This window comes from Lepisosteus platostomus, chromosome 14 (genome assembly GCF_059453375.1).
Source record: "Lepisosteus platostomus isolate fLepPlt1 chromosome 14, fLepPlt1.hap1, whole genome shotgun sequence".
Classification (NCBI taxonomy): Eukaryota; Metazoa; Chordata; class Actinopteri; order Semionotiformes; family Lepisosteidae; genus Lepisosteus; species Lepisosteus platostomus.
Genome location: NC_142624.1, coordinates 15111929 through 15400286, shown reverse-complemented (window position 1 = coordinate 15400286; position 288358 = coordinate 15111929). Strand labels below are relative to the sequence as shown.

Genomic DNA, 288358 nt, shown 5'->3' with positions numbered 1-288358 from the left:
CCGCACAGCACAGCCTGGCACCGAGCCAGAGAGCGCGGATTGGACAGCAACAGCCTGCAACTGTTTCTTTGTGCCCGCAGGAGATCTGAATCCCCAGAAATTGGATGAGTATTCAACTTCAATGCATTACAGCTCAAGAATTCAATTGTTATCCCAACCAGTTGATATCAATTTAATTCCTAAGAGTTATGTACTTGTTTCGAGTATCTAATGTAGAAGTTATAACCAAGTTCATTTATGAAACGGTCTTAATGAATGATATACTGAACGTATGTCCTCTTGATATATGTAACACTTCGTAACTGATTGAATATATATCTTTTGTATTCTGATAACCCTCTCGATAAGATCTGTTAGTTTAAGGCATATTCTATGTATTAATAAATGTATCCTCGTGTATTAGTACCTGTGTGTGTGCGTTGTTTGAGTTATGTCGCATGGTTGGAATCTAAAGCCATCAAAAGAATCAACTTTGTGATTTACTGCTACAATTAATAATTGTCTCAGTAAATGCCCAAACCCTACAGAACTGGTGCCTTCAGAGAGCCACTAACGTTACATATTTGGCGTCCCTGAGCCGGTTTTCTTACACCTGTAAAGCGCTTTGAGTGGAGTGTCCAGAAAAGTGCTATATAAGTGTAAGAAATTATTAATTATAATTACAGCAAGTGGTGTTCTTACTACCTATTCTTCCAAAAGGATAACATTTTATAACTTTTTATGAAGTACAGAATATAAGCTTAATAATGTTAGAACAAGCACGTTAAAACCAGAACCCACTGTAAGTTACCACGTTAAAGACTTTAAAAAATATTTAAGCATAATAAAATTATTTAGGATGAAGGTGGAAGGTTGTGTACTTTTGTCCAACAGAATAATCTTGCTTTTATAAAATATACCACCTTTTTAATGTTTAATAATGAACATACTATAATATACAGTTAAAAATTACGAAAAGTCTAAAAACTATACTACTTAAATTCTTAATTGAAAAAAGATTGTCCTTTTTTGGACAATTGAAATTACTTTCCTACATTTAACCATACGTTATGGTTTGGTTTCACCGATACCTCTCAACAGGTTTTTGGACTCTAATTTACAGTATATCAGTAATATTACCACCTTACAATAAGTGAAATAATAGAGTAAGAACAATTACTCAACCTGAAGAACATCACATCAATACTTCTTTAATGTGATAGAAATGTCATAAATCTGCCCTAGAGATCTGTGAGCCGCTGGCTTATCCGTCCAAGAACAAACACTGCCTGAAGACTGACGCTCTCTGGCTGGGTGAAAAGCAGAAGAGTTTGCGCCCCCTGTAGGGAGAAAAATAAATCAGCCGCTTTACTGAGAAAAAGGTTCAGCAGATTCCTGGAAACAGAACACTTTTTGTCATATAAATGCATTCTGGATGTGTGTGGCACACTGAAATTAGAGAAGAGCAGAGAGAAAACAGTAGGGAGCCCAGGACAGAGGCCTAAGGGGCTCCAGTGGAGAGAGAGTAAGTAGACGTCTTTCCAGGAGACCTGGTGTGTGTATGAAGTGAGGGAAGAGGAGAACTGCGTGAGAGCAGTACCACAAATACTAAGATCTAAAGTACTGTACATAAATTACAAAAAGTCACCGATGGCATACTTATGTAAATATATTGTGCAATTTACAACAAACTTTTCCGATCAAAGGCTTCCTAAATACAGTCAGAATTACAGCACTGTCAAATTTATTGCCAAATAATATCTCCATCTCCATCTCCACAATACCAAACTACTGGACAGAATATAAAACCACCACAACAAAAACATACACATGTTCTAAATATACAGAAATGTGTTTACATTTACATTTAAAAACCGAAATAAGTCATAAGGGAAAGTTTGAAAAAATCATTACAATCTCTCCATTAAATGTTGGATCAAGATTTCTAAGCGTTTGACATCATAGAAGACCCTGTTAGAAGACTGTGTTACCATGGCGCCAATGATGTCACTCAAAGAGTCTTGAAGATGACAGTTGTATTAATCTGCTTCTCAGTCTGAACATGGAGCTGCAATGGGAAACACACTGAGCTGCTTGCAGTGTTCCCCTTGTCAATGTACAACATGGGACTGTCAGAGAAAAACAAACAAGGAGGCTGATCTGCTAGATGACATCAGAAAGAGGAGCAAGCCTGAGAGGAGGAGGAGAGAAAGAGAAGAAAGGAGAGGAATGGCAAAAGCCACCAAAAGCCTGAGACAGAACAGAAACAGCAGGGCAGGAGGTGCCTGGGTCAAGAGGACTCCTGAAACAACACAGGGGGACAAAAGAGAGTCTGCTGCCAACAGCAACAGTCACTGCCGAGCCTCAGAAATTAAGCCCGCCTGTGGTGGAATGTATAACACAAATAAGATCCAGCAACAGGAGAAAGACAAAAACAATGACCAAGAACTTTCACCAACTAAGGAACAGGAACAAGAGATGCCAAACCTCACTGTGCCTCCAGAATTTCTGACGGAACTAAAGGACAGGCCTGGGCCTCTACAGGAACCTGGGCTAGAGGAAAACTCCACCCCCTCTCAACTCTCACTGCACAGACTGCTCGGAGAAGGACAGCCCAGGAATCAAACTGAGGACACAAAAGACAATCAGGAGGAAAATGAGCATGGCTCATTAACTGTCAAGTCATGGCTGACAATGACAGTAAATTAGAAGAAGAACGAACGATGAAGACTGAGAATGGGGATGAGGAAGAAACTCCTAAAGAAAATCTGGACAAGGGAAACAAAGCACTAAAGAAGGCAAAAGAGAAAGAGCTGGAAACTACGCATAACAATGAAACACAAAAAGAACAAGATAGGCTACAACCTGAAAATGCTTCCAGGGATGAGGATGATATCAAAAAGGACATAGTAACACCCTGTCCAGCCAAGGACAATTCAAAGTCTGAAGCTGAAGACAAGTTCAGCCTAATTCCTGTGTTAGACTACAATCTTGAAAGCAGAAGACAAATGAAAGACTGGACAACTGAGTGCTTATACCTATCGCCCACACAAACACATGGTACAGGGACAACAGTTGACAACTTGAGAGGGGACTGTGAAAAGACAACACAAGGACTGCCAGAGCAAAACACAGAACACCCTAGAGACAGCTCTGAGGATGACATGAAGAGACACAAGACTGGAATGGAGAAGGAGGTGGAGAGAAGTGAGGCAGAACTGTCATCAACCAAGAAAAAAAAGTAATAGACTCTGGAAAAAGAATTGCAATGCCAAACACAGAAGAGGACATAATTCAGGACAGGATTCAACAAGAAACGTGTGAAGAATACACAAATTCACCTTTGTGTGGAACAGACACTGAAAGAACAACATCAAGTCCATTTGATGGAAGACGCAAAAAGTCCATTAGACACGCAACATGAAGACATTAAAGAGGACAAAGACATAGAAAATAACAATGAAGAACACTTAAACTCTAAGATACAAGAGAAACCCTTAGTGACACAAGACAACAATATAAGAAATATGCCACCTTATTCCCCAATGGCTCAATCCAAGTCTCCAGCTGAACACAGGATCAGCCCACTTGCTGTCTCAGACTACAGTCTTGGAAGGAGAAGCCTCATCTGTTGCAGAAGGCAAAGGAATGACTGGAGAGCTGAGGGCTTTTTCCTATTGCCTACAGAGACAGAAGGCAGTGGACTGACAGTGGAGTACACGACACAGGACTCTGAAATAAAAGACAGCTCTGAGGATGACATGAAGAAACACAAGACAGGAATGGAGAAGGAGGTGGGGAGAAGTGGGTCAGGACGAACTGGCATCAGCCAAAAGAAAACAGTAATAGTTCTAATTCTAATGCAAAACATGGTGGAGGACATAGTAAAGGATGGGTTTCAGGAAGAAAATTCTGAAGACAACACAAATTCTGCTTTGTGTGGAACAGACACTGAAAGAACAACATCAAGTCCATCTGAAGCCCCACCTGTGCAGCAGCAATTCCTGACCACCGCAGAACCTCACAGCTCTGCACCTGACACAAAGGACCAAGCTCACCTGAGAGGACAGGAGGGCCACACAAATGGAGCCCCCAGCACACCTCCCACCTCCTGAGAGACGAAGGGCTAAGAAATACAGAAACACAAAACATACACGAGCCGAAAAAGGAGACAGAGGAGGAAGACATGGAAGCCATACACAACACTGAAACACAAAAGGAAGAAAATAAGCAGCATGATGGAAATGGTACCAGCGGAGTGGAGAAGACAGATAAAACAAAGTGCCAGTCAACGGAAAAATATGACAGCTGTGACAAAAATGACAAAGGTGAGGAGAGTGTGTTAGCAGAATGTAAGGAAGTGACACTCAACAGAACTGAGCCCACAATGTTGCCTGGAACACAGATACAGGAAACAGTCTGCATTCCTGGAACTTCACAGAGCCCCGTTCCTGCCACACTGCACCTTCACCCACAGGAAATACAGAGCGGGGAGAAAACTGAGGACAACAGGATGTTCCAAACCCACCAAGTAGACGAAAAACTTTGGATGGAAGATGCACAAAGACCACTAGACACACAACATGAAGACATTAAAGATGACAAAGACACAGAAAAACAAAATGAAGGACACTTAAATTTAAAGATAAAAAAGAAATCATTAGTGATACAAGACAACAATCTGAAGGAGAAATCGCAACACGGAGAGAAGAGAAATTTAATGGCAGAAATACCACCTAATCTTCCCCCTGTCAAAACGCCTCATGATGCAGCACAGGAGTCTGGCTTAAACACGGTTGTGATGAACTTTCCTCCTTCCCCTGAGTCCATTAAGCACCACAGGAGGAGAAGAATCAGGGGCAGAAAGAAAAAGAAAAATATGGAGGCAGAAGAGGATGAACCTCCCCCAGCAGAGACGACACAAAATAACTCCAAGGAGATGCAGTTCGATTACCGTGCCAAGACAGGGGAAGTAAGGAAAAGACAGACAACCCAGACTGTCAAGGAGGAGAAAGTGTCACCTGAGCCCCTCATACAGACAACAGGCGTCCACACTGGGGCCCGACAGGTCCAGCTTCAGATCTCACAGTCAGGTCCACAGCCTGGCATGAAGAACAGGTGTAACACAGAGCACATGTCTTCCTCCTCAGAAAGCCACTCCAATGGATTAGCTCACGGGGGAATATCAATGAACAGGAACACAGTCACACTCAGAAACAAGAGAGAGTTCACATCCAGTACCAGGCAGGGTTGTGGACCTCCACAACAATTCTCAACTCGGGGGCAGATGCAAAGTTCAGACACAAAGTTGGACCCCCCTGGCTTCTATCGGACTTTAGTTTTCTGGAACAGTCAGATGAGGGACAGATGAGTGAAGAGATGGTCCACCTGCCCTAAAAGGATCACACCCTGCCCCCAGGCACACTCCTCCACCCACACAGACAGTGAACAAACAAAAAGACAGTCAGACAGTGAAACTGAAGCAAGCAGTGTGGTTGGTCAGGCAAGTTGCCAGCTGTTCACATCTGGACAGACATGAAACTCAGACGAGCTGAACGGAGCTCTAGTGCCACATTTGCACATACACAAGGAGGAAAATGTAAAGCTCAAAACATACAGGACCAGACAAGCAGACCCAACACCTGTCAAGTCTTTAAATACAAGAAAACCAAAGCCCACCTGACCTACTCTGAGGTAGTGAGAAGACAGTCTGGGCCTGGTGGGAAGAGCACTACCGAGTCAGACCCCCCCACAGATTACAACGGGGGGAATCACTGAGGACCTGGACAACAGCCTGTGACCAAGAACACTGATTAAGCACCTAAAAAACTCTCAACTTCATTTCTTCAAAAAGAAATTTACAATATGCAATAATAGCTGTGTTTCTCTTCTTTTTACACTAAAAACCTGAGTGCATTTTGTTTCAGAAATGTAGAAGATTCCAGCACAGGTATGGAATGATGGAGAGATATGTCCAGTCTGGTGTGACACATGAATTTTGTGTCTGTAAATAAATAAAGACAGACTTTATTTATTTAATTCTTCAACAAGCTTTTGAAATAACTTATTTGTAATATATTTAGAAACTAAAAAGAAAATTATTGAAATTACTTTCCTACGTATAACCATACGTTATGGTTTGGTTTTACCAATACCCCTCAACAGCTTTTTGGACTCTAATTTACAGTCTATCAGTAATATTACAGCCCTACAATAAGTGAAATGATACAATAAGAACAATCACTGAACCTGATGAACGTCACATCAATACTTTTTTAATGTGATAGAAATTTCATAGATGTGCTCTAGAGAATGTTCCTTCCTTAAAACATATTACTAATCAACCTGAAATTAAAACAGAAAACACGCAAGATTTATTAAAGTTGTAAAACTCTCAACATTTTTCCTCATTCAATGTTCATGCAATGGATAGAAAGATATAAAGAGAGTTCATCCTTTACAATCCCTTGGATCCTACATGCTGACAACAGTTGAGTCTGCAAGGAAACAAACTTGCAACAACTCAATGCAATAATTTGAATGGACTTAGACATCATACATCATGATGAAGCCGCTGGCTTACCTGTCCAAGAACAAACTGCCTGAAGACTGACGCTCTCGGGCTGGGTGAAAAGCAGAAGAGTTTGCGCCCTCTGTAGGGAGAAAAATAAATCAGACTCTTTACTGAGAAAAAAGTTCAACAGATTCCTGGAAACTGAATGCTTTTTGAAATATATTACACCTGTTTTCAAGTCCTTGCATTGGTTATCTATCAGGTTTCGAGTCAACTTCAAAATCCTCATCCTCATTCAGTACCTACAGTCTGTCTGACTCTGGTCTTCTAGCTGTCCTCAAGAACATCTACATTCTGTGAGTGACAGGGTCTTCTCTAGCTGCACCCCAGAGCTCTCAATTTGTGTTTCCAGTGATATCAGTCACGTACCCTGAGTGCATTTAAATCTAACCTCAGAACCTTTCTTTTCAGAAGACTTAGTGTCTGTATCTGCTTCATTTTCTAATTTTGGTAGCACCTCTAACTGCTTGTCTTTCTTATATGTATTTACTTTGTAATCTGTGGTCCTTTTATCTGTTTTTATATATTTTTATAAGTATACTAGTTTGTCACTCTTCTCATTCCCTTTGCTAAATGACTTTTCATACTAATCTGATCAATCTAACTGCCAGTTTTCACTGCTTTCTCTATCCTGCTAGATTTGCAATTATTCTGAAAATTTTCATCTTGAAATAACTCATTTCTAAATACCTTTTTTCACTGTTAACATCTTGCAGCAACTCTGCAACAAAATATACACTTAGCACAGTTCATCCTGCTACCAACATTGAATAAAAAAAATCTTATGATTTCTATATTTATGTCTTTATTTAGTGGTTTCATTAGTGACAAAGGCTAAACTTTCTTGGAAAAAACTGACTTGCTTTAACAAAGTATGTTTACAAATCCTTTCACCTGGCAATCTACCTGAATGCCCAACTATCTGAGAAGCCCTGCATGAAACCATGGTTGCTATTAATTCATTTAGGGCTCATTGACAGAATTGCTGTTTTTTATGCATGCTAATTTTCTGATTCCTCACTCTGTTTCATGTTTATAGATAAGACTTTATTGATCGCAAAGGGAAATTGATGTACATGTTCATGTACATGATGAACATGTTTGCATGTTCTTTTGTAACATACACCTTTTTGTGATTTTTTTGTATATCTAAGCAAGTGTTCCTGCATCCCTCTTCTGCACTATAGTCATGGCTTTTTTCTGTTTATTTCAAAGCAACATCTGCTCCATTTCTAAAACTTTTTGCCCATGTGCATTTTTGTGCACTTTAACGTCCTGAATTTTCATTTGCATTAATTTGTAGAATGAATTTGAGTTTTAGCCTTAAGTTTTCACTATCTTTTGTTTCTTGTCCTACAACTGTTATTATTGATCACCAAATTATTGTACTTGACATGACTTCATTCAGCCTTTCCTGAACGTCTATGACAGGCAGAGAGAGTGCTGTTTCTGGTGCGATCTTTTGCAGCTGACATTTCACTGTTTTAAACGAACAAGAAATTAGATTGCTCATAAATCACTTATTCTATATAAATACAGCGTAATTGCCCTCCGAAAATCCTCTTTTTCTTGTTCGTTTTAGAGACCTTGATCGAAACTGATTATATAATTATACGAATTACACGAATATAATTATATCTTATTAATTTCTTGAGATACGCGATTCTTTTAATACAGTCTTTGCTGTGCTCTAGAGGATCCTTGTGATATTTCGAGCTCTGGTTGAATGATAAGTGTCGCAGTTTAAATCATTTTCGTAGTTAGAAATTATGGGACGCTCTGTTAAAAGCAAGGGAGTTTTTATGTCCGTTGCAGTTCTTTTGCAACATGAATATAATTATATCGTTATTAATTTCTTGAGATACGCGATTCCATATTATATTCCCTTTTAATCAAATTCTAAAAGTATGCTTGTTGACTCCGGTATCACGTTAGTTAAAGACTTCGATGCTTAAAATGTTTAGGGAGAAATGGAATACTGGTGTGTATGTTTTCTTTAAAGTACCGAGACCAGCCATATACTGTATGTTTAAGTTCCAAAATTAATATCGTTTATGGACTTCACACGCGTTGCAGTATGCTCCTATTCTTTTTATTCTCAGGCACTAAGATTTCCCTTCTGCTTTGTGTAAGGATGGTATCAAAAGCAATCTTAAGTGGTGAGAAAGCTGTGCTCAATGTATTTAAGGGACTTTCGAAACTCTGCCCCAAAGTCATGTGACTGATTTTTCGCCCTGTTTTGTTGGTTAAACGCAATGATAACAAGCACCACCATGGTAACTGGGATGTGTAGTTTTTAATTCCGTTTGAATTATAACTGTAAGTACTGTCTTCATATTTGGCCAGGGCTTTAAAGAGAAGGCGCGCCAAAAAATTTCGGTGCCGTCGTCTCCGCTTTAAAGGTACCCCCTTGCTGGAAGAATTTGACCTCGGAACGTTTGCCCAGCGTACTGTTAAACCAACGCATTAGCATGTTAAAGCGATTCTATTGAGGGAGTAGCCCAGCTACCACTTAACACTGTACTTCCTACTTTGAATACCTGTGAAGCCGGTTTAATTCGTCACAGCCAGCACTCCGGGAGAGAGGGGGTTGAGTAGTGGAAGCAGGCGAGATTTCCAGCGAAAGACACCTCCCCCTCAAAAACCCAGTAAGCAGTAATGCTTTAAGTTGAAAATCGAGGTAGATTTTGAGGATGATAAAAAGGGTAAACTGGGATGGGAGGAGGGTTTGGTTTTGCATAAGGGTTTTGCATAAGGGGCAGAAGATTTCCCTTCTGCTTTGTGTAAGGGAATTGAGTGTAAGTAAAATTACCTTACACTCAATTTAAACACAAGCTGTCTTTCTGTATGAACCTCTAAGCTGGTTCATACAGAAAATGTAGAAATGCATTAGCCTGATTATGATTAAAAAACACATAATTAAACATGCGTTTGCGATTTAAATCAGAACACGATTTAAATCAATATAAAGGTTTATATTGTAATGCATACTGTCCAGCCTCCATTTCTCTATAAAAATTTACTCTGTTGCACACACACACAATAGAAGCAGGAACCGTTGTCAGAAGGGAAGAAGGTGACTATTCATTGTTATCAAAAATGACTTAGAATCGATCATGTTGCGATATTTTGAAATATAAAAGTCAATTGATTGTCCATAATATCGCTATTCTATTTTTTCGAAGAAATGTTTGTTAAAAGAAAAGTCCAGCACCAGCTGGATTCAAACACACAACCTGTGCGTTGTTAGTCACGCACCTAGACCAGTAGGCTACAAGACAACTCGCATGAATAGGGAGGCGAAACAGCCTTACACAGCCCTATCGCAGTACACGAATATAATCATACCGTTATTAAATTCTTTAGATACGCGATTCCATATTATATTCCCTTTTAATCAAATTCTAAAAGTATGCTTGTTGACTCCGGTATCACGTTAGTTAAAGACTTCGAAGCTTAAAATGTTTAGGGAGAAATGGAATACTGGTGTGTATTTTTTTCTTTAAAGTACCAAGACCAGCTATATACTGTATGTTTATGTTCCAAAATTAATATCGTTTATGGCCTTCACACGCGTTACAGTATGCTCCTATTCTTTTTATGCTCAGCTACTAAGATTTCCCTTCAGTGGTAAAATTCAATATCTACAACGGGCACAGTAAAGACGTTTACAGTAAGTCTTTCTACGACAGACCAACGGACCACGAGTGCCCCTGTCGGTCAACCAATCACGTACCGCGTCATCTTGCGTCATGATACGCGATACCGCAGCCAATTACCTGCGGTACGTGTCTGTACCGCGCACTTTGAATGGCTGCATCTGTAAATTCAGTCCTTCTCTGCTTCATGCAAAGACATTTTTTGGCTCAAAGTGACCATGGAGTATTACTGCATTAACACTGGTGGTGATGGGTATAATTCTTACCATGTGATTCATCGCAGCTTAACATTTCCTGAGGAGAGTGTGTCAGGGTAAAACAGAAACACCCTTTACACATTGTTTTAAACAATATAAGAAGGACAGGGCTGAAAGGAACAGAGAATGGTTGGCCGTACCTTCACTCCTGCTAGGATCCTTGTGGACAAGACGCTAATGTCCAGGTGCAAGAGGGGCTGTTGGCTTTAATTCTGAGGAATCTTCTGTCTGGGGAAGTGAGAGTCAATTAATTTAAAGAAAAAAACATTAACGATTGCAAAACAGGTTTAAATACAAACATGAAAAAATACGATGTTGTTTTTTTATACTTGAGGTTATGACTGTCAAAAGTATGTGAATTTGCCAACCTAGTTTAGTTGTTAGTACCATATTGATGTAAGAATCTCATAAAGCAGCATACCGGAGACCCATAACCTGAATTCTGTATAGTGTTGCTAATGTGGCAGAGAAAAGGTAGCGATGCACTGTGCACAGTATGATATCGCATTAAGCACTGAAATTGGCCCCGTGGATGAACCAGGGTGAAAAAAAACGTACCTCTTCAAAACGAAAATTGAACAGGTCAGCAAACTAGACAAGTCTAGGATTCTAATCAACACAATATTTCTCTCGGATGATCAATATTCTTAATTCCAAGAACCGTTTCAATTGGAAAACCTCTGAGGCAAAAAAATAAGGGGGAAATGCTGGATGTTTTAAGATGTTTAAAAATACCTCCAGGATGGAGATTTAAGGACCAAACAGGAGGAACAATGTGCATATGGTAACCCTATAACATAAACAGAAGTGCTGTATGTGTAGAGTACACACCCTATATAAATACAGCAAATACTCTATCCTCATCTTGTATCCTGGTCATGTTTTCACATCCACTGCTGCTTCTTAGGATTTCAACAGCTTCATTATTGCTTGAGTGGTCAGGATGCACACTGACTCACTGACCTGTCGCTGGAAACACAGCACACAGAACATACTGAAATGCAGGGGGACCCCGCTTTTACGCCATTGACCACACCCTTAAAGGGAGCCCAACAGTAACTTTCTAGTTAAATCATTGCAAAAAGGGTTTTGTATTATATAAAAATAATTTGCTATATATGTAACTGTCTTGTTTTACACCTATGGGTGAATGAGATGCTTATGTGATTTTTACGTCTTTTCTATGCCCCGACATTACGGCCTCTGAACACAAAGCCCCCAACAAGGTTCAGAGAACCGTCGAGAAGCTCAAGCAGACTACGTCGCCTTAAAAGTTCAATGTCATTTTCCTCAATACAGTACAGGGTGTCCTTATTTATCACATATACAGTTTTCAATGTAACTTTATGTAGTACAGTACTGTACATAATAGTTTAATTTAATAGTATTTTACTGTGTGTTGCTTTCATCTTCTGCAGCACTGCACGTTCGCGGTACACGACACCATCTTGTGCGGGAACAGCCTCCCCTCTCCGCCTTCTCTCATCAGAGTCGTGCGCGGAGAGTCCCACGCACAATGTTTCTCTCACTCACACAGTCGGTCTTTTACTGTTTATTTTCCATTTCCAAGTGTTTCCAGAACGTATAAAAGACGTTTTAATTACATTTAAGTGCTCAACTTAAGAAGAACTGTATTACAGTTACCGTTCTGTTAATACACAGAAAACTTGAATGGACATTACTACTGTCGACTTGCAGTACATCATGCCCTATTATATTTTTAATACATTGGTACTTGAGGACATATACAGTATGTCACACATAAAGCCCTCCGTAGACTATTGACTAACCACTGTTTCCATTATTTCTTGTTTGAAATCTTTCCCCGCTTATCGTCGCTGTTTTACGGTGCCCGTCGAAGACGTTAAACGAGGACCTCCCTCTATTACGCAAAAGTCAAATACCGGCACTTCAGATTTTACTACAGTATGTCTGTGCCCGGTGTACCGCTACACTGGACTCACGCAAATCCTGTGGTTCCCATAATAATGTTTTCTCGGTGAGTAAAGTTTCCGTTACTCGGGCAGCGAGCTCCTCCAGCTGGTGAGGACCGCGTCTCCACCCGGGCTGCTTCCCACGCCTGCGGGAGCTTCTGCATATTATCTCACGATTCTTCACGGACATTTTCAACTATCCGTATTTTAACGAAGTCAGGAAAACACCCAAGGGAATTTGATTTTGTTTTTTATTTCATTCATTTACTGATTAGCATAGTAGGATAATGTATAGTGACGTCCTGCCTGCTTTCTATTACAGTTTAAAACTTGGAATTTTAAGTACTTCATAAATTACTTACCAAGATGTTAAAAGCAGCTCATATCCTGTCAGATTTTGCTAACGTTAGCTTTTTACAGGTACATAAATTCTGCTAAGTGTGAAAGTTATACTGTACATTTGTTTTAGGAAGCGAACGTCAAACATAAATGGCATTTTTCAAAAGACTTTCTAAGTCTCTCCTTAATTAAAGGATATATAATCACCTTTCATAAATAATATTTGTCCTTTGTAAAAGTTGTTCTCTCTGCCCCATTGTATCCAGTACAGATGGTGTGGATTGAAATAATCCAATCCGTTTGGTCTAAAATAATTCATATCACTTACATGGACAGTGGCCTCGCAGCTGTCGTCAGTATAATGTACGCAGGCGAACATCTCTCTCTGTCAGAACCGACAGTTAACAGCATCAACCAGGGGTTTGTGCGCGAGTCTGTAGTTTAATATGTGTCAGTGTGCACAAGACGATAAATTCCCGCACTTTTTATAAATTATTAATAAATATAATTATTTTCTCTCCAATATATTATGTATTTGTGTCCACTTTAATAAAGAGTTTGTAATTTAGTTTAGAGTTAACATATTAATAATAAAGGTATATATTAGTGATTATGATAAAACCTCAGACCGGGGTAAAGTTAGCTTGAAGTTCGAAAACGATTTTGGCACGCCTGTAGCGCTTTCACGAAACCTCTTAGAGTTGCGAGAACACTTGCTTTGTGTATAAAGTTCATTGTGAATGCTTTCTAAGCCTTCACTTTGTCGTTTTTATTACATTTTTTTTTACCAAGCACGAATATTCTTTTGTCCATATCTTCGCAATGGAAGCACAGAACGCCTTCAAACCAAATGCATTTTAAAGACCACGACTTGTGGAAACTTCTACAGCCTCTACATCAAACTATCAGTGAGCTAATTATCTTTTTTTACACCTCCGGTTTTTCATCGATGCGTAATGTCTCCAACTGACATCATAATCTGACAAGATACATTGTTTAGGGGAGACTTGACCACCCACTGTCCCCCCTGGTATCGTGAAGCTCATCGTCCCTTGGTTTACCAAAACCAGAATCAATTAGGGTTCCGGGGGATCGGTGTATGGTACAAAGTCTTAAAAACAGAACATTTTTGAATTGTCTATAAAAAACAACCAATATCCCTTGGATTTCCCAAACACAAAGTTGGAGAAAGTATACTAACTCCATACCCTCAAATGACAAAAGGCCTGTGGCGTAGACAGGGTAAACAACAGCATCATGTGACATAGCAGCTCGGAGGTCTGACAAGCCCAGTTTAATTTACTCAACCCCATCCTGAAGTAAGGATGTTTTTCTTTGGCCTGGAATCCAGGACTGATCACATCCGTCTATAAGGGTACAGACATACCTGACCTAACAACTACCAGGGCATGTGTGTGAACAGTAACCTGGGCTAGCTATTCACCAGTATCTTCAATACCCTATTACTGGCACCTTACCAAACTCAGTGTCCTGAATAGGAGTCAGATCAACTTCATATGAAGCTGGCACATATCTGACCACATATGCACTCAACACACACTTTTAAATGAACATAGTGACCTGTGTCTTTAATTTCTAAAAATCAATAGGCTCTATTTTGAACAAACGATAAATATACAAACTTTCAAAGTGGGGTAAGAGGTACAGTCCACAACTGAATTATTTTAGTGTAATCGGAAAGTACAAGCGGTTTGAAAATACCTACATAAATCATTTGAGGAAGACAGTGTTGGTTTTTGTATCATTTGGGTTTGTGTTGTCTCTTATTGAGATCTCCAGTCACCTGCCCTTATACAGTGCCTTGCGAAAGTATTCGGCCCCCTTGAACTTTTCAACCTTTTGCCACATTTCAGGCTTCAAACATAAAGATATAAATTTTTTTTATTTTATGTGAAGAATCACCAACAAGTGGGACACAATTGTGAAGTGGAACGAAATCTATTGGATTTTTGAAACTTTTTTAACTAATAAAAAAATGAAAAGTGGGGCGTGCAAAATTATTCGGCCCCTTTACTTTCAGTGCAGCAAACTCACTCCAGAAGTTCAGCGAGGATCTCTGAATGATCCAATGTTGTCCTAAATGACTGATGGTGATAAATAGAATCCACCTGTGTCCACCTAAGTCTCTGTATAAATGCACCTGCTCTGTGATAGTCTCAAGGTTCTGTTGAAAGCGCAGAGAGCATCATGAAGACCAAGGAACACACCAGGCAGGTCCGTAATACTGTTGTGGAGAAGTTTAAAGCCGGATTTGGATACAAAAAGATTTCCCAAGCTTCAAACATCCCAAGGAGCACTGTGCAAGCAATCATCTTGAAATGGAAGGAGTATCAGACCACTGCAAATCTACCAAGACCTGGCCGTCCCTCTAAACTTTCAGCTCAGACAAGGAGAAGACTGATCAGAGATGCAGCCAAGAGGCCCATGATCACTCTGGATGAACTGCAGAGAACTACAGCTGAGGTGGGAGAGTCTGTCCATAAGACAACAATCAGTCTTACACTGCACAAATCTGGCCTTTATGGAAGAGTGGCAAGAAGAAAGCCATTTCTCAAAGATATCCATAAAAAGTCTCGTCTAAAGTTTGCCACAAGCCACCTGGGAGACACCCCAAACATGTGGAAGAAGGTGCTCTGGTCAGATGAAACCAAAATCGAACTTTTTGGCCACAATGCAAAACGATATGTTTGGCGTAAAAGCAACACAGCTCATCACCCTCAACACACCATCCCCACTGTCAAACATGGTGGTGGCAGCATCATGGTTTGGGCCTGCTTTTCTTCAGCAGGGACAGGGAAGATGGTTAAAATTGAGGGGAAGATGGATGCAGCCAAATACAGGACCATTCTGGATGAAAACCTGTTGGAGTCTGCAAAAGACCTGAAACTGGGACGGAGATTTATCTTCCAACAAGACAATGATCCCAAACATACAGCAAAATCTACAAAGGAATGGTTCACAAATAAACGTATCCAGGTGTTTGAATGGCCAAGTCAAAGTCCAGACCTGAATCCAATCGAGAATCTGTGGAAAGAGCTGAAAACTGCTGTTCACAAACGCTCTCCATCCAACCTCACTGAGCTCGAGCTGTTTTGCAAGGAAGAATGGGCAAGAATTTCAGTCTCTCGATGTGCAAAACTGATAGAGACATACCCCAAGCGACTTGCAGCTGTAATCGCAGCAAAAGGTGGCTCTACAAAGTATTAACGCAAGGGGGCCGAATAATTTTGCACGCCCCACTTTTCATTTTTTTATTAGTTAAAAAAGTTTCAAAAATCCAATAGATTTCGTTCCACTTCACAATTGTGTCCCACTTGTTGGTGATTCTTCACATAAAATAAAAAATTTATATCTTTATGTTTGAAGCCTGAAATGTGGCAAAAGGTTGAAAAGTTCAAGGGGGCCGAATACTTTCGCAAGGCACTGTAGATGCCTCTTTTGCTTATTTGTTGTTAGAAATTGAGCTCGCCTGTGTGCCTCCTACTAGGGTTTTTTTTTTTAAAGGAATAGGTTGGTTTTCTATTTGTTTTGTCCCCTCGCCCAGTAACAGTTTACTATAGGGGGGATTCTGGAGACAGTATGTCTCCTTTTGCATTGTTTCCAGACCTGGGCTGATTTGAGTTCTTCATGGTACTGGATTACAAGGGGAGGTCTAACAGAAGTGAATGGTGGTTGATCTGCTGTCTGCCCAGGCAGGAAGGTAGATACAGTATATGTAAACAGGTTTTAGCATTAATGTTTTGCATACAATCACCCTTTCCAAAAGGTGAGAAAACAGGACACAGCCTTTCAAGGGACTTTTTTTTCCCTACAGTATTAATGCTTACGGTGGGTTTTAACTCTTTGTGGAGATAAGCTATTTTTATCTTCTTTTCTTTGGTGTAGGTTCAGGAATGTGTGGGCTTTCTTTTCTTCCATGTCTTGTTCCTTTGTTCAGTTGTTTTGTTTCTTTCTGTTTTGTCCCCTTGTTTTTGTGCTGGTGGTAGAATTTCTGCTGGCTTTTCCATGTTTTTCCTTTTTTGCTCTTTGATTTAATTTTTTCCTGTCACCCATTTTCCTTATTTATCTCAATGTGATATGTTGCCCTTCTCCTCAGCTGTTGAGTCTCTTACACTTTCTTCACTGTTATCAGCATTGTCTGATATTGGATTTCATTTCAAGGTCCTTATTTTTTAGTAATCCTGTTATTTTTTCCATTGTTATTCTCCTCTTTTATTGTACTATTGCTGTTATTGCTATGTCTGCCCACAGAGTTCATTTTATTCTTAAACAACATACTAAATAAATAATATAAGAATACATGTTGTGCTCCTCTCTTTCCTGCCACTTGCACTCTTGATACTGTCTTCAAATAATTCCAATATTTTAGAGCTCTATATATTCAAGCCTTGAAGGCCTAAGATGTTTTTTAAAGTCTTTGAATGTGGTGTACTAACTACTGTCTACGATAACAATAACATACATAAATTACCAATAACATGTATATAAAAAATAGCCCAGAAATCAAGTATGAAGTAAAGAAATGGCTGCAGCTATGAATCAGAATTTTAATCTATTGGTTTTGTAGTTGGGGGGTTGCATTCGGATGGTACTACTTGGAATTTGTTAGACAAGGGGTGTGAAGATTCGATACAGATGGATTTTGCTGTACACAAAACAAGTGAACAATAGACGGACATAAATTCACAAGACAGCCCAGTTTGTACTTGCCCTTGACAAACCAGCACATCAGAGTGAAAATTAAAACAAATTGAAGGAAGGACCAATAGGAGAAGATCAACAATGAATCATTAACCTTACAATGCTTAAGTTGCCTTTATAATAAAAATAATTTTGTCCTTTTTGTGAGGATCATGTCCACATTGGACTTGTTTTTTTAAGTAGTTTTGAAATTTCACTTAGGGTTCAGAACATTTCACAAGAACTAATTTTTTTTTCTACCACCTCAGCTGAATGTCCCCCATTTAGGTTAGGGTGGTGGTTTGGGCTTTTTCCAGAAACCTGTTGTCATTTCTTTGATGTTGTGCACATTTGTCTTCAGGACGTTTTCTTCACACCTCCTATCATTCTAGTGTTATCTTCAAAAAATCATTAAAAAATAAAGAAAGGTTCCACAACCCAATGCAAGGTTGTATAAGGTTAGGAAGGCTGTCTGGTGTGTAAAGCACTTGGTTTCAGCACTGTGGCTGTTGTGCTTGAAATGCTATTGAGTCATGAAAAAGACCCCTATCCCACTGTATTACCTGTAGTGTTATCTTCAAAAAATCATTAAAAAATAAGGAAATGTTCCACAGCCCAAATCCAGGTTGTATAAGGTTAGGGGGGTTGTCTGGTGTGTAAAACACCTGGTTGCAGCACTGTGGCTGTTGTGCTTAAAAACCCATTGAGTCATGAAGACAACCCCCTATCCCACTGTTTTACCTGTAGTGATATCTTCAAAAGATCATTAAAAATAAGGAAACGTTCCGCAGCCCAAAGCAAGGTTGTATAAGGTTAGGGGGGTTGTCTGGTGTGTAAAACACCTAGTTGCAGCACTGTGGATGTTGTGCTTAAAAAGCTATTGAGTCATGAAGAAGACCCACCTATCCCAGTGTATGGCATGTAGTGTTATCTTCAAAAAATCATAAAAAATAAAGAAAAGTTCCACAACCCAAAGCAAGGTTGTATAAGGTTAGGGGGCTGTCTGGTGTGTAAGGCACTTGGTTGCAGCACTGTGGCTGTTGTGCTTAAAAAGCTATTGCGTCATGAAGAAGACCCACCTAAACACTAAACTAAACACTATGAAATTAAACCTAACAAAACATTATTCTCTGAATACTGGATACTGGGTGAGCATTGGGAACTCCATAATTGACATATTACAGATATCATCTAATTAGTGAGAATAATATTCACTGCAGGAAAAGATATATTGAAGCAGACTTTAATATACCTGTGTAATTTGATACAGTTCAATGTAAGGGTATATTAATGAAAACACCTTTAAGGGGTATTTTCAGAAGTTATTGATGTGATCTAATCAATGGGAATAATGTTCATTGCAGTACAAGTAATAAAAAAGTTAATTCTGATATTTGCATACATTAATGTTACTGGTTGGATAAAAAATGAATAGCACAAAGTTTGGGTTAAAGAGGAAACAGGCACTTCAGTGCACTTTTATTAGTCCCAGTCCCAGTCCCAGTCCCAGGTGTGGATCTCCTCCTCTTCACCTCACACACCTGCTGATGAGACACAGTGCATTTAAATAGGAGGAGCTCAGCTGTCAGGTGTCAGGACAACAACCCCCAGCTGGCTCCTCTTAGGCCATGACCGACACTGACTGCCTGTCACAGTTCAGTACCGATCCTACACTAACATTTCGTTAGAGCAATGAATCTGCTTGTAAAACCAATCAGTCTGTACCTGTGCGTGTAGAAGAGGATATATGCATTCCTCTCTCCAGCCTTCAGCACAGACAGCTCGACTGTCCTCCTCACCCTCTGGTCATTAAATTGGAGCCATGTCTGCTCTGCGATGTTAAAAACGTCACTAATGTAATGACCTGCAGAGACAGAGAGATGAGGCTTCTCTCATCAGTGAGACATTATTACACATCACAATGACAAACCACCAAGGGACTTCATTGACTTGATATGTAGCATGTAGTTGGGAAGCACAGAGTCTTTTGTTCACAAAAAACACCCATGGATTCATCTTGCTCCCCGCTCCTTCCTCCTGTTCCCCCTTGTTCTCCTGGTTCACATTCTGTCTGACCTGAGCCAAAACCTTAACAGGTCAGAACTATGTCTGTCACCAAATCCAGGGTCCCTGAAGACGCTGAGCTCCCTATACATTGTGCAAGGATGGGTCATTGCAGGACCACACTGTCCTCACCAATATTGTGTCCCTAACATCTCTGTCTGATGTTCTTGTACACACAACAGCAGGAAGCTCCTCAGATAACTGCACTGCTCAAAAACGCTGTTTCTCATGTGATAACAGGTCGGGTTTTTGAATTTGTCTTACCAGAGGTGGAAGTTCTCCCAACATGGCTGAGGACACTGACAAGCTGATAATTTGTTGATGGTTCCCCGTTCTAAAACAAACACAGTAAGCAGGGTCAGGGACATTTCACCACTGCCTCACTTGGGCTGCATTCTACAATCTCTTCAATCCTCTTTTCTTCTCTTCATAAACGTTAACTCTCACTCAGCTCTCGGTTCTCTTTCAAAGACCCCATCTCTCACTGACTCCAACACAAACTCTTGTCACTCTCTCTGAGCTTCTGTCTGAGTCTGGCCTCATGTTCTCCCTGCTGCCTCTATCTCTCTCCCTCCCCTTCCTCGCCAGCTGCTGTCTGTGCTGAGCTACTGCCTCTGTCTCACAGTGAGGCTCCACTGGGCTCTGCTTCTCTGTTTTCAAGGACATTCAGGAAACCAGAAATAAAAAGTGTAAACACACATGTCTCTGAAAGTGCAACTTAAGAAATATATAAGGCTATAATGACCATGTCAGAAAACCTAAAGCAGATGAACTATTTTTAGATTTTATCATTTCATGGGTCTGGACATCTTAAGAGGACACATTATTGTCCTTAATAATAAATGAAAGAGATTTTCTTAGGATAATCCTCTTAGAATGCACCAGGTACTGTAGATCTGAAGTAATGACAGGTAATTCAGGAGTTTGTAATTCCAAGTGGAATTAATTGATCACAAGTTTGTGTTAGGAAGCAGATCACTGAATGGCCAGTCATCAGAGAAAGGAACTGATCTGATGGTCAGTTTAAGACTAGGAGAAGGAGTTGAGGATTAGGAAGAATGTGATCTGACAGGAATGAGATTCTGCTCATCTGTTGTTGTGGGTGTTTATCAGATATGTGTGGAGGTGTCAGTACTGTTAAGGAGATGTGGGCCAGAGGTGAATGGGGGGTTACCTGGTGATTCTCCCTGCTTGTCCTGAGGGGCTGTGGAAGGTCCTTACTGCAGGCTCTCCTGCAAGCTCATCTGCAGGGCTGCAGCCAGGAGAACTTCTTCACTGAGCCCCTCTAACAACCTGTAGAGACAGCATTGAGAGTGTGAGCTCTGCTCTCAAGCAGACCGACAGTTCAGGTGCTTTCTCCCCAGAGTGACAGCACACAAAGCTCTCCTTGACTATCTGCTCTCTGTCACTTGCCAGTGATAATAATTGGCTCAATCTGGAGTTTATGTACTGGGTTATAAATTTACTATAATTATATCAAGTTCCATAACCCAATAATGGGTATATTGGCAAGTGTGAAGAAAGTGCAGGATACAAACTTCAATACAGTGCACTACACTACTACCACTACAATAAAAACTAAAAGATTAAAGTATACACTGTTGAAGTGTGAGCATGGAGTGGAAAAAAATTGTGCAAGACTTGTGATATTCTGCAACATAATATCTTGGTGTCTCATAATGTCTTAGAGCTGGATTTTACACTCCACTGATACAGCTGCTCTGTGTTGCAGACAGTATGACACTGTGACTGTTTCTGGGCCAAAGAGGGACTCACACTGTGGGCTCAGCTGTCCAGTCCAGAGCACAGGGAAGCTGGACACCACCGCTGCAGTGGGCTTGAGTGGTCAAGCCGCTGGGGACCACTGGCTCCTCCAGCTTGATGTTGTACTGCAGTGTGGTGTCATACCTGAACCGCTTCAAGTGCAGGATAGGCACTCTGCTCAGCAGAGGAAGAGGAAGAGGGACAGTGGGAATATCAGTGAAGAAGCACAATTCACTCCAGTTATATGAGACACTCTCATGAATGCAACAGTGCAGCAATTTACTCTTTATTCACATTCTTTCAGTCCAGAATGACCACTAGAGAGTCTCAGCTGTCATTTCCAATGAACCTAGTGTGGTGTAGATGGGAAACAGGCTTCCATGCTGCTGTACATAAAGATCAGTCAATGCAGAGTAAATCAGTTACACAGTAACTTCTCTGACACTGGTGTGGGCTTGTGAGCTGCAGGCAGACCTACCTGGGCAGTGTGCTGAAGCTTGAGGTGACAGAGGCCAGTTGTCCTGAGCAGCTCTGACACCTCCGTTCAATCTCTGCATCCTGAGCGAAGGAAGAGACATTGTCTGTGATCAACTGAGACAACCTAGTCGAGGTCACAATTTCGAGAGACCCACTTATGTTCAGACTGAATAACATGTTGAAGCTCGGATTAGGACTGATTCACATGATAGCTTTAAAAGCTGGGAATTTAACATGGAGAAAACAAAGAAGGCTACAATTTCAGTGAATCAGGATGTGACACCAGCCAGACTTGAAAAAATCATATAAATAAATAACTGTAGAACCCGTATAGCCATTTTGTTAGGAATCCCTGGTGGGAAGATACAAGGATCCAGTGCAGACGCAGGCACGGGTAATAGGTGAGGCAGGCGAACAAACCAAAACGAGAGGCAAGGTCGTGGTCAAAAGGCGAAAGGCAAATCGTAATCCAGGAAGATCTCCGGTAGCATACAGTCCGAGGCGAGAGGCGAGGTGCAAAGTTGAAAAGGCAGAAGGGGAATCCAAATACCAGAATAAACGAGGTATGGGAAAAAACGCCAGGTAGAGCTCTCAAGGAGTAGACTCAATACCGAGCAGCGGGAAGCAGGTGAAGATGGTATAAATAGCACTGCGCACCGCACGGTGAGTGTGAGCAGGTGGTTTAACTTGTGCGGCGGCGTTTGTTAATAATCACCCGCTGCTGGGGCTGATTAGCTCGCTTACGAGTTGGTCTTGACTGCCTGGTGGTCGTGACACATTTAGTATCAACAGCATCATTAAGTTTAGATTAAAGAAAAAAAATTAAATCTTTACAGAAATCAGGATGTAAGATAAAAATGCAACATTAGAGCCTGAGGCTTTATCATTGCTTAGAGTTTCCACACACATATTCTATGAAGATACAGTGAACTTCAATTGTGCTGAATTAACCTTATTTTTTCTCTCTCTGACACAAAACCCATGTTCTCCTCTGATCCTGCCCCTAAACCATGATGCCTGTCTCATGAGGCACATGTTAAAAAGCCCCATGTTCGTCCCGTCGAGCGTCGAGACTGACCTTGAAGTAGAGCTCCAGGCAGTCCTGGATGGAGCCCAGCGGGAGGAGGTCCAGAGACAGGTGGTGAAACACCTCTGTCCTGGTGGCTTGAGTTTCACAGCTTTCAGAGAACAGAGAGGCAGACATGTGACCACCCATTACTTCAAACACTTCCAATTTCCTTTCAAGGCCAAAATCAACTCTAATTATCAAGACTGACTTGTAGCTCTTTTCCTGAGAAACTGAACTCATGCAGGTGTGTTTATACTGGAGCTGAAACTCAAATTTGCCACCTCAGGACAGGTGAAAAATGGAGGCATTTCACCCCCTCCGGCTGGGCGCCCTGGGCACTGAGCAGCCATCGGGCCCAGGCCAGATTCAGCCCCTGTCCCTCCTCCTTCAGCTGAGACAGGCAGTGGCTCAGGAACTCATGAGCATCCTGCAGTGAGAGAGCTGTGTGTTAGGGAGACACCAGCTCTGCTGCGAAGGAGACCTACAGCCTACCTGAGCAGACAGAGGTCTTTCCTGTCGTGTGTTCATCAACTCTGGGTGCCAGCCCTCCACTACAGGATCCAATTCTGGTGAAGCCTAACAGTATAAAAGGGTTTTGGGAAATGAATTACCCACACAGGCAAACTACACAGACTGGTTAATCTGGCTGGCATATCTGTTGGAAGTGAACTGAAACCAGATCACACTGGAGCTACCAGCTGCACAACAACACTGCCCAGTAGAGCACTGTGTTTTCTTCAAAGCCTTGCCTGAAACTAGAATCAGGAAGCATTTAGATCAGTTTAAGTTTTTGAGGTTTTAGTAGTGGAATAGATTCTGTGGATTCTTCAGGTGCGTTTCAATGTCTAATATATGTGACAGAGGGATAAATGTCTTAGTTTCGTAGCTCTCACTTGTTGCCTGTCTCCACTGAACTCCTCATGAGGAGCTGAGATGACTGTTTTAATGCATCTCAGCTGCTCCTCCTTCTGACTCAGGCTGTTCTGGTTCCTCCCTGCAAGCAGGTGAGCAAACGACCTGCAAGGAAGAGAACAGGGCAGTCTGGACACTCCTCAACACAGCAGAACAGAGGCAAGTCAGTGGACTAGAGGAGCACATCTCAGTATTGGCGAACAGAAGGAAAACTAAGACACATGATCTAAACAACAGGTTCAATTTACATCTTTGTTTTCCACTGGAAGTTATAATTTTCACGGTTAGAAGGACTTGTGTGACCTCACAAGTTTATATTTTTTTCTAGTCCGTCTCGGTCTCTTTAAGCTGCTTCCTCCTGCCCTGGGCTCCAGTCCCTGAGCAGCCGAGTCTGGGGCATCATTTCCCAGCTGTGCCCCTCCCTCAGGATGTCATTGGAGAAGGACGGTAGCCCAGAGAGACACTGCAGGGTAGCGTTCATATAACAGCTGTTGGGGAACCTGTGGACAGAAGGACAGGGTCAACTGAGGAAGCCCTGGGACAGTCTGGAGTCTGAGCTGCACTAAGGGGACCTGGAGATGCCCTGTTCCTTCACTCCCTGCTGCAGCAGACACTGCAAAGCACTCTGGGCACTTCCTGTCATGTGTTCCTCATATTATTAAAGTATGATTCTCATAGTTTGAAATATTGTCAGTTTTGAATAGTGGATATTAAAAAATGTGATCCTAGCTAGATCAGGAAGAAGATGTCAGTCAATCAAGCTAGATTTCTGAATATATTCTTTACTAAATGTCCCTCGTTGCAGTTTTGCAAGATGTTATTACTTTTATCGGCCATTGCTTGCTGGTTGAAGTAAGCTCACTTATAAAAATCAAGGCACTCAGGAGAGAAGCAACACTGGTCATGGCTTCTTGTGATGAGTGTGTGAATCCGCAGCTGGAACTGTCTGAACGGGTGGGTCCTTACCCCAGGAGCTGGGTGGTCTCTCTGAAGGGTGCCCTGATTGAGAGGAGGAGCTGTCTTATCCAAGGGGGGAGAGCAGCACACTACACTGGAGCTGGAAAGGAAAAGCATGTGTTCACAGTGACCAGGAAACAGCTCACTGTGTAAACTGACATCATGAAATATTATTTCTTACAATGAATGGAAAGGAATCACTGAGACCCTCTGACTTTCTCATGAGTGCGGCACCAAGAGCTCAGTCAGCTCTTTTGGTTGAAACGAACGTTTTGTACCTGTCCAGTGAGGAAGAGCTGGTGGTCTCTTCCCCCTCCTAAAAAAAGAAAGCAAAACAGAAATTTTGGAACCTGAAGTAGAATTTAAAGACATGAAAGACATTCTTCACACCTTCTGCCGGGCTGCACAGTGTGCAGACAGAAGGACAGGGCATACAGACCTAGACCTGAGCTACTCTTCTTCTCAGTGTGCTGCTGCTCACCACCTGGGGGCGCCCTGTCAACACTCCTGCTACTGACACAACACAGGAAACACAGCAGTTAGAGCTCAGGCTGTGACTATCAGTCTCACACACTGGTACTGCATGAGGAGCAGGGCATTAATTACCTTTCTCAACATATCAAATATTTTAAAACCTCAAGTGCGTAAAACATGGTTTAGCTGGAAATGGAGATTATTTTCGAGTTTACTGAATTCCTCAAGGAGCTATGACTTAAGATTTTAAGGTCATTGTATTTATTATGCAGTATTTATTTATACCTATGATTGTTCTTATACAGAGGAGTATAACAGTAGAAGACATGCCTGTTGTGAGCTGTGAGAGTATGTGACCCAGAAAGCTCTGTGTCAGGCAGGCCAGGAGAAGAGGTTCTGGGGCTGGTCTTCTCCTGGACTCCACCTCTGTCAGGAGAAGACTGCTGGGCGCTGCTGGGGCTGTTTGAGAACAGAGTAGAGACACTGGGGTCAGTAAAGGGCAGGGGAAGATGATGGGAAGATGATGGGAAGAGCATCATTCCCAGATCTCACTAACAGGAGAAAGAAAGTCTAGAATAAAGCACTTCAGGTAAGTTGATGAGGGTCATTGATAATAATGACCCACTTTTCTTTGCAAGGACAGCAAGAAATTTAAAGTAGCTTACAGCTAAACGTTGACATTACAGTTGGACTTGGCTGTAATATAACAACTTTTATAAGTGCAGTCCTTGAAACAGTATATTTCAGTTATTACAGCATATTTCAGTTACTACAATAAAAATAAATCTACAGTTTTTCAGTTTCATATAGCAGTGTAACAGAAAATTAGATTTCAAACCCACTGTTATTCAATTTTAGTCTCCATACGAGATTAAAACTTATCATTTGTATGTTCTGAAAAAGAAGTATATAATAATTCGATCAAAATCGAAAAACTGAAAACATACCTTTCGAAAGCTCCAAGAAAAACATCCACAACATGGCATTATGTTCTTGCAGTTAATGAGCTTTGATGCTTTAATGGGCAGAAATAACTAGCGGGCAGGTATTATGACATCATCAGGGTGATGTCAACATTGGTTGCTGTGGGTGACCCTGGAGTCGCCCGACATTTAAAAACAATATTATGCAGTGATCTGAAATTAATGCATATTTAGAAACACTGACAGCAAATGTCGAGTGTTTCGAGGCTATTAGGACATTTTTGGACAGAATAATGAGCAGCGCCTGCACTCGAAATATACAGTACAGTAAGGATCAAAATAGAGGACATGTCCGGGAAAATCCGGACGTACGGTAACCCTAATTAAGCGGCATATTGCATCTCCTGGGAAAGATGAAGAGAAGTGTCCATCCAGGCTCAATATATGAATTGAGATTTCTGTAAATCAGTAAATTGACAAAGACTGATGATTAAAGCTGCTATCACCGCACGTCGACCGTTATATGTTCACTTTCCAGCTTCCGCTCACGCGCTTGTGTGAAAAGCAGCGTCGCTCGCGCCCCCTGCGGGCGGGTCACTGAAACAGCGGTCGGTTCACGCGGACACAAGTGTTGATTGTGACTGAACACGGTACTTAGATTAATTTGACCTTTCCGAATGACATAATATTCAACTACAATAAAATTCCATACACTATACAATAGACCTTCGTCGCATGAAGTCATGGGTCCACAGTATTTCACCGTTGAATGCACAGAGTGCCTGCCATAGTGAGTTTGGAGAGTTATGTTGAGATAAACAGCCCGTGGAGGGGAACAAATTCAGGAAAACGCAGAAAGAAACGGGAGGCTCAGTCCCTTAAAGTCTGTGTGTATACTTTATTGCGAAGGTCTCCACACTGCTGGTACTCAGGGGGAGCAGGGATATTGAGGACAAGGGATACAGTGGGTTAAATGTGTAATTTCATATAGTTCAGTGTAAGGGTATATTAATGAAAACACTCTTAAGGGGTCTTTTCAGAAGTTATTGATGTGATGATGTGATCTAATCAATGGGAATAATTTTTGGATAAAAAATGAACAGCACAAAGTTGGGTTAAAGAGCAAACAGGCACTTCAGTGCACTTTTATTAGTCCCAGAGTTGCAGGAAAGCGTGTATTTGAGCTGAAAATGACGTCTAAGAGCATTCTGAACATTGTTGATAAAAGCTGACTCTGTTTGAAGTTCTTGTGTAACCTGTTACAGGTGGATTTTAAACGGAGCAGAAGAGCGATTATTTGAGCTGAAAATTACGTTTTGGAGAATTCTGAACATTGTTGGTAATAGCTGACTCTGAAAGCAGTTCTGGTAGCACCTGTTACAGATGGATTTAAAATGGTGCAGAAAAGCTATTATTTGAGCTGAAAATAACGTTTTGGAGCATTCTTGATAATAGGTGACTCTGTATGCAGTTCTGGTAACACCTGTCACAAGTGGTTGTAAAACGGTGCAGAAAAGCGTTTATTTGAGCTGAAAATGATGTTTTGGAGTATTCTGAACAATGTTGATAATAGCTGACTCTGTATGCAGTTGGTAACAGCTTTTACAGATGTATGTAAAACGGTGCAGAAAAGTGTTTATTTGTACGCAAATAAATGACTCTGTATGCACAGTTCTGGTAAGACCTGTTACAGGTGGATGTAAAACGGTGCAGAAAAGCATTTATTTGAACTGAAAATGACGTTTTGGAGCATTCTGAACAGTGTTGATAAAAGCTGACTCTGTATGCAGTTCTGGTGTATAATAGCAGGGCACTGTCAGGGCTGTGTGTGTGTATTAACCTGTCTGTCTGTCTCAGGGAGAACATGCTGTTTAACCGCAGGGTGATATCAGGACTGTGTGTGTGTATAAACCTGTCTGTCTCTCACAGGGAGTACTTTTTGCATAACCGCAGGGCCCTGTTAGGGCTGATTGTGTGTATTAACCTGTCTCTCTCTCTCAGGGAGAATGCTCTTTATAAACGCAGGACGCGCTGTCAGGGATGAGTGTGTGTATTAACCTGTCTCTCTCTCAGGGAGAATGATCTGTATAACCACAGGATGCTGTCAAGGCTGTGTGTGTGTTTTAAGCTGTCTCTCTCTCTCAGGGAGAATGCACTGTATAACCATTGGGTGTGCTGACAGGGATGTGTGTGTGTATTTACCTGTCTGTCTCTCTCTTCTGGAGAATGCGCTGTATAATCACAGGGCGCTGTCAGGGCTGTGAGTGTATTTTAACCTGTCTGTCTCTGTCAGGGAGAATGCGCTTTAAAACCGCAGGGCGCACTGTCAGGGATGTGTGTGTGTATTAACCTGTCTCTCTCTCTAAGGGAGAATGCGCTGTATAACCACAGGGCGCTGTCAAGGCTGTGTGTGTATATAAACCTGTCTGACTCTGTCAGGGAGAACGCGCTGTATATCTGTAGGGCGCTGTCAGGGCTGTGTGTGTATATTAACAAGAGAGTCTCTCAGGGAGAACACGCTGTATAACTGCAGGGTTCTGTCAGGGCTGTGTGTGTGTATTATCCTGTCTCTCTCTCTCAGGGAGAATGCTCTGTATAACCACAGGGCACTCTGAAGGCTGTGTGTGTGTATTAACCTGTCTCTCTCTCTCAGGGAGAATGCGCTGTATAACTGCAGTGCACTGTCAGGGCTGAGTGTGTATTAACCTGTCTGTCTCTCTTAAGGAGAATGCACTGTATAACTGCAGGGAGTTGTCAGTGCTGTGTGTGTATTAACCTGTCTGTCTCTCTCAGGGAGAACACGCTGTATAACCGCAGGGTGCACTGTGAGATCTGTGTGTGTATTAACCTGTGTGTCTCTCTCAGGGATAACGTGCTGTATTACGACAGTGCATGCTGTCAGGGCTGTGTGTGTATTAACCTGTGTGTCTCTCTCAGGGAGAATGCGCTGTATAACTGCAGGGTGCCATCAGGGCTGTGTGTGTATTAACCTGCCTGTCTCTCTCACAGAGAACATGCTTTATAACTGCAGGGTGCTGTCAGGGCTGTGTGTGTCTATTAACCTGTCTGTCTCTTTCAGGGATAAAGTGCTGTGGAGAGCGCAGGTCGCGCTGTCAGGGCTGTTTGTGTATTAACGTGACCGCGGAGGTGATGACCTCACAGTCTCTCTCCAGCGTGTTCAAAATGGGCTCAGTACCTGTCTGTCTGTGGGAGTGTTGGCTCAGTACCTGTCTGTCTGCAGGTGCCCCCAGACCGCGGAGGCGATGAGCTCGCAGTCTCTCTCCATTGCGTTCAGAGTGGGCACAGTACCTGTCTGTCTATCTGCAGGAGCGTGGGCTCAGTACCCGTCTGTCAGCAGGAGCATGGGCTCAGTACCTGTCTGTCTCCGGGAGCGTGGGCTTAGTACCTGTCTGTCTGCAGGATCATGGGCTCTGTATCTGTCTGTCTTTCTGCGGGAGCGTGGGCTCAGCTCCTGTCTGTCGATCTGATGGTGTGTGGGCTCATTATCTGTCTGCCTGCAGAAGCATGGGCTCAGTACCTGTCTGTCTGTCTGCAGGAGCGTGGGCTCAGTATCTGTCTGTCTGCAGGTGCTCCCTGACCACGGAGTCGATGAGCTCACAGTCTCTCTCCAGTGCGTTCAGAGTGGGCACAGTACCTGTCTGTCTGCAGGAGCGTGGACTCAGTACCTGTCTGTCTGTAGGCGCCCCCTGACCATGGAGGCGATGAGCTCTCAGTCTTTCTCCAGCGCATTCAGAGTGGGCTCAGTGCCTGTCTGTCTGCAGGCACCCCCTGACTGCAGAGGTGATGAGCTCGCAGTCTCTCTCCAGCGCGTTCAGTGTAGGCTCAGTACCTGTCTCTCTGTCTGCGGGAGCATGGGCTCAGTACCTGTCTGTCTGCAGGCGCCCCCTGACCGCAGAGACAATGAGCTTGCAGTCTCTCAGGGGTACAGTGTTGGGGTGTAGTCTATACAGAGTTCGAGTTCAGGTGTACTGTGTTTGGGTTCAGGGGTACAGTGAGGGGGTTCAGGGGTATTGTGTTGGGGTTCAGGAGTACAGTGTCCAGGTTCAGGGGTACTGTGATGGGGTTCAGGGGTACAGTGTCGGGGTGTAGTTTATACAGTGTCCGAGTTCATGTGTACTGTGTTGGGGTTCAGGGGTACAGTGTGGAGGTTCAGGGGTACTGTGTTGAGGTTTGGTTTATACAGTGTCCGAGTTCAGGTGTACTGTGTTGGGGTTCAGGGGTACAGTGTTGGGGTGTAGTCTATACAGAGTTCGAGTTAAGGTGTACTGTGTTTGGGTTCAGGGGTACAGTGAGGGGGTTCAGGGGTATTGTGTTGGGGTTCAGGAGTACAGTGTCCGGGTTCAGGGGTACTGTGTTGGGGTTCAGGGGTACAGTGTGGAGGTTCAGGGGTACTGTGTTGAGGTTTGGTTTATACAGTGTCCGAGTTCAGGTGTACTGTGTTGGGGTTCAGGGGTACAGTGTTGGGGTGTAGTCTATACAGAGTCCGAGTTCAGGTGTACTGTGTTGGGGTTCAGGTGAACCATGTTGGGGTTCGGTCTACACAGTGTCTGAGTTCAGGTGTACAGTGTGGGGGTACAGGTCTACCATGTTGGGGTTCAGTCTATATAGTGTCCAAGTTCAGGTGTATAGTGTTGGGGTTCAGGTGTAACGTGTTGGGGTTCACTCTATAACGTGTCCAAGTTCAGGTGTACCATGTTGGGGTTCGGTCTATACAGTGTCCGAGTTAAGGTGGATAGTGTTGGGGTTCGGGAGTACAGTGTTGGGGTTTTAGTCTATACACTGTCCAGCAGGAGTACCTGTCTCTCTCTCTGAAACACACAGACACACAGCGAGGTCAGAGCAGGAGTACCCGTCTCTCTCTCTCTGAGACACAAGCGAGCTCAGAGCAGGAGCACCTGTCTCTCTCTGTCTCTGAGACACACAGACACACAGCAAGGTCAGAGCAGGAGAACCCATCTCTCTCTCTCTCTCTCTCTCTCTCTCTCTCTCAATTCAATTCAATTCAAGGTGCTTTATTTGCATGACCGATGGGTACAATCAGTATTGCCAAAGCAAATAAAAATAATAAAAGTAACATGGAACAAAACATAAAATAAAAGTAAAATAAAATCTACAGACATTTACAACAAAGACATATCATAAAATATTTACATATACTGTAGACAGATGGAGCATTATTGGGAGACAGACTCACTGTTCCTCAGGCTGTGACAGGAGATCACATACTGGGCTGCCAGTTCAACTGAGTTCCCTCCTCCCTCTCCCAGAAGGATTGGGACCTGTTGTGATTCTGGCAGGTGTGGGAACTCTGGGACTAGATTTCTGAATATAGGGAAGAATGTTTCTCTAATCCCAGAATATTTGTTGCATTGCAGTAGGAAGTGCAACTCTGTCTCTATTTCTCCCCGCTGCCAGTGGGTGCACAGCCTGTCCTCTCTGGGCAGCCAGGTCTGCCTGTGTCGTCCAGTTTCTATGGCCAGGCTGTGGTTTACACTGTTTTACAGACAACTGTAACTAGTGTGACCAGACCTTCATACAGAGAAAGATACTATCAACAATGTTCAGCATGATACAAAACATCATTTTCGGCTCAAATAAATGCTGCTGTGCACTGTTTTACATCCAAATGTAACTAGTGTGACCAGAACTTCATACAGAGTTAGCAATTATCAGCAATGTTCAGAATGATACAAAACATCATTTTCAGCTGAAACAAACGCTACTGTGCACCGTTTTACATCCAAATGTAACTAGTGTTAGCAGAACTTCATACAGGGTCAGATATTGTCAACAATGTTCAGAACAATACAAAACATCATTTTCAGCTCAAATAAACGTCTCTGTGCACCGTTTTACATCCAACTGTTATCATTGCGAATATTGCAGTGTCCTCGGCTGGCATTGCTACCGAAGAGCGCCCGGCTGGGGTGCACGGCGAGGGGCAGGACAGGAGTAGTAGTGGCCAGGGTGGGGATTAGAAGAGCTACTGGCCAGTGCAGCTGACCAATTGTGAAACAGATGTACACAGTTGCGAGATCGGCCGGACTCTTGTAAATAATTTCCCTGGTTTGGCACCCATTTTATATATGTACCCAATTACAATCTTATACCTGTGTAGCTGTACCCGAATTGACCCCAGTGTGTTGTACCCTGTTTGCCTCTCTTTCTCCCTCCCTCTGTTGTGGTTGCTGTGCCGGACGCACGTCCGATTAATAAAGCGCCACGTTCTCAGTTAAAAAGAGCTTGGCTTCCTTTGTCGATCCTCGCCGAACCCGTCGCCTTACAATATAAATGTTGCAGAAATAACGTCCAGAATAATAATGTCAGAAGATAATACATAACTGGATATTATTTCTGTACAGACAATTCGCACCAGCCCATTTCTGTCAACATTGGAAATTTGGAACGCTACGGAAATTACCGGGGTAAAGTTAGCTTGAAGGCTGTGGAAATATCCACATAACTTGGTCTTTGAAATGCATTTGGTTTGACGGCGTTCTGTGCGTCCATTGCGAAGATATGGACAAAAGAATATTCGTGCTTGGTCAAAAAAATGTCATAAAAACGAAAAAGTAAAGGCTGAGAAAGCATTCACAATGTATTTTATACACAAAGCAAGTATTTTCGCAACTCTAAGAGGTTTCGTGAAAGCGCTACAGGCGTGCCAAAATCGTTTTCGAACTTCAAGCTAACTTTACCCCGGTACGGAAATTTAAGAGAACGAGACGCGAGGAGGGGTCGGTATACGGACTGTAAATTAAAGAATTAAAAATGTAAATTAGAGTTAAAGAATCATACAAGGACAAGTAAACATATCAATCCACATTGTTCTTTGTAGCAGTTTTCTCCTTCTACGTCCAACATACATTTTACACGTTTATCAATGGCGGACTTTAAGTTAAAAACGGTATTCACCAACCTAAACTCAAAACCCAGATTATTACAGCCTCCACAGCACAAAAACAATAGTTGCACAAATATGTAGTTACGTTGCTCCACTCTCACTGCAGTGCTTCAGTAATGTAGCATAAAGCGAAAAAAGCAAAGCGTCCAACTCCACGAAGTGCGAATTCGCCGTATCCCACAGATCATATGTGAAGTACTATATATACATTTCTGCATATATATTTAATGTATCCCCAAAAAGCATTGCCTACATTTTCTTTTCTTCGTCATTTCGGTGCTAAAAATGTGAATAAAAGAATAAGATAATCCGAGCTCCTTATTTCACTTTCTCAGTCACTCACTGTGTCATTCCTTTGAAAGAAAAGATCCGCCAAATATGTGTTAGAAAATATAACCACTCAAGTGAATGTGTATTCTTGCAGGGTAGTCTCTACACAGATATTTTCTATTAGTTTTAACAACTCCAAACCAAGTGACAGTGGACAAGACGTGTTCAAATACAGGTCTGATGGCCAACAAGAAATTGCTTAATTTTATATTTCGTTGTAAGACCTGTTTTAACAGAAATTGGGAATCAGAAACGTAAAAAGTTGATTTTTGAATTTGTAACATTTAAATATATTAAATTAATTTTCATATTTTGCAGAATCTTCTCTACCCCTTTCTGGTGTGAGACGCTTAATAAACTTTAAAAAGATTTATATTTTTTGAGAAGTACAGTAAGTATACTTTAAGATCCAATAGTTATTTGTAAATATTTACTTAAAATGTATTAGTTTTTAGCTGTTGTGCTGGTCTTCCATTTGCTATTATTACAGGATAGGTGCTGCTAATATTGCAAATAAAAGGGTGAGCATTTAGTCCATCTTTAGTCAGTAAACTGACAGTTTAGTAAATCAAAAAAAAAAATCATCCCACCATTCCTTAAAAAAAAATCCCTTAAAAAACGGAGAAACCTGTTTTTAGATAGCCACTGCTCTTTGAGTAAATAAGTGTTTCCTGTTCTCTTTCCTAAATATATTCTGTTTGCTTTTTACTTACTCCACCACACTGTCTTGATGAAAACAGAGGGAAATCTACATACAGACCCAGATACTTTTTGTGTGTAGCTTCCTGCAACCCATGTGGTGAGTATAGTGTACAATAGGTTCCTACTACTGATTCCAAATTAAGTGGATTTAAAGAATTTGGACAAGAGATTAAATTAAGCTAATGCTTTCACTAACATCTAACGCACCACAAGTGCTACTTTATGAATTTTGTCTCAGTGAAGATTCTCAGAGAAGTGTAACAAAACACACTGTGGCACAGCAATGAGTTTTGATGTGCAATCTGAGTGGCTGCAACGGTAGTTTTTAAATTATTTTCTGTCATAATTATTATCTTTATTGGTCTGATGACGCCCATGATATCATAACATGTATGAGAACTTAAGTGACGGCAATATTCCACTTATTACGTTTGCTCTGATAGCTTCCTCAATTTTCTATATTGTACGAAATGTAGATCATTTTACATCAAATAACCAACCGACAGTACTATTACTTAATCCTTCACTCAACTCATCAAGCACTATGTTATTTTTTTTCTAAACTCATCACAGATCTGTTGTGATTGCAAACTCCTCTTAAGGGCGCTCCAGCCCTTCCTTGTTTTGCCTTATTCCCCGCACCTGTTCCTTATTCCTGCCACTTTTCAGTTCCCCCTTAAAAGCCAGACACTGACACTAATCAGGGCTCTGCATTGGTCCCTGTATCATGTGAGCCCGAGTCCTGATGTGCCTGGCTCCATTATGCTTTTAAGTTTCCGTTTCCGTTTCCGTTTCCGTTTCCGTTTCCGTTTCCGTTTCCATTTCCCATGGACTTTTGCTTGTTTTTGGATATCTCTTTGGACTCGTCGCTGGATTTGTTTACCTCGCTACACCTTCCCTGACCACCAGCACTCCTTGGACATGTCGCCCTGTTTTTTATTCACGAATCCTGCATGCTTTTCTCCCCAGTGTTTCCTCACTACCCCGGATTGTGTCGTCTGCATAGGCCCCGGAAAGAACTGTTCCTGACAAGATCTAGATTGCTTAGAACTCTTCATCCTTTCTCATACACTTAGGAGCCATTTTAATTTCTTTTTTTATTATTAACAAATTAACTTATTTAGGAAATCACTAGCACCTATAATTTCTGCTCAGTCAAATATTAATTAGTATCTAAACCTAATGCAATAATGTACATTAATATGAGCAGAACACTTTAAGAATGTGAGAGAAACTGTGGACACTTTACTTGCAAAGGAGGCAGACTGAGAAAGAGCAAGATCAGATTCTTCTTGTGAAAAGCCAGCTCTCATCTAAGCTCAACAGATGCTTCTCAAACTCGTGGATATTAAGAATTGGGGGTCACGCAAGGTAAAATGACATACATCAAATTTCAAATGCAATTAAAAGCTGAGGACTTAATTGTTTGAGGCCATTTGATATATAACATTTTTCCACTAATGGTCTAAACTTTATGTCCTACACTATCATTCATTTTAATATCCAGGTTCTGTTTTCCTCTCACAGTCCAAAGACAAGATGGTGGTTAATTGGTTTCTGTAAAAACAGTCCCTGGTGTGTGTTTTTGTTTCTGCTGTATGGGCGTGTGATGGACAGGTATCCTGCCAAGGGTGTATTTCACCTTCTGCCTAATGCTTCCCTGGATAGGTTCTGGGCCCTGAATTGTATAAGTCATTATCATTTTTTATAAAATGAAAGAGAAAATAACTTACATACTTATAACACATTTTAGTTGAAAAGAATTTTGTCTTTTTCTTATGTACAATTGCATTTTGCAGTGTAAAAAGCAGCAAATCACAAATAATTAAAGCATTGCCAAAGGATATTTATTGTACAAAATCACAAACCAATTACAGTATAGTTGAAGATTGGGTAATAAATCAATGATGTGACATCAGATTGTGATGTGAATTTTTGTATAAACATCAACAAAGGCAAAATTATTAATGGAGAGCATAGTAAATAAAACAGTAACTTGAGAATTTTAAAATTATTATTTATGAAAAAATCAAATCAAGGTTACCAGTGAAATCTTTAACATTTCAATAATAATAGAAAACTAATAAATCAACATTTTTTGTTTACCCCCTCAAGTGCATATTTATAGTCATAGCTGAAGACATAATGTATTGTAGTGTTCCCCCCCAGGTTTTGGACTGCTCCTTGACCTTACCTTTGCATGCACTTAATCCTTCTTTTCTCTCCATCCTCTCCAGTGTAGTGAAAAAGCACACTCCCTTAAGTTTCTATGTTTTAACATATTTAGGCATATTTGATCTTTGCCTAGTCCTCAACCAAGTCCTAAAAGTAGATAAACTAACCTGACAAATAATGCTAAAAAAATACTTTATTATTAAAAAAAAACATTCAATAATCTTGTGTGAAAAAGTGCATACTTAGAAATGTTTTACATACACAATTACAGACATTGTCAGTCTCATCGTCAGAGCTGTGGTAGCTCAGATGGCAAGGGTGTTGAAGGAATGTTATAAATTTTACAAAAGCTAACAAACAACTTGTCTTTTAGCTTTCTAACTGCTTATAACCCTGGCAAGTGGAAACATACCAGGGGCATCTATAGGTCAGTGGAAAAGTACAGCTCATGTCTTAAGTGTAGTAAAAAGGGAAGTCGAATGTCTTGTTTTGCAAATGTAAGCTATAACGAAAGTCTTAATAAGGTGTTGTTTTCTGCTACCCAAGCTTGACTAAAAAACTAATGATTCGTTTTAGGGATTAGGTAATCTATGTCAAAAGTAGGAAGCTTGTCTGTTATACAAATAAATGCATACAAATAAACAGCTCTTCTTTCACCAACACTGGATACTGAAGTGTTTCTTCAGTATCCAGCTCCTGACGAAAAGGTCCTGGGTTCAATCCCAGATAGCTTGCTCTAATTCCTTCCAGACAGCTCCCAGGTCCAGTTAGCCTGCTTTCCAAATGAGTACCGGGGATTAATCCTTCTGGAGGTAATAGGCCGGCCGGAGTGTGATGCTGACCACCTCACCTCCACTTCCAGTGTCGGCTGGCCAAGAAAAATGGTGGCCCTGGCTCCCCATTCCCCATGGGCCTTTATGGCCTGAAAAGGGACCGATCTACCTACCTATCTTAAGCACTCCGGTTTGTGATAACACACTGTTCCCAGATCAAAAGAAATCTGTAAAAGTCTTAGAGAAAGAATTGATGCTGCTTAGTATTTAAAGGATTACAAAACCATTTCCAAATAATATAAAGTCCACAGTTAGAAAGAAACTCTACAGATAGAGAATATTTGAAACTGTTGCCAATCTTCCCTGGAGTGGCCATCCTACCAAATGATGCTCATAGAAGACTTTTGTCAGATTTTTCAGAATGGTAAATGTCTGAGTTCATGAGTCCACCACCAGGAAAAGTTGAATAAGAATAGCTTTCATGGCAGGAAATCCCTACTCTCCAAGACACTGCATGGCTCAAGTTTGCAAAACAGCACTTGCATGGAAAAACAAGACTTCTGGGACAACGTTTTCTGGACAGATGAATCAAAAATGGAGTTTGGCCATTATGCACTCAAACACCATAGAAGCGGAAACTGAAGTAGTTCTGTAGGCTGGAACTCCTCCCAGGTGATGTGAAAGACTGACCAATTTTTACTGGCAACAGTTAACAGTAAACAAGAGGTGCACCACACTGTATGTTTATGAATCATTGTGCAGTTAAGATAAAACAAATTTACATATTTGCCTCAGTTGCCTGTTACCTCAGTTATATATTTTTTTAATATTATTATTATTATTATTATTATTATTATTATTATTTTGAAAAAGATATAGCTGCTGTACTTTAACTTTTCGAAATAATAATAATAAACTTTATTTTATATAGCACCCTTAAAAGTGGCTTCCCAAAGCACTTTTCATAACGATAACAACAACAATGAACAAAAATACAACATAAAGTATGCACAATGAGAATACAATATAGGAGGACACAGTGGATGGGGTAGTGAATAGAGTAGGAGCAGAGGGGTAAAGAACAGAATCAGGTAAGTAAAGGCTCTTCTAAAGAAGAAGGTTTTGAGTGTAGACATGAAGCCGTTCAGAGAAGGTGACTCTCTGATAGTGTTCTGGCTCTTTCACTTCTGAGTTGATTTTGTGCACCTGCCCCTTGTTCCAGCCTCCTGTTCAGCCCACCTTAAAAGCCAGGAGCTCTGTCACGCCCTCTGCAGCCAAAGAGCGCTCCTTCTCTGTCCTGTCTCTCATTTCCAGTTCTCTGCTGTCCTTCCGGTGTTTCTCTCTCTCTGGGGCTATATATTTCCGGGTCTTTCATTCTGCCTTGGCTCAGCATTGATGTTCGGATGTCCTGAAACCCACCTAGCACCAGGTCGCCCCACGTCTGCTACCTGAGGGCATAGGTTTCTATACGGCATTCCCTGAACAGCTGAGCCCGGGCTTACCCCCGTCTCGCCGCTATGCATAGGGTCTTTTTGCTCTCCTGCCATTCCACGGTTCGTTCCTTCTGACATCCATGACACGCTCACTCTGTTTCGGGCTCTGCATTGGTTCCTGTACCAGGCGAGTCCAGGACCTGTAGCACCTGGTCCCGTTCCCCCCTTTTTCCCCCCGACCCTCCACCGGATCCCGGTCTTGTTTTTAATCTCGTTTGTCTTTGTCTCGGATGCACTGCCCAGATATGGACATTTGCCTCGTCTTGGATTTCCCTTTGGACTCCCTTTTGGACTGTTTTCCTTGGATTCACCCCCCCCCCCCAGAACACCTGCGCACCATGGACACGACCCCTGTTTTTATTCCTGTCTCCTGCATCCTTTTCCCCCCGTGTTTTCCTCACTCTTCCCTGTGTCGTCTGCATAGGGTCCTGAAAGAACGCAGGGAGAGAGTTCCAGAATTTTGGAGCATAACAAGAGAAGACCCACCACCCATAGAGTGTAGACAGGCTTGGGAGACAGACAGAAGACCAGAATTAGAAGAGCAAAGGTTGAGAGGTGGGGAATAGGGTGATAATAGCTCAGACAGGTACTGAGGTTCCAAGCCATGCAGATCCTAGTAGGTGAGCATAAGGATTTTGAAGTCAACACAAAACTTGACAGGAAGCCAGTGGAAGGGCTCCAGGATAGGAGTAATGTGATCACTTGCTCTAGACCTGGTCAGGATTCCGGCTCCCGAATTTTGGACATACTGGAGTTTGTTCAATGTGGATTTAGAAACCCCAGCGAGTAGAGCGTTACAGTAGTTGATATGGGAGAACATAAATGATCAGCTTTTCAGATAAAATTAGTGATAATATACTATAGGCCATAGTCCAGTGATATTTCAGAGGTGAAAGAAAGATGTTTGACAATATGCTGCAAATGTGGATCGAATGTCAAACCTGAATCAAAAATCACCCCCAAGTTTTTTAATTTAGACTGATGCTCAAGTACAGTACCATCAACAGATAGGGTTACAGCATTGGATTTACAATGTTAATAGGGGTGCCAATAAGCATGACTTTAGTCTTGTCACAGTTTAGATTAAGGACATTTTGAGTCATCCACGTTTTTATGTGGAAGATGCAATTTGATAGAATAGAGATAGCCACATCAGTGTCAGTTTTGGTATAGATGTATCTTTGAGTATAATCAGCACAGAAATGATAGTTGAGGCCATGTGATCTTAAAAGCTGACCAAGTGGAAACATGTAAATGCTGAAAAGTAACGGGACCGGTATTGAGCCCTGAGGAACACCAGACTTAACGAGTCTAATTTCAGACCTAAATCCACCAAGAGAGACACAGTGACGGCAATCAGTGAGGTAAGACTTGAACCATTTAAGAGCAGTGTCAGAAACTCCATAGTCTCAAGATGAGAAAGTAAGATATCATGGTTAACAGTGCAGAAAGCAGTACTGAGATCAAGAAGAATGAGGATAGAAAAATAACCAGAATCAGATGCTATTAGAAGATTTGACCAGGGCAGTTTCTGTGCCGTGAAGTTGTTGGAAAACAGATTGGAGGGGTTCGAAAAGGGTATTTGGTTATGTACAGTAACTGAATTATAAAAAGCACGTGCTAGGATTTTTGCAAGAAAGGGTAAGTTGGAAATTTAGCAAAAATTGTCCAGAGACTTTTCTGGCATGCAGGTAATGGCAGCAGTTTTGAGAACCATTCGTACAACACTAGTGCTCAAGCATTTCTTTATTATATTGAAGATAACGGGGCAGAGGGAAGTGAAACAGGACTGAAATAAAGTGGTGGGAATGGGATCTAATATACAGGTGGTGGATTTCAAATGTGAAACCAGTTTACTGATGGATGCAGAGTCAAGAAGAGAGAAGTTGGAGAGGAGGGAACCAGTAAAGTTGGACAAGCAGGGAGAAAGTGTGGAAATGCGTTTTTGAGAGAATGTGATGCTGGGTGTTGTGGATCTTGGAGCTAAGGAAATCTAAGAATGTGTTGCAAAGTTGCGATGAGGCAGGTAATGTGGTGGGGAAGATAGGCTTTAGCAGTCTGTTGATAGTGGAGAAAAGACGTCTGTGGTTGTTATGGTTATTTTCAATGATGTGAGAGAAGTGGTGGATCTAGCCAACAATATCGTATCCTTATATTCAGACAATATCCTTATATTCAGGCAATTTATTTAATTTTAAAATGAAGAGAATTTTATTTTAGATTTTTATTCTAAAATAAAATAATATAGCAGCTTTAAAACCATATAGCATCATACTGTATTTAAGGGTGAATAAAAACAAAACAGCATTCAGTTCTCCTGCACCACTATAGTAGAGCTGAAAATAGCCCCTTTATCTCAGAAACCAAAGCAATGCAAATGCTAACTTCTACAGCAAAAACTGAGCACATTGTTTTTACTAAGTAAAATAAATTACTTTAAACATTTTTCCTTCAACAGTTTTGAATATTTTTAACCCATTCTTCTTTACAACACTGCTTTTACATGGTGATGCTTAAATCATGTGAATTGGGCTCCTGCGCTGGACTGTTCTCGTGAATGCTTGTTAAAAAATAAACTTGGTTAAAAAAAATAATGTTTTACTCCCAGAAACAACATTCAACATTATTCATAAATTGAACAAAAAAAAACTTGATAAATATGGGCAATTAACCATTAGTATAGTAACAATGACTAACCTATTCCACATGTGGATTTATGACAGATTACAGGAAAAATGTTTAAATCAATGCTTATTTCAGCTTGGTCAAAACTACTATAGAAGCTAGGTCAAGGGTAGGTCAATAGCAGCTTTAATCTCTTTCATGTTGCACTCAAACCAGAAGGTGTGAAATCTTTCAGGTTCAATTTCTTGTCAAGTGCAGTAAAGGTGTGAACACTGCCATAGGGGATTAAAGAAAACTAGTTAAACAGGCCATTTAACCAGCAGCTTATTGTATACAGTGTCACCCTTTCCATTTTAACTGGCAACCCACTGAAGCTATGCAGATGTAAGCCTTGCCGGTACCTTGATGTGAGATCACTGCCCACAATTGAAAACAAAAAGGTCGCAACACTTCATTCTTTTCCTGATCTTGTGTAAAATGCTTCCTTTATGTTGATGGTTGCTGTGTATAAAGCAGTTTGAAAATGGATAGATTGGCAAAAGCCTAATTGTAAAATCATTCCAATTAAAATACAATAAGAAAGTCATTCTCTTCAAATGTTATTTAGTTAATGTACACCATAAGAAACAGATTACTTCTTCAGGTTTAAAAATGTTAATACACCTTCAAAGTATTCTGACATGCAAGTTAAAGCCTCTTTTAAAAAATGCAGTTGTTTGCTAATGTTCTCTTTTTAAGGATACTTCAGCAACTCTCCATCATTATTAAGATTTTATTTCATTTTAAAATTATCACATATTGTAACCTTGACAGTGTCTGCCTTGCAAAACACCTGGTTTCAATTCCAATTATTTTTTTCCAATTATAGAATTGTATACTGTTTTGACTTTTGTTAGTTTTATACTGTATATCACAGTATGTTAAATATACATTTTCTATTAAAAATGAAAGTAGGGCTGTTTCACGAATAAATTTTTTTCAGCCAGATATGTAAAAAAATAGTTCATTGTTATACGCCGTTGGGGACGCAATGTGCTTTTTTTCAGCTTTACATGTGCATTAAAATAACCTATATTTTGTCTTAGTGCTAATTTCAGCAACAATTAATTAGGAACTAATTTTAGTTTAGATTCTGATCATGAGATATATATTTTACAATACTGTAGTGGTTTTAAAAGCATACTGTATTTACTGTATATACAGTATACAGCATACTGATCATACAGCAGTTCATTGACTTGTACTCTGTTGTTTTGGCATATAGTATTTTGGGTTATAACTTCATGTGATTCACGTGTGATGCATGTCAAGAATTGTAGTCTTTGTTCACATATTTGATTCACATGGCTGACATTTTAAAACTACAGTACACTCTGTATTGTTCCTTTTTAAATAGACCATATCATCTCAAATAATAATGGAGTTTGACCTCCTTTAATTGTACAATGTGCTGTACTCACAAATGGCAATCTACTGACACTAAACAGTTGTGAGCTTTGCTAGTAACCTGATGGAAGACCTGCTGGGAAAAGCTTAGCTTGCTGCTGGGAGAGATGTCAGTGGAGGAGCGTTATTCCTCATCGTACTATATAGTATAATAATATGAACGTAAGACAAATTATGCCATGAATAAATAAAAATGCATAGTTGATTTATTATAAAATCACTAACATCAACAAGGCAACAAGGGGACAAAGTGAGAATACTGAACCCTATAATTGTAGTACATGTAAGCTATAACTTCAGTTAGATTTTTGTGCGTTTGTGTGAACAGTAAAATAAATCTGTGGATAAAACTTTGTGGATGGGTCAATATTTCTTTTAAACTTAAGGGTTAAATGTACAGTATATCATGTTCGGCAAAACACCAGCTGCAACATTAAATGTATCTACTTTTAATAAGAAACGGGCCCGAAGACACAAAGAATACTTGTTTTAAGAATCCCAAAGAATTATTTTTGTGTAGAAGGCCAATCGCAACTACCTGCTTTTAGAAAACACTGATATAGCTCAGTTATGTAGACATCTTTTGATTGAGGTTGAAGTTTGCTTAACCAATAGAAATTATTTGAAGGTTTCCTTTTTGAAACTTAAGTTCTTTGTCTTCTTATCAAGTAAGTGTATAAAAGTGTATAAAAGAAACCCACGCAAACTCGGAGGAAACATGCAAACTCCATACAGTTAGCACTCCAGGAACTGAACTCAAGGAAAGCTCATTAAAGGGTAGCTCCCCCTTTGAAACCCACCACATCTTTGTTCCCGAAACACCCCAAAAAATTGTTTCTATTTTTTGGGTTGTGGTGTCACTTTGTGATGTTGCTATATTATATTTTTAATGCTATATTATAATTATGATGCCAGTATTTGATTAATTTAAATTGGATATATTGTTGGAGCTGCAATTTTATTTTAAAACAAAAGTAATTTCTGAAAAAAAAATGTGACAGTGAATACCACAAAAAATGAAGAAGCTTATTTTTTGTAAACGTCATGATTATTACACAAGAGAGTGAAACAAGACATAATTTGTTACAGTGATTATTTTTAATCAAAACAATTGCTCCTGTGTCCAAATTAGGATAAAAAGTTGTATTTTGTCCTTCCTTTGAGGATAATGAATTTATACCATGGCTTCTAATTCTCTTTAGTATTAATTAACCACCTCACTTAAATTTAATTATGATGTTTTTTCTGCTATTCAAAAGGCTGCTAATTGGTCTTAATCAAACAATTTCTTGACCCATGAATGCTGAGGCAAGCCATTTCTTGAAGAATCCCTTCAATGGTACTGACTAAAACAAAACATGGCATATTGTCCATTTGTAAAATATACAGACCAAACAGTATCATACTGTATTGTCAAGGAAACTGTAGTATGTTTAAAGTTTGCATAAAAGAAATTACACACTTTTTATACAATTAAATTATGTACAATTTTATTACCTGTAAAAATATTTTTTGTTTAAAGCTTTGTTGGAAAGTGATTATGTTAACTTAATCACTTCAAGTTCACAGTGGTTAAGGGCTGGATCACTATGTTTCCACAACATTACCTGAATAAGAATCCAGTGGAGTCCACTTTTGGTCAAAGTCAGTTCAAATGGACATTTTCACATACCAGCAGATCGATTGCATGTTCATTTTAAACATTTGATTCCACCTCTTATTTTTTGGGAGGACTAGTTTTTTTTAAATAAGTGAAAAATAATTTCACCAAATAGAAAAGCTTATGCATATAAATAAGATGTAAAAAATATTCTGAGTCATTGAATGCCTCTTTAATAATATAAAGATTACAAAGAAGAATAAAAAGGAACAAGGCAGGCCATTATTAATATGCTATATGAAGCAAGAAAGCTACAAGACCATGTATCTTTTTTAAAGAAACGTCTTTTCTTAATAAAAACATACAAATTAAACTGCCGTGCACAAAAAAAATATATACAGTAGTATGTTAAGGTCTTTAAAAGCAACAAGACACAAAATGACTATACTGTACATAATACACTGATACTGCATATTAAATGGAGACACTGGGATGTATGAGGAAACAGCATAAAGGCAGGGCTCTGGAAATATTTGCAAAAGCATGTGCTTCCATCACAAGCATACGTAAGATTACTTTGTTTCTTTCTACAAGCTGCAAATGAATCCTAAAATCATGGATGGTTCACAAAAAAACAGACCCTAAAAAAGAATGCAGTTATTACCTCCTGGGAAAGAGCTATATCGCTGCAATTATATATCCTGGTACCTACATTAATGTAATTTATTTAGACCTTGACACATCATCTGGCTCTGCCCTTCTTCTCTTAAGAGGCTGTCCATTACCATTTTCTACAAACCAGAAGCTTTTGATAATGACCCCAATCTTCTTTTAGGTGGAATGCAATGTCAGAACTCTAGGGAAACAGGAGTACCCATTTAACCATGAACAGAAAGGTTCGATTTACAGTGGTCACGAATTTAACAAGTTTGAAGGTATTTGGGGGTACCGCAATATAATATTCTAGGTAGAGACATTCTGCATCTAATCAAGAACAAGGAAGGCAAAGTCTGTGTCACTTCCATAAAAAAAGATAATAAAAAATATAAGATGTAGATGGGGACCTAGCTACAGTCTACAGACTACCCAAAGGATAAAGGCTAGAGCTGTCGTAGGTCATATGAATGACATTAACAATTGACATAGCCACAGTACATGTCCAGCAACATGACAGGGCCAGCAGGTAGAGATAGCCATGATGGATGTGCATAGATGTCCACCAACAAGACTGGTTGATTTGACATGGAATGACAATTGTCATGTTTTAGGCAGACAAAAGCTGAAGACGGATATTCAGCTTTCATGAATACCAAGGAGACACTGGCTAAAAGTATGTGGAACTCCTTTACCCTCCAGACTGATATAGTATCTTTAAGGAACACTGTCATAAAAAAACAGAGGATGCAAATCCACCACTGGATGATGTCTTATGGCTGTATGCAGACTCACATGGTGGAGAGTCTATGAGATCCATCCACCTTATCATGGCAGGCTGAGATTGCCACCAGGTAAGTGCCACCAAGATTTCCATCCTCCAACAAATAATAAGGGAAACAGTGGGAGGGAGATGGTATCCAAATTTCTGGCTGCTCAATAGGCCACAAAAGACTATTTACATGCCACAGTCACTTGACTTATCTGTTATTCCATACAAGGGAAAATCATCAGCTTAACTAAAGTCATTTCTCAATGTTTGATTTTATGAAGGCATTGTTTGCCTTCAACACAGAAACAATCGACTGATGCAATGACTCTTTTGCCTTGTGTATACCTTTGCAGTGGCTCATCAAATGCTAGGCTGAAATTGGGGCATTAGTGTGTTGTTTTAAAAGCCCCTGTGCCAATGCTTGAGTGAGTCAGGGCTCTGCATCGATACTCAAGGTCATGTCAATGCTTGATATCTTACTTTAAATCCTGCATCATAACTTGAGATCCTGCACTGATGATCTAGGTCATGTCAAAGTTTGAGATCTTACATTGAAACCTGAAGTCACATTAATGCTCAAGACCATGCAATGATGGAGACCGTGCATCTAGTGTCAAGACAATTTGAGACTCTGCATCAAATAAGTTTAGACCTTCCCTTGAGTCAGTATATAGGCATTTAAAATTCTGTGAAGGAGCCTACAACCAGCAGTGAGCAATCCACAGAACTCTTAGAGGAAATAGGTTAGAGAATGAAACAATCCCAGGTGCTGCAAGCCTTAACAATAACACAAAAAGCTGAAATCTGTCAAACCTTAACCACACATCCAAAATCTCAAAAGAAGCTGCATCAGCTGCTAGGAATCTGCAACAGTCCTATAGGAAAAGCCATAAAGAAAAAACAAAAATAGTCACAGGTATCCTAAGCAGTAGATCCAAAAGCTTTCATGTATCATTTCAGAAAGAAGTAATTTAAATGTAAGGTGAATATAGCAATCTGGTGGAGGTTAGCTCTCTACAGAAATAACTTTTTTCAATGGGCCTAGCAAAACTACTAAATCAGGCTCAAGTTTGGGAAGGCACACTGTCAGAACAGTTGTGATGTCACTAAAAATGATGATAAGCTACCCTGTTAACCTGGCCTTGTGGGAAATGAAAGGTTGGATCAGATAAATTGACAGGATATTTTGTAATAATTTTTGCCTTTAATATACATACTCAGTAGAAAGGCAGTGATGTGGCACTTCAACAAGAGGTACAGGCTGCATTCTGCCTGAAAGGGATTTATTCCCCAAAATTAATAATGTGTCCTGTTAAAGCAAACAGTATTTTTAATAGAACTCTTAAAGTACCATCAATTGCCAGACATAAAATTAAGGCTCTGTTTGTAATGAAATAATCAAATATAATGGAAACCATTTAACAGGTTGTATACTGGTATATTCATCCACAGCAGTATTAAAATATCAGATATTTGCTCAATAAATTGTATGTTTAGTGGCTGAAATAATTAAATGTCATGTTGAAGGTTGAAATAACTGTTCATGCTATTATTATCATATGTGGGTCCAGTTCTTATTCCTTTAAAAATGTTTGAACAGTCTAATGCTTTATTAAGCCCAATTTAGTGTTCTTAAAACAACACCAAAATGTCAGGTTAATTAAAATTGAAAGGGAAGTATACAAAGGCCTAGAGCTGTGAATTGTTATAGTAACAGTGGGAGTCAAGTCATTGTAAACAATACATTACATTTTTGCAGACTTGCCCCATTAATGTTGCCATTTTCTTCCAAACTGAACCATGACATGCAAAAGTTTAGTCTACAAGATTGTTTTTCCTTGTGGCAACAAGTACTTTTCCAGACACTTCTTTCAATACTAATCTCCATGTATGGAATATGTATACACTAATGAAGTTATTTTATAAGACATCAAATTTAAGAGCGGACAATAATTTACAAAAGTTGCCCCTAGGTCATACAGGAGAATTGAAGTGCACATTTACAGTAATGTCCAATTATCATAAATCAAGTGTGACAGAATAACCCTACACACATCAATTTGAGGAAGTTCACATATTTATTGTTTTATTGCATTAATGCATTAATTTAATTAATATTGCAATTACCTTTACTCATGTGTAACAAAATTATTTTCACATTGATCTGTTCCCTTTTGATTCTTAACTATTTGCTCATCCACTAACCACTGTCATATGTATTATTTAACATTAAATATTCCAAAAAGCAAAGAACATAACTCATCAGCTACTAATGTTTGTGATGTCACAAAAATAGATAGGTATCTATTTCTAAGACATGTAACACCAATCATTAGGGTCAACTGCTAGTCACATCTTGCTTAATGTAACAACATAACTTCAATAGCAAATGCAAAAATAAAAAATGGTTCAAGATATTAGAGGCATGAGATAATGCAGTCTTTTCCATAATTATCATGTGGAAAACTATTTGGTAGTCTATTTGGAAATATATCTAGACATTTTGCTTTTTTTTTTACCAATTGGGTTTTGCCATATTAGCTGAATGCTGTATACCTTTGGGGAGCAGAATGCAACACCTTCACTGTACGTAATGGAAAGGTGGAACTGGACTAAGGTACTGTAGGCAATTTTGTGCTAAATAACATTTCCTAGAAATGTTTAGTTGAAAGTCATAATTTTAATTTGAAAAGGGGCAACTTTAAGAATCATTGGCTCAGTAATATCACATAAAACCTAATAAGATCAAAAGTGCATCAACTGCATGTGAGCTATCTCTAAACTAGTTTTTTTGGAGCAGACTACAGTATGCATGAAATAGTTGAAGCTACACAGACCTTGTGTGACCTCGTGGATATTAATGTATCCACTGCACCCCCTAAAATGAAAAAGAAACCAGCACATGTCCCTCAGTCACAGATTTCCAAATTTAAGGCACATAGAATAAATCATTACATTTTAAAGCATTACACTGGACCTCTATGTGTACATATATTTTAATTTTACAATTTAAAAGTACACCCAATTTCTGGAATTGTGCGGCGCTTCTGGCATACTACTAGCCAACTGCCTGTGGCCACAAAGTTATGTAGTGTGATGGACTTTAAACTGATACTTTCACTGTAAAATACAGTATAGCTGCCATTTTTTATCAACATCTTCCCTGCACATCAAAACAATAATATTCCTTCGCAAAGAAACAAGAAACGTAGAAGAATATTCTGTTTTGGTATATAAGCTAAAGTAAAGGGAAATATTAAAAATGCAATTCCCATTATATCAACAAAGACCAAAATGTTTTAAGCACAATGAGTACAGAAAATACATCAGGTCTTTCTATATTAACAAACCAGCATTTTTTTTAGGAACACTGTTTTGTCTCAATGTGGACCACCTTCACCTACAACAACAATTCTAAAAAAACGGGTGGGAAATGATAATACTAGATAAAAAAAATCTTCTTTAGCCTGCTTAAAAACATGCATCATGAAACTCCTGAAGAAATTCCATATATAGGTTCACACTAAGATACAAGATGCACTGCTTACCATAGTATGAGATAATTAATACAAACTTTTTCACAGGTTTTTCAGCCTAGAAGTGAGTCTAATTTAAGCTGATCTAATCAGCTTTTCACTATGCAACTATTGTAACAGCTATGATTGTGGCAGGTCAAACGTTTCTCATGTTCTCAAAATGTTTCTTTATATACACTCTGTACTTTATATACTCTGTTAGTGCTCTAAGTTATATCCCCTGTATTTGCAAGATTTATAAAATCTTTCTCTATTCACAGATAGAAAGTGTCTGAATCTTTATATACAATATGTGTGTGTCTCTAAATAATTATACAGTACATTACTGCCCATGCTATCCCTATGTTTTTCCTTACTTGCTTAACCTTAATTGTTTTTGTGTACAAATGTTAACAGAACACTTCATCAAAATACTGGGTTATGATCATAACTGGCCACTTGCCAGAGTGTTTTGCAATTCATGATATGACAACCTATTAAAAATGCAATATAAATATATTGACTTTGATGCTAAAAAATGACTCTCAGATATGTTTGAGAAAAGCAGAATAGTCAACAAAACCATGCAGTTCTTACTTCAGCTCATAAAAAATTCCACAGAATACTTAAACATGAGGGGTATCAGGACACCCATGATCTCAGTGCCACAATCATAGCCTGCATCAAACCTCAGCCTGGATCCATTAATGAATTTTCTTCAACTGAATGCCTTTATAACATACTACTGTACATGTTGCTCAATATATATATACACATGATAAATCCATTTATTTTGCATATTTATCTAAGACAAACTCACTCAACAACAATTTAGCTATCCCATGCCCGTTGCTTCCCATGCTTCCTCTCAAGAAAACATGGGACATATTTATCCAAAGTGCTTAAGAATAAAAGGGGACTGAACTTTAAAAAAATCCTGGCTGCCTTCTTTTTAGTACTAATTACAACAGAAATAAAAGCAAACACACAAACATCAATGCTTCTGACAAACACATAATGGCTCAATGACATGTAAAGAATTACAACTCAATGCTTATAAAAATATAAAAAGTTGCACATTTTTTTTTAAAAAAGCAGAAGAATAATATATATTCATAATAATATTTGGACTAACATTTTTTATAATATAATATTAAAAAAGAACATTTAAAAGCCATTTAGATAGCAAGGAGCCTTAGCAGACATTTTCTGTGGATTGTTTTTATGTAGCTCTTTAGGACACATATCTTTTCATGGCAAGTCATTTTACTTACATTTTTTATTTACATCACTGTAAAGCAAATGCACTGTAGAGGCTATAAATTAGGGTCTAATCAAATTACTTATAATACGTCCAATAATTAAGAAAGACTTCATGAATATATGTATTTTTTCCTTTTACTAGTTTCAACTGTTGTTGCCTTCTGTCATCAATCACAATCACATGCTGTGTGGGATGTTATGTCACAGGACACAAACCTCAGATGGGATGGAGGATATGCTCTTCTGCTTAACTACTTATTTTCTGAGGGGATAGGAGACATGGTCTTCAAATTAATAATTGTTGTTTACTTCCATGTCTGACTTTGATAGTGAAATTAGGATCAGCTAGAACATCTTTAGGCCTCTTTATATTAAAATACATACAAAAACTTGTATTTATAATAATAAAATTGTCTCAATTAAGCTAAAATTTAGTAGAGGGTTAGGGTTAGAGTAGAGTTTCACCACCCTTTTATAGACAATTGAGTACTCTTTGGTCTCTTAACTAAAACAATATGCCAATTATGCCATCAATTCAACAATTCTGTATTATATTTTACCCTATCTATAGTACTAAAAATTAAATAAAGCCAATACCTAAAAACATCCAATACTTAAAAGATAAACCCTCTACAAAGCTACAAGAGTATACTTTATTCCTAGATTTTGGATTATATGATACTTACTGTCATGGCCAGTATTTCAGTTAACTCAGCTACATTCCCAAGAATCTCATCAGTGAATTTCAGGACATGGCTGTGGAATGACAGTCATTTTACTTATTTCTTCAGCTATACTGTAAATCTCCCTCTGACCAAAATGTTTAGCTCCATAATAATAATAATCCTTGTCTCGAATTTTGTGGGTGGGGGTTGAAAATAACAAACACCAAGATCCATTCAGGGCTTGGTCCTTTCAATAAACATTTCCAAATTCTTTTCACCCTCATAAATGTGCATCAGGAACATCAGAAGCTAATTGTTTTGCTGCTGATTGACATTTCCAAAGAATGATCCTTTGTATTCCCTTTGTCGGGGTTCAGCAGGATTCATGTCCTGTGCAGTTTTTAATGTCACAGAAATCTTTCATGTTAAAAGTGAAGTATGAAAAATTAATATTTTGAAGGCACCTGCAAGGACATGTGGCTGTGATCTTTGGACTCAGATGAGCATGCGTTCAATTTCTTTTCTACTTGCAATGCCGCTAGAAAAAGAAATCCCTTTAGAAATCATAGAAGTTCATTTAACTGTTCTCAGAAAAATGTTTTTCCATTTGGGACTGGTGGAAAAGAACAAGATCCGTTCTCTTCAACTGGACGGATCTACAAAAAATGAAAAGAAAACATTAATAATGAATACTTAAAAAATCGTTCCAAATTAAGAAATTACCCTTGTCTGAAGTATTTGAAATGTAATCTCAAAGATGTTCAATGTCTAAAACATAAATCTCACATTTTCTAACAAGTCATGATATGGATATCTCTACTATACATACAGTATACAGTATATCTCATGTTCTTATGCTAAAATACATTGATCAAGTACAATAACTACAGTACAGTATATCTGCATGATTACAGCCTTTTGTTGAGTTATGATATAACTTAATATCCCCTTCTAATTTTTAATGTTTTGAAATGTTCTCCTAGTTTCTATTAATTCTTACATTTTATTTTGTTTAAGCTTTGAAATCTTTTTTTATTTTTGTTGTATTACTCTGAATAAAAGTATTTTTATTTTTTAACTGTTCTGTTCTTATGAACAGTCACACTTATAAATCCATTTTCATCTCCTCATCAGAGGAAAACAGATTTGCTTTCCTGTCTTCAGCTTCATCAATGCTGTCAGGTTGTGGTTGTATTGAGACAGAGTTGGACATTTTCCAAAATACTTATGTTCGTGCTCAGCAAAACAAGGACTGGAATAGTGTAGTAGGTTACACATGTCTAGCTTATCTCAAGTCACCTACCTCTATATATATAAAAAAATCACAGTGCTTATTTTGCTAAGGTATAACAACATTTCAACAGTATTTTGTTGATTATTTCATTCATGTACTTTTTCGTTGCACATAGGATGTTTAATTTGAGAATTGTTGCTACACAAGTATAAATTACAGTATATTGTTTGCTGCGACTGGTCTTTCTATTCAACTGGGCCTTAGACTCTGTGTGTAATTCGTAATATCTGAGTTTCACTCAGAAAGTATCAACAAATTGAAGATTCATCAACACTGAGATCAAAACTGAATATTTTGCCCACAAACTTTTCTACAGTACATAACCTGGATGAGAAATCAGATAAACTAAAACTATGAAAAGAGTACACACTTTACATTAAAAAGAAGAAATGCTCACAGGCAGATATAAATACACTAAATTTATTTTGAACATGCTTATTTAAATACCTGAGTCTGTCCATTGCAGTTCACAAATTGATGTGATAACAGGCTCTCAGGAATGAAATCTGATTGAACCTGGCATGACAAAGGACTGATGCTTATGTCTTCTTGAGGAATCACAGATGTTCCAACAATGTGCTGGCTGGCATTTCTTTGGAAATAGCAAGATGCCTGTGGGGGGCTTTGGTTGGGGGATGGCTTTAACTTCTGGCACAAAGCCATAGAGGCAGAAAGTCCTGTGTTGCTCAGTTGCATCCCATGTAATGGGACTGATGAGCTGTTTTCAAACATGCAACTGTTTGATGGGGTTATAGGATTAACCATCAGCCCCTGAGGGGACCTGTAGATATTATTTGCTGTTTGAGGTCCAAAACCAACCCTGCAATTTTGGGAATTCTGAGGTAACACCTTGCTTCCAAGGGTATTGCACTGGTGTTCCTGGGCTGTGCTATAACAGCTAGGCAGGTGTGATGTAGTTTGTCTTTCTGGCAGCGGCTCTGTGGGATAGTGCTGGCCATTTTGCATCACCGGTGGTATTTGCTGTTGCTGCTGTGGCCGTTGTTTCTGCTGCCATGGCTGTGTTCTTAGAGTCGAATTGTTTTGGGTCTGAACTGAGAAATGACCATGGAGTTGGGAAGTTGTAGGTGGTTTTAAGAGCAGCTCTTTCTTAGACAATGGGCATGTCTGTAGCACACTCTGTGCAAAATTAGTGTTAGGAATGGAAGGAACCCACTGTTTATTCTGACTTGAGGCCATATGATTTGGTTGGCCTAAAATTGTCTGCTGTGAGTCTACCATTTGCTGGGCTTGTGATGTAGGTTGAAGTGATCCTTGAGCAGACAAAGCAAGTGAGTTAGGATAAGCCTGACCAGCACTGGCCTGAGAAGCTGCCCTTAATCGGTGTTGGGTATTTATATCCATGTTTTTCAACTGATGCTGATTGGGGCTGGACAAATTCTGTGACTCATGTCCAATCTGGGCATTTTGCATGCATGATCTCGTCAATGCTTGGTTAAAAGTCAGATAGTTTTGGACCAAGGTGCTTTGAGAGCTGTGTTCAGGCAATCCAAGAGAACTGCATTGATTGGGAAGATCACCAGTTTGCGTAAGATTAATTCTTTGCTGAATCTGTGAGGAAGCATGTAATTCCATAGGGATCTGAGGATCAACATTTTTTAAGTCTCCTGCTCCTTCTATTGATCCTACCAAACTTTGTGCTCCCATTCCAACATAATTGGGTTGACTGTGAGAAACTCCTTGGCTATTTGGAAGTAATTGAGTTTGATGATTGAACTTTTGCTGATCTATCAGCAGGGAATTGTGTATTTCTGTAGTGGGAAACCTTTGAGGATAGAAACTTTGCTGGTTCTTACCCCGTGACAAGGAACTGCTTTGAGAGTCATTATCAAAAAGGTTTTGTTGTACACTGACAAAGGCATTCTGGTTACCTAACTGATTGGCTGCAAAACCGTTTGGCAATACAGTTTGTTCAGAATTGTGCTGGTCAGACCCAGGACTTGCAACCATGTCCCTTTCCTTAAACAAGGCATCTTCCACATATGAGAAAATGTCGTTAGTAAGGATGTCATTCAGCTCGATGGACATATCACTGTTGATGTCCATCTTCAGTAGGGCATTCTCCCAATCTTTCAGACCTAGCTCATCCACATCCAACTTTTGCAGAGTGTTACAAAGGTTGCTGTCATTAATGAGCTGTTCTAAGGTATCAATCATGGCCAATGTGCTATTTTCCTGCTTAAAGGCACTATGTTCAGGGTTTCCTTGTTGCCATGTGTTAAGGTCACCTTGAATTTTAACAACTGAGTGACTGTCCGTAAAAGCTTTATCAAGGGAATACTGTGGCTCAGAGGCTGCATGTGACACATATATTGACTGGTCTTGTTTAAGCATGGCTCCAAGAAGGGAATCAGGATCCAGTGGCTTCTGATCAGATGTCTTCCTGATTTTAGGCGCTTTACTGGATCCTATGAAGTCATCCAAAGAGGGACTGGTGTCATATAGGACGGCTTCTCCAGTGGCAAAATGAAAGGGCAACTGCAGCTTCCGCTGGCGGAAGTGCTCTTCACCCTCTTCATTTCTGAAAAACATAATGGAATGCAATGCATTGTGGCATGTTTTAGAATGATGTTGGTCATTATGATTAGAAAAAAAAGAACTGATGGTACTATTGTAGAATTCTTCTATAATAATGTAAAACACCACTCAAATTATACATTTCAGAAAATTCAAGAATCCTTGTAACACAAGTACATACATGTAGGGGTGTTACTCCAGTGTCCTGGCCAAATTTCCTATTGGCCTTTATCAATCATGGCATCCTAATAATAATTCCCATCTATGAATTGGCTTCATTACTCTGTTCTCCTCCCCACTAATAGCTGATGTGTGGTGAGTGTTCTGGCACACTATGGCCGCAGTCGCATCATCCAGGTGGATGGTGCACATTGGTAGTGGTGGAAGGGAGTCCCAATTACCTGTAAAGCGCATTGAGTGGAGTGTCCTGAAAAGCGCTATATACAGTAAGTGGAAGCAATTATTATTATTATTAGTATATTATTATTATAAGTACGTGTATATAGAGTATATATATATATTATTTTTGACTCCCTGCAGCCTTAGATTATATAAAACAACCCATTTTTGTTATTGGCTAAAATATATATTGTCACAGTATTAAAAGCAGATACTCACGCCAAGGCTCTCTGTCTTGCAACAATGAAATCAGGCCTTCCTCCTTTGTATACAAGTCTTGCATTTGCTTGGACCCATATCCAGCCACAATGCTTGGTTAGGAGTCTAAAGACTGTAAGCCCACTTTCTCCTGTTTTGATCACTGCAATTAACACAGAGAAGATATATATATACAATATATCACATCTTCTGTATACAAATTAAAAATGTTTTAATATACAGTAGAAATGTATTTTATCCCAGATATTTTTATGACACTAGAAGAAACCAAATGAAGTAAAGTTTCATCACATCATCACACCACTTTCAAAAACCTCTTATCCAATTGAGGATCAGAGTGGCCCAGAGCCTATCCTGGGAAGCACTGGGTGCAGCAAGGAAGCGTAACAATGTAGGTTTAAAAGAGCTGTGGCCGTGGTAAAAGGTGATGCCCCATCTGGAAGGTTTAAAAAAAAGAAAAAGAGCTGCTTTACAGTTGGGTCTAGACTACAGTAGAAACACAGCTGCTTGTGACAGCGGGGTCCAGACTGGACTAGAAAAAGAAAAGAAAAAACAAAAACACTGCTTTGAACCACTGAATCCAGACAAGACTAAAAACAGCCAGTTTGAACAGTGAAGTCCTGATGGGAATAAAAAAGAGTGAGGCCTAGAGACTCAGCCTGTCCCAGTGACTACTAATGGTGGGGCAAGAGAATAAAGACTCAGCCTGTCCCAGTGAATACTCACGTTGGGGCAAGAGAATAAAGACTCAGCCTGTCCCAGTGAATACTCACGTTGGGGCAAGAGAATAAAGACTCAGCCTGTCCCAGTGAATACTCACGGCAGGCAGGAGAAAACAAAAGATGGCCTTACGCTCTCTCCACAATCCCTTCCGGGACTGTCGCTCTAAAACTCTCCCCTTAGGGTGTTAACTGCAGCCCTGAATATGTCTTCTCTTTCTCTCCAGTTAGACACACTCTTAGCTATAGTCACACCAACAGCGTCTTATACCCGCTTTGGTCCTGCTTCGACCCACCACTCTCATATAGGACAGATAGGCTCCTGCATTCTCTCTCACCTACAACTGACTCAGGACCTGCTTGCTGGTCCAACCAGTGAAGTGTATAGTGCGTTCTTAAATAACCCACAGCTATGGCTCATCCAAAATGCACTGCCTCAGCCGTGGTTGTCAAGGCAACTCATCACCCTTAGACAAGGGTTCCGCCTCCACACTAAACATGACCTGCATAATGCCACGGGCAGGATAAACCTTAGATGCAAAGTCAGTCTATTGTAAGGCACACAAGCATATACAATCTCTCCAGGGTCAATTTCACAGAAGCCAATTAACCTACCAGCATGTCTTTGGATTGTGGGAGGAATCTGGGGCACCCAAACCAAATTCACATACACAAATAGACCATACAAACTCCACACAGATAGCACCCCAGGAATTGAACCCAGGGCCCCAGTGCTGTGAGGCAGCAATGTGCCACAATACCACCATGCCAACATGTATGCGTCTTACCATTAGCCACATTTTCAGCAAACTAGCAGAGTATGGATACTGCTTTATCAAAATTTATAAATCATTTTTGTGTATCTACTGTACAGTATATAGATGACAAGATAGCTTTCAGATAGCTTATAATGGCAGATTTATATATGGTATGTATTCATGATGGTAAATTATAGCTTCACTCACTTCTCACATGGTTGTCTGCGCAGTACATCATATCTGCTGCATGAATAAACTGATAGCCAGTTCCTTTCATGCAGAGTTCTACTTCACTGTATCCCAAAACAACTTTTCCTCTGTAAGTAGGAAACAATGAAAGGATTATTCTTGGGATCAATACAAACCTCTGAAATACAGCATTGGTAATAACATTTTAAAATATATTTTTAAAGCAATCTGTCAAAATATTTTTATATTTTATACATTGTTTAATATGTAATGTGAGTTTCAACATTCAAGGTGCAGATGCTAAGTTGTTTGCTGCTATTACTGTAGCTCATAAGTAAATTTCCAGATACTGACTTAAGTTATAAACTTCATATGACTATGTCATATACTAACATCAGAATGATAAATTCTATATCAAGACTTATACCATCTGTGTTATTACTCTGTTTGCAGAAATCCTGCAATGATGTGGATTATAATATCAGTAGTTAAGAAATGTTTGTCTGACACACAATACAGGAGGTATAAATATGTGCTTCATATGTTACAAACAAGAGGAGAGCATTCAATTCATCTAGCCTGTTTCATAGTTAGGTGCTAATTGATCATCCAGCCCTTTTTTTAAAAGACACTAATGTATCAAGGAATCAGCTTCCACAATATGGCTGGGTAGCCTGTTTCATACTCCCACATCTCTTCAAGTAAAGGAGTACCTCATTTAGTGCTTTTTGTTGTTTTGATTTTGCTTTTGTTTATCACAGGATGCACATTTTAGAAAATGCTCAATGCTTAAAATTAAGGTCCTTACATCTATGATTTATTCATAATGGAGAAAATCAATGATACATTGTCTCTCCCTTGTGTGACGATGAAAACTGTTTCTCCAGATAACAGAACAGGAATTCTAATTTACAGACTAGGATCTATGAGCTAAATATCATTTACCTTGTGTCGCATCCCATTGGGGTAAAGTCTAGCTTGTGCTTTGTTTGAAAGATGAATGTCTTGGTTCTGATCTCCAGTATGGATGGTGGCTGAACAGGCGTGGCAATGGCAAAGAGGGCCAGCTGAGAATGCATCATGGTACCATCTTCTGACATCTTATTTTGACCATGGAGATATTTCAATCGTCCCTGGAAGTTAAGAGCCTAAATGCAAAAGTAGTCGTAGTGATTAGAAAAGTACAGCAAGTTTGCAACTACACATTACATGGCAAACCAGCACATTAAATTCAATCTACTAGAGGGATTATTTTTGAATGTCACTGTAGCTGAAGTTTTCATGAAATGGTTTAGTTTGAATCTTATATCAGCCACAATGTAAATTTATTTTATAGATCACACAAAATGTAGGATCATATAAGATATGTACAGATTACAGAAACAATTACATTTTTTTTAATTTGCAAATCTTCTCGATTAGTAAGAACAGCATGAGCTGGCATGTAATTTGCAAGATTTTGAAATATTTGCAACCCAATCCCATCCCATTCTTCTGGTAGGATCAGCTTCACATAAGATTTTAATAAGGCTAATGATGACTGAAATTGCCTACATGGTCCACCGGTTTTACTAGTTTTTAACAGTACTTTAATTTTAATTGAGGATAAGTTGATGCCTCATACTCCTCAAGCAAACCAGACATTGCCTACCACAAAGAGTCTTTTTAATTTGTCTAGAGGTTCCTAATATTTTGGTCAGTGAATGTAATACTAAACATTACACCAGCATCTCTTTAAAGTTTTTGGTCAGATGAAACAGAATTTAGGGCACAAGATTGAATAAACCAGTGAATTAAGGAGTTAACAACAGTTTTAAAAGGAGACAAAGCATTCAAATATTTCAACATAAAATAAAAAGGGAACAGCAATAGTTTGGTTGAAGAAAGCAGCACCAGAATACATACTGTAATGTCAAATATGAATAATGTGTCTTTTATACTCTATAGTACTGAAATTCTCCTCATTTGGTATTGGGGGTGTATGAGCCTATACTGTAGTACACAGACATTAATTCTGTGTGATAATTCTTAATTAAAATACAAAAAATTGTGTATTTGTGAATTTTATTTGCATTTGTTGTGATTTCTTTTTAAATTATTTACATTGTATGTGCAACATTATGTCCAAGACTGCAAACTAGGTGCTTATCATCACTAGTACTACCTAAAACACAAAGGGCAATATTAATAGTTTAAATAACAACACAATGACACAGGCCTAAGGAAAACCTTGTTTCCCCTGCTGATTATTAAATATGTATAAATAGACTGAGACCTTAAATGTCAATGTTTTCTTCTGATTATATAGTGCTGATTATTAATGTTTATTAAGTATACTCCTAAATGTTCACCATTTGATTATCAGGATGTTCCAGAGATAGCAGTCTCTTCATAACCAGAAACTTACCAGAAATCCTGAGGAGTTGTCGAGGAGACAGCGCAAACGGCAGCAAAAGCTCCTCTCAAGGAAAGATGAGTTCTCAGGAGGAATGTGCTGGGGGTCATAGGTCACAATATTGTTGGAAATACCAGCACTGCTGCTATTTTGCATGACTGCAAAAAGGATATGAAAAGGCATTGAATTTACAATGTCAAAAGTTGCCAGAAGAACAAAAGAACAGGGCTGTAAATTGAATAATTGCACAAGCTATTCATTACTGTGCAATTTGTCCACTTTCATCCAGAGTGAAAACTTAAAGGAGAATTGGTTATATTTCACTTTAGAATTTTGATACATTTTGCATTAATATTCCTGGTATAATAGAAAGTACATCAATTCTAAAAAATTCAATAGGACAAGCAACAAAATTACAAATGATGTAAGGCCTTTCATCGTATATTTCTCAGTCTCTCATTTTTTAAAAGTATGGTGAACTATCACTGGTGAGAAGAGTGAGGGAATGTTTAATTACTAATTTTAAATATAATTACTTAATACCACTTTAATTGGTATTGTCCTTTTTTATACTGATCTACATTATTTCATATTTTTCATATGTTTGTATATAGTTTTTCCTCTATGTCCAAGGGCCTAATTTGGCCATCCCCTGGACTGAGCCTTTGAATTGAAAGATCTGCAGTAAAATTGCCTGAATCCTTAAAAAGGCGCATTTACAGTATAACAAGAGGGGCAGATAGAACTGGAAACTGGGAGGCAAGTTTTGAAACTTGTACTGATACAATAGACGAGGTGAGAGGATGATTTGCTCAGTTCCAGAAGAGATCATACAAAAACCTTTTCTTTAACTGCAGGTGTTAGTTCTTCTTTAAGAATAGTATGACAAAAATTAGCACAAAATGTGTATGTATTCCTATGTTGAGGAATATCGCTATAGCCCTTAAGCTTTTGCTTTTTTAAATGCTTTCAAATCTTTGCCCAATTTTTAGATGCATGCAATGCTTTTAAGGATCTGTAGTTGCTTGCCTGTTTTACTTTGTACTTGGAATTAATGCATGGATATCAAAACTGTAGAGTATATACTTGCGTCACTGTTGCCCACTCAGTTTAATGCTGTTATCACTTTAGACACCAATGCTTAATTAAGAAACGTTTCCAAACTGAGCTTGGTCACTGAAGCTCCTGCCAAATGCTAGCACTAGCACTTTTATATATGACCACAAGCATCCTGGAATGTTATTTGCCTAACTAACACATGAGCCATACTTGATTTCAATATACAGTAAATTTAATTTATCAACATGAAAATACTATTTCTAAGCAAATATCCATTTGTCACTTTATACTTTATTTTCCTTAGGTTGTGCTCATTGCTAGAATTATTCTAAAGGGTTTTCAGAGAGGAACCACAAAACCCACCTTCACTGTTCTGTTCATTGTCATACTGGCTTGGGTTCAGAGCAAAGTGGAGCTGGCGACGGAACATGGCTCGATCATCTGTGTGTATCAACTCAAATACGCTCTGGTGGATCACATCAGACTGAAAAAGTACAGAAGAAAAAAAAGCTAATTTTGACATAATGAAGAACAAGGGACACAGATTAAAAAGGTAAAGGAAAATGAGTTTGTGTAGGTCAATCATTTCCAAATAACATATTATATACTAATAATTACATAATATTGTTTTTTTCTTTTTGCATCTGTTACTCTTGTCTTATTATATTGTCATTAATTTGGTTGATACCTTCATCCAAGTATATTAAAATTTGTTTCATTTTTCAAAGTTATACATAAATCATTTTTGTACTGAAAACATTGAGAATGCTGTACAATATACAGTATAAAGACACAACATGAGTTTTCCTGTGCAAAATAGATTATCAGATGAAACTGCACAGATGTTTCGTCTTTTACAGGATTCAGAAGTTACGTGGAAACTGTACTAATGAAGCAAGTATTACATTATGTTTAATAATATTTTACCTTCACACATCAGTTTTCACTAATTTATTCATAGTAAAGTAACAAACTCACAAAACCTTGAAATAAATCATGCTGCTATGCAATAGAAATCTGCTTGTCTGCAATAACTACTGTATAACCCAACCAAAGTTACACTGCTGTCACTTAACTATGACTGAATTTGGGGATACTATTCAATTTACTTAAAGAATCCTAATCCTGAACCACTGACGACACTCTTGTGTCTATGGCCACATACAAATGGTTTGGGAATGCCCAAATGTGATTATACGGTATTCTTTGTGTTGAGGACTTTAACATTAGTATAATATTTTAAACCAGTATATTCCTTGCCTACCTCATTTTGTTTTGCCAAATGACGATTCTGCTGTGTTCAATTCAGCATAATTTGGGCACCTACTACTGCTAATGAGATTATTTTTTAATTATGGATTGCTTCCTTATTTGATATTCAGATGGAGGTTTCCAATGCATAGGACTGCCTATGCGATACTAGTGGATTATAAAGTGGTTTTCTTTTTATATAGACTCCCATTTGAATGTGAAACTCTGCAGTATTTTGAATATGTAAATTATCAAAGAGTATTATCTCAAATTCACAACATTGATGGCTTTAGAACAACACTGGAGCAAATAAATATTGTCCTCTAGTGGAGCTGACTGGTTACAGCATGGCAACACCATGCCTATAACATTCCTAAGCAAAATCCCTCAACTACTACTGCTGTTCACCCTTTTTAGGGCCAAGGAGCCAAATCAAACACTTCTAAAAGCAAATGTCTTTCTGCTCCACTAAAATGGTACAATTTTTGTCTTCACAGGTGAAGGAAAGAAAGCCTCAGAATAACTCATATACTGAGTTATATGAGTTATTGTCAGCAGCCATATCACCCTGCAACTCACAACTGGCAACCCACTGAAGCTAAGCAGGTGTGAGCCTAGTCAGTACCTGGATGGGAGACCTCCTGGGAAAAACAAAGGTTGCTGCTGGAAGAGGTGTTAGTGGGGCCAGCAGTGGGCACTCACCCTGCGGTCCATGTGGGTCCTAATGCCCCAGTATAGTGATGGGGACACTATACTGTAAACAGGTGCCGTCCTTCAGATGAAACATGAAACATAAAACTGAGGTCCTGACTCTCTGTGGTCATTAAAAATACCAGGGTGTTTCTCGAAAAGAGCAGGGGTGTAACCCTTACCAATCATGGCCTCCTAATAATCCCCTTTTATGAATTGGCTTCATTACTCTGCTCTCCTCCCCACTAATAGCTGATGTGTGGTGAGTGTTCTGGCGCACTATTGGTACCGTCGCATCATCCAGGTGGAGGCTGCACATTGGTGGTGGGGGAGGGGAGTCCCCATTACCTGTAAAGTGCTTTGAGTGGCGTGTCCAGAAAAGCGCTATATAAGTGTTATCACTTCATCAAACTAAATTAAATGTAAATAGTAAATCCCTTTCCACAGCTATAATTAACAGAAAAAAGTTTTCAGTTAACATTTAGGTATATGTCTTATAATATTATACAATATATCAGGAACTAACATTAGTGAGTTATTAATGTTAGAAAAGACATTTTCTAACTATAAAAGAAAACTATAAAAGAAAATAAATAAACATTAAGATAGAATTCAAAACTGGGCAAACCAGTCAGTTGACAGTTTATGGAGTTTATGTGGGTAAGCAATAAAAAGGAGGTTAGAGGATATATATTAAATGCGGCATTAAAGTATTTTGTAATATTATTAGTACTCAGTGCTAGTGTCTGAGCTAGCAATCAGTAATATTTTGATAATATATACTCCCTTAAAAATACAATATTGTGTACTGTAATTTTACATTGTTTTCATTAAATAATTCTCTGTAGCAGTCCATATGGTTGGTGGGTAATGATTTTATGTGAGGAAAGGAACAATGAGCCTGAGCTTTGAAGCTATTTGTAAAAGGCAAAAAGTATTTTTTTCCTCAAAGTCTATTCCTAAAAAGTAGGGACATGTACTGTAAATAATTAAAAATAGTTCGGGAGAATGGTAGATTCTTATCTCACACACATCCGCTTACCTACAAATCTTAATCTTAAATCTTGCACCCTGCACTTTCCTCTGTGTACAGTATACAGATGCAGCCATTCAAAATGGGGGGGATATTTCGCAGTATACCCCGGTGGGCGTGTCGCATCAAAAGGCAGTATCAAGCGGTATATCGCGTCATTTGACGTCATGCCGGAATGTATCCGGCATCACCTTGTAAAACCGCCAGGAGGAGCCAATAAAGCTTAACCTCTCATGTACAGCATTTGAGCTTTTAAATTTAAACTGTGTATTACAGCATGTTAATCATCAGTCATTAAAAAGTTGGTATATTTTATGAAAGCAAGATTGCTCAGTTGGCCAAAAGTACACAACCTACAGATGCAGCCATTCAAAATGGGTGAGGTATTTCGCGGCATACCCCGGTGGGCGTGTCACAGTATCACGCGGTGTCACGCGTGTCACGCGTGTCACGTGACTAACTATCTGGCGTCGCCTTGTAAAACCGCCAGGGGGAGCTTAACCTCTCATGTACAGCATTTGAGCCTTTAATTTTGAACTGTGTATTACAGCATGTTAATCATCAGTCATTAAAATGTTGGTATATATTATGAAAGCAAGATTGCTCAGTTGGACAGAAGTACACAACCTACCTTTATCAGAAATATTTATGCATCAAAGCCTTTACTGAAGATATTACTAATAGTATTAATAATGGATGACTTTGGACAAGCTGTATACTCAAAGTATAATTTCTTTAGCACATTTGTACAAGCACTTGGAATCTGTCCAAGCCATACTTTGTCAGGCATTTTGTTTTACTTCAACGGGGCATAAAAACTTCCTTGCTTTTAACAGGGCGTTTCATAATTTCTAGCTACGAAAATGATTTAAAATGCGACACCTATCATTCAACTAGAGCTTAAAATATCACAAGGAAAAATACACACCGGTATTCCATTTCTCCCTAAACATTGTAAGCTTCGAAGTCTTTAACTAACGTGATACCGGAGTCAACAAGCATACTTTTAGAATTTGATTAAAAGGGAATATAATATGGAATCGCGATCTAAAGAATTTAATAACGGTATGATTATATCCGTGTACTGCGGCAGGACTGTGTAAGGCTGTTTCGCCTACCTGATCATGCGAGCTGTCTTGTAGCCTACTGGTCTAGGTGCGTGACTACCAACTGGCAGGTTGTGTGTTCGAATCCAGCTGGTGCTGGACTTTTCTTTTAACAAACATTTCTTCGAAAAAATAGGTAAGCGATATTATGGACAATCAATTGACTTTTATATTTCAAAATATCGCAACATGATCGATATTTGCGATATTTTGAATATATCTTCCCTTCTGACAGCGGTTCCTGCTTCTATTGTGTGTGTGTGTGCAACAGTAAATTTTTATAGAGAAATGGAGGCTGGACAGTATGCGTTACAATATAAACATTTATATTGATTTAAATCGTGTTCTGATTTAAATCGCAAACGCGTGTTTAATTATGTGTTTTTTAATCATGATCAGGCTAATGCATTTCTACATTTTCTGTATGAACCAGCTTAGAGGTTCATACAGAAAGACAGCTTGTGTTTAAATTGAGTGTAAGGTAATTTATGCTTCTAAAGTCATGGTCAGTATTGTTGTACTGTGCTGTACTGTGTCACATTATTTTATAGCGTTTTTATTGCGTTATTAAATCCGGTGACGCTGTGTTAGTTTCCTGACTCACATTATTTAAACTGCGACACTGATCATTCATCTCTAAATAAACTTTATTTTATATAGCGTTTTAAGCGAATAGGTAATTAGATTGCTCATAAACCTAATCACTTTTTCTACATAAACACAGCGTGATTGCTCTCTGAAAATGCTTTTCCTTTATTTTTAAAGTAGGCTCAGATTTCAACTATAGATCGTATTATAAACTTTCTTGGAAAAATGTATTTTATGTAAACCATGTTTGCTATTAATTCATTTAGGGCTAAAATACGTTCATTGTCTTCTAATCGAGTCGAGTTGACATTGGAAGCCTGCCACACCCGGACCGTTAAACCAACACATTAGCACGTCAAACCCCATTGAGCCAGTATTGGGTTTAGTATTCCCCCCTCTCCCCTCAATTCAATTCAATTCAAGGTGTTTTATTTGCATGACAGATGGGTACAAGCAGTGTTGGGTACTGTATGTATATTGTAACGCTTACGGCAGACAGGCACTGTGTAGGAGCCGACGCACCAGAGCAGCGCCTGCAATTTTTATATTTATAACTTAGTTTTTAAAATTAGTCAAGCAATACGAAGCATCTCCTTTTACTTAGTGCCTGAGCATACTGCAACGCGTGTGAAGCCCATAAACGATATTAATTTTGGAACTTAAACATACAGTATATGGCTGGTCTCGGTACTTTAAAGAAAACATACACACCAGTATTCCATTTCTCCCTAAACATTTTAAGCATCGAAGTCTTTAACTAACGCGATACCGGAGTCAACAAGCATACTTTTAGAATTTGATTAAAAGGGAATATAATATGGAATCGCGTATCTCCAGAATTTAAAGACCAGACAATCGCAAACTCGTTTTCAATACAATTATTTTATTCATTCAGCAGTTTGTGAGAGGGACATCCAGCAGGGAGAGACACACACACCGGTTTTCATTGACAACATTGTTTTTTTTCAATTCCTCTTGTCTAACAGGAATGTTTTGTTTGTGGACAGACTGTTAGACAAGAGGAAAAGACCGCCTCCTCCTACGAAGCATTTCGTTGATCCGATCACGAATTCTTTTCCAGTCGTACGCAGCAAGGGTTGAGAATCTCCGATTCACCATCGTACTAATGGTTTCCCGGAGATTGGGTTAAAAAAAAAAAAAAACATACTAACAACTGTGCCATCCTACTCCTTAGTTAATACATTTTATTATTCATAAACAGTTAACATTGTTAGCAAAATATTTTGAATTATATTTAACCCTATTTTTTCTTTAGTTTTGTATTTAACTTATTATATGATAGTCAGACTTAATGTATATTTGAACAATGAAAATATATTTTTACAAGATTTTACATTAAGCACTTAAAATTAATATGGTTAATAATAGTAAACTGTAACATGCTGTAACAAGATCGGTTACAAGAAGAAAATGCTTTCAGAGAAAATGTTTCAACCAAACCTGTTCCCACACACCCCGCCCCCACTACCATTAGAATATACACAAACATTTTAGCGTTTCATTCTGAGCAGAAGACCCTCACACCTGAAGAGTGCTGGCTGTGACGAATTAAACCGGTTTTACAGGTTTCAATCACAGACCATGTGACATGGGACTCAGTAAACTACAGTAACACCGTATTTGATAACGCTTTAAAAACGCTATAAAATAATGTGACTTGGCATAGAACAAGTTTACAGCACAGTACAAAGATAAATGCTGACCATGACTTTAGAAGCATAAATTGCCTTACACTCAATTTAAACACAAGCTGTCTTTAGCCCTCTAAGCTGGTTCATACAGAAATGTAGAGATCTAGGCTCAGAACACACAGCTTCATTAGCGAATACATATGCAGGACAACTAGAGAAGACGTTTTACAGAGGATGGATTTTTAGAAACATCCCATCAGACATCCCATCATATTCACAACGTGAAATCTAGAAAATAATATTACGTAACCAAAATCCGCAATATGGAAACAGAACCTGTGTAATTGTTGATAGATGATGTACTCGTAACATTTTTTCAAGACGAACTACAACATTTAAAAAATGACTTGTATGTACTTGATATCTCTAATCAATCCACGGGTCCCAGCACAAAACGAAAGTAAAACGCATACCGTTTCTCGCTTCTTATTGCTCAAAAGTAATTTGACCATATGAAATGCATAATATAAACCTAGAAACATATACGTGAGCAGTACTTAAGCACTGTAGTATCGGTGTTAAGACATACCTCTCAAATACTGTAAATCAAGTTAAAAATATCTCAAGACCGATTCTGGTCGTAATGAAACCATGCAAGGGAGTTTTTATGTCCGTTGCAGTTCTTTTGCAACATGAATATAATTATATCGTTATTAATTTCTTGAGATACGCGATTCCATATTATATTCCCTTTTAATCAAATTCTAAAAGTATGCTTGTTGACTCCGGTATCACGTTAGTTAAAGACTTCGAAGCTTACAATGTTTAGGGAGAAATGGAATACCGGTGTGTATTTTTTTCTTTAAAGTACCGAGACCAGCCATATACTGTATGTTTATGTTAAGATTTCCCTTCAGTGGTAAAATTAGATATGAATATTCAATACTTAAACGGGCACAGTTAAGACATTAAATATACATATACATATTGTATACAGTACAGTTTGCATAGGGTAATATGTTTATGTTACGCAATTAAAAAATAAATAAATAAAACTGGAAGGTCCAGCACCACCATTATGTTTATATGGTTGTTTTTGTTGGTTGGTTGTTATTATGGTTATTAATAATACGATCTATAGTTGAAATCTGAGCCTAAATAAAAAGAAAAAGCAAGTGATTAGGTTTATGAGCAATCTAATTACTTATTCGTTTAAAACGCTATATAAAATAAAGTTTATTATTAATTTGCTGGACAGAGCGGTGAACATTATTATGCATAAGACAAAGATAACGATCCTGATCAGTTTAGAAATCTTGTACGCTGTAAGGTTTTTACTTCTTAAACTTTTAAAATACACGTTTTGAATAGAAAGAAATCCTCTTCCTGGTAGTGTGTATAGCACGCCAGCACGTCTTTTTTCTCCAATCAGAGGGGTGTCAGATAGTGTCAGCCAATCACCATTCTGCGTTGGGTAGCAACGGGTGACTGTTCTCAGGCGGAAGATGTAAACAGCTTAATGTTCGTGTTAAATAATTTTTTTTTAATTCAATTAAACGGGCACAGTTAAGACATCAAATATACATATACATACTTTATACAGTACAGTTTGCATACGGTAATATGTTTATGTTACGCGATTAAAAAATAAATAAATAAAAATGAAAATGAAAAGTCCAACACCAGCTGGATTCGAACACACAACCAGCCAGTTGGTAGTCACGCACCTAGACCAGTAGGCTACAAGACAGCTCGCATGATCAGGTAGGCGAAACAGCCTTACACAGTCCTGCCGCAGTACACGGATATAATCATACCGTTATTAAATTCTTGAGATACGGGATTCCATATTATATTCCCTTTTAATCAAATTCTAAAAGTATGCTTGTTGACTCCGGTATCACGTTAGTTAAAGACTTCGAAGCTTACAATGTTTAGGGAGAAATGGAATACTGGTGTGTATTTTTTTCTTTAAAGTACCAAGACCAGCCATATACTGTATGTTTACGTTCCAAAATTAATATCGTTTATGGCCTTCACACGCGTTACAGTATGCTCCTATTCTTTTTATGCTCAGCTACTAAGATTTCCCTTCAGTGGTAAAATTCAATATCTACAACGGGCACAGTAAAGACGTTTACAGTAAGTCTTTCTACGACAGACCAACGGACCACGAGTGCCCCTGTCGGTCAACCAATCACGCACCGCGGTATCGCGTGTCATCTTACCTGCGGTATCTGTACTGCGGTGTCTGTACCGCGCACTTTGAATGGCTGCATCTGTACCTTTATCAGAAATATTTATGCATCAAAGCCTTTACCGAAGATATTACTAATAGTATTAATAATGAATGACTTTGGACAAGCTGTAAACTCAAAGTATTACGCTAGTCCACATTCTTTCTAACCGTCATTTTAAACGAAAATACTTTTAGTTTTTTCTTTGACAAACACCACAGCATTTCGTAGATCTAACTAACGAGGACAGGACATTAGCTAGCCAATACGATAAAGGAATGACTTTTTTTGCTAATTTCTTTAGCACATTTGTACAAGCACTTAGAATCTGTCCAAGCCCTACTTTGTCAGGCATTTTCTTTTACAGCAACGGACATTAAAACTCCCTTGCTTTTAACAGAGCGTTTCATAATTTCTAACTACAAAAATTATTTAAATTCCGACACTTATCATTCAACCAGAGCTCAAAATATCACAAGGATCCTCAAGAGCACATCAAAGACTGTATTAAAAGATACTTGTATCAGATACATGAGAATCCAGGCTTTTTTATCAACGTTTTCTTTTCCGTATACCAGATATTATGGAACCACTTCAGAAGGGTGTCAGCCAGTCAGATTCCAGGAATCGGTACTTTAAAGAAAAAATACACACTGGTATTCCATTTCTCCCTAAACATTTTAAGCATCAAAGTCTTTAACTAACATGTGAAATAGCATGTAAAAAAGTTGTAGTTTTAAGCTTTTCTGCTAATATAATATGGAATCGCGTATCTAAAGAAATTAATAATGATATGATTGGAGCCATGACTTTTTTTTTAACAAACATTCCTTTGAAAAAATAAAACGTTTCCCTGGGTCAGAGATTAAATAAAACTTCACTCGCACCAAACACATTTATATTTCTTAATATCAGAACATGATCGAATTTAAGTCATTTTAATAAAAATGAATAGTCACCTATGCGTTACAATATAAACATTTATATTGATTTAAATCGCGTTTTGATTTAAATCGCAAACGCGTGTTTAAATATATGTGTTTTTTGATTTACAATCAGACAAATGCAACATAAATTGATATCTTTATCTTCTAAGTATCTTAATAATCTTTCAGCATAGCTTTCTCCCCGTTTAGATTTATTTTTCTTGGGATCTTGGGATCAAACGTGGAAAGATTAGATTGTAATCATTTTTATTTTTTAAATACATTTTAGAAAAGTGTAATCTATACGAAAAAGCTATACACCACCTGCTATAAAGATACATATTGTCATACTTTCAGGCTCGGATAGGACAGACACAAGAACTCAGACTTGCAGAGTTAAAGCAAGTTAAAGCCTTGATTTTATATATCACCTTTAAAAGTTGGATCTCAAAGCAATACAGATTACAAAGTAAATACCCAACACTGATTGTACCCATCTGTCATGCTAATAAAGCATCTTGAATTGAATTGAATTGAGAGAGAGAGGGGGAGGAGGGTGAGCGAGAGAGCACAGCCAGGACAGACAGGCAAATAAGATACACTCCACAGACATTCACAACAGCGACATATCATAAAAAAACGTTTGTACATATTGTTAAATTATTACTTGTTTTTCAGGAAGTTAAAAAAACACTTGAATTACTTATCCAGTCTCTCGAAATAAAATTATTTTTCAAGCAATGCAACAAACGTCGGGCAACATGTTTTTTTTTAATCCAACATTGACAGCCACATCTTAAATCTTGTCAGTCAGCTCTTTTTTCTCTATTTGAATTGTGGCGATTCAAACAACTTGAGATAACAAGTGGTCTCAAAGTCACCGAGTTCCCAGAGCTTCAACAACAGATGACAATTTCCTTAGTCCTTCCTTAGTCTTCCTGAAATTGTCAGATTATGAGTGAATAAAAGCATTTTATTAAAAACATGTTTGCGTTTGTTTGGGAGCTATATTATGTATTTTTCATATGTAAGATATACAGATGCAGCCATTCAAAATGGGTGAGGTATTTCACTGCATACCGCGACACGCCCACCGGGGTATCACGCGGTATCACGTGTGTCACGTGACTAGCTATCCGGCGTCGCCTTGTAAAACTGCCAGGGGGAGCTTAACCTCTCATGTACAGCATTCGAGCCTTTAATTTTGAACTGTGTATTATAGCATGTTAATCATCAGTCATTCAAATGTTGGTATATTTTATGAAAGCAAGATTGCTCAGTTGGACAAAAGTACACAACCTACCTTTATCAGAAATATTTATGCATCAAAGCCTTTACTGAAGATATTACTAATAGTATTAATAATGGATGACTTTGGACAAGCTGTATACTCAAAGTATAATTTCTTTAGCACATTTGTACAAGCACTTGGAATCTGTCCAAGCCATACTTTGTCAGGCATTTTGTTTTACTTCAACGGGCATAAAAACTTCCTTGCTTTTAACAGGGCGTTTCAAAATTTCTAACTACGAAAATGATTTAAAATGCGAAAAAAGTATTCCATTTCTCCCTAAACATTGTAAGCTTCGAAGTCTTTAACTAACGTGATACCGGAGTCAACAAGCATACTTTTAGAATTTGATTAAAAGGGAATATAATATGGAATCGCGTATCTCAAGAATTTAATAACGGTATGATTATATCCGTGTACTGCGGCAGGGCTGTTTCGCCTGCCTGCTTATGCAAGCTGTCTTGTAGCCTACTGGTCTAGGTGCGTGACTACCAACTGGCAGGTTGTGTGTTCAAATCCAGCTGGTGCTGGACCTTTCAGTTTTATTTATTTATTTTTTAATCGCGTATTAAAAATAAACATATTACCGTATGCAAACTGTACTGTATACAATATGTATATGTATATTTAATGTCTTAACTGTGCCCGTTTAAGTATTGAATAGTCATATCTAATTTTACCACTGAAGGGAAATCTTAACATAAACATACAGTATATGGCTGGTCTCGGTACTTTAAAGAAAAAAATACACACCAGTATTTCATTTCTCCCTAAACATTGTAAGCTTCGAATGAAACCACTAAATAAAGACATAAATATAGAAATCTTAAGATTTGTTTTATTTAATGTTGGTAGCAGGATGAACTGTCAGAGTGTATATTTTGTCGCAAAGTTGCTACAAGATGTTAACAGTGAAAAGGGTATTTAGAAATGAGTTATTTCAAGATGAAAAAGAAAAACATACACGAAACATGGTTTCATTACGACCAGAATCGGTCTTGAGATATTTTTAACTTGATTTACAGTATTTGAGAGGTATGTCTTAACACCGATACTACAGTGCTTAAGTACTGCTCACGTATATGTTTCTAGGTTTATATTATGCATTTCATACGGTCAAATTACTTTTGAGCAACTAATAAGAAGCGCTAAACGGTATGCGTTTTAGTTTCGTTTTGTGCTGAAACACGTGGATTGATTAGAGATATCAAGTACATACAAGTCATTTTTTAAATGTTGTAGTTCGTCTTGAAAAAATGTTACGAGTACATCATCTATCAACAATTACACAGGTTCTGTTTCCATATTGCGGATTTTGGTTAGGTACAGTATTATCAAATCCAGTGGCGCTGTGTGTTACTTTACAGAGTCCCAATCTGTGATTGAAACCTGTAAAACCGGTTTAATTCGTCACAGCCAGCACTCTTCAGGTGTGAGGGTCTTCTGCTCAGAATGAAACGCTAAAATGTTTGTGTATATTCTAATGGTAGTGGGGGCAGGGTGTGTGGGAACAGGTTTGTTCTTCACACCTGAAACATTTTCTCTGAAAGGATTTTCTTCGCAGTTTAACCGATCTTGTTACAGCATGTTACAGTTTACTATTATTAACCATATTAATTTTAAGTGCTTAATGTAAAATCTTGTAAAAATATATTTTCATTGTTCAAATATACATTAATATACATTAAGTCTGACTATCATATAATAAGTTAAATACAAAACTAAAGAAAAAATAGGGTTAAATATAATTCAAAATATTTTGCTAACAATGTTAACTGTTTATGAATAATAAAATGTATTAACTAAGGAGTAGGATGGCACAGTTGTTAGTATGTTTTTTGTTTTGTTTCTTTTTCATAAATACAACAGTAGTACCTGATGTCTCAGTGGCTTTCAAAATTAAATTATGCATGCAAACCTGTGAACTAGAAAGATAACTAAGATTTTAATACTAATTAAATGACCACGGGCACTTCCCACCCCCTCTACATTCTCAGAGTAGAACAGACTAACCTTCTAATGAAAGACGGTCCACCCCCCACGGACAGGAAAAGTGCCCACAGGCACTTAAACTTAATATGGTCAGTAACGGTAAACAGTAACATGGTAAGAAGGAGCACGTACAAACGTTTTCGAAATAACCACATGTAAGACTGATCCTAAAAATGTTTAGGGAGAAAGTGGAATACTGGTGTGTATTTTTTCTTTAAACTACCAATACCAGCCATATACAGTCTGTAACGTAGGGATTTCTATATGTCTTTATTTAGTGTTTACATTAGTGACAAAGGCTAAACTTTTAGCTTCAGTAACGTGTACATATCTCCCCTTTTTATAAAACGACTTGGTTGAAAACTGTTCCAGAGCCACTGTTGTTTCATCAGTGAAAAGTACATCATGAAATGCCTCTCCCTGTTCAATCCACTGGAAAAAAGAAAAGGAGCATAAAGCTTCTGATGGTCATAAACGATATTCATTTAGGAGCAGCATCAGAGGTATGTTTTTAACTGCACTGCATTGGAGAGAATACCATAGTGTGTTTTTTTTTTTACTCCCTGGCGGAAACTGGCTTCCAGAAGAATCAGTATGGCTCAGAGATTAAATAAAACTTCACAGACATTAACGAAGAGCATAACGCGTGTACTGTATACACTGCAAGTACAACCCAACTCTCTGCAGGAGTGCTGACTGTGACGAATTGAACCGGTTTCACGGGTATTTTCAAAGTAGGAGGCGAGATTTCCAGCGAAAGACACCCCCCCCCCCCTCAAAAACCCAGTAAATACAGTACTTACTAGTTAAAGGCTAGGCTCCCAACTACGGCGAAAGGAACCCTTCTTTCATTAGAAGACAATGAACATATTTTAGCCCTGAATGAATTAATAGCAAACATGGTTTACATAAAAGACATTTTTCCAAGAAAGTTTAGCCTTTGTCACTAATGAAACCACTAAATAAAGACATAAATAGAAAAATCTTAAGATTTTTAAAATACATGACTTTGCTAAAATTTATTTGAAAATAAAAACAATTACAACCGCCAGGGGAGAGAGAGAACAGGGGAGGGATGTTGGTTTTGCATAAGGGGCGGGGCTATGGAAAGTAGGTATATTTGGGAATGTGTAGTTACATGTTCTGGCTGTTTGTGAATTATCGTTGTTGAGTATGGAGTGTTGAGGTATTGATTTTGTGTAATGCTTTATGTTGAAAATTGAGGTGGATTTTGTTTATGATAAACGGGATAAACTGGGATGGGAGGAAGGTTTGGTTTTGCATAAGGGGCGAGATTATGATAATTGGAGGACTTTGCGAGTGTAAAATGGTTTGATTATTTGATTTTGTATTGTGGTTGTTATCTATGTTTTTGGTTGGTATTATGTTTATATGGTTGTTTTTGTTGGTTGGTTGTTATTATGGTTATTAATAATACGATCTATAGTTGAAATCTGAGCCTAAATAAAAAGAAAAAGCAAGTGATTAGGTTTATGAGCAATCTAATTACTTATTCGTTTAAAAAGCTATATAAAATAAAGTTTATTATTAATTTGCTGGACAGAGCGGTGAACATTATTATGCATAAGACAAAGATAACGATCCTGATCAGTTTAGAAATCTGTGTACGCTGTAAGGTTTTTACTTCTTAAACTTTTAAAGTACACGTTTTGAATAGAAAGAAATCCTCTTCCTGGTATAGCAAACCAGCACGTCTTTTTTCTCCAATCAGAGGGGTGTCAGATGGTGTCAGCCAATCACCATTCTGTGTTGGGTAGCAACGGGTGACTGTTCTCAGGCGGAAGATGTAAACAGCTTAATGTTCGTGTTAAATATTTTTTTTTAATTAAAATTCATTCTATATAGCAATCGCATATTTGGGTACCGTTTCATAAAACTTTCATGCTTAAAATGTTTAGGGAGAAATGGAAGACTGGTGTGAATTTTTTCTTTAAACTACCAAGACCAGCCATACACAGTACAGTTTACATACATACAGTAATGTTTTAAATTAATATCGTTTATGACCTTCAGATGCGTTATGCTCCTCTTCTTTTTATGCTCAGCTACTAAAATTTCCCTTTAGTGGTAAAATCCATATAAATATTCAAAACTTAGCGGATTAAAATGTGCACAGTAAAGACATTAAATGATTAAATCTTTGCACTACCAACCAATGCACCACGAGTGCCCCTGTCGGTCATTTTGGCCAGCCAATCACTTGCCCTGCGGTACCCTCCGGTGCCCCGCGGTGGCTTGTGGGTAGGTTACCGTACCGCGGGTTTTTACCGCGCATTTTGAATGGCTGCATCTGTAATGATGTGTTCCTGCTTACACATCGCACGACTTTAAAAGCTAGAAAAACAGGTTTCGATTCACATTATCTGGCGAGCCTTGTTTTGTCAAAGGAAAATTCAATTCTACTCTGAGAATGTAGGGGGAGGAAGAATGCCCGTGGTCTTACTGCAATATTATGGACACTCAATTGACTTAAAAAAAACAACAACTTTTTTTTTACAGCTGGTACAGCACCCCACCGCACCCACACGCCAGATTATATTCTCATGTACGGGTAGAATATGTTCATTGTCTTCCAATGAAAGAAGGGTTCCTTTCGACGTAGTCAGGAGACATTAGAAGCTTGCCACGCCCGGACTGTTACACCAACGCATTAGCATGTTAAAGCAATTTCATTGAGGAGCCTAGCTTTCTTAACTAGTAAGTACTGTACTTACTGGGTTTTGGAGGGGGGGAGGTGTCTTTCGCAGGAAATCTCGCCCCCTTCTACTTTGAAAATACCTGTGAAACCGGTTTAATTCGTCACAGCCAGCACTCCCGCAGAGAGGGGGGTTGAACTTCCAGTGCATCGGTATACAGTGCCTTGCGAAAGTATTCGGCCCCCTTGAACTTTTCAACCTTTTGCCACATTTCAGGCTTCAAACATAAAGATATAAATTTTTTATTTTATGTGAAGAATCACCAACAAGTGGGACACAATTGTGAAGTGGAACGAAATCTATTGGATTTTTGAAACTTTTTTAACTAATAAAAAAATGAAAAGTGGGGCGTGCAAAATTATTGTAAAATTATAAATGGAGAAGAGCAACCAAAGCAGCTGACCCCAGGACAGTCTGGGACTAAGGCTGTGAAAAAGAAGAAGAAGAAGATTACAGTAATAAATGTACTGTATATGCATTGTAGTTGGTACTCAGATTTGAGCAGTGTAACATGAATAATGTTTTGAGATGTGTTGATATAGTTCAATAACTGCATTGTTATATGATTAAGTTAAACTGACAGCAATACCAATACACCCAAACGTTGCTATCATATTAGAACCGTTGCATTTCAGAAATTAGAACATTTTAAACACACCTCAACACATTCTGGAAATGAAATAATCAAAACAACAGTTTCCCTTTTCCTTAGGAAAAATTACTTGTTCTGTATAAATTTACATGTTGCATGTTGGTTTTCATAAAAAACAAGCATGATTTAATTAAATAAGAACTAAGAGCGTCCAGGAAAAGCATCCAGGGGCTGCTCATTACCATGACAAAAATGTTAAGCAAGTGCAGTTCAAAAGGTCTTTTCACTGTGTGGTAATGTCATTAAATCCTTTTCAGAATCTTAATGCTTTTTGTTTATAGTCCAGCAACTTGACAAATTTCTACATTAGTGTTAAACACAGAATAAAACAAAAAATATTGCCAGCAGCCATATCACTCTGCAACTCACAACTGGCAATCCACTGAAGCTAAGCAAGTGTGAGCCTGGTCAGTACCTGGATGGAAGACCCCCTGGGAAAAACTAAGGTTGCTGCTGGGAGAGGTCTATGTGGGTCCTAATGACCCAGTATAGTGAGGGGGACACTATACTGTAAACTGGCGCCGTCCTTTGGATGAGACGTAAAACCGAAGTCCTGACTCTCTGTGGTCATTAAAAATCCCAGGGTGTTTCTCGAAAAGACAAGGGGTGTAACCCTGGCGTCCTGGCCAAATTTCCCTTGGCCCTTACCAATCATGGCCTCCTAATAATCCCCATCTATGAACTGGCTTCATTATTCTGCTCTCCTCCCCACTGATAACTGATGTGGGTTGAGCGTTCTGGCGCACTATGGCTGCTGTTGCATCCAGGTGGATGCTGCACATTGGTACTCATTGAGGGGAGTCCCCGTTACCTGTAAAGCACTTTGAGTGGAGTGTCCAGAAAGTGCTATATAAGTGTAAGCAATAAAAGCTGTAAATAAAAGGGCAAAAGACATAATGGTAAGTAAAATTCGGGTACATTATGAGAAAGATACATATCATGTAATTTTTCTGAAACACATTGTATTTAAGAAGTCCAGGATCTTTCTTACTAAACATCTTTGATCTGTCCTTTTACATAAACTTCAACCAACCAACTTCAAACTAGTTTCACACCAGTCTTCCATTTCTTCCTAAACATTTTAACCATCAAAGTTTTATAAAATGGTCCCCAAATATGGGATTGCTGTATAGAATGAATTTTAATTTAAAAAATTTAACACGAAAATTAAGCTGTTTACGTTCCTCTGCCTGAGAATATAGTCCCTCGTTGCTACGCAACGCAGAAACACAGCCACAAGTAACTTGCAAAGAGGAATAAATGACTTTTTTTGTTTATTTCTTTAGCACATTTATTTGAACATTTCCATCGATTGTACAAGCACTGAAAAACTGTCCAATTCCTAGTTCGTCAGGCATTTTCTTTTACTATAACAGACATAAAAACTCCCTTGTTTTTAACAGAGCGTTTCATAATTTGTAAGAATGAAATTTAAACTGTGACTTTTATTATTCAACGAGAGCTTAAAATATCACAAGGATCCTCAAAAGCGCAACAAAGACAGCAGAAAAAAATATGTGTATCAGATACATGAGAATCCAAGCTTTCTATCTACGTTTTCTTATCTACGCTTTCTTATCTGTCTTTAAAATTTCTTTATCACACAGTAAAAAGTCAAAATACTGGGGTGTGCGTATACCAGATAATATGGCACAGCTTCAGAAGGGTGTCAGCTAATCAGATTTCAGGACCGGAATTATCTGTTGTATAATCGGGAATATAATATGGTATCTAAAGAAATTAATAATTATATTAATTTAAGGATTTCAATATCTAAATCTATGTATCTATATAGCTGGTAGTATTACTGTATTCCACTTTCTTTGTAAACATGTTTTGTTAACACCCGAATCGCAGCAGAAGAGAGAAAAATTCAGTTTTTTGTTATGGTCTGTAGCTCAAATCCTGCTTAACTAAAAATTAGACACAAGAAGAGTATTACTGGACAATGTTGTGAGGCTCTGGCGGAATTTCTCTGTAAACTGAAGAGTTATAGAGGAGACACATTGTGTATCACCTCTTTTTACACTTTTAATGCGACACGGAAGATATTATTAATAATGTTGCACTTTTGGGCTTGTGGTGTATTGGTCTTTAGTGAAAAGATGTAATCATTTAATCTCTTTACTGTGCACATTTTAATCCGCTTAGTATTGAATATTTATATGGAATTTTACCACTAAAGGGAAATTTTAGTAGCTGGGCATAAAAAGAAGAGGAGCATAACGCATCTGCTCATAAACTATATTAATTTAGGAACATAAACATATTATGTAAACTGTATATTGCTGGTCTTGGTAGTTTAAAGAAAAAATACACACCAGTATTCCATTTCTCCCTAAACATTTTAAGCATCAAAGTCTTACATGTGGTTATTTCGGAAACATTTTTAAGTGCTCCTTCTGACCTTATATTACTGTACCTTTATATACTTTGTGAAAATTGTTCATTTTAACTTTTCTGTGAACACGCTCGTTATCGGATTAAACAAAAGCATACTTTTAGAATTGGATTAGTAGGGAATATAATATGGATTCGCGCATCTAAATAAAATAAGAACAGTGTAACTATATTCATGTACTGTTGCACAGTAGTATAAGACTTTCCATTGATATACAGATGCAGCCATTCAAAGTGCGCGGTACAGACACGTACCGGAGGTAATTGGCTACGGCGTCGTGCATCGTGACACGCGATGACGCAAAATACCGCGGTGCGTGATTGGTTGACCGACAGGGGCACTCGTGGTCCGTTGGTCTGTCATAGAAAGACTTACTGTAAACGTCTTTACTGTGCCCGTTGTAGATATTGAATTTTACCACTGAAGGGAAATCTTAGTAGCTGAGCATAAAAAGAATAGGAGCATACTGTAACGCGTGTGAAGGCCATAAACGATATTAATTTTGGAACATAAACATACAGTATATAGCTGGTCTTGGTACTTTAAAGAAAAAAATACACACCAGTATTCCATTTCTCCCTAAACATTGTAAGCTTCGAAGTCTTTAACTAACGTGATACCGGAGTCAACAAGCATACTTTTAGAATTTGATTAAAAGGGAATATAATATGGAATCGCGTATCTCAAGAAATTAATAACGGTATGATTATATCCGTGTACTGCGACAGGGCTGTGTAGGGCTGTTTCGCCTGCCTGTTCATGCGAGCTGTCTTGTAGCCTACTGGTCTAGGTGCGTGACTACCAACTGGTAGGTTGTGTGTTCAAATCCAGCTGGTGCTGGACTTTTCTTTTAACAAACATTTCTTCAAAAAAATAGGTAAGCGATATTATGGACAATCAATTGACTTTTATATTTCAAAATATCGCAACATGATCGATATTTGCGATATTTTGAACATATCTTCCCTTCTGACAGCGGTTCCTGCTTCTAGTGTGTGTGTGTGTGCAACAGAGTAAATTTTTATAGAGAAATGGAGGCTGGACAGTATGCGTTACAATATAAACATTTATATTGATTTAAATCGTGTTCTGATTTAAATCGCAAACGCGTGTTTAATTATGTGTTTTTTAATCATAATCAGGGTAATGCATTTCTACATTTTCTGTATGAACCAGCTTAGAGGTTCATACAGAAAGACAGCTTGTGTATAAATTGAGTGTAAGGTAATTTATGCTTCTAAAGTCATGGTCAGCATTTATTATTGTACTGTGCTGTAAACTTTTTCTGTGCCTAGTCACATTATTTTATAGCGTTTTTATTGCGTTATTAAATCCGGTGGCGCTGTGTGTTAGTTTCCTGACTCCCATTATTTAAACTGCGACACTGATCATTCATCTCTAAATAAACTTTATTTTATATAGCGTTTTAAGCGAATAGGTAATTAGATTGCTCATAAACCTAATCGCTTTTTCTACATAAACACAGCGTGATTGCTCTCTGAAAATGCTTTTCCTTTATTTTTAAAGTAGGCTCAGATTTCAACTATAGATCGTATTATTATAAACTTTCTTGGAAAAATGTATTTTATGTAAACCATGTTTGCTATTAATTCATTTAGGGCTAAAATACGTTCATTGTCTTCCAATCGAGTCGAGTTGACATTGGAAGCCTGCCACACCCGGACTGTTAAACCAACACATTAGCACGTCAAAGCCCATTGAGCCAGTATTGGCTTTAGTATTCCCCCCTCTCCCCTCAATTCAATTCAATTCAAGGTGTTTTATTTGCATGACAGATGGGTACAAGCAGTGTTGGGTATGTATATTGTAACGCTTACAGCAGACAGGCACTGTGTAAGAGCCGGCGCACCAGAGCAGCGCACCGAGGGAGCGTCTGCATTTATAACTTAGTTTTTAAAATTAGTCAAGCAATATGAAGCATCTCCTTTTACTTAGTGCCTGAGCATAAAAAGAATAGGAGCATACTGCAACGCGTGTGAAGTCCATAAATGATATTAATTTTGGAACTTAAACATACAGTATATGGCTGGTCTCGGTACTTTAAAGAAAACATACACACCAGTATTCCATTTCTCCCTAAACATTTTAAGCATCGAAGTCTTTAAGTAACGCGATACCGGAGTCAACAAGCATACTTTTAGAATTTGATTAAAAGGGAATATAATATGGAATCGCGTATCTCAAGAAATTAATAACGATATAATTATATTCATGTTGCAAAAGAACTGCAACGGACATAAAAACTCCCTTGCTTTTAACAGAGCGTTCCATAATTTCTAACTACGAAAATGCCAGGTGAAAGAATTTGTAAACATATTTTGTTAAAGCAAGTCAGTTTTTTCCGCAACACATAAAATACATTTTTCCAAGAAAGTTTAGCCTTTGTCACTAATGAAACCACTAAATAAAGACATAAATATAGAAATCTTAAGATTTGTTTTATTTAATGTTGGTAGCAGGATGAACTGTCAGAGTGTATATTTTGTCGCAGAGTTGCTGCAAGATGTTAACAGTGAAAAAGGTATTTAGAAATGATTTATTTCAAGATGAAAAAGAAAACATACACGAAACATGGTTTCATTATGACCAGAATCGGTCTTGAGATATTTTTAACTTGATTTACAGTATTTGAGAGGTATGTCTTAACACCGATACTACAGTGCTTAAGTACTGCTCACGTATATGTTTCTAGGTTTATATTATGCATTTCATACGGTCAAATTACTTTTGAGCAACTAATAAGAAGCGCGAAACGGTATGCGTTGTAGTTTCGTTTTGTGCTGGGACCCGTGGATTGATTAGAGATATCAAGTACATACAAGTCATTTTTTAAATGTTGTAGTTCGTCTTGAAAAAATGTTACGAGTACATCATCTATCAACAATTACACAGGTTCTGTTTCCATATTGCGGATTTTGGTTACGTAATATTATTTTCTAGATTTCATGTTGTGAATATATGATTTGGGCAAACAGAGCCGCAAAGAAGTACATTATTGGTTGTTGTTGTTTTTTTTCAGTTTTATCTAGAACAAGCGATGCTTAAACCTTTGTCTGATTCTTGTGAAACTATCCACACGACAGTTACAGTACCTAGGAGTTGACTTCAGTGATGTCACTGATGGGATGTTTCTAAAAATCCATCCTCTGTGAAACGTCTTCTCTAGTTGTCCTGCATATATATTCGCTAATGAAGCTGTGTGTTCTGAGCCTGGATCTCTACATTTCTGTATGAACCAGCTTAGAGGGCTAAAGACAGCTTGTGTTTAAATTGAGTGTAAGGCAATTTATGCTTCTAAAGTCATGGTCAGCATTTATTATTGTACTGTGCTGTAAACTTGTTCTGTGCCAAGTCACATTATTTTATAGCGTTTTTATAGCGTTATCAAATCCGGTGGCGCTGTGTGTTAGTTTCCTGACTTCCATGTCACATGGTCTGTGATTGAAACCTGTAAAACCAGTTTAATTCGTCACAGCCAGCACTCTTCAGGTGTGAGGGTCTTCTGCTCAGAATGAAACGCTAAAATGTAATGTAGGCTCTGAATGGGTTCAATTATGATTTGGGCTTGATTAAGGTCGCTGCCTTTCATCTAAAACCCTACTTGAATCCTTCTAAACTAAAAACCAGTGTTAGTGAGTTCTAAATAAAGAGGTATCCAGGTAACAGTGAAACGGGCGGACAGTCTGGGGAGATCGCCCGTTTTCCATGTAAATAGTTCCCTGGTTCCGCACCCCTTGGTGTTTCTCTCGCTCTCTCTCGGGTCACCTGATCATTAGCTCGAAAGATTTGAGTGCTTTGTGTATATTCTAATGGTAGTGGGGGCAGGGTGTGTGGGAACAGGTTTGGTTGAAGATTGGAGATCTATGTTCTTCACACCTGAAACATTTTCTCTGAAAGCATTTTCTTCGCAGTTTAACCAATCTTGTTACAGCATGTTACAGTTTACTATTATTAACCATATTAATTTTAAGTGCTTAATGTAAAATCTTGTAAAAATATATTTTCATTGTTCAAATATACATTAAGTCTGACTATCATATAATAAGTTAAATACAAAACTAAAGAAAAAATAGGGTTAAATATAATTCAAAATATTTTGCTAACAATGTTAACTGTTTATGAATAATAAAATGTATTAACTAAGGAGTAGGATGGCACAGTTGTTAGTATGTTTTTTGTTTTGTTTCTTTTTCATAAATACAACAGTAGTACCTAATGTCTCAGTGGCTTTCAAAATTAAATTATGCATGCAAACCTGTGAACTAGAAAGATAACTAAGATATCCATCCATTTATAATGGTGGCAAAGTGGTTAGCATTGCTATCTTGCAGCACTAGGGTCCTAGGTTCAATTCCTGCCATCCTGTGTGTGTGGGGTTTACATGTTCTCTCTGGGTTACATGGTTTTTCTCCATATGTGTGATATGACTCCCTCTCGCACTCCAAAACGTACTGGTAAGTTAATTGGTTTATGGGAAAACTGGCCCTGGTGTGTGTGTGTTTTTGTCTGTCTGTCCTGTGATGGACTGGCGCTATGTCCAGGGTGTATTCTGCCTTGTGTCCGTTGCTTACTGGGATAGGCTCCAAATCCTCTGTACTGGATAAAGAGATTAGAAATGGAAGTAAAGGCACTATGCGGATGGAACTATACACAGTGTTAGAAACCCACTATGAAATGGCAGCATCTCACTGAGAATAAAATATTTTATAGTGCTGGCTTAAGGAAACAGCCTTTCCACCTCTCTTGCACATCAGTATCCATACCTAGTTATTTAAACAAATTGCCTCTTATTATAAACATCTTAATATGCTGGCTCTGTGGATCCGCATCAGCTATGTTTGCCCATTCCTTCAATTCATGTGCATCCAACACACAGTTTAACGCTAGCAACTACACAAAATCTAAAATATGAGCTCTACTTGCCACTTACAATACCAACAGTACCAGCTAACTTTAGTAGTGACATTTTCACTGATCTTTTTAACAATAAAATTTACAACATCAGACTTCAGACACAATTAAACAGGCCTCAAAAAAGTCTGGTACAAACATTTTCAGCATGGAATAAACCGTTACTTTAATGGTATAAACCTTAAATGGATTCATATTCTCAATAAGATTTGGTGCTCAGTAACATGACTTAGAAAATGACAGAAGACATACGTATCATGCTTATCCTTCTATTTTTCATAATCGTAAACTCCTTAAGGCAGTTACATTTTCTCTGTTCTGACCTGGAGTTACAGAGAAATTTAAATTCTAATAAGAGATTTGTAATGAGGAAAGTCATACCAATCACTCATACACTACCAGGATTTGCAATTACAATACAAATACTTTCTTTCTGTATGTGTTTATTTTGCAGTTTGAGTCTATGGCATTCCTTTGGGGGTCTATACTCCAAGGCATGACTTTTTTATGGGAACATGACATTTTTTTAAACATATATTTTTGTGGTAGGAGGGTGCAAAACATCAGTATTTACTGCTATTAATCACTGTACGATTTATAGTTGAAATCTGAGCCTAGATATAAAGTTAGATATAAAGTTAAAATCTCGACAAAGCAATGTAGGAAATACAGAGAAAATAAATCCTTTCTGACATCTAAAATCAGTTTCGATCAAGGTCTCTAAAACGAACAAGAAAAAGAGGATTTTCGGAGGGCAATTACGCTGTGTTTATATAGAATAAGTGATTTATGAGCAATCTAATTTCTTGTTCGTTTAAAACAGTGAAATGTCAGCTGCAAAAGATCGCACCAGAAACAGCACTCTCTCTGCCTGTCATAGACGTTCAGGAAAGGCTGAATGAAGTCATGTCAAGTACAATAATTCGGTGATCAATAATAACAGTTGTAGGACAGTATATAAGGAGGATAAGGATTTTGGAGTTGACTCGAAATCTGATAGGTAACCAGTGCAAGGACTTGAAAACAGGTGTAATGCATCCCTGATAGGATTCTTGCTGTCATATTCTGAACATATTGAAGATTGCTCAGTGTGGATTTAATTTCCCCAGTGAACAGGATGTGCATTTATTAATTCTAGAAAAAAAGCCTTTCTTGATTTCTCTAGTTCTTAGTTTCTCTAGTTCCCTTTAAAATAAACTATTATTCCACAATGCAGAGTATTACATGGCCAGTATTTACACATGATATTTGTGATTTAAAGAAATTAACACAAGCAGCTTTTGGAGATTTAAGTGTTGGCTGAGTTATTGCAGGATAAAAGACTAAGATAAAAGAAAGCTGAGGAATACACTTATAACAAGAACACTTCCTAATGGGGTTAGGCATACTTTTGATGAAGATGATGAAGTTAACAGATATCACACATATGGAGAAAAACCATGTAACCCAGAGAGAACATGTAAACCCCACACACACAGGATGGCAGGAATTGAACCTAGGACCCCAGTGCTGCAAGATAGCAATGCTAACCACTTTGCCACCATTATAAATGGATGGATATCTTAGTTATCTTTCTAGTTCACAGGTTTGCATGCATAATTTAATTTTGAAAGCCACTGAGACATCAGGTACTACTGTTGTATTTATGAAAAAGAAACAAAACAAAAAACATACTAACAACTGTGCCATCCTACTCCTTAGTTAATACATTTTATTATTCATAAACAGTTAACATTGTTAGCAAAATATTTTGAATTATATTTAACCCTATTTTTTCTTTAGTTTTGTATTTAACTTATTATATGATAGTCAGACTTAATGTATATTTGAACAATGAAAATATATTTTTACAAGATTTTACATTAAGCACTTAAAATTAATATGGTTAATAATAGTAAACTGTAACATGCTGTAACAAGATCGGTTAAACTGCGAAGAAAATGCTTTCAGAGAAAATGTTTCAGGTGTGATGAACATAGATCTCCAATGCAATTTCAACCAAACCTGTTCCCACACACCCTGCCCCCACTACCATTAGAATATACACAAAGCACTCAAATCTTTCGAGCTAATGATCAGGTGACCCGAGAGAGAGCGAGAGAAACACCAAGGGGTGCGGAACCAGGGAACTATTTACATGGAAAACGGGCGATCTCCCCAGACTGTCCGCCCGTTTCACTGTTACCTGGATACCTCTTTATTTAGAACTCACTAACACTGGTTTTTAGTTTAGAAGGATTCAAGTAGGGTTTTAGATGAAAGGCAGCGACCTTAATCAAGCCCAAATCATAATTGAACCCATTCAGAGCCTACATTACATTTTAGCGTTTCATTCTGAGCAGAAGACCCTCACACCTGAAGAGTGCTGGCTGTGACGAATTAAACCGGTTTTACAGGTTTCAATCACAGACCATGTGACATGGGAGTCAGGAAACTAACACACAGCGCCACCGGATTTGATAACGCTATAAAAACACTATAAAATAATGTGACTTGGCACAGAACAAGTTTACAGCACAGTACAATAATAAATGCTGACCATGACTTTAGAAGCATAAATTGCCTTACACTCAATTTAAACACAAGTTGTCTTTAGCCCTCTAAGCTGGTTCATACAGAAATGTAGAGATCCAGGCTCAGAACACACAGCTTCATTAGCGAATACATATGCAGGACAACTAGAGAAGACGTTTCACAGAGGATGGATTTTTAGAAACATCCCATCAGTGACATCACTGAAGTCAACTCCTAGGTACTGTAACTGTCGTGTGGATAGTTTCACAAGAATCAGACAAAGGTTTAAGCATCGCTTGTTCTAGATAAAACTGCAAAAAAAAAAACAACAACCAATAATGTACTTCTTTGCGGCTCTGTTTGCCCAAATCATATATTCACAACGTGAAATCTAGAAAATAATATTACGTAACCAAAATCCGCAATATGGAAACAGAACCTGTGTAATTGTTGATAGATGATGTACTCGTAACATTTTTTCAAGACGAACTACAACATTTAAAAAATGACTTGTATGTACTTGATATCTCTAATCAATCCACGGGTCCCAGCACAAAACGAAACTAAAACGCATACCGTTTCGCGCTTCTTATTAGTTGCTCAAAAGTAATTTGACCGTATGAAATGCATAATATAAACCTAGAAACATATACGTGAGCAGTACTTAAGCACTGTAGTATCGGTGTTAAGACATACCTCTCAAATACTGTAAATCAAGTTAAAAATATCTCAAGACCGATTCTGGTCATAATGAAACCATGTTTCGTGTATGTTTTCTTTTTCATCTTGAAATAACTCATTTCTAAATACCTTTTTCAGTGTTAACATCTTGCAGCAACTCTGCAACAAAATATACACTCTGACAGTTCATCCTGCTACCAACATTAAATAAAACAAATCTTAAGATTTCTATATTTATGTCTTTATTTAGTGGTTTCATTAGTGACAAAGGCTAAACGTTCTTGGAAAAATGTATTTTATGTGTTACGGAAAAAACTGACTTGCTTTAACAAAATATGTTTACAAATCCTTTCACCTGGCATTTTCGTAGTTAGAAATTATGGAACGCTCTGTTAAAAGCAAGGGAGTTTTTATGTCCGTTGCAGTTCTTTTGCAACATGAATATAATTATATCGTTATTAATTTCTTGAGATACGCGATTCCATATTATATTCCCTTTTAATCAAATTCTAAAAGTATGCGTGTTGACTCCGGTATCGCGTTAGTTAAAGACTTCGATGCTTAAAATGTTTAGGGAGAAATGGAATACTGGTGTGTATGTTTTCTTTAAAGTACCGAGACCAGCCATATACTGTATGTTTATGTTCCAAAATATATATCGTTTATGGCCTTCACACGCGTTGCAGTATGCTCCTATTCTTTTTATGCTCAGCTACTAAGATTTCCCTTAAGTGGTAAAATTAGATATGAATATTCAATACTTAAACGGGCACAGTTAAGACATTAAATATACATATACATACTGTATACAGTACAGTTTGCATACGGTAATATGTTTATGTTACGCGATTAAAAATTAAATAAATAAAAATGAAAAGTCCAGCACCAGCTAGATTCGAACACACAACCTACCAGTTGGTAGTCACACACCTAGACCAGTAGGCTACAAGACAGCTCGCATGAACAGGCAGGCGAAACAGCCCTACACAGCTCTGTCGCAGCACACAAATTCTTTAGATACGCGATTCCATATTATATTAGCAGAAAAGCTTAAAACTACCACTTTTTCACACGCTATTTCACATGCTAGTTAAATACTTCGATGCTTAAAATAGTTAGGGAGAAATGGAATACCGGTGTGTATTTTTCCTTTAAAGTGCCGATTCCTGGAATCTGACTGGCTGACACCCTTCTGAAGTGGTTCCATAAAATCTGGTATACGGAAAAGAAAGCGTTGATAAATACAAGTGTCTTTTAATACACTCTTTGCTGTGCTCTTGAGGATCCTTGTGATATTTTAAGCTCTAGTTGAATGATAGGTGTCGCATTTTAAATCATTTTCATAGTTAGAAATTATGAAATGCCCTGTTAAAAGCAAGGAAGTTTTTATGCCCGTTGAAGTAAAACAAAATGCCTGACAAAGTATGGCTTGGACAGATTCCAAGTGCTTGTACAAATGTGCTAAAGAAATTATACTTTGAGTATACAGCTTGTCCAAAGTCATCCATTATTAATACTATTAGTAATATCTTCAGTAAAGGCTTTGATGCATAAATATTTCTGATAAAGGTAGGTTGTGTACTTTTGTCCAACTGAGCAATCTTGCTTTCATAAAATATACCAACATTTTAATGACTGATGATTAACATGCTGTAATACAGAGTTCAAAATTAAAGGCTCAAATGCTGTACATGAGAGGTTAAGCTCCCCCTGGCGGTTTTACAAGGCGACGCCGGATAGTTAGTCACGTGACACATGTGAACTGCGTGATACCGTGACATGCCCACCGGGGTATGCCGCGAAATACCTCACTCATTTTGAATGGCTGCATCTGTACTGTACACTTGTCACATGAGTGCCTTGGTGGCATGATAGGTTAAGTGACTGATTTATAAGGTTGAGTGTTCAAACCCAGCTGTCGCCATCAGTTTTCTTTTAACAAACATTTCTTTGAAAAACTAAAATAGCAATTATTATTGGCATTATACTGACATTTTTTATGTTTCTAAAGACATTGCTTAGACATTGCACGACTTGAAAAGCTATAAAAACAGGTTTTAATAGTTAATAACCACTTTTTATGCGCGAAACACGGGTGATTTTCTTCCTCCTGATCAGCTTAGAAATCCGTGTACGCTGTAAGGTTTTAACTTCTTAATTAAACGTTTAAAATACACAGTTCAAATAGAAAAAAATCATATTCTGTTGTCTTCCTGGTATGTAGAACAGATCAGCAGGTCTTCTTTTCCCCAATCAGATGCTCACCACAATTCACACTCAACCACATCACAGATCTGCTACACACATACGCCTCAGGACGGTGACGTCACTGCCTTTCATATGAATCCTTTCATATGGAAACATTTTGACACTGCCCTTAACAATCTTAGGAAGATCATCACAAAACAAGCCCGTTAGCCTGGTATTTGCCTAAAACAATCACGCCCGAGAATGTGAAGTAGCATTAACTAGCAAAGGTGTTTCACAGACGTAGGCATAGAACGTAATTCAGGCTTTATGAAATCTAATAATTAATAACCCTAATTAATCTAATCCCAGGTGTGAGTTCATAATGCCTGAATTACGTACAATGCCTACATCTGCGAAACACCTGATCATCTACTCTAAAGATTTCAGTGCTTTGTGTATATTCTAATCGCAGTGGGGGCAGGGTGTGTGGGGACAGATTTGGTTAAAATTGCATTGGGGATCTGTGTTCTTCACACCCGAAACATTTTCTCTGAAAGCGTTTTCTTCCCAGTTTAGCCGATCTTTTGCTGCCTATGCATGCTTACACAGCTCCCTAGGAAAATTATCACACTTGACTGGGAAAGCTTTAGAGAACTTAACATTTTTATTATCAACAAATTGTAAAAACGACGTTTACATTGGCGTTATTAATTTTTCACTTGAGTGTATTAAGGAGTGTCAGCCGCGTCAGCCTGCAACGTTTCGGCTGTGAATCCTTCTTCAGGTGTGAGGGTCTTCAGCTCAAAATGAAACGCTTGGAGTTTGTAATGTAGGGCACTCTGAACGAGCTAAACGTTAATGCAGGATAAATGTATTTCCCAGAAGGTATACTGATTCTCATGGAAGCCTGTTTCCGCCAGGGAGTAAAAAAAAAGTGCTATGGTATTCTCTCTGATGCAGTGCAGTTAAAAAAATATCTCTGATGCTGTTCCTAAATTAATATCGTTTATGACCATCAGACGCTTTATGCTCCTTTTCTTTTTTCCAGTGGTTGAACAGGGAGAGGCATTTCATGATGTACTTTTCACTGATGAAACAACAGTGGCTCTGGAACAGTTTACAACCATACCGTTTTATAAAAACAAGCAAAACCCAAAACAAACATGTATGCCATACGGCGCACGCATTACTGAAGCTAAAAGTTTAGCCTTTGTCACTAATGTAACCACTAAATAAAGATAAAAATATAGAAACCCCTACATTACACACTGTATATGGCTGGTATTGGTATTTTAAAGAAAAAATAAACACCAGTATTCCACTTTCTCCCTAAACATTTTAAGCATCAAAGTCTTACATGTGGTTATTTTGGAAACGTTTGTACGTGCTCCTTCTGACCATGTTAGTGTTTACTGTTACTGACCATATTAAGTTTAAGAGCCTGCGGGCACTTTTCCTGTCTGTGGGGAGGGTGGGGGGGTGTATTGTCTTTCATTAGACGGTTAGTCTATTGTACTCTGAGAATGTAGAGTGGGTGTAAAGTGCCCGCGGTCATTTAATTAGTATTAAAATTCGCATTGATTCCCTTGCGAAGATATGGACATAAAAATATTTGTGTGTGGTCAAAACAATGGCATAAAAACAACAAAGTGAAGGCTGTGAAAACATTCACAATATACTTTATACACAAAGCAAGTGTTCTCACAACTCTAGGAGGTTTCGTGAAAATGCTACAGGCATGCCAAAATCATTTTTGAACTTCAAGTTGACTTTATCCCGGTTTTCATTTTCAGATTGTGAATCAAAAAAGGCATTTAATTAAACATGCGTTTGCGATTTTAATCAATTGCTGTATTGATTGAAACACACATTCTGTACAGATACAGTACAATCACATTCTCCTGTCTTCCCATGGTGTAAAACGAATTAGCAGGTGATTGAGATAACAATGCATCGCCCACTGAGTGGAATGTTCTCATTTGTTCTCAAGTGTAAAAAGAGATGATAATTCTTAATAATTCCGTGTCGCATTAACTAACTCTTCAGTTTATTATGCCAGACAGTACAGTATATAATTATATAGTTATTTATTTGTTTAGATACGCGATTCCATATTATATTCCCTGTTAATCAAATTCTGAAAGTATGCGTTTGTTTAAGCCAATAACGAGCGAATTCAGAAAAGGTTAAAAGACTATCACTTTTCACAAAGTATATAATCTTAATATTTTCAGAAGGAGCACGTAAAAACGTTTCTGGAATAACAACATGTAAGACATTGATGCTTAAAATGTTTAGGGAGAAATGGAATACTGGTGTGTATTTTTTCTTTAAACTACCAAGACTAGCAATATACAGTGCAGTTGACATAATATGTTTATGTTCCTAAATTAATATAGTTTATGAGCATGTGAAAGGCATGGTGAATCGGAGATTCTCAAGACTTACTTTGTATGATTGGAAACAAATACGTGATCGGATCAACTAAATGCTGTGGTGTTAATTTTTGTCAATGAAAAAATAAAGTATTTTCGTTTGCAAAGACGATTACAAAGAATGTGGACCAGGGTAATACTTTGAGTTTACAGCTTGTCCAAGGTCATTCATTATTAATACTATTAGTAATGTCTTCAGTAAAGACTTTGATGCATACAATATTTCTGCATAATTAAAATATTTATGATAAAGGTGGTAGGTTGTGTACTTTTGTCCAACTGAGCAATCTTGCTTTCATAAAATATACCAATTTTATAATGTATAATGATTAAAATGCTGTAATACACAGTTTAAATTTAAAAGTCTAAAGAGTATACAACTTAAATTCTTAATTGAATAAAGATTGTCCCTCAGCAGTGATCAGTATTAAAAACCGGATGTTTTCTGGTGACAGCTCAAATGCTTTACAGGAGAGGTTAAATTTTATTGGCTCCACCTGCCGGTTTTACAAGGCGATTCTGGATACTATTAACATAATCTAATTTGCATGCGGTATACTGCGGCACGCCCACCGTGTTATACTGCAACATACCCCGCTTGTTTTGAATGGCTGCACCTTTCTTCACAAACTTTTAAAGAAGAAAAATATTAATATAGTTGAGCTTTAAAGAATAAATTACTTGTTGAATTATACACTATAATGTTGTTGTGCAGTATGTTAAAGTCTTTATCATTTCTATTTTCATATATGACAAAAAATGGTACCTCAAATGTTTACATGGTACTGACCTGATGGAAGCCAAGATAGTCCTGTATGGTAGGTGATGCATAGAACACATATCCTTCAGCTGTGACAACCAAGACAAATCCATTCAGAGCCTAAAAATAAAAACAGGTATAGCATGTCAGTCAGCTGTGTCAGTTGGAATGTGATAACAGCACTAGCCTATTTGGCTTTTGAAAATATATCAACTTAGAAAAAATCACATTAATTTACTTATTAGCAACACTGACAATGATGATTCCTTTTTTGATTAGTATTGTTTAATACCACCCACTATTATGTTTTCTGCTTCAAATGCTTAAATCCTAATTCTTATGCAAAAGTGTTGTTAATGCTTGCCTCCAGGCAAGCAACAAGCCCAAGGTAGGATACACCCTGGACAGGACACCAGTCCATTGCAGGGTAGATAGACACAAACAGAAGCATGCACACACTCACTGTCACGACCGACATCCCTCCCTAGAGGGGGCTCCACTACTACCGTTCTTGTTTCTGTGATTAAGCTTCCCAGGTGTACCTTTTTAGGTTTATTATTTAAAGACTAGATCCTCCAGTCCTCGAGGCTTATCATTAGGGTAAGGATGTCACGAGGCTTGCCTGGCACCAGGAAACCCTACGTCTGTCTCCTGAGGTCATCCCCGACAGCTCCCGCTTCCTGAGCCCGGGGTCTGGAGGATCTCGCCCCGTCACCCTTGGACCTCCATGTTTTGTCTCTCTGTGTGTTCCCCCCTCCCGGGGATTTTAACCTTTCTCGCTGATGGACTCTCGGACTGTGCCCTGACCTGCCTTTGGACCCGTTTGGATTTGGATGCAGTTCTTTGTCTTCCCCGTTCACTGTCTCACGGATTGTCACTATTATTTTGTGCACTATTAAACCCCTGTGTGTTCCCTTTCACCACGCCTCCTGTTTTCTCCAGCTCTTACCGCATCGCATAGGGTTTACTACAAGATCTGACACGGATCTCAGTCCGTGTTCGTGACACTCACACAAGGGCCCAATTTTCCAGGAAGCCAGTTAACCCACGAGCATGTCTATAGACTATGGGAGGAAACCAGAGCACTCAGAGGAAATCCATGTGAACCTGGCAAGAACATACAGGTTCTACATCATACAGGGTGCCTGGTCCAGAACTGAACCCAGGGCACCTGCACTATGAGACAGCAATGCCAACCACTGCACTTCTGTGCCACCTCTGGTACCAGTACTTGTACAGATGCAGCCATTCAAAGTTCGCAGTACAAACCGGTACCGCATGCATCTACCCACAAACCACCGCGGCATACTGCAGTAAGTGATTGGCTGACCAAAATGACAGACAGGGGCACTCGTGGTGCATTGGTCAGTAGTGAATAGATGTAATCATTTAATCACTTTACTATGCACGTTTTAATCTGCTTAGTATTGAATATTTATATGGAATTTTACCATATAAGGGAAATTTTAGTAGCTGGGCATAAAAAGAATAGAAGCATAATGCATCTGAAGGTCAAAAACGATATTAATTTAGGAACATATTATGTAAACTGTATATTGCTGGTATTGGTATTTTAAAGAAAAAACACACACCAGTATTCCATTTCTCCCTAAACATTTTAAGCATCAAAGTCTTACATGTGGTTATTTCGGTAACGTTTTTAGGTGCTCCTTCTGACCATATTACTGTACGTTTATATACTTTGTAAAAACTGATCGTTTTAAACTTATCTGCGAATATGCTTGTTATTGGATTAAACAAAAGTATACTTTTATAATTGGATGAATAGGGAATATGGATTTGCGTATCTAAATAAATTAATAATGGTATAAGTATATTCATATACTGTTTCACAAACAGTAGTATAAGTATAAGTATTGATGTGTGTATGGCTGTTTCAGTGGATGTCATATGACTTGCCTTGGTGGTGTGATAGCTTAAGTGAATGATTTATAACCCTGAGATCAGGTGTTCAAACCCAGCTGTCACCATGAGTTTTCTTTTAACAAATAAACATTTCTTTGAAAAACTAAAATAGCAAATATTATTGGCATTATATTGACATTTTTTATATTTCTAAATATCACAACATGTTCATACTGTATGTACACAGCGGTACAGCAGGGTGTAAGGCGCAAATCCGGAGTCGGAAAGCCCTACATTAATGTTGTGCATTTGCCTGGCACTGTGCGGTTTTCATCTCTCTCTCTCTGCGGGAGTGCTGGCTGTGCCGAATTAAACCGGTTTCACAGGTATTTTCAAAGTAGAATAGGGCGAGTCTTCCAATGAAAGACACTCCTACTTCCCCCACGGACACGTTTTCTTAGAAAAACAGATTCACAATGCGAAGCTGTCACTCTTCTGTGTAAAAAAATCAGTTTGAACACCATGTGTGCTGTTTTTAAGACGCTGCTGAGAAAAGTATAGGAATTTTCCTGCTGTCAGCAGTATTGTGTATATAGTTGACCCTTACCTGAATGAAAACAGGACATAAAGAAAGGGTTTCAGAAATCAAACAAAGCTTTATTCCCGTGCTTACAGTCTGGGTAATTGGAGGCTACGCTGTTATGCTTCTTATGGTGATATACGGGTTTTTCGCACAAAGCCATATTGAGCAGTATTTCTCACGGTGTGAATGTGTGTACACAGCAGTCCCCCCGGGTTCCAGTTTGTGCGTAATTACGCAACGATGAAAAACCGGAGGTTTAAAAAAAGAGAATTAGCTCACTGATAGTTTTATGTGGAAGCTGTGAACATTTTCACAAATCGTGGTCTTTAAAATGCATTTGATTTGAAGGCTTTCTTTGTTTCCCTTGCGAAGATATGAACAAAAAAATATTTGAGCGTGGTCAAACAAATGGCTTAAAAACGACATAGTGAAGGCTGTGAAAACAGTCACAATGTACTTTGTACACACAGCAAGTGTTTTCGTAACTCTAGGACAGTGGTTCTCAAACTGTGGTATGCATACCAGCAGTGGTACGCTGAGCGCCGCCAGCTGGTACGCCATATGATCCATAGAACTTTGTTGTGTGCGCTTAAAAATCGGGACGGTTTTCATATTTTCTATTTTAAAACGTGTCAAATACGCATGCTACGTACTGCGATACAGTGCGCGCTAATACTTCAGTGGACACAAGAGATACTCTTTAATTCTATACCACAATATAGGAATGCATGCTACGGACGAAGTGACCAATAGTTTTTTTTTAATACAATCTCCAGCAAATAGGGAGGTAGGAGAATGTGCGTGATTTTGGAACAATGCCAATGTTGTAAACACAGGAATGCATAGAAATATGTGCTTCTAACGCTTGTAATCTTGTGAGCACAGGAAAGCATGATAGATAACAGAAAAATATTTAAGAACTGTTCTAAGTTAATTTGAGAAAAATACACAGAGCGTCTCTGCGTTTCGCTCCCATACGCATTAAATAAAAACTTAAATACGGAAATAAAAACGGAAACGGGGAAAAATGCAAGCTTGCGGATTGCTAAAGCAGGTAAGCTCCACACTATTTTTGAAGAACCTTATTTACCGTTGGCAAAAGAGCTGACACGTATTATGTGTGGAGAAAAAGCTTCTAAACAGCTCGACCTGCTGCCCCCCTGAAAGACATGGTCATTCATAGAATTAATGAAATTATATCAAAAGTACGCTGATAGAGCGCGTTAAGATGAGCAGAGGTTTTTCACTGCAATTAGCTGAGTCTGTAGTCAATTTGGCCAATTCACTTGTTTACGTTAGATACGAGTTTGAGGGTCTGTCCCATGAGGACTTTCTGTTATGTAAGCCGCTACCAACTGAAGCTACAGGAGAGCACATATTTCAGCTTCTGAATGAATTTTTCAAAGAGAATGGCATCGACTGGATAAAATGTGTCGGAGTTTGTACAGATGGTGCTAGAGCGATGACAAGCCGACATAGCGGTGTAGTTGCACGAATTAAAGAGGTTGCTCCAGAAATTAATGGACGCATTGCAACATTCACCGCGAAAGCTTTGTCATCAAGAAAATGTCTGATGATTTAAAATCTGTTAGACTCTGTTGTGAATTGTATCAAGGCTCGAAAAATGAATTCACATCTGCTTTGCTCGACTAAACAGGCTCACCCCTCTCACTGATATGGTGCTTTTTTATTATTTTTATTTGTTGTTGTTCCTGTTTTTTTCTGTAAAACGCTTTGAGAAGCCACATTTAAAGGCGCTATATCAAAGTTTATTATTATAATATTTATTATATGTATGTGTGAGTGTGTGCACGCACACTCATGTTGGTCATTGAGAATTTCTGGGGTTCCTATGAGATGATGACTTGTAGGTGGTACTTGGATGCTTTGTTTGGATTAGGGGTGGTACTTGGTCCAAAAAGTTTGAGAACCACTGCTCTAGGAGGTTTTGTGAAAAAGCTACAGGTGTGCCGGAATAATTTTTTAACTTCAAGCTAACTTTACCCCAGTGAAGGCACCACATTGTAATCTCAATCACCTGCTAATTCGTTTTACACCATGGGAAGACAGGAGAATGTGATTGTACTGTATCTGTACAGAATGTGTGTTGTGTTTTCAAAATTAAAGTGTTTCAAATGTATAATTAAAAATTAAAAAAAACTTGCAGCTTACTCAATGATTCTAAGTTGATCACGAGGAAGTATATTGTATGTCTAATGATCTTATTGATACTTAAGAGTTGTTAAACTGGTTTTTATTTTTAGGCACAGCCAGCCGGCCCGAACCACACAGACACCAGCTAGCCTGTTAGAGCGCCAAAATTCACACTCAACCACATCACAGATAAGTCCCAGTGTATGAGATATTGCTGTTTGATCTTTGATCTGAGCTTTAATAGAGAGCTTATCTCTATTAATATAACTATCAAGTGGTATTAAATGCAACTTTTTTGTATAAATGACACTTTTCTAAAATTTATTTAAAAAATAAAAATGATTACACTCTAATCTTTCCACGTTTGATCCCATGAGGAAGTAGAATACGCTCCTGCTTTGTTAAACAATGGTATGAAAAATAAATCTCAATAGTGAGAAAGCTATGCTTAAAGTGAATTAAGGGACTCAGAATGAGAAGATAACGATTTACATTGCATTGTCAGATTGTGAATCAATAAAAGCATTTAATCAAACGTGTTTGCGATTTTAATCAAAACGAGGAAAAAGGGGTGAGACCATTAGACATGCAATACAATTCCTCGTGATCACCTTAGAATCGTTGAGTAAGCTGCAAGTTTTATTTTATACATAGCATTCAGAAATACAATCAAGAATAGTTTTGTGGTGTATGCATAGATGAAACTTTTCTAAAATGTATAACAAAATTAAAGATTTAAAATCTGTAATCTGTAATCTTCCCACGTGTATTGTAATTAGAAAGTACAATTTGTTCCTGCTTTGTCTAACGATGGTATGAAAAAAGAAACGATGATAATTAAGGGACTTAGAAGTCAAAGAAAATGATTTATGTTGTTTAATTTTTTTTAAGTTGTGAACGCAGACGTAATTGGCGCTTTACAGCCACTGTGCAATACTGTGCTACCTCCCCCTCTGACACAGCACAGTATTATAGCCTCTGATTGGGAAAAAAAGACCTGCTGATCTGTTCTACATACCAGGAAGACAACAGAATATGATTTTTTCTATTCGAAACGTGTGTTGTTTTTATGAAATTCGTGTATTTTAAACATTTAATTAAGAAGTAAAAACCTTATCACACCACCAAGGCAAGTCATCTGACAAGTACTGAAACAGCAATAAACATATCAATGGAAAGTCTTATACTACTGTTCGTGTAACAGTACATAAATATAGTTATACCGGTATTAATTTAATTAGATACGTGAATCCATATTATATTCCCTATTAATCCAATTCTAAAAGTATGCTTTTGTTTTTGTTCACAGAAAAGGTTAAAACGATCACTTTTCACAAAGTATATAAACGTTCAATAATATGGTCAGAAGGAGCAGGTAAAAATGTTTAGAAATAACCACATGTAAGACTTTGATGCTTAAAATGTTTAGGGAAAAATGGAATACTGGTGTGTGTTTTTTCTTTAAAATACCAATACCAGCAATATACAGTTTACATAATATGTTTATGTCCCTAAATTAATATCGTTTATGATCTTCAGATGCGTTATGCTCCTATTCTTTTTATGCTTAGCTACTAAAATTTCCCTTATATGGTAAAATTCCATATAAATATTCAAATGTGCACAGTAAAAAAGGTTAAATGATTACATCTTTTCACTACCGACCAATGCACCACGAGTGCCCCTGTCAGCCATTTTAGCCAGTCAATCACATATCGCGGTACGCTGTGGTGGTTTGTGGGTAGATGCATGCGGTATGGGTTTGTACCGCAAACTTTGAATGGCTGGATCTATATATTATAATCGAAAATGACAAAGTAGTGTTAAGAAGACCACTGAAACTATAATAATGTATCTGATCATTATTAACAGTATTAATTTGTTAATAATAATAATTTCAAACTTCTTGTATCTTTTTCCAAGTCATTTGTTTTCTCCAGTTTTCATAACTTTAACTTTCTTACAACGCCTATTTAGGAGACACTATGTTTCCGACGTCTATAACTTTGCGAAAAATGACAGAGCCTTCAAACGACTGGCATTTTAAAGATCTTGATTTGTGAACATTTTCACAGCTTTTATTTAAACAATATCTAACACCTGGTTGCATTTTTAGATACCCTAGTTTGAATAAAGCAGATCCCAGGTGTAACCGAGTTCATAACGCGAGAATACATTATGCTACATTTTTTAAGCATCAGTCAAAACGTTCTGAAGTCTCTCAACAATGTAAAAAATGTAACATAATATTGTATGGTAACTGCTTACGTACTCCCTGGGGTATGAGTACCCCCAATTGGGAATCACTGGTTTATAAGATTTTACTCTGTGCCCATCTTTAGAGCATTTTGAGAAATGTTGCAAGGCAGATGTTTTATCAATAGCGGGTTTTAGTCTCTGGGTTTACTGGGGACATATCGATGTTAAACTGAGGAAGGAATACAACCCCCACACCCCAGACAGACAAAGGTGATAAAGATGATAAAAATCTATTCAAAAGGGTGCAGTGTGTTAAGACAAACTCTAACAGAGCCGCTTTTGAAAGCAAGTTGACTTTCTGCTCAATTACATGAGAACTACAGTACAGTCAGATAGATTTTAAAATCTTTAAGCAACATTAGCTGTTTGTCAAATTCACCTACTTTGTGCAGTACATGACTTCTGAAAAGGTACCTTTTTCCCTCGTGCAAACTCAAAGATTTGGACAATATGCCTCAGGGACTCATTCAAAATGAACCCCCCCCCCGTCTGCTGGGTCCCACCTCCCACCATTCCACACACACACACAAATCCCATGAAGTCAGATCCAAAGATATATAGAAACAGTAGCGCACACAGCAATGAATGACAGTGTGTTCATCTACTGTCTAAATATACTGTAAATACAGTATGATACCGTATGGTTTTAAAGCCACTACAGTAGAGTATGTGTGAAATATTTTTCCTAATCAGAATTTAAAGTTAAATTTCTTGTTGTTTAAATTTTTTTAAACAACATATAGATTTTCTTAATGCAGAGGTAAACCTGAAAGAGGCACATTGCATTCGCAACAAACTATTTTTACACAAATACAGATGCAGCCATTCAAAATGGGTGGGGTATTTCGCGGCATACCCCGGTGGGCGTGTCGCAGTATCACGCAGTATCACGCGGTTAATCGCGTCATTTGACGTCATGCTGGAAAGTATCCGGCATCACCTTGTAAAACCGCCAGGGGGAGCTTAACCTCTCATGTACAACATTTGAGCTTTTAAATTTGAACTGTGTATTACAGCATGTTAATCATCAGTCATTAAAATGTTGGTATATTTTATGAAAGCAAGATTGCTCAGCTGTACAAAAGTACACAACTTACCTTTATCAGAAATATTTATGCATCAAAGCCTTTACCGAAGATATTCCTAATAGTATTAATAATGAATGACTTTGGACAAGCTGTATACTCAAAGTATAATTTCTTTAGCACATTTGTACAAGCACTTGAAATCTGTCCAAGCCATACTTTGTCAGGCATTTTGTTTTAACAGGGCGTTTCATTATTTCTAACTACGAAAATGATTTGAAATGCGACACTTATCATTCAACTAGAGCTCAAAATATCACAAGGATCCTCAAGAGCACAGCAAAGACTGTATTAAAAGATACTTGTATGAGATACATGAGAATCCAGGCTTTTTTATCAACACTTTCTTTTCCGTATACCAGATATTATGGAACCACTTCAGAAGGGTGTCAGCCAGTCAGATTCCAGGAATCGGTACTTTAAAGGAAAAATACACACCGGTATTCCATTTCTCCCTAAACATTTTAAGCATCGAAGTATTTAACTAACATGTGAAATAGCGTGTGAAAAAGTGGTAGTTTTAAGCTTTTCTGCTAATATGATATGGAATTGCGTATCTAAAGAAATTAATAACGATATGATTATATTTGTGTACTGCGACAGGGCTGTGTAGCGCTGTTTCGCCTCTCTCTTCATGTGACTTCCCTTGTAGCCCATTGGTCTACGTGCATGATTACCAACTCACAGGTTGTGTGTTCAAACCAGCTGGTGCTGGACTCTTCTTTTAACAAACATTTCTTCGAAAAAATAGAATAGCAATATTATGGACAATCAATTGACTTTTATATTTCAAAATATCACAACATGATCGATTCTAAGTCATTTTTGATAACAATGAATAGTCACCTTCTTCCCTTCTGACAATGGTCCCTGCTTCTGCTTCCTGCTTCTATTGTGTGTGTGTGTGTGGGGGGGGGGGATCCCTTCAGATCTCCCTTCAGATTTGAAAGGTTATTAATCATATCTTCGGTGTCACATCTTACCAGCGCAGCTGATCTTTTGCTGCCTGGGTGGGTCAGCTATCACAAAGCTTTAGAGAACCTAACATTTCTATTATCAACAAATTGTAGATTTGTAATAGAGTAAATTTTTATAGAGAAATGGAGGCTGGACAGTATGCGTTACAATATAAACATTTATATTGATTTAAATCGTGTTTTGATTTAAATCGCAAGCGCGTGTTTAATTATATGTGTTTTTTAATCATAATCAAACTAATGCAACATAAATTGATACAGTATCTTTGTCTTCTAAGTATCTTAATAAACTTTCAGCATAGCTTTCTACCCGTTTAGATTTATTTTTCTTGGGATTTTGGGATCAAACGTGGAAGGATTAGATTGTAATTAGATTGTTTTTATTTTTCAAATATGTTTTAGAAAAGTGTAATCTATACCTGCCCAGACTGTACGCCTTCCTAAACCCCGCCTTGACCACTTTCACTCCTGTCCTGCTCTTCCCTGCGCACCCCAGCCGGGCGCTCTTCGGCCTCGGCCTCTGACGAATGTATATTTTGATATTTACACCCGGCGCGGCACAGAGGGAGCGTCTGCATTTATAACTTTAGATCTTTTTTTCTGAACCAGGGAAAATCTGATCATGTTTCTCTATAACAATAATAAAAAACTTTATTTTACATATCACCCTTAAAAGTGTCATCTCAAAGCAATACAGTAGATGTAAAGACAGTTAAAAGGGACCAAAGTAAATACCAGACAAACGCAGACGCGTTTTAATAAAATGCTTTTATTCATTCAGCAGAGAGAGGGAGACATCCAGCAGAGAGAGACACACACACAAAAATTGTTTTTTTTACATTTCTTTTACATGTTTTGTTTGTGGACAGACTGTCCACAAACGTGAGACTGTCTTTCTCACAATGACTTACATTCCCGAATGTCCCCCGCCCCGGTCAACAATCCTAGGAAGAACACAAAACAGCCTGTTAATAAAATTGTTACAATTTTGTTCGGTCAGTTCTTCCTCCCAGAATTTATAGATCGCATCGATCAGTTCCTGCTTTGTGACGGGCTTAGCAGTTTTCCGAACGTAGTCTTTCAACGAATGCCAAACCATCTCTATCGGATTTAGATCTGGGGATTCGGCTGGAGTTTTCACCCAGTTCACTCCTTCTGCTATAAGCCTCGCCCTTGCTGCTGTGTGTTTCGGATCGTTGCCTTGAAAGAGACGGTGTCTTGATCCAAACTGCTCCCTGATATATGGGGCGGCATGCTGTGTGACCACGACTTCCTCGAAGAATTCACGGTCCATAATTCCTTCAAAAATAAGAAGTGGTCCCGGGCCTCTTCTAGATATACCCCCCCAGACGTGAACCTTCAGTGGATGTTTGGGCTTTGGCTTGTCCACATATCTCCTTTTTTTGCAAAATGCCATTGTTGAAAACTGTTCCAGAGCCACTGTTGTTTCGTCGGTGAAAAGTACATCCTGAAATGCCTCCCCCTGTTCAATCCATTGGAGCGCTTGTTTGAGTCTTTCCTCTTTGTTTTTTAGCCTTATCATGGGGCATGTGTTGGTTTTTCTGTATCTCCATCCAAGCCTCCTGCGTACTCTTCTTATTGATGTCGGGCTAACGGTCGCACCGAGGTCAGCCCATAGCCGTCTTTGGACTTGCATCGCCGGTAGCTCATCATATTCATCAGTCAGTTTGTCGATAGCTCGCACAATAGGACTTGAAAAAAAAGAGATCAACAGTTAGTTTTAAAAATAATGTGCGTAGTTGTATTTACATGCAAGAAAGGTATTTTTAGAAATTTATTTACCTTTGAATCGTCCTCGGTTTTGATTCTCTTTGCCTCCTCTCCCCTTTATAATGCCATCTCACTGTGCTTTCAGAAACGAAGATGTCCATCGAAGCCAACTGCTGTACAATGTCCCGTGTTGACTTGCCGTTTCTTTTTATCTTCATTATTTGGTGTGAGAGAGTCTTCGTGATTTTGGCCATTGTCCGTCTCCTTACCAAAGCGATACAATGGTGCAGCTTGAATTCTGTACCTATATACTGTATGGTATGGTACAGATAAAACTTACACCATACCGATGAGCTAATACCAGGGAAAGACACTCCTATTTTATTTAAAACACAATACGCCAGGAAATGTGTCTGATGCATTAGCAAGTTAAAACAATTGGGTCGAAAACCTGGGCGTAACACCATTTCCTTTTTCTGATCACTCGCTTTCTGGATACACGTCTCACCTGTCCTGTTCTTTGTTTTCCTGGTTTGCTGATTATGCCTGCTGCGGTCCACTCCTACCCTCACACCTAAAGAAGACTATTTTAAATTTCTTGGCGCAGTTCATTGTGCAATTAACCCTTGTATGTGCTGTCCGCGCTCAAACTGCAATTAAAAAAAAATCAAAAACCGCGCTCAAAATGCAATTTAGAGCTTTCTGGCAAGAGGAGACACCCAAATCAGTAATGTAACATGCCACTGTTTGTGCATGAACAGGGTTATACTGCTATTCCCTTTGATACCTGATTAAAAAAAAATAAAAAATGTTTTGAATCCCCGGCGGAACCGGGCATCCATATGAATCAAGTAACAGGTTTATTCCATGCTGAAAAAAAGAAGAAAGAAAACACATTCCATAAGAATTGACTGAGCTCCGCTCTGTACCACGCAATGATCCCCCAGAGTCTCTGCCCCGGGTTATTTGGGTTTTTAGACAGAGGGTTAAAAAACTCTCTCTCTCGCTTGACCTCCCCCTCCCTGTGTATTGTCTGTTTTTTTGTTAACAAGGCTCGCCAGCTAATGTGAATCGAAACCTGTCTTTCTAGCTTTTAAAGTCGTGCGATGTGTAAGCCACAATTCAAATAGAGAAAAAAGAGCTGACTGACAAGATTTAAGATGTGGCTGTCAATGTTGGATTAAAAAAAACACATTGCCCGACGTTTGTTGCATTGCTTGAAAAATAGCTTTATTTCGAGAGACTGGATAAGTAATTCAAGTGTTTTTTTTAACTTCCTGAAAAACAACTAATAATTTAACTATATGTGCAAACGTTTTATGATATGTCGCTGTTGTGAATGTCTGTGGACATGTGCTGGCTGGACAGGAGGCTCAACTGTACACAGAGAGGGGTGGGAGGAGGGGACAAGCCGATACATACTCTTAGAGTTTGATTAATAGGGAATATAATACAAAAATATAGTACTAAAAATAAGATACACTCTACAGACATTCACAACGGCGACTGTCAGAAGATAGGACACCCGCTGAATGGAAAAGGGGCACTTTAATGTTCTGTATGGCTAATACTAAAGCCAATACTTCAATACTTTAATATTCTTTTCTGTATGTTTAACAATAGTGGGTACTGGCCTAATTCGTCCCTGCTCCCGTTGTTAGGTGTTAATGTGTTGTTAAGTGTGAATTTGTACCTGTTTCCCTGAGGTCTGGCTTTTTTTCTGGAAAACCATAACTCTGGTCTTGTCCAGATTGAGTGTCAGCGCCCAGGTCTGACAGTGCTGCTCCAGCAGTGCCAGGTTCTGGCAGGGACCAGGTCGTCTGCAAAGAGCAGGAACTCGATTTCCATAATTAATGCAGATCAGTAAATCAAGGGACAAAACAACTATTGGTCCCAGGTCCTCAATGGGCTTTGACGTGCTAATGCGTTGGTTTAACAGTCCGGGTGTGGCAAGCCTCTAATGTCTCCCGACTTTGGCAAAAGGCACCCGCCTTTCATTGGAAGACAATGAACATTCTAGCCGTACATGTGAATAAAGCATAAATACACCAAGGGATTGGGTGAGCTCCCATCACAAAAAAAAACTGCGAACCTGCACTACAGCGACCACAGTACAGTATGGAGACCAAGACCTTTTACGGGAAGAGACGGGTTGCTTCTGCCGCCCCAGCTTCTAAAGAGCGAAGGGTAAGCAAATACAGCAGACTTCATCTGAAATACGCGATTACAGCACATATTACAAGGTATTATTGCCATTTTGAATTTTAAATTCAACTATAATTATTTCTTCGTAGCCTGTTCTTCAAGAAAACACAGCATGGGCGAAACGACTCAGGACACTCCATCCCGGCCTCTCCGCTCACGACCGCGCAGGAATTTGTTGATGCTGTCCCCACGGTCTATCACCCCCCAGGAAGCACCATTTACAGAGCAGAATTCACAGACGCCAGTGGGACGAATAATTCTCCCAGATATCCAACTGTTACCCATCACTCACGAGATGAAGGGGGGTTGTACTTGCAGTGCATCGGCATAGACGGGAAAGCAAGAGCCAACTGCTACGCCGCCCTCGTGTTTCCAAATCTTGTGACTTTTTAAATTTACTGGGGGTGGACCACGTCTGTAAATTTCGATGGGTCCAGAGGCAAAAGTGCCTTGCCTTGCAATCTCCGGGAAACCATTAGTAGCATGGTGAATCGGAGATTCTCAACCCTTACTTCGTGCGACTGGAAAATAATTCGTGATCGGATCAACGAAATGCTTCGTAGAAGGAGGCGCTCTTTTCCTCTAGTCTAACAGTCTGTCCATAAACAAAACATTCCTGTTAGACAAGAGGAATTGAAAAAAAACAATTTCTTTTGTCAATGGAAACCGTTGTGTGTGTCTCTCTCTGCTGGATGTCCCTTTCACTCTCTGCTGAATGAATAAAAGCATTTTATTAAAAACGTGTTTGCGTTTGTCTGGTATTTACTTTGGTCCCTTTTAACTGTTTTTCCATCTACTGTATTGCTTTGAGATGCCACTTTTAAGGGTGATATGTAAAATAAAGTTTTTTATTATTGTTATAGAGAAACATGATCAGATTTTCCCTGGTTCAGAAAAAAAGATCTAAAGTGCTACACCTAACTTTCTTAATTCGATGTATTTAAAGCAGTGAACTACTGTAGGTGTAACATAACATTCAGAAATACAATCGAGAATAGTTTTGTGGTGTTTGTTTAGATGAAACGTTCCTAAAACGTATAACGTAACAAAATTAAAGACGATTAAAATCTGTAATCTTTCCACTTGTACTGTATGTCATCGGAAAATACAGGAAGCTTCTGCTTTGTGTAAGGATGGTATCAAAAAGTAATCTTAAGTGGTGAGAAAGCTGTGCTCAATGTATTTAAGGGACTTAAAAGTAAAAGGAGATGCTTCATATTGCTTGACTAATTTTAAAAACTAAGTTATAAATGCAGACGCTCCCTCTGTGCCGCGCCGGGTGTAAATATCAAAATATACATTCGTCCCGGGCAGAGGCCGAAGAGCGCCCGGCTGGGGTGCGCGGAGAAGAGCAGGACAGGAGTGAAAGTGGTCAGGGCGGGGTTTAGGAAGGCGTACAGTCTGGGCAGGTATAGATTACACTTTTCTAAAACGTATTTGAAAAATAAAAACGATTACAATCTAATCCTTCCACGTTTGATCCCAAAATCCCAAGAAAAATAAATCTAAACGGGTAGAAAGCTATGCTGAAAGTTTATTAAGATACTTAGAAGACAAAGATACTGTATCAATTTATGTTGCATTAGTCTGATTATGATTAAAAAAACACATATAATTAAACACGCGCTTGCGATTTAAATCAAAACACGATTTAAATCAATATAAATGTTTATATTGTAACGCATACTGTCCAGCCTCCATTTCTGTATAAAAATTTACTCTATTACAAATCTACAATTTGTTGATAATAGAAATGTTAGGTTCTCTAAAGCTTTGTGATAGCTGACCCACCCAGGCAGCAAAAGATCAGCTGCACTGGTAAGATGCGACACCGAAGATATGATTAATAACCTTTTAAATCTGAAGGGAGATCTGAAGGGATCCCCCCCCCCACACACACACACACAATAGAAGCAGGAAGCAGAAGCAGGGACCGTTGTCAGAAGGGAAGAAGGTGACTATTCATTGTTATCAAAAATGACTTAGAATCGATCATGTTGTGATATTTTGAAATATAAAAGTCAATTGATTGTCCATAATATTGCTATTCTATTTTTTCGAAGAAATGTTTGTTAAAAGAAAATTCCAGCACCAGCTGGATTTGAACACACAACCTGTGAGCTTGTAATCGGGCACGTAGACCAGTGGGCTACAAGGGAAGTCACATGAAGAGAGAGGCGAAACAGCCCTACACAGCCCCGTCGCAGTACACGAATATAATCATATCGTTATTAAATTCTTTAGATACGCGATTCCATATTATATTAGCAGAAAAGCTTAAAACTACCACTTTTTCACACGCTATTTCACATGTTAGTTAAATACTTCGACGCTTAAAATGTTTAGGGAGAAATGGAATACCGGTGTGTATTTTTCCTTTAAAGTACCGATTCCTGGAATCTGACTGGCTGACACCCTTCTGAAGTGGTTCCATAATATCTGGTATACGGAAAAGAAAGCGTTGATAAAAAAGCCTGGATTCTCATCGAATGATCAGAAAAAGGAACAGCTGATACACCCAGGTTTTACGCTCTCTCTCTGTTGAATGAATGAAAGCATTTTATTAAATACGCGTTTGCGTTTGTCTGGGTATTTACTTTGTAATTTGCTATCTGCTATTTTCCTTAGATACGCGATTAAAAAAAATAAATTTTTTGAATCCCCAGCGGAACACATTCCGTAAGTATCAGTGCTTTTATATATCGCCTTTAAACACATATATTTAAACACGCGTTTACGATTTAAATCAAAACGCGATTCAAATCAATATTAATGTTTATTTTGTAACGCATAGGTGACTATTCATTGTTATTAAAAAGACTTAAATCCAATCATGTTGTGATATTTAGAAATATAAATTTGTTTGGTGCGAGTGAGGTTTTATTTAATCTCTGACCAAGGGAAACGTTTCATTTTTTCAAAGAAATGTTTGTTAAAAAAAAAGTCATAGTTCCAGTGGGATTCAATCACAGACCATGTGACATGGGAGTCAGGAACCTAACCCACAGCGCCACCGGCAAGGTCACGTGGAGAGTGCTGAAAAAGCACTACAGAAACATTATCGACAGACAATGTACAGCGTGTACTATTCTTGTGTTGCGGTACATGAATATAATTATATTGTTATTAATTTCGTTAGATACGCGATTCCATATTATATTCCCTTTTAATCAAATTCTAAAAGTATGCTTGTTGACTCCGGTATCTCTTTAGTTAAAGACTTCGATGCTTAAAATGTTTAGGGAGAAATGGAATACTGGTGTGTATTTTTTCTTTAAAGTACCAAGACCAGCCATATACTGTATGTTTATGTTCCAAAATTAATATTGTTTATGGCCTTCACACGCGTTACAGTATGCTCCTATTCTTTTTATGCTCAGCTACTAAGATTTCCCTTCAGTGGTAAAATTCAGTATCTACAACGGGCACAGTAAAGACGTTTACTGTAAGTCTTTCTACGACAGACCAACGGACCACGAGTGCCCCTGTCGGTCAACCAATCACGTACCGCGGTACCCTGCGTCATCCTGCGTCACAATGCGCGACGCCGTAGCCAATTACCTCCGGTACATGTCTGTACCGCGCACTTTGAATGGCTGCATCTGTAGTTACACATCTGGTTATGTAAAAAATATAGCCAAAAGGATCACTCTAAAGGTTAATTTCAAGCTGAAAAGACAAGACTCAACATGTCTTCCCTATAACTCTTCAATTTACAGCTCATCCACGGTCATCCATTATTAATATTATTAATAATATATTCCGTATTACATTTAAATTGGAACATTTTTACAAATATAAAACAAGCGATACACAACGTGTCTCCTCCATAACTCTTCAGTTTACAGCAAAATTCCCACAGAGCCACACAACATTGTCACAACATTGTAAAAAAAAGTTGCTTGCTCACTTAAAGGTGTAACATGTCTGTCTTCAATGTCATGGTATGGTTTCAACATATTGATAAGCTGTTCTCCGGTTACTGGCAATTGTAAAAATAACCCTTCCCTCCTTTGTTTAATGTAAAGAATTCCGTGAAGAAATCCTTAATCATGAAACCATCACTTGTAATAATTCATCCGAATACACACACTCACACCAGAGCCAATTTTTCCAGAAACAACCCCCCAGAGTAAGTCTTTGGACTGCGCTGTACTGTACAGTACAATATACTGTTGAAAAGTTTCAAAGTTTAATTGTTGGCTGATTACTGGCTGCTGAAATTTGGATTAATACAAAATATAGATTTTCTCAATTCAGATATAAACTTGAAAGAGGCACATTACATTCACAACAAGCTATAATAGTGGAATATTTTTTACAAACTGTACATATTTATTATCACATGCTTACTCAATAAACTACATGTATATTCTTTACTAAAAGTCTTGTACAGAATCGTGAAATTTTAAAATGTGAAGCCTTGACATAGGGAAAGTATGTCACACAAGTATGCCTATACATTACAATGCATAATGCTATATGTATACATCTGTGTTGTTCAAGAGTAGACTTATCTTATTCTACTGTAAGATTAAAAGCAAGCTTCTGACCACTGTACATCTTAGATGGGAGGCAAATTCTGTGCACCCCATTTTTGGCATTAAAATCAATTAAATAACTTCATATTTCACTTTTACATATCTCTAAACATGAACACAAAGATCAAATGAAATAAAAAATCAAGGTAAAATTTAATTGATCAATATATAAAATATCCAAATCAAAATACAAAATATCCAAAGACAACAGACTGTAGAAAGCTCTGATGTAATCCATGACCTTCTCTTTTTTAAGTGCTTGGTTTACAATCAAGATTCTGAGAGGTCAGTGATTTCAGAGGATTCAGAAAAAATCATGCAATACTGTAGCAAGCAGAAACATGTACCCTGCTTTAGCGAAAGACAGTCACTGTTTCAATTTGGATCTTAACAGCTACAGGCCCGTCTCAAACGTCCCATTTCTATCTAAAATTCTTGAGAGAATAGTTGTGGCCCAACTTCAATCATATCTGGACTTACATAACATACTTGAGAATTTCCAGTCTGGTTTCCACCCAGGCCACAGCACTGAAACTGAATTAACAATGCATTAAATGATATTCTGTTAGCTACTGAGGTGGAAAATGCAACTGTGCTTGTGCTTCTAGATCTTAGTGCTGCCCTTGACACGGTTGACCACTCTGTTTTGTTACTCAGGCTTGAATTTGAGGTTGGCTTATGTGGAACTGTCTTTAAGTGGTTTACTTCATATTTAAGTAATCGTTTTCATTATGTTCAAATATCTAATAATTGTTCTGCTTCGTCAATGTCACCAGTTCAATTTGGGGTCAGGTCTGATAAAAATGAGGTTCTTTTGTTTGTAGGCAACAATACTGTTCAAAAACAGTATCAAAAACATGCTTCCTACAGTTGAGAAATATTGCAAAACTAAGGCAGTTTTGCTGCCACTCAAGACACAGAGAAATTAATACATGCTCTTGTATACAGCAGGTTAGACTACTGCAATGCCCTATTATCAGGGAGCACCCACCACTCTTTCAACACCTTACAGTGAATCCAGAATGCAGCAGCTAGAATTGTTACTAGGAGCAGAAAGTATGACCATATAACCCCCATACTTAGCTCTCTTCATTGGATTCCTGTCAAGGACTTCAAAATCCTTCTACTTACTTACAAGGCTCTCAGAGGTCAGGCACCTGTCTATCTAATGAAACATATTAATTTATGCCATCCAAGTCGTCTGTTTAGATCACAGAATGCAGGTCTTCTTCATATTCCACAAATTAATAAAATAACAGTTGGCAGTAAAGCCTTTAGTTACAGGGCCCCTAGCTTATGGAACAGTCTCCCAACCCATATTTGGGATACCGAGTCAATATCAGTATTTAAATCCAGACTGAAGAGCTATTACTTCAGCCTAGCCTACTCACACCTTACACCATAGCCTGCTGCAACCATGGCCATTGTATGCCTCAATGGTGGCCCACCAGGTAGATACATCTGTTCTGACCAAACTATCCTATGCTCCTCCCCACATGTCTGGATGGTGCATCTGAGTTGGATGCTGCATCACCGCCATGGATCCATTAGGGACATTGTGGATGTAACTATCATTTAGGAGGATTTTGTTGGTCTACAGAGATCTGCATGGAGTACTGACTTACAGAAGACATGATGGATGGATTAATACCCTAATTCATTTATTTCCTTTTTTTAAATTATATAATGTTAGCATGCCCATAAGGGTTGGGCAGCCAGTTGACCTTGGAGCCCTGGAGGTTTATTTTCTCCTTACTAAGGAGTTTTTGGTTCCTCTCCTCCGTTGTCTTCTGGTCTTCTGTTCTGTATTCACAAAATGTATGGTTACTTGCATTGTTAAGCGCCTTGGGGCAACCTTGTTGTGAAAAGCGCTATATAAAAATAAATTGAATTTAATTGAATATTTTTAATTGTTTTTATTTTTCCTTTAAGATGTATCCAGTGTTGTTGTTTTTTTTAAAGATAAAATAATATTGTTTTGTTAATCTTTAGGGTATATTGTATGTCTTCTTACTAATTAGAAAACCATCAGTAAAGATGTGACTGTATACAGTACTTGCACAAAGAAAGTATGAAAAAGAGAAAAGCTGATGACAAAATTCAGACAATCAAAATATGCAATGCAAATATGTTGTCATCCAGATGCTATGTTACACTGTGCAGTATCTATTTTGAGAAAAAAAATAGGAGAAATGGGGTTTGGGAGAAATGTTTGTGCATCAAATTGTAAAACCTGTAAGTATATCCGTATTTGGAATTGAACATCTTCAAAGGTAAATGACCATAACAAGCAGACATTTGCTGGCCACATGGACAATCTTTTATTCTTCAGCAAAAGGAAGAAGAAAGATTTAAGAAAAAATAGGCTTCAATTCCTGTCACCTACTTGGAGTAGGAGATCCTCTTCTGAGAAGCTGGTGCCATCAATCATTGGAGCACTCTGACCGTTCCCTCCAAAAGGTCTCTCTGCCAACCAGCCCATGTGTTTTTTTATGGTAGCTGCAACCGAGAAAAGAAACAAGTTTACACTGGCACGCAAATGTGAAAGCAATATGAAACGAATTTGGAACAGTCTACACATTTGTACAATATTTACAGTATATACTTAATTGAAATTTTCCTAAAACTTTTCTCCAGCCAACCCACCCATCATGCTCATTTTCTTCCTTTAAGCAACACATATTCCTCATTTAACTATTTTAAAAGAAACTGAAAACAAGCTTATGGGATTAAAGAGAATAGTTTTGTCTTTATTTTTTGTTCCTGAAAGAAACCAAACAGATTGAAAAAAAAGAAAGCAATAACAACTGGATGCACAGAAGTACACAATAAACTCACATATGAGGGAACTGCTGCCTAACTGTTTTTTTAAATATCTTTATTTGGGTGGCATGGTGACACATTGCTGCCTTGCAGGGATAACTTTCTGTCACTAACAGTTCTTTCCGGGCCCTATGCAGATGACATGATCCGGTTGGTGAGGACACAGTAGGGAGAAAATCATGCAGGAGAAGGGTATGGAGACAGGGGGGCGTGTCCAAGGGGAGCAGGTTTCCGGGGGAAGTGAGTCTGGGGCAAACAATCAAAAACCAGAAGCCGGGTCGGGACCGGCGGGGGGGAATCAGGAACGAAGGGTTAAAATCATAATGGAGCCAGACGCAGCAGGACCCCGGGTTCTCACGAAACGGGACTCAATGAGGAACCTCGGGTGAAGTCCACGTCTGGCTTTTAAGGGGGAACGGAAATCAGAAACAGGTGCAGGTAATGGGTCAGAACAAGGAAGGACTGGAGCGCCCTTAAGAGGAGGAGTAGCGATCGTGACACTTTCTAGGTACAATTCTTGGGCTGTTATGTGTGTTAAGTTTGCATATTCTTCCCATGACATGTTCTTCTGTAAAATGAGCTATGGTGTGAGCGTGTGTGTTTATATCTGTATATGTCCTGCGATGGACTGGCAACCCATCCAGAGTCTATCTCATCTTGTGCCCCGTGCTTCCTAGGATGAGTTCCAGGACACCATGACCTTGCTATAATAAGGTGCTTTGGCCTTGAGCCAAACCTACAATGCCAGCAGCCATATCACCTTGCAACTCACAACTGGCAACCCACTGAAGCTAAGCGGGTGTGAGCCTGGTCAGTACCTGGATGGGGGACCTCCTGGGAAAAACTAAGGGATGCTGGAAGAGGTGTTAGTGGGGCCAGCAGGTGGCGCAGAAGTGGGTACTTATACTGTAAACAGGCGCCGTCCTTCAGATGAGACGTCAAACTGAGGTCCTGACTCTCTGTGTTCATTAAAAATCCCAGGGTGTTTCTTGAAAAGAGTAGGGGTGTAACCCTGGTGTCCTGGCCAAATTTCCCATTGGTCCTTATAATAATCCTAAAAATCCTCCTCTATGAATTGGCTAAATTACTCTGCTCTCCACTCAGCTGATGTGTGGTGAGCTTTCTGGTGCACTATGGCTGCCGTTGCATCATCCAGGTGGATGCTGCACATTGGTGGGGATGGAAGGGAGTCCCCGTTACCTGTAAAGTGCTTTGAGTGGAGTGTCCAGAAAAGCGCTATGTAAGTGTAAGCAATTATTATAATTATTATTGAGCTTTTGATCTTTGTATGCTGTAAGATGCATTTATACCCTAGTTGTTATTAAAGCAAAGGAGTTTTTTCTCTAATTTGCCTGTATTGAGCTGTATCCTATCTCCCTCAGTCCCTGCTGATGACAAGCAAACACATAACATAAAGCTGCCAACACTATGCTTGACAGTAAGAATGTCAGTAAGGAACTCACTGGCTGTAGTTCCCCCAGGTTTCATATTCCTTTTTGCCAGCAAGTGGATTTCCCTATAATACTCCAGATCTGTTGCTAGTCCCACCAAGCAGGAGGATCATTACTTAATGTCTCTATGTGTATGGCAGGTTTGAGGAAAAGTGCTGTTTTAGTATACACTTGCCTATTGAAGCAATTGTCTACTGTATTACTTTTAACTAAAGAGAAATGTGTTCTGCAAACAAAATGTGTTAGCCTAGCAGTATAATTTTAACCATTTTGAATGCCCCTTCTTTTAAAACTTCTTGAGAAAGCTTGGGAATGATAATACCCATGCCTAAAAGCAGTTACTCTCAACGAACCATGATTGTGTTGATTTGGAGCTGAAATTATCAGACAAATTCCACGTCTCTTTCAGGAAATGTTGCATAATCAACTGATTAGCAGCACTCTTGGTTTTTAAGGTAGCATTTCACACAGGGTGGAGTAGGTTCTTATTTCCTTACTACTAAATGTAGACAGGCTTATCAACTTCTATGCATAAAAACCGTTTTCTACTTGAAACCCAAAATATATTCCCACAGCAGACAGATGTTTTGAGATTATTTTGGTAAATGCAGACCGAAGAAAAAAACACTTAAACAGAAGGCAAACTATCAATATAGTTGGTTAGTGACCATATGCTTTACCAAGCATATAAAAAAGCCCTCAAGGGATTTGGAAGACTCAGATGCGCTTAGTGTGTTTTTGATGTTTACTTGAAGTATTGATGTTTTCTTCAATAACCATTAAGAATAAGATGAAAAGCTTTTTAATGATAATTTTCAGAGTTAAGTACAGTACACGGTGACTGACATTAAATCCAATTAAAACACATGGACAAAAGAAGAAAAACTTAATCTTCCACTAAAACATTTGTAATTTTTGTGTTCTGCTTAGTCTCACAACACAGTGTATCTGTATCTTAGTGTATCTGCTTAGTGGCAGATAATCGTACAAGGCACTGCTTTTCAAATGGTTTCAGACACTCCAGGAACAACTTAATTTAATATAAGAAAACTTTCAATTAACTTCATTGTTATGTTTATGAAAGATTTTCCACTGAAGTCTTCTTAAAGGCTTAAATATGTTTCTTATATTATTTGTGGTACTCTACCTTGGTTTCCAAGGTTAACCTCAAAACACAAGAAAAGCTATGTCACCACAAAAGAGACTTCAGTATAAGTCTCAGTATTAGAGCAGATTTTGAAATGCCTCAGTGATGATGATTATTAATAAAAATGTATTAATTTTGAATATCTGAAAAATCATAACATCTTACAAGTAATTTTTATAAATGTATTAACAAATTATTTTTAGCTATTAGTGACTTTGTTTATTCTTACTTCCACCTTTTAATACATTATTAAAAATGATGTACTTATTTTGGAACTGGTACTTAATATCCCATAAAATCAATATACAATTAAAAATAATTCTGCACATATCTAATCTATACCCCTCAGATGTACATTCCTTCAGGGGGACCCTTAAATACTGTCAAACTGTTATAATGGAACCACCACTCAACAAAGCTCTGACTGTGCCATTCCCCCACTAACACCATGGATTACTAGCAGTCAAAAGGCACATATAAATAATATCAAGATATATCACTATCCAGTGATCTCAGGAGATGGACATGTGGATTCTTCCAATACAATGCCAATTGTCTGGTAGTACAAAACATAAATTAGAAAACTGGAAAAAAATAGAGACCTGTTTTCACCCCAAAATGTGTAACATTTTACCTACAGGGCTGTCAGGACAGAGTTCACAGGGGAGACTAGAACTTACTTTCAATTGTACCTTCTACATGTGATTATAAGTACACTCGGTGAAAGTTATGCATTTTGGAAAACTTGAATTATCCCACACATTGTCCCAGGAATATGGTCTTATCTGCAACACTCACATAGCTATTGCAAACAGTAACTGCTTTGAAGGGCTTATTATATATTTATATATAATTTTTATATTTAAGTCTGCCTTAAAAAGATACTATAAGAATCCAGACCCTTTGTACCATGCCTGATATCAGACATACAGATACAGCCATTCAGAATGCATGGTACAACCCCGTACTGCGTGAAATTACCCACAATTTGCCGCGTTGTACCGCAGTACGTGATTGGCTAGGCAAAATGACTGACTGGGGCACTCATGGTGCATTGCTTGTTACTGAAATGATTTAATCATTAAATGTCTTTATTGTGCATGTTTTAATCCACTTAATATTGAATATTTATATGGAATTTTACAACTAAAGGGAAATTTTAGTAACTGAGCATAAAAAGAAGTGCAACAGTATTGAAACATTTTACATTTTTAATTTTCAAAACATCAATGTTTATGTTGTTATAGAAAGAGGTTTTAAACTGCACCTTCTGTGCAAACATTTAAAAAGGGGACAATAATAATATTAAAATAATTACTCAGATTTAAATAAGAAATAGTGTAATCTGTCCAAATTAATCAGTCCATAGAACTAAACCACAAAAAATAATGAATACACATATTAATATAAAAGATAGCTCAAGGGACATTACATTTGTTAAACTCTAGAAATTTTCTGAATGGCTATTTCCTTTTACACTTAAAAGAACAGCAATTGGATGTCTTTAGAAAAAAGAAGCTTTATCCCTGTAGTGGTTTTAAGGCAAAACAGTTTGACAGCTTCAGGCAAAACTGTATACACATTGCACAAAAACTTCAAAGTGCTCAACCACATAAAAAGAATAGTTTTATATTACCAATATGACACATATTTAATTAATTTAAGTTAAAAGACGCTTCAAAGATTACAGATAATTTCTGGCAAACAAGATATACAGTATTTTCAGAGTGCAGAGCTACTCTTTAATATAATGCTGCAAGTTCATCTTTAAATCCTTAATTTCTATTGTTTTCTTTCACTCTCAAATTTTCTTTGTTTTCCTCACTCTCCTTGGAACCTGTACTAAAATAAATATTTTGTCATCCTGAGTCACTCTATTGAGTTGAAATGCAAAATGTCTTCCATAGCCTTGCCGAGTATAATATGACCATCTGCGCAAGTCCAAGATGAAGGGAACAGATCTATTTGCTTCTGCTTCTTTTGGTTGCCATCCTATTACAATTGTAAGTCTACTGATTCAATGTGATGGTGCTCTATTTCATTATGTGTTTTTTTAATTAAAATATAATGGTCTGTTCTTGTACATGTTCAAGTACATTTCTTGCATTTCTTGCAGGATGGAGCAGTGGCACTGTGGCTTAGGAGCTGTGCCTGTGGGTGGAAGGTTGCTGGTTCAAGTCCCATGGCTAGTAGAGGAATCCTACTCTGTTGGGCCTCTGAGCAAGGCCTTTCACCCCATCTGCTGCAGGGATGCTATATAAATGGCTGACCCTGTACTCTGATCCCCAGTATCTCTCTCCCCATCTTTGTGCCTGTGTGTCTCATTGAGAGCAAGCTGGGGTATGTGAAAAGACAAGTTCCTAGTGCAAGAAATTGTGTATGGCTAATAAAGTGATCTCCATAAATACAATTAAAAATACATTTTTTCATGTTTGTGCAAACACTTTTCATCTGAGGATTTTCTTCTGAGACAGAACATTAAAGAAGAGCAAAGTGTACAGTAATTTAAAAATTTGGTTGTCTTTAGAAGAAGAAAGAAATATTTTGCATTGCCAACTCTGGCATGCAAAATGTTGTACAAGAACATTCAAAATAAAGGAAAAAATAATTTAATCTAATTTCAGTCTTAACAATCCTTGATCTTTGAAGCTAGAATGGCTAGATAATTCTTCAGTTCTGCACTGAACCCAAGATAGCCACATTTTCAAGATATTGTTTTTCTTTGGATAATCCATTCTGATTTTTCAGACCTCTAGAAAAGGCAAAAATAATGCTTTACAAGCATCACAAAAACAATTTGTTTTGTTTGATGTGTTCTCAATACCCAAAAGGGTCTATAAAGAACATGCAGTAAATTGGGATAAACAAGTCTGATCATTCAACATTACAGCGTTTCATTGATCACACAGAAGGTGCTCAATCCTATCAGAAAAATAATACAAAATCCATTATCAATTATTAGACGTGTTAATAGAGTATAAACAAGTAAAGGTTAATGCCAGGCTGAAAATCTAAAAGAAAAAATAAGTCTTAAAAAATGTTTTTTTGCATTATCAGTATGCAGTACAATTGTACTACATTGTACACTGTAAGAATATTAAAAATGCTACTAGACAGCAAATTTAATAAAGCTTTTTTACCTCAATGTGCTATTAAAGAGTCTTTAATCTTATAAATCTTAAAACATGTACAGCTACGGCTTGTTCTACTTGTACATGTCCTACTACTGTTTTAGTAAACAGCACACTACCAAAAAGATATAACCATCACTGGTGCCAGGATGTGAAAATAATTAACATTATCAGTACAATAATTAATAAAAATGAAGTACTAGGCTACTGTAGATTGAAATCCTGTTCTAATCATAAATGTACTACAATCCACTTTCAATATCATCCTTTTATCTGGTTCCACTGACTTACAGCTTTAGGGCTAACTCCCATTTTTCAATTTGTAGCTGGCTGCTACCAGGTCCCAAGTTCTCTTTATGGCTGATACTTCCCAGAAAGAATTAAGAAACTTCAATTCATTCACATTCATGGAGAGAAGGTAAATGTATTTGTTTTTATTTGGCCTTGTACTTAATGACCATTGCGTGCAAAGAAAGCCTGAATCCTTGAAAGCACCTGAACCCCATTAGCCAACAAACTGGAAGACTTCCCAGTACTCTTTTTAATTCATTTCTTAATGGTATGCAGTACTAATAGTCTCCTCCCCCAAGAACATTTAATTAAGTTAATAAATCTCAGAATATAAAAGCGTGTTGAAACTCTGGCAGAGATTATGTGTAAAGCATCCAACATTGTAAGGCTAGTGTTGATATTAAAAGACAGTACAGTATTAATGTGACTGTGTGTCATTTTCCAAAATGTTTCTTGAGACTATTGATATTGTTTTGCAGTTTGTTTTCATACCAGTGAAGTACCCATGTTTTGCAGATTTGACGTACATATTCTTGTTTTTCTGTCACAGTAAAAATAATTTTACTTACATACTGGTTTTTGCAATTATGTGCAAACAAACCATTAGCAATAAAAACTGTAAATACCAAATAAAAGCTTCTGGTGGTGTACATGACATTATACAAGAAGTAGAAGAAACAAATTAAAAAACATGATTTGCAATAATTTTAAAACCTAGGCTGCATACTTCATACAGTATATTAAAAAAATATAATCATAATGAGTATGGTAATTAGAATCCAGTGACAATACTTTTAAGATCCCTTTTTAACATTCTCACAGAATCTCAAGGAGTCCAAAACAACTGTACCACTGTTCTGATGGCAAAGTGTCCCAATAAGGTTTAAAACAATGTGGATTCAACTTGCCTATAACTGTCTGTGTTGGCGCCAATGTTATCTCAAAGGATGCCATCAACAAAAATATGGCTACGAAGCTCTTGTTTTGAGGTTTGCATTTGCTCTGAATGTGGTTTTGGTGTGCAGTTTCCCATTGTGTAATATTTCAAATGAAACAAAAAATGACCAAAAAAACATAAAGAGAAAAAATGTTTCTTGGTACCCTGGGAGCTATACTGGTTCAAATTCTGAAATTGCATAACTGACTTTCATCCCATACTGCCTACCTTATGACTTTAATTAGAACCAGCTGGTACCAAACATTAGACTCTTTATAAAAGAAAATCTACCCTACCCCCTCCTCCCTTTTCTATGTTTGATCTTTTTTAGCCATTAGGTTTTCCCTTAGTTTCTATAACAGAGCCACACTCCTTGCTCTAATGAAACCGGGACATTTAGTTCCCTTGATCTCCCTTCTAGTTCCCTCAACACCCACCCACTTGGATTTTTAAAGACTTTGAAACCATGGAGTTGAATTGAGCCATTGTTTTCCAAAGTCTGGGGAGTGCTAGATCATCCACACTCTTTCATGAAGCAAGTGTAGGCTTGCAGACACTGTCATTCTCTTTTTCTGAAAGTATGGGGTATCTCTGTGGGTTTGATTACACTTTTAGACTAACACAATCCCTGTACTACCAGCAGGATAGATTTATCCTTACAGGTTACAGGTTATCACATAAGAAACAAATATGACCACATATTAGGCATCCAAGAACATTGTGATTTTTTAGATGTCAGATTTTTTATATGAATGCAGTCAGATAATATTTATTATATTATTATACTTTTCATTATTATTATTATTTGCTGACTACATACATATCTGAGACACATATAGAGAGAGTCAGCTGGTCTACTATTCCTCTTATTCTTTAAAGGCTATTTATTGTTAGGTGCAAGACAAAAATGAAACTGAATGTAGATCAAATGGTGGTACGTATTCAGTCATGATGTATATTCATGTATATTAATCCAGATATACTGAGTTATAAATGATATACTGTATTTATGTTTAACTGCATTGCAACATTTCAAATATTGAAGCTGAGTTAGGTTTATTAAGTACATTGATTGTGTTGCTACAGTATATTGTGTTGAATACACATTCTTCTGTAGTTAATTCTATCACTAGATGTTTTGACTTTTATATTAACCTCAAATCTTTAGGGGGATTCAAAGGAAATACTGTAGCACAGTCTAACTGCACTTATTATCTATTCAGTGGGAATTATTTTTTTCTCTTGCACATACTAGTAAAAGCTTTTTTCTGCATTGTACGCAGTGCTCGAGTATTGCATGTCTGGGTTCTGGCTGAGATCTGTGCATGCCCTTAGGCAGTACAGGTGTGTCAGAAACCTAACCTGCAATCTTCACGGCACTAAAAGACAAACAGTACATAGTTTATCCTTGAAACGTTTTTATTCCTCTGTATAACAGTATCAGGTATGCATGCTACCAAAAGGTAAGCTCAAACATACAGCTGAGCTCACATTATTATCTGATACTGTTAATAACAAATACTTAACTCATAGTATTATTGACATAATATTGATGACATTAGTAACAACAGTAAACTTGTACAATATTTGCTTTGTCATTAAATTATTCATATTTTAGTCTGTTTTTAGAATTTTATTTGAGAAATGTATGTAGGCGCCTTGTATGCTATGAGAATTTAGCAAGACTGTTTTGGCTTTCTCATCAAATTCACTGTTTTTATCCCTTGATAGGTGTTTGGTAGGCATGTGTCTTTAATGAACACTTAGATCTCACATTCAGATCTGAGAGCTGAGATCTGAGTATTTGTCATATGAACTTTACATACAAACAAAAATAATATATTACAAACAAATATGTATCATACAATCACAGCTGGGCTTTTGGAAGGATACACATACTGACTGCTTTAGATATCTTGATTTTAAAATAACACCTGGTATGCAGCAACTCACAGGTGTCACGAATGACCCGCTGAGCAATCAGGAGGACAGACCCTGTGCTGTACCTCAGGTGGTCAGGAGACAAGGAGGTAGCTTTCAGAGAAAGCGAGGGCTAGGCGAGAGACATGGTCAGTGGCAAGTTCCATGGTTCATATCATGAAGAGCAAAAAGAAGGTTTAGAAATAGAAGGTGAGGTAGGAGCTCTGAAGGGCAAAGAACAGAGGGTTTTGTAGGTTTTAAATATTGTGAGAGGAGGAAGGTGCGCTGATTGATGGAGTGTCGTGGTTGGCTGATTGGCAGAAGTGGTGTCGTTTGGAAGAAGTGCTCAGAGCTGGAGTGTAATTACTGTAGCATGACTGCGCTTCCGTGTGGGAATCTGGTTGGATGAAAGCATGACAACAGGTGCTTTATGAATCTAATAGCCTACAATAAATGCCTGTGGGAGATTAGCGTCAAGACGACTGTACCAGACAAAACCACATATGGGTTAAAAAGCAGAATATTAAAATGTAATTTATTAACTCAAATTCTAGCTAAGTGAACTACAAGTCTGAGCTTCAAATGTGCTTTATGGCTAAGCCCCTAAAGTGAGGACAGTGTCTTACAAAGTTATTCAAACACCAGCGATGTTTACACAATTTGTGTAATGTGTGCTTACAATTTGTGCTTGCAATCACCAAATAGGACTTTTTCAGATATGATATTTAGAAAGTTATGGCAAATCCTAAAGAAAAACTTGCTGGAATCACTAAGGAGTCTAAAACTAGGCCATCTACTTTTTAGTAAGATAATGATCTGAGGCACAAGGCCAAAGCCACATTTACAGTAAGTACAGTAGGTTGACAAGAAGACAGTTAATGTCCGTGACTGACCCGAAGTCTTGACTTAAATCCAGAAAACTTTGAAGACTTGAAGATTGCTGTCCATCAACGATCACTAGGAAACAGCAGGAATTTTGCCAGACAAAATGGACAAACTTACATTGTCCCATGGTATAAAGCTGGTAAAGAATGATCTACCAAGAAAGAGATCAGTAATTGCTAGCACAGGTGCTTCTAACAATAAATAGGGGGCTATGCAGCAGATACATTTCACTTTCATCTTATACAGCATCATTTGCACATAGTAGTTTTCAATTTTATTGATACAGTTTAGAATAAAATCTATTCATTTTAAAAACTGTATAAGCTATTTGGCATTGAAAAAATGTGATAATATTAACAGTAGGTGAATATTATGTCCATTGGAACAGTTACAAACAAGGGGGCACCATTTGTCATGGCAAGTCCATTTCGTTGACTGATTTAAAAAAAAAGCCAGGGTAATGGATTCAACAACATGACTAGGTGTCTTATTCCATACAGCCACTGCCCTTTAGATGCTTCACATTTTCAGTTTTAAATGCACATAGTTTCAAATTATGTCTGGCTTATGTTTCACTGTTCATTCTAAAGAAGCCCACTGGGTTACCTTGCACCCAGGCCCCTTGTAATCTTCTCTGTTCAAAACTAAAAAGGTTCAGCTCCTTCAGGCTGCCAGTGGAGGATGTTCTATAAAGCTCTATACATTATTTTGATGGTTTACAGAGCAAACATATCTTCTATAGTGTGATGCAGACAATTGCACAATTTTAATGTACTGTAATTTAAATTCTACACTTTTATCCTCATATTTTGTTTTCCTTTTTTTTCCCCACATCAGAAGATGTAAATGGTGTGTCAACATAAACACTTGAGTCTTTTTTCATAAACAGCCTCTTCTATCTCAAAGATTCCCATTTGATGGCCAGAATTCTACCACGGCAGCGGTCCACATAGAGCTGTTTAATCTCGGTGAGACCACAGCCGATGATCTTCTGGGCCATATTGACCATTCTCTGCAGTGCCTTTCTTTCTCGAGAAGAGGTGTTGCCATACCACACAGTGATCCCATTGGTGAGGATGCTCTCAATGGTGCAGTGGTAGAAGTTCACCAACACAGGTACTGGGATCCCCCATCGCTTGAGGCACCTCAAGAAATAATGGCACTGCTGAGCCTTCTTCATGATAGAGTCAGTGTTCACAGTCCAGGTTAGATCTTTAGAGATGTGAATTCCCAGAAACCCAAAGCTGGTGACTGTTTCCACTTCTCTCGATTAGAAAGTCCAGCAGCCAGTTGCAGACAGAGTTGCAAAGACCTAATCCCCTGAGCTTTGTCACCAGTTGACTGGTTATGATGGAACTGAATGCTGAACTGTAGTCCACAAATAGCATTCTCACATACAAGTTCTTAGTGTCCAGGTATTCCTGTATGTAGAGCCAGGAAGACAGCATCATCAACTGATCTGTTGTTCTGGTAGGCGAACTCCAAGGGGTCCAGGGACTCCTTGATGAAGGAGTTGATGTGTGACAACCACTTCTCCAGGCATTTCATCACCACAGATGTTAATTCTACTGGGCGGTAATCATTCAGGCATTCAGGCTTCTCCTTTGTGTTTGCCGGTTGCTTGGTGGTTTCTGTTAATGCGGTAAACAGTGAACCCCTTTGGCTGGATGGTGGTGTCCAGGACGCATGTATTCAGACAGATTTCAGTGAAGGCATATACACAGCATTCCATCAGGTCCCTTTCCGCGTTGATCTGACAATGTAGCTCATCTATCTAATTGTCCAGTGGCTGAACATTAGCTAACAAAATAGACAGCAGCGGTAGTCTGTGCGGACGCCTTCGTAGTTGCACTAGTACGCCGCCTCGTCTCCCTCCGTGTCTGCCCACCTGTTGTTGTTGTTCAACGCATCTTTGTCCGATCCAGCAGGTGGGGTCCGGTATGTGAAAAAAGTTGTTTGATGACCCTAAGGAGTCTGTCCTCAGGTTTAAAAGTGTTTGTCTGTCATAAGTGATGACAAACATTGAGCGTCCAACACAAAACAAGAGTATTAATGTATAAATAAACATTAAAACAGTCACACAACGAGAGAGCTTTCTGTAAACCATCACCATCTTGCCGGCGCCGGAAGAAATAGTCTCTTCTTAGGCTGGCCTACCAGAGTCTACATTAAATGCTAAGTGTAGGCCCAGTCCTGAATTTTATCTGAATCTTTTTTTAATTAATTTGCTGCTTCCACATTGTTTTTAAATCCACCTAAAAAAGTATCATCTGCAAACTACACAAGAATATATACAAAATATACATTGGGAGGACTAGTGGTCCTAGTACAGATCCCTGTGGCATTCCACTAATAACATTACTCCAATGTAAGCATTCACCCCTTCTGTTTCCTATTAGCCACATTCTGTTTTCTATTTATTAACACATTCTTGGTTCAAACATGTTTCTCTGAATGCCTGCTGCCAGGAATTTGAGTTATTTTTATAAGGAACTATGCAAAAAGGCTTCTGAAAATCTAAATCTATCCCATCATATGCTTTGTGTGTATCCATTATTGTTATTGTTTAAAAAACTCAAACAAGTTGATTAGGCAAAACTTTTTCTAAATCCATTCTTTCTCTATTTTTTCTCTATCCATTCAGAGAAAAACATATTTATCTTAAAAAAAGATAATGTTCTGATTGAATTACTACAGGGATATATTTAAAAGACAAAAAACGAAAAGTTGAAGAGATAATGTACAGACCAAGTGTATTATTACTTTTTAGGAAAGTGGTGGCTACTTTGATGTGCAGAACAGATTATGCATCTTAAAATCATGCCATAAAAATTAAGGGGTTAATGACATACTCCATACTTTCGAAAGCTTAAATGTAATGTTTAAGTATGGAATGCCATACATGACATACTATACAATAATATTATATACTTTTCCTAGCATCAATGCAAGTATCTGATGCATTCTTTTGAGCTGAAAATTGATTTTTTTTATTTCATCTACCTGAAAGGTTTCATATGTGTCTTAAATTCATTTTGTCTCTCAGTCATTTTTTAGTTACTATGTGCAACTGTTAACTGCAATTCTTACATCTCTTCACTATTAGAGGGAGACCAGACAGAGGAGTTTCCCCTCTCACTCTTTTTATGTGTTCTACAGTATTTATTGAGGTCTTATAGGTCTTTTTCTGAGAATCTTCCAAAAACTCACGCTTCATGTCTTTGGGCATGTTAATTGGTTGCTCGGTATGCTCCAGTCATCCTTTTGTGCAGCACATAACTGCTCTGCTAACTCCCTAGCCAGTGAAAACCTCAGCTTCCTGGTTTTAAATGTCACGGCCTTTCACCAATTAGCCAGGTGACTCAGGACAGAAAGTCATTCCCACAGCATGGATCAACAAGAACTACACTCTTTTGTCCACTTAATGGCCTCTTTCAGGAACATAACATGGATTTGTTTTCAGAAGATGTATTGCTATCCTTTACAAAAGCAGAAACCTCTTGTATTTGGTATTTTACTATAAATCATTTGTATGTGATAATCCTTACTTTCTTACTGAATTTCAGTTCTTGTACTCCAGAGATGGATTATTTTATCTCAGGAAATTAATCTCCCCATCATTTCATTTTTCTGCATGCGTCCTTTCATTGTTATTTCTGCACTCTTGCTCCAGGAAAACATTAGAAGCCATGTATCTATAAATATCTTTTCACACCTTTCCCTCAGCTTTCAATTAATTCCTTTAGAAGTTTTTCCAATTATTTAAAGCCTTTAGAATTTATCTTGAAATATCTCTCCCAGATTTGTATCTCTCTGAGCATCCTTTCTTACCTCATGTACAGATTTCATTTTCACATTCTCTTTCTTATGTACTCTGTACCAACCCCTTTGCCTCTTTTTTCTACAGTACACTTGAAGAAATCTCCACAATTAAAATGTTGTACTATTCCTTCTTTCTTTCTATTTTCAGCTTCTTCTACTTGTTCTTTTACAGGTTGCATGTTGAGGCAGCTCCCCATTCTAATATAATTAAAACCACATTGTCTACAATATATATCCTGTATCAAAGTGCAATATACTTTATTCTGTCACTGTATGTGTTATGGACAGTAAAAAGGACTGCAAATCATGTTACCATATACACAACACAGAGGTGCTGATGATCAATGTGTAATTTGCAGAGTGTCATCTGTATTTTAAGACTAGAAAATGCTGAGAGTTCCTCTGAGGTAGTGCAAATACAACTAAATTTAAATTGGAGTAAGATTTATCCATCAATCCATTTTCTAACTGGTATATCCAATTTAGATTGGGGGAGAGCTTGAACCTATCCCAGCAAGCAATGGGTGAATGCTGGACGGGAAGCCAGCCCATCTCAGGGAAGAAAGACGGAGACAAACACAAACACACCACACGCTCACTAAGCAGTTAACCTACCATGTCTTTGGACTGTGGGAGGAAACCAGAGAACCCAGAGAAAACCTACGCAAACACGGAGAGAACATATAAACTCCATGCAGATAGCACCCCATGTCTGGAATATGAACCTTGGGCCCAGTGCTGTGAGGCAGCAGTTCTAACCACTGTGCCACTGTGTTGCCCTCTTGCTTACTTTTAAAGTACCAGAATCATCAGAGAAATCATCTCAGGAAGATATTTACTAATTGATAAATTAACTTTATAAATTAATAATACCACTTTGTAGCGCAGTGCTCCTGGGGGGAACAAGCAATGAGTGAACAGAATATTCCAGTATTCTGACTGAATTGCCAGGGAAAAATTGCATTTTTCACATGTAAAGGAGGTATTAGAGTTCAGGTCAAACTCTCTTAAAGGCATTCTGACCTAAAAATTGGCTTAATTGAAAGGAGTTTTCAGCATAAACATTTGTTGTTTTTCCCATTAATTATGGAAATGAATTAATCCAATTGTTTTAAGCATAAATCAAACAAATTACATTTGTGACACAATAAAATTTAACAAGTGGAAGGTTGTTCCATATGCTCCTAAAACCTTATATGAATTTCTAGTACTGAATCTCTCTGAAACTCACTTCCCTTTTGTTTCCTTGTTTTGCCACAAGACAAGTATCCTTCCAGTATGTATTTAGACTTTGGGAGGAAACCAAGGTACCCAATGAAAAGCTACCTGAACAAAGGAAACTGTCAAGAACAGTTCTTTCTGGGCCCTATGCGGATGACACGATCCGGAAGGTGAAGAAACAATAGGGAAAAATACCATGCAGGAGTGGGTCAGCGTGTCCGAGGTGAGCAGGTGTCCAGGGGAAGTGAGTCCGGGGCAAACAATTAAGCATAAATCCAAAAGGGAAATCCAACATGGGAGGCAGAGTCCAAGACCAGGGGATCCATCCAAAGTAATTAAAAACCAGAACCGGGTCGGGACCGGCGGGACAGGGAATCAGGAACAGGAAACTAAAACCATAATGGAGCCAGACGCAGCAGGACCCCGGGCTCTCACGAAACGGGATTCAATGAGAAGCGCCAGGCAAACGCCTACGTCTGGCTTTAAAGGTGGAACTAAAGAGGGGCTGGAATAAAGAACAGGTGTGGGGAATGGGACAAAACGAGGAAGGGCTGGAGCACCCTTAAGAGGAGGAGTAATGATCGTGACAGAAACACAAACGCCACACAGATAGCACCCCAGGTCCAGAATTGAACTCAGGGTTCCCATGCTACAAGGCAGCAATGCTAATCACTGTGCAACCCTGCCACCCTTGTTTAATGTTTTGACATAAAAATCTGTATTATCCTTTGCTTTTGTGTGTATTTTATCCAAACCTAAAATGGCTTTTTTACGTTGTTTTTTTGCCAACCCCCAATCTCCATTCTTACACAGAGTCTTATAAGATGACATCATGATACCTAGGTATTTAAAATCCTTGACTGATCAATTTAATTTTTTTTAAAGGTGGACAGATTTGACATTCTGGACTTGATATCTCACCAACCATAATACTCATAATCAATCTCCATGGAACACAGAAACGTAAAATTCAAGTCACATATGAATAACGTAAAAAAATCATCCCCTTTTACTTAAAAAGAGCAGCAAACAATTACAAAGTATCAGCAGTACAAAAACGCAAAACTTGTGCTGAGCAACTGCTCATTAAACATTATTTTGCTGATATCTCTGTGTTGAAAAATAAGATAAATACTTGACTTTGGTAAGAAACAACAAAAAATTATGTATGTAACATATATAAGAATTTTAGCCAAAAAGGAGTAAAAGTTTCACCTTTAAGGAGCCCTTTCTAACTGACAACTGCTATAATGCTTCATATTCAGTAGATGTGGATCCAATCCAACCCTGTATTTATACAAAATAACATAACCTTCAACTATGATATCAATGCAAGCATCAAAGGATTGTTTCCTTTGGCAAATCTTTCCTAGATTGACCTTTCTCATAATGACTGATAGAACTTTGGAAGATCACCTTTTGTCTTTTTCTCCACTGGTAATCATGTCAGGTTTAAGGGGTCACTTAAAAGGTTATTTTTGAAGAAATGCACATTCTAACATGTAATTAGTGGTTTTGTTTTTTATAAGGGTACAAATGGTGCTAGTTGGTTGGATTTTTAATTTAGATTACTGTTTTTGTTGTAAATCTCAGAAAATTATTAAATACAGCCTCCTGCACCTAATTTGATGGCCAGTGTGAGTTTTCATGGGTGAAGATCCCTGGGATCTCCATAAATGAGGGTAGTCTGTCACATATACCATTTTAAAGTGACATATTTTAAAGAGATTACTTTTTTTCCTTTAGTTTCTCATAGAACATTAAAAGGCGTTAAGTTTAAGTACTCTTGCAAGCAAAGGCCAGATCCTTCTCATGATGACATGTGGATGATCACCTTTTGTACAGTATTTGTATACAACAACACTTGTTAAGACCAGCAACATTTTTCAAATCTAATGTTGTATATCTGCCGGGAGTTGAGTGGGTCATTTGCTACTCTAAAATGCTTAATGGCAATGCACTCCACAGTCTGAGCAAAGGCCAGAGTGTCTCTCTCTATCTCGACCACAAGCTGAAGCGGAAAGTACAGCTTTAAATAAAAAAAGCTATTTTCTTGGCAACTCTGTGTGGAGCTTAGTTCCCTGCTGATCTTAATTACCAAACTCCATATCCTAGTGTATCCAACACCCTTCTATGACCCCAACTCCACCCTCCTCTGCATCTCCCCCCACTGCTCTCTTTCCCAGACTTCACTGCTGATTGCCACGGTTTAAAGTTTGCACGCATTCTCCTCACGCAAGGAGAGGGTCAGGGTAACTCCAGTATCACTCCCTCCACTGCATATCCAACTGGCTCTTTTACAAACAGGATTGCAGCATGTTAGCAAAAGGTAGACAAAATGCCACTGTTATAATTGTTATATAATTAATAAAGACTTGATAAAACCACTGTCACATACAGTACACTTCCAATTCATCATCAAGATTGTATTGCCTTCTTTGCACTATAGCTATTATACTATAGCATGGAGTGTAGCCCTGTGAAATACTTATAGGCTGCCTCCTTAAGGATTGCCCTTTTAGTTGATTAAATTAAATGTCTTATTTAATAAAAAAGTTAATAAAAATAAATAAATACCTCAAACTAAAGCATGGAAGCATATTTAAAAGTTCAAAAATGTCTAATCTAAAACAGCAGAAAAATAGTTCTCACATTATTTTTGGTAATATTCATATTAATTAGAAACATTTTGTAATAGACAAAATGTATGTCGTACTGACAACTCCTTAGATAAAAAAATTACAAATTATTATTTATACATACTTTTTCTTTCCATTTCTGCTATCAATAAAAACATATAACAGGAATATAACTATGACTATACCTATTTATATACCCTCCAGAATGATTGGCACCCTTGGTAAAGATGAGCAAAAAAGGCTATGAAATGTCTTTGTTGTCAACTTGATCACCATTTTTTATAAGGACTTTGTTTTTCTTTGAATACATTTTCCTCACTGAAAGGTTAGATTTCTCTCATTTTCAGTGTAACTTCAAGCTGATAAAACAAAGATTTTTTCATAGCCTTTTTTTCTCATATAATCCCGGAGGGCACTGTAAATACACTACTATTGTTTAACTGGTTTAACTTTAAAAATAAGTTAAAACATCCTAAAGTAACTAATACAATTAAGCAGCATGCAATGAGAAGGAAGAGAAATCGGTTAGTAGTCAACATAGTCTAATAGCTTCTCCAGGGAGATTATTAGAACAAAAATAAATAAAAAGGTGACATATGCAGATGCAGACATTCAAAATGCATAGTACAACCCCATATCGCATGCAATTACCCACAGGTCACTGTTTGGCTGGCCAAAATGACTGAGAGGGGCACTCGTGGTCCATTGGTCGTTAGTAAAAAGATTTAATCATTTAATCTCTTTACTGTGCACGTTTTAATCCGGTTAGTATTGAATATATATATATATGGAATTTTACAACTAAAGGGAAATTTTAGTAGTTGAGCATAAAAAGAAGAGGAGCATAACACATCTGAAGGTCATAAACGATATTAATTTAGGAACATAACATATTATGTAAACTGTATATGGCTGGTATTGGTAGTTTAAAGAAAAAATACACCAGTACACCAGTATTCCATTTTTCCTTAAACATTTTAAGCATCAAAGTCTTACATGTGGTTATTTTGGAAACATTTTTCATGCTTCTTCTGACTATATCTCTTTCTATACTATAAAGTTTCTCTACTTTGTAAAAAGTTATAATGTTTTAACCTTTTCTGCAAATACGCTCATTATCACAGAAAACAAAAGCATGCTTTTAGAATTTGATTAATAGAGAATATAATATGGAATCACATATCTAAAGAAATTAATAACGATAAAATTATGTTCATGTATGGGGGCGCGCATGGACGCAGCGGCTTCATTGGCTCTCAAACAATGGTGCATTTTGTTAGTTATTTTTATGTTATATGTCACATTATTTACTCAAAACACTGAAGCTCACATCTCCTACGACCGGAAAACATTACTGGACATCGGAAACAACTGCAGGGATTTCTCCTTTAGTTCGCTTAACCTGGATTACATCAGCAAGCCTATCCTCTACACTTCAGACCTGGAAGCTGCGGAGCCGCCTGACTGTGACCGCCGGGAGAGGAGACGGCGCAAGTGGTGCGAGCGCAAACAGAAACGCGGTAAGAGAGCGGGGCTACAAATAAGACTAAAAGAACAGCGGAACAGACCACCTACACCCACCCTGTTCCTCGCTAACGTACGGTCCTTAGACAACAAACTGGATGAAATAAAACTCAGGCTCACTACTCGCCAGGAAATAAAAGACTGCTGCACTTTTGTGTTTACAGTGCATGGCTTCACAACACCATACCAGGCTGGATGATTTTTTAACTCTCCGATTGGACAGAACAGCTGCCTCTGGTAAAAATAAAGGAGGAGGTCTGTGTATTTATGTCAACCAAGCATGGTGCAGAGATGCTACAGAAATCCCTCACCCAATTTAGAATATTTTATGGTAAAATGCCGACCCTTCTATTTACCAAGGGAATTCACGTCAGTCATTATTTCTGCTGTATACATACCTCTTAACGCTAATGCTAAGGAAGCAGTCAAAATGCTATCCAAAGCTATTAGTAAACAAGAATCAGCACACCCTGATGGTGCTTTTATTATTGCAAGCGATTTTAATCAGGGAAATCTGAAACCAGTCCTGCCTAGCTACCACCAACACGTTGACTGCCCCACCAGAGGAAACAACACACTAGACCTTGTGTATACTAATGTACCCGGCGCTTACAAAGCAGTACCTCACCCCCCCCCGGACAATCTGACCACATCTCCCTGTTCCTACTCCCAACCTACAGACGACTTCTCAAACGAACCAAGGCTTCAGTTATAACTGTAAAGACATGGACCAAAGAGGCAGAATCAATTCTTCAGGACTGTTTTGAGTGCACAGCCTGGAGTGTGTTCAAAGATGCAGTCTCCCACGGATCCCACTCCGATATCGACATGTATGCATCATCAGTCACCAGCTATATCAGCAAATGTGCTGATGATGTGGCGAGCATCAAAAAGATACGCAAACTCCCAAATCAAAAACTTTGGATGAACACTGAGATCTGCTCCCTGCTCAAAGCCTTCAAATCTGGTAATGAGGAAGAATTGAGAGTGGCAACGAAAAAATTAAGAGCAGGGATAAAATCTGCCAAGAAACAGTACAAATCCCAGATAGAACACCACTACAACACCAACGCTAACCCGCGACGCATGTGGCAAGACATAAATACAATCACAAGCTACAAGAACAAAACAAGTCCTGTTAGTGCTACTGACCCCTCTCTTCCAAAAAAGCTTAACACCTTCTAAGCACGCATCGAAGCTCATAACGCTGAACCAACCACCTGGACCACTGACTCCCATGCCACCCCACCCCCCACACTGTCCATGCTAGATGTGTGGAAACACTAAGTAGAGTGAACACACAAAAAGCTGCTGGACCTGATGGTATCCCTGGCCTGGTACTCAGACCATGTGCCTAGCAGATAGCTGATGTCTGTACTGACATCTTCAACCCGTCCTTGGCCCAGGCCACTGTACCTAGCTGCTTCAAGAGGACCACCATTGTGCCAGTACCAAAAAAATCAGCACCCACATGCCTGAACGACTACAGCCCTATTGCACACACCCCCATCATAATGAAGTGCTTTGAAAAACTACTTATTCCACACATTAAAGCCAGCATTCCAAAAACACTTGATCCTCTCCAGTTTGCCTATCGCACAAACCGCTCCACGGAGAATGCAATCTCTATAGCTTTACACACCACACTAACCCACCTGGACCCAAGGAACACCTACACAAGAATGCTATTCATTGACTTTAGCTCATCATTTAACACCATCATACCCATAAAACTTTCTACCAAACTCAGAGCTCTAGGTTTAGATACCACCCTCTGTAGCTGGATCCTAGACTTCCTCACCAGCAGACCCCAGACTGTCAGGATTGGCAACCTCACCTCCAACATGCTCACCCTCAAGGCTGTGTACTCAGCCCACTGCTTTACTCCCTGTTCACCCACGACTGTACTGCCAAGTTCAGCACAAACACCATCATCAAGTATGCTGACGATACCACAGTCATGGGCCTGATCACTGACAACGATGAGACTGCCTACAGGGAGGAGATAAAACAACTTGCAGACTGGTGCCGAACCAACAACCTATGTCTCAACATCACCAAAACCAAAGAGCTGATCGTTGACTTCAGGAGACAAGGGAAAGTCCACTCCCCCATCTACATCGAAGGGTCTGTGGTGGAGATGGTGAATAAATTTAAATTCCTAGGTGTTCACATCTCTAAGGACCTCACATGGAGACTCAACATCTCCAGTCTCATCAAGAAGGCACAACAGCGGCTGTACTCCCTGAAAAGGTTGAAGAAAATACGCCTGCATCCACAGATCCTCACCAACTCACCAACTGCACCGCATCCAACCGTAAGGCACTGCAGCAGGTGGTCAAAACTGCCCAACACATCATCGGCAGTGCCTTACCATCCATCCAGGAAATGTACAACACCAGAAGTCTGAAAAAAGCCACCAAATTGTCTGGCCCCACTCACCCCAGTCATAACTTGTTTGTCCCCCTACCATCTGGTCGCACACAACTAGACTCCAAAATAGGTTCTTCCCCAGAGTCGTCAAGCTGGTGACGCCCCCACTCCCTCCCATCATACTATGATCTCTCCTAACTTCTTCCTGTACCCACAGTGACTGTATTCCAACACCACTTTCCATGTGGTTATGTCTGTGGCATAATGGCTGAAGCGTGTGCCTTGTATGCCTCAGGTTGGGTGTTTGAACCAGGTGTCACCATATGATTTCTTTAAACAAACAAAAATGTATTTGAAAAAGTAAAATAGCAAATATTAAGGACACTATATTGACATTTTTTATATTTCTAAATATCACAACTTGCTCGAACCTAAGTCATTTATTAATAACAACGAATAATACAGACTGCTACTATTGTCGTTATTACTGATAAATATTATCGACACTATATCAATTTGTTGGTATTTCTAAATATCACAAAACATTCAAAGTTAAGTGAGGTAAGTGATTGCCAATTTTCATGAATACTTGCGCTCATTATCGTGGTTAAAGTCCAAGTAAAAGAAACTCATGCTTTTTAGAATTTAATTATTAGGGAATATAATATGGAATCATGTATCTAAAGAAATTAATAATTATATTAATTTAAGGATCTAAATATATGTATTTATATAGCTGGTAGTATTACCGTATTCCACCTTCTTTTTAAACACGTTTTATTTTTAATTTGACTAATTCACACATCCTGAATTGTGAGAGAGTGATAGATGGAGACAAGATGGAGGTTTCCCCCCAGATCATTAATTGTTAAACAAAGCAGGACACTATTGTACTTCCTCATGGGATCACCAAGGAAAGATTAGTAATCGTTTTTAATGTTTTTAAATATGTTTTTATTTGATAAAAGTGTCATCTATACAAAAATTTTGTATTTATTTAATACCACTTGATAGTTATATTAATAGAGATAAGCATTTAAGTAATATACAGTTTAGACTTTTAATAATTTTAAACTGTATTACACCATGTTAACATTAAATATGAAAATATGAAAAGATTGCTCAGCTGGACAAAAGTACACAACCTATTATTTAACACAAAATATTTTAATGATGCATAAATACTGAGATGGATAGTTTGACAAATATCTGAATTTTTGCAAGATAAAATTGTATCCAGCAGTGAATCAGCTACGTGACCTTGCCCTTCGTGAAATTGGTGAAAAGAGGTTTAGTGGGCAGCATTACTCACAGTGTAGTGACCATAGAGTGTTTTAATACACTGTACACTGTAGTATAACAGTATAAAGCAAGTAATTTTTTTTCATGTTTGTAATCGCTATTCTTGCTAGTACATTTTGTATTCTGTTTGCTTCTGTGTGTTAGCTGGTGGGCAAACATTTGAGGTGAAAATTCTTCCACAAGGTGTGTACCTTTAAAGCAGAGAAGACTGCACCAGAAAAAAGACTGTTTTTCGGCTCTGTATGTTGCTCAAGTCATTTCTCTTTGACACTTTCTTTAGTCGTAGAGGTGGGAAGATGCTTTCCCCCTCCCCCTTCTCTCTTCCCTCTTCCTGCCTGACGTGTTCCCATTTTTTGTGTGTCCGAATCGCAGCGGGTGAGAGACAGAACAAGAGTGAACCCTGTCTTTTTATAGTCAGATTTAAAGTATGTTTGAACACAGTCTTGCAATTTCATGCTTTTACAAGATGTGGAAGTGCGACAATTTATCACAGTGTGAATTTTAATACTAATTATTGATTACTAATAGTTTATGAACATGTAAAAAAAATGGCGTAAAAATGAAGGCTGAGAAAACATTCACATTGTACTTTACACATAAAGCAAGTGTTCTTGTCACTCTACGAGGTCTCGTGAAAACGCAACTTCAAGCTAACTTTATAGTAAAAAACGACTCTGAAAAAGTCACAAGAAGCCTGAAATTATTTTTATTTAATTAATACTGTTAATAATGACCAGACACATTATTATTGTTTCAGCTGTATTTTTAATACTGCTTTGTTATTCTTGATTCTAATTACAATATATACGATTTCATTTTAAGGCTTGAGGCATCTGTTAAATTGTCCCACTGAATAAGGTGTTTTGAATTAAACCTGATGAACAGCTGTTAAGCATACTGTAGTTTTTGTTAACACAACACAACTTTGTCACCTTCAAAAAATGACCATGGGCACTTTTCCTTCCCCCCTAACCCTATTCTACTCGTACATACCCCTACAGAATATTCTCATGCACGAGTAGAATAGGGTTAGGGGGGAAGGAAAAGTGCCCACGGTCATGTTTTTCACTGACAGACAGTTGTATTGTCAGTATGCTTAAAAGCCGCTTGTAAGAGCAGGGTGACTTTCTGATATCTAAACCATTTTTTACAGCTTTTAAAGTCACGCAATGTGAGGCAGTTAGGCAGGAAAACGTCATTGTATCTTATTTTTTATTTCATATTAATAAATAAATGTTAGGTAACCAGCAATCAAATGTCCTGTTTTTTCTTAACACTCGTTTTTCCATTCTGTAGTTTGAGTCTTTGTGTAAGCTGTAAGTTCTTTTTACTTCTTAATTAAACATTTGAAACACTTTAATTTTGTAAACGCAACATGCATTCCGTACAGAAATAAAATAATGTTTTCTACAGGTATTATTCCACTGTCCAGTATAACTTTATATGAACAGGAAAAAGAGCATTTTCAGAGAGCAATTATGTTGTGTTAATGTAGAATAAGTTATTAGATTTATGAGCAATCTAATTTCTTATTCATTTAAAAAGTGACATTTCAGCTGCATACCCACGTGAGCCCGAAAGCGCTACATTATTAATGTAATCCGTGTTGCATTAACATTCGAATGTTATTTTTTACAAGTATAAAAAGAGGCAAAACATGTGTCTCCTCTATAACTCTTCAGTTTACAGAGAAATTCCGCCAGAGCCTCACAACATTGTCCAATAATATTCTTCTTGTGTATAATTTTTAGTTAAGCAGGATTTGAGCTACATACCATAAAAAAAAAAACAGGATTAACTTTTTTCAGAATGGTTAAAAAGAGGTCAGACAGGCAGAGGGAAGGGGTGAAACTGTTACATGTCCTGGATAAGGCGGTTAGAAAATAGGTGGATTTATACCTTTGAAAAGCATTCCAATTTTAATGCAATATGGAAGATATTATTCATAATAAATTACCTTGGACGGTCTTTAAACTGAAAATGTATAGAGGAGACACATTGTGTATCGCCTCTTTTTACACATGGAAGAAAATTCCAATGTTAATGTGACACAGAAGATATTATTAATAACCTTTTAAATCTGAAGCTGTTAACTCTACTTCACACCTGCATGTCAAGATCATGGTTTCAAAATAAAAAAACATGAAACCTTAGATTGGATGAGAACGTCATGATTGTTTTGCAAGGATGTGAAATGTGAAGATTTGTTACAATTACCATCAGGAGTAAAACGCCAATTTCCCACTGCATTCTAAGGAATGTTGTTTTGACAAGAAACCTCCATCTTGTCTCCATCTATCACTCTCTCACAATTCATCAGGCGTGAATGAGTCAAATTAAAAATAAAATGTGTTTACAAAGAAAGTGGAATACAGTAATACTACCAGCTACAGATAAAGCCATTCAAAATGCACGGTACAAACCCGTACCGCAGGCATCTGAATCACCCGTACCGCAGGATTCCCAAGATGGCGCTGTGTTAGTGGCAGCCTGCTACAGCAGCTCTGTGTCTCTTAGTTGTCTTTTTGTTTCTTTCAGTTAGTTAGTGCTAGTGTGTTAGTGTTTTTTCTTCATACCCTTGTCGGCAACTAGATTTGAGATCACAACATGATGGATACTAGGAAGCTGAGATACTTTTTCTTATTTTTTCTGATACTCGGACCTCTGTTTCTATTGGGTTGCAATGCCGATAGCTACAGAGGCATTGTCTACACGCAGGAGCAGCTGATCGTGCTAGCGCGTCCGACTCTACTCAATGGAGAGAAGCCATCGGTTCTGGAAAAGCTGAGGAGGAGAAGCCGAGGCTGTAGGGCTGGTGCGACGCCAAAGGCGAAGAGAAGGAGATTTAAACCCTACCTTCCTTCAATCATCATGGGAAATGTGAGGTCCTTAGCGAACAAGATGGACAAACTGGGAGCATTGGTGAGGAGCCAGAGGGAGTATAGAGAATGCAGTATCATGTGTTTCACCGAGATGTGGCTGCAGGAACCTATTCCAGACTCAAATGTTACCATTGGCGGCTTTCAGACGGTGCGGGTGGACAGAAACACCGAGAGTGGTAAGAGGAAAGGAGGGGGGATCGCAATGGCAATGCTTGTCAACAACAGATGGTGTAATCCTGGACATACTCATGTTAAGGAGCTACGTCGAACCCGGACATCGAACTGGTAGCCATAGGACTGCGTCCATACTATCTGCCGCGGGAGTTTACATGCGCTACCTTTGTTGTTGTTTACATTCCACCAATGGCAAACACAGAGGCAGCGTGTGACGTCATAAACACAGTTACAGCCAGGCTACAAACAAAGCACCCTAGCGTTTTTATAGCTATTTCAGGGGACTTTAACCACATCTCTATTTCCACCAGTTTGTTAAGTGCCCAACCAGAGAAAACAAAACACTGGACTTATTATATGCCAATATAAGGGGGCTATGGAGGATCTACGTGGTGCTTTGGAGGCTGCCAACTGGGATGTGCTGTGAGAACCACATGGGGACGACATAGACAGCATGGTGGACTGTGTCACTGACTACATTAACTTCTGCGTAGACAACACCATCCCCACCAAAGACGTACACTGCTTTTCCAACAACAAACCCTGGATCACCAGCGACCTGAAGGCTCTTCTGAATGACAAGAAGAGAGCCTTTAGGAGGGGGTATAAGGAAGAGGTCAAGCGTGTACAGAGTGTGTAAAGCAGAAGTTAACAGAGAGCAAGGACGCCTACAAGAGGAAGGTAAAGGACAAGCTGCAAAGGAATAGGGTGAGAGATGTATGGAGCAGCATGAGAGAGATCACTGGCTTCAAACAGGCTGGGGGTGCAACGGAGGGGAACCTGGAGATGGCCAACAAGTTGAATCAGTTTTTTAACAGGTTTGATTCAGGGCCCTCTGTGGCTCAACACCCATCCCCCCACAGCCACACTCTCCCTAACCCTTCACAGCTGCAACTCCTCAACATCTCCTCCATCCCCCCACAATCATGGCCACCTACAGCTACGACCCCCAACAGCTACTCACCCCCCCATCCCCCAGAGCTGCCATTCTCCAACACCTCCACCATTAACACCTGCAGCACTGAAAGCGCTATGAGCACCATCCCCCAGGCCAGGCTGACCATCACAGCTAACCAGGTGAAGAAGGAGCTGAAGAGGCTGAACCAGGGTAAGGCCACAGGACCAGACAACGTCTGTCCCAGAGTTCTGAGGGCATGTGCTGATCAGCTGAGCAGAGTGCTCCAGCGACTGTTCAACCTGAGCCTGCGCTTGGAGAGAGTCCCTGTGCTCTGGAAGACATCATGCCTGGTCCCGGTACCAAAGAAAGGGCGCCTCTCTGTCCTCCACGACTACAGACCAGTTGCACTGACTTCTCACGTCATGAAGACACTGGAGAGGCTGGTCTTATCCCACCTGAGACCCCTGGTTAGCTCATCACTGGACACCCTACAGTTCGCCTACCAGCCCAATGTTGGTGTGGAGGATGCGATCATCTACATGCTGCAAAGGGCCTACTCACACCTGGACAGGGCTGGCAACACCGTATGGATAATGTTTTTTTACTTCTCCCGTGTCTTCCATACCATCCAGCCCTTACTTCTAAAGAGGAAGCTGGAGGAGATGCAAGTTGATGCCTCCATGACCTCGTGGATCACTGACTACCTGACAGGCAGACCACAGTCTGTGAGAACTGTGTGTCTGAACAGGTAGTGAGTAACACACTGGCTCCACAGGGGACGGTTCTTTCTCCATTCCTCTTCACCCTCTATACTTCGGACTTTAAGTACAACTCAAAGTCATGCCACCTGCAGAAGTTCTCAGATGACTCTGCAATTGTGGGATGCATCAAGGGAGGGCAGGAGGAGGAGTACAGAGGACTGGTCAGCAGCTTTGTGGAGTGGTGTGGGGAGAACCACTTGGAATTGAATGTAACAAAGACAAAGGAACTGGTGGTAGATTTCAGGAGGAAAAAGGTCAAACCTACTCCTGTCTACATCCATGGGAGTGGCGTGGAGATGGTGGACTCGTACAAGTACCTGGGAGTGCACATCGACAATAGACTGGAATGGTCTAAGAACATCAAGGTCATCTATCTATAAGCTGGGACAGAGCCGACTTTACTTCTTGAGGATGCTCAGGTCCTTCGATGTATGTAGTAACATGCTACATATGTTCTATCAGTCGGTGGTAGTGAGCGCCATTTTCTACGCAGTGGTATCCTGGGGCTCTGGGATTAGAGCAGTGGATTCTAAAAGGCTGAACAAGCTCATCAGGAGAGCAAGCTCTGTCATTGGGTCTGACATGGACCCCTTGGAGGCAGTGGCTGAGAGGAGAATGGTGTCCAAACTAGAGGCTATCATGGAGAACAACTCCCATACCCTCTATGACAGGCTTGTAGAAATGAAGAGCACGTTCAGCAATAGAATGATTCATCCACGGTGCGACAGGGAGCGCTACAGGAGGTCATTCTTGCCTTCTGCCATAAGACTGTACAACGCATCCACCTTGCGTCTGGGCAGAGGCAACATTGACAGTGACCTGTTTCTGGACTGAACACATCTACACATCTACTGCTACATCTGTTCTTTTTCTTTTCCTGTTTACAACTGTTTTTTGTGCAATATATGCCAGGGACCCGTGCAATACATTTATATTTATATTTATATCTATATTTACATCTATATTTATATATGTGCAATACGATTTTTCTGCGTACTGTTCTGTTCTAGTTTGTTCTTTGTCTGTCCTGGACTGTGAGTAACTCTTTTAGTGTACCCCTCACTGTACTGATTGTATTGTATGTATTGTATTACTATTATTATTGTATCATTCGTTTCACTGTGGCTGTTGTCTGTGTTAATTTCCCTCATGGGATCAATAAAGTATCTATCTATCTACGCGTGCGCCACCGCGCCATACCGCGGTACGTGATTGGCTTGCCAAAATGACTGACAGGGGCACTCATGGTGCCTTGGTCGGTAGTGAAAAGATTTAATCATTTAATCTCTTTATTGTGCACATTTTAATCCGCTTAGTATTGAATATTTATATGGAATTATACCACTAAAGGGAACTTTTAGTAGCTGAGCATAAAAAGAATAGGAGCATAACGCATCTGAAGGTCATAAACAATTTTAATTTAGGAATATAAACACTTACTGTATGTAAACTGTACTGTATATGGCTGGTCTTGGTATTTTAAAGAAAAAATACACACCAGTATTCCATTTCTCCCTAAACATTTTAAGCATCAAAGTCTTACAGTACATGTGGTTATTTTGAACTGTTTTTACCTGCTCCTTCTGACCATGTTACTGTACGTTTATATACTTTGTGAAAAACTGATCGTTTTAACCTTTTCTGCGAATACGCTCATTATCAGATTAAACAAAAGCATACTTTTAGAGTTGGATTAATAGGGAATATAATATGGATTCTCTTATCTAAATAAATTAATAAGCGTGAGGTCGGGTGTTCAAATCCAGCAATCGCTATGAGTTTTCTTTTAACAAATAAACATTTCTTTGAAAAACTAAAATAGCAAATATTATGGACACTACAGTATATTGACATTTTTTATATTTCTAAACATCACAACATGTTCGTACTGTATGTACACAGCAGTACCGCAGGTTGTAGGGCGTAAATCCACGTGAGCCCGAAAGCCCTACATCAAAGTTGTGCATTTGCCTGGCGCTGCAAGGTTTTCATCTCTCTCTGCGAGAGTGCTGGCTGTGCCGAATTAAACTGGTTTCACAGGTATTTTCAAAGTAGAATGGGACGAGTCTTCCAGTGAAAGACACTCCAACTTCCCCCACGGACACATGTTGTCTTAGAAAAACAGATTCACACCTCGAAGCTGTGTCAGTCTTCTATGTTAAAAAAATCGGTTTGAACACCATGGGGGCTGTTTTTAATAAGCTTTTTAATAATAGTTTTATGTACAGGCTGTGAAACGTTTCACAAGTAGAGGTCTTTAAAATTAGGCTGGGCAAACGATTATTTTATTTCTTAAAAAATAAATAAAAACGAGATATAATAATGTGTTCCTACTTAGACATTGCACGACTTTAAAAGCTATAAAAACAGGTTAATAACCACTTTTTATGTGCGAAAAACAGGTGGTTTTCTTCCTCGTGATCAGCTTAGAATCTCTGTCTATGCTGTAAGGTTTTTACTTCTTAATTAAATGTTTAAAATACACAAATTTCATAAAAACAACACGTTTCGAATAGAAAAAATCATATTCTGTCTTCCTGGTATGTAGAACAGATCAGCAGGTCTTTTTTCCCCAGTCAGAGGCTCCGAAAACAGCGTGCTGCCCACTGCGCTGTGTCAGAGGGGGAGGCGGCACCGAGAGAGGGACGGAGCTCGGAGCTCAGTAATGCACAATGGCTGTAAAGCCTTTCACATGCTATGATATGAATTTAGGAACAAACATATTACTGTATGTAAACTGTACTGTATATGGCTGGTCTTGGTATTTTAAAGACAAAATACACACCAGTATTCCATTTCTCCCTAAACATTTTAAGCATCAAAGTCTTACATGTGGTTATCTCGGAAACGTTTTTTCGTGCTCCTTGCTCCTTCTGACCATGTTACTGCATGTATATATACAGTATACAGTACTTTGTGAGAAAAGTGATAGTTTTAAGCTTTTCTGTGAATACGCTCGATACCGGAGTAAACAGAAGCATACAGATGCAGCCATTCAAAATGCGCGGGCGATACCGCATTATTTTCCGGTACGCTGTACGCAGTCTACCGCAAGTTACCGGTAAATACCGCGAGTTACCGGTAAATACCGCTAGTTACCGTAAATTTTCCTATAATACGACAACGAAATAATAGTATCCGGAATTTCTGCAAGGTGGAGCTAATAAAGCTCAACCTCTCATGTTTGAGCTGTGGCCATCAAAGTCTTTAACGAAGATATTACTAATAGTATTAATAATGAATGACCTTGGACAAGCTGTAAGTGTAAACTCAAAGTATTGCCCTGGTCAACATTCTTTTTTTCATTGACCGTCTTTGTAAAAGTAACACCACAGCATTTCGCAATCACGCATTTGTTTCCAATCATGCAAAGTACAGTAATTTTTGAGAATCGATTCACCATGCCTTTCACATGCTCATAAAAGAGATTGATTTAGGAACATAAACATATTACCGTATGAAAACTGTACTGTATACAGTATGTATATGTATATTTAATGTCTTAACTGTGCTCGTTTAAGTATTGAATATTCATATCTAATTTTACCACTGAAGGGAAATCTTAGTAGCTGAGCATAAAAAGAATAGGAGCATACTGTAACGCGTGTGAAGGCCATAAACGATATTAATTTTGGAACATAAACATACCGTACTGTATATGGCTGGTCTTGGTACTTTAAAGAAAACATACACGAAACATGGTTTCATTATGACCAGAATCGGTCTTGAGATATTTTTAACTTGATTTACAGTATTTGAGAGGTATGTCTTAACACCGATACTACAGTACGTAAATACTGCTCACGTATATGTTTCTAGGTTTATATTTTGCATTTCATACGGTCAAATCACTTTTGAGCAACTAATAAAAAGCGCGAAACGGTATGCCCAGGGCGTTTTAGTTTCGTTTTGTGCTGGGACTCTGCTTTTAACAATGTCACCATGGATTGATTAGAGATATCAAGTACATACAAGTCATTTTTTAAATGTTGTAGTTCGTCTTGTAAAAATGTTACGAGTACATCATCTATCAACAATTACACAGGTTCTGTTTCCATATTGCGGATTTTGGTTACGTAATATTATTTTCTAAATTTCACGTTGTGAATATATGATTTGGGCAAACAGAGCCGCAAAGAAGTACATTATGGGTTGTTGTTTTTTTTTTTTGCAGTTTTATCTAGAACAAGCGATGCGTAAACCTTTCTCTGATTCTTGTGAAACTATCCACACGACAGTTACAGTACCTAGGAGTTGACTTCAGTGATGTCACTGATGGGATGTTTCTAAAAATCCATCCTCTGTAAAACGTCTTTCTAGTTGTCCTGCATATGTATTCGCTAATGAAGCTGTGTGTTCTGAGCCTGGATCTCTACATTTCTGTATGAACCAGCTTAGAGGGCTAAAGACAGCTTGTGTTTAAATTGAGTGTAAGGTAATTTATGCTTCTAAAGTCATGGTCAGCATTTATTATTGTACTGTGCTGTAAACTTGTTCTGTGCCTAGTCACATTATTTTATAGCGTTTTTATAGCGTTATCAAATCTGGTGGCGCTGTGTGTTAGTTTCCTGACTCCCATGTCACATGGTCTGTGATTGAATCCCATGGAACTATGACTTTATTTTTTAACAAACATTTCTTTGAAAAAATGAAACGTTTCCCTTGGTCAGAGATTAAATAAAACCTCACTCGCACCAAATTTATATTTCTAAATATCACAACATGATCGAATTTAAGTATTTTTAATAACAATGAATAGTCACCTATGCGTTACAAAATAAACATTTATAATGATTTGAATCGCGTTTTGATTTAAATCGTAAACGCGTGTTTAAATATATGTGTTTAAAGGCGATATACTGTATAAAAGCACTGATTCTTATGGAGTGTGTTCCGCCGGGGATTCAAAACATTTTTTTTTTAAATCGCGTATCTAAGGAAAATTGCAGTATAACTTTGTTCATGCACAAACAGTGGCATGTTACATTATAATTTGGGTGTCTCCTCTTGCCAGAAAGCTCTAAATTGCATTTTGAGTGCGGTTTTTGACTTTTTCTAAATTGCAACCCATAAATAAAGCTGATAAAGCTTAGACTAACTGTATTCTAAACTGTATTACAACAGCACATTGGACAATGCAACGTAAATTGCAAAAATGCACTTGGAATCTGTCCAAGCCCTCCTACGAAAATTATTTAAACTGCGACACTGATCATTCATCTCTAAATAAACTTTATTTTATATAGCATTTTAAGCGAATAGGTAATTAGATTGCCCATAAACCTAATCGCTTTTTCTACATAAACACAGCGTGATTGCTCTCTGAAAATGCTTTTCCTTCATATTTAGGCTCAGATTTCAACTATAGATCGTATTATTATAAACTTTCTTGGAAAAATGTATTTTATGTAAACCATGTTTGCTATTAATTCATTTAGGGCTAAAATACGTTCATTGTCTTCCAATCGAGTCGAGTTGACATTGGAAGCTTGCCACTCCCGGACTGTTACACCAATGCATTAGCATGTTAAAGCAATTCCATTGAGGAGCCCAGCAACCAGTTAACACTGTACTTCCTACTTTGAAAATACCTGTGAAACCGGTTTAATTCGTCACAGCCAGCACTCCGGCAGAGAGGGGGTTGTACTCGTAAAGTAGAAGCAGGCGAGATTTCCAGCGAAAGACACCTCCCCCCCCAAAAAAAAAAACCCAGTAAGCAGTAATGCTTTATGTTGAAAACTGAGGTGGATTTTGTTTATGATAAAGAGGATAAACTGGGATGGGAGGAGGGTTTGGTTTTGCATAAGGGGCGGGATTATGATAATTGGAGGAATTTGCGAGAGTATAATGGTTTGATATATTTGATTTTGTATTGTGGTCGTTATCTATGTTTTTGGTTGGTATTATGTTTATATGGTTGTTTTTGTTGGTTGGTTGTTATTATGGTTATTAATAATACGATCTATAGTTGAAATCTGAGCCTAAATAAAAAAAAAAAGCAAGTGATTAGGTTTATGAGCAATCTAATTACTTATTCGTTTAAAACGCTATATAAAATAAAGTTTATTATTAATTTGCTGGACAGAGCGGTGAACATTATTATGCATAAGACAAAGATAACGATCCTGATCAGTTTAGAAATCTGTGTACGCTGTAAGGTTTTTACTTCTTAAACTTTTAAAATACACGTTTCGAATAGAAAGAAATCCTCTTCCTGGTACAGTCGCATGAAGAGAGAGGCGAAACAGCCCTACACAGCCCTGTCGCAGTACACGAATATAATCATATCGTTATTAAATTCTTTAGATACGCGATTCCATATTATATTAGCAGAAAAGCTTAAAACTACCACTTTTTCACACGCTATTTCACGTTAGTTAAATTTAATTTATTTATATATTATATATTTATATCTCTGACCAAGGAAAACGTCTCATTTTTTCAAAGAAATGTTTGTTGATTGTTATCAAAAATGACTTAAAATAGATCATGTTGTGATATTTTGAAATATAAAAGTAAATTGATTGTCCATAATATCTCTATTCTATTTTTTCGAAGAAATGTTTGTTAAAAGAAAAGTCCAGCACCAGCTGGATTTGAACACACAACCCGTGAGTTGGTAGTCGGGCATGTAGACCAGTAGGCTACAGGGGAAGTCGCATGAAGAGGGAGGCGAAACAGCCCTCCACAGCCCTGTCGCAATACACGAATATAATCATATCGTTATTAATTTCTTTAGATACGCGATTCCATATTATATTCCCTATTAATCAAATTCTAAAAGTGTGCTTGTTGACTCCGGTATCTCTTTAGTTAAAGACTTCGATGCTTAAAATGTTTAGGGAGAAATGGAATACTGGTGTTTATTTTTTACAAACAGTAATATATACACATATCTATTGATATGTGTACGGCTGTTTCACCACTTGTCATCTGTCCGTATCAGTGGCATGATGGTTTAAGTGCCTGACTTACAAGCTATACAGTAGTGCAGCTAGTTGTCTGTACTGACATACAGTATGGTACAGATAAACGTATACTATGCTGATGAGCTAATACCTGGGAAAGACACTCTCATCTTCTTTAAAACACAATACGCCAGGAAATGTTAGACCCATTAGCAAGTTAAAGCAATTCTGTTGAAAAGCCGGGCGTAGTAATTGTTTTCTTCCTTGATTTTCTGATCTGCAAGGCCGTTTGGCCGCAGTGAATGTGAATTCTATCTGGCATTGCCACCGCGGGCACGGTGGGGTGCTGTACCAGCTGTGCAGAAAATTAAAGTGACCTTTTTCATTCGACAAGTCTCTGAGTCACTGTGTCCGTCCTACTGTATATAACAATGCCACAATATTATAAACACCCCTTAAGCTGGGCAATCGAATTCGTTCGTTAAAAAAAAATACATGTAATGATGTGTTCCTGCTTAACTTAGAAATTGCATGACTTTCAAAGCGATAAAAACAGGTTTCGATAGTTAATGACCAATTTTTGTGCATGAAAAACAATTCGGACACAGAAGGGTTAAAAAGAAAGTCAGACAGGCAGGGGGCAGGGTGGGTTGTTAAACTATTACCCATCCTAAATGAACCGGTTAGAAGAAGTGGATTTACACCTCTTAAAGGCATTCCAATTTTAATGCGATACGGAAAACATTATTCATAAAAAATGACCTTGTACGGTCTGTAAACTGAAAATGTATGAAGGAGACACATTGCGTATATTTTATAAAAACAAGATTATTCAGTTGCACAGTATAAAGCAAGTATGATTTTAATGTTTGTAATCGCTATTCTCTAACATTCCAATGTTAATGCGACACTGAAGATATTATTAATAACCTTTTAAATCTGAAGGGAGATCTAAAGGGATCCACACGGTACAGGTCCCTGCTAGAAATTCAGAGGGAAAGACAGTGACGTCACCGTGCAGGCAAGTAGACACACCCTCTAATGTCAGGCGTATGCATTAAATATATTTAGATCTTTGAATTAATATCGTTATTGATTTCTTTAGCCTCACAGCATTGCCCAATAATACTCTTTTTGTGTCTAATTTTTAGTTAAGCAGGATTTGAGCTACAGACCATAAAAAAATAGGATTCACTTTTTTTACATATTGATGATAATGACATCAGTAACGGTTTGAATCTATCCGTTGTTATTAATAAATGACTTAGATTCGAACATGTTGTGATATTTAGAAATACAAAAAAGTCAATAGAGTGCCCATAATATTGCTATTTTAGGTTTTCAAAGAACTGTTTGCTAAAAGAAAACTCATGGCGATAGCTGGATTTGAACACCCGACCTCTCGCTTATAAGTCGGGCGCTTAAGTAGTGAAACAGCCATACACATATCAATAGATATGTGTATATACTACGGTTCGTGCTACAGTACATGAATATAATTATATTGTTATTAATTTTTTTAGATTTGGGATAGAGCGGTGGCTCTGTGGTTAATGATCTTTGCTTGTGGCTGGAAGGTTGCTGGTTCAAATCCCACAGCCGGCACATGAATCCAACTCTGTTGGGCCCCTGAGCAAGGCCCTTAACCCCAACTGCTCCAGGGGTGCTGCACAATGGCTAACCCTGTGCTCTGACCCCATGCTCTCTCCCAGTCTGTGTGTCTCATGGAGAGTAAGCTGGGGTATGTGAAAAGAAAAATTCCTAATGCAAGAAATTGTAAAGGGATAATAAAGTGATGTTAGATACGTGATTACATATTATATTCCCTATTAATCAAATTCTCAAAGTATGCTTTTGTTTACTGCGATAATGGGCATATTTGCAGAAAAGGTAAAACATTATAACTTTTTACAAAGTATATAAACTTAATATAGTGAGAAGAAGCAAGTAAAACTTTTCCAAAATAACCACATGTAAGACTTTGATGCTTAAAATGTTTAGAAAGAAAGTGGAATACAGGTGTGTATTTTTTCTTTAAACTACTAATACCAACCATATACAGTTTACATAATATGTTTATGTTCCTATATTGATATCGTTTATGAGCATGTGAAAGCCATGGTGAATCGGAGATTCTCGAAACTTACTTTGTATGATTGGAAACAAATAAGTGATCGGATCAATGAAATGCTGTGGTGTTACTTTTTCTCATTTAAAAAATCTTTTATTTCTTTTAAATCTTTTTATTTATAAAGACAGTTACAAAGAAAGTGGTCCATGGTAATACTTTGAGCTTATAGCCTGTCCAAGGTCATTCACTATTAATACTATTAGTAATAATAATAATAATAATAATAATAATAATAATAATAATAATAAACTTTATTTTATATAGCACCTTTAAAGGTGGCTTCTCAAAGTGCTTTACAGGATGACAACAACAATAAATAAGAAGAATACACAAGATAAAACACAATTACAATATACAGAGGAGACCGTGGATGGTGGTACTAAGAAAAGCAGAGGGGTGAAGAATGGAACCAGTGAAGTAAAGGCTTTTCTGAAGAAGAGGGTTTTGAGTCTGGATTTGAAGGAGTTTAGAGAAGGCGACTCTCTGATATCCTTGGGGAGAGAGTTCCAGAGCAGGAGAAGGCCCTGTCTCCCATACAATGTAGACAGGCTTGGGGGACAGTAAGAAGAGCAGAATTAGAAGAGTGAAGGTTGTGAGGTGGGGAGTAGGGCAATAATAGTTCAGACAGGTACTGAGGTGCCAAGCCATGAAGAGCCTTATAGGTGAGCATGAGGATTTTAAAGTCTACACGGAATTTGGCCGGAAGCCAGTGCAAGGACTTCAGGATAGGAGTAATGTGAACACTTGCACTAGACCTGGTCAGTATTCTGGCAGCTGAATTTTGGACATACTGCAGTTGCTTCAGAGTAGTTTTAGATACCCCTGCGAGTAGAGCATTACAGTAGTCAATTCGAGAGAACACAAATGTGTTGATCAGCTTTTCAGCCATAGTTAATGATAGCATAGGGCGTAGTCTAGCGATATTTCTAAGGTGAAAAAAAGATGTTTTGACAGTATGCTGCACATGTGGGTTGAATGTTAAGCCAGAATCAAATATATAACCCCAAGGTTTTTCAAATTTTGATTGAAGCTCAAGTACAGAACCATCTACAGACAGGGTTACAGGACTGGCTTTACGAAGTTTATGGGGGGTGCCAATAAGCATGACTTCAGTCAAGTCGCAGTTAAGATGAAGGAAGTTTTGAGTCATCCAAATTTTTATGTCAGAGATGCAATTAGATAGAATAGAGACAACCACATCAGTGTCAGGTTAGGTATGGATGTATATTTGAGTATCGTCAGCGTAAAAATGAAAGCTAAGGCCATGTGATCTTAAAAGCTGACCAAGTGGGAACATGTAAATGCTGAAGAGCAAGGGGCCCCGTATTGAGCCCTGAGGAACACCAGACTTAACAAGACCAACTTCAGACCTGTACCCATTAAGAGAGACAAAGTGACAGCGATCAGTGAGGTAAGACTTGAACCATTTGAGAGCAGTGTCAGAAACTCCAAACACAGTCTCCAGATGAGAAAGTAAGATGTTATGGTCAACAGTGTCAAAAGCAGCACTGAGATCAAGAAGGATGAGGACAGAAAGAGAACCAGAATCAGAATCTATTAGAAGATCATAAGTGACTTTGACCAGGGCAGTTTCTGTGCTGTGAAGTTGACGGAAGCCAGATTGGAGGGGTTCGAAAAGGTTGTTTGTCATGAGGTGGTTATGTAACTGAAGTGTGACAGCACGTTCTAGAATTTTAGCAAGAAAGGGTAAGTTGGAGATGGGGACGAAAATTGTTAAGATTGTTGAAAGCCATGTTAGGCTTGTTTGGCACGGGGGTAATGGCAGCAGTTTTGAATACCGTTGGTACAATGCCAGCGCTCATGGATTCATGTATAATATTGAGGACAATGGGACAGAGAGAAGAGAAACAGAACTGAAATAAAGTGGTAGAAATGGGATCTTAAATAGATGTGGTGGGTTTCATGCATGTAACTAGTTTATTGAGGGATGCTGAGTCAAGAAGAGAGAGGCTGGAGAGAAGGGAACCAGAGAAGTTGGATAAGAAGGGAACAGGTATGGAAATGCTATGTGTAGTGGAAAGAATATGGTGCCAGATGTTGTTAATCTTAGAACTAAGATGTGTTGTAAAGCTGTGATGAGGCAGGTAATGTGGTGGGGCAGTTTGGCTTGATCAGTCTGTTGATGGTGGAGAAAAGATGTCTGGGGTTGTTTTGGTGATTTTCAATGATGTGAGAGATGTAGGTGGATCTAGCAGACTCTATAGTAACCTTATATTCTGATAAGTAATCTCTCCAAGCCTGATAATGTACATTTAGGCCAGAAAGACGCCATCTACGCTCAAGTTTGCGAGAGGCTGCCTTCATGGATCGCAGATGGTCATTGTACCAGGGGGCAGGGCGAGAGAAGGAGATGGTTCGAGTTTTTAAAGGAGAAAAGGTGTCGAGGGTAGATAAAAGAGCACTGTCTAGAAACTGTATTTTGTCCTCTAGAGGGTCAGAGGAAGAGAAACAAGATAAGGAGGACAGAGCAGACTTTGAAAACCTTGGGTGATCAATTGATCGCCAGTTGCGGAAATTTACAGGGCGTGTGGGGGAAGTGTTAGAAACAGGTAATTCCAGTTTGAAAAGAATGGCTAAGTGGTCAAGAGAGGTCTAGATCAAGGGGAGAGCAGTGGGAGACAAAAGAGTCATTTGCAATAATTAAATCTAAGGTGTGTCCTTTGTTATGTGTAGGGGTACAAACAAACTGAGTAAGACCAAAGCATCCCAATAGAGAAAGGAAGTCTTTAGCCAGACTGGAAGACCTTGAATCAATGTGTATATTAAAGTCCCCTAGAATAAGGATCCTTTAAAACATAAGGCATAAAAATGAGAGAAAATCAGCAAACTCATCTAAGAAGGCTTCACTGGGTTTGGGTGGTCTATAAACTGTGGCAATAATAGTAGGTTGGGGGATAGAAACATTTAAAACAAGACACTCAAAAGAAGAGGGGGGAGGTACAGTAATAGGACTTAGACTGTAAAAAAGGTTGTAAATAACAATGATGCCCCCGCCTCTGCCTGAACGACGCGGAAGGTCAAACAAACCATACCCAGGAGGGATTAGTTGGTTGAACAGGAGTCCATCGTTTTGTTTGTGCCAGGTTTCGGATAAATAACGAAGGTCCAGTTTTTTTTTTGATGATGTCACATAGAAGACGAGCCTTGTTGTTTATGGAGCGGGTATTGAGGAGCGCTGATCTGGCCAGTCTCGAGGATTCAGGGGCAAGGAAGTGTAGTGCGTTCCAGGTGCGGTAGTAAGAGGAGATTTTTTAGGTTGGCGCTGGTACGGGATGGACTTACAGTCGTGCGCCGAAAGGCAGGGATAGAGACTCCACTGGCAGACAAATGAAATAAATGGTGTCCTGTGCTGCGATGGATGTAGCAACTCGGTTGTAAAATCCCAGTAAAACAGCAATAATCGAATGTGTCTTTCACCAAGAAGTAGCTTTGTTTTAGTGGAAGAAGTTGCAGTGCAGTGACCTCAGAGACATGATCGATGAATCAAGATGGTGTAACAAGACGGGAAGGAAATCCAGGGTAAGGCGGTAGCAAGTGGTAAAGGTCTTCAGTTGAGCAAATTCACAATGCAAGCAGAAGTGGCATTTGTGAGTTTGTAATGTGGAGCGGATAACTGAGGCGGATAAAAATAGATAAATTAGAATAGATAAAATAGATAAATAAGAAAAAGGAAAAAAAAGACATAAATAAGTAGATAAAAAACAAAAACAGGTCTTCCGTAAAAACTTTGATGCATAAAATATTTCTGCATAATTAAAATATTTCTGATAAAGGTGGTAGGTTGTGTACTTTTGTCCTACTGAGCAATCTTGCTTTTATAAAATATACCGATTTTTTAATGTTTAATGACTAACATGCTGTAATACACAGTTTTAAATTATTAATAGTCTAAAGAGTATACAACTTAAATCTTAATTGGAAAAAGACTGTCCTTCATGGGATTTGGAACCATGCGTTTTCTAGTGACATCTCAAATGCTGTACATGAGAGGTTAAGCTTTATTAGCTCCACCTGGCGGTTTTACAAGGTGATTCCGGATACTATTATCATAACCGCAGTATGACACGGTATGATGCGATATGACACATTGTGACGCAACACGCCAACTGCGTTTTACCCCGTTCATTTTGAATGGCTGCATCTGTACCTGTGGTGCCAAAGGGTAGTAGTCTAGCACTACTGTTGTGAAGAACTTACTTAAAGCCATGCAAGATATTTTCCAAGCCATACAAGCTTTTTGACGGTCGAATACAGGTTAGGTGTAGCTACGTTTTCATGCCATGACTCAATCTAAAACTACATTTAACACTTACCTTCCTTAGTCTTCTGGTTCCAGTGTCCCCAGTGCTAAAATAAAAGTTCACTGAGCCACTGCCTGCTATAAAAGTGAACATCATACTTTAGAAGGACTTTGTATTTAGCAAAAAATCACTACTATATTCCTAGGTACTTTATAGGAGGCTTCAATTACACAATGGCTTGTACTGTAACTAAAGCCCTCATGGAATGTGGCCACAATATCTCAATGTTTTCTAGATTCACCTGGGGTCATTAATTCTGCTTTTTGTATTTGAATAAAATGCATGATTTGTGTATGTTTGAGGTTTTTTAGTGTATAATGACATTAGAATATATTTACAATTATTCTTATATAAAAACTGCCATTTATTAAATAAACAATCAACTCTGTACTGTTAGATCTACAGATGAACACTACTTACAGATAAAATGGAAGTCAGGGAAAATTAAGATTATACTTAAATCAAGAAATATCACAGCATTTAAACAAGGATAACTTCAAAAAAGTAAAAGGATCAAGAATTGGTGCATATAATTACACAAGAGTTGAATTAAAACTAAATATGTAATTGTAGACTAATAGGTGTAAACAGTATCACCTGTAAGAAATTTATGGAATAGTTATATTCATTTAGGCAAGGTAGGCCCTTCTTTGAACAAGTAACACAATTGACTGATACACACAGACCACACAGTATGGTGTTTTTAGATTTTCAGAAGTCTTCTGAATCACAAAAGATTAATGATAAAAGAGTTTTAGTCGCGGATGATCTCCAAGTTACTTAATTGAACAAATCACCTGATAATTGATCACAGAGGAATAGTTTTATATATTTAGAAATTGGTGATAAGATGAAGGAATTTACCTCTTAACCTCTGTAGGGACCCGATTAAGGTATTACTAATCATCAAAGACATTGACAAAGTGAACCCACTGGACCTCTTCAGAATAGTGACATACAACCCAGAGGACAAAAGTGGAAAAGTGGAGACTATATGGACATTTAAATCAGAGAATAGGAGGTCCAGTACTTATGTATGCAAAGTGGTGCTGGAGTATGGAACAAGCTTTCAAGCCATCATGGATTGGGATTCTGGCTTCTTTCATGAAATGGGTGGATAAGAATCAATTAGCTACTAACTACCACACAGGCTAGATCAACATAATGGCTTCCTCTCATCTATAACCTTTCTTATATTCTTATTTTTTCACAATCATAGAGTACTACTGGATTGTCAGGTCACAAAGGGCAATTAGGCAGTAATATCAATTTAGTAAAGGTAAAGCACTCAGTTTATAAATTAATTTATAGGATTATAAATTTATAATTCATAGGAAGTCCTGTTCTGTTTCAATTTGTCTGAAGACATGGGGCAAGATGGCAACCTTAGGGCAGCAGAATGATGGTACCTGTCATTTATGTAATAGTGTACCACAGAGGCCTAAACACTTTGTGGGCACAGGCCTGCAGTGGGCCTGTTTCTCTCATTTGTCATATGCTGGATTTTCCCTTTATCTAAAGTTTCATACAAGTCATGTCATGCTTTATGTTTTCTATATCTCTCTGTGCTTCACTGAGCTTGTTTTTAATTTGATCAATGTGCTTGTCTATCATGGCAGAACATATTAAACTTTTATAGGAGTGCGTTTATACGTAATTATACAGTATGTATGCCATAAGATTGGAGTACAAATTTATATAGAAACTACACTAGTTTTGCACCACTCAGCAGGAAAATCTATCAAAATGGCAGGACAATGCAGTTGATATTTTTACAAATCTGATTGTTTCCTTTTGATCTCCTCATGTAAAATGTATATCAATGACAACGTATCTAATATTAATGTTTTTAGACAGAATATAACTCAATTATTTTACACTCTCTACAACAAATTTAGGTTTAGGCAAAATTCACATTCTCAGTTTATATACTAAAACTGATTCTAACTTCTGCGCCAGAAATGTTGTCAAGTGGAATCATTTTCAATGACATTCTTTTCAATTAAGATATATTTTCATTTTTTTGTTTTTGCACTCATTTTTATAACATATATAAAAATATTTTTATGACATTGTAGTATAAAACGAAAGGCACTTTAGTTTAGAAAGAAAGGTTGTATACATGCCAGAAAAACAAGAAAAACGTTGTACACATCTAAAGAATCTGACTTGTAGCAAAGCTTTGAATTTATCAGGCCCATCAATTAAGTCAACCAACAAAGAATAAACCTAAATGGATAATTTGGAAATGTTGACTACAGTGTCTAATAAAACAGGAAAACTTGATTCTTAAAATCAATAAAACAACAGAATGGAAAAAAAATCTACATAATACAGTGTATCACTTTTTTTATTTACAAATTGCAGAGCTTTTCAGAGCTCAGTCAGAGACACTAAGAAACACCTTTACCACTTAAAATGAAGAGAAGAGAACACGTCATAGAAGATCAACTGATTATGGGCTGGTAGATGATACTTAGCAAAATGTATTTTGTAGTAAAAAAGAAATTTCTGTGAAAGGCCTGAAGGTTAGCAAAAGGGTTCTCTGCTTGTGTTAGTTATATGTACAGGTACTTAGATAGGATGACCTAAAAACAAATATTAACAGTAGACATGCATTTTTATATTTTCAAATTGTAACAGAGTGCAATTACATACCACAGGATACTGCACCCTCAAGTGTTTTTCAATGTTTTTGTTGGAAAACCACAGCTTTCCTGGCTCAGGCTGCATGCTTCATGGCTTTAGAAATTACAAACAATTTCTCTCTCCCCCCCCCCCAATATCTCTCTCTCTCACTAAATAAACTCTTTACACGCAATGCCACTGGCAGACCAGCCACTTCCCAACTGTATCTGCCAATTACTGTCAGTCAGCAGTACTGGCTTTCTTGGAAGTGAGCAGACCGCCAGGGAAGCTTAGCCAAAATTCCACTCCTTTCCCTTTAAAATGGTCCTAAAACGTGTGTGTGAATCTGGGAGAGGATTGTCTAAAATTTGATATGGAAAGAGAGAAATGTTAATTTCAAAAAGTATGAAGCATTTGGCCTTGTGGTTTGTGCGCAAGGCTGGACACATTATACTGTCATTACATTACAAGTGTGACATAACGTGACTCTCAATCTCCAACCCTTTTTGTTAAAAAAAGCTGGACCTGACTTTAGAGAGTTGCTACTGACTGTGTTTACCTAGGACACAGATGTGACTTTTAATGGAAATAGCAGACCAAAATCCAAATCTAAGTCTCAATGCCAGTTTTTTCTTCATTACAGAAGGTTTATTCTGCAGGAGATGTGGATCTGGATAAAAATGCTTATTGTATTATAGGGTTCAAATGCATTGTAGTCAGCTGCTATGATGCTTTATTTAAAACAAGCACTGGCTTCCTCCAGGTTACTAAACAACTGTGTCCAGTTCTCTTCACCCAAGGTACATAAAGCTAGTAGTCTGAATATAAAAATGACTCTTTTACATGAATAAACTGTTAAGCTTCACTTCAAGTGTTTATCAGTAAGGAAGTTACAAAATACAAACACGATTACTATGAAAGCAAAGTATGTGAAAATTTCATGTTGTCACAAAATGTTGGTGGATTGGAATGCCACCTGTATTTCACAACTTCACATGTAATATCAAGGATGTTATACTGTACAACTGTCAACACTACAGGCCCTATAACATCTAAAAAAACCTGCTGCACAGTTAGACATATATGCAAATTACATTTGAAAGAATGGCTATGTGTTAAAATATGGTATGTATTCTACAAAATTTAGTTTTGTATTTATTGAATTTATCAAGATTTGGTTTTAACAGTATATTCTAGGGATTCTGTTATTAAAGTGTTGTATTATCATGAATATAATTATTATTTTACTACTGGCTATTGTTTGTGTATATTACAAGGAGATAGGCTGAAGTCTTTCATGCTTTCTGTTTATACAAAATGTATATCTAAAAGGAAAACTAAATTAGAAAATGAAACTAATTAAACTTCATTCAAGCTAATCAGTAATGCTGTCTTCAGATGAGCCACGTTAAACCGAGGTCCTGACTCTCAGTGGTCATTAAAGATCCCTGGGCATTTCTCAAGAAAAGCAGGGAGTTATCCCTACTTCAGGTCAAATTTCCCCCCTCTGCCTTTACCATGGCCTTCAAATTGTCCCCATGTATGACTGGCTTGCACTTGCCCTGCGATGGACTGGCGCCCTGTCCAGGGTGTACCCTGCCTTGCGATTGTTGTTGCCAGGTAGGGTCCAGCTTCCCGCAACACCGTATGGTATAAAGCTGTATGGCAAATGACATGACATAATCAGTAATTAAATAATCTAATTGTCTAATTGTTACCAATTTAATTAAAACACTTTGTAACAGGTTTTCATTTTTATTCATATTTATGAGATTATTCAATTTTTCTTGGATTTTTGAATGAACATTCCAAAAAAATGTTTAGATCACTTTTTTATTTCCTTTGTGTATCAATATAGGAGTGGATGTAAACCAGCAGTTCACTTTGACCCCTGCCACTGTCTCTTTTTAACTTTTACTTTTAGAATTAAAACATTAGATTTCAGTTGAGTCAAAGTGACCTCACATACTGTAAGTGACCTTGCATATTTTAATGTTTAAAAATTTAGTAATGTGTTTCTACAAGTATCCAGTCTGGGGCAAATATGTCTGCTTTTTTTTTATCTCAACACTCTGTTAAGACAGGAGCTACCAAGGAGTGCCAACTCTCCTGGAAGTCTTCTAAAGTTTTGAATACTCTTCTGGATACGGCAGGGTTTTACAAGGTGAAACATTCTCTTTCATCTTCAAAAATCAGGGACCTCCAATTCCTGGATCTGACAGGACTCAACCCAGTCTGCAAAAGCTGTTTTCTATGACCAAAATAATTGCAAAATAAAGGCTTTCTTTAAAAATAAAGCCATTAACTACTATACATCAGCCCAGCAGCAAACTTAACATCTAAACAGTTTGGCCGTTCTCTTTAAACACCATAACACAAATAAAACTAGGCTTTGAGATATCAAATAAAAACACTTAGTAGCTCAAGCCTGCTTCTAACATGTGTGCGTTCCTGTTCCGTTGCATTTTTTATGTAGCTGGTAATTCTGATTCTGTACAGTAGTTTATGCAAAGTATAATTCTAATGTCTTATTAAGCAAGTAACATGAGTTCCTCAACTTGATTCTTTCTTTGTTATCAACATTATAACATTATAACAACATAATATTATAGCAATGACACTGACAAAAATCTATAACCAAACAACATTATACATCAACTACAGTATACAAGAGATAAAACTGTTTAATAATTAAATTTTACTTTAATTCCATTTGATTACTGTCATCTATATTAAATAAAACACTTAGGTCTATGAGCACTTGCTCCTAAAAGTTAACAATAACTTTGAAATTATTTTTAATCAAATTTGTTTCTCACATCAGCCAAAGATTGTCCAAAGACAGAGCAGGGATATTTGTGCTTGTCACCACCTCTGCAAGCATCCTATGATTATTTTATTGTTTTTCTTAGGGGTAGTGGACTGTTGGAACATGATAGTAGGATGGTATAATTTAAAAAAATGTTTTCTTTGAAGAATAACTAAATCAACTGTTGGTGAAATCACCCACAATCTCCACAGTGCAGGGATGAAGGTATCACAATATCACAATGTACTGTTTGCAGAAGACCTCAAGAGCAGAATTACAAAGGGTGCACCACAAGATGCAAATCTCTCATCAGCACCAACCATAGAAAGGCCAGATCTACAATATTCCAAAAAAGTAGAGATGAGCCAGTCTAGCTCTGGAACATAATGTTACGGACAAATAAAACAAAGATAACCTCTACCAAAGTGATGGCAAGGTGAAAGTGTGGAGAATGGATTGCAGATGAAAGCAAAACACTTTATCTGTGAAAAGTGATAGAGGAAGTGTAATAGCATGGGCATGCATGGCCACCTCTGGAACTGGGTCACTCATCTTTATTGATGATGTAACTAATAATTGTAGCAGCAGGATGACTTCAGAAGTGTACAGAAACATCTTGTCTGCCTATGTACAAGAAAATGCCTCCAGACTCATTGGCCAGCTCTTCAGCAAGACGATGATCCAAAACACACTGCTAACTACAGGTTGGAACTTTATCTGCTCCTTTGCAGCCTACACATGCTGATACAGCTATGTACTTTAATTTATGCCCATTCGTCCTGGCTAAATTGCTCCAATTCTAGGGACAGCTGATGGATAGCAAATGTCAAGCCTAGACAGAGATTTTCTATTGGATTTAAACCAGGATTTTGACTAGGCCACACAAATGCAGGCTGTGTTGGCTATTTGCAAGACGTAATGCTTTGCAATTAGACCAGGTTCAGTTTTTGTCTTGGCTAAACATAAAACCTTATGCTACATGTCTGTGGTATCTCATAAGAAATATTTATTGCTCATTATTTATTGCTAAATATCTATTGCTGGCTCAGACTGTACATTATTATGTTTGATTGATTCTTAGATGTTGTCTAATATTCTCCCAATTTACAGTTACAATTTCTGATTCTTACAGTATTTTAATATTATAAAATATAATTTTATATTACATTTGTAATATAAAATAAAAAATTTAATAACAATATATACAGTGGACTCTGAAATTATTGGCCCCCCTTGATAAATATAGGTTCCGTCTACTTGGAACAGGCTGAAGAGTGATACATACATGAAGAAGACCTGATGCCACTGCTGATGAGTACATCACAGCCTCTGTCTGGTCCTGATGATGATGTCTAGGAGATGTGAGCAGTGGGCCTCTGACAGGTCACCTTGCTCTAAGCCCAGCAGCATGAAGCATCACTGTCCTGTCACTGATGCGGCCATTGTGTCTTGTCTACTGGCAGTTTTAGCAGCAGTACTGTAAGTAAGGTTGCTGCTGGAAGAGGTGTTAGTGGGGCCAGCAGGGGGCGCTCACTCTGCGGTCCATGTGGGTTCTAATGCCCCAGTATAGTGATGGGGACACTATACTGTAAAACAGGCGCCATCCTTTGGATGAGACGTAAAACCGAGGTCTTGACTCTCTGTGGTCATTAAAAATCCCAGGGCGTTTCTCGAAAAGAGTAGGGGTGTAACCCTGGCGTCCTGGCCAAATTCCCCATTGGCCCTTACCAATCATGGCCTCCTAATAATCCCCCTCTATGAACTGGCTACATTACTCTGCTGTCCTCCCTGCTGATAGCTGATGTGTGGTGAGCGTTCTGGCGCACTATGGCTGCCGTCGCATCATCCAGGTGGATGCTGCACATTGGTGGTGGTGGAGGGGAGTCCCCATTACCTGTAAAGTGCTTTGAGTGGAGTGTCCAGAAAAGCGCTATATAAGTGTAAGCAATTATTATATTATTATTATTATTATTATTATTATTATTATTATTATTATTATTATTATTATTAGTAAGGGTGGCAGATCTGAAACTACCTCTCAGATGGACCAGTCTGACGTGTCGGTCCTGCTCTGGTGATGTCACTCGAGGTCTTCTTGGACGGTCATCTGTCCTGCTGGCCTGCTGAAATCTTCTCTGCAGTTGGGACACGGTGGAGCGGCTTATTCCATAGTGTCTGGCAACGCTGGCAGATGACATGCCTGCCTGCAGTATGCCAATGGCCCTCTCCCTTGCTTGCTGTCCCTTGGTGACATTCGAGGCATAATGGAATGCACAGAAAACTAAGCATGGCCTTTTTCTTGTAGTGACCTAAGCTTTGAATTAAGGCCTTTTTAAAGATGACCTGATCAGGCAATGTTCCACCTTAACCTCGTTGGGTAAAAATGCAACTAACAAGCTTTTGTGTGATTGGCAAGTTGCAATGCCTCACTGCACAAGCTGTATTGCTGGTCAGAGTGCTTAAAACAAATTGACAACTTTTTGTTAAAGTACATAAGCTATAACTATAGTATTCTCATTCCAGAAAATGTTGCGTTTCTTTTTTCCATGAGTATATTTAACTGAGAATTTTTGCCACTCATCAACACAAAGTACTCTATAACGTCAAAGTGAAAAAAAATCCAGACATTTTGCTAAATTAATTCAAAATAAAAAACAGAAAATAATTGAATGCATAAGTATTCGCCCCCCAGAATTAATACTTGGTATCACCACCTTTGGCAGCAATTACAGCTGTGAGTCTCTTTGGGTAAGTCTCTATCAGCATTGCACATCTTGACACTGGAATTTCTGCCCATTCTTCTTGGCAAAATTGGTCAAGCTCCATCAAGTTGGATGGGAACCGTTTGTGAACAGCAATTTTTAAGTCATTCCACAGATGCTCAATTGGATTGAGGTCTGGGCTTTGACTGGGCCACTCTAGGACATTAACCTTTTCGGTTTTAAGCCACTCCAGTGTGGCTTTTACTGTATGTTTCGGGTCATTGTCCTGTTGGAAAATAAATAGTCTTCCAAGTCCCAGTGCTCTTGCGGATTGCAGCACATTGTCCTCCCGGGTTTTTCTGTACTTAGCTCCATCCATTTTTCCCTCTATCTTTATGAGTTTTCCAGTCCCTGCCGCAGAGAAGCATCCCCAAATCATCATTCTGCCACCACCATGCTTCACTGTAGGGATGATGTTCTCAGTGTGATGTGCTATTTTAGGTTTGCGCAAAAATAAAGTTCAATTTTGGTCTAATCGGACCATAGAATCTTCCTCCAAACTGTTGAGTCTCTCACATGCCTTTGGGCAAACTCCAACCAAGATTTGATATGAGGTTTTTTCAACAAAGGCTTTCTTCTTGCTACCCTTCCATACAAGTCAGATTAATGAAGTGTGAATGCTATTGTTGTCTCATGCACAGTTTCTCCCATCTCTTTCATGGAGGACTGAACCTCCTTTAGAGTTGCCGTAGGCCTCTTGGTGGACAGTTCTGTGCAGATTCACAGTTGTTCCATATTTTCTCACCTTCTTAATGATGGACTTCACTGTGCTTTGATGTATAAGCAATGCCTTGGAAATTTTCTTATGTCCTTGCCCTGACTGGTATTTTTCAAGAAATTTGTCTCGGATCTGCTTGGAATGTTCCTTGGTCTTCATGGTGTACTGTTTACTTGGAAATGCACTAAGTGGGGAAGCTCCCAGACACAAGTGTATTTATTCTGAAATCATGTGAAACACCTCAGCTGCACACAGGTGGACTCCAGCCAAGTAATTATATGACTTGGAAAAGAGAGCTGGTTACTTCAGAGGTAATTCAGGTGTGTCAAAGCAAGGGGGTGAATACTTATGCATTCAATTATTTTCTGTTTTTTATTTTTAATTGAGTAAAATGTCTGGAGTTTTTTCACTTTGACATTATAGAGTACTTTGTGTTGATGAGTGGCAAAAATTCTCAGTTAAATACATCTTACATCATAGTTCCATGCTATAACATAATAAAATGTGAAAAAGTCCAAGGGGGTGAATACTTTTGCAAGGCATTGTATATTTATGGTTGACTGAATAATGCACTATGCTGGGTTTGTATCAGATGCAACACATTACATTTAGACTAAAAAGTTACAATGTTATCTTGTCAGATTACAAAAACTTTAGCTACATATTCAATGTATCACATAGATGCTCTGTTGTAAATCCCATGTGGGATTTGAGACGTGTTTTTTCCAGTCATAAAACTCTCTGGGATATTGCTGCCCTTGACATTTTCTCCAATCTTAGCCACTGTGCTCTGTAATTCTTTCAAAGTCACCCATGGCATTAGCATGGCACTCGTAACCAGTTTTCTTGTTGTCCAACTACTCTGTTTGGAGAGATAGCCTGATCTAGATATCTAATACTTTTTAATTACCACTTTTACCATGCTCAAAGAGATATTAAGGGTCTTTGAAATATTTTGTATACTTCTCCTGATCTGTGCCTGTATATAACTTTATCCCTGTGTTGTTTTGAAAACACCTTGGACTTCAAGTTTGAATATTTGCTTCAAGTTCACTGTTTCACTGAGGGACCTTACACAGATTTATTCTGAGATCTAATGAACCACTATTGTTGGAAAGATACAGTATGCCATACAACTAATTGTGTTGTTTGATAATGTAAGTTTATGCACCTAAATTAACTGACATTTTCAACAACAGACAGTTGGAATACTTTTGCAATCATTTTTGGATTTTTATTTCATATTGTTATTTACTTCTTTATTTTTTTGCTTCAAATATGTGATGCAGGTTGTGTACATAACAAATATTAATAACTACTTCAAAGTGTCATGACTGCAAGCTTTAAAGAAAAATAAAACTAAAAACTGTCCTAGAATCTGAATACTGTACATATGCACAGCATAGTTTATCATTTACATCACTGGATGGATGACCTTTCAAAGGCCCATATATTTGGGACTACCTTTAACAATTAAGTTTAATATTACAAAAACTTTTTTAAATATTAAAAGCAAAACTTTGCACAGAACATCTGGAACTCTAAAACCATTGTGACACAGGCCGGTCTCTGCAATTTGGGAGTTTCTGCCAAATCGTATCAAAGAAACATGTTTATTTTAGTTGAGGGAAAGGTTCACAGAGGGGAAAAAAGAGAGAGGGGAGGGGGGATTAAAACATGCCAGCTATGCAGAGGGATATTATCTTAATCTGAAAACATTTAGTTCCAGTAGATACAACCCACAGATTTTCCCTTGCACGCAGGGGCTTGGGAAGCATATACACTGTACCATAAAAGATAAATAGCAGCCAATAATTAAAGGAAAGGGAGACAAAAAAGAGACCAGTCTCGCTTCTTTGTCTCTCTTTGTCACTCCTGTGGATACATTGCATGATTACTGGCATGGTAAATAAATATATACAGGGCAAAACTGAAAACATTTTGTTCTTGTGCCAGATTAGTCTTGTTTCTTCTCAGCTTCCAAAACTATGCTGAAGTAAAAAAAAATATATATGTTTCTGCTATTTTATTAAATTGGTATTCTTGGACTTTTACATTTTTTTAACTTTTGCATTAAGCAATGTACAGTACATCATGTATTTTTAACACTGGCATTTGAAAAAAAATAGGTATTCTGAGCACAATAAGTAATCATAACACAAATTGGATTTCAATATACAGTATCATATTTATGTACTATAACAGAAATGACAAACATGGAAAATTGTCTAACTGACAAGAGGAACCCAGTCATGAATAGTGGAGATATCCAAGTTTTGCCAAGTTTTGGCAGCTGGAATCTGTTTGTAAATAGTTCATTTCTATAGTTTATTATAGTGCAGCATATCATCCCTGTGTGGACAGTACATACACTGCATACAGTACATTATGATATGAAATTAAAGGAAATCAAATACATATACAGATGCAGCCATTCAAAATGCACAAATTACATTGCGGTAAAATGCGGTAGGTGTGGCGTACCATAACGCATCATTTTAAGTTGTATACTCTTTAGACTTTTAATAACTTTAAACTGTGTATTACAGCATGTTAATCATCAGTCATTAAAAAGTTGGTATATTTTATAAAAGTAAGATTGCTCAGTTGGACAAAAGTACACAACCTTCCACCTTCATCATAAATATTTTAATTATGCAGATATATTTTAGGCATCAAAGTCTTTACGGAAGATATTACTAATAGTATTAATAATGAATGACCTTGGACAGACTGTAAGCTCAGAGTATTACCGTGGTCCACTTTCTTTGTAACTGTCTGCATCAGTTTAACTGTTGCAGCACGAAAAGACTATTTTTCCATTGACAAAAAGTAACACCACAGCATTTTGTTGATCCAATCATATATTCATTTCCAATCATACAAAGTAAGTTTTAAGAATCTCTGATTCACCATGCCTTTCACAGACTCGTAAACGATATTAATTTAGGAACATTAACATATTACGTAAACTGTAAATGGCTGGTATTGGTAGTTTAAATAAAAATAAACACCAGTATTCCAATAAACACCAGAAATATTTCTTCCTAAACATTTTAAGCATCAAGTCTTGCATCCAGTTACATACTGTACTGTGGTTATTTTGGAAAAGTTTTTACGTGCTTCTTCTGACTATATTAAGTTTATATACTTTGTAAAAAGTTAAAATGTTTTAACCTATTCTGTGAATACGCTCGTTATCACAGTAAACAAAAGCATACTTTTTAGAATTTGATTAATAGGGAATATAATATGGAATCATGTATCTAAAGAAATTAATAACGATTAATTTCTTTACAATTAATTTAAGTATCTTTATGTAATAGGGTACTCACCAGCCCTTTGAATGTGAGCAAAAAAGTCTATTAAAATGTTACACCATTATGTCGCCTACACCTTGACACCATTTTACATAATCAAATTTGTTGCAGGATCATGTGAATGCAACAAAAACAGCATGCTGCAATTTATTATAAGAATCAGTAAAAATTCATGCGAAATCAGACAGACTAGTGACATTAAAAATGGATCACATCAGTAGAAATCAGAAATGACTAGGTAACTTAATGGGTACATTGTTTACAATTTCAAGAGATCAAAAGATTTTCTCTAAGAAACCTTGTGCTTTTAAAATAATATCAAATACTATTTCAAATTATTTTACCATTGTTTTTATTCACACTTTGTCCTGAAGATCTGGGATTGTAGGGCTTCCATTTATTATTTTAAATATTTCATATACAGTTTCTTTTAAACTAAACTCAGTATCCTGTTTACATATTTTTGTCTACACTTGAAAGAAATCCCAGAGACTATGAGAGAGTCTAAACTCCATAACAACTAGCTTGCTGAGTTCAGAATCTGAAGAGGCTTGTTGGGAAATTGCTCACACAGGCCCACTTGCCTGAGGCAAAAACATCAAAACAATGGCAGTGTTGTGTAATCTGTCCACAATGGTGCTTCTATTAACCCCTTCTAGGCTGAGAGAAGGCAACACCTACACCTGACAGGAGATTTAAAACGTCTAAACAAGAGATCTTCATATCAACCAGCTGTTAAGGGAAGGCTGTAAGAAGTACAGTAGTTTGCAAGTGAGAAAATGGATATAAACATTTTATGTGAAATATATCTGAGATATTCTTAACTTTTACATTTCTAAAATATTTCTGCAGTGAAACTACATATCTTAGTTGAGTTTATTTTTCTTAACCAATGCCTGCATTTAAATCTGGGGAAAAACGTAGTCTAAAATGTATAACCAGCAACAGAATTAAACTATACTTGGACCTTTAAAATATCACTTCCTGCCACTAAAGCACATCACTAAAACAAGTGAATATTAAAATTGTAACTTAAGGAGGATTAGAAGCCAAAAGCAAATACTTCAGTTTTTGTTAAACTGATCTCCCTATTTCAAGTTTGTCAAGTCCAAAGCTTCTAAAAAACAAAATGACTTGTAAAAATACTGTAAATGCTTGGAGAAAATCCATGAAGTTATTTGCCCTTAAGTGTCATTAGCATCAAATGCTTTACTTGCAGTGAAACATCCATTTTGGTTTCAAATCTTTAAATAAACAACTGAGGAATTTAATTCATGGTTTTACATGTTTATTTCAAGTTGACTATACTGTTACAATTTTTGGAGAACAATGAAATAACAGTGATATTATTTAATGACAACGTGAATTATTTATGTTTTAACGGTTCTAAGAATACTGAACAGAAATGTGACGTTGTTCTTTTATGCATGTCACTAATCAGATTAAAATAATTCTAAATAATTGTGCTTTTTTCAAGAACACTCTGGAATAAAGAATTTCATTGTCCATTTTAGGTCAATCTAAATCTCTCAGATTCTATTTCTGACTAATCTGATTTAAAATTTAATGTTTAATGTTTTGTTATCCAACCATACATCAATTGCATGGCTGTCTTTTCACTAAGATAAAACAAAATCTGTTCTGTTAGTCAGTATACTTTTAAGCAAGTAATGGAAATCACCACATTCTCAATTATTTCCTGAGATGAAGATCCAGGCTATGCATTCAAAGGATGTCCTTTGGAATTATTTGAAAAGGTCTGTGCTACATCGGACTGCATTAGTGAAACTATTTTCCCATGGAAGACAGACAGGAAAGCTCCAAACTTCAACCACTGGGAGAAAAGCACAAAGCCAGCTCTTGGCTTAACAGCTAGAGCTTTCCATATATAACTGATCAGGTTTGGTCTAGTGAGTTTTGCAAGCCCCTTGGCAAAAAATTTTAGTACCCAATGAGACCTTGAGTAAGATTAATACTGTTCCCTTTGCTTGAATTTACATTTATAGAACCATTTTGCATATCCTTGCAATTTAGTTTAGGATTTAGGATCAGGCTGATGTTATTTATAGCCAGATTCAAGGAAGTCTTTCACAGGAAAAGGAAAGATATAAATAGATATAAATTACTCAAATTAAGAAACTGACATCACAAATAATCACAAAAATTAAAGCAGTTTTTACAGTATGTTTGGTGTTTTTGTTTCACAGTCAGTTACCATATTGAACTTAAACACCTTGTCACACTTTAACAGAATATGTGTAAAATCATATAAAAATAAGACAAATTGTATTAATTAGTAAAGAGTGTCAGGAGAATTGTTTACCACTTGTTAGCTAAGCAATGAATGGAAGAACAACAACATGGATACATTCCAGCATATGCATACACGCAAATCTAAAAGCCATAGAACTGTTATTGAGGTCAAACTGCCCCAGACTAGAGTCCATACTAAAAACAGCACTGATTATGACACTTCCACCTGAAATTCTGATGACTGCATTCTGTCTTATACAAAAATAGTCAGAGCATTAATATTGGTAACCTTGACTAGCCACAGGTCTGATTACAGATCTATAGTCTTTCAATCACACATATTTTCTTTGCAGGGGATGAAGAGATGCAAAAACAAATGAGATCATAATTCTTCTTGTGTAACTAACAGGAAAAAATGTTGATGTGTTTTTTTTTTAACTATGGATTTATAAACAAATAACACTTTACAGTATATGTACTATATACTATGACTCTGCAGACCACAAGGAAGAACTTTCAAAAATCAAACCAAACTATGGAAACAGTGAGTTTCTTCCTCTCCCATTTCAACCCATGCTTAAGATTCTCCACAGGTGCCCCCTCCTCTCATCAAAGCTTCCTCCCTGTCCAGCTGGCATCCCCTTAATCCTTAACCACACAGGATCACAAGGACCCCTATCATACAGCAGTATTTGGTTGTGGCCTGAACATTTTAAGGATGCCTGCCACAATCCCCTCCTCAGATACAAGAATCTTAATGCAATGGAGATTTCAAGGTAAATATGTAAAATATTTAGTTATATGTTAATCAACAGTAAAAGATTTCTTCAAATTTTAAACTTTGTTCTTTGTACTAAATGTACTAACCTACACAAAATGTATGATATTATTTTGAGTTTCTTAAAAGTAATACAATGTCATTGTAATTCCTGGGTATTACATGCAGTGGGTATGCAAAATCAGTATTAATTTAGTAAAGGTCTAATGCTTGGTTTAAATATCTATCACTTTCAACTTAGAGCTATTTTTGAGAAATTTAATTTTTAGTTGTTGGTATCAACTTCAGCCACTTGCTGACTTTGTAAGTCTAAGTCTAATATGTCTAGTAACCCTGCAACTCACAACTGGCAGCCCCCTGAAACTAAGCAGTTGTGAGCCTGGTCAGTACCTGGATGGGAGACCTCCTGAGAAAAACTAAGGTTGCGGCTGGAAGAGGTGTTAGTGGGGCCAGCAGGGGGCACTCACCCTGTGGTCCATGTGGGTCCTAATGCCCCAGTATAGTGACAGGGACACTATACTGTAAACAGGTGCCTTCCTTCGGATGAGATGTAAAACTGAGGTCCTAACTCTCTGTGGTCATTAAAAATCCCAGGGTGTTTAGTGAAAAGAGTAGGGGTGTAACCCCAGCGTACTGGCTAAATTTCCCATTGGCCCTTACCAATCATGGCCTCCTAATAATCCCCCTCTATGAATTGGCTACATTACTCTGCTCTCCTCCCCACTGATAGCTGATGTGTGGTGAGCGTTCTGGTGCACTATGGCTGCCGTTGCATCATCCAGGTGGATGCTCCACATTGGTGGTGGAGGGGAGTCCCCATTACCTGTAAAGCGCTTTGAGTGGAGTGTCCAGAAAAGTGCTATATAAGTATAGGCAATTATTATTATTATTATGATTATGATTATTAATTGGCAAAATGTCCTAGATCAAACAACTGTGGATGGATCATACATTTAGTAAGAAGGAGTTCCCATTCTAAATGAGTCAGCTTATGTAATATATTATTCCTAGCTCACAAGGGCAAAATGGTGAATGTAAAACTCTATATGTAAGTACAAGTAAGTGGCATTGTATAACTAGTGATCTTTTACAAAGGCAAGCCCAGGAAGCATATACAAACACAGTCGTAAGGTATAAACCACTGCACTTTATTTACAGTGCTGGAAACACAAAACAAAACACAGACCAAGAACCTAAGGTCCTTTCTAAAATGCTGACTGTCTTTCTTCAGTCCTGTTTTAACCACAATCTTAAACAATACCTTAACATAGGTCTCTCTCTAAGACTTCCACAAAACCCTTCTCAATACTTACAAACTCCACAGTTCCTTTGGTGGTCGCTTAACTCTCCTTCTGGTGAGTCTTCAGATAGTGGATCGCCCATCTGTCCCCAGAGGTAGATCAAATCAACTATGACAACCTATGGTTGCATATTTATGCATATTTATTACCTGAGCAATCATCTTTTCAGAACTGGTAAGGTGTAAGGTCAACACCTCTTTCCCTACAACATTATAGGGAAAGTGGTTAAGACAAGGATCTCCATATGAACCTACTCTCCTGTTACAGTGCATAGAAATATAATTTGCAGCCATAGGCAATGAGTTGATTAATACTTAAGTCCATTACTAATTTCAAATTCTGCTTTTCACTCCCACCCAAACATGGAAAGGTGTTTTTTGTTTTTGCTTTGCAATGTTTATAAACACTGTCTGGGGTTACAGAAGAAGTACTGAATAAGTGCAGATATTCACTAAGCATACCACTGCCAGTGTCATTTAGGCACAAAAAACATCATTCAATCGCTCCTTCTCATTACTTTCCTCTGTCAAACCTCTCCATTCATCTTGAAGAGCAAGGGTTAGCAGGCAGCTTGTTTTTAGTATCAGCTACAGGCATCTACATTTAAGAACACTTCCTAAAATCTTTTTTGTCAGAACAAAGATAACTTCCTGTATACATAAACAAGATCAGTCAACATGTTTTAAAGGGTTTCCCATTATTAGAGTCAGGACACAATTCCAAACATATACTGCACATAAAAGTTAATGTTCTAGAAATAAAAAATAAAAACAAGGTTTTCTGCACTCTCATCTACTGTAATGTCATCTCAAAGTTTGACAAAAATGTTTAAAGGTGTGAGCTCATACAGCTATATGTCCGATTTAACCCAATTTTTTCTGCTTGAATATTTCTAAAGGGTATCTTCACTGTCTTCATAGAAACATGGGGGCAAAACTGTTTCACTTTTTCATTTTTGTCTTTGCACAACATTCACTTTGTATGAACCCATATAGCTATTACACTAATTTAAGGAGATTTTCCAGCACCCTACACCAGACAGTTAATTTACTAAATAAAGCAGCAGGTGATTAATAACATTAATTAATCTACTCATTCCATTCAACTTCCTCCTCACTCCTTCCTAGATTGGAAGATATTAAAACAGAAAAACATTGAATAAATTATTGCCTAAAAGTTTGAGCCATAAAACAAACATAAAATACACAAGCACACATCAGCTAGCTTTAGGCTAAAGTCAGATGGAGCCCTGCCAAGTTTGAAAGGTGACAGCATGTTTTTTTCAAGTGAATCGACGTGAATTTAACCATGAGGAATGGAATGATCAGGATGTCTTCTGTAAGAGCTCTTAATTCATAGGGGATGGCTTTCACGCATTGTCACAGTAATAGCACAGAGGCATTCCAACAACCAATACCTCTTTAATAAGCTTATTTCAAAGCACTACACTCAACAAGCCTGCCTCTCTAGACTTCAGTTTTTTTATTTTTTCTATTTCCTTGACTATTGTTGAATAAAAATAAAGACTATTAATAATTTGAAAATTCTGTGCAACCCACACATATTACACCCTACGCTTCCAGGATAGGCTGTGGGTTTTTGTATCCACATGTGGCTTACTTGCTTTGTTCTTTCTTTCCTGTGGATTTTATTGTGAGATTAATAATTAAATAATATCAAAATACTGTTATGACATGGTGGGTAGATGGAAAAGAAAACATTGGATAGACTGAGGAATCCAAGTGCTGGAACCTAGAGAAGGCATCAGGAGTTATGAGAACTGGCAGAGATAGCCAAACAGAACAAGTGCTATGAAGGTGGGCAAAGATTGCCCAGCAGGATATGCTCTAAGCCAGTGGTTCTCAAACTTTTTGGACCAAGTACCACCCCTAATCCAAACAAAGCATCCAAGTACCACCTACAAGTCATCATCTCATAGGAACCCCAGAAATTCTCAATGACCAACATGAGTGTGCGTGCACACACTCACACATACATATAATAAATATTATAATAATAAACTTTGATATAGCGCCTTTAAATGTGGCTTCTCAAAGCGTTTTACAGAAAAAAACAGTAACAACAACAAATAAAAATAATAAAAAAGCACCAGAGAGGGGTGAGCCTGTTTAGTCGAGCAAAGCAGATGTGAATTCATTTGTCAAGCCTTGATACAATTCACAACAGAGTCTAACAGATTTTAAATCGTCAGGCATTTTCTTGATGGCAAAGCTCTCGCGGTGAATGTTGCAATGCGTCCATTAATTTCTGGAGCAACCTCTTTAATTCGTGCAACTACACCGCTATGTCGGCTTGTCATCGCTCTAGCACCATCTGTACAAACTCCGACACATTTTATCCAGTCGATGCCATTCTCTTCGAAAAATTCATTCAGAAGCTGAAATATGTGCTCTCCTGTAGTTCCTGTTATGTTATGTTCCTGTTCCTGTTTATGTAGTACATAACAGAAAGTCCTCATGGGACATACCCTCAAACTCGTATCTAACGTAAATGAGTGAATTGGCCAAATTGACTACAGACTCAGCTAATTGCAGTGAAAAACATCTGCTCATCTTAACGCGCTCTATCAGCGTACTTTTGATATAATTTCAATAATTCTATGAATGACCGTGTCTTTCAGGGGGGCAGCACGTCGAGCTGTTTAGCAGCTTTTTCTCCACACATAATACGTGTAAGCTTTTTTGCCAACGTTAAATAAGGTTCTTCAAAAATAGTGTGGAGCTTTCCAGCTTTTGCAATCCACAAGCTTGCATTTTTCCCCGTTTCCGTTTTTATTTCCGTATTTATTTTAAGTTTTTATTTCATGCGCATGGGAGCGAAACGCAGAGATGCCCTGTGTATTTTTCTCAAATTAACTTAGAACAGTTCTTAAATATTTTTCTGTTATCTATCACGCTTTCCTGTGCTCACAAGATTACAATCGTTAGTAGCACGTATTTCTATGTATTCCTGTGTTTACAACATTGGCATTGTTCCAAAATCACGCACATTCTCCTACCCACCTATTTGCTGGAGATAGTTTTTTTTTTAAATACAATTGGTCACTTCGTCCGTAGCACGCATTCCTATAGAGTGGTATAGAATTACAGAGTATCTCTTGCGTCCACTGAAGTATTAGCGCGCACTGTATCGCAGTACGTAGGCTGCGTATTCGACACGTATTAAAATAGAAACCGTCCCGATTTTTTAACGCACACGACAAAGTTATATGGATCCTATGGCCTACCAGCTGGCGGCGCTCCGCGTACCACTGCTGGTACGTGTACCACAGTTTGAGAACCACTGCTCTAAGCAGTCTGGCTGATCCAAGACTGAAGTGTAGGCACAGCTACTGTAATAGGGCAGAGCAGAACAGGGAAGCTGCATCATCAAGCAAGACTGGAATACAGGGATTCAGCACAATGTTGCTGGTCCAGTGTTAAGCTATGGTAAAATGGTGATGGAAGAAAGAAGGGAAGCCAACTGGCAGTGTGGTTCACGAATGGACAGATGCTCAGGATGAGATCAGGCATGTTGGCATATTACCATTCCCTGAAGCAGGCTTATTGTTCTACAAATACTTTTATTTTAGAAGAGTTAACTCAATGACAGAGCACCGAATCACAGGCAGATCAAGGCTTAAATATCCTGGACTAAACAGGATGATTACCTGTTAGATGGAGGCAGGTGCCTGTGACAAGCAGCCCAAACAAGTTCTCATGGCACTAGGAGGTGTTCAACTACTCGTGCAAACGTGGACGGTTTCTGTGGAGACCGAGGGCTGCAAGCTCTGGCTCTCCTGGATGTAACAAATACTAAATAATGTTGAATGATTCAGTACTTTTTCATCTGGTCTACTAGACAGATTCATTTGCAGTTTCTTAATTTTGTGCATTGTCTTACTTTTGTCACACTCTTTCTGCCGTCATTGTTTAAATAAATGTAGAACACAGTAACTTAAAGAAAAAGAAAAACACTGATGTTTGTACATCCTGATCTGTCCACCGAATCATAAAGAAAAGCTGTAGAATATAACAGCTTACTTGAATTTCATAACGTAATGAGTCCACATGTTTAATAATATTTACAAGAATTTATTTCAGTATACATGTAAACCAACAGTATATGGGACACTTAACAGAGTAAAAATATTTAATTAATATGTCAGTTTTCTTACTTTCCACTTTATACAAGTAAAATGATGCTAAGCCAAAACTGTACAGAACACACAGTTCTGGTCTCCTCTTGACAAAAGTAATTGGAGAAAGTCCAGAGTAACAGCAATCATTCCAAGGCTTAAAGCATGTGCCTCAGACTCCTGGAGAGCAAAGCCATACATATGATTTTTTCTTTAGGTTTATTGTAGTTTATTAGTTAAAATATTTAGTTTCCTATAAAACACCCCAGAGCCTGGTCAGAAGCATCATAATTTGGCTGATAATTAAACACTTAGACCAACTACATAACTGAAAGTTCAGCTTTAGTAGACACTATGATAGACACAAATTCAGTAGACACTATGCCAATTACATCTTCTCACTTAATGTTTATCCTAATAGTTATAACAGGCTTTGTGTGGTAAAATTTTTAACTGTAACCTTTCACAGTCTTGATGAATGTTAAAACAGTTAATAACCAAATTCTTAGTTATTCTTTTTGAATTGGCAAACTAGATAGTAATCCAGAAGTTTGGTCTTATCAGTTTTATTCCCTTGTTTTAGCCTTTCAAATTTCTTTGTTTTCGTTCACATATTTCTATAACATATTTCTATAATATATTGCAAAATGTTTTGTCAAGGGTAAGCATTTAATACAATATCCACTGAGTACTTTAAAACTGGGTAACATTTTTAAAAAATAACTGAAAATCAAGACAATGAAATGTGAGACAAGGGCAATCCTTAATTCTGGACATAGAGTACACACTTTCACTAGAATATAAATACAAGTTCCTGGGATGAATGGGACCATTCTATCCCAGCATTCATCATGGTAACACCCCTCCACCATCATCTTCAATCCCACCACTACCAGTGGAAAAAATATCTTGGTTTCTCATAGGAGTTACAGCTGCCTTCTCAATCTGGCCAAGCTCTCATCCCTCAATCAAATATATACAGTACAACCAAGATGTATTGATACATTTCCTCTCTTTATCCCAATCACATTTTTCAGATTTGTAACTACTGAAATTCAGTTGAAACAAGATAATATAGAAGACTTTTACTTTCTAAAATCAGCCAAACTATAAGAAGTGTACACAAACTTGGATTTTCAAGTTCATATTACCAGAAATATCAAAACATGATGTAAAAGATTTTAAAATAATAGGGATTTCAATGGCTTCACTGAATTGCATGCATATGAAGAAGTATTTATCACTGGATTAATTGCATTACCTGAATAAATAGACTGTCTTATAATATTCTCATATGGTACATCATGAGTGATCAAAACTTACATTTTTCTTACTAAAGTGACATATTTAACATATAGACTTAATGTTGCCAACAGTGAAATCCTATGCTCTGTGCATTAAAAGCTTTCACTAAGAAATCAGATTTAAATGCTGACCATCAATGTCATTCTGTATGAGTACCGTGTCTCCAAAATTATTTTATTATCTTGTGAAACCAGGGCACATTTCACATCTTCAGTTTGTTTGGACAGGCTACTTCAGCTCCAAAGAGCTGAATTCTTTGCCTTAAGGACAGTTCCGTCACTGCTATCATAAAGAGCACTGAGGTTGACATTCATCACTCTTCTCCTGTATTTAATTAGTCAATTTATATATGGGATACTCTGTAACAGTTACATACACTTAGTAAGTTTTTCTTTTTTTAACAGAGGCTTAAAACTGTGTACATAAAAGCTGTTCCATCTTAAAGAGGGGGAGAGCAGAAAGGAGAGGACTGAGACTAAAGAGATGATAAGAAACAACATTTAAAAAATTGTGTTGTAAAAACAAAGAAACTCAACAGGAAACACTTGAAGCCCAGCTCATTTTAGACTAAAATACAATGGTCTACTTGTCAAAGTAAACACCTGTCAGAAATTATTATATGGACATAATATGCCTTGACCCGGTATTATACAAGGCAAAAAAGAACTGAACCCTAGCTACTACAAGATGCCTTTCAGATCCATGATCAGCTACTGGCAGATAAAATAGCAACCTCAAGATAATTCTTGTTTCTACCAAGCTGCTGGTTAAGACCCATTGTTTGCTGATTCCCAGGTGTTCATAACTACACTTAATGCATTCGCATAACTCTGGATTCTGTAAATACTCTTTTATCGTTTAATGTTGGTGTACAGATTATGTGTTTGTTTAGGATGTTTGGTCAGTGTTTATTTTGTGTTATTTTGATCATTTTGTTCTGGACACACCAACCAGTGACATTCACCCATTATTCTTTTATGTTGCTCTGGAGGCATTGGATTACATGTATCCTGTGACCATTACAACTCCAACTGTTTATTGGTGTATTTTGTGCTTGAAGATATAAAAAAATAAAGTATTAAAAGGATTGTCATTTTACCATATCTTTCTTAGCCAGATACAATGTAACTCCCACCCCACTACTAAACACCTGAAGGAATGTTATAAATTTTATAAAAGCTAACTAACTGGTTCTCTTTTAGCTTTCTAACTGCTTATAATCCTGGCAAGTGGAAACATACCAGGGGACATCTATAGGTCAGTGGAAAAGTACAGTTTCTTCCTAAAAATTTTAAGCATCAAAGTCTTGCATTTGGTTACCTTCTGTGGTTATTTTGGAAAAGGTTTTACGTGCTATATTCTGACTATATTAAGTTTATATACTTTGTAAAAAGTTATAATGTTTTAACCTTTTATGCAAATATGCTCGTTATCGCAGTAAACAAAACCATACTTTTTAGAATTTGATTAATAGGGAATATAATATGGAATTGCGTATCTAAAGAAATTAGTAATGATATAATTAGATTCATAAACTGTAGCTCAAATCATCACAGTAGTACACTTTCTTTGGAAATGTTTCCATCAGTTTCACTCCTTCCCCATGATTACGTCTGTGGCATAATTGGTTAGGCGTGTGCCTCGCATCCCTGAAGTTGGGTCTTCAAACTCAGCTATCGTCATGAGTTTTCTTTTAACAAATAAACATTTCTTTGAAAAACTAAAATAGCAAATATTATATTGACATTTTTAGAATTTGATAATTACAGAATATGGAATTGCGTACCTAAAGAATCTAATAACGATATAATTATATTCATATACTGTAGCTCAAGTCCCGCTAAACTAAAAATTAGACACAAGAAGAGTATTACTGGACAATGTTGTGAGGATCTGGCGGAATTTCTCTGTAAACTGAAAAGTTATAGAGGAGACAAGTTGTGTATCGTTGTGTAGCAATGTAAATTGTTATCTTTGTCTTCCAAGTCCTTTAATTAACTTTAAGCATAGCTTTCTCACCATTTACATTTATTTTTCATACCATCATTAAACAAAGCAGAAGCATATTGTAATTTCTCATGGGATCACACATGGAAAGATTAGATTGTAATTGTTTTTTAATACATTTTAGAAAAGTGTCATTTATACAAAAAAGTTGTATTTATTTAATTCCATTTGATAGTTATATTAATACAGTTCAAGTTGTATACTGTTTAGACTTTTAATCATTTTAAAATGACAGCTAAAAATGACCCAACAGCTGGGTTTGAACACCCGACTTCAGGGTTATATCAGTCACTTAAGCTGTCACACCACCAAGACAAGTCATGTGACAACCACACACATAGCAATGGAAAGTCTCATACTACTGTTTGTGCAACAGTACATGGATATAGTTATACCGTTATTAATTTATTTAGATACGCGAATCCATATTTTATTTCCTATTAATCTAATTCTAAAAGTATGCTTCTTTTAACTCCGGTATCGTGCGTATTTGCAGAAAAGCTTATGTCTTAAAATATAGTAAAAAGGGAAGCCGTATGTCTTGTTTAGCGAATATAAGCAATAACGAAAGTCTTAATAGGGAGTTGTTTTTCTCTACCCAAGCTTAACTGAAAACGAATGATTCGTTTTAGGGATTAGGTAATCTATGTCAAAAGTAGGAAGCTTGTCTGTTACTGTGTATAAAAAGCGCTGTGCAACATCTTTCGGGGAGCCTAGCTTTTGCAAGCTATGCATACGAATAAACAGCTCTTCTTTCACCAACACCCGGACGGACTCTGACATTTTAATGTTTCTTTCACATCTTAAAGAAAACTAGAGGGACTGTATTATCAGGCAGTATTGTCAGGAAGATAGAATGTATTAAAACTGAGTGAAGGTGATTATAATAAAAAACAAGAAGCTTTCAAAGACTGATTTTTAATTAAATGAAAATGAAGACTAGGTCGCATGGATCCACAACTTCTATTACCATATTTTATGTACAGATGCAGCCATTCACAATGCACGAGTACGCTGCGGTAAAACGTGGTAGGCATGGCGCGTCACAACAAGTCATAACATGTCATACCACAGTTATGATAATAGTGTCCGGAATCACCTTGTGAAAGCGCCAGGTGCCGCTTATAAAGCTTAACTGCTCATGTACAGCATTTGAGCTGTTGCCGGAAAATGCCTGGTTTTGAATCCCGGTCACTGCTGAGGGACAATCTTTTTCAAATTAAGAATTTAAGTTTTATATTCTATAGACTTTTAATAACTTTAAACTGTGTATTACAGCATGTTAATCATTAAACATTAAAAAGTCTGTATATTTGATAAAAGTAAGATTGCTCAGTTGGACAAAAGTACACAACCTTCCACCTTCATCATACATATTTTAATTATGCAGAAATATTTTATGCATCGAAGTCTTTACGGAAGATATTACTAATATTATTAATAATTAATGACCTTTGACAGGCTGTAAGCTCAAACTATTACCGTGGTCTACTTTCTTTGTAACCATCTGCATCAGTTTAACTGTGGCAACACGAAAATACTTTATATTTTCATTGACAAAAAGTAATACCACAGCATTTCATTGCTCTGATCACGTAATAGTTTCCAATCATACAAAGTAAGTTTTGAGAATCTCTGATTCACCATGCCTTTCACATGCTCATAAACTGTATTAATTTAGGAACATAAACACATTACATAAACTGTATATGGGTGATATTGGTACTTTAAATAAAAAATACACACCAGTATTCTACTTTCTTCCTAAAAATTTTAAGCATCAAAGTCTTGCATTTGGTTACCTTCTGTGGTTATTTTGGAAAAGGTTTTACGTGCTATATTCTGACTATATTAAGTTTATATACTTTGTAAAAAGTTATAATGTTTTAACCTTTTATGCAAATATGCTCGTTATCGCAGTAAACAAAACCATACTTTTTAGAATTTGATTAATAGGGAATATAATATGGAATTGCGTATCTAAAGAAATTAGTAATGATATAATTAGATTCATAAACTGTAGCTCAAATCATCACAGTAGTACACTTTCTTTGGAAATGTTTCCATCAGTTTCACTCCTTCCCCATGATTACGTCTGTGGCATAATTGGTTAGGCGTGTGCCTCGCATCCCTGAAGTTGGGTCTTCAAACTCAGCTATCGTCATGAGTTTTCTTTTAACAAATAAACATTTCTTTGAAAAACTAAAATAGCAAATATTATATTGACATTTTTAGAATTTGATAATTACAGAATATGGAATTGCGTACCTAAAGAATCTAATAACGATATAATTATATTCATATACTGTAGCTCAAGTCCCGCTAAACTAAAAATTAGACACAAGAAGAGTATTACTGGACAATGTTGTGAGGATCTGGCGGAATTTCTCTGTAAACTGAAAAGTTATAGAGGAGACAAGTTGTGTATCGTTGTGTAGCAATGTAAATTGTTATCTTTGTCTTCCAAGTCCTTTAATTAACTTTAAGCATAGCTTTCTCACCATTTACATTTATTTTTCATACCATCATTAAACAAAGCAGAAGCATATTGTAATTTCTCATGGGATCACACATGGAAAGATTAGATTGTAATTGTTTTTTAATACATTTTAGAAAAGTGTCATTTATACAAAAAAGTTGTATTTATTTAATTCCATTTGATAGTTATATTAATACAGTTCAAGTTGTATACTGTTTAGACTTTTAATCATTTTAAAATGACAGCTAAAAATGACCCAACAGCTGGGTTTGAACACCCGACTTCAGGGTTATATCAGTCACTTAAGCTGTCACACCACCAAGACAAGTCATGTGACAACCACACACATAGCAATGGAAAGTCTCATACTACTGTTTGTGCAACAGTACATGGATATAGTTATACCGTTATTAATTTATTTAGATACGCGAATCCATATTTTATTTCCTATTAATCTAATTCTAAAAGTATGCTTCTTTTAACTCCGGTATCGTGCGTATTTGCAGAAAAGCTTAAAACTATCACTTTTCTCACAAAGTACTGTATATAAACGTACAGTAACATGGTCAGAAGGAGCAAGGAATACGTAAAAACGTTTCCGAAATAACCACATGTAAGACTTTGATGCTTAAAATGTTTAGGGAGAAATGGAATACTGGTGTATTCCAGCCATATACAGTACAGTTTAAATACAGTAATATGTTTATGTTCCTAAATTAATATATTTTATGAGCATGTGAAAGGCATGGTGAATCGGAGATTCTCAAGTATTACTTTGTATGATTGGAAACAAATGCGTGATCGGATCAACGAAATGCTGTGGTGTTACTTTTTGTCAATGAAAAAATAAAGTATTTTCGTTTACAAAGTCGGTTACAAAGAATGTGGACCAGGGTAATACTTTGATTTTACAGCTTGTCCAAGGTCATTCATTATTAATACTATTAGTAATATCTTAGGTAAAGACCTTGATGCATAAGATATTTCTGCATAATTAAAATATTTATGATAAAGGTGGTAGGTTGTGTACTTTTGTCCAACTGAGCAATCTTGCTTTCATAAAATATACCAACTTTTTAATGTATAATGATTAACATGCTGTAATACACAGTTTAAATTTAAAAGTCTAAAGAGTATACAACTTAAATTCTTAATTAAATAAAGATTGTCCCTCAGCAGTGATCGGGATTCAAAACCGGGTGTTTTCTGGTGACTGCTCAAATGCTGTACATGAGCAGTTAAGCTTTATTAGCTCCACCTGGCGGTAATTCCAGATACTATTATCTTACTGTGGTATTATACGGTAAACTGCGATATGACGTAATATGACGCGTTATGGCGCAACACCCCCACCGCGTTTTACCGCGGCGTTCCCCACTCATTTTGAATGGCTGCATCTGTATATATTGTAATTAGAATCGAGAATAACAAATCGGTATTAAAAATACCACTGAAACAATAATAATGTCTCTGGTCACTATTAACAGTATTAATTTAATAATAATAATTTCAAGCTTCTTGTTACTTTTTCAGAGTCATTTTTTTCTTCGGTTTTCAACCACGGTAAAGTTAGCTTGAAGTTAGGAAACGATTTTGGCACACCTGTAGCATTTTTATGAGACCTCCTAGAGTTACAAGAACACTTGCTTTATGTTTAAAGTACAATGTGAATGTTTTCACAGCCTTCACTTAATTTTACGCCATTTTTTTGACAGGTGCATGAACTATTAGCAATCAATAATTAGTATTAAAATTTTCAATTAAGTGATAAATTGTTGCACTTCCACATCTTGTAAAAACATTTGCAAGACTGTGTTTAAACATACGTTAAATCTGACTATACAATGGGGTTCACTCTTTTTCTGACTCTTCCTACTTTCTCTCATCCACTGCGATTAACACAGAATGGTTAAAAAATGGGAACTGGTGAGGCAGGAAGAGGGAAGGGGGAGGGGGGAGGCGTCTTCCCACCTCTATGACTAAAGAAAGTGTCAAAGAGAAATAGCTTGAGCAACATACAGAGCCAAAACAGCTTGGTGCAGTCTTCTCTGCTTTAAAGGTACACTCTTTGTGGAAGAATTTTCACCTCAAACGTTTGCCCACCAGCTAACCCACAGAAGCAAACAGAATACAGAATGTACTTGCAAGAATAGCGATTATAAACATTAAAAAACATACTTGCTTTATACTGTTATACTGTACAGTGTATTAAAACACCCTATGGTTACTACACTGTGAGTAATGCTGCCCACTAAACCTCTTTTCCACAATCTCACGAAGGGCAAGGTCACGTAGCTGATTCATAGCTGGATAAAATTTAATCTTGCAAAAATTCAGATACTTGTCAACATAGTTATGCATAATTAAAATATTTATGATGAGTGCCCCTGTTGGTCATTTTGGCCAGCCAAATCACGTACCGCAGTACAATGCAGTAAACTGTGGGTAATTGCGCACAGTACGGGATTGTACCATGCATTTTGAATGACTGCATCTGTAGGGTACTGCTATGAACGTTTATGGAAATTTTATGTTTTAGGCCATGTTTTGTGGAATTGATGCAGATTTTTCTAGTTGTTCACTGTTTCACTTTATTAGTACACCCAACCCCCTATTTACCAAAACCAATGTTATGGATTTTTGAAATAACAAAGCATTCTTTTCTATTACCATTTTTTTGTAGTTACAAAGAGATTTTCACTACAATAAAGGTATGTCCTTCACTTACAAATGAAAGACTCCATCCTCATGGAACTAGAACTTTCTACAACAGGATTTTTCAGTGCTTCTGTATTCTTAGATTTCTTACTCATTTTATTCTTGTCTATTTATCTTAGGGACTGTGCTAGAGTAAATATAGGGATGGATATACAGTAGACTCATTTTACGTAGCGAGTATACCCAAAATAGTGTATAATCAAAACAACCCTCTTAGACCTCCCTGGTCCCCTCCCTTAAACAAGTAATATCAATTGTAAGTGTATTATTAATAAGAATAATTCCTTACACTTACGTGGCACTTTCAGCGACATGTGGATCGTGGATGCAGTCATTCCAGAGCAACTGCTAGCTAGAGACAAATGTCCATGTCAGAGTACTTCCTCTCACCAGTTCAGTCAGTGCTGGCTACTGTGAAATCTCAGCTTTCAGACAAGAGTGTAGAGTTTTGTTGTTGGGATATTAGGCCCTTCCACATGATTGCAGGAAAAGGTTTTATAGATCTAGCGCAGGAACTAATAAACGTGGGAGCTATCCATTGTCGTGTCCCAGTTGAGTGTGTGCTACAGAATCCCACTACCATCTCTCGGAAATGTAAGGAGATCGCAACCACGTTGAGACAGGATGTGCTCAGAGAAATATCAGGGATTATGTCTGATATTAATGTGGGGATGACCACTGATGTGTGGACTGACGATAACTGTAAGATCAGTTAAGTGATAATTACTTGCCACTTTATCACACCGGAATACAAGCTTAAAAGCAGAGTGCTTACCATGGCTTACCAGTGCTCCCCACAGAAGAAGCAAAAACTGGTGACAACATACAGAAAAAGTTACAGTGACAGCTCGTATCCATGCTTGGATTTGATGCCGTTGTTATGAACTGGGTCACTGATCAGTGTCATGGATGTCGGAAAGGACGAACCGTGGAATGGCAGGAGAGCAAAAATAGACCCTATGCGTAGTGGCGAGACGGGGGTTAGCTTGGGCTCAGCTGTTCAGGAAATGCCGTATAAAAACCTATCCCCTCAGGCCATGGACAGGAGTGACCTGGTGCTAGGCGGGTCTCAGGACATCTGAACCTCAATGCTGAGCGAGTTGCAGAGCAGAAGCAGGAAGTAAATAGGCTACACAACAAGACACACCAAAAAGACATGAATAATCACAGGGAACTAGGAACAGGAGAAAAGTAGAGCGACCTCTAGGTGTACTGGGTGTGACAATCAGGGATCAAACATCATTGCTGTATTCACACGCTATTGTTGTCTTGACTGTCAGGACCATGAACATAACATGCTCTAGCATGCTCTCGATCCCACCAAATTAAGAGACAGAGTCCCAGAAATTGCAGAAACTTGCGAAGGCACTAGTGAAATTTATGAAGCAAATGGGTCTGGTAAGCCAGCTGACAAAAAGTGTTAGGCAAATGTCAGACACAAGGTTTAGGACCGTATTCCTTGGAGTCAATCAAGAATGTGTAAACCGAGCTTCGGGAAAAGCTTGACAGCCGCGGGGGGAGAGCCGAAGAATTGATGACAAATCCCTCCAGTCCTAGATATCCTGTTGGAATTTGTTAAACCTTTCTACTAGGCTCAGAGGGAGCTGGAGGGCGACCAGTACCCTACCCTCAACCTGGTTGTATTGTGGCATGAAAGGCTTAAACGCCACTGCAAACCTGTGGGTACAGACAGCCGTCATCAGGCCATTATCCGTGACAGACATCTCGAATGTTTAAACTGAAAAGTAAAGATCGAGCTGGTGCACATGCTTGCCATATTCCTATGGCCTGAATTCTGCCAGCTTTGCATGCTATCCCGCACTGAGACAGAAGATGTCCACCAAGACGCCAGGCGTCGGATAGCCTGCTTCACAGCAGACGGTGAGCCATCCAGTGAACCCTCTGCCAAGAGAAGAACAACTATAGTGGCAGAGTTTGAGGAGTGGGTGAACATCCCCCTGAATTAAATTGGAGATGCAGTTCAACAGTACATCAGTTGCAATCACACCATGAAAGATGACAGGGATATGTTGGGTTGGTGTAAAAGTCATAGTGGATCTTTCCCCTTGCTTGCTAGACACCTGCGTGTGATCAGCATTCCTCCAACTAGCCGCAGCAGCCAGAGGAACTTTAACCCAACAGGGCTAACGGTTGACAAGAGGAGGACAGCGCTGAAACCATCAACAGTAGATGCAATTCTCTTCCTCCACAACTCTGATGGAGAGCATCATGACTGTTTATAGTTTTGGATTGCAAATCAAGTGGATTGCAAGACAAGTACTTTTTTGAACAGTCAAGTTCAGTTTATTTGAGTGTTCAGCCTTGTTTATTTGGCGAAGATAATTGGCAACTAATGTTCCCATGCCAAGTCCTTCAGTTGGCGAAGTTTCAATGCTTGATCGCTACTAACCGGTAAGACAAATGGTTTATACTCTGCTGTGCTGTGTTTAAGAGGTGTCGTGCCTTGTTAAGTTGTGTAGGTGGGCTACTGTTTACTATCCCATATGGAAATAAAGTACAGCCTATTGCAGTATGATAATTATTGCCAGATATAATAAATATTTGTGTGCTGGTGCTTTGGCTTGCACGACATTATGACAGAGAAGGTAGCTTAAACCAGTAATGCCTGCATGCACATTCACTTTGCCTATAGCTTTTTAAGCAGGTTTATTACGTTCCCCACTTTCAAAAGTATTACAGATTTATAAAATACCAGTTTTTGTCAGCGCACAGCATTTTCTGTCAACTCAAGCGCATAGCAGCCGAGCAAAGCATAGTAAAACTGTGTCTGTGAGAACCCGTCTCTGTGTGTGCTTGTGTGTCTACTCGATCTGAGAGGAAAAAAGCGAGTGACCGATTTCGGATTGGGGTTCAAATTTGGCAGTACCATTCGGGCTCGGTCGGGCCGGGTCTCAAGGTCTCTGGAACAGGCCAGGTTCAGGCTTCAATTTCATGCCAGTGCAGACCTCCACCTCACTATACTGGGGCATTAGGACCCACACAGTCTGTAGGGTGAGCACCCCGTACTGGCCCCATTAACATCACTTACTGCAGCAATCTTAGGTTTTCCAGGAGGGCTCCCATCCAGACTCACACCTACTTAGCTTCAGTGGGTTGCCAATTGTGAGTTGCAGGGTGATATGCCTGCTGGCAATTAGTATTGGTATTAGAATGTTATGTACTGTATGTAGTTTAAAGCATTTTGAAAATTGTAATTTAACTGATCTTCTTTGTATATTGTACAGTGCAAATACAGAACTGTAAAATATACAAAATAGATCATGTAAAATGTCATAATAAAATGCAGGTAACAAAGCAGATGCATAGTTATCACAAATAGCCTTCTCTCTGTATCTAACTGCATAAATTGCAGATTTATTCTTGCCATACTTGCAAACCAAACTGGTCACCATTATCCCACCCCTTAACTTGTTCAAAATCATGATTTGTAACACCAAATCAGGCACTTTTCATGATTTGCCTTTCCCCTTTGTACTTGTTTTCAGTTTACAAAACATATCACAGGATTGCAATAAAAGTCACACCTTTCTTGTCTTTATTATATTCCTAGAATTATACTTACTTGAAAAAATGCATCTCTGTTTTGACTTTAGATACGTTTATATGCTCAGGAGTTATCTTGATTAAACAAACTCTTGATGATATCTGACAGTAGTATAGGATTTTTCATGTATTTACAGATGCAACCACAGCTATAAAAATTTCCTCTTTTATTTTAAGGCAGCTAGGTTCCTAGGAGTATGATAATATGGATTTTTTTAGACTTTAGAAAAAGATGTTAAGATGTTTAAATACTGTTTGAAGACAAAACTGAATTGGATAACTTTCTTTCTTTTGAGGTTATTGCTATTCATGGAATTTCAGTAGCTCTTTTCTTACTCAGGATCTTAGGAATCCACAATTCTGAACAGTACACACATTCACCTGGTTAATAAATACAACTTTAAACCTGCTAAATGCCTTAAACCTAGAAATCACTGTTTACTATATCTCTGAACAGGGAATTTTAAATATTTTAAAAATCTTGTCAAGCTCACACGTGCTGATCAGCTATTGTATTTTTTAGTGTTGTCAGATCCCGATAAGGTCCAACTGTCATTATGAAAAAAACTTAGTGTGCATTACAAAAATATCTGACTATTATAAAATGCATTCTTAAAGTTCCATATTACTTGTAATAAACTTTCAACATCCAGCTTCATACAACTATATCTAGATTCTTAAAATAAAACGCTTCTGGAAAATAAGAAATCTATACCGCAAAGGAAAGGCAGTAATAATTACACCAAACTGTAAATTCCATGATTGCTGATGTACAGTATTGCAGTGATTAAAATATGGATAATAACAAAATACACTACCGTACATCCATTTCTACTTGATGGCAAAAAAAAGATTTTGCAGTTTGAAATGTGAAATAAACCAATTTAGTAATTGTTAGATTAGTTCTGGTCTTTTTCTTCACTATAATAAAACCTAAGGATCTGTAAGAAAAACATGAATATTTGAAACAAAGTTCATGTGAAGCACTCTTCTCAGATCAGATTGAGTTTTGTACAAATGTCATTGGCTGTCAACTGAAAATTTACTATTTTCAAATAGTATAGGTATAATTTTACTGTTATAATCAAATTTCTTAGCTATGCACTATTTAACCAAGACAGTCCAAGTCTTAAGCCATGTGTGTTTATTTAAATAACACTTTATAGTCTAAGTCACATCCTGTGCTCTGTGTCTCTCATCTGTTTTGGCACACAGCCACCCTCAAGCAGAACTTCCCTATTTTCTTATCAAACAGTGTCATTTGGGATATTTTCAGCCAAAACTCCAGACATTCTCATAAAGCAATAATAAACATCTTTGCTGCAGTCAGGAACAGACTTTTGTAGTATGCAGAAATGTGTATCTTCAAAATTGAATTATTTGGAAATATAAGATCAGTAAGACAGAGTAGTTTCAGTGGGTGCCTCACATCAAATGAGCAAATGAATATCCTCTTTCCTGTATTGACTACTACATAAGAATTATCTCTATGAAATCTTAAGTACCTACAGGCACTGGCTGCTTGTACCATACCTGACAGTTTTTCAAACCTTACACACTAACTCAACACACTATAACTCAAATATATTACCTTAAACATACATACTTCTTTGTTAGTTGTGCAGAACCCTGTAAAGCCATAATGGCTGTCAGCATGCTCACGGTACTCTTAGTGCTTGAGTGGTACCCTAAAATTTAGTTTACATTGATTAAATGGAAGATAAGTGTTTACTGAATAGTAAAACAGATAATTGTTAACAATCACTGGGATTCCTTCTGAAAACTATTGCAGTATACTAGACAGAGTCTTTGTCTCTTTGTCCAGCAACAAAGAGAAGCCAAATCATTCTCTTTCAACCAAGAAAATCTACTCGTCAGTTTTTTTCCTCTTCTTTAATAGGATCACCCATGTAGGAGGATCAAATACTGTACGTGTTGATTTAATTACATACAGTAAGAGCGCAGATTTGTGTTTACTGTGGACACATACAATAGGTTTTGACTCTTCCCTTCCTTTCTACCAGAAACCATAGCTAGCAGCCATATCACCCTCCAACTCACAATTGGCAACCCAATGAAGCCAAGCAGGTGTGAGTCTGGTCAGTACCCGGATGGGTGACCTCCTGGGAAGATCTAAGGTTGTTAGTGGGGCCAGTATGGGGAACTCACCCTGTAGTCTGTGTGGTCCTAATGCCCCAGTATAATGACAGGGACACTATTCTTTGGATGAGATCCTGACTCTGTGGTCATTAAAAATCGTGTATCATCTCTCGAAAAGATTAGGGGTGTTACCCTGGCATCCTGGCCAAATTTCCCATTGGCCATTACCAATCATGGCCTCCTAATAATCCCCATCTATGAATTGACTTAATCACTCTGTTCTCCTCCCCACTGATAAAGGGTGATTGGTGAGCTGGCTGTTGGATCATCCAGGTGGGTGTGGCACATTGGTGGTGGTGGAGGGTAGTCCCCATTGCCTGTAAAGTGCTTTGAGTGGAGTGTCCAGGAAAAGTCCTATATAACTATAAGGAATTTTTAATTATTATTATTCTAAACATATATACATATAAATATAATACAACACAGACATTTCAGAATGAATAGTGAAATATGAATCAGAGGGCACAAGTGAAAACTAAAAGGAACTGCATTTAAAACTGAGAACAGGAAGCTCTTCTTCCCAAGGAAAAGCTACTGTACTTAGCCATGTTGCTGAAAGTAAAACTCTTTTAACTTTAACTTTTTTCAAGAATTGGCTGCACGAGATCCTTGAATCAATTAATTATTAATTAACGAATGGGTTAGATGGATCTCCTCTCTTTCCTCATTTATTTTTAAACTTATGTGTAAACTGTGGTCACATGAAGTATTGAGACCTTTAGTTGCAAGGAAGGAGATACAGAAATGAAAGTTGTTTGTTGCTGTTTAAAAAAGCTAAATGTTCACTGTCCACATGTCTTTCTAACTAATGTAGCTGCCAGATATTCATCAGCCTTGAAGACATTTGGTGTCTTTTTTTTGTAGTGGAACTACAATTAAGAACGTTCAAATTAAGAATTACTTGACTCCATTCTTGATTTCATAAACATCACGTTGTTAAATGAAGCCATAGAATTACAGATGGCAGTTTCTATCTTCTTAGTTTCTGCTGTTTAGCTTCTTTCTTTTTTAATACCCCGTTGTAAGCTGTACACACATACATATTGTTGTTTAGGCTGATTTATACTTCCCAAAATATACACTGTCAAAACTTAGAGGATAGTTATTATAACATGTCCACTGATTTCATTATACATTCAGAGATGGTTGTGTGGATATGGGTTCACTTACTCAATAGTAGCTGAAATACTGTACACAAACATAAGTCAGATATTTCTTTTTGTTGGTATTTTATCTTTATCTGTTAGCTTGTTAATACATTCCTTACTTTATTTTTTCCTCTCTTATTTACATTTTAATTTAATGGCAATAATAATCAAAGTGGTAAATTTATATTTCTACAATATATTTCAATCAACAGTAGTTATTTAATAGAATTCCTAACGTGCCTAACAAAACTGCACTCACGTTAGATGTTCAGAGTAAAAAGATAGTCTGAAAGATGCATTTTAGGACAAGGAAGGTTTATTTTCATGTTATTCCAATTGACTATTTTAAAGTTATCGCTCACACAAAACATTAAAAATCAACATTTCAAAGGAGTGCCATTAGATATGATATAAGAATGAGAGGGTGATAGAAGACTCTTTCACCTCATACAATTCAGGCTGATTCAAGTGAAAAAAAAATAGATGACTCACAGAAAGCCCCAGCATATCCCAGGTAGTAATGTAATTTTTAGCAGGGAAACCAGGCAGGGAAAATTTGCACTTCAAACCAAAATCCACCATAATGATATCAAAAGTTTGTCATCTCAGTGCATTGGACCTTGGCAATACTCAAATGTCAGTGCACCACTTTACTATGGACAAAACTACAGCAAGTATCTAATTGTGGAACAGGCAAAAAATAAAACTTGAAACTATAAGACTGTACAATGCATGTGAAACAAAATAATGAATAGCAAATATGCTATTATACTTTATGTTGCAGAACATACTGTTACAGTATACAACTTTTTTATTCTTTATTTTTGTTAAATGGCACTGAGCCTGAAAAATGAATTTAATATCTGTGCTATAACCTGGATTTATTTATCTGGAAAGGAACGAGGAAGTCTGTTGCTTAATTTTGTGTTGCTTCATGTGGAATGAATAAAATAAGAAAGAAGAAAGCAAGACATTCAATCCATGATTTTATGTTCCACTTTAAAAGACTGAAAGGGTAAAGCAGAATACAAGACAAAGACATCAGTACCACTAACCCTGAAAAAACACAACCACCTGCAGGGCCCACATTTCGTGCCACTATCCTTTACAGGCAATACGCCCTCCCAGTGAGGCAGTTGCAGTCAGGAAGAGCATAAGATCAGGCTGACGATAAGGGGGCTTCCAGGATAAACAGAAAAAAAGACAGATATCTATACTGACCTAGCGAAAACAGGGAAGCTTTAGCAATATCTTCTGAAAAATACACACATAGTAGGAATATTAGCTACTACTCTACAGAGACTACTGCTGTAATTTACATTTAAAGGAGGAGAGTTAAGAAATTACAATGATTATTAAACAGAAAAAACAGTTACTACAAAAGTTTTAACCTAAATAATACCTTACCACTGAATGATACCTTACCAAGCAATAACAGTCAGTTATAGCCTCTAAAACACAGTATTTAAAAATTGAGGAAGTCAGACTCAGGTCATGATAAATTAATATATTTTATGAACAGCTATTATTGTAGCATTTTGCATTCCTTTGGCACTTAAGGCTATCATAACTACTTTAAGCAAGCAAAGCATGTGGCAAAACATCAGACAAACATGACTATAAGTAACACTGGATAAAACGGATGGAATTAAATACAGTATGTACTGACATGGATCTCTCAAGGTCCAATATTATTGACTCTGCAAGCACTACCAATTTAGAATGAATTAATTCCCTCTACTTTTATATACATTTAGGTTAGAATTAAATGCATTTTTGTATAATAAGTACAACTTTAAACCTCACTCTTTCTATAATGCCATAAAAATAACAAATTTAAACATGTAGACTTCAGGCTGATACACTGGTTGTTTGACTGACTGTTACCAGTTCAGCTGTTCATCTCACTCTGTGATGTTATTAGACAGCTGGACATTAGTATATGCATTCTGTGAACACCCTTTTGCAGCTGAGTTCAGCTGTAATTTCTTTCGTCTCTTTAAACACAAATAATTTTTAATTTTTTTATGAGGACATAAGAAGTTTCCACAAATACACAAAGTTGTTTATGAACATTTTCCCTATTTACAGTCAATTTCCAATTCCTTTAAGAAAAACAAAACTGTGATCTTAAAAAACAAAACAGTGGACCCTTACAGAGAATCACTGAAATTAATTTGGTTAGATAACTTTTTTTTATTTTATAAGGCAGCAGAACTATTTAGGTCACTTACTTTTTTCCTTTAAACTGCATGGGGAGTGAGATGAGATATGTGGTGGAATTATATCTATGTCAGAATGGTCTAAATGGCATGGCATTATGACTGGATATTTACCTTTTCGATACTTGACCTTACCCGATTAAACCTGTCAGTTATACACATATGCAAATAGGAATATACATGACTTTCACAGACATGGTGTGTAGCATACAACTGATCGTTTTGAAGGAACATTTTTGTATTTCATCTACAGCTCTACAAATACAGAACATTCTTTTAATAACATTGCAAAGCCCTTTTGCTGTCAGTTTTCTGAGTCTGTAGGTTATTTTGTTTCTCAAACAATCTTAATTTTCTACTTCCTTTTACTCTCAAGAGTCAAGACTCCCTGAAACTCAGGAACAATTGCAGATGCTTCCTTATCTCTCTCTTCCACTTTACTTTACCCCCCCCCCCTAGTTTCTGATTTAAAAGAGAGAGGGCAACCGAACTCAATGAACATAGAGTCCCAAGCTATCTTCATCACTTCATCTTTCCCCTTTTCCCAGTCCTCCTTTTCATTGTCCTCATAGAAGCATCCCAGTCACTGAAGTCAATTCTGCTCTGAGGGCAAAAGTGCACAATGTAAGCTTGCACAGGATCAGGGGCTCCTCATTCAAAGCTCTCACAGTCCATGGTGCTACAGCAATGGATTTTTCCCTCCTTACCACCCTTCTTCCCCCTCTCCTTCCTTCTATGCACATATGTACAGTAACTGATATTTGTTTGGGGGTTCCTAGTGGAATCCTTCCTCATCCATTTTTCCATTCATAGCATACAGTACTTAAAATTTTAGTGTTTGGCATTAACCTGCTAAAAAATGACACCCTGACCGAAGGTCAGAGCTGTTACAAGTTCTCACTGAAAATCAAGTGAGGAGTGTTGTGACAGCTGTGATCTACAGTATGGCTAGGGTTGTCATTTCCCTAGCCAGGTGAGTTAACACGAAACACTAAAGCATTAAGTGTCCTATGCCTTTTTATTCTGTGACTTCTTCTGTGGTAATTATAATCTGACCAAACTACTGAAATATGTCAGGTATCATATCTGTGTTGTTAAGATCCTTACAAGGACTACAGAGTTTTTGGATGATGGATGGAATGCACAACTAGATGGTAATGGTAACGGCCATTACTTTTATGGTAAAACAGACAGTAGTATTTATGAATAACCACCAAGGCCTAATTTTAATTAATTCTAATTTTAGGTATTAAGTAGAAAAAGAAGTGGAAAACAGCAGAACATCCGGATTTGTCTTCTCCTGTTTTTTGGTAAAACTTTGGTAAAGGTGTAGCACCTGTATTGTTATCTCCTAGTGCTTGTTGTAATGCCAGTCCATCACTTAGTATACAGTATATAGAGATTCAATACAATCATTTCTTTGAAAGGCAGGAAGAAACAGAGTACAGAATACAGGGAGAACATACAAAATTCCATTTAAAAAAAAACAAAACTGAGTTTTTAGTTCAAAGAATTCCATTATTGTTCCTACAATGAACAAGGGAATGTATGAAACCTTGGTATTAATATCCATTATCTCATGATTTAAATGTGAAGATGGTGAGTATTATTATAACCATATACTGTAAGCATTGTTAATGCTAAATGTGTTGACACTTCTACAGATGCTTCAGATATTTTATCTGTTGCAAGTGCATTTCTTAGAAATTCATGAGTGAAAAATATAAGCTTTTTTTTACCTTTCTATTATCTTAATTTGAAATGTCCGCTTTATCAGGATTAGTTTCTGTGGAAGACTTTTGAAAATAGATGATTTGTGAATAGTAATAATAAACATATTGAATAAGCATTTTGCTTTAGAAATTTAGCATAACCTACATAATACACCAACAGTTATTACAATACTCGTACAGTAGCTTGTCTCACACCAAATGAATGCATTATGCACTAGCCCAGGATTTCAACTTTTTTCCAGGATGCCAGGCTGAGAGGGTGAGTCAGTACTAGAGTGCAGAATACTGTAGAGTTTTACAAAGATATTGTTTGTAAAACAGGAGATATCCTGTGTTTAAGAATCCACTGTCATTTTTGCATGATCAACAAAATAAGACATTTGGACTATCAGAACAATACCAAGCTACAGTAGCGATGAACAGAGTTCTTCCACCTGTCGACCTTGCAGCCGAACGCAAGAAGACAAACTGTGTATAGACTGTTTTTGTTTTTAAAAACTGAAGTTCAAATATTCCATCTTCTGTCAGAAATGCTTGAAAGCCAATGCTAGCTGCTGAGCCCCAAAACAAGGCAAAGCTCTCTCTTCCTCTTTTGTCTCTGCACCAAAACACTGCCAAGACAGAAGGAACAGATATCAATTTGGACCACAGACCAATCCAGCCAGCACTATCTTCTCAGCAGGAAGTCTGAACTAGTCAGAGACGTATGGCCAACTAATTTTTTAGTATAAAACTATATTCACATTATAATTCTCGAGGGTTGAATTACTTAGTGACTACACGCTGGCTCTCTACCTCGGCTAGAGGTATTGACCCTCTGCCGGTGAAACAGGCAGCCACAAAAAAAACCCACTCTGTTACAGTATACAGTACTGTAGTGTCCATAATATTTGCTATTTTAATTTTTCAAAGAAATGTTTATTTGTTAAAAGAAAACTCATAGTGATTGCTGGATTTGAACACCCGACTTCACACTTATAAATCAGTCACTTAAGCCGTCACGTCACCAAGGCAAGTCATGTGAAATGCACTGAAACAGCAATACACATATCAATATAGAAATATAGTTATACCGTTATTAATTTATTTATATACGTGAATCCATATTATATTCCCTATTAATCCAATTCTAAAAGTATGCTTTTGTTTAATCCAATAACGAGCGTATTCGCAGAAAAGGTTAAAACGATCAATTTTTCACAAAGTATATAAACGTACAGTAATATGGTCAGAAGGGGCAGGTTAAAACGTTTCAAAATAACCACATGTACTGTAAGACTTTGATGCTTAAAATGTTTAGGGAGAAATGGAATACTGGTGTGTATTTTTTCTTTAAAATACCAAAACCAGCAATATACAGTTTACATAATATGTTTATGTTCCTAAATTAATATCGTTTATGACCTTCAGATGCGTTGTGCTCCTCTTCTTTTTATGCTCAGCTACTAAAATTTCCCTAAAGTGGTAAAATTCCATTTAATATTTTCAATACTAAGCGGATTACAATGTGCACAGTAAAGAGATTAAATGATTTCATCTTTTCACTACCAACCAATGCACCACGAGTGCCCCTGTTGGTCATTTTGGCCAGCCAATCACGTACCGCGGTATGGCACGGTGGCGCACGCGTAGATGCCCGCGGTACGGGTTTGTACCGTGCATTTTGAATGGCTGCATCTGTATAATGCTAAAATTGAAAAAGGTCTCCCTCCAAAACAACAATTATTTTGGGAGATTAGTGTTCCTTATACACAATACATTTGTCTCTTATACTGTATCACGTTTGTGACAATTGTGGCTCATAGTAAAGGTCACCAGAAACATTAGACATTATACAGGAGTCTCAAAATAATCTTTTCTTTTAACAAGCTTAATTCAGACACCGCTCAGGAAAAGCAGGTTTCTGTTTCTAATTGCTGCTATTTTAGGCAGACATAGAACAATATAAGGAAACTAAACTGGAAACTGACTGGTAACATTGACCCTACCTAGCCTGATACCGATCCAAAATGGTGGTTAATTAAGTTTCAAACAAGGAAGAAAAGAAAAGCCTTTTCTTTTTTATTTCTACAAGCTCAGTTGTGAAATAACAACAAAGAAAACAGTCTCACAGATATATTTATGAACATTTATGGTCCCAGTTCCTGTTAGGAAAAGGATGTTGCCCTCTCAGTCTGTGACATCTTAGGTTCAAGAAGAAGCAAAACTTTTAATAAAATTTACTATTGTTTGATTTCCTTAAAACATCTCCTTCCTATAACCATTACCATTACCACTGTGCAAGACACTGTACATATATAAACACCTGACACAAAAGAACAGTTTTAGACATTTATAAATCATAAATCTTTGTTAAATTATAAATTCCAAGTTAAAACAAAGATCTTATCAACTAGATAGGAAGGTAATAAAAACAGATTCTATTAAATATATTTTTTCTTTCTATATTCTTAATTTTCTCTCTAAATCATTCACACTCAGGTTAAACAAACACAGAAGATGCCAACATCAAAAACAGTTCTTTATGTACAATTTATATTTTAAAATGTTTAATTAATTTACAGTTTAAAATGTATCTTTAACAGAAAAGTGATATGTTTAAAAATATAAACAACAAAGAAATCTAATGTGTTATTGTTGTTTAAAAGAGTTGCAGGGAAATAAGGAGGAACATAAGAGCATACACACTGTTTTTGTGTATCAGAAATAAAATCACGATGCACATTCCCCTTTCAGGAAACAACTTAAAAAACAGTATTAAAAAAAATATTTCTTTTACATAAGAGAAAATAGTTTCAACAGCAATTGTGAAACAAAATCAATATCCACTTTATCTTCTCAGGGGATCGGGGGGTGGGTTTTTTTTACTGTATGTGCAAATTATAACTCTATATATTTCTATATTTAAAATGGTCCATTTTTCTCATTTGTTTAACTGTACCATAAAGATACAGAAATTCTAGCAGAACAAACAAGCCTGCAAAATCAGCTTCAACAGCCTGGCTGGGTTGTTTGTTCCTGACCCTATGAATCTCCTCATATAATGTACTGTAGAATTACCTGTTTTCTATAGTTAATTCCAACTGTTGAAATACAACAGACATGGCTACCCCCAGTCCCATAGGGCCACAGTCAGGCAGGCTGTATAGATCACCATTAAATAACCAATTTCTAGAGACACAGAATGATTTAACATTCAATAGTTAATTAGGATTTTGCTTTCAGTTAAGTAGTTTAAAATTGGGGGAATAGAATGATAGAACTTCTAATGAAATCCAACATCTTTCAACAAAGAGATCTGACTGATTCTAACTTAATTATACATCTTGCAAAATTAATAACAAAGTTATGTAAGCCTTATGTATGTTAAGAAACGTTTGATTAAAGGTGACCTATATAAATAGCTGGCATTTTAGGATTATGTTGGCGACATTTTAACATACTTTGAGCATTAAGGCAAGGCCATCCTTCAATTAATAAAAATATGATAAATAACATAATGTATCAAAATAATTCAGAGGCCTTGACTCACTATCAGGAAAGGATATGAAAGCTCTCTTGATACAAACCATGACAACCATGGTTTAGACATTTACCTTGAGGAAACACATCTTAGGTCATAAAGAAGCCAAACACGTACATTTTTAAATAGAACAGAAATGAAACAGCAAGTAAAAAAGAAGCATATCACAGGTAAAGATAAGACCTAAGTACATAGTTACATAGCCATTTTAACAAAACTTAATGTCAAGCACATTGGCTTTCTCTTTCTTTCCATGATAGACTTTACAGGAATATAACATAATACCATGTTTTATTTTAATTTAAAATATTATTTTTAAGAGAACACGAGTATAAATTAATCTGCATACATACTTGTAACAACCAGCTTTCAAAATTACACAAACTCAGTTTATTCTGACAACTACCTTTTCCTTTAGAGCTTTAATCTTGAATTTATTTTTGTGTCATACCATTCAAATGCTTTGGGGTAAACACTAGGAATCTACCAGTTACAGTCATTAATTAAAATGAAATCTGAAAATACTTATGGGATTTTCAAGATCATTTTTGTTTTATCAAAATTCTGAATAACTGTATTATATCTTTTCATCAAAATAGCTCTAGCACTTTTAACAAGATGAGATTATATTATTATTATTATTGCTAAAGGAATTACTTGTCTCCTGTGTAAAGACTGCTAATAAACAAGAGTGCTCACTTACCATTGAAGAAGCTCTTGACCTTCAGATACCCCACACTGAGCCTCAGCACAGAAAGCTTGTCCAGTCGTGCTCTCACATCCTCAGAGAATGGCAAAAGGCTGGTCAGTTTGTCCAGCTCACAATTTAACCGATCTCGGTGACGTTTAGAAGGGTTTGATTTTGCTCCATCAGGAGGTGGTGGTTTGGGTCTGAAATGCAAGCAAGAATAACAAGATGAATATGAAATGCCTTTCCAGCAACAATGCACTGTCATGGAATGGGATGATTGTACTGTATACAGTATGCATGAGAGCTTCTTTCCTACATTTAAATAATTTAGACACAAAACTTAGACAAATCTAATCTCAAATGATGACCAGGTATTTGTCAGGTTATGGGGGTTTTTATACCAATACAATTCCACAGATATTGCAACACAAGTACTAACATCTATCTTATTAAAACAAAATAAAAATTAGTAAAAAGAAAAAATCATTCAGCCACATGTAATATTGACGACATGTACTGTATATAATTTAAATAAAACTCTGAAATGTTCCATGTGAAACTTGAAATAGGCAAATATAAAAATATAAAAAGGCACATATATTGTCAGTGAGAAATATTTTGATGCTTTGTTGAGTGTCATACATGGTGAAAATTAAATTTTTGTTTTGTTAGATATTTGAATAATTTTCATCTTACTACTGTATAACACAATTTAGCATTTCAAAATTAGAGCCAACTGAGTTATATACTGTTTTTCACTTCTTTAGAAGGCATAATTTCAACACTCTTTACAAATGTTTTAGTTGAATACTTTATACAACACAGACAGAATACTTTATATCACACAGACAGAAAATAAATGTATCATTTAATCAGATTTTTTTTTACATCTTAAACTTAATGATAAACTGTTATCACACTATAGCCCTTTTAAGTATGCAAATTGTGTTTTGACAATTATTGTGACAATAGATACAAGATGCAAGTGCTATCAACTGCATAGGTCTGTGTGTGTAGAAGTGGAGGTAGAGGAATTACAAATGAATAATAATCATTAAAAAACACAAGCTTTGACATTATGATTCATACAGCTTTAAATTAGACAAAGTTGTGAATTAACACAAAGGACTTGTGGATCCTACAATTTCACACTAGGGATATGAAGAATTTGACATCACACAGCAAAATATCTTGCACTGAACTAAGAACAAAATGTGGTAATCTTTCAAAAACACTTCTTTCATAAATTAAAGTCTACACAAAGCATCCAGAGACTCACTGACTCACTGTACAGACATGTTTCACATTGGCACTTGTAGCAAAGCAGAAAGTATCTGCTAGTCTGCTGAGAGCTGATCAAGCATTTCTCTTAAACACTTCAGGAACAGTTTTTGGAGGTAACCAGACACAATTTATTTTCCTCTCCTATAATACCTTCATATGCAAAGCTGTAAATTTCACTGCCTAGCAAAGCAGTCTAGATATAAAAATATAAAAATGTGTTTGTAGTGTTTTTTTCTCTACTCTATTGAGCATTTGCAGGCCAACTGGAGAGTGTTTTTTCTCATTCTTAAATTTGCCTTGAAATGTATTGCTTAAAAATAACTTGGAAGCAGTTGCTGCATTGAAAAATTAAACACGCTGAAAGAAATCAACTGATACTTTGAATGTACACAGGGTGCCATATTTTTTTAAACAGCAAAAGTTATTTGAAGATAAAATATGAAATTCAAAGACATACATTTTAAAATATTTTGACACATTTGAAATATGTCCAACTCTAAAATATACTATGAATTACCAGGACTCTTTATTTTTGTCTGATCTTGTGCTGCAGACGTTTCAACCCAGAAATGTTTGAATATGATCTGCATGCTGAATTATCAATTAAGTAGTATTTGTCTGCAAAACCTTCTCAAATTCAACCATCTGAATTCAATTCAATTGTACTCATTCAATCAGCTGTTTAGGCAACAGCACAGGCTGTGTCGCGGCAAATCCTCCTGCTAAGCTTTTTCTTTTATGTGTGATTTACCATAAAATAACCACCAATGTAAATGATAGAGCACTTTTGCAAAACTTGAAAATGAATGAGTATATTTTAGTTGGTTATTTTAGTTGGTTGGCAGGTTGCTCTTTTTTGCAGTACCTAGATAAAGCATCTAAAAATTTGCTCGGTCTAAAGAATGTTTACTATGTAATAGGGCCACTTTCGAGTCACCATATGTTTTGTTGCCTTATTCTAACTTGCAGACAATGATGGCAAAATGGCACTACACGTGCATCGAAATTTTGCTCTTTTGTGATGTAAATTACATGTTACTGTGCACTTGGTAGTTTCATTGTGGTCTGAAATGCACTTACCGTAGCCAATTCACTAAAACTCCAAAATGTACATTTGAATAGTATTGCAGTTCCCCTTTTTGTGTATTCCATCACACCTGAAGAAGGCTCAATGACCTTACCCACCAAAGATTAAGCTTTGCTGTTCAATGCACATTCAAACGACTTTGCACAGCACATGCACTTTTCCAGGTCTAAACTTCTAATGTGGAAACATCTGTCCTCAACCTGTTACAGACTTCACATTCAAGGTTCCACATTGTGCTTTTTCTTAAATGATATTGTGGGGATCATTACACTTTTTTATATGCAATGCAGGCTAGCTAAAGCAGTTATTGACCCTTCGCTGTTCTGAAATATTGTTCACTTCAGTTGGGTCCCTTTTAAAAGCTTTTAAACTTATTTTTTATTCTGTATCATTCATGTTGTTTAAATATTGCTTAAATATATATTTTTATATATCTCCAAAACTAGTACTTTTCCGCAGTTTATAGGATAATACTGTATATAAAGAACGGGCCTTGAACAACAAGGTATACACAATAGTGTTTGCCATTGTTTTGCTTTCTGTACATTCCTACTAAAAGTGTAGCATACCTTACACTTGTAACAATCACTTACAGAAATGCTTCATCATAGCGCGAAAAGAAATGCCATAAAATAAAATATTGATTGCATAATTCCAAATAACACTAAACAAATAACGGCAGCATGGCGGCACAGTGGTTAGGATTGCTACCACACAGCGCTGGGCCTTAGGTTCAATTCTTTGGGTGCTATCTACATGGAACTTATATGTTCTCCCTGGGTTTGCGTGCGTTTGTTCTGGGTGTTCCAGTTTCCTGCTACAATTCAGAGAGATACTGGTAGCTTATTTGGCTTCTGGGAAAACTGCCCCAGGTGTGAGTGTGTGCCAGTTTGTGTTTGTGTGTGCCCTGAAATGGGCTGGGAATACTAGGGTAGTGCATCATGGACAAGATTTTTGGCTTCCCCATGACCTTGTATCAGATAAAATGGATCGATGAAATTATAAGAGAAAGTAAATTGACAAGAGTAAGTCTAATAATTACTGCCCAATTAAAAAAAGATTGAAGCATAACAAAAAAAAATATTAAAACCTTATTAAATGTTTAATGATTATATTAAATGATTTTAGGGCATCTGGGTTAGTGCAGGAATGGTATAATATACTGTACTCAAATGTATTCAGGTACACTCTAGTAGAGATGTTAAATATGATGTGATACACTTAATTTATGGATTTATGATATAACTAAAACAAATATTCCAGTATGTTACAAATCCATGAGGTCCATGAAATAACTTGGGCATAAGCTCTCTCGATAGCCAAAATTATTCAAGCATGCAAAAATCGTATTAATTAAACCACACATGAATGCAAACATAAAGAAACAGTACAATAATTGCACGTATCCTTTGCAAAAGAAACATCTCATTAACTGCATTATATTGCAGAATATAACACCCCATAAATTCACGAAGCTCAAAACGCAAAACGGATTACATTGAGTGATTCTCACAAATGTACCCTACACATAACAGAATGCGACCAGCTTGATTAAGGAAACCCAACTTACTAATTATCTAATTTCCCCCAATCAAAACTTAAAATACTGTATATGTTCATTAAACTAAAACCAAGATAAGAATGATGAAGTCCAGCAGGATTAGCCCTATATGTTTTTTAACATATTTTTATTTTATTTTTTATTTTCAACCAAAAACAGACAGATCCCCCCCCCAAAAAAGAAATTCCAACAACACATCCGAAGTAAGTCACAACATCAAGACAACATCCCCCCCATTCCCCTCCCAAACTAAATATAGTACCCCAACATCGCCACTGGCCACCGTCCACAGTCCCACCCACAAGGCCACCCCACTCTTTTTTTTTAACATTTAAAAATGTCATCTATATGTATTTGTGTTCCTGGAAGTATAAACTGGTGTTAGTACCAGGATCTTTCCACAGTCCACACCTCTTCCATTTTTTACTAATGCTGGTTTTGATAATTGCGCCAAAGTTTTTCTTCATCTATTACCATTAACAAGAATAATTCATGAAAATAATATTTAAACCATACGATCACAGGCCAGAACATTGAAATACATACAATACTCCAAGCTCACAGGGATTTAGTAAACATAATACCCGTTTTTCTTAGATATCCATCACTCTCCTTGTCAGACCAATCCATAACTTTTAATCCTACTGAAATCTGATGGACATTGCATTTCAAATGCATCTACTACAGCATTATCTGAAGATGATCCAGCTAGAAGAATGGAATCGGATTGGACTGAAAATATTTCAGTCCTTGTGCCTTGTTTAATACATGGACTGGATCAATCAGTTCTAGCTGCTTAAAGAGAATCAATAATGCTACAATCTGAAAATATTATTTCTTTATGAGCATCATGGTAGCATCAAGGGGGAAGTAAACTTACATTCTTGTAACCTATGTGGATGCAGATTCCTTTAGGAGTAGTGCATAATGAGTATACACTGATTACAGTATTCGTACAGTAATGTGATCTGGTCTTCATCTATGTCATAATAATAGATTAACTCAATCTAGTTAAAGAAATAACACACAAACAATTGGCTGTAGAGGCTGCTTTGCTGCCTCAGTGCCTGAATGGATTGCCTCATTGAGGCAAAATGAATTCCAAATTGTATGAACAAATTCTACAACCGAATGTGGGATAATAGAAGTTGGGTCATGCAGCATGACAATGATCCTAAACACAGAAATAAATCTACAGCCGGACATTTCATATTTTGGAAGGGCCACGTCAGAGTTTTGACATTAACCTAAATTGAAATGCTGTGTCTTGATCTGAAGCAAGCCATTCACATAAGACATCACAAACTTATCAATGAATTGAAACCGTTATGTAAAGAGGAATGGGCCAAAATACTATCTACAGCTACAAGAAATATTTGGTTGAGGCCATTGCTGCTAAAGGAAGTTTCACCAGTTACTAAATCTAAAGGTTCACAATTTTTTTTCATCATACACAGTGAATGTTTAAATAATGTGTTCAAAATAGGCAAGCAAAAGTGCAATTGCTTGCATGTTGTTTAATCAGACTGTTTAATTCTGCAATTAATGCATCTTTAAAGATGATTAGACAGCCTTAACTAAGTAGAGAGTTTTAATCAAAGTTACAGCCTTTATAGCCATGGACTAATTTATCAGTACCTTGTACACAAGCTTTCTGTCTCTGTAGTTTAGGTTGGGATCTTCAGAGGTCAACAGAGGGAATTTTGATTCAATCTGTTTTCCACTGTAAATTCATAAAGGGTATTGCCACATAAATAAGGGATGATGTAACCCCATTCAACTGCCAACAATGATGGCATTCTTATTTGCCTTCTCTAAGAAGGAGTTGCTTGAGGTGGAAAAACAGGTCTGAATGCAATCATTTGTCCCCATAAGACTTCTAGTGAGGTCAGTTTTGTTTATTAATAGGAAAGAATTATTTGGGTCTCTAGATCTGGCTTATATTATAAATAAAGTTTCTCAGTGCAGTTTTTAAAAACTGAGATTGCATTACACATACATTTTTTTCATGCCAGCATAACCCAAGCAGGCTAAAAAGATCAGGAAAAATAAGAGACTGAAATATAGCGGGATAGTAGTGAACTAGAAAATTAAAATACAAGAATAAAGTTACAAAAGAGAGGAGAGCATTTAGTCTATCTTGATTGTTTGGTTACCCTTAACCCCTATAATTGCATAATAAACATCCATTTTCACACATTCCAACTAATTGCACTTGTCAATAAACCAATACTCATTTATTGTGAACCCATCTATTGAGTAGTGTGATTGAATGTGGCATAAAGGAATTTCTCATTTTGTTACTGTATATCTGTTTTGACGGACTCTAAAATGTCTGTTTGAAGTTATCAGTTGGTGTACAGCAATCACTTTTTCACAGAGGGCAATGTAGGTTTGGATTTTTTTTCCCTTAATAATAAAAACCTTCATTTAAAAACTGCATTTTGTGTTTACTTGTGTTATCTTTGTCTAATATTTCAATTTGTTTGATGATCTGAAACATTTCAGTGTGACAAACATGCAAAAAAAAAAGAAATCAGGAAGGGGGCAGACACTTTTTCACACCACTGTACTTCATGAGAACATGTGAGTGATCAGAGCAGATATTAACAGCTAGTCTCAATACATTCTTAATGTAAGCAGTTTGTAATGTAAGCTCTGCTAAAGTGGCTTCTCCACTATCTTAGAACACATCCTCAAGTCTGTACATCTTGGCTTGCAAGAATCTGACTACTGGAACCAAAAATCTGTAACCTTCAAAGAAAGTAAATTTGTTGCTGTACTTCATTACAAATAAAGTGTTCCTTTCAAGACATCTATGTATATCTATGTAACATCTATGTATATTCCTAGATATAAATATAGGATTACAAAACAAAATTACACAAGATATTTCAGCATTTAACAGATAACAGATTATGGGCTTCATTTACAAAAGAATGGTAATTAATTTTGCCAATGGGAGATACCATTACCCCTCGTTAAGTACACCTCCAGCATTCACTAACAGCAGCACTGGCCTAACATGAGTCTTTTGTCTCAGAATAAGGAAAGCCTAAGCAGTAACGAAACCAGATAGTGCTTGTCATACTATGGCCATGTATCACAGAATAAACTAGGTGAAGTGGCACTGTGTGCCCTGTGATGGACTGGTGTCCCATCCAGAGTGTATCCTGCTTTGTGACCCCTGCTTGCAGGGATAGACTCTGGCTCTTCTCCAGCTCTGTATTTGATAAAGTGGTTAGAAAATAGATGGATTGGAGGTGGTACGTATCACAGAATTTTGAGAAGGTCAGAAGAGCACAAAACTGATCAGCAAAGTACCCTTGACATGTTACCCTTTTTTTGAAGACGATACTAATATAGCAGCATTAGTGTACACAGAAGAAGCTCCACAGGAAATTCAAAAAGAAAGCCCCACGCAAACATCTAGCAGATGACATGTAATATGCATGTGCAGAGTAAATGTAAAGTAGCAGAAACATAAACTACAACTACAAACTATCAGATGGAAAAACACAAGTTTCAACAAGCTATTTATGAAAAAGGCCTAGGTGTCTATGTTCACATACTGTAACTTTCAAATGACCTCTTATCCAATTCTGGATCATAGTAGCCCAGAGCCTATCCAAGGAAGCACATTTTTGCACTTTGGGAGGACACTGGAGGACCCAGATGGAACCTGCATGAACAAGAACATGCAAACTCCATACAGACATCACCCGAGGGCTTGAACCTAGGGCCCCAGCACTGAGAGGCAGCAATATCTAACCACAATATCACTTCCCCATTGCTTCCCCGTTGTCTATGTAGAAGCATTTTCCAATAGTCAAACAGAATATTAATATAGTTGACAGTGTTAAACTTTAAATCAAGTAATTGTAAATTAGAATTGTACAATGCAGGAGGTCTCCCAGATGACTCAGCCATAAAAAAGGCACTCACCCAAAGATAGTTTGAATTACTTAAACTAGATGAGTTCAAGACTGGATTTTGTCACTAGAAAACTATAATTGTGATTCCCCAGGCACTGACAGATGTACTTCTCCAGTTGGGGCTTAACCAATAGTGAATAGCTATGTAAACTGTGGGCATATTAAAAGCTTCCAATGTTTTCAGACAAACATGTACAGTATTGGGATGGGTTAAATACTTCCAATATATGATACAAATTAGGGAACAAAGACTGAGTGAGTTGTCTTTGAAACTTTACTATATCTTGCTGGTATTTTGTTGTACACCAGCAGCCCAGGGTATAGCCATGCAATGGATTTCGAATCCAGCAGGACCCAGCATACCTGTATATGGCGTGGGACATTTTATCTCTGTTATGGGCAGGTGCAGGGCAAATTTACTCTGCTGCAGGTGGGGGCAGTTGGTCAGATTTTAAGGAGTGCAGGACAGTATAATATCCATATTAAGTACTGAGAACAAGCTTTTAATGTGGAAATAGTGCACCTACAGCACACAGCTAGAAAGTAACATTCGAATTACTGTGACATAGCAAATGAGTTGCATTTAAGTACACTGTGTGACAGCACTGATGATGTATTTCCAACAGCAGAATTGCTGAAGGCGCAGTCGTGGTAACCTTGAGTAACCTAATTTAGCAGATTCACAATATTGTTATTTTTGTGTTTACATGCTTTTCCATAACACTTTACCAAAAAAGACTGAGAGCTGTAACTGACAATTAAAACTGTGGGTGTTTGTGCATTAGCTTATTAAAATTTTATATATTGCTTAATGGATTTTGGTTAGATATGCCTACTATAATACCAAATATCAACTTATAATTTCTTTATTAAAAACTGAGTTAGGTGTGAGGTGATATTGTGGGATAGTATGGGATATGAATTAAAATAAAAATTATTATGGCTGCAGTCCTGATTTTTTGTGGGAGTGGGAGAGTGCAGTCAACAGTATTAGTGGCAGCAGTTAAAATGTTGTCGATGCTGGTGTGATTGAAATAAATAGCCTCACAAAGGGCTCTAGTTTACAGTTCCTGAACAGAAAACTATGAGGCAACACAATGTCTTCTGTGTTTATTACTTTGAAGACCTACAGTACCACCTACAATTTAAGAACCAATCCTCCATGGGGAACTTTATTTAAAGCCATCTAAAAATCTAAATATAACTTATCATATGTTCTTTGTAGTAATTTTCTTGAACAGCTTTTGCACACTCAAAGGACTCTACTAAGTTATTTTGAGCAACACCTACTGTACAGTACCAAATCAATTCTAAAATGTAGTCAACATCTCCAGATAAATAGTATGTGAAGCATGTTTTTATTACACAATAAAAAAAGTTTTTTTTTAGATAAGCTTTGGACTTGCATCTCAGGAACCACAAGTTAAACGTTTTTGGCAAAACCTTTTGAAACTAAATGTTAACCACAGTACAACAGACTGTACAATTATTATCCTCTGGCAAGTTTGAACGTGTTGAGGGAACTGTTATTTTACCCCTAAAAGTCTCAAGTCTTAAAACCTCAATGCTTTTTTTTTTGCTTAGGCTTTTTATTTCTGAAGAAGCCTCAACCTCAAACAGATTCCAAATCAATCAGCAACACCAAAGCGAATGTTCCCATACTGAAAGGTACCCACTCTGCAACATTTCCTAGAAACCATTCTTTTCGCTTACTGAGGTTGCCTAGAAAACAAACCATAGATTTGAATCAAGTGGTCTTTTCATTGCAAAATGACAGTGTTAAGAAAGGCATGCATAAACTAGGTGTGATTTACTGATTCATTTTTGAGTTATTAATATATACTGTATACATACAGTTCTATCATTTGAATATGTACTGCATAAAATGCAATTACACCTCAGCGAACAGACCACTGAGTAGTTCCTATTATTATTATTATATTTTCTTAATAATTAAAACAACTTTTGCTTTTCATTTGTAATATGGAATTTTTTGCACTTTTACAGAGAAAAGTAATTTAAAATATTTTAAATTTTATAAATTATTTTATTTTTTAGATTTTTTCATATGGCATGGAATCAAATGTTTCAGATTTTTCTGTATAATTATGTTGGTGTACATTTGTCAATTACTATGTCAGAAAAATATTTGGAAAGAAACTTACTTCTCATGCCTAACCAAGTTGCATTTTCATTTGGAGTAGGGATTTTACTTCTCACTAACAAAACCCACAGTGATGGGTGTTCATTCTTAATATGCATCTCAAATATCAATATCTCTATTTCTAGATTTTTAGAACTGAACTCAATGTGACTTAAGGTGTACAAGTTGTTATTTATTTGGAATCAGTGCGATTTAAGGTGTACAACTTGTTGCTTATTTGGAAGTGAAAGGTGATTTAGCAGTTTACTGAACTGTGGTAAACCACTGTAAAGAATCATAGATTTTACTAAACAAGTTTGGGGCTTTCCATATGACAAGGTACAGGCAAAACAATCCATGAAATTAAAAATGGAATGTAGGCTAGAAAATATCTGTGGCAATCCCATGAGTATTATAGCCAGCAGCCATATCACCCTGCAACTCACAACTGGCAACCCACTGAAGCTAAGCAAGTGTGAGCCTGGATGGGAGACCTCCTGGGAAAAACTACGGTTGCTGCTGGAAGAGGTGTTAGTTGGGCACAAAGTTTCGGCTGTGAAGCCTTCTTCAGGACTCACCTGACCTGAAGAAGGCTTCACAGCTGAAATGATGTGTTTTATCTCTTCTCTTTTCAGCATGGAATAAACCTATTACTTGTTCCTTTGCAGACTATGCATGCTGACGCAGCTACCCACCTGAACAAGATCACTTGTATGTGTGTTCCGTTAACCCCATTTAAGTTAAGTATATTCATCCTTAACATAAAGCTTATATGTGTAATATTGATATGGTGTAAGTAATAACTAGTAAAAGTAATATACAATACAGTAAGTATTCAGGAGTTACTGTCAACAATGCTGAGGTGAATGAGCATGGCAGAACAGTTGATCTCAGCATGATATTGTCCATTTGACATGAGAAGAGAAATTTACCAATTTTTGTGTCCTCCAGTACTTAATTTCTGAAATATATTCATTGACAAAGGATATGACGTAAGAGACCTGTGACAATCAAGCAGGTTTTTTGTAACAATTCTAATGGCTAAAGCTGCTAAAAGCATTGACAAACTGAAATCCGTTTGAAAAACCCTTGAAAATTCTGTAAAAAATGACTGTATCAATCAGTGGTGTAATTAGCAGGATTTAAATGGTAGACTTGAATCCTCATTAAGGATTGATTCAGAAGCTGTACCTTTAGCACCATCTTAATTTTTAAAAGGTTTTGCTGCTTTCTGTCTGTGCATCTATGCACAGACGTGTGTACACATCTGTGCATCCTTGATACAAAATCATTCACACAAAAGAGAACTGATAACATAACAAAAGGTTCTTTTTAAAAACTAAAACCATCCAATTCCAAAATAATTAATTATTGGAATACAATATTTAAGAACAAATCAACTTTATATAGCTATTAATACTGGTACTTTCAACATACAATCACTTATAAAACAAACCCTGAACATCGTCAAAAGTGTTGCTCAAGAATATTTTCCCCTAAATTACATGAGAAGTGTATATTTGAATTTTATATGTATATCGATTTTGTTTTTAAAATTGAAATTAGTTTTATCTCACTAAGCATCCGTTCCTGTTTCTTGAGTAAAAATCATCCATATTCCATTTCATGTTGCACAACACACAATCAAAAGCAGAGAATGAGGGAGGGCATTCATCAGATGAAACTTGCTCAGCAAGAACCTGTACATGAGGTTTCTCTTTATTTTCCTGCTAGATAAATAGCCAGAAACCATGATCAACAGCAATATCTTGTGCTTCAATGAATGCTGACAAAACTTTTACAGAATGTATTAATTTATTAAGGATCAGTATGTGAAATAGACTTAATTACAATTTGACCTATTCATTTTCACTGAGTCACAAGCTCCAACGCAAATACATTATTTCAATATTCAGATTTTTTCAAAGTGTTACCTCACTTTAAATAACTGCATTAAATGTCTACTTTCTGCATTGTCAGAACAACTTTACATGTGCCAGCAGATCAGAACACACAAAAGAGTTAAAAACTGTAAAATGTAGTGTCGAGATTGCAGGTTTGAATCCAGGACCACTTGTTGACTAGTTATGACTGCTTTGTTTTGGTTCAACATTGACCCAACTAAGTCAACATCTGTTCAAAACAGGTAACTACTAGTCACTCATCATTAATCAGGTGTACCTACAGTACACCTACAGTAAACTGCTCATGGTGCGTTTTCTTTCAGTAGTAACTGGATGTGTTGTTTCAAGTTGCTGTCACTGAAAGGGCTCCACTGAAACTTTGTTATTCTTTTCTAAGGATGGTATCTTTTCTTATTTGGTATGAAAACCCAGAACAAAGAACAAAGATAATTTGTCTATGACTGCACTTGCTTTTACCTAATCACAAATGGAGAAGACAGGAGATTGCAATGTAAAGTATTCATGATCTTCTCTATTGCTGGATATGAAACTAATATTAATCCCTTGCCTAAGAGCCAATAATAACCCTCTCACCATCTCATTGTAGTAAGTGGTTTCATAATAAGCTTTTGTTTTTTGTTGCAAAAGAAACTGTGTTACATCATTTCCAAGTTACAGTGTTGTAAACTGACACTGTGGCTGATGAAAGGAGTACTGAAGTAATATCATATGCCAAGCTCTCTCCTTCAGGACGATTGCTATCTGCTTTCAGAGCAATGACTCTATTGTTAACTTTTTGTAAGTCATTTACCTACAACTCTCAAAGACTAGTTTCTCATTCTAATCAGTAACATCAGTAATATACAGTAGCACTAACCCACAAAAAACAAATTCTTTGTGGCAACTTGCATTACTAGACACATACAGATGCAGCCATTCAAAATGCACGATACAACCCCGTACCGCACGCAATTATGCACAGCTCACTGCGTTTTACGTGGTATGTGATTGGCTAGCCAAAATGACCGACAGGGGCACTCGTGGTGCATTGGTTGTTTGAGAAAAGATTTAATCATTTAATCTCTTTACTGTGCATGTTTAAATCTGCTTAGTATTGAATATGTAATGGGATTTTACAACTATAGGGAAATTTTAGTAGCTGAGCATAAAAAAGAGGAGCAAAACGCATCTAAAGGTCATAAACGATATTAATTTAGGAACATAAACATATTATGTAAACTGTATTATGGCTTGTATTGTAAAATACACACCAGTATTCCACTTTCTTCCTAACCATTTTAAGGATCAAAGTCTTTCATTTGGTTACATGTGGCTAACCCCATTTTGATTAAAATCGCAAACGCGTGATTAATTAAATGCCTTTATTGATTCAAAATCTGACAATGCAATGTAAATCGTTATCTTTCTCTTAGTCCCTTAATTAACTTTAAGCATAGCTTTCTCACCATTTACATTTTTTTTCATACCATTGTTAAACTAAGCAGGAGTGTATTGTACTTCCTAATGGGATTACACTAATTACTAATTACAAAGATTAGATTGTAATCGTTTTTATTTTTTAAAATAAATTTTAGAAAAGTGCCATCTATACAAAACAGTTGTATTTATTTAATACGACTTGATAGTTATATTAATAGGGATAAGAATTCAAGTTGTATATTGCTTAGACTTTTAATCATTTTAAACTGTATTACAGCATGTTAAACATAAAAAAGTCAGTATATTTTATAAAAGCAAGATTGCTCAGTTGGACAAAAGTACACAACCTTCCACCTTCATTAGAAATATTTTAACTATGCATAAATACTGAGATGGATAGTTTGACAAATATCTGAATTTTTGCAAGATAAAATTGTATCCAGCTGTGAATCAGCTACGTGATCTTGGCAACCCATTGAAGCTAAGTAGGTGTAAGCCTGGTCAGTACCTGGATGGGAGACCAGGTTTAATTAACACAAATTAAGTTGTGTTTATGTAGAATAAGTTATTAGATTTATGAGAAATAAATGAGCCCGAAAGTGCTACATTATTAATAATGTCTTCCGTGGCGCATTAACATTGGAATGTTCTTTTTTACAAGTGTAAAAAGAGGCGATAGTTGAGCATTCAGGTAGATTGCCAGGTGACAGGATTTGTAAATATATTTTGTTAAAGCAAGTCAGTTTTTTGGAACACATAAAATAAATATTTCCAAGAAAGCATAGCCTTTGTCACTAATGAAACTACTAAAGTGTTTCCTTAAGCCAGCACTATTAAATAATTTATTCTCAGTGAGATGCTGCCATCTCATAGTGGGTTTCTAACACTGTGTATATTTCCATCCACACAGTGCCTTTACTTCCATCAATTTTTAATCTCTTTATCCAGTACAGAGGATTTGGATCCTATCCCTAGCGATGTAGGGTGCATACCCACGTGAGCCCGAAAGCACTACATTATTAATAATACAGTATCTTCTGTGTCACATTAACATTGGAATGTTTATTTTTTGAAAGTGTAAAAAGAGGCGATACACATTGTGTCTCCTCTATAACTCTTCAGTTTACAGAGAAATTCCACCAGAGCCTCACAACATTGTCCAATAATACTCTTCTTGTGTCTAATTTTTTAGTTTAGCAGGATTTGCGCAAAAAGCACATTGTATAATGGGGATTACATTACCCTCGTTTATATCACAGTACAACACTTGTTTGAGTCGGGAATGCCATACCACTTCTATTGGATTTAATTCTGGGGATTCAGCTGGAGTTTTCACAAGCTGTCTCTTGTGAAAACAGCCAAACCATTGTTTTATCTCTTCTCAGAGTGCCAACTGTAAAAATAACCTTTCATCCTTCATTTGTTTAACTTAAAGAATTTTGCGAAGAAAGTTCGTAATGTAGGGCGCTCTGAATAAGTTTGTCAAGATCACGGTTTCAAAATAAATAAAAACAAACCTTTGATTGGATGAGAACGTCATGATTGTTTCGCAATGATGTTAACTTTGAACATTTTGTGATATTTAGAAATACCAACAAATTCAAAATAGCGTTGATAATATTTATCAGTAATAACGACAGTAGTAGCAGTTTGAAATTATCATTGTTATTAATATATGACTTTAGTTTTTCAAATAATTTTTTATTTGTTAAATATGAATATAATTATATCGTTATTAATTTCTTTAGATATGCTATTCCATATTATATTCCAGATTAATCAAATTCTAAAAAGTATGCTTTTGTTTACTGCGATAATGAGCGTATTCGCAGAAAAGGTTAAAACATTATAACTTTTTTAAAAATGTATATCCTTAATGTAGTCAGAAGGAGAACGTAAATATTTTTCCATAATAACCACAGTATGTAACCGAATGCAACACTTTGATGCACTTTGATTAAAATGTTTAGGAAGAAAGTGGAATACTGGTGTATATTTTTTATTTAAACAACAAATACCAGCCATATACAGTTTACATAATATGTTTATGTTCCTAAATTAATGTTGTTTATGAGCAGCCATATCACCCTGCAACTCACAACTGGCAACCCACTGAAGCTAAGCAGGTGTGAGCCTGGTCAGTACCTGGATGGGAGACCTCCTGGGAAAAACTAAGGTTGCTGCTGGAAGAGGTGTTAGTGGGGCCAGCAGGGGGTGCTCACCCTGCAGTCCATGTGGGTCCTAATGCCCCAGTATAGTGACGGGGACACTATACTGTAAACAGGCGCCGTCCTTTGGATGAGACGTAAAACCGAGGTCCTGACTCTCTGTGGTCATTAAAAATCCCAGGGCGCTTCTCGAAAAGAGTAGGGGTGTAACCCCGGTGTCCTGGCCAAATTTCCAATTGGCCCTTACTAATCATGGCCTCCTAATAATCCCCCTCTATGAATTGGCTACATTACTCTGTTCTCCTCCCCACTGATATCTGATGTGTGGTGAGCGTTCTGGCGCACTATGGCTGCCGTCGCATCATCCAGGTGGATGCTGCACATTGGTGGTGGTGGAGGGGAGTCCCCATTACCTGTAAAGCGCTTTGAGTGGAGTGTCCAGAAAAGCGCTATATAAGTGTAAGCAATTATTATTATTATATGTGATCGGACCAATGAAATGCTGTGGTGTTACTTTTTGTCAATGAAAATAAAAAATGTATTTTCGTGTTGCAACAGTTAAACTGATGCAGACGTTTACAAAGAATACAGTAATACTTTAAGCTTACAGCATGTCCACGGTCATTCATTATTAATACTATTAGTAATATCTTCTGTAAAGACTTTGATGCATAAAATATTTATGATGAAGATGGAAGGTTGTGTACTTTTGTCCAACTGACGAATCTTTTCTAAACTATACTGACTTTTTTAATGTTTAATGATTAACATGCTGTAATACAGAGTTTAAAATTATTAAAAGTCTTAAAAGTATACAACATAAATTCTTAATTGGAAAAAGATTGTCCCTCAGCAAAGACCGGGATTCAAACCTGGGAGTTTTCTGGCGACAGCTCAAATGCTGTACATGAGACGTTAAGCTTTATTAGCTCCAACTGGCGGTTTTACTGTACAATGTCTTACAAGGTGCATCCGGATACTATTATCATAATCGAATTTGCATACGGTAAAATGCATTATAATGCACCACCCCCACTGTGTTTTACCACAGCATACCTCGCTCATTTTGAATGGCTGGATCTGTATGTTGGTTGACTAAAAAAGTTGGAAAATAAACTAAATATACTGATAAACACCTTCAAATATTAGAGATTAACCAATTTTCCCATATTCTGTTTTATGCTGGAATGTAATGTGCTGGAACGTAGGGAAAGTCAATTTTTATAACAGATTTAAAATTCAGTGTTAACATTTCAATGGAAAAATAACGCCTGCTAGATCTATAAGTCAATTGACTAATAGCACTCAATACTGTTAATTAAATATATTTAGTTTAATTATTTTCCTCATATCACATAAATGTAATAGCATCAATGTGTAGAAGTTTTCAGTAAGGATATAAATTAATTTTTAATACAGGTCTGGTCTGGTGTAGGCAGCAGACAGTACCCTAACTGGACCTCTCTCTCATCCTAGCGTTAATCCCGCATCAGCAGGATGCTTGTAGGCACGCCCGTCTCCATTTGGTGGTTTGAACTAAATCTTTGAGCTGACATTGCCATTAAATGCGACCGAGAATACTCCAACCGGCCCATCGCTCCGCCTGCCGTCGGAGGGGAGAAGGAGAACAAAGTAATTTAGCCAATTCATAGAGGGGGATTATTAGGAGGCATGGGAAATTTGGCCAGGTACTGACCAGGCTCACACCTGCTTAGCTTCAGTGGGTTGCCAATTGTAAGTTGTAGGGTGACATGGCTGCTGGCTAGTACCCTAACTGGACCTATTGGAGCTAAACACCATTTCCTCCAGTAAAATGAAATGCTGCGTCTATAAATTCTTCTTGCAAATAAGAAAATACCAAACTGCTCAGTGGGGGATGATCAACAGACAACATAGATCTACTGATGTCCTTTCCAATCAGGAAGGCATGCATTAAGATCAGCATGACTTTATTAGCCTTGGCTACCTGTGAGACAGTCATCAGTGAAAAGCATATTAACTACAGGGCCATCAGCCATATCGTCCTGCAACTCACAACTGACAACCCACTGAAGCTAAGCAGGTGCGAGCCTGGTCAGTACCTGGATAGGAGACCTCCTGGGAAAAACTTAGGTTGCTGCTGGAAGAGGTGTTAGTGAGGCCAGCAGGGGGTGCTCACCCTGTGGACTATGTGGGTCATAATGCCCCAATATAGTGATGGGGACAATACACTGTAGAAAGGCGCCGTACTTCGCATGAGACGTAAAACCAAGGTCCTGACTCTCTGTGGACATTAAAAATCCCAGGGTGTTTCTTGAAAAGAGTAGGGGTTTAACCCCGGCGTCCTGGCCAAATTTCCTATTTCCCATCACTCCCTTACTAATGATGGCCTCCTAATAATTCCCATCTATGAATTGGGTTCATTACTCTGTTTTACTCTCCATGAATAGCTGGTGTGTGTTGAGCATTGTGGCGGACTATGGCTGCCGTCGCATCATCCAGGTACTGTAGATGCTGCTCATTGGTGGTGGTGGAGGGGAGCGCTTTGCGTGGGGTGTCCAGAAAAAGTGATATTTAAAGGACATGAAAACAAATCACATTACTTTTCAAAATGCAATGTGACACAAATACTATATAAAAGCTCAACATACAGCCAAGGATTAGTAAATAATTTAATGTTTCAGAATTTGGACTTGATAGCTATATTTTATTTCTGTTAATTCTGTGAATTTAGTATAAAACCCATGCTTCTTAGACCTGTCCAAAATGTCCAAAGCACACTGCTTTCAAACCATCAGGAGAGGTCCTGATAATACTCTGTGTTTATTTTTTAGTGCTTTAAAATATAACCATACACTGTAGTTTGCAGTTGGATAATAAACAATGCATGGTCAATATTTCCAAAACACTGAGGAAACAATGCTTTTATGAAAATGCTAAGTACTCTCACGTGTACACTACCAAACATACTGTACAAAGGTATGCCTGACCTCTCCATGCTCAACTAATTGCAGACCACACTTATGTACAACTACCCACAGAACACAGTGTAAATTCTCAGCTAGTATTCACAGAAAAAGCTTGTGGGCTATAAATGTACATTGCTACAGAATACATTTGTAACTGGTATGGGAATTAATTAAAACCTGCTTTCACATTGCATGCTTTAGAAAAAATCAGAACAACACGGATCAGCCACCAAACAAGAATTTTACTGTAATGTCCATAGTTATTTAAGCTATAATGGAACATGTGTCCCTTTTACTGCATTACAGTTTTCTACAGTATTGAATCTATTAAAAAAACAACAAAGAAGTATCAAACATGAGGATGTAGGTTAATTTTGTATTGGAACAGTATCCATGCGAACAAAATACAATTAACTGTTCTTTTTCCAGATAGTAAATTAAATTTTGAACTCTTAAGGTCAATAGCTAATCTTTCCAAACTCATCCTTTCTGTGACCTCCTGAAACACAGTGACCTGCACATTTAACAGTCTTTGTGGAACTGTACTTAAGTGTTTACAAAAAAATAAGAAATACATTTTCCCTATGGATTCTGAGCCTAACTACATTGTAGTGAGTTGTCAAAAGGATTGAAAATTCAATTGAATTCAATGAACAACTTTTACTGATGCCTCTTCTCAAGTGCAAACTAGAAATATGGCAATTTTGATTAATTGAACCCATATTAAAATAGCATTTTACATTTCTGATCTTTGCAATGAAACTTTTTTAGGCCATTCTGGAAGAAGTAGAATAGAATTACATTTTAGGAAACTTTGGTATAATCAATCCAGGATTATATTTTCAACTCTGAGCCTTACAATATCTAGAGTGTTAAAAGAGACTTATAGAGAATTAGTATTCTTCAATAAGTGAGAAAGATAATAAGTGCAAACATATTTCTGTAAGGCTACTATATAATACAGTACATCTGCCCTAAATTTAAATGTATGCAAACTACTTTGTTCGAGAACAATATAAACAAAATATCCTTAGAAAATGTTGAAGAAGCATGTACTGCTTTTGCATTACTTGGTAATACATAACAAAAGGTTTTAAAGACAAAAAGGTTCCATTTGGTCCATTTTGCTGGTTTGCTAGTCCTAACATAGCATATGAGGTGTTTTATAAGGTTTATTTAGGCAGGAAATTTAGATTGATTCGATAAAAGAGAGTGTAGATAAGTACAGAGAGTAGATAAGTCCCCATTTACAATATTTTGTACAATTCTGATCATCACATTATGTCCTGAATCTGTCTAGAGAAAAACAACCAGATATAATTTCCAATTTAAAGGAATGTACTCTGACATGCTAAAAGATTTGTATCTTTGAACTAAGTCTTAAACAGAAAAGATGACAAGGGACCTAATTCAAATCCTAAAAGTAATTTACAAGGTCAACCCAAAGGATTTCTTATTATTACACTATTTTGAACAGAGTAGACTCTGAGGAAGTATATTGTACTTGTTCAGAGTCAACACTGAAACACGAACCAGAAGATGCAAATGAAAACAATGGGAAAGTGCATTTAAAACTGACAACAGGAGGTGTGTTTTTATAGAAAGGGCTGTGCTAGTCTGAAACTTGCTGCCCAATTATTTTGTTGATGCTGTATGCTGGTTCCATAAGGATAAGTAGATCAATCAACTTAAAGCAAGAAAAAAAACTGAATACTTTTTTGTGACCAAACAGCCTTCTCGTATTTGTAACCTTTCTTATATTTTTTCATGTAGTGCTGCCTCTTTAAAATATGTCACATGAAATATAAAATAGTTCAAGTATGTAGCTACATCAGCTTGCGTAGGCTGCAAAGGAACAGTAAAGGTTTATTCCATGGAAAAGAGAAGAAAAGAAACACAACGGTTTGGCTGTGGAGACTTCTTCGGGTGTGAAATATAAAATGACAACTGAAAATTCATTGTTGTAATGAATGTGTGCTTGCAAGACTGCAAGTGCCTAGGTGATATTTAGACACAAAAGCAAAAATATCACAGATTTAATCCTATTGCAATGATGCCATGGCTCAGTGAAAGACAAGGAAAATGGACTCACAAAATATTGCCTGCAGAAACATTACTATGTCACTATGTGATTTTGCTAGGTCTTCAGACTCTATTACTCACCATTACTAGACTCCCTAGACACCTCTAGATGCCTTTATTCAACAAAAAAATCAATCAGTCACATGTTTTAACCTACAATAAAGCTTCATCAGAACTGGTTGCCATAGAAAAATATAATCATGAGATGACTCAGACCTGAGCTATTTGATGCAGTACTACTACATTGTTGACATCTTAATTCAATGTTACCATGGACAGTAATCCTCTGTATAATGCCAAAAGGTGACCCTAAACAGTACCGAATTACTACAACTTGCTTTAACATCAAATAGTCTGCGACCATCAGTAACTGAGGTGCAAGTGACCATCAGTATTCTTTTGTGGACTTACTTTCAGTCTAAATATTCTCTCTGAACTACCAGAAAACCTGCAAAGATATTTTTCTCATAGTGCATTATTAGACCAAATACACAGAGGCAATGATGAGGCAAATAAGTGAATTTTAGTGCCAAAGATTTTATTTAAAATGTGTGACTTAATTTTCTTTAATGGTGAGGGAAGTACACTGTTGACAGTTGATGGGGCTAGTTTAAAATGTAGGGAGGTACTTATAGTCTTGGCTGAGTGTATTTGGTAAATGCAACATAGACATACTATGTATAAAAAAGAACTGGCAATAAACCTTCAACTATATCGAACAATGCAAGTCATTAACTTTTTTTCAGTTCTAAAAGACTTTTCATGTCAACTTCTCCTTACAAAATCATTAATAGGAAAGTATAGTAAGAATAGTTCAAAATGGGCCATATTTGCTTTTTATACATACTGGTTAAACATAATTCAAAACATATTAATGCAAATATGTTTCAAAGCGATCACAAAATTGGGGTGCCTAGTATTAAGACATAATTAACCATTACAATGGCCCTCGGAATTTTGCTTTAATTCCTGAACAGTTGAAAGCATAACTTTTAATATCCCATAAAACATTTTTTTCATCTGGTAACTTTTGGTTACTTTTTGGTTCAACAACTCTGGGCCTTTCTGATTGAAAATTTAAAGTACTTCATTTTTACTAGTTTCAAAAGACAAATGGGCATTGACAAAACTAAATAAGCAAAAACAAACCAGTCTTAACAGTGAATACACCTCCGTATTTTTACAGTCTGTAAATTAAGTGGATTATAAAGGAATCCAACACTCCAAGCTGCAACTGCAGTTTAAGAACAAGTTATGGAAAATAGTTAAGAAAATGCAAGTCTTAAAGTCTTGGATGCCTGATTTTACACTGAACCCAAACCACATCTATATTGTACCATAGACATTATCAGATAGTCACCCATTAGCCAATAGTGGCTCTACAATTCATCGCACCCTCCTCCCAATTAATACTCCCTAATAATAATCCCTCATATTAAACTTATCTCTCCGATTCTCTGCAACTGTAGAATTTCATTTTACTTTTAAAAAGGACATGATTGTAAAAAATACTGAATAAAAACGAGTGTTAAATATTTAGACCTAGGTATATCAATATATCCGTTTTCTAACCGTTTCTTCCAATTCAGGGTCGCAGGTGAACCAGAGCCATCATCAAGCAACGAGATCGAGGCAGGGCGCAAGCTACAGTAAGTTGCCGAGACAGCAGTCCAGCCCAAGGCACACAGACACACAGAGACTCTCACGTTCAAACCATGGCCAATTTTCTCAGAATCCAGTTAACCTACCAGTATGTTTTGGTCTGTGGTAGGAAACCGGAGCACCCGGACAATCCAACAGGGACACGGGAAAACATACCAACTCCATGCAAGTAGCACCCTAGGTACGGAATAGAACCTAGGGACCCAACGCTGCGTGACAGCAATAACGAACCACTGGGCCAAGTGTTTATTAACATCGTTATTGAAAATCTGTTATCGACTTTCTGTTAGATAAATAAATAACGTAACTCGCATCTAATACACATGCAACGCAAATACAGTTCAGTACGTGACATCTTGGGAAAGAAACCCTTACATCTGGTGTTGGCAACCGAGAAGTATACAAAACCAAAGTTTAGATTTTAATTATATAAATGGCATATAACGACTTTGTGGATAAAAAGCATATTTTAAATATTTGAAAATGACACGTTTGTAACGAGTTAGCTAGATATGTGTGTAATGATCTGATTGTTAGTCAAATGTATTGTCATCAGGTTACTAATAAAACACTTCAAGTATTCGCAGTCACATGTGTGGGGATTGGTGATGGTGTGGGGATATTTAAATACATGAACTAGGAATTTCACCTCCCTCTCCGACACAATACATGAGGTTCACCTGTACTAGCATTAACCTCCGAATAAAATTCTAATGGGAATAGCCGAGACCAAGAACGTAACCCCCGAAAGTTACTACATTATATGTATAAATTCTGATTCTATAGTCCAGATCCACCTCTTATTTGGAAATTCCACTATAAGAACATCGCTGTGAAATAAAAGTAACGAATAAAGTAACGTTCTAAATGGACTTTCCGAAAGGCATGATGCATCTTTGCGTGTAATCGCTACTCAAAATACAGCATAACATACAGATAAAGCAGAAAAAAGGCATTTAACTGTATTACGTTTACCACCGCAATTGTGCAACTTGTTTGCGTGACTTAAATAGAGATGTTAATTAAAAAAAGGACAAAAAAGTTTGTTCTCGTAATGAGAAGAAACCATATATCAGATTACAATAACACGCTTCGAGCCAGCAGTCCCTCCTCTTCCCCCTCCCTCATGTAAGCATCGCGTGAGAGCACCGCCAACTCTCAACTTGACTATGATTAATGCAAGAGTACTATTTCCATGCCAAACCAAAACTACACACCAATGCAGGCTCTTAAGGTAACCCTTAGAGAAAGTGAAGCACAGAAAAATACGCTCCACATGCGCGAAGTTGCTCACATTCAATGCACAAACCAAAAATTACGCATCGAATATATAATCACGCATAAAGACGTTACTAACTTTATACATAATTTAGAAGTGTTCTTAAACAGCAGTAGTAAATATAATAGTTCTCACAAGAGAAATATAGCATAAAAAACAAAAGTAACATTTGATCAAATTAACTATTTGCGTTGTAAACACTGAAACTTGTTTTGTACATTTATTACGTATATTACCATGATTTCATAATCATTGGGGATAATGATATATACTGTACATGTAGGGATCTTTGTCACTGCCTAAATACTGTACTTTAACTACAATTTACTGTACCCAACATTTTACACTTAAATAAACAGGCTATAGCTTTGTGAAAACAACAACTCTTACAGCTACATAAAAACTAAAAAGTACACTGTTATTCCTATTAAATTCCTTTAAAACTACTCTAGCATTCTGGTTTTCATTGTTCTAAAGCTTAAGTTAGAAAACATTTTTCTTTACTCTGAATTACTTGAAAGATCATACGTCTTTAAATAACCAAAGACTGGAGTGAATTAATAAATTATTTCTTTAGATAAACATGTAACTAAAAAACAAAATTTAAATATAATAAGCTTTGGCAGTAATATCTTACATTTTCTGCACGGGCTTCTTTCGTTTCTTGGCAGCATAGATGCCTACATTAGCCAACATGCTGCGTTCGTCCTGTTAAGGTATGGAAAATGTATCCAAAAAGCTTTCTTGTCTTGTTTGCACGCACTTTTCGAAGAAAAACGATCAAATGCACTGATAAGTAAAATCCCCAAAGAGAATGTGCTAGTCGACATGCAGATCCACCTCAAATATAAATGACAAATCCAAGCAGTAGTAAATAAGCACATTCGATCCAAGAAGAAATCCAGAACTGCTGAAAGGGTGAAAGGTTTTGGAAAGTTTCCTGTTCCAGAGCGGATTGTAATGGCGTGATCAGAACAAATTTTCCTTCTTCCTTTCTATTTTTTTTAAGCTGTCACTCTCTACTGCCCCCAAACAATCTGTACTTAAGATCTTTCAGAGCTGTTTTCACTTTGTTCGAACCAATCCTGACAACTGTAACAGTCGGGAACTAGCAGCAGGTAAGAATGTGTCTTTGCTATTGGTGAAAATTGAGTTCAGGAAATTATGTACGTAGAAGTGCTTTCTTAAGGTGGACCAAATGCGAACCAGAACTGCATAGTTTTTGAGCACGAAACTTCGGTTGCATTTTCAACCACTAGTATTGGTAATACTGGTCAGACTGTCATACATACATTTAGCACAAGCTTTATGGAAGACTAGTATAACAATAGAAAAATGGTAAAGATTAAACGAATAACCCATATTACCCATTTAGATAGATAAGACTTTATTGATCCCTAAGGGAAAGTGAGGTGTTACAGCAGCCCAGCCCTAGAAAATAATAATTATTGCTTACACTTATATAGCGCTTTTCTGGACACTCCACTCAAAGTGCTTTACAGGTAATGGGGACTCCCCTCCACCACCGCCACCAGCATCCACCTGGATGATGCGACGGCAGCCATAGTGCGCCAGAACGCTCACCACACATCAGCTATCAGTGGGGAGGAGAGCAGAATAATGAGGCCAATTCATAGATGGGGATTATTAGGAGACCATGATTGGTAAGGGCCAATGGGAAATTTGGCCAGGACGCCGGGGTTACATCCCTACTCTTTTCGAGAAACACCCTTGGATTTTTAATGACCACAGAGAGTCAGGACCTCAGTTTTACATCTCATCCGAAGGACGGCGCTTGTTTACAGTATAGTGTCCCCGTCACTATACTGGGGCATTAGGACCAACATGGACCGCAGGGTGAGCGCCCCCCTGCTGGCCTCACTAACACCTCTTTCAGCAGCAACCTTAGTGTTTCCCAGGAGGTCTCCCATCCAGGTACTGACCAGGCTCACACCTGCTTAGCTTCAGACCTGCTGGAGGGGTTGCCAGTTCTGAGTTGCAGAGTGATATGGCTGCTGGGATAAGACAAGCAAAAACAGACATCAGAATAGACTAAAAATTTAAATAAGTACAGCAATACAGGATAAATATAAAATAAATATAGTAAGGCGTGTGTAAAATATGCTCATAGTCACTGTGAAGCAATAAAATACAGTATGTGCAAAATGTGCATAGGTGTATATACCGATTGAGTGTCCAAAAAGTACAATAGTGCAACATGCTGTCTATAGATGACCAGATGAAGGGCTAACAAGTCCTAGCCTAAGGCAGTGTTACACACCATGACAGCCGCTGGAGGAAGGACCTGTGGAAACGTTCCCTTGAACACCGTAGCTGGAGCAGTCTGTTGCTAAAAGTGCTCCACTGCCTAATAACAGTCCCATGTAGTGGATGAGAGGAGGTTCATGATGGCTGTGAGCTTGGTCAGCATTCTCCTCTCCGCCACCACCTCCAGGGGGTCAAGGCTCAGCCCCAACACAGAGCCAGCCTTCTTGATGAGTTTATTGAGCATATCTCTTGTCATGATGCTGCTGCCCCAGCACACAACAGTGTAGAACATGGCTACTGCCACCACTGACTCATAAAAAAATGTGTAGCAGTGTTACACACACACCAAAGGACATGAGCCTCCTAAGAAAATAAGAGTCGGCTTTGACCTTTCTTGAACAGGGCGTCAGTGTTAACAGACCACCCCAGCTTATCATCCAGGTTTACCACTAAGTACTTGTAGGACTGCACCCCCTCTATGTCCTCACCTTGGATGGAAACAGGGTTCAGCGGAGACTTATTCCTTCAAAAGTCCATGACCATTTCTTTAGTCTTGCTGGTGTTTAGCTGGAGATGGTTAAGATGACACCACTCCACAAAGCTGGTAATCAAGCTCCTATATTCCTTCTTCCTCCGCTCACTAATACACCCCACAATTGCAGAGTCATCCGAAAACTTCTGCAGATGACATGCCTCAGAGTTGTACCTGAGTCAGAGGTGTAAAAAGTGAACAGGAATGGAGCTAGGACAGTCCCCTGTGGAGCCCCAGTACTGCTAATTACCTGTTCGGACACACAGCTCTGTAGCTGTACATACTGTGGCCTGCACGTCAGATAGTCTATAATCCAGGACACCAGGGTAGTGTCCACCTGCACCGCCCTTAGCTTATCTCTCAGTAATGGGGGATTGATGGTGTTAAAAGCACTGGAGAAATCAAAGAACATAACTCTCAAAATGCTCCCTGTCTTCTCCAGGTGAGAGTTACCTCTGTGTAGAAGATACAGTAGATGACTGCATCCTCCACTCCCAAGTGTGACCAGTAGGCGAACTGCAGCGGGTCCAGTGCTGTACTCACCAGGGTTCTGAAGTGGTCCAGTACAAGCCCTTCCATAGTTTTCATTAAGTGTGATGTCAGTGCTACTGGTCTGTAGTCATCCAAGACTTTAGGGTGCCCCCTTTTGGGTACTGGCACCGGGCAAGATCAAGATGTCTTCCAGAGCACCAGAACCCTTTCTAATCTCAGGCTCAGAACTGCAGCACTCCACCCAGTTGGTCCGCGCAGATCTTTAGCACGCTAGAGCTGACACTGTCAGGACCCGCTGCTTTCCCTGCACGGAGTCTCCTCAACTCCCTTCTGATCTGGTCAGTTGTGATGGATAGGCCGAGGATGGCAGGGGAAGATGGAGTAGGAGTAGGAGGGATCTTATGATGGGGTGACTGAGGACATGAAGAGGGTGTCTGGGGTGAAGGCCTGTGAGGTGAATGGGCAGTGGACCCTGTATCAAATCTGTTAAAGAAACGATTTAGCTCATTGGCCCTCTCCAGGCCTCCCTCACTCTGTTGGCTGCCGGACAGTTTGTATCTGGAAATCTTCCTCATGCTGTTCCACACTTCTATCACATTATTCTCCATCAGCCTGTCCTTTATTTTCCTCCCATAAGCCACCTTGCTCTCCCTCTCACCTTCAGCTCTTTCGGCACTCACCTCAGCTCCTCCTTGTCACCTGCCCGAAAAGCCCTCTTTTTTCCTATTTAGCACAGCTTTCAGATCTGGTGACCCAGGGTTTATTATTGGAGAAGCAGTACACTTTCCTGGTAGGCACTGCACTGTCAACACAGAAGTTTATGTAGTCAGTGATGCAGTGGGTAAGACCATCAATATTATCAACATAAGGCTCACAGAGTATCTCCCAGTCCATTGTTTCAAAACAGTCCATCAGTCTATTAACCTTAGCTGCCCAAATTTAGAAGTCAACTAATCAAGCTCATTTAATCAATCCTATTGTGATAATGAAATTCTGCTAGTCAAAAAAGTTCCTACCACAAAAAGTGTTTAAAACAATGTTCAACATCGCTTTAATTGTGGCAAAGCTGATATAATATGTCTATGCTGATGTCTAAGGGTTCCTAAGTCTTTGGTGTAATTTAAAATGCAATGACAGATGAATTATGAAAGTTTAAAGGTGGTGAATTCAGAATAAAATAGCAATATGTGTATTACATTCAACGTGTTTTGCTATATTAAAACAGTATAAATGTTTAGATTTAAATATTGAACAGTTTATGGTTTAACCTCTATAGTTGAAACTCCTCCTTCTAATTTTCTTATCACTGAACTGGGGTGAGTTTCCCAAAAATGATTAATCTTAGAGACTAACGAGAAACTTTACGATGTACGTACATGCTACTTTTTCGTGCGTTTCTCAAAACCCCTCTTAATCGGTCATTTTATGAGTGAGTACTTCTTTGTTAACCTGAAGTCGATTAGCAAAAAGCATCACAAGTCGATTTAAAAACAATCGATTGACAATACTTTCATTATTTAGTGTCTGTTTTGGTCCTTCGGCGGGATGAAATAAAGTTGTGAAAAGGAATATGAAGTAAACATGAGATCATAATTTAACAACCAATTAAGAAAAAGTGAATAAATAGGCACAAAATGGGACAAAGAGAAAAGAAAATAAATGACTGATGTGCTATAAAAGAAAACCAACATTGGCTGTGTGGACAATGTAGTAGTTCAGGTGGGTAGCTGTGTCAGCATGCGTAGGCTGCAAAAGAACAAGTAATAGGTTTATTCCATGCTGAAAAAAAGAAGAACAAAAACACAACATTTCGGCCGTGGAGCCTTCTTCAGGTGTGAGAGAGACAAGGCAGTAAGCAAAGGTAATGTAGCTGGAGAACAAAGGCTGGGAGAGAGGAGGAGCGAGAGGCGGAAGCAGGGGGACAGAAAGAGAGGCCAATCAAGAGGTGTGAAATCAGAATAGGTGTAGAGAGGTGTGAAATGAAACCTTCAATGAATGGAGAAAATTTAGAAGAAAAGCAGTCTGTCATTAGGAGAAGGGGGAAGGTGTGATCCTATCTGCAGGATAATTTTGGTTTCTGTAGTCTTTCTGATGTATGAGTTTGGAAAACTAACAAAAAATGTTAATCTGCAAACACTCTTGAGGACTAGGTAGTGTATACCGGAGAAAGCCTCAGCTTTCTAAGCCACTGGAAGCCTTTTTATAAGCATGGATACAAATCTGTCCCAAAATGACATATTACAACTGAATGAGATTGGCAAGTGTTAGCATGTGGAAAGAACCCACAGATGAACTGTAGGTGGATTCTGAAGAACATTGATGAACGGTGGAAGAGGTGGATGTGTAACACTATGCTGTACATCAAGAAAGCATCTGCTGTGTTGCTGTAGAAACCAAATGTATGAAGCATAAACTAAAATGATTTTCCAGTAATCAAGATAGTATAAGGAGAACACAGATGAGAGAACAATATAGGTACTATGATCATATGCATAAATAATTAAAAATAAAATATAATAATTTCATACATTTACCTAGAACACTTCCCCACAGGGTCTGTATTGTTTTTATTTTTGCGCTCCTTTCTGACAGAGCTCTGGATTGGGTTTCTGCTTTACTGGCCAGGAATGGCCATGAGGTCTCTGATTTTCAGCTCTTTATCGAGAAACTCAGAGCAACTTTTGACCATTCCAGCTCCAAACTAATTAACCTACGTCTCTCTTCCTTACAGCAGGGGGAAGACCTGTACAGGAATACGTCACCAAATTCCAAATGCTGGCGGTGGCCTCTGGCTGGAACACCGAAGTCCTGCTCTCCCAGTTCCGTAAGGGTTTCTCTACTGAGTTGAAAGATCATTTGGTTCTGATTCCCCTTAGCTCCCATTCACTGGAGACAGCTATTTCTCAAGTCATGGAACTTAACATCTGTATCCACGCTACGAAAACAGAATGAACACATATGGGGTGGTTCTCCCCCTCCAGACCCGCCCAGCCACTCAGGACTGTTCACCTCTGACTCACCTTGGAGCTCTGGAGCTTGCAACTTCCATTCCACTGTACTATGCTGATTTACACCAGGCTTTTTGTCAACAAAAAGCACAGATACTTCCGCCACACCGCGACTGCGCCACTGATTTACTTCTGGGCACCTTACCACCCGAGGCGCGTGTGTATTCCCTGACACATACAGAGTCAGTGGCTTTCGAGGATTACATCCGGGAATCCCTGAAAACCACATTTTTTCGCCCCTCTACATCACCAGCATGTGCCGGATTTTTCTTTGTTCAAAAGAAAGACGTTTCTTTAAGACCCTGTATTGACTACAGAAGACTAAATAACATCACTGTGAAGAATCGCTACCCCTTGTCTCTCATACCAACTGCCTTGGAAGCATTGCGAAGTGCATCTATCTTTAAATTGAATCTCAGGGGGGCTTATAACCTTATACAGATTTGTGATGGGAATGAATGGAAAACTACCTTTATGACAACACATGGTCATTATGAGTACCTAGTTATGCCCTTCAGCCTCGTTTATGCTCCATCTGTGTTTCAAGCCTTTATGAATGACATATTCAGGGATATTATCCATAAATATGTTCTAGTGTACCTGGATGATATACTTATATTCTCCGACAACCCCAAAGATCATACTGCTCATGTCTGGGAAGTCCTTTCCTGCCTCATTAAAAATAAGCTCTATGCCAAACTTGAAAAGTGCACATTTCATGTCACCAAAACTCAATTCCTTAGTTACATTATCTCCCCACTTGGGATAGAGATGGATCAGTCTAAGACCTCTGCCATTAGAGACTGGCCCACCCCACACAACCTGAAGCAAATACAGTGTTTCTTGGGCTTTTCGAACCTCTACAAGCGGTTTATCAGGAGTTTCAGTTCTGTTGTGGCCCCCATCACAGCTCTCACCCCTAAAGGACTGAACCTCGGTAGGTGGAATTCTGAGGCTGACCAGGCATTTTTTAAACTCAAACACCTGTTCACTACCACACCATTGCTTCAACACCCAAATCCCTCTCTTCCCTTTGTAGTGGAGGTTGAAGCTTCAGCTTGTGGGGTTGGAGCAGTACTGTCCCAATGCCACGGTGAGAAGCACATACTGTACTTCACCCCTGTGCTTTTTTTTCCAGAAAACTCTCCCCTGCCTTAATTAACTACGACGTGGGCAACTGGGAAATGCTGGCCATCAAGTTGGCCTTGGAGGAATGGTTACATTGGTTGCAGGGGGCACAACACCCATTTGTGATTATAACCGATCATAAGAATTTGTCTTATATCCAGTCTGCTAAAAGACTGAATCCCCGGCAGGCGAGATGGTCCCTGTTCTTCACGAGGTTCAATTTACACACCTGGATCCAAGAATGCCAAAGCTGATGCCCTCTCCCATCTCTATGATCCTCCTAATCTTGAAGAATCTCCATAACCCATCATGCCACCCAAGCAGATCATCGCTGTAGTCCGCAACTCCATTGATGATCTGATCCGACGCACCTTGAGCAACAACAGTGCCCCCCTGACAAACTTTTTGTTCTAAACCATCTATGCTCAGCCATCTTGCAATGAGGTCACGACTCCCGCTCGGCGAGCCACCCTGGCTTCAGATGCACTCTCGATCTAACAAGCAGAGATTTCTGGTGGACTTCATCACCGATCTTCGCAGTAGTCAGGGAAAGACCACGATTATGATTGTTACCGACCGTTTTTCGAAGGCTGTCCTCTTCGTTTTACACATATTCCGAAGGACGTGGTATCCGACTGGGGCCCACAATTCATCTCTAGATTCTAGATGGCTTTCTATTTGTCCCTGGGTACCTCCATTTCCCTCATGTCTGGATTCCACCCAGAAGCTAATGGACAAGCAGAAAGAACCAACCAACCAAAGTCTCCTAACCTACCTGAGATCCTATACTTCTGCCACGCAGGACAATTGGGCCTCACTACTCCTCAGGGCAGCATACGCCCACAACTCGTTCCTCTCCTCTGCCACCGGTATGTCCCATTTCTACTGTTCTTTGAGTTATCAGCCCACCCTTCCTCCTGATGCCTCTCTGAACACCTATGTACCTTCTGTCAAGGATGACCTCCGCAGGATCTGCTGCATTTGGAGGACAGCCAGGTCCACCCTCAGGAGAACCTCGCAACGACTGGCCAGAGTTGCTAAACAGCACCAACTTCGACCTCCGCACCTACAGTATGTAGAGGCCAATTCGTCTGGTTGTCAACTAAGAACTTACCTCTGCGTCAACCTTCAAAGAAGTGTGGACCCCAGTACATCGGCCCATTCTGGATCCTCTCCAACGTCACCCTTGTCTCCATTCTACTGGCTCTTCCTCCCTATCTCAGGATTCATCCAACTTTTCACGTCTCCCTCCTTTAACATTTCTGTTGGTCCCCCCTGTCCAAGCCCCAACCACGACCACCCCCTCCTCGCCTAATTGGCGACCTCCCTGCTTATGCTGTTCATAAAATCCTGGTTTCCCATTGGCACCGTGGCTCATTATACTCATACTATCTCATCGACTAGGAAGGGTATGGCCCCTGAGGAGTGATCATGGGTCCCTGGAAAGGATATCCTTGACCAGACCATGTGAGTGGAATTTCACCGTGACTTCCCAGAATGGCAAACTAGGTCATCTGGAGCCGCCCTTGAAGGGGGGGGGGGTACTCTCACGTCCATCAGTTCAATGTCGGTACAATATTGCGCTGTGCGTGCGGTAGCCTGTTGCAGCAGCTCCGGTTACTTCGTGATTTGAGTGTCTTTTTGTTGTTAACTACCTGGAGTTTACTACCTGTAGCTACATTAGTTTTAGTTTTATCGTTTACTTTAGGTTTGTGTTTGTTTTTTTTTCTCTGCGTTATGACTGTCTCTGAGCAACTTTTTAAACCGGCATGTACTACGGGCAAACCGGGCTATTTTGTTTACACCAGAGACCACCTCTTCATGTTATGGAAGTCAGCAGTGTTCTCGGGTGAGCGATTGGAGGCTGTAGATCCGGAGCAAAGTGTCAGGCTAAAAAAAGAAGGTATAAACCTTCTTTACGTTCCATCATAATGGGGAATGTACAATCTCTTTCCAACAAGATGGAGGAGCTAACAATGCTGACGGGGAGCCAGTGGGAATATTGTGAGTCCTCTATTATGTGCTTCACAGAGACTTGGTTGAACAAACTGGTTCCCGACGCTAACGCTACAATAGGGGGTTTTCAGATGGTGCGTGCGGATCGGAAAATCAAGGAGAGCGGTAAAAAAAGAGCAGAAGGGTGGTGTAGCTTTAGTCATATTACTGTAAAAGAACAGCTATGCACCCTGGACATTAAGCTACTAGCAGTTAGCCTGCGGCTTTTCGGGCAAGTGACAAAGAGGAGCTGAGGCGAGTGCAGAAAGAGCTGAAGGTGAGAGTTAGGGAGAGCGAGGTGGCTTATGGGAGGAAAATGGAGGACAGGCTGATGGAGAATAATGTGAGAGAAGTGTAGAACAGCGTGAAGAAGATCTCCAGATACAAACTGTCTGGCAGCCAACAGAGTGAGAGAGGCCTGGAGAGGGCCAATGAGCTGAATATTTTCTTTAACAGATTCGATACAGGGTCCACTGCCCGTTCACCTCACAGGCCTTCACCCCAGACACCCTCTACATGTCCTCAATCACCCCATCATGAAATCCCTCTTACTCCATCTTCCCCTCCCCTCCTTGGCCTATCCATTACAGCTGACCAGGTCAGAAGGGAGTTTTGAAACACTGGACTGGGAGATACTCTGTGAGCCTTATGGAGATGACATTGATGGTCTTACCCACTGCATCACTGACTATATAAACTTCTGTGTTGACAGTATAGTGCCCACCAGGAAAGTGCGCTGCTTCTCCAATAATAAACCCTGGGTCACCAGTGATCTGAAAGCTGTCCTAAATAGGAAAAAGAGGGCTTTTAGGGCAGGTGACAAGGAGGAGCTGAGGTGAGTGCCGAAAGAGCTGAAGGTGAGAGTTAGGGAGAGCAAGGTGGCTTATGGGAGGAAAATAAAGGACAGGCTGATGGAGAATAATGTGAGAGAAGTGTGGAACAGCATGAGGAAGATCTCCAGATACAAACTGTCTGGCGGTCAACAGAGTGAAGGAGGCCTGGAGAGGGCCAATGAGCTGAATCTTTTCTTTAACAGATTCGATACAGGGTCCGCTGTCCATGCACCTCACAGTCCTTCAACCCAGACACCCTCTTCATGTCCTCAGTCACCCCATCATAAGATCCCTCCTACTCCTACTCCATCTTCCCCTGCCCTCCTCGGCCTATCCATCACAACTGACCAGGTCAGAAGGGAGTTGAGGAGACTCCGTGCAGGGAAAGCAGCGGGTCCTGACACTGTCAGCTCTAGGGTGCTAAAGATCTGCGTGGACCAACTGGGTGGAGTGCTGTAGTACATCTTCAACCTGAGCCTAAGATTAGAAAGGGTTCCGGTGCTCTGGAAGACATCTTGCCTGGTGCCAGTACCCAAAAAGGGGCAACCTGAAGTCTTGAATGACCAGTGGCACTGACATCACACCTGATGAAAACTCCAGAAAGACTTGTACTAGACCACCTCAGAACCCTAGTGATTACAGCACTGGACCCGCTGCAGTTCTCCTACCAGTCACACTTAGGAGTGGAGGCTGCAGTCATCTGCTACACAGAGCTAACTCTCACCTGGAGAAGACAGGGAGCAATGTGAGAGTTATGTTCTTTGATTTCTCCATTGCCTTTAACACCATCAATCCCCCATTACTGAGAGATAAGCTAAGGGCGGCGCAGGTGGACACTCCCCTGGTGTCCTGGATTAAATACTATCTGACCTGCAGACCATAGTGTCCAAACAAGTTGTTAGCAGTACTGTCCTTGCTCCATTCCTGTTCACTTTTTACACCTCTGAGTAAAACTCTCAGGCATGTCATCTGCAGAAGTTTTCGGAAGTCTCTGCAATTTTGGGTATTTTAGAGAAGGGAGGGAGGAGGAATATAGGAGTTTGATGACCAGCTTTGTGGAATGGTGTCATCTTAACCATTTCCAGCTAAACACCAGCAACACTAAAGAAATGGTGATGGACTTTGGGAGGAACAAGTCTCCGCTAAACCCTGTTTCCATCCAGGGTGAATGGTGGTGCAGTCCTACAAGTATTTAGGTGTACAGAAAGAAACACACCAGAAGGACAGGACAGAGTAGGTGCGCCCTCTAGCTGTAGAGGGCATGACAGTACCCCCTTTCATGGGCGGCTCCTGATGCCCAACAAATAAATGAGCTGCACAGCACTGAGGGGAGGACAAATCTAATTTAACTCAAAGGAAATCTCTGGGAGTCCACGACTGAAAGCTGCCCCTTCCTCCAGGGTAGAAACCTTTATTGGGTAGAGGAAGGAATTCCAGCAAGCGCCAGAGCACTGATCAATTATCCAATCACGACACCACACTAAATTACCAAACCCTCCACTTCCCGGAATATTTAAACCCTCATTTCCCTCAGGTCTGCACTTGGTATCAGCCTCTATCCGTGGAGCTCCTACCTCACTGTTGTTATAGAGACATTCTCTTTCAGATTGTTACTCAGGTCTTTGAAATATCTTCCTTCGTCCCTTGACTCCGACTACAGACCCGCGATTTGAATATCTAGCGTTTGAACCACTCTGGCAGAAACCTTGGACTTCGACATCCTACCTTCGTCCCTTGACTCCGACTTCAGCCCAGCGATTTGGAAAAGTAGCCAACAATCTCCTGAAACCCTCAGAACAATGCACAGGGTCCTTCCTCTACCTCATGGACACTGTGTCCATTACATTTTTACAAAGTACTTTATTGTGATTTGAATACATTTTATTTTGGGGTTTGTGGTGTCTCCGAGGGATAGTTTATGTAAACGAAGGGATAGTTTATGTAAACTTACACCACAGTTTTCTGTCCTCAGATCCGTGGCGTTTCTTTCAATAACTGCCTTCCTAATACAGTCCGTAATCCGTTCCCTTAGTCCTGATCCGTTCCGAGTTCCACAAGTTCGTAATTAAGCCAATCCTCGTTGTATCCTTAACCAGTGTCCGTAATCCAAAATCATAAACCTTTCTCCTTGCAGTAGTCCGTTATTCCTTAATCATGCACCTCTTTCCACTCTTTTCCTCCAAAACGCATTCACCTTACCGGCTTCCGCCCTGTTCACTGCCTCCGGGGCACTTATATTTCGGCTCCTGATGTGGCTCAGCTGTGTCTCGTTGTTTCTCAGGGTAGACCCTTTCCATTTCCTGGTCAGCTGATTCCTTTTGGCCGCCATCTTGCTAAGGTCCATATTTAGTATTTTCAGTGTTTCGTTCCTGAAATACCGGTTAGAGATGACCCTTCCCCGGGTCCTCTTACAGGTTATTTTTGTTTGTACCTTCAATTTATTAGGTTGTGGTTGTTGCTGGCTCTATTTTAATTTACTGTAAATCTAGTGAATTATATTCCTCCCAGTTCTGTGGAGTAGTTGAATTTATTTCTATTAATGTGGAAATAGTTTTGCTGTATGTGAGGTTACTTTTTTGTGAAATTCTCTGTAAGCAATTTTTATTGAAGAAAAATCTCATAGTTTTAAAAACTATTTTCGTTTTCTTTTCATTGACACCTTGATTCTCACCCAAATTATATATCCTGTGCTTTTGGAAACCCCCAGACTAAAACTGAGAGGCCCTAGTCCTCTATAGTATAGGTTACATAGTCAAGATAATTTTGCCCCATTTTGCCCCAAGTTACTTAATATGCACCACAATACAACTATAAAATGCACTAGTTAAGACCTCATGGCAGACTAACTAAAGAAGGGACTGTAACTACAGTACAGCTCATATGCCACTAGAGACCACCAAATGGTCTTTGATCTTTGTAAATAGTCTCACAGTAGGTATCGGTTAGATTATATTGTCTAAACATTCTCACATGGTGTTAATTATGATTTGTTTGGTATTTGGCGCTCATGGTGACAGTGGTGGTTGATTTTTTAGGGCTGTTTTTTTATTTTGTTGCCTTAAAAGAATTAAAATAAAGCCTCTTGGGCTTAACCTCTTGTAACCACCCTCTAGTGGCAGGTCTGCTGTAATCACACCCCTTTCTTTAGCATTTTAACATTTAGAGCAGGGGTGCCCAGCCTTTTTTAATGGAAGATCTACTTTTTCATTTGCCAGTCCAGTGCGATCTACCAGTGTGAATTTGAAGCTCTGATATATGGAAAAACAGACTCTGGGCACATCAGTACAATACCCACCACTAAAATAACAGGTAATGTTTCTAATTTTAGAAAAAGAATATCCTACCTTAATGTGAGCATTGGCACTGAGAAGCTTACTTGAGAACACTTGTGATTTTTTTTTAGTGTTGACACTGCTGATCATGTTGATTACATTTATATTTTGTCCCTGCAGCTCGTCAACTCATTTAGCAGTTAAGTCAAGTCTGTGAGGAACGCTAAATCCAGAAGCCACTAATCATCCTCTAATTGGCTATATTCACCATGTTTAGACAACTTCATTTGATTTCAGGCAACAGCTGTCTCAACCTCGCCAAAAATGTTTGTTTTTGAAATCTCCAAACAGCAAGTCAGCAGCCTCAGCAAATGCTTTTTTAATTTCTTGATCCTTGAATGACCTTTTGTGTTTAGCCAGGACGTGGCTCACTTGAAATGATGCAATGATTGCCGCTTTCTCTCTTGTTTTAGGCCTCGTGAAAACCAGCTGCAGCTAGTTGAGATTTTAATTTTTCCACTTTTCTGTTCTGTAACTCACTTTTAGCGGGAAAGTCCATATCATATGTTTTGTATGCAGTTTTGAAATGTTGTTCTATATTTCCCTTTTTCATGTAGATTTCATTGCAGATTTGAATGCGAAAATACAAAAAAATAATCATGCTCCCATTTCTTGTTATAACGGTCTCTTTGCTTCCCTGAGTGCTGGCTGACACTTTTTTTTCAGTGTCAGCCAGCACTCAGGGAAGAGACTTTTACAACCCATTCGACAAGGGTTAAACACACACAAGGGCAGTAAAATGTATGACATTACCTGTCCAGATCTGAATGAATTTTTAGGCTAGCGAAAAAAGTAAATAGTCAAATAGCCCATTTACTTTTTGCCAATCAACTGCAAGCACTCCGCGATCGACTGGTTGGGCACCCCTGATCTAGAATGTTGCTTTTGTGAATTTTGTTTTCATAATTGTGGTTACCATGTTACAGAAAATATATTACTGTTCTGGAATAAGTCTGAAGAAGGCTCCACAACTATAACACTGTGTTAAATATCTTAAACAAAACAATATTTGTTTCTTTCATGTTGGTTCTTCTGTTCCATTTTCAAGGGTGTAGACAATGTTGTGTTTCTTTTCTTCTCTTTTCAGTTCTGTGAACTGGAAAGTATTACTTCTTAATAGTAAGGTATGCTTTTGTATGGTTTTGTAAACTTCTCTTTTATGTCAAACATCATCCAACTAATGTTCATTCATAACACATCTATTGCTAAGGAAGTATATGTAAAGTATACACTTTGTAAGTAAGCCACTTTCTGGAACATATGCCTATTGGTGTCAAAGATGGCCACCTGTTAATTGAAAACACCTGCAGAATGAAGCACGATTGGTGTGAATGAGTAATTTGCACTCAGTGAGAGTGAAAATCCACATGAGGGAAAGGAGTTGTCAGGTTAAGCTCTGTGTGGAATTAACCATTTCTCTGGGCTAATTAAAATGTTATGAGACCAGACAGGAAGAAAAGAGTTTTATTCTGCATCTAGCCTATAACCTGGAGGGAGAAGAAGCAGAAGGAGGAGAGCTCAAAGCTCACTGTGGGGTGTCACTGTTCAATAAGGTTGAGGTGTACTGGAAAAGGGTTAGCCTGATGAATGTGGACTGACTGGAGCTGTCATTACCTGGAGGAGTGGGGCATTGCTTCATAAGGTAGCAGTGTACTCTTTTCCCCACAGCTGAGAGAGAGGGCAGTCTAGATAGCATAGTCCAAAGTGCACCCTGTACCTTATTAGCAGTTGGACGGATGGTATTGGAGTGTGTGAGATGAGAAAAACAAGCTAGTTGCTGCTGTGGTAGGGAAGTTAATGGAGGTTACAGAGAGGTGTCGCTAGCCAAATTAGATTAGTTGGGAAAGTCCAAGATTGTGGAGGGGAGTTACTGGTTGTTAGTGAAGATGGGTTAGGAGTAAAAGCAGAGCTCAGCTGAAGTAATTATTTTAGTGAAGATTACTCCTGGGTTCCATGGTGCTGCCAAGAATTGGGTGACAGAGTTAATTAGGTTGTTATGTGATTAGAGTCATGTGAGAAACTACTTAGGAGGAAGAGGACTGTGTAGTCATCCCCAAAAAGGGAACATTGTGGAAGAGCTGGGATGCTAAAGAGGTATTGAAATGTTAAAGACTTTATGTTGGTTTTTCCACTTGAAATATTTATGGTACAGGATAACTCATCTAAGTGATAAAACACAAAAACAGCCGAATGTCCTTCTTCTTCTCCATTTGAAAAGTAGAATAAAATGGGAGATCAATTTGCAAATATTCTTCAAATAAATTTTAATTTGAAGTATCTATTGACCAAAAATGTTGCATATGTCTTGCCTTATTTCTGACTGAGTTATCTTGTTGAAACGTGAGCATCTCATCTGGCGTAATAAAATATTTAAGATATTTAAAATATTTAAGACAATAAATGTAACTGAAAGACTGTTTTAACTTAATTCATTAGCTATAATATATACAAAACATTGTAGCAGGACATCCTGCAATGACCTTATGTTAGTTATTAGAGGCCTCCATGTATGGTCTCCAGTAATACATTTATAAGCAGGGCTCCCCTGTCATATACAGTATGGAACACTAAGTGATTAGAATGTAATCAGTATACAGGTTTTATTTGTTTACAAACATAGACGATGGTGACTGGAGAGAAGGATTCATTGTGAAGCTTTAAGAAATTCTGGCTTAATGGCTTTATTTTAAGAAATTAAAATTTAAGCAAGGTGTAAATAAAGCCTAGAAATTGCCTAAAAGCCTAGTTTGCATCTCTGATGAAGTGGATAATGATATCAAAGCATATATGTTATTGTGGAAGATAATGGTTCAAACTGAAATAATTTTAATTAAAATGTCTATATTTTTGGTAGTTTTGTTTTTAAACAGTTGTTACACTTATGACACATTACAATGTGCTGCTAGTCACCTGTATGTCGGTTAGCATGTTAGTTGGGTCACAATGGGTGTATCAATTAATTTCTTTATAAAAGAAATAGGTGATTTTGCATTTTCATCTAGGTTATGTTTAGTCTCTTCTCAATAGCTTGGAATGCAGTATATAATGGACACTATTTTAAAGGCAAGCATAAAACTAAGTCTTTTACACTATTACCTCAATTTGACTACCTTAAAATGACTTCTGTGTTGATTAAAATGTAAATATCTTATACTGTCTTTTCAGTATATACTGTAACATTGGAGACCCAATTATTTACTGCTGATCTAAGTAAAATTTTATAAAGCAGTGAACCTATGGACTTTTCATCTGAGATTCTTCCTATGCAATTCTGTGCAAATTACAATGGGTCAACTGCAACAGACTGAAAGCAGGGTACTAACTGGTGTTCAACCTGTGGTTAGCATGTAGCTCTGTGATAAACTAGTGTGCTAACTTAAAGGGGAACTGCAACGCTATTTTTATATTTCGAGATTGGAAAGAATCAGCACTGATGAGTGCAATCTCTAACCAAATGTAATGTAGTTACCATGAAAGTAAAATGTACATGGTAACGCTTAAAATATCCAATTTATATTACAAAATAGATTAAATTTCCACATAACTGCATGTGCAATGACATATTCTGCGATTCAGAACAATTAAATGTGGCCCTATTACATTGTAAACAAGCAGGCTGTGAATACATCTCTTAATCAAATAGAAATATTGAACGTATTCATAAAACTATCGTGATGGATATATAAATACACACAAGATTAAATAGATGATAAAGCCAGGGAGGAAGAGGCAACTGAAGTAATGCGTCTCCTCAATTTCAACAGCAGGCAATGAAGACAATAATAATGATTTTCGTCTGAAGGATCTTGATGCATAGTGTGATCGTTGAAATTGCAAACTTATGCCAACTATCAAGGAATCAGATGATAATGGAAGACCACAGGTCTGCAAGGGAACAGGTAAACACTTATTCCAAGCTGAAAGGAAAAAAAGAGACAAAACATTTTGGGCATGTGTGAAGAAGTTATCTTTTTTCCTATCAGAATTAAGAATGAATTCTAGAATTAATCTTTACCTGTACCTTTGCAAAAATGTATCAGGCAAGATTATTTTAGCATTTTGACTTAGGATAAGAGTTACTAAAATACATAACATCACTGATTGCCTGCCATATTGTCAAAGTTCAATTGGAGTACCTACTCGAATTGCTGAGGCTGTAATTTCAAATTTTGATCATGCAAAAATAATTCTAAAATATACTCTACCTATTATTGTGTTGATTACTTGATCTTTTCAGTCTCCTGTCTTGATATGCCAAAACTAATCTTAAAGAAAAATAGTTCCATTGCCCATTTGGTCAAAATAATGCCCCCTACAGATTTTTCCCCTGGCGCCAGCCCTGTACCTACCGTAGTTGCTTTTTTAAAAACTATTTAGCAATGAAAAGATTTCCAAACAGAACATGTACAAAACAGAAATGTAAATGTTTGCCTTCATCTTTCATTTTTGTTACATAATGTTTATACATACAGTACTTATAAAATAAAACCATTTACATTATGCCAGCAGATTCGGACTGGGGTTATACAAGAAAATACAATTGTTTTAATGAGAAACACAACAAACAACAAAATAGTCCACACAGAAATATTACTGTATATTCTCTCATAAACTGATATCAGGTCTCAGTGGGGAGATAACATGAATCCATGTTTCCCAGTATTTCTTAAACCTCTCCTGTAACCTGAGAAAAAAAGTAATCTTTTCCATTATATAGATTTCAGTCACAACATTAACCCATTGTCCATGTGTTGGAGATTGTTTTTATTTTATTATAAGCCATTTTCTTGTGATTGCTTTTTTACTAGCTGCTAGGAGAATCCCCAATATGTACTGTATCTATCCTTTACTTAAATATGATCAAAGTAAAATTGAAAAATAATGTATTTCTTTCCAGATTGTATTGTTGGGATAGATCTTCATATTTTTCTAAATTATCCTGTTTCATCATAGTACATATTGCTGTAATCCCTTTCACTGCCCAAATCCTAATTCGTGTATAAGATTTCCCAGAAGGGAAATCTGAATCGAAAACTATCCACTATATGAAGAACTATATTGTAACACCCTCGCCTGGTGGTGAGGAGGAAGCGCCCCTAGGCGCTCAAAGTACCATTGGGCAGGCTGGGAGTTGTAGCTGGGGAGAGTCTGAGGGTCAGCACGATGACCAGCGGCTGACCTTACCTGGATAAATAATGTCATAGTAGTTCTGTCCTGTGTAGTCTTATAAGTGTATAGCGTGTTGTTAAGTAATTACCACCCTGAAAGTATTGTCAATCGATTGTTTTTCAATCAACTTGTGATGGTTTTTGCAAAGCGACTTCAGGGGCGAGGTTAACAAAGAAGTAATTTATACTCGCTCTAAAATGACCGATTAAGAGGGGTTTTGGGAAACGCATTAAAACGTAGCACGTACACTACGTACGTACATCGTAAAGTTGTTTGTTAGTCTCTAAGATTAATCATTTTTGTGAAACACACCCCTGGTTGGTTACTGACTTAAATATTTTAGGAATTATTGATTTGGATTGTTGTTTACGTAATCTTCTTGCTAACATTTTCATTGATTTGGCTCCCGATTCGTTTGCTTTAGACATTTAGACATTCCTCTATGATTTGTAATTTATTTATTCCCCAACTTTCAATAGGTGTTTACGTATTTTACGACTTGTGTTTTTTATGTTTTTGTTCTATAGTTTTTAATTCGGATTGTAATGCTCTTAATTTGGCTTGTCTTTCTTTTTATATGAACAAGTGCAAATAAGTTTCCTTCTAAGTACTGCTTAAGCTGTATCCCACAGTATTGCTGGAGAAACCTCTCCCATATCATTGTTCTGTAAAAACTGTCCAATCTCATGTGTAATTTGCTCTTTAACATCATTATCATTCAGAACACTACAGTTCATCTTCCAGGCAGTATGCTTTTTTACCAGATTTAAGTCTAATGTCAGATAAACTGGTGCATGTTCAGATAAATCCAAGGTTCCAATTTCACAGTCCTTAATTCTTGATCTGTCTCATTTGTATATAAGAAAATAATCAATTCTACCATATGAATTATGAGGTGCAGAAAATGTGTATAATCCCTTCCTGTAGCGTATAGATCCCTCCATACAAATAAAACTAGGTGTTCTATAGATCTATTTACGTATTTCTCTAATGGTTTAAGTTCCCTTTTACAATTCTTAAAAGTATCTAACTTTGTATTTAAGTAAAGATTAAAATATTTTTCAAATATCAACACTCCCACTATTTCTGCAGCTATTAAATCAAATTAAAAAAATCTTATCGCTTCCTGGTGGTGTATAGATATTAAACTGTAATATTTGTGTGCATCAGCAGTAAAACTGCATGTTGATTGGTGGAGGGCTGAGCGGGAATAACGGTCGCTCAGGGTAACAGGCCATGGTGAATGTAGGAGCTAACGGGTTCGGAGTTACAGGTAAAAAAATAAAGAGTTTGTTCGAGTGTCACATTGTCGTCCTGAGTTGTTAATTTCTACACTATATGTGTACAAGAAACAAGGCATAAACAATGTAATTAGAGAGTCTTCTATTTTGCCTCTAACGAGGATGGAACTACCATCTTTTTCTTTAATCTCTGACAAATACTCAAAGTTAACTGTTGCCGGAATGAGTATAGCTACTACCCTTTTACGTCCCATAATATGAGATAAATAGAACACTTTATCAAAACCCATTCTTTTCAATTTAGCACGTTCTGCATCAGATAGATGAGTCTCCTGGAGAAACACTACCTGGGCCTTATCTCGCTTAACTTTTATTAGTGTTCTACTTCTTTTTATAGGATTATTACGGGGGCCAAGAGCTACGGTGAGATAAGGCGTGTTGTGGGGGAGCTGCTGCGGTGTAGCAGCGAGGGCCTCACTCGAGACCAGGATCAGCAGCTGCGGTCTCTCCTTGCCAAGAATGAAGATTTGTTAACGGCGCGGGATGAGGACTGCACCCACACAGCTCTCACACAGCACATGTGCTGCTATTGCGCCCGGAGGGAGCAACGTGAGGAGGCCGCCCTCAGCGAGGGGGAAGCGAGCGTAGAGGCCACGTCCCTGAGCGGGCCGTTTGATGTGGCCCTGGCAGATCTGATGCAGCAGCAGGAGACAGACCCCGACATTGGGCCGGTACTCTGCTGGAAGGCGGCGGGGACCTGGCCCATGCAGGAGGAGCTCGCCCCTCATCCCAAGTCCATGAAGGTGCTGTGCGCACTGTGTCCAGTTCGGGAAGAGAGGGAGGGTGGTGGTCCTGCACCAAGATTGCCTGGCTCCCTTCAGGGCTCGCGAGGGGGTGCTTGAATGGGATCGTGTGGAGGAGCCCGGTCCAGATTTCACCGGGCCGTGGGGGGCTGTTGGGGAGGACTGCCAGACTCCACCTCCATGCAGCGGGTGCACTCGCCGAGTGCTGAGGATGCTGCAGGATTGTGTACTGGATGTAGGCAGGCTATTCGACGTCAGAGGGATGCCAGACGTCTCAGGTGGGGGAAGTGTAGCGCATTCGCCTGGCGCTGTGGCCGAGGAGCGCCCGGCTGTGGTACGCAGCAAGGGGCAGTACGGGAGTAGTAGTTGTCAGGGCGGGGACTAGGAAAGCCGCTGACCAGTGCATCTGACCCACTGTAAAATGGACGTAGTTTGGTGATATCACGGATTCTTGTAAATAGTTCCCTGGTTTAGGACCCCTGTTATATCTGAGTCACTGTGTCCGTCCTCGCCAAACCTGAAAATACTACATTATTTTCTTTCAGCTTCTTTTTTATTTCTTTGTATAGCCATTTCTGAAGAACAATCGGGTGCATAATCATGATCCAAATATACTCTTTTGTTTTCATAGAACGGCTCCTTTTCTCCCCAGGCTTTCATTAAAACCTCTTTCTTGGTTTTAAATCTTAGAAACCTGATGACAATAGATCTTGGTCTGGACTCAGGGTTCACTGGTTTGGGGGCCAGAGCTCTGTGAACTCTTTCAATCTCTAGATCGATCTCAGAGGGGAATTCAAGTTGTTCTCTAATAAACGTTTCAATGAACTTGGTTATTGACCCTCCTTTGCTCTCCTCCGGAATTCCGTAGATCCTCAGATTCTGTTTCCTCGACCTGCCCTCCAAATCCATTATTTTGGCCTCTAACTGCTTCTGTTTCTGCAGCAGGTGTAAAAGCACACCATATGTTTTTTTTACCCCACTCCTCTGTTAATTAATTAATTCCTCCATTTTGTTTATCCTTTCAATCTTCCTGTTTATTTCTTCAGTATGGTCACAAAGAGTCACTATTAGGAGATGTGGCCAGTGAAGCCATGGAACTAGTGAAACGTGTCTTTGTGGTAGCACAAAATGATACTGACCTGGCAGAGGCAGCTTGTAGAGCTGAATATTGGAATCAGAAATTACCAGGAATACTTGAAGGTGTCTTACCTTTTTCATATCGTATAAGACTGAAAGATTCTGCTTGTCAAGTAGTTCACTCTCCATGTCGTGTTCCAGTACCCATAAGAATGGAGCTGTGTAAGGAGCTGGATAAAATGGAAGCTCTGAAGGTGATTTAAAGAATTGAGGAACCTACATAATGGGTCAACTCAATGTTTGTAATGTAATGTTTCTTTATTAGCCCTATACAATTTCTTGCATTAGGAATTTGTCTTTTCACATACCCCAGCCTTTTCTCCATGGAGACACAGACAGGGAGAGAAGCTTGGGGTCAGAGCGCAGGGTCTGCCATTGTACGGTGCCCCTGGAGCAGTTGGGGTTAAGGGCCTTGCTCAGGGGCCCAACGGAGTAGGATTCCTCTGCCGGCTGCGGGATTTGAACCGGCAACTTTCCAGTCACAGGCGCAGATCCTTAGCCACAGAGCCACCGCTCCGCCCCAATGGTCTGTGTGAAGAAAATTAATGGTGCTTTGCACATCTGCATGGATCCAAAAGACCTCAATGAGTGCATAGTGAGGGAACACTTTCAAATTCCGAATTTGGCAGTGAAAGGCAGTGAGAAAAGAAAGGCAGTGCCTTTCTTTCTCACGAAGAGGTGTTGCCATACCACACGGTGATCCCGTTGGTGAGGACGCTCTCGATGGTGCAGCGGTAGAAGTTCACCAACACATGTATTGGCATCCCCCATCGCTTGAGGCACCTCAAGAAATAAAGGCGCTGCTGAGCCTTCTTCATGATAGTCAGTCATCTTTAGAGATGTGAATTCCCAAAAACCTAAAGCTGGTGACTGTTTCCACTTCCGTTCCATCAATACTGAGTGGGCTGTGAGTGTATGGCCTGTGTCTCCGAAAGTCCACTATTAGCTCTTTCGTTTTCTTTATGTTCAAGTCCAGGTTATTGCTATGACACCACCTAAGCAGCTGTACAACTTCATCCTAGTTTCTATTACAACAATAATGACAGCAAAATGCAACGTCAAAAGGTTTCCAAAATAACCACAAGTGAACAAGTTAAAGAATTTTAACTTGCAGATAACAATGCAGATGTTTACGAAGAAATTGGAATATGCTACCATTACCAGCTACTGTATAGAATTATTATATTTATATCCATAAATTAATATTGTTAATGATGTTTTACAACTTATTTTTATTTTCAGCTATCAGAATTACCCTTTAGTTACATAATTCCATATTAATATTCATATAAAGTGGATTTAAATAAGCACATTAGGGAAACAAAATTAAATAAAGCCATCATTAACTAACATCTAAAACGCCACAAGTGCCAACTTTTAATCATCTTTGGCCAGTGAATCACACAGCTGAATTACACAACAGTATGCTGCAACATATTCTAACACAGCAATGAATTTTACTGTGCGTTCTGACTGGCTGCATCTTTATAAGCCTCAGCCAGTGGAGGTCATGAGCACCTTCTCCTCCTCTGTCCTGTTTTTTTTCACACAGCCAGGACAGTAGAGGTAAAATGGAACATTGTTTGGCACTGAAGAGGATGGTGGACACAACACAAACCAATTTGTGATGATTGCAGTCACAAAAAGAAATAAAAAACGCATCACTACACTCCCGATGAAAACACTGCCCATTTTTATAACTCAAATAAACATATTGTAACGCTTACGGCCGACAGGCACTGTGTAAGAGCCGGCGTACCAGAGCGGGTGACGTCACCGCCCTTCCCTGTGATAGCAGGACCACAGCTACTGGGCTGTGGAGAGATCTCTCTTTGGCTCACGGGGCTAGGTCGCTGCAGAGAGACGCGGGAGTCCCGGGTTCGAGCCCCGGACGGTGCAGGGGCCGACCAGATGCGGCAAGGGCGCCCGCCTGAGCCCCCGTTGCGTTACAATATTGTAACGCCCTCGCCTGGTGGTGAGGAGGAAGCACCCCTAGGCGCTCATAGTGCCGCTGGGCAGGTTGGGAGTTGTACAGTAGCTGGGGGGAATCTGAGGGTCAGCACGATGACCAGCGGCTGACCCTACCTGTGTAAATAATGTCATAGTAGTTCTAGTGTCCTGTGTCGTCTTATAAGTGTATAGCGTGTTGTTAAGTAATTACCATCCTAAAGATGTGTACGTGTTCCGTCAGTCTCCTCATGTGTGTGTATATCCTGTGTTTGGTTTTGTGATTGTTTAAGAAAAAAGCTGTCGCTTGGTTCGTTAATCGCGTCTCCACTGGTCCTCTGTTCTGAGAAGAACCTGTAAACGCTACAATATATACTCTCAGCACGCTCTACTCCCACTTTTATCATTTCGTGATAAAAACAAAACAGAATGTAGTCATGTAACATGAATCATAGGGCTGTAATATATAATGAAAAGCATTTGTTTTTAGTAGGAATTTTGTATAGAATATATGCCTAATAAAACGTATTTTAGTATGTGAGTCATAAAGGTCTTTACATTCTGTACAGTACTGTGCTATAGTACTCGTAACCCTTTTAGTATATTTACAGATTACCATCATTTTACCATTTCAGAACAAGCCTGCTGAATGTGCCTTAAACAGTTATCCTAAAGATTTCTTATTCCGTGAGTGCACATTTTATTGAAACGCTCTAAACAATGCACCAGCTTCATGAAATTACGGTAATTTCAGTTGTACAGAATGAGTCGACCTATTATCGACTCATTTTGTAAAACTGAATAAATAATGAATCATTAATTACATCCTTATGTATTTTCCCGTAAAAATAAATTAAACAAAATGTAACTTTTTGTTTCACGAATAGGTTGCATACGTAAAACAGGAAATAGGACAAACACTTTGGATTTACAGTCAGGCTGTGCAATGAACAGCCTTTCATGTTGACGCTTTTTATACTGCGTCTCAGGAAGATAGAGGTCCTTACGTCTGTTTGTCGCATAAAGTGGAGTAGGGCGAATTGGGGGTCAGATTTTGAAGACTTGGAGGAATAAAGTCATGGCTTTTCGAGTGTTCCGTCTGTTTATGCCATCGAGTGCGGGCTCTCTAAGAGTAGGAATCAGAGTGCAAACGGTAAAACGATCCACACGTGGGAAAAAAAACAATTCTCCCGGTTATGTCTAAATATTTGTTTTTTTAAGTGTTACCTACAACGCATGAGAATAGCGGTATTTTTTACATTAAGAGTCGTTGTTGTTTGGAAGAAGTTGTTAAACCATGTATGACGCTAGTTTCTTTTAAGAACCGCTGGATGAGATTCTGGGTTCAATTAGCTTCGTAACATCAACACAGACTAAATTGGCTAAATGACCTATCATTTGTAACCTTTCTTATGCTCTTAAGGACTTTGTAATTTTTAGCTGCTGGATTTTTATTTAGTTTGCAGCTTGTAAGATGTATAAGATCGCTGCAGGTTAAAATTTAAACTTGAATGTAGTACAGTACTTGACTTACATTACTTTTATCTGCAGTTTATTTGCATTAATAAGCAGGTCATTATTATGACAGTTTAGAAAGATCCGACCAATTAAATATCCATCAATCAAACATCAATAATATTCACATACTTCACATAGACCTCAAAATAATAAATTACATTTACATAGCGCAAATATAGTCATTATTATAACAACACAGTCATCATTGGACCACAGCCACAGGACAGAGAAGGGACAGTATAGGAAGACCCACTTCATCCAACTTGTAAAACACTAAAGTGTAGCACAAATATGTATGTATTAGCACCGCTTACTGAAGTCCATTGAAAATGGGAAGAATCAGCGTAAATATTCATCGATGCGTTCATGTTAAACGAGAGTGTAAGGTAATATAAACGAAATGCCCATGAAATCTTTCTCAGAATGTGGCAGCCCTTTTCTTTATATGTTCAGTTAAGACTCATCTCGCAGCTGTGCACTTCAGGTGAGGGATCTATTGAGATCAGATTATCGGATTAATAATCTTTAGATTTATTTTATTTAAAAGTATAATTAGTACGAAATACAGCATGAGGAGTTATAATCATGATAAGCAAAATTTTCAACAACAAGCTACCTAATAATGTTTAATAATTTATGTAAACAATTGTGAGTGTTTATAGAGATAAATTATATTTTCTATAGAATACAATAAGTTCTAACATTAAATCCACATTCTTTATAAGATGGTACATCAATGTAATATATAAAACCTCTAGTATTATAACATTTAGCCTATCAAATGTCATTTTTATACATTGCTCAGCGAACATGTCCGATAGCACAGCTGTAGATAAATGTAATTTGTAAAACTTTCAGTTATTATAACGTTTAGCCTATTGAATGTAACTTTTATGCATTACCCAGTGAAAATGTCCAATATCACAGTTGTAGCTAAATTTTTGTCTGGTTGTTCTTGATGTTCTGATCCTTAAGTTGGAGAATTTTCTATTAAAAAAAACATTCAATCTTCAATGATAATCAATCATTTTTATATATGATTGCGTATCTTTTATATTAAACTTGCTATCGTTAATCATGTTAAAGGTGAAATTTGGAAATGACAATGTTGAGAGAATGTTGGAGTTGTCTGATCCACTGTTACTTGTTCATGTGTCTGGAAAAAGCGTATCCATTGGTCTTTGAATCTTGATTGATAGTGCCTTAATACAAACCATGTTTTCTTATCAGCAGAACGTCAGGTTTTTACACCATATCAGCTTTCTGAAAATGTGACATTATTCTTTCTTCGACATAGAGCGTTTTGATTTGGAACTCTAAGGAAATGCTAAGGAAATGGTTAACCATTTTCAAATTATTAACATGATACATTATTATTAATACAATCAACCTAAACCAACATTACTTTTTAAGAGTTTAGGACTAGATTTTAAAATGTGTGGACCAGTACCCTGACTAACATTGTAATTTAATGTTTTTACTGGAGAGTGGAGACAAACGTGTGGACAAAATAAATACTCTTTATGACTTTTTTCAGCAATAGAGGGTATATGCTAAACTGATATAATTTCCATATTTTGTTAAGGTGAATGTGTTCATAGAACAGATATGCTGCAAAATGGTGACATGCATTTTCCTTAGATTCCACTGTTGATTAACATGCAGATATAGGAATTATATCAATTCAGTAAGGTTGTCAGTCAGATTTCCTCACTTTAACATCATGGTCTATAAATGCCTTTGCTGATGCTTAGTTGTTAAAACCGGCACCACTTTCACCTTGTCAACATCTTACCGAATAAATATGAAATAATGCTTACTTGATCTAATCCTTTCACTTATTTTTCACTTGAAGGAGAACTTCAAGTCCCAATTTCTGATTATTAAATCTCAGTAACAATATAAATTCATTGACAGTATAGAAAAAATTATAAATGTTGAGTTAAGCACAGAAACGTGAACTTCGTGAAAGTACTGTATGGTTGCCATTGGTGTTGCAAATCCCTGGTCTTGACATACTTTGGGAAGTAATTTGGTGGTTTTACAAGTTACTGTGTACATTTTACTTTTATTGTAGTTTGAAATGCACTCATCAATGCTGATTCTTCTTAATATAAACATAGCATTGCAGTTCCCCTTTAATGGAAAGAGTTAAAGGAACAAAAACTGGCACCACTTTCACCTTGTCAACATCTTACCGAATAAATATGAAATAATGCTTACTTGTAATAACAACTGGAGACATTGGACTCTGATCTAATCCTTTCACTTATTTTTCACTTGAAGGAGAACTTCAAGTCCCAATTTCTGATTATTAAATCTCAGTAACAATATAAATGGAATAAAATGATTTGCTATGTAGGAAAGACTGCATAGCAAATATAATTCTTTGTATGTTCTGGACTGTGAGTAACCCTTCTTAGTGCATTTCTCACTGTACTGATTGTATTGTATTATTATTATTGTATCATTTGTTACACTGTTTTATGTTGACTGTGTTAAGCTGCTGTTGCACTGCAATTTCCCTCACAGGATCAATAAAGTATCTATTTAATTATTTGTTAAGCTTTAGTTAGAGTAATCTCTATGATTGTATTAATGGGATCCTTTTTTCAGGGGAACATTCACACTGGTCCTCCAAGAAAGCTACAGTATGGCTGGTGGGCCTATGTACTTGGTGAAAGAACCACTCCAAGGTTCAAGGACAATAGCAAGATCATTACTGTAGATGGAAACCTAGCTTCTGGGAAGGGTGTGTTTGCTCAGAAACTGGCAGACAAACTAGGTAACTTATTTTTTCCATATAGTGATGTATGTATTGTACCTATCATATCATTTTGGGTTTTTTTGTCACTTATGAATAATCCAATTAAGAGTTTTTCTTCAGTTTGACGTGGATGATGGCATATTACAAAAATGTGTTCAGTCAATTCTGCGGTTCTTCCATTGTGATGGTAGTAGATGGATCTCATTGTCTAAGTCAGTATTTCATATGTTTTAGGCAAAAATGAGGAAGTGTAGGTACACTCTTTCAACAAACCCACCTTCCAACCATTTGTCTTTTAATGCATAGCTAGCACGTGTACACTAGTGTTAACAGGCAAACACTAGAGGTTCAGGGGATGTGCATCCCTTATTGACAGCATTTTAAGCCTCAAAACTTCTGAGAGGCTTCACTGGTTGAGCCATTTGGGAAGTTGTAGGCTATTTTTAACAGCAAATGTTGATGTTAACATTGTCAGCTTTATGCTTCTCAAACAAAGCTCCTCCAAACTTGCAGCTTTGTTAATCGGTGTTAGCTTAGTTTTAAAAGGCTATATATTACAATTATTGCTGCATAACCACTACAGCTGTTGGACATCTTCATCAAACAAATAGTGTGGAAGACCAATATAATTATTGACTGTCATGACCACCTCTTGCACAGTTAATTTGAACTCTTACCATTTGGGCATTGGTTTAGACTACCTAGATTCAAGTGCAATAGAACTAAGTTATCCTTTATTCCTGTTGGTATTAACCTGGTTATGTTTGACAGTTGTATATTTTATGTTATCTGTTAATTGAGTTATGTAGTGTTAAATGTATTGTTATGTTTTTTAACCTGACCACAAAACAAATTTCCCATTTGGGACAATAAAGTAAGAAGTAAAAAACAAATGTTAAGAATTTTAATTATCACTGTAAATGAAGGAATATTGGACCTGTAGCCCCTTTAAAATATTTCATACATTTATTTTTAGGCATGCTCTACTTACCTGAGCCTGATGTCCATTACTGGGATAAGAAGATGGGTGATAAAGAGCTTTTGGATACCTGTTTCAATGGGAACTGCAGTCTAGACATGTTCTATAAAGACCCAAAAAGCGCAGATGGAAATTCTTATCGTCTACAGTACTGGATGTACCATATTCGATTCCTGCAATACTCCGATGCCATTGAGCACTTGCTTACAACTGGTAAAACCAAAATGAGCTAGGCTGGCAGTGGCCCCTTCTAAATCTGCATGTTTTGATCTGTTGAATGTTTTGTGTAATGTTTTTTTTTTATCATTGGTAGGGCAAGGTGTTGTTCTGGAGCGTTCTCCCTACAGTGACATGGTATTCCTTGAGTCAATGTTCAAACAAGGATACATCAGGAAGCAGTGTGAGTGATATGTTTGATGATTATTATGTTTATTAAAATGAGGAATTTAATTTGAAGTTAGAAGGTATCATAATTGTGTGACATAGCCGGACATGAGAGATAAAGGGATAAGGATTTTAACTGATATTGAAAGCCGGTCTCTGCTAACATCTCTTTTCACAATTACCATTATAGTAAGCCCCCCTCCAACTCAACCATGCCTCAGTGGAGGAAACTAATAGCTTATGGGAAAACTGGGAATTGGGGAATAAGGTTGAGCAACACCCTAAATATAGTCTTGGCACTATAAACCATACATTTTTCCACATTATACAGTGTGGTGAAAAAGTAAACCCCTTCCAATTCTATGGATTAACATATTTGGATATATTTGATCTTCATCGAATCCAAATAGTAGATAAAACTAATCTCATTTGACATATAACATACAGCAATTATGCTTTGTCATTATTGGCTCACTGTCTTTGTGTGAAGCTACAGATGCCCCAGCTTGCAGCCTATCTACTGTAAAACTGTAATTTTATCCTTTCTTCATGACATTCTTATTTTTTTGCTTTCAGCTTCATGATTTGTTGATACTTCATGATTAGGAGACATAATGAAGGCATGAAACACGATTGTAGAAAAACACACAATTATCAGCACAGCAAGAACAGTTTGAACAGTATGAAGCAAAATGGAAGCGAATGTGTAGACAGATGCTGGGGGCATCACAATGCTGCCTGGGAATGGTGTTCATAGAGAACAGATATGCATTTCTAAATTTTGTGAAGCCATTTCAGGGATCAACTATGTTGTATTGAAACTTTGGTGCTGGGGATTTTTGGTCAATTTTTTAATGCATTTTTTATGTTATGCTGTGGGAGTTTACTATAGATTATTTTTTTTCATCACATTAACCCTGGTCTTAATTAAAAATAGAAATAAAAAAAAACCTTTATGAACAAACATTTTTAAAACCAAACTAATCTAGACAGCCGTTTATATCTTTGCACCTCTTTTTAAAAAGTTCTTACTTTGTAATTTATTAATTTTAAATGTGCCTATTCTTGATTGCTAATTGCTCATCTATATGTGAATAATGTTCTTTACTAATCTTTGTAGGTGTGGAGCACTATAATGAGATCAAGGGCATCAGCATCTGTGAATTCCTGCCCCCTCACCTGGTTATTTATATTGATGTATCTCCTGAAGAGGTGCAGAAAAAGCTCAAGCAATCAGGCAAGGTTGGAAACTTTTGCTGTTAAACATATTAACAATTAAAACAATTAAATTTTCCTGCTACACTTTTTGTTTAATGTAGTTTAAAAAACATAAAATCGCATACAAATCACATAAAAATGTGATTGTTTAATACTCTTAATTAGAATTGAGACTATTATCTCATCCTAAGATCTTGTTTTTTTACCTGCCCATTGAACAATTTTATGGGTTGAAGAACCTGAAGCATTTGGGCTGTTCTTAAGAGTTTACATTTTGTTAGGTTTAGTGTACTCTACAATCAACATGTCTCAGCATTTCTGAGAATACTTTCAACTATTGCTAGTTCTGGGGCCTGTTAAGCTCTCTAGTTTTTTTCTGAGGTACTAAATTTAAAGAAACTGGACAAAACGACAATTGTTTGGCATTAAATCCATCTAATTAATTGTATGGCACTGATTCATTATTCATCTCCTATCCTAAAACCACTGTTTGTTGTTGGGTTAACATAAAGACTTTTTTTGTAGATATCAGGCAGTCCCAATTCAGTGTGTTATCATCCGTACTTCTTGCTATAAGTGCCTTCTCTGGCTTGTAGTATAGAGCTGCCAATTCCTGTTTTAAGTGTGTGCTTTTATGCTGTTACTGAAATATGCAGTCTAAGTATTTCCAGTGAAGTACGTTTCATTCCATAAGGCATGTAGAGGAGAATGGTAACTTTTCTGTCATTCCATGGGAAAATACGTAGCGGAAGCAGAAAAGCTATGACTCTAGTATTGCCAAAAAGTACAATTTTTCTATATAAAATTTAATTAATTCTATGCTTGTGCAAAATATAGTCAAAACCTGGCTGAAAGAATTCTGTCTGTATAAAAAAACAAGTGGAAACTATTTTGTGACTACATAAGTCAATAACCATAAGAACTGAAAGTGTAAAGTTCAAGATTTGTTTTAAATGTATGTAACATGTTAAGTCTATAAATTGTTACAATTTGGTACTTTCTTTTCTAAACAATTCCCTTATGCAGAGCATTTAGGGAAGTGTTTTACATGCTGCATTGTCAGGAGCACGAGTATCTTTTCTGAAGAAAAACGTACAGCCTAAAAATTCTAACATTCTAGCAGAATCAGTTCTTAAGTTTGTGAAACCTTTGTGTTTAAACTAGACTGTATGGATAGTCATGTCAGGCAGAGGAAATTTAATAATTGATTAAGTTAAAAATGTATATTGTGCATATTTATAGTTGGTGATTCCAGATAAAAAATAAACAAAATATCCTTACTGTAGTCAAACAATAGACATATCTAGCACAATCACAATATACTGATGGGAAAAAAGAAATGCAACATTTTCTGGGATGAGAATACTATAGTTATAGCTTAGGTACTTTTGATTTCGATTGGTATACTGCAGGCTGGCATGTCATGTGCCGGTGTTGCCAGACACTATGGAGTAAGCCGCTCCACTTGGTGCTGGAGGACTGAAATATAAGGTTAGGTGTTTTTTTCAGGGAAAGGTCTATTGAGATGATGCAAATGTATTCAGTCATTTCTTTTAAGGTATGTTTTTCATCATTATATAGTTGACACTTTGGTAGTCTTAAATTGATGGTTATATGGGAAAGTATTCTTAAAGAATAATATTTTTACAGAGAAAAAATACTTTACAAAAATAAATTCACACCCCACAGAGAATAGATTTACATAGCAAATTTAAATCTGTTATTAGCTTAAAGTTAATATTGTGATTGCCTGTCCAGGAACAGATGAAGACTGTCTTCATTGAAAGTATGTTACAATGTAAATTCCTTTCATGTGTCAATGTGAAAAGAGAAAGGAGACTTCCCTGTAAGAAATTTATGATTATGAAATGGGTATGGGTATACCATATTTTCTGTGACCTTGTGAGTCTTTTTACTGGATACCAAATCAAAGAAGAACACTTGTTGTCTGTCAACACCTCAGGAAGTTACTTCTCTTTAAGTTTCAGTATTTTGGGCCATTGAGAATCCTATGCTACATTCTACTAAATGTACATTTGATAATTCATTTTCAATGAATACAGTCATGTCTGCTGTAACACATTTCTATAGAACAATTAATAAAGTGATTGTTTTATTAGGGAACACTTTTTTATAACATGGGTGCGTGTTGGCTATAACATGACTCAGGCATATTGGAACTAGTCACAGGTGTAGAGTAAAAATGATTGCGCAGCAGTCTTACATAGCTTGGGTTGCTAGCAGATTTTCTTGTGCAGTATTTGTCCAACATGCATACGCATCAAAGTTGTGTATCCTTGCTCAGCTACTGCATTTCCTTTCTTTGGGAACAAATATAGTGACGTGAAAAAAAAAGTACACCCTCTTAAGGTTTTACATATTAAGACATATCTGACCTTCACCTAGTCCTCACCAAGCTCTAACAGTAGATCTAACCTCATGTGACGTGTAACAGTTTTGATCCATTTTTCTTTCTTCACTGTAGCAATATTTTCAGAATGTGCCACTTGAATATCTGAAGAACATAGAGGTTGCATACAAAAAGACTTTCCTTCCACAAATCAGGTAAGTGCATGCAGAGCTGTCAGTAGACATGGGGAAAAAGACCATGGACCATATTGCTTTGGTTTCAGCTTGATTTCCCCCCCCCAGGGCTGATATGCTCTCATTTGCCAACACTAGAGATAACCTTTTGTATTCCTTTTGTATGTAATTACTTAAATGTGCATTGAAAGAATAGCATTGAATATGATAAAATAAACTGTATTTCATGTAATGTATGCAACAGATGTATGTAGGAGTGAAATATTCAAAATACTGGTAGTAGATACTTAGTATATTGAAAGTAAGGCCTTCCTCACAGGTGTGGCTCAAGTGTAAATTAAGCAAATGATATCCCAGCGGATAAGGAATATATATAGAAATGCTGAACAGACCTGATTTCCTATAATTTTGGCTAGCATGAGGACTTTAGTGAATCAAAAAGGCGATTGTTGGAGCACAGTTGGTAGGTGCTTTGGTGAACATGACTGCTCAGCTTGCTAATATTTCATGAACAACAGTGTCAAGGTGGAATTCTGAGGGAAAGACATCAGCAAAGGGCTATATTTGACTTAAGTGCATAATCTAGGGTTGTAATAACCGTACATTGATTTGAAAAGCAAGGCAAAATAGATGAGTAACTGCAGATAAGTTTAATGCAAATTTCAACCCAATTTAATCAAAGACGCTCTGCTGAAACTTCAGAAGAAGATACTGTACCATAGTCAGACTGCAGTGTACAAACCACTTATCAAACCTAGTAATGCAGATTTGAGAATCCAGTGGTGCAAAGAACACAGGGGACCTCTAAGCAGTGGAGAAATGCAATATTGTCAGATGATTCATCCTTCACTGTGTTCTTGACAAATGGGGCCAGTGCACTTGTGGTGCCATCCTGCTGTGCTTTGGGTCAAGTCAAGTGTTCTAGTGGTTCCTTAATATTGTGGGGTGCATTTTCCTAGTATGGTTTGGGTGCATTCATTCTTTTATATGGCAAGGTCAGTGCTAATCGCTACATAATTGCGCTGTCCATTTGACTGTGTCTCTGACTGTTACCTTCACCCTGTGTTGCAGTGTTTCTTTCCTGCCAAGACAGACTTTTTCATGGATAATAATAGCCCCATCCACAGAGCACATGTGCCTACCCAATGGTTTGATGAGCGTGACCCTCTTAACAATATGTTACAGCTTTCGCTGTCACCAGAGCAGAGCCCAGTTGAGCATTTTTGGGGTATTTTGGAACAATGCCTCAGTAGTTTTCCACCTCTTATCAAGCAGGTGTGCATTGACTGACTTTATCATGTCAGCACATAGTGGACCAGCACTCCAATTGAGTGACTGCATTGGTGTTTTAATTTTTTTGTCTACTGCCTGAAAGTTTCATGTGCTAAACATATGTTTACATATCACGAACATTACCCTCTAAATTCATAACAAAATACTGAAATTTTAGGATAAATGTCTTTTAGTATTACTTGCCTAGTCTCGTACAATGATTTCAAAGTTGATCATTGGTACTATCCTTCACCCTCATTCCTTCAGTTCTAAAATCATCATCTGGAATTGTTAATATAATGTATAATACTTTTCATTTGTGTTCCAGTGAGACCTCTGAGGTGTTGGTATATGATACAACTCAAGTGCAGGATATTGAGAAGGTAAGGGCAGATACAGTGCCTTTAGAAAGAGTAAACCCCCTTGAACTTTTTTCACATTTTGTTTTCTCAGTTCATTTAGGGAAAACTAAGGTTGCTGCTGGAAGAGGTGTTAGTGGGACCAGCAGGGGGTGCTCACCCTGTGGTCCATGTGGGTCCTAATGCCCCAGTATAGTGACGGGGACACTATACTGTAAACAGGCACTGTCCTTCGGATGAGACGTAAAACCGAGGTCCTGACTCTCTGTGGTCATTAAAAATCCCAGGGCGTTTCTCGAAAAGAGTAGGGGTGTAACCCCGGCGTCCTGGCCAAATTCCCCATTGGCCCTTACCAATCATGGCCTCCTAATAATCCCCATCTATGAATTGGCTTCATTACTCTGCTCTCTTCCCCACTGATACCTGATGTGTGGTGAGCGTTCTGGCGCACTATGGCTGCCGTCGCATCATCCAGGTGGATGCTGCACATTGGTGGTGGTGGAGGGGAGTTCCCATTACCTGTAAAGCGCTTTGAGTGGAGTGTCCAGAAAAGTGCTATATAAGTGTAAGCAATTATTTATTATTATTATTATTTAAATGTTTTTTCCTTTTTATCTACAGTCCATACTCCGCATTAAGGAGAACAGTGTTTAATAGAGGAAAATACATATTAAAATGTGAAACTAAATATCAAAATGCTATTAAACAGAATCAATACTTAGTGGAAGCTCTTTGGCAAAAAATACAGCTGTGAGTTGCAATAGGTCTCTACCAACTTTGCACACCTATTTTGGCAATATTTGAGCATTCTCCTTTAAGACTCTGTTGAATCCCTGATAAGATCCTTGTGTAGTGTTAATAGAAATCTTCAAGTCATGCCACAAGTTCTTTATTTGATTTATGTTAGGGCCTTGATAAGGCCACTTAAGGACTGTTTTGATCCTATAGCTTTGGCAGTGTGCCTCTTGTTGTCAAGATAAAAGATGAACGTCCACCTCAGTTTCAGTTTTCTTGCAGAGGGCAGCTGGTTGTTCCTCAAGGACTTTTTTGTACTTTGCTCCAAAATCATTTTCCCTTCTGTTGTGGCAAGTGCCTCCTTTCCTGTTGATGGGAAACATCCCCATATCATGATGTCATTACCATGTTTCATAGAGGAGGGATGGTGATGTGCTGTGTTATGTTTGCACTGCATGCAGTATGTTTTACTTAGGACAAAAGGTTCTATTTTAGTTTTGTTAGGTCATTAAATGTTTTTCTATATGTTTGCATTATCAAATTTCCTTTGTTGCCAATTTCTTCAGTAATGGCTTCCTTCTTACCAGCCTGCCATACAGGGTATATTTGTGGAGCGCTTGGGGTATTATTGTCATACACACTTTGACCAGGACATAAAGACCTGTAGCTCTTTCAAAGTTGCCAATTGTAGCTTGCTCAAAAAGTGCTAAAGTTTGAGGGATGGCCTGATATAGTAAGGGGCTTGGTTACATCTTAGCTAATTTAAGAGGTCAACATTTACCTTACCAAGCTATTTCTTTTTTAAAACATTTTTTCTTTTTCTTTTTTACATTTTAGATATTTAGAATGTGTTTTTTACTTGTAGCTTGTAGGGTAATATGTATAGATAAAATATGTAATACTTTTTAATTTCAGGCTATAAATTAACAAATAGTCATGCTTGAAAGTTTGTGAACCCATTGCATAATTTGAGATAGTTTGGGTTTTTTAACCACAAAATGCATATTTAATCAGAATTTGTCACTTTCTATTTGAAATATAGTATAATTATTCACCAATTTGAGTGTTCTGAAAGAAAATGTCCATGCAGAAAAATAATACACACAGTATACAGAAATTGTGCAGGTGCAAAAATAAGTGACTATGACTTACATCAAGGTAAAGCAGGATCAGGTGGGTCAATGACAGTGTTAACCAATTAACCAAGATCACCAATGAAATTGATCTGTTAGGGAGGAGAAAAAATAAATAATTGCAAGAAAGCAGGTCAGTTACTCTTTCTACGAATGTAACATCAAGCCTTGAACAAAGGAAACATCAGCAGAACTGAGGAAAAAAGTAGTGGATGCTCATTAAATCTGGACAAGGTTATGGAGCCATTTCAGAAAGATTCAGACTCCATAAATCCACTGTTAGGCAAATAGTATACAAGTGGAGGGCATTTAAAACAATGGCAACCCTACAAAGAAGTGGCCGTCCTCCTAAAATTTCACCCAGGGCCACAAGGAGAATAATAAAAGAGGTAAAAGGTAATCCTAAAATAACATCCAGGGATCTACAAGCCTCCCTAGCTGCCTTTGGAGTAGTGGTGCATAAATCAACAATCAAAACCCAGAACAGAAATGCCATCTATGGAAGAGTCACCAGGACGAAGCGTCTTCTGTCAAAAAAAACTAACAAAAAAAGAACAAAGATTGCCAGAGACCACACAGACAAGCCTGACTCTGGACAGAAATCACAAAATTAAAATGACAAACTAATGTTACATAATAATGCATAATAGTGCAATAGAAATTGAATAAAATAAAGCCAGACAGAGCTCAATATAAATAGAGCTGCGATGTGTCCAGGGTGCATGCAATACATTATGTCCAAGTAGTGCAGTATGCCAAATACAATGAAAACTGTATGTCCATGTAGCCATTACGGGTGATTTGCTGAAGGAAATGCAGCTTGGCTATTTAGCAGTCTTATTGTCTGGAGGTAGAAGCTGTTCCTCACCACTTGCAGAACTTCCGTCAAGAAGTAAAGGATCCAATTACAAAGGGAGGTATTCAGTCCCAGGTCCTGGAGCTTGATGACAAGCTTTGAGGGCACTATGGTATTACAGTATTTAATGCTGAGCTTTAATCAACAAACAGCATTCTCACATATGTACAGGTTTATTATACAGGTGGGAGAGGGTAGTGGCAATAGCATCCTCTGTTGACCTGTTCTGGCGATATGCAAATTGCAGTGTGTCTAGGGTGTCAGGCAGTGATGAGGTGATGTATACTTTCACCAACCGGTCGAAGCACTTCATGATAACTGATGTGAGTGCAACAGGGTGGTAGTCATTCAGGCAACTGACTCTGGGTTTCTTAGGGACAAGGACGATAGTGGCTTTCTTAAAGCAGGAAGGAACTATAGACTGAGCTAGAGAAAGATTGAATATGTCCGAGAAGACATCTGCCAACTGGTCTGCACATGCCTTCAGAACACGGCCAGGGATAGCATCAGGACCAGGAGCCTTGTGTGGATTGGTCTTTTTAAAAACTTTAAACACATCCGCTCTGTAAATGATCAGTGAGTTTTCATCTTGGATTTCTGGAATCCTGGTTTGATCTGCACCTCCAACTGAGCATAGAATGAATTTAGCTCATCAGGAAGAGAGGCAGACTGTTGTGTGATATAGCTGGGTTGCATTTTGTAGTGGTGTAATGGTGCTTATACCACTCCACGTGTTCCGTGTGTTGCAGTCATGATAATATGACTCTAAATTAACTCTATAGCATTTAGCTATTTTGATGGCTTTCCTGAGGTCGTTTCTGGATTTTTTGTATTTATCCATATCGCCAGAATTGAAAGCAGCCCTCCTAGCTTTATGTTTGGTATGTATCTCGCCATTTACCCATGGTTTCCGATTGGGTATGTGCGAACAGTAATCCTGGGAACCATGTCTTCAATGCATTTACTGATGTAGCCGGTAACATTATCTGCATACATATTGATATTTCTGTTAGGCTCGCGGAAGATCTGCCAGTTAGTGGTAGCAAAACAGTGACTTAGTATCAAATCCGATTCATCTGACCAATGTTGAATGGTTCTTAACACTGGCCTCTCCTGTTTAAACTTCTGCTTGTAAACGTGAAGTAGCAGAAAGGAGGAGTGATAGGATTTGCCAAAAGGAGGTCAGGGGAGGGCTTTGTAACCATCCCAGAAGGGAGTGTAAACATTGTCCAACGTGTTTGCAAAGTTCACACCATTGAAATCACCCGCTATGATGAATGCCCCTTCAGGATGTGTATTCTCGTGTCTGTTAAGGAGACAGTGTAATTCATCCAGTGCCCTTGTGAAATTTGCCTGCGACGGAATATACACCACTGTGAGAACTGCCGATGTACACTCCCTCAGGAGATAGAAAGGGCGACATTTTATTGTCAAGATGTGTAGAGCATGATGTTGAAATAATCTCCACGTCTGTGCACCAGGAAATGTTTACCATGAAGCATACCCCGCTGCCTTTGCTCTTACACTAATCCATTGTTCTGTCCCGACGGTGAATAGAAAATCCTCCCAGGAGGATAGCAGAGAAGAATATCAGGCCGTCAGTTGAAAACTCAAGGTGGGCACAAATTGGGTGTTACAACAAGACAACGATCCTAAACATTCAAGTAAGGTCACTAAAGAATGGCTTAGGAAGAAGAGGTTCCGTGTCCTGGAATGGCCAAGCCAAAGCCCTGACATGAATCCTATTGAAATGCTGTGGCAGGACCTGAAGATGCAAGACATTCTTCAAACCTCACAGAGGTGGTAGAGTTTTGTAAAGATGAGTGTAGAAAAAATCACTCCAGCAAGATATCAGAGACTGACAATTGGTTATAGGAAGTGGCTGTGTGAAGTTATTCCTGCTACAGGAGGTGCCACAAGTTATTGACTGAAAAGGGTTCATTTACTTTTGCACACAAGCATATCTGGTGATTTGTGAAAGATCACAGTCTAATAATCTATGAGTTCAAATCCATTTTTATGTGTGGGAAGTCTTTATTTAGGATATTAATTCTATATATTCATTAAGAGTTCAAGTTCATATAATATCTCTATAATATCTAAAATAATGATCACCTTGAAGGGTTCACAAACTTTCAAGCATGACTGCACTTGATATATGAACATAGAACTGGAAACTTGTGATTTCATATTATTACTGTTTTATTCTCAAGGAAGTTAGAGTGCTCCATCTGTATAAATGGGTACAAAAGTCACTGTAGTTAAAAGCAAAATGAATACTTTCCCACTTTTGTTGCCAGTGATCAATTATTGATGTATTGGTATTAGACTTAGTTTAACACCAAAAAATGATTCCAAAATATTAAGGGATTTGACTAAAACAATCTAATTTTTGTACTTGTCAATTGTTACGTTGTATTGCCATAAGGATGAAGGACTTTGTGTGAGAAGTTTGTTACTCTGTATTGTTAGTTACACTTCATTTGTTCTCAGCAACCCAATGCAGGTTTCTGAAATTGATTTTTAGATGAAATCATAGTTCTTACTTTATATTTTCACATACTTGTATTTCTACTTCTTTTTCCTATGTTCTTTAAATTCAAAGGTGGTAGAAGACATTGAGTATCTGAAGTTTGAAAAGGGGCCCTGGTTGGAACAGGATGATGTCACTTTCCATTACCTCAGAATGTTGTGAGTATTTTAGAAACCAGGTGTTCATTTTATATATAATATCTAATTTCTTAGATCTCGTACCTTCCATTCATTTCACGGAATTAATTTAATTAGCTTTGTCTTTTGCTTTCAACTCCACTTTTTCCAGTATATTGTTCTTTTGTGAGATGTCTATCTGGTATTTTTTTTGTCCCAACGTGGACAGGACTTAATCAGTTTACAGCATTATTCATCTGGTAATATGTCAAGTAAGTCAGTTGTTAATCTGTATTGTCATGTCAAGTAATTTCAAATAGTTTAACTGGAATTAAGATTTTAAAAACTGTTTTGTTTGAAGGTAATTCATATAGAGTTTGTCGGGGAATTTTATTGAAGAAGAGGCAGGAGAGGTATTCTCATTCACTCAGTAAGGTCTTTATTCATATTGTAATATTGGAAAAAGCCATCACCCGTCTGTGCAGAGAAGTGAAAGCTGATTCAAAAGCAAGCAGGGAGAGCCCTTGTTTTATATCTTCAAGGACAGGCAAAGCAGTAATTTTCCATTACTTATAGGTTTTTGCTTTTAGCAAAGAAGAGCAGTTATTCAGATAGTTTTTCATACTCCCTTCTTCAAGCAGCAGAGATAAACATTATTAAAACAACCCGTGCCCTTGACGAGTTGGATTTATCACACTTTGTTCTAAGTATCCAGCTGCTTCTGCAGCTTCTGTCCGTAAACAACATTTTTAGGATAAAACACCTTTTCTCAGTAACTTTCCATTACAAGTTTTACTTAGAGGTGCTTTAAAAGCCATTACTGCTGTTATTGTGAAAACAAAATAGTATATTTATTTTTATTTATTGTTGCAATTGTTTTGTGAAAAAAGAACAATCATATTGTTTAATATACATGCAATTATGTGAAAAATGATCAGCAAGCCAGTGTTTTGCTGGCAAAAGCTCTGCTTGTTTTGTCATTTCTTTGACAAGGCCTTGAGAATTAAAAAAAAAATACATAAGTGCAATAAGATCAACAGGGCTCCTTCATAAATCACAACATAAAACATGTTATGCTTTTCTTTCATTGTTAATTAGGTAGATGGGTTAAGAGGTTGTTTAGGGTGTTAGACAAATAGAACAGCTGCCCAAATGGTTTGAAATATTTTAGTTGCAGTTACTATGACAGTATGACACAAGGAGAAAAAAATCCTTACACTTTTAGAGAGAGGAAGGAGAAAAAGGCTATTGTTAATTCAAATAGATGCATGCTTTTAAAGCTCTGTTTATAAACCAGAATGGAAAATTCAAGTTTCTAAAAGTTTCTTTACAATGACAAGTTAAAGAGAAATATCCATCCATCCATGTTTTTTCTGGTTTATCCGTGAGAGGAAACTAGAGCACCCTGAAGAAACCCACATGTACATGGGGAGAACATACAGATTCCGTGCAGATAACACCCCAGGTTTAGAATTGAAACCAAGGCCCTAGTGCTGCAAGGCAGGAATGCCAACCACTGCATCACTTGCTGCCTAATTTAGAATTAATTAGAAATATACAGTGTACATATCTCACTTGATATGCATAGTTGTTCTATCAAAACTTTTGACAATACTGTACTGCATGCAGTACTGCTCCATGAGAACCTGTACTTGAAAATGTACAGTTTCTATAAATTTCGCGTGTTATCTCTCTTAGCAAGAGTTTTTTTTATTAAGTGCAAGTTCTTCTCAGCTGCAGTGAGGGACCTGGAGCCATGTGCTTTAGAGTAGTGGCGGTGTTCTTTGTGTGATGTAATGCTTTGCATTTTGGCCAAAAAGTACCAGTTTAGTTTTGTCAGTCCACAATAATTATTGAGACTGCACTGTCCCTTAAATGCATGTCTGCTGTTATTTTCAGTAATGTATTCCTCCTCGTCATCCTACATACACCTTCCATTTCTTAATAATCATATTGACTTTACTCTAAGAGCTGTTCAAGACCTTTGTATTTTTATACCCATTGCCTGATTTGTACCTTTTCATAGTTATTTCCAGAGTTCTTTTGAAAGTTCCTTGGTACTCAAGGTTAAGTCTTTGACTTATAACTCTTTTATTCCAAAATCACGCAAGTCACTTAATACAAGTGTATGCCAGATATCTTGGTGTGATTTTGAAGGTGATTGGTTACACCTGAGCTAATTTAGGATCGCTATTAGTGGACACTTATCCAACTAAGCAATTTCATTTTTAATTTTCTATAAATTCCTAGAATATTTTTTCCTTGGATATTGTGGTGTAGTATGTATAGATTAATGAAAATGTATAACAGCATTTGTACTCATCGGATCAAGGGACATTTATATGCAATAAACTAATATTTGCACATCACCAAGTTACCAAAAAATGGTCTTCACTGTGAATTTTAATACTAATTATTGATTAAAATTAAAAATAAAACATGTTTACAAAGAAAGTGGGTTACAGTAGTACTAACAGCTATATAAATACATGTATTTAGATCCTTAAATTAAATGGTTATTAATTTCTTTAGATAAGCGTTTCCATATATTCCCTATTTAGTGGATTCTAAAAGGTATGTGGTTTTTTAATGCGATAATGAGCACAAGTATTCATAGAAAAGGTTAAAACATGGAAAACAGAGGGAGTTTCAGAAATTAAACAGAGGTCTGGAACATCCTGTCTCAAAAATAGACATTTCATAAATTGAAGTTTGGGATAACGGTGACAAATCACCCCGAACGAAATACATTTTTAAAATACAAGCAGTTTGAAATTATTAGTTGTTATTAATAAATCACTGAACGTGTTGTGATATTGATAATTTAAGCTATAGCCGAAAAGGGCGGGCAAAAAGTTTCCAAGTAATCGCAGGTGAATGAGTCAAATTGATGCAGATGTTTACAAAGATAGTGTACTACCAATTATATTGTTATTATTTCTTTAGATACGTGATTCCATATTATATTCCCTATCAATCAAATGCTAAAAAAATAACGCGTTTCTGTTACTGTGATAACGATCGAAAGTATTCAAAGGAAAGGTTAAACATTATAACTTTTTATGAAGTATATAAACTTAATATGGTCAGAAGGAGCATGTAAAAACTTTTCCAAAATAACCACAGTATGCAACAGAATGAAAGACTATGATGCTTAAAATGTTTATGAAGAAAGTGGAATACTGGTGTATATTTTTTAAACTACCAATACCAGCCACATACAGTTTACATAATATGTTTATATTCCTAAATTAATATAGTTTATGACCTTAAGACATGTTATACTCTTCTTTTTATGCTCAGCTACTAAAATTTCCCTTTTGTTGTAAAATTCCTTATTAATATTCAATATTAAACGGATTTAAACATGCATCTCTCAATAAGAGATTAAAAAGCAATCGTTTCACTAACAACCAATGCACCACGAGTGGCGCCTGTCGGTCATTTTGGCTAGCCAATCATGTACTGCGGTATAACGAGCTAAACTGTAGATAATTTTGTGCAGTATGAGGTTTTACTGTGCATTTTGAATGGCTGCATCTGTATGTTACCTGAGATTTCTCAACGTGGTAGCAAGATGGGCTGGCAGTACACATGATGCCCGAATTTTTGACAGCAGTCATCTGAAATCAAATTTTGAGGAAGGATTGTATTGTGGAGTTCTCGTTGGTGACCGTAGTTATCCTTTAGGAAGGTATCTTCTGACACCTGTGCACAATCCTACAACATTACAAGAGCTGCGTGATAACAGGAGTCATAAAAACACAAGAAGCCACATTGAACAAGCTTTTGGAATTTTAAAACAATGCTTTGCTTGTCTGTCATTTGGTTTGCATACCAGTCCATCAAGAGCCAGCACCATCACCATGGCATGTGCATCTGCTAAAGGTTAAAAATTGTATGTTGGCGCTGGCACTTGTTTATTGCTATTGCGGCTTTATTTATTTCTATCATCTGCTGTTCTCATTAAGGGTTGAAGACAAACAAAAAGTTGCAGACCTTACCATCATCCCCAGGTACCTGCCAGAAGTGACCATTGGAGGACATGAATATGATGAAATCTATTATGCTTACAGATCGGTAAGGGAAAAAAAAGTTTTGATACTGCCTAAATTCATTTAATTTATTCAGTCTGTTATTTTTTACCCGATTTATTTCAGTATCTTAATCATTTTTTCCTTTTCTACTTAATCTAGAAAATGTAAATTACATTTAAGATCAATTCAATTCCAGTTGCCATTTTTCTTTGAAATTGTCAGAAATTGTTTTTTGTCTGAATGGAGCTTTCTAGGGAGATATAGTTAGCTTCTAAAAACAAAAGATCAGTTATGGTTATTAGAAATACTAGAGGGGTGACAAAAAAGAGGAGGCTATCTGGCTCACTGCTAATAGCCTTATGATCCAAGAATCCCATCAAGATGTTTATTAAGCAACATGAGAACAAAAAAAAAGAAAACTGTAAGGAATTTGAAGGCTTCCAAAAGCATTCAATTTTAATGAAATACTATAGAAAACTAATGTTGTTATGGAACACATGCAGCAAGGAAATAATGTATAAAGATTTGTGTCTTCAGTAATCTTCAAAATGTGATACATTAGCAAATATCTGTTGCAATATATTATAGTAAAGCAGTGTGGCATTTAGGTTTCTTTATTATTGGTAAGTATTATGCCAGGGATAATACCTTATTATTAATATTAATCAGTAACAAAGTGTAAATACAGTAGCACAAATTACAGTTGACAGTCAGGTGGCTATATTGGTATAGGAGCATTGTTCTTTATTATTGTATTTGCATCTTTCCTGTTGGGTTTGACTGTAATTACCTAGTTTTTACATACTACCAGACAAGATTGCTCTCTTCAGGCTTGGTTCTCTCTGAAAATACCCAAGGATACAAGCATGAGATGTCTACGTTAGGGCATAAGATCAGCAAGGACATGATTTTGGCCTTACTGTGTGCAAATGTTGACGACTTATACAGATCCCATAGTTGTCCTCAAGTCACAGAAACTGAGGGTTCTAAATGATTCTATTAGTCTTATCCACCACATACTTCAGATTTACTTCTGACATATTTCGATCCCCCAAAAAACGTTTATGCGAGAAAAAAATATCTAATTGGTACATTTAACGCAATACCAGACACCCCTTACCCTATTAGTTATGTAAATCAAGGGTATACTGTACTTAATCACATTCCTATCCTAAAAGACAAGTAAATATTCTTTTACTGTCTTGAACCAAACTTTTTTAAACATGTTTGGAATGTTGTTTTAAATCTTGAAAATATAATGTGAATTTATAAATTTATACTCAAATACTCCAGGAAAGACATTTCTGTTTATTCCTAAGGCAAAATTCAATATCAGTACAATGCTTACCAAAGGGACTCTCCACCTGTTTTTTTTTTCATGTATAAATAGTAAAACTTGGAATTCAGGGCATTATTTTTAAAGTAATTGACTATTTTAAAAACAATATCCATGAATTCATGTAACGTTTTGCGACATTGTTTTTATCGCTCGCCATTCATATGGTTATCTAGGTCACATAACCTCTGTTTTTTCTCCAGCACACACAAACCAGATTTCTGCTGCCCATAGCTGGACCACTGCCCAGCCCTACTGTATTACTGGCAATTGCAACCTGCAGGCACTACCCAAAGTCTGCGATCACTAGGCTCCCCCAGAGCAATACACTCAGCATTATTATACTACATTGAACATTTTGGTTATTTTTTGCTCACTATGTACTTATGCTTATACAGTCATCTATTTCTTTAAGATCAGTGTTTCTGATTTTCAGTGTTTTGAAGAAAGATATAAGATGAGAAAAAGGGGTTAACTGATTTCTTTCTGCACAAAGACTTCTTGTAACGCGAGACATTCCATGCATAGGCACCTTTACATTATGGCAGGGATGGGAGTTAACTGATATGAAATTCCAAGTGCAAGATAAAGACCCCCCTAACTAAGGAAAGATAAAACTGACCATTAATAGTGTTGCTGTGAAAAGCATTGTAGGGATGTCAATAGCAAGTTTATTATTACATATATTAAATTATTAAATTTAATAGGGGTAATCCCTTTTATTATTTAAAAAGTGTGTCAGCTAGTAGAGATGTAGTAGCAGAACTGCAGTATTGAAAGCACACAGGTTTCTTGCATTTCATAATTAATAGGTGCGTACTGGTCAGAGAGAGGGTGTAGCATTTTCTAACACCCCACATTTTTTACTTCCTGTAAAAGAAGTTTACTTTTCCCTTTTTTTCAGGGGGAGAGGGGGAAGAAAGTGAGTGTGTGTAGGAGGAGGTTAAAGAACAGTTCCAGCTGCATTTTGCAAGAGAGCAGAATACTGTATTGTATACTGTAATAATACTGTGGTAGTGTAATTTTATTTTATTATTACAGTACTGTAATAATCATCATAGCAGTTATAAATAAGAATGAACCATTCCAACTTATGCAAATTACTTTATAAGTTTTATGTAATGTAACCTTCTGTAAAAGGGGGAGTACCTATATGTTTCTGATAACACAATGTGACGTGTGTTTCTCTGCAAACGTACTTCGGTGTGTTAATATTCAGTATCCTGTTTTTGTCCCATCCACTCAAAATTTAAGTCGTGTTTCAAGATTGTCTATATCAGTGGTTCTCAAACTATGGTACACGTACCACTCGTACTACGATACAGTGTGTGCTAATACTTGAGTGGACACAAGAGCTACTATGTAATTCTATACCATAGTTTAGGAATGCGTGCTTCGAACGTAAGTGACCAATTGTATTTAAAAAAAGTTATGTCCAGCAAATAGGTAGGAGAATGTGAGTGATTTAGGAACACCGCCAATATTGTAAACACAGAAAAGCATAGAAATGCGTGCTGCGAATGCTAGTAATCTTGTGAGCACAGGAAAGCGTGATAGATAACAGAAAAATATTTAAGAACTGTTCTAGGTTAATTAGAGAAAAATACACAGAGCGTCTCTGTGTTTCGCTCCCATGCGCATGGAATAAAAACTTCTTTTAACTTCTGAGACGGACTCCTGAAACGGAAACGGGAAAATCCAAGCTTGCGGATTGCTTAAGCAGGTAAGCCCCACACTATTTTTGAAGAACCTTATTTACCATTGGCAAAAGAGCTGACGCGTATTATGTGCGGAGAAAAAGCTGCTAAACAGCTTGACCTGCTGCCCCCTCTGAAAGACAGTCACTCATAGAATTATTGAAATGACAGATGATATCAAACGTAATTAATAATAATAATTGCTTACACTTATATAGCGCTTTTCTGGACACTCCACTCAAAGCGCTTTACAGGTAATGGGGACTCCCATCCACCACCACCAATGTGCAGCACCCATCTGGATGTACGCTGAAAGAGCGCGTTAAGATAAGGAGATGCTTTTCACTGCAATTAGATGAGTCTGTAGTCAATTTGGCCAATTTGCTTGTTTATGTTAGATATGAGTTTGAGGGTACGTCCCATGAGGACTTTCTGTTCTGTAAACCGCTACCAACAGGAACTACAGGAGAGCACATATTTCAGCTTCTGAATGAATTTATCGAAGAGAATGGCATCAACTGGATAAAATGCGTCTGAGTTTGTACAGACGGTGCTAGAGCAATGACAAGCCGACACAGCAGTGTAGTTGCACAAATTAGAGAGGTTGGTCCGGAAATGAATGGATGCATTGCAACATCCACCACGAGACCTTTGCCATCAAGAAAATGCCTCACGATTTAAAATCTGTTAAGAATCTGTTGTGAATTGTATCAAGGCTCGAAAAATGAATTCACATCTGCTTTGCTCCACTAAACAGGCTCACCCCTCTCACTGAAATGGTGCTTTTTTATTGTTTATTTTTAATCGTTGTTGTTCCTGTTTTTTTTCTGTAAAGTGCTTTGAGAAGCCACCTTTAAAGGCGCTATATAGTAAATAAAGTTTACTATTAGAATATTTATTATATGTGTATGTGAGTGTGCACGCACGTGCACTCATGTTGGTCATTGAGAATTTCTGGGGTTCCTATGAGAAGATGACTTGTAGGTGGTTCTTGGTTCTGGATCAGGGGTGGTACTTGGTCCAAAAAGTTTGAGAACCACTGGTCTATATAGTTGAAACTGAGCATTTAAGTCCTCAGCCATCGCCACATCCTTCGATCTCTCTGTTACAATCTCAGTTTTTACAAGACGCACTAGCTGCTGAATTGCAAACCTTCCAATGTATACATTTTGTGTATTCAGTGTGTTTTGATTTAGTAATAAATGGCCCTTTTTTGTTTCCCTCGACCAAAGCAGTCTGATTCCTGTGCTGTCAATCCGCCCTGAATGCTGGTCCCACTTCCCTCCTGACTTCCTGGCTCTTGAGGAAGCCTTCAATGTCCACCATGTTAAGGATCTTCCTTACTTTATTCTTTTTAGCACCCTCTTTCCAGGGTTGCCTTTGTCACTTTGTCACACTGTCTTTAATTTTTCTTTCCACTTCCCAGCCACCTTCCAGTGCCCCAGGGCTCTTTTCTTTCCTGGACTCCCGTGCTCTCCGGCTTTAACCATGAGCCCTGCCCATGGCTGTGTTGTGCCATGGCTCCAGCAGCTGAGAGAGTACCCGAGCATGAGCATGACCCGTCTTCAACACACACCTCCCCTAGTTTGGCCCACAGGGCAACTGGGTATCAACCGCACCCAGGCGCTTCCTTTGTGGAAATGTTTCTTAAGAGACTTGCCTGGCCTTGGCTCGGGATGAGACCCTCTGTTAAGGGTGTGCGCTTAGAATTGACCAGCTCTCAGGCACTACGCCTTTGATGAAGTTCCCTGCCCGGCCATTGCTGGTTAGACCTCTCCATTCAGTGAAGCCTCGCAGGTGTAGCACAGTTGTGGATCTCCCTGTCCAGCACGTCCCTGTCCAGCTCATCAGTCTGTCAGTCTGTTGGAATGCACCCCAGACTATGCAGATAGCATGTCCTCCAGAATTTGCAACACCCTTCCTCAAGACCATAGCAGTCTGCTCCGAAACCAAGAAAGCAACACTCCAAATCCTCAAGTTCTCTGACTTCGATCAGCAGTCTCTGGTGCTTAGTCCTGACAGCCTTTGTCATCCCTGCCTGGGATGCAGTGAGCCCACGTCTTTCCAGACTTTTGTATCCTAGCCCCTTGTCTTTTCTTCCTGACTGGTAGGGACTATCGAAGCTCTGCTTGCCAATATTTCACTATTCTCTTTTCACTCTTGTGTTTCTTTCCTTTCTGTGTCCTGTCAGTCTGCCTGTCTGCACCACTGGCTATTCTAGTGGGCTGTACACCTACACAGTGCAACCTCCATCCTTCGGAATGGAAAGTTGGAATGGAAAGTGGCGATATACACAAATGGTTGATCAGTCACTACAGAATTACAGGAGATACTAATAACACATACTAGTAAATATTCTTTTTTTATTAATCAATCTGTATCAGTCATGTACTTGTTTGGAACAATACCTTAATACTTGAATTTAAATATGTGAAAATTGAATGTATCTCAACAGAACTGAGAACTCTTAACCAGTTGCATTTCTGATTTAAGTTTTAAAAATTCAACAGAAAGAAATAGTTGGATCCATGTCCATCCATCTGGCTCTGCCAAAAGCAAGAACAGGGAAGGATTGGTTAGTGGAACAATAAAAGTTAGATCTCAAGACTTTAGAATCGGGTGGTGAGTTCATGATAGGGAGGTTAAATTGTGAGAAACAGTCTTCTCACCAGTATATTGTAGCGGCTATGCTGACTTTTCGTTGCTATTCTGTGGTGTAAACAAATGTCAAACTGTTATTTCTGTGACAGGAAATTACAATGGTCATCTTATCACAAAATGTATTTTGTCACTGATGAGGTCTTGGGCAGAATTCTGGTTTACATATGACCTCTTGGTCCAGCAGTTATTTTTGGTTTCTTATGTTTGGTTAAGTTTATTTGCTACTGCGGTTTGGTCAATAGTGGTCAAAGTCATGTCATTCGTTACCAGGGTCTCGTAGGGTATTGTAACTGCTTATGGAGCAACATTTAAGTGACATCGTCACAGGTATTCATCGGTTGTGACATCATCAGGTGTAGTAGACATTCTTATATTACATTTTTCTCATTGATGGATCACTCTGGCTGTGTCAGTGGATTTATGACAAGGTTTAAATGTGCATCCATCTTGGAGCTGCTGACCTGAGAGTGGCCCATCATGCTTTGTGCTTTTTGACTATAGCCCAGCTAATAAGTCTTTTGGGCAGATTTTAAAATTGTATTCATTAGTGTTTCTAAAGTTAGATTTAGTCACAAAATATTTGGTATTTTTCTTTTATATTTTTCATTGTATTTTTAAGAGTTCAATATAACTGCCTTTTCACTGGTAATTTAAATGCATTTTTCTTTAGACTTGTGCTTAGATTAAGATTCCATCTTTAAATTTGATATGGCAGTTCAGATTATTATTCTGAAATAAAAAAACAAATGAAAGTGCATTTGAAACTCCATTAGAAATCATAATTTGATTTTATATTTTAAGTGTTTTAACAGCAACATGTTAGCACTGTTTTCCTTTAAACTAATTTTATGTTGAAATTCCCTTTGTAATGCTGTTGAAAATGTAAGCAAAATTTAAAATGTAAGGCAGATTTTCTGCATTAGTTTTGACAATTAGCAGATGTATTATAAATATATGCATAAAGACTCTGCACTTTGTGATGCCATGAAGGGTGGCTCTCAATCCAAGCACAGACCTCTCACAAAATCTTAAGTTAAACAGTGGTTTATTGACTGCAACTTAGTGGATAATGGCTCTGGCAAAGTAGATGGGTGGGGGTTGTACTTTTTGAGGCGGCCTAGAATGTAGGGAGTGGGACACTCTCCTTTACCGTGGCTATGTAGGTGTACCAGAAGCCTGCATGGTACATTTATGGCTCAGGGAAAAGAGGTGTGAATTTGTGTGTGTTTGTGTATGTGCGTGCCCTTTGATGGACTGGTGCCCCTGGTCATGTCCAGGGTGTATCCTGCCTTTTGGCTGTTGCTTGCCAGGATAGCAGGATGGGCTCAGGCCCTCTGCAACCCTGTATGGGATAAAGCAATTCATACATGGATGAATTCCAATTATATCATTTTAATTATTATTTTAATTGCCTTATGTTAATATACCTTAATTTTGTGGCTTCTTTCTCTTGCATTTTATTTCTAATGTTCTTACCATTTAACTAACAGCACTTAATTAACTAGTTCTTTTAGGGCTTATTTTTCCCCTGGGTTTTCCTTTTGACTTACTCCCTATCTTCCTTCCCAGTTTTTTTGTGAATTCCTGTTTAGTGATGACCCATTCTCACCTCATTTAAATTTAATTGATCTTGTTTGTTTAGATGAGCCTACTGGCATAGAACAAAGTGTAGGTGATTAATCTTTCACTGAGCATAGTTACATAGGGGTTCTGATCATTAACTCATCCAGCCATTACTAACACACCTGTCTTCAGTCAACAATCCATTTAGACATTCATGTCAGTGACTATAAGAATAACCCCATATTGACCATCCAATTCTGTGCTATGATTGTATAACTATAACACCATACATTACAGTGTTGCACTGTATTTTAAAATGAGCCACTTGGGCTTAAAATTAATCAAGGCTTAGTAAGCTTTAAATGGCAAATTAGTTAGGAGTTTAATTAAAGTTTAATAGGCAAGTCGCTTTGGCAATTTGACTGCCTATGCCTGTAACATTAGATGGTGCACTGAATGAAGACACTGTTGTTAGTTACACAATTTCAGTTTTGATTATTTTGTAGAAATGTATTGATATCACATAACTTGATGAATGATTAGTTGCCATCCTCTTTGGCATTGTAATATGAGTGTTCGCAGTCACCATTCATTCAGACTCCTCATCCTCCACCTGTGCCAAAGTCCACAATGGCATTGGACTGAGGAAGAGAGCCATAAAGCAATGTTTAAACTTCCTTTGAAATTCCTGGAGGACAGGAATTTAACTGTGGCTAGTCAGTATCGAAGATCTGGTCAGGTGAACTCCTCCCATCTATAGCTATGGAGGCTGTAATGCCATTTGAAAGCAGTCAAGCAAATCATGAGTTGAACTATGAAGTTCTGTTAGGTCTTTGCCACCTTTTTCACTCTCAAGACACTTGGAGATCAAGTATTCTTCTGAATTAATATGTGATTCACTGGAATGTGCTTCTGTTTATAATATTGAGATCCAACCTAATTACAATGATAAATAATAATATACGATAAATATATGTAGAAAATGCATAGTAACAATTGTGTGCATAGCAGATTAACTTAGCTTATCCATACTGACACTGTCCTGTCTTTACTGTATACAGTAAATCTAAATCTGTCTTCCTATGTTCAGTGGATCATGTGAATTTGAGATTTCTTATATACTGCTTATTTAACAAATTATTTTTTTGTTGTTCTTTTTATGTCCAGCTCCCTGGGAAGAAGTATGCAGCGGGATACAATGAGGATGCAGGAGACAAACATATCTGGTTAAAGTAAACAATGTGGAAAATAGTAGAAAGATGGCTACAGAACAAGACAAATAATTCAGGAATTGATCTCTTAAAAAGGAACTTTAAACAAAACCTTTTTTTGTAAAATGTCAATGATTTTGTTAATGCATTTCATACATTTTTATTTTCCTTGAAACATGCTTGGGTGGAACTGGTCATTTTCATTCTTGAACATGATTGTTCATCTGGTTAGGATTATTGTATGTAGTCAAATCTGCCAGTATCCTTTTAAAGATAGAAGACTCAGAAACTATTTAAATCTTCTGCTAAAATAATATAAGTATAACTGACACGTAGCCTTAACATTATAATCTGAAAGGAAGCTTTTATATTCATGAATATTTGAGTTAACAGAATTTTACTGGTTCAATATTCCACCATTTTGAAATATGCATTTGTTTTAAAGCTATTGTTCATTTTGAATTGTGTAGTATAAGGAATGCAGAATCAAAGCAGTTTTGTATTAAAAAATATCACATAATTACATTGTCCCTCTGGCTACTTTTCTGCAGTTTCTGTGATGGCAAATGCATGACAGTGGTACATGTCTTGACAACTGTGTGATTTGGTTTGTTCTGTGGATATTGACTGTAATAGGGCTTATTAAACTTATTGATGATCACAAAATATACAAGCCTCCTAAGTGAAAAGCTTTTGAATATCTTACTCCTTATACGTGCCTGTTTCTTACCTAGAGAGGAATGTATCAAGAGCAAAAAGAAATGATTGTTGATTTTAAAAAACAAAGTAATATCATTCCCACAACAATCTGTGGAGTATGTTGGTACTGTATAGTCCACAGTTACAAATATTTGGGCACTGTTTCCAGCAGTACTTATATGGTCTGAGTTACTTTGGAGTCCAAAAAATAATTATTTCAACATTCTATTCTATATCTTTTATTGAAAGTATTATAGCTTTGTTTTCTGTAGTTGAGTTTACACAGCCAAAAAGACAAAAACCTCAGCTCTAAAATCATTGGTGAGCCTTTAAAGGGGAACTGCAAAGCTATTTTTATATAATAATTAAAATGTAATAATTGCTTACACTTATATAGCGCTTTTCTAGACACTCCACTCAAAGCACTTTACGGGGAATGGAGACTCCCCTCCACCACCACCAATGTGCAGCATCAACCTGGATGATGCGACAAAAGCCATAATGTGCCAGAACGCTCACCACACATCAGCTATCAATGGGGAGGAGAGCAGAGTAATGTAGCCAATTCATAGATGGGGATTATTAGGAGGCCAAGATCGGTAAGGGTCAATTGGAAATTCGGCCTGGACGCCAGGGTTACACCCCTACTCTCTCTTTCTCTTTTAGAGAAACACCCTGGGATTTTTAATGACCACAGAGAGTCAGGACCTCGGTTTTACATCTTATCTGAAGGATGGCGCCTGTTTACGGTATAGTGTCCCCATCATTATGTAGGACATTAGGACCCACATAGACCACAGGGTGAGTGCCTCCTGCTGGTCCTACTAACACCTCTTCCAACAGCAACCTTAGTTTTTCCTAGGAGGTCTCCCATACAGGTACTGACCAGGCTCACACTTGCTTAGCTTCAAAGGGTTGGCAGTTGTGAGTTGCAGAGTGATATGGCCGTTGGCCCTATCATCTTGAAGTTGGAACAAATCAGCATTGATGAGTGCATTTCAAACCTCAAAAGAATTAAAAGTACACAGTTACTTGTAAAACATCTAATTTATATCACAAAATAGACCAAAATTCCAGGTGGGTACTGCACCATGCTCTGAGATTCAGAATGAAGCAATGAAACGTATAATAACGTGTTGTTTCCTTATTACATTGTAACGAAGCAGGCAAGTAAATGCATCTCTTAATCCAGTAGAATTATTGTTTTCAATTTTGAGATGGTTTTGCTGACAAATACAACTTAATTAACTGCATGCAAATCACAGTGTAACATTTCTGTGGTGTAATGTCTGCAGCCCAACATGTACTTATTCACTTGTACATCACATTACATTAGTCATTATGGTGACTAGTGAGCAGGAAAGGCCACATCACGTCACAATTTGTGGGAAACTGAATGCGTGTTTGCGACATGGCACAATTTGTGGGAAACTGAATGCGTGTTTGCGACATGGCGACTTACAGTACTCTCACAAAATTCACCATTTTGTGCTTGATTTGTAATTTGTCAATTTCAATGTGCAGCACCCACCTGCATGATGTAACAGCAGCCATTTTGCACACATCAGCTATTAGTAGGGAGGAGAACAGAGTGATGAAGCCAGTTCATACATGGGGATTATTAGGAGGCCATGATTGGTAAAGGCCAATGGAAAATTTGGCCAGGGTACCTAAGTAACACACTACTCTTTTTGTGAAATGCCTGGGGATTTTTAATGACCACAGAGTCAGAACCTCGGTTTTACATCTTATCCGAAAGGCGACACCTTTTTAAAGTATAGTGTTCCTGTTACCATACTAAGGCGTTAGGACATGGGGACAGATGTGGCCCCATTAACATCACTTCCAGCAACAACCTTAGTTCTTCCTTCAGGGAATCTCCCATCCAGGTACTGTTACTGTAGCTTCAGTGGGTTTCCAGCTGTGACTTGCAGGGTAATATGGCTGCTGGCTATAATCCTACACATGGTTACTTTTATGCAATCATTTGAAAGTGATTGCCTTATGACAGACTAGGGTCTGTTTGCTGTTTTTATCTATAAATATATACTTTTTTTTTTCTTACTATTTGCTGCTTAAATTTCCCCCCTGGGGATGAATAAAGTATTTTTAATTGAATTGAAGGGTGAGCCAACCTTCCAATGATCTTTGAACTTAAATTACATACAGAATAGCTGAAATACTATTTTCAAAAACTATATATTTAGTTGCGATCTCCTTCTTGCAGTTTGCCAGTTTAAATAAAAACTGACTCTTCTCACAGAGTAGAAATAACACAGAACAGTTGAAGGAGTTTAACCAAGTGGATGGACCATCCCATTCCGTGAGCTCTTTTAATAGAACACTGATAGAGCATTTTGCGAAAACCAAAATCCTTGAAAACTGGAGGCACTATTTACATATACAGTGTTTAAGTTTGTATACACAGGTGACAAAAACGTAGTCTTATTTCTCGTTGTTACACATGCATTGAGCAAATTCTGGTTAATTTTAAATTACATATTTTTAGAATCACCTGTACCATTGTCACTCAATCATATTGTCACCTGGTTAAACCATCTTAACCATTTTCTATCATTTTCTAACTATTCAGATGGCAAAAGATTAATTTAAGAAAGCACTGATAATCCATCTTTACAGTATACAGTACTTTTAAAAAACATTTATTTCACTTAATTTACTTTTGTATACCACATATATGCTGAAGAATGCAGTTTCTCCTTTACTTTTTATTAGCTCTTACTTTTGTCATAGAGTATCTGACAATGCTAATGAAAAACCAGTACTGAATGAAAGAATTGAAAGTTAATAATAAATTATATTTAAAAATAAAGCATATGTCCAGTATATATGTCAAGTTTGAATAGCTGCATAGCTCCTCAGGAGACGGCAACTGTTTTATATGTATCAGACCCAGAATTTCTGCATAACTGTATGTAGGACAGTACTCAGTCTGCAACACTGGTGTAATGGTGATTTTGTGTTATATGGGAGTCTATAATGGGATTGTGAAAAGTTATTCTGTTGTAAATACAACAGACCAACTTTTCAAAGACACACGCTATGAATTATTTAGGTGTTAATAGGTATTAGCCTATGACAATACAATTTTGGAATAGGCAACAAAGAAATTTAATCAGAGCATTACAATATTAAGCAGATAACATTATAGGTTAATACCCAAGTCTTTCAATTCACTACTAATAGACTAATAAGGATAAGGGCAATGTTAGAGAGAAAGAGAATTAATGCAATGGGGAGTATAATGTAACTGAAAACAATATTAATGGAACGGTTAAATGATTATCTCCAATTCTTTTCTGGTATCAAGATAACCTACATTTTTCAAGCCAAGGGTCATTCTTTTGGTCATTCATTTATTTGCTATGAGCGCAGATGTTGCAAAATTTCAATAGAATACAACGCAGTCTATCTTTCTCAACAGCCTATATCTATTTGAATTCATAAAAATGTATACCACAAAACAATGGAGTTTTAATTTAATCTTATTTTCAGTATAGATAAAAATAAAAGCTGACAATATACTGTATGGGGATGGGATTAGGCAAAACAACACAACTGGTCTGTTTTAAGTACAGGATCAATTGTGATAAAAGAGCAGTGAAATGCAGTAAGCTCTCTATCTGCAAGGAATCTGATTCCACAAAGGCTAATTTCTCAGACCATTTAATGTTACAACATACAGTACCTACAGTATATAATGTTACCTTCAATTATTCAGATGCTGATGTTCGGATTTATTTCCCTAACAATTTTAACATTGCTCTTTTGTATGTTTCTGTCCATGTTTAGCAGATAAAATTACAATTTATACAGTTTGAGTATAAAATGACAGGTGATGCTATTGGTGTAACGTGTAATGTGACCAATAGTGTAATGTGCTTGACTTTCACATCTTCATCAGTAGTTTGGGGATTAGGTCAGCCTCTCAGGTGTTTTTGTCTAGTCCATTTTAAACTCGTGTCAGAAATACCACAACCTAATCTTTTTTTTAACCTAGGTAATTTTGCCCATTATAGCCCATTTTGTCTAAGGCAGGTGCAGTAGGAATCCATTCTGTGGAAAAGAGAGCCACACCCCGTTAACCTGGACACCCTGAGGATTCCTTCACTTTCAGTCTCTGATTGAGAGCTCAGTCCACAGCTATGCTGACTCTGGGTTCTGGAAGATGAAAGGCAACTAGAGGGTGGGTCACTTTGTGAACTGCTCCCTTCAGACATCTCCCCCGGATGATTAAAAGGGTTCCTGGGTATCCCTTGCCAAAGTGTTGAAACTGGGAGACAGAGTTGACAGTGCACACCTGGCGGAACCCTATGCGGAGCAGGGGAGCCAAGGCAGGAGAGCTTTTTGATGAGTCCAAAATGTTTGGACTCATCAAACCTTAAACAGAGAAAAAAACAGCAGAACAACAGACAATATTAGACAAGACAGCATTAAAGGTATTTGAATAGTATTTGATGACAACACAGTGGATCAACAACAGGTATTTATGTACAACATAGAAAATGGCAGTAAGCGGGACATTGACGTTGAAACTGAACTTGTGACCATCAAAATAGAGGTAAGGACTATAGAAAAAGAGTTCCATGAGTTGCTGGAACAGCAATCAGAAACCAGCTTGAGAAAAACATACCTGTATGTGGCTTGTGACCTTTTCTGACAGCTGGTCCTGGCCTGGCCCATTTGGGCTCAGTGGTCATGAACTGCACAGGGAATCCAGTGTCATGGTTACATCTACACTGTGGGCTATATCAATTCCCCCTTACGACCATCCTAATGTAATTAGCTTTGGAGACTCCATTGTGCGAAACCTGGATGCTGTGATAGATCTGTGTAGTCTTAAGGATTTTAATGTTCACTGTTTCCAAGTTTCTTGGCTAGAGCGCCAAGGAAACTGATTGACTGATGACTGATTGATGCCTGACTGAATGGAAGTCAGACTCCAAGTGTCATCTCCCAAATTTCCCATTGGCCCTTACCAATCATGGCCTCCTAATAATCCCCATCTATGAATTGGCTTCATTACTCTGTTCTCGTCTCCACTAATAGCTGATGTGTGGTGAGCGTTCTGGCACACTATGACTGCCGTCGCGTCATCCAGGTGGATGCTGCACATTAGTGTTGGAGTCCCCATTACCTGTAAAGCGCTTTGAGTGGAGTGTCCAGAAAAGCGCTATATACAGTAAGTGTAAGCAATTATTATTATTATTATTATTATTATTATTATTATTATTATTATCGAACAGTGCCATGCTAAAACTATGATAATTCACGCAGGCAGAAATGATATTCAACAAAGATACTCAGAAATTCTAAAGAAACACTTTAGAATTATACCATAAACTTAAGCGCTCTACCCTCAGGATGATCATCTTTGGACCACTTCCCATTTATCATTGTGGCATTGAGGCATTCAGTCATCTCAGTCCCCCTAACAACTGGCTTAAAACATGGTGCCTTTGCAAGAACATGGATTTTATTGATAACAGAGTTGTTCCAAGGTAGGTCAGCTCTTTTCAGGAGAGATGTTCTTCATCTTAGCCAGCATGGAACATCCAAATTGATAGACAATATACTAATTGACAATAAACTACATGACTACACTAAAGAACGTATACTTGAAAATGTAATGCACAACAGCCACATTAGTGTTAACTATATTCAACCAGTAATTTTTAGTAGAAAATTCAAAAAGAGAATGTCACACTTTAGAGCCAAAGTAAGCAGTTTGATTAATATCCCTTTAAAGCATCAGAATGCAATGAAACATTCTTGTTTTAAAGAAAAAAATGTAGGATGACACTTTTAAATATAAGAGCAAGTTGCCACTTGTTCAAATTATTAATGAGCATACTTTTCAACTTCCATTGTTATGCAGATGATACACAGCTATACCTATCTGTAGAGCCAGATAACACCACTGCTCTAAATTCCTTGATAAACTGAATACCAGTATTGTAAATTGGATGAATAATATTTTCCAAAAACTTGAAGACAAAATAGAAATTCTTATTGTTGGCAAAAATTATTAATAGAGGAAAAAAATATAAAGTAAATTAGAAAACCTGGCTCCACAGATTAAGCCCGTAGTGAGAAATAACACTTTTTTAACCTAGGTGTTATTCTTGATTTGGAGTTGAGTTTTAAACATCACATTGACAATGTCACTAAGACTGCTTTCTTTCACCTGAGAAATATTGCATGAGTTAGACTTTACCTTAGTCTGCAAGTTGCTATAAAGTTGACGCATGCTTTTGTTTTCTCTCGATTAGATTTTTGTAATTCACTATCTAAAACAACAGGCTTGTTCACAACGCTGCAGTCAGGGTACTAAAAGGAACTAGGATGAGAGATCATATCACACCTGTTTTGGTATCATTATACTACCACTACATATTCAACAGGCAACTTCACGGAGCAGTTGTAAGAAGCAGCTCATACACTTTTTTAATTTAGCTTTTAGAAAATATTTGTCTTATTGCTGGTTGTTTTTTAATTATAATTGTATTTTTTATTTTACATATTTTATTTTACAATATTTACAATATTTTATATTGACCTTTTATTTTGTATAATTACTATTTTACTTCAATTCCTTGTTATTACTATTTTGTTTGTATATCCTTTTGCTAGTAATATTGTCGTTATTTATATGTGTACTCACATATTTGTACTGTTAGAATTATTATATTTTTATAATCATTTATGATTGCTCTGTAAAACACTTTGAGATGCATTTTAATGTATGAAAGCGGCTATATAAAATAATAAATGCAGTTTATTATTATTATTACTACTACCTGTCATTATCTATGAATACAAAGTTCCAATCACATATTCCCATCAACAGAATTAGAAATCAAAGTTTTCATCAAATATTTGTAATTATTCCTCTTCATAAACGTTATTACAAACAGTACATTGTATTCATTTCATTCTTTCATGGTCACTATTGCAGTTTAACACTTTCTTTTAAGCAAAGGTTTGGTTAAATGTAGTCATTTTAATATACAGTACTGATCTACATTTATCTCCCTACACCGCCATATGGAGTGAATAACAGAAATGTTTGCATTAATTTAAAATCAACCTCACACTTTTTTCAGACACAACACCTTTGTGCCAAAATTCTAAATTGGTTCAAATTCTTTTACTATTTTTTATAGGTAAATGTTACTTTCACGTTGCTTTTTGTATTCCTTCATCTCAGTATGGGTCTGTGGTATACTCTATATACTGATGGAAAAAAGAAATGCAACACCTCCTCCTCCACTCTCTGGCTGAAGAGTGACTCATCCATGAAGAGGAGCTGATGCCACTGCTGACGAGTCCATCGCCCTGATGATGATGTCTGGCCCTGATGATGATGTCTAGGAGATGTGAGCAGAGGGCCTCTGACACGTCACATTGCTATAAGACCACCAGCATGGAGCCTCACTGTCCTGTCACTGATGCGGGCATTGTGTCTTGTCTACTGGCAGTTTCAGCAGCAGTACTGGTGGCAGATCTGAAACGATCTCTGAGATGGACCAGTCTGATGGGTCCTGCTCTGGTGTGGTCACTCAAGGGCGACTGGAACTTGGACGGTCATCTGTCCTGCAGGTTTGCTGAAACCTTCTCTGCAGTCGGGACACAGTGGAGTGGCTTACTCCATAGTGTCTGGCAATGCTGGCTCATGGAGGCTTTGAATTAAGGACGTTTTAAAGGTGACCTGATCAGGCATTGTTCCACTTGGACCTCATTGGGTAAAAGTGCACCTAACAAGCTTTCGTGTGATTGTCATTGCAATGCCTCCCTGACCTCACTGTATTGGTGGTCAGAGGGCTAAAAACAAGTTGACAATTTTTTGTGAAAGTACATAAGCTATAACTACAGTATTCTCATTTCAGAAAATGTTGCATTTCTTTTATTAATCAGTATATATATTTTTGTACATTTCAACAATTGTAAATAATATGCTTTAGAGAAAGAAAATGCTTCACCTAGATACTGCTTTTTACAGTTCCAGGTCTGTGTAATCAGAAATTGACATTTACAGGGAAATGTCTACTGTCTTCTGTTCCAAATATTACTTACAGTGTATGTCCCAGATGGATTGAGCTGTAGACCTATAGTACTCTGTGCCTTGGTTATTAAAGTAGACTGTTCTGAAACATTTGCCACTCCAAATATCTTTTTTAGTTAATAATTTTGTAAACATGAAAAAATAACTCCAGGGGCATTTTAGTGGCTACAAGCTATAATGGGCATCAAAAGAGATACTGATTACGTTTTTTGTGTAATTTTGAGCGATTTATCACTATGACTTTGTGTGACTTTGACCACTCACTTGCTTAAGTATTAAAATAATTTTGTTAATTATAAAGTTGATTTGGCCCAGTGATAAGGTGTGTTGACCTGTTAAAGGTGGAGTCTGGTGAAAACATAGGAACTGTTATGCCCAAAGTAATGTTGTTGTTAGGCCAGGAGTTCCTGATCGAGTTGATGCTCCGAGGGCTGTTTTTGGCTCGGGTGAGGACCCTGTCAATAACGCGGGTGAGTTATCCTCTGTCGATGAAAAAAGAGTGCATTTTGAGTGCTTGGTTCTGGAAATCGATGTCATCACTGCAGATGACAGTTTAAGGAACTGTGAAAAGGAGAGAGTTTTTAGTGTGTTTGGGGTGAAGTGAGCTGTACAGAAGATAGCTGCGTGAATCTGTGGGTTTGTAATAGACCAAAGTAAAGAGTTGGGGATGGTTGATGGATAGGTTTATGTCTAGAAACGGAAGAGTAGCAGGAGATATGTTAACTGTATATTTAAGGGACAGTGGAAGTTGATGAAGTGATGCAGAAAGTGCTATAGCTGGTCACGGAAGAGGTGTTAGTGGGGCCAGCAGGGGGCGCTCACCCTGCGGTCTGTGTGGGTCCTAATGCCCAGTATAGTGATGGGGACACTATACTGTAAACAGGCGCCGTCCTTCGGATGAGACGTAAAACCGAGGTCCTGACTCTCTGTGGTCATTAAAAATCCCAGGGCGTTTCTCGAAAAGAGTAGGGGTGTAACCCCGGCGTCCTGGCCAAATTTCCCATTGGCGCTTAACAATCATGGCCTCCTAATAATCCCCATATATGAATTGGCTTCATCACTCTGCTCTTCTCCCCACTGATGGCTGATGTGTGGTGAGCGTTCTGGCGCACTATGGCTGCCGTCGCATCATCCAGGTGGATGCTGCACATTGGTGGTGGTGGAGGGGAGTCCCCATTACCTGTAAAGCGCTTTGAGTGGAGTGTCCAGAAAAGTGCTATATAAGTGTAAGCAATTATTATTATTATAATTAGAGAATGTGGTTGTCAGTGGTAGGATCCTGTTGGAGAGGAAGGTAATCAGAAGTGTTGGTTAGTTGTCTAGAGCACTAGTTCTCAAACTTTTTGGACCAAGTACCACCCCTGATCAAACAAAAGCATCCAAGTACCACCTACAAGTCATCTTCTCATAGGAACCCCAGAAATTCTCAATGACCAACATGAGCATGCGTGTGCGCACACACTCACATACACATATAATAAATATTATAATAATAAACTTTATTTGATATAGCACCTTGTACGCATACCAGTTTTTACAGTTTAAACCACTGGTCTAGAGGCTTCATTAATATATAGGTCCTTTCTCCACACCACAACAGCACCTCCTTTGGCAGCTGGTTTGATGACAATATCATCTCTATTGAGGAGAGATTGGAGCACCTCCTTGGGTGAGGTTACACCTGTATTTACTGGGTATAGAAAGGGTCTTGGGAGCTTGATTGATGCATTGGTTAAAGAAGTAATCAACTGGTTGAAAACCGCTGGAGGGGGGAGTCCAACAGTTCTGTTTAGGATTAATATTGTTAATGGCATCAATAACTGGGTTGTTGTCAGCTGCCTGTGAGGAGGAACCATCAACAAAATGTGCTCTGAGATGAATCCTGTGGTAAAAGCGGTCAACTTCGGTCTGGGGGATGTCCAGCTTCTTGGGGACTGGTACAAAGCTAAGGCCTCTGCTGAGAAGAGATCACTTATCTTTTGAAAGGGAAAAATCAGAGATTATAATTACAACCTGGTTAGGATTGGTGGAGGTGGTTGGGGTGTTTTTTTCTTAGAAGATGATTGAGATTTTTATCCTTCTCTTAATTGAGGAACTGGTAGAGTTGGTGTCATGAACAGTTCTTTCTGGACCCTATGCGGATGACCCGATCCGGAAGGTGAAGAAACAATAGGGAAAAATATCATGCAGGAGAGGGTCAGGAGACAGGGGGGCGTGTCCGAGGTGAGCAGGTGTCCAGGGGAAGTGAGTCCAAGGCAAACAATCCAAGCATAAATCCAAAAGGAAAATCCAATACAGGAGGCATAGTCCAAGACCAGGGGATCCATGGAAAGTAATTAAAAACCAGAGCCAGGTTGGGACCGGCGGGGCAGGGAATCAGGAACAGGAAACTAAAACCATAACGGAGCCAGACTGGCAGGACCCTGGGCTCTCACGAAATGGGATTCAATGAGAAGCCTTGGACAAACACCTGCATCTGGGTTTAAAGGTGGAACTAAAGAGGGGCTGGAATAAGGAACAGGTGTGGGGAATGGGACAAAACGAGGAAGGGCTGGAGCGCACTTAAGAGAAGGAATAACGATCGTGACAGTTGGGAGTTGAGGGATCTGATGAGGTTAGTTATAAAGGGAAGATGATGTGGAGCTGTGAGCCGTAACAATTCCTTGGCTTCTTTGATGGTGTTGCCAGAGAGGGTAATCTGTTGTTTGAGAGAGAAAATGGTAGAAAGCATTAGTTTCCTAGAAAATTGTCTTTGTGTGTTACTCTGAGTGGTGTCAAGTCAAACAAAAAGGGTTACATTTCATGCAAAATTCTTTTATTATAACGACAAAATCTGTAAAGGAATATGAAGTGGTTAGAAACCCTGGTCTTGTAACAGATTGATGTGAAGAGATGGAATGCTGATTTAGTAAGAGATGCATATTAGTACAAGATAACCACAGAGAAAATAAAACTTACCCAAAAGGCTTCTTGATTAATGAGAGCCGTGCAGCTGATCACCACTTTTTGCAGGAGCATCAAAATCTGTTGAAAACTGTGTTGTGGCAATCCGTAATACCCATCTCAAGTGGTGGGCACTCAGCTGCGATCTGTGACATGACTTGTTGATGTTCATCAAGCTGAATGTTTGCTTTCACACATAAGTAGATCTGAATAATACCAATATCTTTTGAGCTGCTTGCCGAATGCGGGGAAACTTGACCTCGTTCAGCAATGCGTAGAATTTATCCAGCTTTACAGAATGAAACTTTTCCTTCAGAGCTGTGTCACACTCCTGATCAATCGGTTCCAGCTGCAATTCTTGTGCTGCCGTCTCGTAGTTGAAAGTCAGGGGACATGACATCAGCGTTAGAGACTTCTCAATTTTATCAAGGTCAACAAATTGACGGGAAAATTCTCCATGCAAATCTGTGAGTGACTTGCTGTACCTTTGTGCTTGAGCGTGTGACATATCTACTGTCCCGAGAGTGGGGAAATGTGCGAACCAGTGGCTGATCATCTGTTTAGCTCTGAATGCATTCACATTTGAGTACAGTTCTGGAACAAAGACACCTTTTCCTTGCAGTTTAATTCGTTTAAGTGAGCGACTGTCCACAGCGAACGCAAAGAGCCAGTCTGAACCTCTGAGCTCGGGGGAAATCCACAACTTTCCCAAGGTTCTCCAAAAATGAGTCAATCTCCCCTCTCAGCTCCACACTCACTTGAATACTTTTCCCAAGCTAAGCCAACGAACATTTGAATGATAGAGTAAGTCATGGTGATCTGCGTGAATATCTTCCAAGAACCTGAATGAACTGACAATGATTATCTGTGGATATACTGTATATAGTGCTTCAGACGTACTCCAATAGTATGAGGATTTTTGCATTGTGCTACTTGGTACACTATTTTGTATGATGAAAAAAGAACTTTGCTGGGGACTGTAGTTTGGTTAGAAAAAGCAACTTTCTGTCCATTCATTAAACTTGCGCGAAAAATACTCAAGAAGCTTATTTATCAAACTACTGTGAACAGTTTCCAAATGACATTTCAATTTATTGGGGAGCATGCTCTCAGCAGCCAACACTTTAAGGCAGACAACACAGACAACTTGTTTGAGATCATCTGAAAAGAGCCAATCTGAACAAAGTATTTGAATCTTACCAAGAGTGTTTGCTAGTGTAGTTTTTAAGGAAATTGGATTTCTTGAATTAAGAATTTTCATTTTCATAACCCCCTATTGGTAACAACAATAATGTATAGTATGTAAAGTAATTATTTAATAATAAAAAAAGACTAATATAGTGTTGGAAAAATATAATAATTCCAAAAGGGATTCCTGACCCTTATACATAGTTTTATACACATTGCCGCTTCTTTTGAGAATATACTGTATATGATAATCCTTTAAATTTATGGGTACATACATAAACAACGATCCTAAATGGAGCACTAACACTGACCGTATGGTCACGAAAGCACAGCAGAGGATGTTTTTTCTTTCTTACTTACTGAGATGGCTTCTCGAACCGAAGCTATATATAGTAATGCAATTCCTCTGTAGTTTGTACACTGCATTGGATCTTCCTTTTTGACATTGAACATAAAGCCACTGTGGAAAATACATTTATTTATCCTGCATCAAAGTTTAACTTATATTATAAGAGACTCCTTCCATTCATCAGGAACTACTTCCTTTCCGAAGATTAATTTTATGAGGTGGTACATTTTCCTATTTGAAAGAATGTTATAAATTTTATAAAAACTAACAAACTGCTTATCTTTTAGTTTCCTAACTGCTTATAACCCTGGCAAATGGAAGAATAGCAGGGGACATCTATAGGTCAGTGGACAAGTACAGCTCATGTCTTAACTATAGTAAAAAGGGAATTAGAATGTCTTGTTTTGCAAATGTAAGCAATAACAAGTCTCAATAAGGAGTTGTTTTCCACTATCTAAGATTGACTGAAAACTGATGATTAGTTTTAGGAATTAGGTAATCTATGTTAAAGGTAGGAAGTTTGTCTGTTACTGTGTATAAAAAGTACTGAGCAACATCTTTCACAGAGACTAGCTTTTACAAGCTGATCTCCCTTATGCATACGAATAAACAGCTCTTCTTTCACCAACACCCGGACTCTGACATTTTAAGGTGGGTAGCTGCGTCAGCATGCGTAGGCTGCAAAGGAACAAGTAATAGGTTTATTCCATGCTGAAAAAAAGAAGAAAGAGAACACAACGTTTCGGCCGTGGAGCCTTCTTCAGCCTTCTTCTTCTTCGTGGAGCCTTCTTTCACGGCCGAAACGTTGTGTTCTCTTTCTTCTTTTTTTCAGCATGGAATAAACCTATTACTTGTTCCTCTGACATTTTAATGTTTCTACACAATTAAGTGTATATGTATATGTTGTATGTATGTCTCTTCTGTGTTCTTTGCTGTCCCAAAAGCAAATTCCACCAACTA

General features: G+C 37.9%; 3 protein-coding genes and 1 long non-coding RNA gene across 13 annotated transcripts; 1 reads left to right on the top strand and 3 right to left on the bottom strand.

The window, feature by feature from the left end:
* Nucleotides 1-18891: 18891 nt before the first annotated feature.
* Nucleotides 18892-20100, bottom strand: LOC148648879 (uncharacterized). Its single transcript, XR_015926464.1, has 2 exons — nt 19772-20100; nt 18892-18987 (listed from the first exon to the last, which is right to left on the bottom strand). It is a non-coding gene; the product is annotated as an uncharacterized LOC148648879 (long non-coding RNA).
* A 2611-nt stretch (nt 20101-22711) lies between these two features.
* On the bottom strand, nt 22712-26334 carry LOC148648878 (ubiquitin carboxyl-terminal hydrolase 37-like). Of its 6 annotated transcripts, none has more exons than XM_088607202.1 (9): nt 26108-26334; nt 25491-25619; nt 25126-25199; nt 24965-25002; nt 24696-24786; nt 23978-24229; nt 23711-23834; nt 23099-23244; nt 22712-22926 (listed from the first exon to the last, which is right to left on the bottom strand). In XM_088607202.1, coding segments are annotated over exons 6-9 (414 nt in total). In that variant the 5' UTR covers nt 23980-24229; nt 24696-24786; nt 24965-25002; nt 25126-25199; nt 25491-25619; nt 26108-26334; the 3' UTR covers nt 22712-22784. The 6 variants fall into 6 exon arrangements, 3 of the variants coding, with proteins under 3 accessions (XP_088463328.1, XP_088463327.1, XP_088463329.1); XM_088607201.1 differs by having other exon boundaries at nt 25126-25196; nt 26108-26332; XR_015926556.1 differs by lacking the exon at nt 23099-23244 and adding an exon at nt 23310-23393 and having other exon boundaries at nt 22793-22926; nt 23711-24229; nt 25126-25196; nt 26108-26204.
* A 24141-nt stretch (nt 26335-50475) lies between these two features.
* Nucleotides 50476-222410, bottom strand: ahr2 (aryl hydrocarbon receptor 2). 4 transcript variants are annotated; one of them, XM_088607196.1, is made up of 12 exons: nt 221967-222408; nt 197849-198036; nt 127060-127104; nt 112424-112536; nt 92667-92756; nt 60952-61072; nt 59542-59687; nt 58080-58282; nt 57153-57262; nt 55469-55610; nt 52763-54854; nt 50476-51677 (listed from the first exon to the last, which is right to left on the bottom strand). In XM_088607196.1, the coding sequence occupies exons 1-12, from the start codon at nt 222023-222025 to the stop codon at nt 51609-51611; spliced, it is 3378 nt and encodes a 1125-aa protein (XP_088463322.1). In that variant the 5' UTR covers nt 222026-222408; the 3' UTR covers nt 50476-51608. The 4 variants fall into 4 exon arrangements, with proteins under 4 accessions (XP_088463322.1, XP_088463324.1, XP_088463323.1 ...); XM_088607198.1 differs by lacking the exon at nt 92667-92756 and having other exon boundaries at nt 221967-222410; XM_088607197.1 differs by lacking the exon at nt 127060-127104 and having other exon boundaries at nt 221967-222405.
* A 23798-nt stretch (nt 222411-246208) lies between these two features.
* Nucleotides 246209-274806, top strand: ndufa10 (NADH:ubiquinone oxidoreductase subunit A10). Of its 2 annotated transcripts, XM_088607195.1 has the most exons (11): nt 246209-246367; nt 249349-249517; nt 250476-250691; nt 250792-250878; nt 251983-252104; nt 254566-254645; nt 256225-256279; nt 261585-261670; nt 265600-265708; nt 271630-271712; nt 274090-274806. In XM_088607195.1, the coding sequence occupies exons 1-10, from the start codon at nt 246293-246295 to the stop codon at nt 271669-271671; spliced, it is 1041 nt and encodes a 346-aa protein (XP_088463321.1). In that variant the 5' UTR covers nt 246209-246292; the 3' UTR covers nt 271672-271712; nt 274090-274806. The 2 variants fall into 2 exon arrangements, with proteins under 2 accessions (XP_088463321.1, XP_088463320.1); XM_088607194.1 differs by lacking the exon at nt 271630-271712 and having other exon boundaries at nt 246210-246367.
* Nucleotides 274807-288358: the final 13552 nt, after the last annotated feature.

Coding starts and splice junctions, on each gene's coding strand:
- LOC148648878 (XM_088607202.1), bottom strand. Junction 23,245..23,710: donor TCAGTGGAGACAGGCAACAA/GTGAGAGCTACG, acceptor CTCTCACTGCAG/GATGCTCATGAGTTCCTGAG. Junction 22,927..23,098: donor CATTTTTCACCTGTCCTGAG/GTGGCAAATTTG, acceptor GTTCTCTGAAAG/CTGTGAAACTCAAGCCACCA.
- ahr2 (XM_088607196.1), bottom strand. CDS start 222,025: ATGTTGGCTAATGTAGGCATCTATGCTGCCAAGAAACGAAAGAAGCCC. Junction 198,037..221,966: donor AAGAAGCCCGTGCAGAAAAT/GTAAGATATTAC, acceptor CTTGCATTTCAG/ACCCAAACCACCACCTCCTG. Junction 59,688..60,951: donor CAATGAACAGAACAGTGAAG/GTGGGTTTTGTG, acceptor TCCTTTTTGCAG/TCATGCAAAATAGCAGCAGT.
- ndufa10 (XM_088607194.1), top strand. CDS start 246,293: ATGGCTTTTCGAGTGTTCCGTCTGTTTATGCCATCGAGTGCGGGCTCT. Junction 246,368..249,348: donor TAGGAATCAGAGTGCAAACG/GTAAAACGATCC, acceptor TCCTTTTTTCAG/GGGAACATTCACACTGGTCC. Junction 252,105..254,565: donor AGCTCAAGCAATCAGGCAAG/GTTGGAAACTTT, acceptor TCTTCACTGTAG/CAATATTTTCAGAATGTGCC.